At 38.1% G+C, this 288358-nt stretch overlaps 2 protein-coding genes across 4 annotated transcripts; one reads left to right on the top strand and one right to left on the bottom strand.

Moving 5' to 3' along the window:
• Positions 1–47606: 47606 nt before the first annotated feature.
• On the top strand, positions 47607–49904 carry LOC131874249 (uncharacterized). Its single transcript, XM_059217532.1, has one exon. The coding sequence runs from the start codon at positions 47607–47609 to the stop codon at positions 49902–49904; it is 2298 nt and encodes a 765-aa protein (XP_059073515.1).
• Positions 49905–55283: 5379 nt separating this feature from the next.
• Positions 55284–283809, bottom strand: LOC131044746 (uncharacterized). Of its 3 annotated transcripts, XM_057978163.2 has the most exons (13): positions 283504–283808; positions 266119–266206; positions 265774–265963; positions 265461–265551; positions 251845–251880; positions 251621–251719; positions 234047–234177; positions 233906–233954; positions 172509–172598; positions 172334–172387; positions 98477–98542; positions 55833–55930; positions 55284–55728 (listed from the first exon to the last, which is right to left on the bottom strand). In XM_057978163.2, exons 1-13 carry the CDS (start codon positions 283618–283620, stop codon positions 55659–55661), a joined length of 1179 nt encoding a protein of 392 aa, XP_057834146.1. In that variant the 5' UTR covers positions 283621–283808; the 3' UTR covers positions 55284–55658. The 3 variants fall into 3 exon arrangements, with proteins under 3 accessions (XP_057834146.1, XP_057834155.1, XP_059074404.1); XM_059218421.1 differs by lacking the exon at positions 55284–55728 and having other exon boundaries at positions 172334–172376; positions 283504–283809; XM_057978172.2 differs by lacking the exons at positions 233906–233954; positions 234047–234177.
• Positions 283810–288358: the final 4549 nt, after the last annotated feature.

Below are 288358 nucleotides of genomic sequence, written 5' to 3'. Positions count from 1 at the left end.
TAATTCTCCTAATGTATTTTCAACATATTTATTTAGATTGACAAACAAACATTAAACAACTATATATATATATATATATATTAACACATTATAATTATTATAATATTATTTATTTATTATTTATTTTTATTTTTTTTATATTAAAAAGAAACTAAATAACAAAAATAATAAATAAAATTTAAACTAAAATAACATTCAAAACTAAAATACTACCCTAAGGCAGCGTTGCTGCCATATGGCAGTCAATGCTACCCTTGGGTAGCGCTGCTGCCCTATGGCAGCACACGCTACCTATGGGTAGTGCTGCTACCCTAAGGCAACAGTCGCTACCCTTGGGTAGCACTGCTGCCTTATGGCAACAGCCACTACCATGGGTAGTGTGCGTGCACGTGGGTAGAGGCAATGCCTCCCCACTAAATAAATTATTATTATTATTTTTTTTAATTTTAATTTAATTTATTTATTTATTAAATTTTCTTTTAAAACCTTAAAATTACTGTTTATAAAAAAAACTGTTTCAACAGCATAAATACCCAAATTCAGAATTTTATTCAAACATTTTTTTTTTTAATTTTTTTAAAATTAGATACTCATAAATTTAATTCAAAATTAAATTTATTCCTTAAGTGATCAACAACTCTCACATAGGTACCATTATTTGAAAAACTATCATAACAAATCCAACAAGAGAGGATAATTTTCTCAGGTAAAATACCCTTTTTCCTAAATCATGCAATTTCCATGCATCCTAAAATCCGACAAATTTTCTATAACAATTTTTCTAATTTTCACAAATTACATTCTTTCCACAAACAAGAAATACACATTAGGCATGAATTTTTCAAACACAACTCGAATTCACTAGAAGAGAGTTTTGGATTTGACAATTATTTTACACACATATCAAGCAGAGAAAAATAGAAATATTTTTAATAAAACACACAACTAAGAAATCATCCAACTTGGTATAGCTTCCCTGGAAGAAATCTGTAGAAGAGCCCTAATCCCTTCAATAACTTCCAATAAATTTCTTCACCTAAATTCTTGACCTGTTCCTGTGTGTTCCTGTCTGTGTTTTTAAAATAAAGACCTAACCCCTATTTAAACTAAAATTCTAGGTTCAATAGCTTTTTCATAAAAAACCTAAATTTAGAATAATAGTAATTTATTTATTTTATTTTCTAAATTTATCACATGCAATAATTTAAAACATTATTCTTTCTTACTTTTCTCATGCATATTAATTAATTTTCTAAATAAAGAATTAATACAATATTTTAATTCCAATTAATTAATTTTCTAAATAAAGAATTAAAACAATACTTTTAATTCCAATTAATTAATTTTCTAAATAAAGAATTAAAACAATACTTTAATTCCAATTAATCAATTTTCTAAATAAAGAATTAAAGCAATACTTTAATTCTAATTAATCCTTTTATTCATTTATTTAATTATAACTTTAGAATACAATTAATCTAATTTATTTTTAAAATAAAAAAATATTTTTTTTTAATACCATGCAGCTTAATTTAATAATTTCTTTAATTAACTAAATTTATAATCTCAATGCATAAACAATACAATAATGAGATAATTTCATAAACTTAATTAATTAATTAATTAAGTCCACTAAAACACTCAAATTAAACAAATCTCAAGCAATTACCCATAAAAGATAAAATGACAAAATAGGAAGACCGAACTAACTGACAAAACGACTAACTGATGACACTCATACGAGTGTAACTGAGTAAAATAGGGTCAACTACTATCTCCTCCACTTCCATCGGAAAATATAAAGCACACTCAGACCTGTGAAGCCAGGTGGAGATGATACCCCGTACCTACCTGGTACTTGTACCTGCAATATCCTGCATCACCAAACCACACATGCATATATATATATATATATAGAAAACACGACATACACACCGATGAAGGAGAATCGTGACGTTCCCTGTCTCACTGAAATGAGTGAAGGAAAATCGTCCCCTTGCATCCAATACACTCGCAAACACACAACATATAATTACACATTGCATAAATAAAGTAAAATGTCAGTACATATCAATAATACATAAAATGCCATAAATCACAAGTACTGAAATACTGCAAATAAATTATACATCTCATCTCCAAATAAAGCATAATGTCATAAAAATCTGAATAATATGTCATGGTAATGTATCCACTAAAAAACAACCAATAATAATATATGAGTCTAATGAGTTCAACTAGTAGGGGTAGTACATTCTCCCCCCCAAAACTAGGCTTACTCCTGGAAGCCTAAAATAAATAAGAATACAGTTCTCTCATCTTTGCTGCATCCTCCCAAGTCATCGAGGCCTCATCATTTGGGTCCCATAGGACCCTTACTTGGTCAATGGTACGACCCCTGAGGATCAAATCCTGATGCTGAAGAATGCGCACGGGCTCCATGGAAAGTTGCCCGTCCTCGACCTGCAAAGAGTTCCAATCAAGAACATGTGTCACATCTAGATGATAAGGTCGAAGAACTGAAACATGAAAGACATCGTGGATGCGGGATAGACTCGGTGGCAAAGCAAGACGGTAGGCAACAGGTCCTATCCTCTCAAGGATCTCAAAAGGTCCAACAAACCGAGGGGCCAACTTAGATCCCTTTCCATAACAGATCGGACTCTTCCGCGGACGCACTCTCAAGAACACACGATCGCCAATAGAAAACTGACGATCTACCCTATGAGCATCTGCATACTTCTTCTGTCTATCCTGTGTTGCTACTAAATGCTCACGAATCCTATCTACTTGCTGCTCCATCTCCCGAAGAATATCTGGTCCCATAAGCACCCTGTCCTCTAATCGATCCCAACTCAAAGGAGTGCGGCAAGGACGACCATACAATGCCTAAAAGGGGGACATACCTATGGAGCTATGATATCCATTGTTATAAGCAAACTCCACTAGATATATATAGTCCTCCCAACGTGACTGTTGGTCCATCACATACATGCGAAGCATGTCCTCTAATACCCGATTCAGTCTCTCTGTCTGACCATCTGTCTCTGGATGATAAGATGAACTAAGTCCCCAAAGCATGTTGAAGTGAGGTCCACAATGCTGAGGTAAAGACAGTATCTCTATCAGATATGATCCACCTCAGAATCCCATGCAATCTCACTACTTCTTCTAAGAAGACTTGTGCCACCATTGCTGCTGTATAGGAAGCTCGAATAGGAACAAAATGAGCAATCTTAGTCAATCTGTCAACTATGACCATGATGGCATCATGACGACGTGAAGAGACAGGCAAACCAACAATGAAATCCATGGAAATGATATCCCATTTCCAATCTGGTACTAGATTAGGCTGCAAAAGCCTTGCTGGGTGCTGATGCTTTGCCTTCACTCGCTGACACTCTAAACATTTCGACACAAAATCAGCAATGTCACGTTTCATACTCGCCCAATGATAAATCTGTCTAAGATCTGCGTGCATCTTCTTGACACCAGGATGTGCCGAATAAGGTGCACGATGGGCCTCAGTCATGATCAAAACACGAAGACCCTCCAAAGGAGGTACATAAATCTGTTCATGGTGACGAAGAAGTCCATCTACCTCAAGGTTATACCCAGAAAATCTACCCTCTAAAGGCCTTCCAAACTCTTTTACAGCTCTAACATCCTGATACCAAGTATCCTGAGGAAGAACTTCAAGAATTCTCTCTCTCAAGTCTACTCCAAGGGATAATGCTGAAACTTCATGCCGCCTACTACATTCTCTTTCCCCTGAATATAACGAACCTCAAAATCATATTCGCAGAAGAATTCCATCCATCTTCACTGTCGAGCATTCAAGTTTGGCTGTGTAAATATATACTGCAAACTGCGGTGATCACTATGCAGCTCAAACCGACGCTCTAATAGGAAATGCCGCCATCGAACCAAAGCATGAACTACAGCTGCCAACTCTAAATCATGAACTGGATAGTTCAACTCATGGTTCTTGAGTTTGCAAGACTCATAAGCAACCACACGTCCATCCTGCATAAGTACTGCACCAATACCTTCCAAAGAGGCATCTGTGCATACCATAAAATCTCCAGATGGATCAGGAACTGTCAAAATCAAAGCACTGACAAGGAGTTCCTTCAAGGTTTTAAAAGATGCTTCACACTGTTCTGACCAAACAAACTTCTTCCCTTTTCTCTAAAGAGAAGTAATAGGGTGTCCTATCCGGGAAAAACCTTTAACAAAGCGACGCTAATATTCGGCCAAACCCATAAAACTCCTAGCTTCAAAAATGTTGGTCGGCGCTGGCCAATCAACAATGGCTTGGATCTTTGAAGGAACCACGGATATACCTTCCCCCGAAACCACATGACCAAGATAGTTCACCTCAGTCTGGAAGAAGTCACACTTTGCTAAATTGGCATAGAGTTGATTTTCCCTTAAGCACTGCAGTACTTGACGTAAGTGACCCTCATGCTCCTCCACAGATCTAGAATAAATCAGAATGCCATCCAAGAATACAATGACGAAACGATCAAGATAGGTGCGAAAAAATCCATTCATTAAGCTCATGAAAACTGAAGGTGCATTCGTCAACCCGAATGGCACCATTGTGAACTCATAGTGACCATAACGAGTACGAAATGTTGTCTTATGAATGTCTGCATCCTGAATGCGTAATTGATGGTATCCAGATTTCAAGTCAATCTTAGAGAACACCTTGGCTCCCTTAACCTGATCAAAAAGGTCATCTATATGAGGCAATGGATATCTATTTCGGATGGTTACCTTATTCAGCTGTCGGTAATCAATGCATAACCGAAGAGAACCATCTTTCTTCTTAACAAAGATAACAGGTGCACCCCAAGGAGAAACACTAGGACGAATGAATCCCTTGGCCAATAATTCTTCTATCTGCAATTTCAACTCACTTAACTCCTGAGTAGTCATCCAATATGGAGCCCTTGAAATAGGTTCTGCACCAGGAACCAAATCCACATGAAAGTCTATATCTCACTTCGGAGGCATACCAGGAATATCCAATGGAAACATGTCTGCATACTCTCTAAGAATAGGGTGACTATCAAGAGTGATTTCTCACCTCTTTGACTCATCCAATTCCTCAAGAGTGATTGCAAAAAGTTGACATCCTCTATGCATGCACCGCTTAAGTTGCATAGCGGAGATCATACGCATGGATATCGGCCTCTGAACTCCAACAATTTCCACTTCTCTGCCAAGGTCATCTAAACACTCTACTGTCTTCTTGTGACAATCTACACGAGCACTGTGAGACGATAGCCAATCCATCCCCAATACAACTCCATAAGATCCCAAAGGAATAACTCGAAGGTCCACTGAAGTAACTATGGTTCCTAATTTCAACAAACAACTGGGAATAAAGGCATCTACAGAAACACGGACACCTGTAGCCAACTCTACTTGCCACTTATCCACCTGCTTAGCAAACGTAAGTCCGCACCGCTCCACAATGGATGAGGAAATAAAAGAATCAGAAGCTCCAGAATTGAGAAGTACAGAGATAGGGGTTCCATGCAACATACCTACTGCCTCAATGACTGTACCCTGATGATCAACTTGGCGGTCATCTACTGCTACAAATACTCTATGGGACCTCCCTGCATCTCCTACTGTAGGTTCAGATGCTGCTGGCCTCTGAATACCTGTGTTTTGGACATTTTGAGGGCACTGTGCAGCTCTGTGACCAAACTACCCATAAGAGAGGCAAGCTCCTCTATTACCTGTTGGTCCACTAGTTTGCTGGAAACTTCCCTAGCTAGGGGCATAAGATGCATTCTGTGAGGCCTGCCCTGTAGGGCCCTGTTTACCCCTCTGCCAGTTCCTACCCTTCTTATACTGAGAATTGCCACCTTGTTGGCCCTGGAATTGTTTAGGTTTTGACTATTGCTGTTGTTGTTGCCCACTCTTAGCAGGTGCTTGAGGAGTTCTAAATGGTGCAGCTGACTGGGACTGATTTCCCCGAGCTTTATTTCCACTGGTAGGTGCACTTCCTATCTGCACACCTGTCTATCCACCAAGTGCACGACTAAGGTTTAGCTCAACTAATATGGCCTTTGCCATAGCTATCTCCATTGAAGCTGGCTCAGATACCCTCACACCTCCACTGATACGGTCATTCAAACCTTTTAGGAAATGTTGGACAAGCATAGCCTCGTCATTACCAATTCCGGCGTATTGTTTGAGCTCATAGAACCCGTGCTCATATTGGTCTACTATCATCCCATACTGACGCAAGGCATAAAACTCATCTTCTCAAGTCTGCGTCCACTGGGGTGAGAGAAATCATGCCTTGAATCTCTCCAGAAATAGTTCCCATGTGATGGTGTTAATGCATACACCGATCTTCTCCTCCTCTAATCTCCACCAGATTGAAGCAAATTTATTTAGACGCATAATATCACATCTTGCCTTGGTGTTACTGCTATATGGAAACATAGCGAAACACCGGTCCAAGCTGATAAGCCAGGTCTCTGCCTCAAGACCAGTACCCATACCATCAAAGTAAGGAGGATTGGAACTCATCAAGTCCTTTATGTGACCCAAGGAAGGTGGATCTCGGACAGCTAGAATCTCCCCTCACCTTGGTGATCTCTCTCTCTCTCTCTCTTTCCTCTGGAACCTGTTGAAGTGGCTCCTCAACCTGAGCATGAATAGGTTGCTCAAACTCAGGCCTTTGGCCTAACCTAGCCAGAACCTCCTGAAACATCTGTCTCAACTCTTCCCTTTCAGAAACATGTTCTCCTGCATGCTAAGAGTTTTGATGAACAGATTGTTCCTGCTCCTGATGAACTGACTGTTCCAGCTCAACACTCACATGAGTGGGTGGTGGTGAAGGACTGTGATGGTCAGAACCACGGCCCCTTCCTCCACCTCTGTCTCCTTGGCGACCACCCGTACGGCCACCTCCTCTAGCTTTCTTAGCCATGACCTGGTACCATAAAAGAGAAAAAGGTTCAGACCTATAGCAAGGATAAGTCTTGAGAGATACAAACATTTATGACCTAAGAAAGATGGTCAACTGAAAGGCACACTACAAACCCAGAGTACCCAGTGTTGAAACTTGGGCTCTGATACCAAATGTAATGCCCCACCAGGAACCCTAAAGGAAAACAACACAACTAGGCAACTAAAGGGTGAAATAATTTTTTTTTTTTGTTTGTTAAAGACTAAGTGTACTAACTATAATCATTGCACATTTAACAACACAGTGGAAGTCTATCATAAGTTTTCCTAAGGGTAACCAACGAAGATTAATTTTCATAGATTATATTAACACCACAATTAATCCATTTAATTAAATAAATTGAACTCTTAAGTTTAAAACTACACATACATCTCATCTCCAAATAAAGCATAATGTCATAAAAATCTGAATAATATGTCATGGTAATGTATCCACTGAAAAACAACCAATAATAATATATGAGTCTAATGAGTTCAACTAGTGGGGGTACTACACTACGTAATTGATGAAATTATTTGAATGTTGGATGAATGTTATGTAATTGATGAAGTTGAAGTGATTTGAATGATGCAACTATATATAGAAATTTCAGAGGACTCCTTCAACTATATCCATTTGAATTGTAATGCATTCCCCTCTCTATTCCACCACTAAATTATTTGCAACTTGGAACATTGTGCATTGATTCTGTTATTGGTAAGCTAGATTTCATCTTGGAAAATAATATTAGTTTTAAATCCAATATCCTTTTCTGAATAGGAAATAATGAGTGTGTTTAATTGCAAGTTGAAACACATCATAATCTTAGATTGCTTGCTTCTTGCCACATTAGCATTAGCTAGATTGGTTTCTATGAAACTATCAATTGTAGGTAAACTATTGTTGAAGCTTCACTAAAACATTGTACAGTGATTCTATTTTTATATGATATGTTAGTTAGTAAAGTTAGTTCATGACTACAAATATGTATAATGTAGCTCTAAATCCATAGATGAGAGAAGTGTAAGTTAAAACATCTGGCACAGAACCTTTTCCTATCATCCCATCCACTTCATCCATGTTTCCTTCTGTTGGTTCCCAAAACTATAGATTACCAAACCCTAAAAGTATGCCAGGCTTTATGATCAGGTTCAATACTGGTTCTGGCCAACGAACGAGGATCAAACTTCAAATGGAATAATTCCTCCTGTACTTCTAGTTCTGCTAGACCAAGGCAAGTGCACCTTTAATGTGATTAACATATTATATCTTCTTATGAAATATTGAATCAAAACATCATCTATTTTAGAGTGGCATGAATGTCTGAAATTGATAATTAAATCTAAACCTAACTCCTACTCCTATCCTTACAATTTAAAATAGAATGTATAATAATTTAATCAGTTTTGAAATGATATCTGATCAATGTCTTATTCCGAGTCACAGAGTTAATTTTGAAATTGTTTATGTTCTTACAATGGTTTTAATTCAAGTTATTTAGCACTTTAAAATGGCTATGCCTTGCATAAACATGCACCAAATATTCACCACATAATTATTCTTATTAATCATGATTTAGTCTCCAAGTTCACTGTAATAAATTGAATATAATTTAATTCCTCCTTGAGGGAACCCACACCAAAGATTACATAGAAGAAAATATGCCACGACAAATCAAAGATATTCTCAAAAACCTAATTTATATGTACATGAAAATTACAATCTGGAGACAATTCAATGATGATCTCCTTATTATTTCAATGGACAACTTAGCCATTTTCCAAACATGAAATTTCTGCACATTCTCTGTTGAAAATCCTAGGAAAATATAAGACAATGATGAAATAATAATATGTTATCTATCCTCCTATAATCTCCCCCTTTTTTGGTCTTGATTTCCCTTCTTATAAAAAATGAAGGGGCAACAATAGCTTCAAACCATTTCATTATAACAGACACAATTATTTGTTAATAATTGTAATTTTGACCTTAGTTTACAATTGTTTCATTTTTTAATCGCAATTGAAAATAACCTCCCAGTTTTACTTTTTGCAACTCCCGTGAATAATACCTTATGATAAAGTATATCACCTCTTAAAATCTCCTCATCATTTTCTTTCACATGATTATATTTCTCTTGATAATTTACTTTTTTATATACTTGGTTCTTGGTGACAAAAATAACCGCCCCTTGATAATGGAAAATATGCTCACGAATCAAGAAATCATCTTTTGTGAAGTATCTCTATAATTTTATTTTACCTTTTCTTGAAATCTTTCGTGAAAACCCTTCTCTTTTTGGATACAATATTCCGCACTTCACTATCACTTTCCCTTGGTAAAACATCTTCTCCCTTTGATTTAATTTCAAGAACAATTTTCAATTTATTCTTTTCACTAAATATTTCACTCATCATGTGAAACAAATTTAGCCGAGCTTTTCTCTAAATTCATTCACTAATTTACCCTATGCAAAAATTATTTATTCTTTCTATCATTTCCCACTTTTGCATATATATTTTAGAGTTAAAATTGCATTATTCATAGAATTTAAAAGTAATTTTGAAAATATTTAGCCTATATTCATATCCACACCACTACTACATGTCTAACTGGTATATCCATTTTAGGGTTTCCTCAACATATCCACCATGAGCGAGACACCATATGTAATGCAACAAAGGCTACTTATGTGATTATTGTTGGCAACAAAAAGGAAGGAAAACTGGGGGGGGTGAATCAGTTTTAACTGGATTAAACAATTTAAGCACAATCTCAGATATGAATAACTAAGACGAGATCAAAGAGAAACACAATAACACCAACACATGTAACACCCAGATTTTGACATGAAAAATCCGGTTAAGGAAAAAACCATGGTGGGAACCAACTCACAATAAGATGATACTCTGCTATAGTATGTATAAATATTACAATGGTGAATGCACAAATCTCACTGCTCAAATTACAATGACCTGAAAGGCTACAATCCTCAGGGAAGGTTTACTACCTTACAATGAAATTTGGACTACAATCCGGTTAAGATGAACTGAAAGAATAGCATCTCCTAATGCCAGATGACAGTTCCAACTAAGCACAATTGTCTACCCTGCAACAACCTCTTCTCAATACACCACACCAAAAGATGAATTCACTTATTTTCACATACACCACTCTTTGATAAAGCAGACACAACATCGACACCTAAATTACATAAATATAACACCTATTTATACAAATCATCAATCTTGACTACAAGGTTGGTCAAACCCTCAAAACCTAATTACAAAATTACATCACATGATACAAATCATCCACCAGACCAATACAATGCCATAGACGACATAGCATGGACCCAAATCAACTCCTTGAACATGCAACACCACCAAAAATCTCGCCAAGATCAACCGCAACATGCTACACCACTGAAAATACCGCATAACATGAAGAATATCACCAGACCCATAAGATCTTCAATAATGCACACAATGATCAATGAGGACCAAAAAAATAAATAGGACATGACCAAGAAACACCAACAATCTTGTTAAAACCATTCGCAGTAGCTACACCAACACCACATAATCAAATCTTCATCGATCAACACGCTAACACTCAAGAACAGTCAATGACAACAATTTAGACAAGAAAGATAACTTGCAGAGCGCCAAATCTTGAACCATCTGAAATGAAGATACACATGAACATCTGAAACACTCTCCCAGATCCACAACACAAGATATGATCATACCATAACACAATAGATAAAATACTAGAACACTGCAACACTGAATACTGAAAACCAATCTCCATACTAGAATCCATAACTCGATCAAATCACCACACAACATCATGAAATCAATAAAGAATGAAGTATCTCTAGTTGATTCAACATCCCAAATAGATAAACCAATCAGATCAACTCACTGCAAACATCGGATCACCAAGATAATTCTCTGCAACACTAAAACACAAGAATATGTTGACATCAATGACAACAACATATCCTAGAAGCAACAATATCCAACAATATCCCCTTTTGGCATTGATAGAAACATATGAATGTGAAAAATAATCAATGCAAATGAATAAATTACTACCAGAAAACTCCCCCTAAAATCATGCACACAAAGCTCCAAAGATAAGGTAGTTGTTCACATGCTTCTCTCTCCCTTTGACAACAATGCCAAAGACAAAAATGCAAATCCTGCTTCTCTTCCTCTAAGAAGTACATGATCTTCTCCTTAGGATAAAATCACAACTGAACATCTGAACCGCACACTGACTACTTTGGTTGAGTAGCAACACCAACTCATCAATCCAGATATAAAGATAAGACTGTGAAGTCCACCGGATTGATGCATCTCAATGCATCTAGTTCTCATCAAGAGGGGTAACGACTCCTAAATTTTCTCTCAAATAGACAAATATATCTACAGACAAAGGCTTAATGAAAATATCTGCAATTTGATCCTTGTAGATACATACTCCAGTTTGACTTCTTCATCATTGACTTTCTCCTTCAAGAAATGATACTTAATTGATATATGCTTTGTTTTAGAACGTAGTACCGGATTCTTGGAAATATTAATAGCACTTGAATTGTCACAATAAATAACAGTAGGCTCATCATAAACAACTCTGATATCCTTCAACATTTTCTTCATCCAAACTATCCGAGTACAGTTGCTAGCAACAACAATGTATTTCTTCCGCAGTAGACATAGATATATCATCTTGTTTCTTACTCACCCATGAAACCAACTTCTTTCCCAAAAATAAAGCTCCACCGCTAGTGCTCTTCCAGTCATCGACATCACCTTTACAAAATCCCAACTTCATCAAGTACTTTTCCAGTCTATCATACTAGGCTCTAGGGGCTTGCTTCAGTCCATACAATGCTTTCTTCAATTTGCATACAATATCTCCTTCATCTGATAATGAAAATCCATCCGGTTGCTCAATGTAGACTTCCTCTTCTAGATCATCATTCAAAAATGTTGACTTGACATCCATCTGATATACCTTGAAATTCTTGTAAGTAGCATATGCAAGCAACAATTTAACAACTTCAATTATAGCTACCGAAGAAAAGGTCTCATAATCAATTCCTTCCATTTGAGAACACCCTTTACATACCAGTATTGCTTTGTTTCTGTAAGGCCTTCCCCAGAACCAAGCTTTGATTAACTAGTTGACCATGTTTGACCCTATTAATAAATGCCTTATAATTCAATAAAATGGACTGGGTTAGGCAGATAGATTTGTTAGAAAAGTAATTGAACCAAGTTATAGAGTTATCGCACCTTGTGGTGTACATTTTGATGTGTTATGAATTTGAAATCCTAAAAGATCCATTGATTTGATAATCTTGATTTAACGTATGTCAGCTATGTCTAGATGTAGAACTTATATGATTTCATGTTTGGATAACATTGATGAATGTTGATGCTTCATTTATATGCTTTACGATAAATAACTCTATATGATTCTAGAATAGGACAAATTGGAGAGGAGGTATGTCATTATTGGATTTGCAGGACTTTAATTATGATGATAGAGTTAAGATGTATATTTTATGTGTGGACCAAAATTATGAGAATTATGATAATTGCTTATGTGGATTTAATTGGATATGAGATATATTGAATTGTTCAAATGTAAATTGTATGCGAAGTGTTTGGTGTGTATTCTAATTCATGTGTTTAATATTATATGAGGTTATTGGAAATTACTAATGTGTATTTGAGTGGCGCAGGAAAAGATATTCATGTGACCATGAAAATATTACGGAGAACCAAACCTAGACCTATGTATGTTCGTAAAGCCAGAGTTTGTCTATTTGGAGAGACAACACCCCGTTTGTGTTGTATTTAATTCGTAACAGTAAATGATGCATGTGTGTAAGTGTCATTTAATTGATTTATGTAAAATCCACAAGAGACACAATTTCATGTATAAATTTGTAAAAGTATTTTCTTTGTGTCACTTGACACGTGTGGATTCATGTTTGAATTTTTAAATTTGTCTCTTGGTGGGAATTGTTTAACTATAGTTTTTTCAATTAATGTAACGTGATGTCATAAATGCCTTGGGTAAAGAATCTTTGGGATGGTCAACATAGGTTTGACCCGAAAATAAACTTCAGAGGGGTTTAAAAAGGGTTAAATGGACACTTAGGGGTAGTTTAATAAGGTTTCCTAAAGCCTATAAGGTATACCTAAGGGTTAGGGGTAATTTAAGGCAAGTTTCTACTCCCATGTGCCCTTTTAGACACCCTAAAAATTGACTTTTCTAAGTTGTGCGAAAATTGAAATTAGAAGATTTGAACCTAGTTGTAAACCTTCCTTTTCGAATGAGAGTTCCATTTCCCATTCTATCTTACCTTCCTCTTTAGTTTTTAGAAACTTGTGAGAACTCTCACAATGGGATTCTTAAGCAAGAATTAGAAAATTTGTGGGTAATCACCCACTCTCCATTTTTGGAGACAAGAGAATTTTTGAAAAGAATAGACTAGATTTTGAATAGGGAATTTTGGCTAAGGGTAGAAGGAGAAGAACCGTGGAATTGGGCTGCTCATCCTCAACAAAACTAACCTACCTTTGGGCAGATTTAGGTTGGTTGCATTCTTCTTAAAATGGCTTTCTTATTGCATGTGTTTGAAAGTAATGTTGGTGTAAAAGATTTGCTTCCGTGCATGTTCTTTTGGAAATTTTATTTGGTATTTTGTGTTTATATTGTATGTGTTTTTTGGGAGTCATCAAGATCTCTTACTCTTGGGAGAGATGAGGATCTTGTGGGTGGTAGAAGTGACAACCCTCGAGTGAGAGACTCTTGTTATGAGAATGATCACAAGGGAATTTATGTGACCCTTGCTACATGGCTTGTTTATGCATTGGGGGTCATAAGGAGGGAAATAAGGCATGAATGCCTTAGGGGGCATAAGGAATAAGGGGTTGATCATGTTATACTTGATGTATTTGGTTTGCCATGAGGTGGCTATATGTTTTGGTTTGCCATGAGGTGGCTATTTGTTTTACCATACTTGCAGTCTCCTCAGGGTACTTGGTCCACTACCACCCTTGAAAAGACATCACCAATGGGTGGTGCAGTGCAGCCCGGGTTTGGGAGTGTGTTTTGAGTTTGTGTGTATTCTGTCTTCTATGTTTGCATGTTTGTTACCTGTCTAGGGCTTGGTTCTCTGAGCTCAGGGGTGGCTACCAGTTAGCCTAGGCTGGGAGGTGAGCACTCCATGGTCATATCCTTTGATTATTTGTAGGTTGTTGGGTGGAACGGGTTAGGACAAATGGAAATATGATGGAGTTAATTGTTGCAGAAAACTACTGGAAATATATTTATTATTTTGTTTAAAGTCCTCATTTATTAATAATGAGAGACCTAATTGAAAAATGACGATAGTGTCTCTTAAATGTAATTTAAAGAAATGTACTATTTTAGATACTGCAACAATGAAGTGAATAATTTTGGATTTAGTTCCTAAAGTTTTTGAAAATTGATAATTGTTGAGTATATATTATTTTGAAAAGAAAGAAATTCATTTCATCCCTTTTATGCTTATGAAATACATTAGGAAAGTAAAGAATTAATTTAATGAATTCATGCAAGTTACTTTGAAAACAAATGTTTCAGTTAATTCCTAATTGCATGGTTAAATTTAAAGGATTCTAGATAAATAAAGTTGCAGAAATCAAAATCACATATTTATTTGCAGAAATTTAAGTCTAGAAATTAAATGGTCTATCTAGTTTTAATAATCACATATGTATATAGTTGCTGTTAAAATTATTGAACTCTGTTATTTACCTTTTTGCTGAAAATAAAACCTAGAGATGAATAGCCTATCTGATTTAAATAATATCATATTCTTTAGTTGCTGTATAATTTCATTGGATCCCTATCTATCATTTAATTACAGATAATAGGTCTAAAGTCTAATGGTTTATCTCAAATGTTAGCATATGGAATTTAAAATAAAGGAAAAAAGAAAAAAAAAAGATAAATAAATAAAATATTGCCTTATTTAGATCTGAGAATTATTAATAATCTGCTCTAGGATTTAAAAAAAAAAACAAAAACAAACAAACTATTTCTACTTAAAAAGAAATTAGCCTTAAAACTAATAAGAATCCAAAGCATATACATATAAATAAATATATATTTGTAAATATATATTTATTTATAATTGTTTTTTTTTTGTCAATTAAAATATATTAACATATTTAACTTATTGGTGCATATATATATATATATAAAATAAATTAAAAAAATGCATTTAAAAAAAACAAAATATATAAAAGAAAAAGGGGTTTGAGGGCCCCACTGTGTGTGCACACAGTGGGCGGCGCCGAAGCGCCAGCACTGTGTGAACTCACAGTGGCTCGGCGCCCCGCGCCACCACTGTGTGGGCACACAGTGGGCGGCGCCCGTGCACCCTGTGTGGTCGCACAGTGGCAGCGCCCGACACACCCACCGCCCCAGCAAACTTCGAAATCGCCGCCGCATCCGCCATGCCTGCCCTGCATGAAAAATAAAAGATAAAACCCTAGCCCAGGTAGGGCTAGGGTAAAAATAAAAGAAAAGAGTTATTAGAAATGAATATAAAAGGATTCTTATAATAAAGATTAGGGTTTACAATTTATAAAAATATCATGAAGTGTGGTATATATATATTCTTAAGAATATAATATATGTATATTTTTATACAAAAGGGTTTTAAATTTTGAAAGAAAGGTCAAAAAGGGGTAGGGATATTTAACTAGATGATTATAATGTGTTAAAAAATTTATGAGTGTGGTTATATATATATCTATAGAGATGTTTTTTTTTAAAGTTATCTATTTCTGAAGTAATAATTAATTTTAAAAAAATAGTGAGGTGTTTTAAATTAAGCTAAATATTTGCAAAATTAAATCTGTATGATGTATTAAATTTAACGTTAGGGGATTTAACTTTTGTAGTAAATTATTGTCTATAGGGATTAAACTTTAGCCTCCTAGATATAGGTATATGAGATAAAGCTTTATAGGAGATACTCATTTAGAGAATTATTTTTAAATAACCCCCATCGCCGAATAGCAGTCACATGTTAATTAATGATTAGAATAGATTTGAAGCCTTAAGTACTATGTGCTAGGACTAAATTCATTATTCCCTAAAAGCGATTTATGATTATTGGAAAATTAATATTATTCCGGTCTATCAGTTTAGGTTTTTGGAATTAATTAATCTAATGATTGAATTTGATGAGCTATTAAATTAACTCGTGTAGTATTCCGCATTTATTTTTAAGTTATTTTCGTTTACTTGAGTTAGTGGTTAGAATTAACTCACTCATAGATAAGCCATACTTGTTAGTGCATTCCATATTTGCTAAATTAATGTTTAAGTTGTGATAAATTTTTTTTTTATCCCGTTCTTGCCCTAAATTTTGGGCATGACAGTTTCTTACCACTTCACTGACCTCACTCAGTTTATTCTAGAACACCCATTTAGTGCCAATCACATTCTTGTATTTAGGTCTCAAACAAGCTCCCATGCATTATTCTTCTCAATCCAGTTCTTTTTCCATTGCTTTTATCCAATTCTCATATTTACATGCTTTTGTAACATCTTTAGGTTCAATCTTTGAAATCAAACATATCTCTTCAACATCAATCCTTCTACTCATCACACCTTTATTCTTATCACCAATAATTTTATTTTCTGAATGATTCAATCTCACATACCTCGGAGTCTTTAGATTGTTCCGATTCTCAGGTTCTTGAACTTCTTCACGGACGACAACTATATCTGGATTAACTGTCTCTACTGGAGCATTCTTCTTTAAGATATTAGTCTGCACAGGCTTTGAAACAACATCTTGTAGACGTATAAATCTGACCACCTACTTAAATGAATATTTAATAATTATTTAAGCCACATCCCCCTATTAATTACATCTTATTTAATTAATTTCTTGATTTTCATCTATTTGATTAATTCAATTTAATTTATTAAATTCATCTAACCCCTTTCTAACCTTTAATTAAATAAATCACTTTATTTAATTAAATCTCCCTTTCACCATGTTAATTAAATTTACATTTAATTAAATTCATCCTTGCATATAAATAAATCGAATTTATTTATAACCCCCCCCCACTTGCATTTTCCTACAAATGCAACTTGCATCTATTTTAGTTGAAATAAAACATTTTATTTTAATTAAAATCCTATTTCTCCCACTTGCTCCTTCCTACATTTATAGTTTCCTTCTAATCATTCTTCTAGAACCTTTCCAATCCCAAATAATTAGCCTTAAATTCTTCTAATTATATCACATCCCTAAATTTGGGGAAGTCACTTCTCAAATTTGGAAGAAAGTCTTTTAAATGTATTAAAGACATTATCTCTTCAACAAGTTAACTTGTTGAGTTCCCCAAAATTGTAAGGCTCTTACAAATTTGTCTCCAAAGTCTCCCAAACCAATGGTTAACTCAACCTCACCACATGATTAGAGTCTTTCTCTCTAACTCAACCCTCATCTAACCTAGGGGTCTGATCAAGCACTCATTGCTTTGACCCTAGTTATCCTATTAACCCTTGCACAAGAGTTTACCCTTTGGGTAAAAGCTTTATCCACTGGTTAATCCTAATTAACCCCAGCCTAACCCTAACCACATCCTCCTAGGGTGACCCTCACGTCTTCTCAGGCATTTAATGCCTCTTACATCTCCTCTCAAGACACCTCTTGTTGATAATTGTCACCATTTCATTGGTGAAAACTGTAAACATGGATTGAGTAACTTTTAATCCTATCCCTAGTTGTTAAGATTATTGAATTTTAACCATCCATTGCCCTATTTCCTCTATAAATAGAGCTCACTTTCTTCATTCTCCATATCCAAGTTTTATGCATCTACATTATAGTCTAATTATATCAAGCATTTTTAGCCTCTCTTTGTTAGAATAACATTTTAGCATTTAGAAACATTTCATATCATATCATATCCATGTTAGTATATCATGTTAGGATAGTTTTTTAATATCTTTGTCATATATCTTCATCCTAACTTAATATCATTGCTTGAACATATCATATATATCTTAGAATGCATTCATGCATATAGATCACAATATCACTCATTTTTGGAGTTGTCATTCCTAAAGTCATTTGCTCAATGATCTGAGAGAAAACATTGGCTTTAGGGATCCTATGAGATAGAGAATAATGAGACACATCTTGGGAAGTTAACTACTTCAAGTTAGTAAATATTTATACTCAAAAGTCTCATTGGTATGTTGGTCCTTTGATCTCAATGTTAGTATTATGATCACCACAGATTCCAACACACATTTTTGGCGCCCACCGTGGGGCTTGTCCCTAAAACTAATATCGTTTTTCTTGCAGGTTGAACACAAAGATCACATAAAAACATCAAAATAGTGAGTCCGAGAGTTTTTATAGCACATCCATAGCTTAGGTTAGTGCATCCATGGTACTTTTTAGCACATAGTAACCATCTTTCAGCACATTGGATCTTCTTTTTAGCGCTTAGCCCTCTCTGATATTTTAGCGTGTACCAACAGTAGTTTAGCACATCTAGGTCTCAGAGTAGCGCATCTGTCTGATCTTTTAGCGCGTAGACATCATTTCTTAGTGGGTATGTTCCATAGTTTAGTGCATAGATCTGAAAGAGACAAAAAGTTTTGTAACATAGTCAGAAATTAGGCTTGTGAAGCCCACCATCAGAATTGGATTTTGCCTAACTGATTTGGTTGCAGGTTCGAACAAATTTTTTTTTTTTGCAAGAGGAGTTAGATTAGTTTTCTTTCCTTACTTTTAAAGTTAGTAAAAAGAACTCACCTTTCTTGCAAAAGTTTAAAACAAACCTCACATTTCATTTGGAAGCTTAAAAAAAAAAGAACTTCACATTGCTATCTTAAAAGCTTTCAAAGTTTGCAAATCATTGTTGATTCATTTGGCAAATTTATTTTGGTTGACCAGGATCTTATTTGTTCAAATCTTTTTCTATCTTCACACATTTCTATCTTGGGATAAAAAGAACCACATGTCTTTTGGAGCAACATCTCCAAGGTAACTTTTAGAAAACAATTGCAATATTGGATTGAAGGAAAGCATGTATTCCGTGTTTCGAAGGTGTTAGGTATATGCTCTCCCCTTAATTGGGTGATCAAAAAGCCAAACACACCATTTTCAAGATTTCTTTCAATTTAGCAAATAAGATACATCCTTTAGCAGGTATGCCCTCCTAAGAAGCCCATAAGGCCGGTGAGAGGAGGACGACCTAAGTGGGGAACGACTTTATCGCCAAGTATTCCAACCCACTATAATCAAATGTGGAGGCTGATGAAAATCCTCCCCAACGGTTTTTCTTAGTGATTAGCCTTCCCCCAGTATCCTTGAGATATGTAAAGCCTTTGTTCTAAAGGTTGGGAAGCCTCCCGAGGGACTTTATCACTGAAGACCGAACGAAAGCCTGATTACGAACTCTAGAACTAGAAGCCTCGTTGTGTCAGTTTTATCAAAAAATTCTAATATCATAGTGCAAGGGTGGGGAAGAATCCGCCCCCAAGACACTCACCATATATCTTGTAGGATAATGATTCAATTGAGGAGCAATCATTTTTGAGTTAATTTCTAGACAAAGGAAAAAAAATGGGCGCCCTCTAGAGGGTGACATGACTGTTTGAGCTGACGGAGTATCAAGTGTGGGCTATTGATATTTTAAATGACCCTTGAGAATAGAGAGGTCTATCTGATATGTATTTATTGTGCAAACCCATGAAAACAAATAAGGATTTGAAAAGATCCTATTGAACATACACTATCCGTTTAGCATAGACAAACTATTATTGCTTCTGTCTACTATGTTTTCAAATCATCTTTTAGAAGATCATCCATTAAAAACACAAGGATCATTTCAAAACTGTCACAAAATTATCAAACTGAGAAAATCAGAACAATTTAGCACATTAAGCAACCAGAATAGCACATCTCAACATCAGTATAGCTCGTATCAATCATTCAATAGCGCATACAAGCCACACATTGGCACTTAAGAGGATAAAGTTAACACATAGCCAAAAACAACATTTGCAACTAAGAGACAAAATCCAGATAGCGCTTATGAAGATCATAATAGCGCATAAGAACATCAGTATAGCACATTGATTTAATTAAATAGCACATATCAACCAAATATTAGCACTTCAACAGATCAAACTAGCGCATTACAAAACCAACATCTGCATTATCAGACAACACTAGATAGCGCATTCCAAGGGAAACATAGCACATATGATCAACCTTTTAACACTTTGGAGTCATACTTTAGTGTGTAGACAGTCTATTTTAGCGCATAACCAAAATTGTCCAAAAACAAAGAGCAATCTATCAACTTTTCAGAAATTTCATCACCAGTTTCAGATACCATTTTGGGTCTGTTGTCAAATCCAACACAGACAGAGGAAATTGTATCAACATAATATCAGTTAGTGACCACAAGTTTCAAGATAACCAATTCCAAACATCAACATACCAAGTTAGGTTTCTAAGTTGGTCAAATCAACTTAGTTTCCAATATCGGGAAGTTGTTATCATATCATTTGACATACTGAACAGAGGCATATTGAACCCTCTATTTGACTGAGTAGACTTAGAAATCAAAACAGAGTATTCATCCAACCAATCTCTTAATTGAAACTTTGATCACTCGCATGAACACCCTTCGGCATATCAAGAAGAAACATCCTTGTCTGAAATTTGGTTTGAAAAAGAGACAACCTAGTCCTAGAGCGCTTATCAAGAGGAGAAATTTTCTCTACATTAATCATCAACTCTTTGTATCACATCGCATTTTCTTGCATCACATGCAATTATATCTTCAAGGAAAAACCAACGAGTTTGACGAAGAACCTTTAAGAAGTAGGGATTTTACTCAGAAATCAACATTCAACCAACATCTTAACAAAGGGGGAAAGATCAATCCTGCTTTCTTTCCAAAAAATTGCATCACTTACAACGAAGCTCAACCTGAACCACCAACTCCACCAAGAACCCCTCTAGGAGAAGAAGAATTCACTTCTTTAGAAGTATATTGATGCCCGTTGTCACTCTATCTAAAAAAAACAAAGAAAAAGATCCACAACGAGAATCAAGCATGAGTCGTAGGGAGTCCAATTATTTTGATGAATACATGCATATGGGGGAAGAGGATAACACCAAGGATCTCATCCAACAATGCCAAGAAAGTGCCACCTTCCAAAAACTCATGGAAAGGCTTATAGAATCAGACAAACAAAAATACCTCCTCATGCTAAATAGTAAAGGAGTCAAGATTCCCGAGGATTTTAACATGGAGAATTCAAGAAATACCAATGAAAGAATCCCAAGAACAAGGGCAAGGACCTACACATCCAATACTCAAAATCAAGAACACTTGGGGGGAGATGACACCCATAATCAAGACAACACCTACAACCGAGATGATACCCAAAATCATGATAACATTAGTGAACAAGGGGATGCCCATCATCAAAGGTTCAACGACGAAAATATTCCCATAGAAAACATCACACAACAACTCCAAGCACTCCAATGACAGATGCAGGATATGCAACAAGGGTCCACGACAAGGTACTCTTTGGATGACATTTGTCCTTATCCTTTTGATAGAATACTAAACATGGTGCCTTTCCCATCAAACTCAGACATACCAAAGTATGACAAATACAATGGTAAGAGTGATCCCCATGATCACGTTAGGGAATTTTGCACTATGATCTTGGAGTTTTCCCACAATAACACTTACATGATGAGGCTATTCCCAAGAAGTCTAGGAGGACAAACAATGGAGTGGCTTTCAAGACTCGCACCTCCTATCAGATCATTTGATGAGTTAGTGAACAAATCCATTTCACAGTACTCCTACAATATCCAACATGAGGTCACCATGCTAGATATATCCAATACAAAACAAAAGAACAATGAAACTTTCATGGTGTTCTTACAAAGATGGAGGCGCATGGTCTCAAGATACCCACATGATGTGCTCGAGAAGGAAAAAATGGAAATTTTTATAAACAACTTAAATAACGAAATGAGTTATCAACTCAAAATACAATGTCTACCTACTTTCCAAAAACTAATCAAGAATGGCATTCAAGTGGAAGAATCCTCAATCAAGAAAGGAAATTTGAAGTTCTCTAAAGAGGGTGTTAGCTCATCAAACAAAACCTATAATAAAAATTACTATAACAACTCAGACAAGTCCAAATTCTGGATGAGAATCAAAGAACCAACAATCCAGGAACAAACAATCAAGAAAACATCAACCAAGGGAATAATAATAACGCTAATCCAAAACCAACACCATATCGACAAAAGTTAGCACCTTTAGGACAAACCCTTGAATCCGCATTTCAAGAACTATTGGCAAATAAACTCATCACATTGCCAAACATAAGGGATTTTGAACCTCAAGTCAAACCACAACGGTTGAATGACACACACTATTGTGAATATCATAGAAACAAAGGGAATCACACAAATGATTGCTAAGGTTGAAGAACTTGGTTCAGGATTTAATTGATAATGGTAACATAACGGTAGACAATCATAAGGCCAATGATGATCATGAAGCCTTTAAGAATCCACTTCCAAATTATGACAAAGGTGCATCATCATCCTTGAACAACAAAGGAGCCCATATCAATCATGTATACAACAAATTTATTAATCACATATCGATATCTGACAACCAGATTAACATCATTATCATAAAAAAAGAAACAAGATCATGTCCCTGTCAATGTGACTACGCGAGCCCAATCTAGCTATGTCTTGAAAGGGAATACCTCCAAAATGACAACATATCCAAACACTCAATACAACTTGGTATACCAAATGAAGAAGACACTTGCTCACATATCCATATTAAAACTTCTCAAGATCTCACCTGCACACAAGGATATTATGGAAAAAGCTCTCGTGGACACTATAGTTCCAAATAACCTGGATGTTGATCGATTCCAAGCCATGGTGGGACATTTAAATGTGCCTCACAATCTATCATTTTCATAGCATGATGATGTCTCTCTTAATCATCCACATAACATTCCACTCCATATCAAAGTCCTAGTCTACAAACATCGAGTGAAAAGAGTACTAATAGATAGAGGCCGGTCTAAATATTTGCACTCTAAAACTTATCTATGCATTGGGTTTCTCAGAAATGACCATTAATCCTAAGAAAAAGATAACAATCAAGGCATATGATGATGAGGAAAGATCATCAAAAGGGCTCGTGGTATTACCCATTCAAGTAGGGCCAGTCCAGAAAGATACTGTATGTCAAGTCTTGGACATAGAATTATCTTAAAACATACTTTTGGGTTGATCTTGGATACATGAAATGCAAGCAGTACCATCCACATATCATCAGTGCTTGAAATTTCCATATGATGAACGAGAAATTACTATCACAGCAAACACTAATCCTTTCCAATATTTCAATAATCTTAAAGTTCAGAATGTTCTTGTACCCCATAACAGGGAAGCTCTCGCTTCCACATTGGAAAATAGCAAGGATCAACTCAAAGCTCTATCCATAGATTTTGTGAAAGGTATGAAGTTAAAAGGAAAAGGCATGGGGAATATTCTTTTGAGTTCCTATGTCTATCAAAGTTGCTGATTTCACTAAGGTCTCATGGACAACCATCAACTTCCAAACAAAAATCTTCTAATGCAGTGAAGGCAAGGGAGATCCAATGAAGGACATCCCATCCTTGCAGCCTAACACCAACACCATGCAAGATATACCGGTAACCGGAAACACAACACCAGATAAAGCAGAAAGAAAAATCGGTAACAACACAAAATACATAACCAGTAGACAATATGAATAAATATTATAACAACTTGAAGAATTACATATGCCACATGCTGGATCACAGTCCAAGATACAAAAAATGATTACAACACAAATATATAAGATCTGCAGATCATCTACACACCAAATCGGCCTCTGGAAATAATCTGCCGGTTCAACCCTAATCCGGACCTCAGCCCTTCCAACTTCTGTCCATCAGACTAGAATCTTGCTGGTTCTACATCTTCGCCCGATCTCTAAACTTTGTCTTCTATCTTCTATCTTCTGTCCTCTCAAATTATTATCCAACTTCTATGTATACCATTCACAAATAATAATAACTTGATCGAGTCAGCCCAAAGACCAATCGTTTCATGAAATGTGCTAACGGTAACATGTCGACTCAAATCACTAAGAACAACTCCAAAATGCATAAAACATCACACGATTCTCCAAGAACATCGGACAAGGCACAAGAAATATAAATCAACAATCCACAAGTCATGAAGATCTCCGCAAATCGATCCAACTTCGCTCAACACACTACAAGACTAATCGGTAAGAACATATCAACCGGGCCAATACCGGAATCGATATCTCATCGGAATCAAATCCAAATGCCATGAAACTCGAACATGATAAAGACCACAAACTCAAGGGAATAAATACAAATCCATAACACTAAACTCTGAAACATGAAGGAATGCCACGATCTCCAAGCAATTCCACTGTTGATTGCTCAATAGGTAAGAACTACATTGGTGCTCCTGCATCAGACTCTCAGGGTTAATTGAAAAGTGAGCCCCGTCACTTGATCCAATTCGGTGATTTGTCAGTAGGTACTCACAAATGCCTCAGGGATTCATCAATTTGATTACAGCTTCCAGTTGCCTCTCCTCAATGATCTACCAGTCCACTCTGCAACCTACCTCAATCGATGACCTGTTCAAGTCTTCACCCACTAACTGCCCAAAGCTCAAGCTCTAGGATCGATGATCTACCTGAAAACCTTGCTTTGCCTCATGCTCAATGATCTAAATAAGTCCACAAGTTGCCTCAACTTCCTCTCCAACCAACCGGTGCATAACAAGGTCTTCCTCCAACAACAGGTTCACAAACAAGCTCTGATACCATTTGATGCAATCAAGGCAGGGAGATACAATGAAGGACATCCCATCCGTTCATCCTAACACCAACACCATGCAAGATATATCGGTAACCGGTAACACAACACCAAATAAAGCAGAAAGAACAACTGGTAACAACACAAAATACATAACCAATAAACAGTATGAATAAATCTTATAACAACTTGAAGAGTTACATATGCCACATGTTGGATCGCAGTCCAGGATACAAACAATGCTTACAATAGAAATATATAAGATCCACATATCATCTACACATCAAATCGGCCTCCGAAAACAATCTGTTGGTTCAACCCTAATCCGTACCTCAACCCTTCCGCCTTTAGTCCACCAAACTAGAATCTCATCGGTTCTACATCTTCACTCAATCTCTAAACTATGTCTTCTTTCTTATCTTCTGTCCTCTCAAATGATTCGCCAACATCCATTTATACTCGAACATGACAAAGACCACGAATGCAAGGGAATAAATCCAAATCCACAATGCTAAACTCTCAAATTTGAAGGAATGCCACGATCTCCGAGCAATTCCACTGTTAACTGCTCAATCGGCAAGAATTACACCAGTGCTCTTGCATCATCTTCACAACCTATCAAAAAGTTTGACGGTATGTTCATTCAAGGAGGAACAGTAGCAGATGAAACAAAAGAAAAAGATGTTTTGAATTGGCTCTACAAAGATGAAGAAGAAATAAGAGCAACGACTATTAACATCACTATTCCCACATAACAGTATGGCAAGGGATTTAAAATAATGCAACAGATGGGGTATCAACGAAAAGGTCCAATTGGCAAGTGTCAAGAAGGCATCACAAAACCAATTCAACCCCATTCACAACTTACCAAAGATAAATCTGGACTTGGGTATGATTAGCATATTCAACCTGTACACAAACAAGATCATCATCAAAACCCCTGATGGAAAAGACATGTCACATACCAAGAGGAATCATGGCAAGAAGCGCTACATCAAGCAACTGCAAAGATAAGCAAAGAATAAAAAGATGAAGAATATGAGAAGCAACAAGAGGAACTTGTTATTCAAAGAGAGGAAGCTTCTTACAAATAGATACATCATGTGCAAGCAATGATAGAACCTGATCAAGCTAGTACACAATCAGTCACAAAAGAAATAGTTAGAACGCATAGAGAAGATGAATCTGAACCACCACAAGATGAGCCTGCCATTCAAAGGAGGGAGACTGTTTATGAACAAATCCAAAGATTACAAGAAAGTACAAAACCTGAATCAACACAAGCCACACAACTTGTATCCATTATCATCAAAATCTTCCCACCTTACAATATTCCTGTCAGATACAGTGGTGTAGCCTTGGAAAGTCATTATGAGACAGACTGCAAAAAATATGAATGGGATGCTTGCTCTAATGTCACCGAGGACATTGAGGTAGATACAATCCACACAGATACACCCATACCCTATGATGGACAAAATTAAGGGGCTAGATCAGTTGAAGTTGGATCACAACATATCAATGTTTCCAGTGAGAACGATCAAGTTTCAAGCAAAATAGATTTTGAAGAGGGTATCATCATAGATTTTGGTCTAAATGATGCAAATTTTGAAAAATTGATCAAATGGTGAAAACCATTTAATGGCAGTATTATATCATAAAAAAGTAAAAATAAAGGACATATCTGATGGTGAAAACCTCTTTGAGGCACCTGAAGAAGAGAGACTTGACACTCTTCCTGAGCATTATCAGGAGAGATCACCAATTTTGATTGAACCAACTCAATCAATCAATATTGACACTAAAGAAAAAACATGAATTATACACCTGGCAGAATCACTGACAGAACAAGAAAGACCTGATTTCATTAAATTCTTCAAGGAAAAGAAAATCAATTTTGCTTGGTCTTATGCAAATATTCCAGGGGTAGATCTGAATCTGATCATGCATCACTTATCTATAGCCCCTGGAGCTAAACCTGTCAAGCAAAAACTGGGAAAGATGAACCCACATGTCACCATATTGGTTAAAGCAGAGTTGAAGAAGTTACTTGATGTAGGATTCATCCGACCCATCAATTATGCGGAATGGATCTCTAACATTATGCTAGTATCTAAACCAGATAAAATCATCAGGATTTGTATAGACTTCAGGGATCTCAACAAGGCTTGTTCGAAGGATGATTTTCCTTTACCCAACATCGACACAATTGTAGATCTAACAGAAAGGCATGCTATGTTATCCCTCATGGATGGTTTCTCTAGCTACAATCAAATCAAAATAGCACCAGAGGACCAAGATAAAACAAAATCTACTTGTCCATGGGGTACTTATTGGTGGAATAACATGCCTTTTGGCCTTAAGAATGCAAGAGCGACCTATCAAAGAGAAGTGACCACGATATTTCATGACATGATGCATACATTCATGGAAGACTATGTAGACGACTTGTTGGCTAAATCATTCACACGAGAAGGACATTTGAAAATTCTAGATAAAATCTTTCAAAGGTTGGAGCAATTCAATGTATGACTCAATCCTAAGAAGTGTGTCTTTGGTGTAACATCAGGCAAACTTTTGGGATACATAGTCTCAGAAAAAGGAATCGAGGTGGACCTCGCAAAGGTACAAGCGAAAATGGAGATGCCACTTCCTCGAAATATCAGCCAATTAAGATCTTTACAAGGACTACTACAATCCATAAGAAGATTCATTTCTCAACTAGCTGACAAGTGTCTTCTATTCATGCATCTACTCCATAAGAATGTCCCTTTCAGATGGGAAGATCGATGTGCAAAATCATTTCATCAACTCAAGCAATATCTGATGAATCCACCAATCTTGGTACCACCAATAGCCGATAAGCCACTTATTCTCTACATATCAATAACAAAAGTGTCACTGGGGGCATTACTGGCACAAGAAGATCCAACAGGCAAAGAAAGGGCAATATACTACATCAAGAAGACATTGAATGGATACGAGCTTAGCTACATGAAGTAGTCATTGGTGAGGAGGGACCTCAAAGAGATCAATCCTGACCATTCAGCAAGAGTAAACACGAAGATATGATGGAAGCAATGTAGAACAAATTGTTTTATAACATGAAAATTGATTACAACCAACCGGTAACAACCATGTTACAACATAACCGGCTCACAGGCATGCTAGAACATGCTCAAAGTACAGAATAGGTCACAATCAGGACCTTAAATCTAAAGATCTATCTTCTACGCTCGGTCTAGCTACTTCATTCTTTGATGATATATTCTAATGCACAATTACAGTATATTCTCTCCCCTTAACTGGGTGACCAAAAAGCCAAACCTCTCTTTAAAGATTTCTTTACTTCAAGCATTTAAAACCTTTAGCAGGCATGCCCTCCCGAGTTGCTCTTAGAGCGTCATTTAAATGGTCGGTGAGAAGGGAATGACCTAAGTGGGAAACAAATTTATCGCCAAGTGTTCCAACCCACTATAATCAAAAGTGAAGGTTGACGAAAGTCCCTTCAACGGTTTTGCTCAATGATTAGCCTTCCCCCAATATATTTAAGATACGTAAAGCCGTTGTTCTAAGGGTTGTGAAGCCTCTCGAGGGAGTTTATCATTGAAGACCGAACAAAAGCCTGATTAAGAACTTTAGAACTAGAAACTTTGAGCCGAGTCAATATCCAAACATCTTCAATATCATAGTGCAAGGGTGGGGAAGAATCCGCCCCCAAGATCACTCACCATATCTCCCAAGATAACTACTCAATTGTGAAGCAATTCACTTTGAGTTAATTTCTGGCAAAAGACAAAAAAACGGGCGCCCCCTAGGGGGTGACAAGACTGTTTGAGTTGACGGAGTATCGAGACTAGTGGGCTATGATATTGTTGATGACCCTTGATTAAAGAGTCTATCTGATTTGTCTTACTTGTTATCTAAACCTATGAAAACAATTGGTTAGATACTGGAGATCGAGGCTCTAAATTCTTCTTCCAACTTCTTAAAATGAAACAAGAGAGAAAATAGACACCATATGGGAACAGAATAAGAACCTCTCTGAACCAACTGAAATTCTTGAGTGCTTTGCTTAGTTCTACAAGGATCTATTCTCTACTGAACCAGTTAGGGAGGAACAGGAAAATGATAGAAAGATAGTCATGTCTTTGGTCCCCAAACTTATTGATAAGGAAGATAGTAGGATGCTCAAAATGGCTATTTCTAAAGAAGAAATCAGGAATGCTATATTGGCCCTCAATAATGATAAATCCCCTGGCCCTGATGAGTTTTTGGTAGAATTCTATAAAGAAAATATTGAATGGATTGTTGATGATCTTCACTTTCTATACACCGAGGCTATACACATTGGATCCTTGGGAAAAAACATTAACCAAGGTCTGATCAAGCTTATTCCTAAAGAAGGTGACAAAACCCTACTTAAAAATTGGAGGCCTATTACACTGTTGAATGTGTCATACAAAATCTTAGCTAAGTTGACTGCTTGCAAATTGGAGAAAATCCTACCTAAGATTATCAATTTTACCCAAACAGGGTTTGTTAAAGGATGATAGATACTAGAAAACCTAATTACCTGTTGGGAATCACTCCACTGGGCTAAGGAATCAGGACAAAATGGAGCCATGTTACTCATTGAATTTGAGAAAGCCTATGATAGAATAGAATGGGAGTATATCATTCAGATGTTTCAATCATTAGGCTTCCCCCCTGGATTTTGTAAACTGGTCATAACTCTATTATGTGATGCCAATGCCTCTGTTGAAGTAAATGGGATAAGGTCTTCCAATTTTACACTAACTAGATCCATCAAGCAAGGATGTTCTCTAGCCCCAACCCTATTTGTCCTAGCTGCTGATGCAATGTTCTACTTACTTAAGGACTCCTCTATCACTCCTCCTATTAGGGGTATATCCTTACCTAACAAAAAGGAAATCTGTAATGCCCAATTTGCTGACGACACTGCAATATTAATTAAAATCAAGGAGGAAAACCTTGTTGCTCTGCTAAAAAATATTGATCTATTTTGCCTAGCTTCTGGCAGTAAGATTGCTATGCACAAATCCAATCTCCTTGGTTGGGATGACAACCCCCTGGGCTGGCTTTCAAAACTCTCTCTCAATTGGTTGGGCCCTACCTAGATTGTAAAGTACCTAGGTATCCCTTTCTCTGTTCTTCCAAATCTAAAAGAAATGTGGGAATGGGTAAGGAATAAGATTGATAAGAAGCTCTCCAAATGGAACAAAAACTTTCTCTCCTTGGCTGAAAGATTTTAGGTGTGTCAAAAGATATTGGCATCATATAATATCTATTTCTCATCTGCTTGGCTATTTCGAAATTACCAATTCAATCATGTTCAAAAGCAGATTAGGGAATTCCTATGGTCAGATGGAAAGGGTACTAGGAAGCAGCATGCAGTGAAATGGGAGTGGTGCACTATGCATAAGCTATTTGGTGGGATGGGGTTGAAAGACCTGAAACTATAGGGCATTGCCCTCGCCTCCAAGTGGATTCTTAAGGCCATGGAAGGTAATGAGCCATGGAAAGTTCTGTTAAGAAATAATATTGTATCCTCGGTCCCTAAGAAAGCCAGGAAATGGAAAGATCTTCCCATTCTTGACCTTCTTCTTGGACAGATTGAGGTATCCCCAGCTGGCTCTGATGTCTTTAAGTCCCTATGGAAATCTTGGGAACATGTGAAGCACTTGGTACATATCAAAGTGAATGGCACTATACAGGGGCATATTGCCAATAACAGATCAATATGGTGGAATCTCTTTCATAATGGAAAACCATTAGCCGCTCTCCAAGGCTTCTCTGCACTGAAATGGCACAATATGGGAATTAAATATTTTGAGCAACTATTTTGAGAATGGACAATTGAGATCGTGGGAGGAGCTGAAACTTACTTTCTCTATCCCGACATCCCAGAACAAGACCTATAACATTCTTAAAATGGCTTTATCTTCTTCTCTTCCCCCCTCTCACCCCCCTCTCCTCCACTCCCCCTTCTCTACACTTTGCTGGGCCGATGGCACACCTCTCCTCGCCCTTAAAGTTAAATGTATCTATTCTTCACTTACCGAGGCTGATACCATTTTTCTACACCTTAATAGTTGCTGGGGTTTAAACTGGGAACCAAAGGACTAGAAAGATAGGTTGTGTAAGTTTTGGATGGCCCATAATGAACCAAAAAATGAATTCTTTGGTTGGCGCCTGCTGTTAAATAAACTCCCCATAAAAGATAAGGAGGGTAATTGCCTAAACTGTAACATATGCAGAGTACCTAAAACTGTGAAACATATATTTTTTTAATGTCATTTTGCAAAAGAAATATGGAGATTGTTCAGCTTTAATTTGGAATCTAATTTTGTTGAATACATAGATGTTATTCTAGGCTATATCAAGGGTTGTAGGAAAATTGCAAATATCTTTTGGTCTTGTTTTTCTTTGGAGGTTCTTTGGCTCATTTGGAAGTATTGTAATGATGACATCTTTAATAACAACACCAGACACCTTTGTAGTACCCCTACCCTAATCAATTTCTAATCTTGGTTTGACCTTGGTTAGTTTATCATAATATAATGATTATAGTCAGATGTTTTGATTTTAGTGCATACTTGTTAATGTAGTTTTCACACCAATTTGTATGCAAGTTATTAATTCTCCTATTTCGTGTTATTATCTCGGGCTAACGCTTTCATTAAATTTATATATGTATGCATGTATGACTCTTGGTTGCAGGAGATTTCAGGTATAGTACCGCATGGGTGCGAGGTTCGCCTCCACCTGGAATTGTAGGTTTGAGTTACCTCTTCAATCCTTAGAGTTGGATTAGGTGGTCGTAAGACCCTCGTTTGACCATAGTCGTGCTCAAGTGAGCATCGTCAGTCGTCGTCGGTATTCCCTTTGGTTGGGTATGTGGGTCGTCTGTCTGTGTGGCTTTCTTGGGTTGCGTGTTTTGTGTGTATGGTTAAATTGAGTAATTAATCCTTAATCTTTAATTTGATTTAATGTGTGTTTATGCATTAGTTTATTTGGGGACTAAATTAAATAGGCTCCCTTTTTAGATGATTAATCGTTAATTGAATTGCTCAATTCAGGTTGGTAGTAAATTCAATTAAATGGTTAAAGTTAAATATTAAATTTATTCTGTTTATGCTTATGAAAGGAAAGTTTTGAATTTAATTGCAATAGAATCAATTTTATCTTGTTGTAGTTTGAAATAGAGAGGTTAATTTCAGTTGTTTGAGAAAATCAATTTTAAATTGAAAAGCAAATTTAATTTATTGATATAGTTTAAAATAATGATTTTTGAGGAATTATTTTAAATAAAATATTTTAATTTCAAAAATAATTTTTTTGGTCAAACTTCTCCCATTTAACCTAGACTTTTGGAAAATATTTTTGGATGGAAAATTGGGGGGGTTTGGAAGGAGAAGGATTTCTTGAGCTGCAGGTTGGGGCTCTCCATCAGATCTTTTCCAGGAATGCTTATTGAGGTAAGAATTTTGTTTATCAATTTGGTTAATTGTTTAATTAATAAAATTGGGCTTGAATGTTCTTCATGTAAATTCTCCATGGATTGCTCAAGATTAAGTATTATAGTGAAATTAGTCAGAGTTTGGCTTATTGCTTGAATTCTTGCATGAGATATGAGCTCCTTTTTGTCCAAAATTGTTTATTTTGGAAGGTTTTTCAACAAATTCTTCTATTTTTGAAAACCTTATATATTCTGGAAATTTTTATTTCAAGTCTCAAAATGAGACTGTTTTAAACAAAAATGGGGGTTTGTTCTTCTTTTGAAAAGAAAATTATAAATTGAAATTTTTTATTGTTGAAACAAAAAAATAAAAATATTTTTTCAGATTGGGGTTGGAGGGCGGGGAGCGGAGGCTCAACCCGCACCTCCTCCCCCCTGCGCATGTCTGTGACCGGCGGCGGCCGCAGCTAGCTGCGACCCCCGCGGCTAGGGCACGACCCCCCCCCCCCCCCCTTCTTATTTTATATTTTTTTTCTTAAAAAAATGAACGTGGTTTTTTAATATATATTTAAAAATAATAATAATAATAATAATAATTTAATATTATAATAAATGTATTTTTTTAATTAAGTTTTTTAATTATGATTAATTGTTCATTAAGTAATAAATTATTATTAATTTGTTATTAATTATTTGTATAATGAAAAATATACATTAATTAATATTCAAATTCTATTTTATTATTAATGAATATTTTTCTAATTAAATACTTGATTTGTTAATATTGGTTTTTAGTTATTAATTTCTTATATTTTATTAATCGCGGATTAATAAAGATATATATTAATTAATAGTTAATTTTGGTATTTTTCTTCATGTGCGCAAGGAAATAATCTGTTAATTTGGGAATGGATTATCTATATTTGGTTCCTTTAAATATATATTTCCTTGATCTGTATAGTGTAACTTGGTTTTGGAAAAGACGAATTTGGAGGAACTATTTTTGAACCAGTATGACAAGGATGTTTTAAATGAAGATTAAATATCATATTTAGTTGGTTAATGGTTGTTTAATTATATTCATGTGAAATTGGTTTAAGAACTCATAATGGTGTATTTATGTATGTTCGATGCTTATGAACCTTAGGGAGTTAGAAAACCAAGAACAACTTGTACCTAGATGAGGTGGATAACTGCAATCTAACTTAGATCATTTAGAAAACTTGATTGAAATTTAATGTTTAAATCAATTTGAGAAAAGATTGTATCTTCTGGTTATTGCCTATGCAAGTTTAATTTCTGTATTCGCTTTTGCTTAAGTAATGGCAAACCTTGCTTTGTTTGATTGGACCCTGTTGTATGGTTGATTTGGGTACCTGTTTCTGTCCTCGGTCTCGAGTTGACTGTTATTTTGTTGTGGTGTTGTATTGGTCATATCCTTTATGTGGGTGTCGAATGATGATTCGTGGTTGACCATAGTTGGTCAGGTCTCTGGTTAGAGTACCGTCAGTAAGTGTACCTCTTTTGAGTCATGTTTGACCAGATGGTTGTTCCCTCCTTTTTGAACTCCGTTTGCTTGACCATGTGTGTTCCTTGGTTTATGAGGTCGCTTGAATATAGTCTAGTGTCGTATGGGAAAGTGGCTTCCGATTGGGGCCGCGCCCAAAGTGGTTGCTGGGTAACCCATCGAAAGTGAGTCTAATAAGTGATAACCTAATAGTATTTTAGAGTGTTTTTAATGAATTACTAAGTAAGATAATTGTGCCTCACATATGGGACGAGTGCTAACGCAGACTCGACATGCTGTGAGAAGGCTTGAAATGGCAAACCATCATCCTTGTCTTCGCGAAAGGATGTGTGGGTTCACATGAGGCTTGGATGGGCCGGAGGTTCGGATTAGGTTGCCAGGGTAACCCAGTGTATGGGGCCGGAACCTATGAAGACATGCCATGGTAACCATACCAGGTTGTGTGATGAAACTCGTCCCTATGTTCGCTAGTGTGTTGTTGTATTGTCTTGATAGGAGCACTTTTGTGTAGTCGTCCTGTTGCTTATGCCCTTGTGAGTACCTGAGTTCATGCCAGACCTTGCGTTGCGATGACTCAGTTTTGTGGATGCTCCAGTGGACCGTTGTATTTTCTTCTTTTATGTTCATTTGGATCCTTTCCTATTCAGGGATCGTTTATGTATTTATTGGCCGATGTGGTCATTTGTATATTGGTTATGTTTCGCCTTGATGGCAGGATTGTAAATGATGAGAACCCTATGTATTATGAACTTATTTAATTATCAGAGGGGTCTTGTAGTTGACCAGACCCGGAGATGTAGCCCTTTAGGGGTGAACTCTGAGATCATCTTGGTGTTATGTGATGCTTTTGTTCTTATGTTTCATGTTTAGTGTTAGCATGTATGAATGACATTTTGATAGAATGTATAAGTGGATAAGATGAAATTGATTTTAAATGCATGTATGAAGTCCTCTCTTAGATGCAGTAAATTGGATCATGAATGAATGTAGCATAGTATAATGGAATACATTCAGTTATTGATAATGAAATTAAGTATGCATGGAAATAACTCATTAGTTTATGATGAAATTAAAATGTGTTATTAAATTAGATGCATGGCTTATTTTTTTAATGAAAAGTTTGAACAAAGGGTATAGATAAATCTTAATGGATGAACCTTATTTTGTGATTTATATTTTCATCTATCTGAAAGAAATTATCCTTGTTTAAGAATTATCTCGTTATAAGATAATCAACTTATTGGATTTATTAGTGTGAGTTAAGTTAAATGTGTAATTAAGTAATCACGTTGAGAAACTCTTCAGGTGTTAGATGATGTCTTCCGCTATGTAATCTGAATTTTGATATCTCGTTGTATCTTAATGTTGTATTTATCTTAAAAAAAAATTATTGCACTCTATTCATCTGTTTTAGCTTATCCCTTCGGGGTTTCCTGGCGGGGCATTACAACCTCACTGAGTCTCTTAGGAGACTCATTATTTACTCTATCTCTATGCAGGTCACTGTTGTAATTAAGATAGACTCAGACAAATTTGACAGATGGATCAAGGAAGGGGCTACTACTGTTTACATCTGGGAGTTATCTCACAGTTTCACTTGGGAGAGGGATGAACCGGGCAAGGCCGCATTTGAGCAAGCACTAATGGCCTTTATGAGGTACATGGAGCATAGATAGATACACATAGAGATCACTTGGGAGGAAGCTGACTTGATTCATGAACGCACCTCTCACCCCCACAAACAGGCCATACTTGATGGGCGGGTGGAAGTGTGGCAGGATGGAAACTTGGGGTGGGTGGCTTGGATCCCCCCACTGGGAGCCAACTCTTCACCGGAATCTGAAATCTTATTTACCTAGTTCTCTAATGTTTTTTTTGGTTACAAATAAGTATATCTAATGTAATCATCTTCTTATAGTGGAGGTACTCGTTAATTGTATAATTTTTGTGTATGCACCTTCCCTTGGTGCCTTGATACTGCTGAACTCAGATTTTCCTGATGCTATGTAATGTTTATATGATATGAATCCAAAAAAACCTATGAAAACATCGGGGATTTGAACACATCCTCATAGAACATACACTATTTGTCTAGCCTAGGCAAAATTTGTTATCTCATTTGTGTGTCGTCTTTGCAAGTTATTTTTCAAAAAATCATCCATCAAAAACACAAGTTAAATTTCCAAATTGACAGAAAACAAAGAAATCAGGGCAGCTTAGTGCATAGGAGCAACTTCCTAGCACGTATCCATCATTCTATAGCACATCTACACCAAAACTTAGCGCTCTCAGCCTTCACTTTAGCGCATAACCAGTCTCAGATTGAGAATTTTCAATAGCGCTTTGTGATACCAGTTTAGTGCATTTACACATCAGCTTAGCGCATCAGAGGCATACTTTAGCGCTTTAAGCTTAAACGGTAGCGCTTTGAAGGAACATATTAGCGCATAACCTTTCAGTCAAAACAATTCCAAACAGATCCTAGTCAACGCGTAGAAGAGGCAGCTTAGTGCATAGAGAACCTTCTGTGGCGCATATAGACCATTAGTTAGCGCATCCAGTCTCTGTTTTAGTGCATGGTAAAAACACAGAAAAGCAGAGAGTAAACCAAGCATTTTGGAAATTTTTTATCACCAGTTCTAAACACCCTTTTGGGCCTTTTGTCAAACTCACCACAAAATTCGAATCAGATCATCAAAGAAAACAATTCCACGATCAAGCAAGCATCCTTAGAACAAATGTTTCAAATCTTAAACTAGCTCGAGATAAGACTTCATCCAACCAAAATCAGGCAGTATCATCACATTGATCAAAGTTTCACCATCCAACGGATCCTATCACAAACAAAATACCAAGTTTAATCCTTAAGTTGTCAAATCGAGTTTCTATATCGGGAGACTCTTATCCATATCATTTGACACACTTTGTCGTGGGGGTGAATCTAAACCTCTACTTGATGAAGTAAGCTTGAGTTTTTCAAACAAAGTATCACAATCCAAACACCAAAGGAAACCCTTGATCATTCGTGTATGACCACTCCTCATATTTTGAGAAGAACAAGTCTTCATCACAAAACTAAGTTGAAGAAGAGACAACCTAGTTCTAAAAAACTTGCAAAAAGGAATAAGTTTCTCTATATCAATCGCCAACTTTTTAAATCACATCGCACATTCTTGTGTCACATGTGATTGTATATTCAAGGCAAATCAAACGAGTTTGACAAAGAACCTTTAAGAAGCAGAGCTTATATTAAGAAAGCGACATTCAACCAATGCTTAAATCGCAGAGGAAAGATTAACTCTGCTTTATTCCCACATTTCTATATTACTTATAATGAAGCTCGACCTGAACCACCAACCCCTGAGAGAGAAGAAGAAGACGAAACTCCCTTTGTAACATAAAGTTTTTATTGAAGAACATATTCTATCCACCAAACACCATCAAGGACTCCGATAAAAATAAATGCCCGTTGTCACTCGCTCTCAGAGAAACAAGCAAAGCGAATCACAACCAGAGTCAAGTATGGGTCGTAGATTATCCAACCCTTTCGAGTATACTAATCTGGGAGATACAGAGATCACTAAAGAACTTCTCCAAGAATATCAAGAAAACCCCTCATTCCAAAGGCTCATGGAAAGACTCATTGAATCTGACAAGAAAAAATATATGCTCATGCTAACTAGAAAAGGAGTTAGACTTCCTGAAGATTTCGATACTGAAAACTTAAGGAATGTAGACGAACAAATTTTTAGGACGAGGACTAGAAATTACGCCTATCAAGACCAACAAAGAGAAGAAGAAACACATGACCCTGAAATAATACCTGAACAAAATAACATAACCGAACATAACCATGCCCGAACTTGGGATAATCTTAATGAAAGGGAAGAAGCTTTCCCTCGACATACAAATGCACCCATGGTCGCTCTTACACAACAAATTCAAATGCTGCAAAGGCAAATGCAGGACATGCAACGAGGTACCACAGTGCGATACTCCTTGGACGAGATATGTCCTTATCCCTTTGACAGGAGATTAAACATGATACCTTTGCCCCCAAATTCAGATATACCAAAATACGATGGTAAAAGTGATTCTCGCGATCATGTTCGGTAATTTTGTACCATAAGCCTAGAGTTTGCTCACGATGACACTTAATGAGACTATTCCCAAGAAGTTTGGGAGGGAAAAAAATGGAGTGGTCTAAACTCACACCCCCCATCAGATCCTTTGATGAGTTGGTAAGCAAATTTATCACACAATACTCCTATAATATTCAACATGCGATCACCATGTTGGATGTATGTAACACCAAACAAAAAAACAATGAAACATTTATGGTGTTTCTTCAACATTGGAGATGTATGGTTTCGAGATATCCTCAAGACATGCCTGAAAAGGAAAAGACGGAGATCTTTATCGACAATCTAAATAGTGAGATGAGTTATCAACTCAAGCTCCAATGCATACCATCTTTTGCCAAGTTAATCGAAAACAGAATCCAAGTAGAGGAAGCATGCATCAAGAAAGGAACATTGAAGTTCTTTAAAGAAGGAAATAACTCATTCCACACTCACTCCTTTAACAATCAAAACAACAACAACACCTTAGACAAATCTAGATTTTGGACAAGAAACAAAAACGTTGTTAATGAGGGAGGAGCTGATGCTAATGATATGAAGTCCAAACAACCAGTATTAGCTTTATCAGGTAATCCACAATCTAACAAAAATCAAAAGGGTGTTAATCAACGCACTAACACTTATCCACAAAATACCAATCAAGGACCTTCAATTTCAAACAGCAATAACAATACCCAAGGCAACAACAATAACCAAGGAAACAACGCTAACCGAGGCAATAATACAAACCAAAGAGGTAACACCAACACTTTCCCAAATAGACGCATCTACACACCATTGGGGCAAACCTTAGAATCAATATTTCGAGAACTCCTGGCAAACAAGATTATCACATTGCCAACCATAAACAACTTTGAACCCCAGATCAAACCACTGTGGTGGAATGACTCACATTTCTGTGATTTTCATCGAAACAAAGGACATCACACCAATGATTGCATGAGGCTTAATAATATTGTTCAAGATATGATTGATAGAGGTGATTTAACAGTTGATGGTCTCAAAACAAACGGTGATCATGACGCCTTTAAAAATCCTCTTTCAAATTACAACAAGGAAGGAGCTTCATCATCAAACGATACGAGGGGAGCTCGCATAAATCACCTATACAACAACACCATCAATCTATATCGACAGATGATAACCAAATAAATTTCAAAAAGACCAAGGACAAACGAGACCATACATCAATCAATGTGACAACCAGAGCTCAAAAATACGTCTTGAAAGGGCATACATCAACATCCACCACTATCCCCAAGACTCAATATGATTTGGTTAATCAACTGCGAAGAACTCCTGCTCAAATATCCATACTCGAGTTACTCAAACTCTCACCAAAGCATAAGGACATCTTAGAACAAGCACTAGTTGAAACAAATGTTCCTCAAGATCCGGACATTGATAAATTTCAAGCCATGGTGGCTCATATGACAGGGCCTCATAATCTCACCTTTTCCAAACACGATAATATCTCTCTAAGTCATCCACATATCAATCCCCTTCATATTGAAGTCTAAGTCTACAAACATTGAGTTAAAATCATATTAATAGATGGAGCTGGTCTCAATATCTGTACTTTAAAACTTATCTGTGCATTAGGCTTCTCTGAACAGTCCATTCATCCACACACAAAAGATCACCATCAAGGCCTATGATGATGAAGAAAGATCATCCAAAGGAACAGTGATACTACCTATTTAGGTAGGACCAATACAAAGGGACACTATGTGCCAAGTCTTAGACATAGACTTAACATACAATATTTTATTGGGTCGTCCTTGGATACATGAAATGCAAGCAGTGCCTTCAACATACCATTAGTGTGTCAAATTCCCATATAATGGACAAGAGATTTCCATATCTGCCGATAATAATCCTTTTCAACATTGCAATGCTATGGGGCAGCTCAAAACAACCTGGTTCCACACAACAGGGAAGCTCCAATTTCCTCAGCTTAGATCATCATCAAGAAAAGCTCAAGTCTTTATCCATGGACTTCAAACAAAAGATGAAAATCAAAGAGCAAGGCATGGGAGAATACTCTTTCGAACCCATGTGTCTATCCAAATTGCCAACATCACCAAAATCTCATGGACAACCTTCTGCATCGACACATCAAGCAACACAACCCATCACCAAGTATGATGGCAAATTTATCCAATTGGGCACACTAGCAAATGAATCAGAGGAGAAAGACATCCTTAGTTGGCTATACAAGGATGAGGGAGAGGTCAAAGCTGCTACTCTAGAGGTGGCCATACCAACACAGCAATATGGAAAAGGATTCCTCCTCATGCAATGGATGGGATATAATGGCAAAGGACCTATAGGCAAGCGTCAAGAAGGCATTACAGAACCACTAGACCCTCCTTCACAATTTTATCGAGACAAAATAAGACTGGGATATGGACACAGTATACCACCAAGGCAAAAACAAAATAAGTATCAAAAATTCTTAGTGGAAAGCAAAGAAGAAATACAACGAGGACTCATGGAAAGAGGCACTACACCAAGCAGCAGAAACAACAAGGAAAGAGCGAGAACACCAGGAAAAAGAGAAACGACAAGAGGAACTGACCATGCAAAGGGAAGAAGCATCTTATGAGAAAGTGCATCATGTACAGGAACCTATTCAAAACAAGGAAGAGTCACCACCTGAAGAAATCACTACTCCCCAAGGAGAAACAGTGTATGAACAAAAGCAAAGGGTACAAGCAAGCTCTGATTCTGAATCAGAAAAAAACTACAAGACTGGTATCAATTATTAGAGATCTTTTCTCACCCTACAACGTACCTGTCAGCAACACTGAAAGACTCTGGGACAATACTTCTGAAACTGATTCTAATGACTATGAATGGGGTAGTTGTTCAAATATTACTGAGGAGGTCGACGAAGGTACTATCCATTCACACACACCCCTTTCTCAGAAGGAACAAGGTGCAGAGTCTCGATTACTTGAATTTGGTCCACAACATATCTACGAAGCTAAGGAAAATGAGCAGTGGCACTATGAACAAGTCTACACGGAAGATGATACCATCGAAGACCTTGACAATATCAGTAACCTAACCAACATCCCAGATAGCCTTAACGATACCTCTATCATGACACTTATCGCAGCCAACCTCGACCCACCAAATGACTCTCTACCGCTCGTATTTCCTGATTTGATAGACTAGGATGAACCTGAACACCATGAGATACCTATTTTCCTAGATGATGAATCCATTGTCCATTACCTATGTACAGTCAACCCAGAAACAGGCTCTACCAACGAACAAAATAACAATATCTCCAATCGGGAGTGCCGAGTCTCTTAGTCGCAAAAATGAAAGAAACAAAGGATCTAATGCTGAAAACCAGTCAATGGCAGCACTAGATCACAAAAAAGTCAAAATAAAGGACGCATCTGAGGGTAAAAACCTTTTTAAGGCACCTAAGGATGGGAGACTTGACACTCTTCCTGAACACTATCAAGAGCGATCACTCAAATTGATTGAGCCAACTCAATCAATAAACATCGGTACAAAAGCAACAGCTAAAAACATACACTTAGCAAAATCACTGACAAAAGAGGAACAACCAGAATTTACCAAATTCTTCAAAATAAAGCAAATCAATTTTGCTTGGTCCTATACTAATATTCCCGGAATAGATCCAAACCTAATCATGCATCATTTATCTATTGCTCCAAGAGCTAAGCCAGTCAAACAAAAGTTAAGAAAGATGAATCTGTATGTAGCCTTAATGGTCAAAGCTGAACTAAAGAAGTTATTAGACGTCGGATTCATTCGACCTATAGGCTATGCTGAATGGATTTCAAACATTGTACCAGTTTCAAAACCAGACAGAAGCATCAGAATATGCACAGATTTTAGAGATGTCAACAAAGCCTGTCCAAAGGATGACTTTCCTTTGCCCAGCATCGACATAATTGTGGACCTAATAGCGAGCCATGCAATGCTCTCATTAATGGACGGTTTCTTTGGCTATAATCAAATCAAGATAGCTCCAAAGGATCAAGATAAAACTACGTTCACCTATCCTTGGGGAACGTATTGTTGGAACGTCATGCCTTTTGGCTTGAAGAATGTTGGGGCAACTTATCAAAGAGCGATGACGACAATCTTTCATGATATGATGCATACCTTCATGGAGGACTATGTGGATGATTTACTGGCTAAGTCATCCACCCGGGCAGAACATCTAGAAATATTAGATAAAATCTTTCAAAGATTGGAGCAATTCCAAGCCAGGCTAAACCCGAAGAAGTGTGTCTTCGGGGTGACATCCGGTAAATTATTAGGCTACATTGTGTCTGCGAAAGGCATTGAAGTAGATCTAGTGAAGGTACAGGCCATCATGGAGATGCCACCTCCCAGAAACATTAGTCAACTCAGATCTCTATAAGGATGGCTACAGTCTATCAGATGATTCATAGCCCAATTAGCAGATAAAAGTCTACCATTCAATCATTTGCTACATAAGAACATACCATGCAGATGGGAAGCCAAGTGTGCGGAATCATTCTATCAACTCAAGCAATATCTAATGAATCCACTAGTTCTGGTACCACCAACAGTAGGGAAGCCGCTCATCCTCTACATATCAACAACGAAAGTATCACTAGGGGCACTATTAGCACAAGAAGATCAAAAAGGCAAGGAACGAGCTATATATTACATCAGCAGAACATTAAATGGATATGAGCTAAATTATACATTCATTGAGAAGGCTTGTTTAGCTGTGTTATTCACCTCTCAAAAGTTCTGCCATTACATGCTAGCTCACACAATCAAGCTAGTAGCAAAAATTGATCCTCTCAAGTATTTACTCAGCAAAGCAGCTCTTACAGGCCGACTAGCTAAATGGGTCATGATTCTCAGTGAGTTTGATATCCAATACATAGAGCCTCAGGCTATCAAGGGACATGTAATTGCAGATCAATTAGCTAAAGCACCACTACCATATAAACAACCAATGCAGGTAGAATTTCCAGACATGGATGTCCTTATTGTTGCACTCAAGCAATGGACCCTATACTTTGACGATTCCTACACCCAACATGGATCAAGTGTCGACATCTTGTTCATCACCCTCGAAGGACACACCATTTCAAGATCGTATAGACTCATGTTTCCATGCAGCAATAACATCGCTGAGTATGAAGCCCTGGTCATGGGAATCAAAATGGCAGTGGAATGGAGAATCACGGAATTAAGAGTTTATGGAGATTCTCAACTGGTTATAAATACGATCAATAATGAATATCAGACAAAGGATGACAAGCTGCTGCCATACAAAAGAATGGTGGATGACTTCAAACAGTACTTTGTACACATCACCTTCGAGCAAATACCAAGGTTGGACAACAGAGCGACCGATGCAATGGCTACTATCGCTTCACTGCTACAAATTCTAGAGCAACAGATTCGTTATGAGTTCCTGGTAGAGAAACAATTTTCTCCAGCCTATGACAATTCTACTTCCCACGTCATCTATGCCTTAACCGGTTCAAACTCTCATCTATACAGGACAATCTATGAATATCTTAAAATCATTACCCTACCCATCGACCTATCTCGTAACCAAAAATGCAACTTTATCCGGCAAGCCGCCCGTTATACCTTAATCGCTGACACACTTTACCGTCGAGGTCTCGATGGTACTCTTCTTCGTTGCCTTGATCGTAATGAATCTGACTCTGCTTTACACGAGCTTCATGAGGGTATCTGTGGCACGCATTCAAGTGGTCCTACTCTCGCTAAAAAACTTTTGAGAATGGGATATTACTGGCTGACAATGGAAAAAGACTTATCAATTTGCAAAGAAATGTCCTAAGTGCCAAATTCATGGCAATCTTATCCATGCGCCAACACAGGAGTTGCAGCCATTTACATCTTGGCCTTTCTGTCAATGGGGACTTGATTTAGTAGGGAAAATCCATCCTTCCTCTTCAAATGGACACAAGTTCATTATCAATGCAACAAAGTATTTCAAAAAAAGGATTGAAGCAATCCCAATGACCACAGTAATTGGAAAATAGATTGCCTCATTTATTCTCAATTATCTAATTTGCAGATATGGCATTCCAAGTTCCATCATCACAGATAACGGGCGTCCCTTCAAAAATCAAGATGTGCTCGAACTATGTGAGCGATTTAAAATCCAGCATCACTTTTCTACGCCTTACTACCCATAGGGGAATGGTCAAGCAAAAGCATCAAATAAAGCAATCTTGAAAATCCTAAAGAAAACAGTAAATGATGCAGGTAAGGATTGGCATGTACAACTCAATCTGGCACTCTGGGCATACAAGACTAGCATTCAGACACCTACAGGGGCTACGCCATATTCATTGGTGTACGGATCATAAGCAATTCTACCTCTTGAGGTAGAAATTCCATCACTTAAGAGTATTTTTAAAAGGCCTCATACCAAATGAGGAGTATCGGGTAAACAGATTGCAGGAACTAGAGCTTTTGGATGAAAAACGACAACATGTCTATGATCACCTCAAAGCATACCAGCAACGCATGTGTGGAAGCTACAAGCACAGAGTCATCCCTAGGGTTTTTAAAGTCGGTGATCTTGTACTCAAATAAAATCCCAGAAATCAATAAGATCGAGAAAAGAAGGGGAAGTTTGAACCTAATTGGTTGGGTCCCTATGTCATCATATCAGCCTATGGATCAAGTGCCTATTAGCTAACAACTTCAGAAGGAGATGTACTTGATGAACCAACCAACAACATTCACCTGAAGAAATTATACACTTGAGTGGTCTAATGCACGGAAAAGTGAAAAATACAAAAAAAAATAAAAAAAAAAATCAGAAAAATACAAAAATAAAATAAAAAAATAAAATAAAATAAAATAAAAGTGCATTAAAAACAAGTGGTGAAAACCTAGCAACGGGCTCTATTTGTGAGAGAACAACTCCTCTATCTATCACTACTCATATCTTTTGCATCCATCCAAGTCTTAGCTAATGGCCATCGCCCAACACTATTCAAGCAACATTATCCCAGACATACTTAACGTAGTCACTGTCCTTGATTATCTAAAGATCAGTTCATCATATCCCACCATGGCTTGGCAATCACTATGTATATCCATATCGATAGATATCTATAACTAGGGGCAGCATTCTTCTAACTTCAAGCATTCCAACAACGAGTAAACAAAAATCACAACATGCTAAGGAAACCCTGTCAACAACAACTCATTAGTCGAGAAAACAAGACACTGATCCAATTAACAACTTCAACGCACATGATGGATGATTTTTTGCATTATAATTTGTTTACATCTTGCATGAAGTTTTGACTATTTTGTATCTTAAATTTTTTAATCATTGGATCTCCTGAATCTCTCGAAGAGGCATCAAGTTAGAGAAAGCAACGAGGGAGTATGATATTTTTCTTGGTTTTCTATCTGTGAGGCGATCACTTGTACGATACAAATTTGTCTTGAGATATGATTAGAAACATATCATTGAAGACATTGTTCCACTTTGCGCATACAAATGTTTAACTCTTGTCTGTTTTACACAAGCAACACTCAGGTCGTCTTGGTTTAATTATACCTCGACGCTTGTGTCGTCTTGCAATATCAAAATCCATGTAAGTTTTACTCAGGTCATTATGGTTCAATTATACCATTATGCTTGTATAAATTTCCAACATATCAAAAACTCAATGATGATAAACCAAAACAAAGCAAAAACACGTGACTAAACAAGAATGACAATGACAGAATGAAGGTGATCATGTAGTTGCATATCATTTTACACTTGCATTTAAAATTACCTATCTCATTTTCAACATACATCTCACATCATTATTGTTATCATACATCTCACATCATTATCATTATCATCGTCATGTCATTTTTACATCTCATATCATACATCTCATTTTCAATAAACATCTCATCATATGTCATGACCCCACATCTTGTAATTATTTATACCTTCCATTTATAAGAAATGATTCATTATTTAATAATTACGCTCTAATTATTAAATTAACATTACCATAAAATATTATAAAAAATATATTAATACATAATTATTTATTATATAATGGGTGCTACAAAATAATAAATATAAATACACTTTGCAACAAATATTTATTAAAACTCTAATTAATATGAATCATTGTTAACTATTAAATTAATGACAAATATTAATAAATAACTATTAATATTAATGGTGCTTAATGCTTAAAACGATCGCACTGGGTATTACGATATTCCCGAAGGTCGTAACCCAAAGACGAATGGACAGTAAGGTGCGGGTATGACTTTAAGCAAGTCACGTCTCTTCTAAAAGGGCGTGACTTTGTAATCGTCGCTTCCCATGGATATTTATGTGCGTTGGCATCCCATCGAGGAGGGTGTCGGAAGTTAGAGAGAAAAAGAACGTAAGGAGAATATAACGCAGAGGTGATAAAACGCAGGAAAGAGCACGCAGCCGAGGGAAATCAGGCGGAAAGAGGGAGCGCAGGAACCGCGGGGTCCAGGTAAGTTCGATGGCCACTAAGTTATTTCATAGCAAAAGTAAAGTTAAAATTAGAAATACAGATAGTAAGGATATAGGGTATTAATGTTAAATGATAGTATAGGGTTTTTCATTAATACATTATATGTTATATAAAAGATAGATAAATGTTGTAGTTAATATAAAAATAATAAATATATAAATATAAATATATAAATATATATATATATATATATATATATATATATATATATATATATATTTGCACAATATGAATAAGTCATCATGAATGAATAAGTTAGTAAATACTTTAATAAAAGAAATAATTAATAAACCACAACTCCTGACTAAGAAAATAACCTCATGATGTAATTAAGGGTCAATATAATATGCATTATCTTTAAATTATGAATAATATGAATAAAGCAATTACATATTTAAACCTAGTGGGGTAGATGAGGAATTAGGCAACAGGGATAGCAGGAACTAGGCCTCTGTCAGGTAGCCCACCCACTGTAGATGACAAAGGGCTTCTAGCAGGAGGGCCAAGGGGGTATGTACCGTCCTTGGGCCTGATAAGCCAGGAACTAGGCCTCTGTCAGGTAGCCCACCCACTGCAGTTGACAAAGGGCTTCTAGCAGGAGGGCCAAGGGGGTATGTACCGTCCTTGGGCCTGATAAGTGCTACGGGCATCCTAAGGTAGCTTATCCCTTTTATTCCACCAGGAAGTAAACATGTAGTTGACTTATTGATATCTAATAAACTCAAATGAATTCTAGACAAATTATACCCTAGATGAGTTAATCAATCATTAAAAAAAATCATTGTTTACGTGTTTTCTTAGATTTGCGAAGTTGGGACATTACAATTGGTATCAGAGCCAAGTTCTGCCATCCTGCTAAGGGTTGTTAATGCAAACTTATCAAAGGAGAACCAGAGGAAGTAGTAACCACATGGGTGAACCATTGGAAAATGAACTTAGAACATTCATGGAAAACAATGATAGAAAAACTCAAGCTCTAATGGAGCAAAATGAAAAAACAAGTCAGGCTTTGCTTCAAGCCTTACAAGATATGAATACTACCATGAACACTCTTAGAAATCATTCCAATGGCAGAGAAGAAAATTCTAATCATTCTGAAAACACTCATAATACATCTTCCAGCTCCAGAATACAAAAACCCAATTTCCTACCTAGAGAGGGAAATAATAGGGAAGAAACAAATAACTCCTCCATGAATAATACAGAAGAAATAGCCATGGCCTATGCTAAACTAGGGCCAGAAGTAAGAGAGATTGTATCTTTTAGGGAGTTTTGTGAAGCAAAGAAAAATGAGACCCCTAGGAGAAAACCATTCAGCAGGGATCTAAAACACAAAGTAAATAAACTATCAATACCTAACTTTTATGGCTCCGGAAAAATATCAGCCCAAGCATGGATACAAAAACTTAATACATACTTAAATCTCAGCCCCATGACAAAAAATGATGCAGTTCAATTTGCCATTTTACACCTAGAAGGTTTAGCCCATGAGTGGTGGTATCATGGCACCCTCACACAAGGTCATGATGGTATAACTACATATGACGAGTTCACTCAGAAACTCATTAAGAGATTTGAGAGGAAACACCCACAAAAAAATTTCAAAGAATTAACCCTCTTAAGACAAAGGGGAACAGTGGAGGAATACATCACTGAATTTCAAAAAATTTCCGTAAGGGTCTCAGGAGTGGATGAGGACAGGCTCACCTATCTTTTTGTGGAGGGACTCAAAGACTCCATTAAAGGATTGATGAGAGCATTAAAACCTCCTACTCTAGACGATGCCATAGATAAAGCATTGGGCCTAGAAGACACTTCAACTTGGGAGAAACCCTCCAAAACATTCACTAAAAATACACATACTAAAGAATGGCCTAGGAAGGGAAACACCTTTAAAGAAAGGGAAGAGAGTAAAAGAAAGAACGTATGTTACCATTGTCATGAGAAATGGGAATATGGTCACAGTTGCAAAGAAGGAAATGAAATAGATATGCTTAAGAAAAAAAGGCTATGCTTTAAGTGCAAAGAAAAGTGGCAACCGGGTCACATATGTGGGAGGAAGAGCCAAGCCCACAACTTGGAAGCCTTATCTAGTGATGAAGAAGAAGAACTCAATGAACCCCCAAGCAAAAGAGGAAAAATTACTGAAGATGTGCAAGTATCATTAGCCGCAATTTCCGTAGCTTCAAAACACCATCCATTCAGAATCAAAAGTATGATCAAAGGGCAGAGAGTAATTGCGCTCCTGGATAGCAGGGCTACCCACAACTTTATTGATAAAAGTTTGGTAAAAAGATTGAAGCTGACAACACAAGAGTTTAAGGGTTTCCAAGTAGCTCTTGCAGACGGATCCACTTCCTCATGTAACAAAAAGATCCCTCAATTAAACATAACATTAGGGAAACACCCTACCAAAGAAGATTTTTATGTGGTAGAGTTAGGGGATTCAGATGTAATCCTAGGAATTCCATGGATACATTCCTTGGGAAGATTCTACCTCGATCACCCCAAATTGGAGTTATGTTTCACTCAAAATGGACAGGAAGTACTAATCCAAGGGTTGCATGATGGCACAACCAGAATGGTAACTTCCAAAAAGATGGAAAGGATTTTTAGACGTAGCCAAAGAGAGTGGGCTGCCCAATGCATGGTACTAGACAAAAATTCAAACCAAGGGGAAGCCATTCATGTTGATATTAAACCCATTATTAAAAAACATAAAAAAGTGTTTGAGGATATCCCAAAAGGACTGCCACCCAAGAGAGGATTTGAACACACTATTGAACTTGAAGAAGGTGCAAAACCAGTAATCACCACCCCTTATCGCCATCCAAGGGGTTATAAGGAAGAAATTGAGAAAGCTATCAAAGAGCTTCTAGAAATGGGGCACATTCAACCTAGCTCCAGTCCTTTCGCCTCCTCTGTTGTATTGGTGAAAAAGAAGGATGGGACCATGCGGATGTGCATTGATTATAGAGCACTCAATAAGAAGACTATAAAGAACCGATACCCTATCCCTAGGGTGGACGAACTTATAGATGAATTACATGGAGTAGTATACTTTTCAAAAATAGATTTGAGATCGGGATACCATCAGATAAGAGTGAGGAAGGAAGATGTTCCCAAAACAGCTTTTCGATGCCACTATGGCCACTTTGAGTTTTTGGTCCTTCCATTTGGCCTTACAAATGCCCCTGCCACCTTCTAGTGATGCATGAATCACATCTTCAGGGGACAGTTGAGGAAGTTCCTGTTAGTATTTTTTGATGATATATTGATTTACAGCAAAACTTGGGAAGCACACTTGAGGCACATAGATGAAATATTGGGCCTACTTGAACAACATTCTCTTTTTGCCAAAATGTCAAAATGTGAGTTTGGGATGGAAGAAATTTTGTATCTTGGTCATAAGATCAGCACCCATGGAGTTAAGGTGGATGAAGAAAAAATTGAAGCCATCAAAAATTGGCCAAGGCCCCGAACCCTCACTCATCTTAGAGGTTTCCTAGGTTTATGCAGTTATTATAGAAGATTTGTTAAAGGATTTTCAAAGCTAACTTCTCCTTTAACCAATTTAACTAAGAAGGGAGCATTCTTATGGTCAGATGAAGCCCAATCCGCATTTGAAAAACTTAAAGAGGTAATGAGTACTTGCCCGGTTTTAGCAATTCCGGACTTTTTAGCACCTTTTGAGCTTTATTGTGATGCCTCAGGAGAAGGCATTGGAGCTGTCTTAATGCAAAAGAAACATCCCATAGCCTTTGAAAGCAGGAAACTTAGAAACACAGAAAGAACTTATTCAGTTTATGATAAAGAAATGTTAGCTATTATGCATGCATTAGAGAAGTTCAGACAATACCTGATATGTGGGAAGTTTATAGTTAAAACTGATCATAACAGTTTGAAGTTTTTTCTCAATCAAAAAGATTTGAATGATAGACAACAGAAATGGGTGAGTAAACTTCAGGCATATAATTTCGACATAGAATATATGAAAGGGAAATATAATGTTGTGGCAGATGCTCTTTCAAGGAAACCTTACTTGGGGTCCTTATCAGTCCTATCTATAGATTGGAAGACAACTCTAAGTACCGAATATGCCAAAGACAAATTCTCTAGCAACATTCTAGAGGGAAAAGAAATAGATGAAAATTACCGGGTAATTGATGACCTCATTCTCTACAAAAACAGAATCTATGTTCCATCAGGGTCAAATATGAAAAAAGACATTATAAGGACTTATCATGACCTTCCTTTAGCAGGTCATCAAGGGTATTATAAAACCTACAAGCAGATCAGAGAAAGATTTTCATGGAAAGGGTTAAAGGAAGATGTACTGAAACACACCCAAGAATGCATGGTGTGTCAAAGGAATAAAGAAGAACACACTTTCCCTTCAGGATTACTCCAACCACTACCAATTCCAAATCAAAAGTGGGAGAGTATATCTATGGACTTCATAACAGGACTTCCAAAGGTACAGAATAAAGACTGCATTTTTGTAGTAGTAGACAGATTAACAAAATATGCACATTTTATGGCCATTCCTTCAAGTTTTGGAGCATCTCACATAGCTGACATCTTCTTTAGAGAAATCTTCAAGCTACACGGTTTACCCAAAAATATTGTGAGTGACAGAGATAGACGATTTCTTAGCATATTTTGGCAAGAACTATTTAAACTAGCAGGGACAGAGTTAACTCCAAGTACCAGTTATCATCCACAGACCGATGGGCAAACAGAAATAGTAAACAAATGGATAGAAGGTTATCTAAGGAATTATGTGTCAGGTCAGTAGAATGCTTGGGTCAAATGGCTGCATCTTGGGGAGTATTGTTACAACACAACCCATCATATGTCAATTCGAATGAGTCCCTTTAAAGCCCTCTACGGGTATGAAGCAACGTCCTTTGGGGATCTCATCCGATCAGAAAGTCATGTACCAGGTGCAAAAGATTTCCTCCAGCAAAATACAGATATCATGAATGCCCTTAAAGATAATCTTCACCAAGCACAGAACCAACAGAAACTGTATGCGGACAAAAAAAGGATTGAAAGATCATTTCAAGTAGGAGACTTGGTATTCTTGAGACTCCAACCTTATAAGCAATCATCCATTAAAATCAGTGGAGCTGAGAAATTGAAACCACGATTCTATGGTCCTTATAGAATTTTGAGAAGAATAGGTGAAGTGGCCTATGAATTGGAGCTACCCGATCACAGCAAAATACACAATGTATTTCATGTATCCTGGCTAAAAAAGGTTTTAGGTCAACACATTCTCCCTTGTACCGAGCTACCCCCAATTGATAATGAAGGGAAGTTGATTTTGGAACCTGAACTTATCCTTGACAAACGAGAAAGAAAATTAAGAAGGAGGACCATAACGGAGTATTTAGTCAAATGGAAGAACCTTCCTAGGGAAGATGCTACATGGAAAGGAGATGAGACCATTAATCATTTCAATCCCAGATTGCTTGAGGACAAGCAATTTTGAGTGGGGAGGGTTGTCATGACCCCACATCTTGTAATTATTTATACCTTCCATTTATAAGAAATGATTCATTATTTAATAATTACGCTCTAATTATTAAATTAACATTACCATAAAATATTATAAAAAATATATTAATACATAATTATTTATTATATAATGGGTGCTACAAAATAATAAATATAAATACACTTTGCAACAAATATTTATTAAAACTCTAATTAATATGAATCATTGTTAACTATTAAATTAATGACAAATATTAATAAATAACTATTAATATTAATGGTGCTTAATGCTTGAAACGATCGCACTAGGTATTACGATATTCCCGAAGGTCGTAACCCAAAGACGAATGGACAGTAAGGTGCGGGTATGACTTTAAGCAAGTCACGTCTCTTCTAAAAGGGCGTGACTTTGTAATCGTCACTTCCCATGGATATTTATGTGCGTTGGCATCCCATCGAGGAGGGTGTCGGAAGTTAGAGAGAAAAAGAACGTAAGGAGAATATAACGCAGAGGTGATAAAACGCAGGAAAGAGCACGCAGCCGAGGGAAATCAGGCGGAAAGAGGGAGCGCAGGAACCGCGGGGTCCAGGTAAGTTCGATGGCCACTAAGTTATTTCATAGCAAAAGTAAAGTTAAAATTAGAAATACAGATAGTAAGGATATAGGGTATTAATGTTAAATGATAGTATAGGGTTTTTCATTAATACATTATATGTTATATAAAAGATAGATAAATGTTGTAGTTAATATAAAAATAATAAATATATAAATATAAATATATAAATATATATATATATATATATATATATATATATATATATATATATATATATATATATATATATATATATATATATATATTTGCACAATATGAATAAGTCATCATGAATGAATAAGTTAGTAAATACTTTAATAAAAGAAATAATTAATAAACCACAACTCCTGACTAAGAAAATAACCTCATGATGTAATTAAGGGTCAATATAATATGCATTATCTTTAAATTATGAATAATATGAATAAAGCAATTACATATTTAAACCTAGTGGGGTAGATGAGGAATTAGGCAACAGGGATAGCAGGAACTAGGCCTCTGTCAGGTAGCCCACCCACTGCAGATGACAAAGGGCTTCTAGCAGGAGGGCCAAGGGGGTATGTACCGTCCTTGGGCCTGATAAGCCAGGAACTAGGCCTCTGTCAGGTAGCCCACCCACTGCAGTTGACAAAGGGCTTCTAGCAGGAGGGCCAAGGGGGTATGTACCGTCCTTGGGCCTGATAAGCGCTACGGGCATCCTAAGGTAGCTTATCCCTTTTATTCCACCAGGAAGTAAACATGTAGTTGACTTATTGATATCTAATAAACTCAAATGAATTCTAGACAAATTATACCCTAGATGAGTTAATCAATCATTAAAAAAAATCATTGTTTACGTGTTTTCTTAGATTTGCGAAGTTGGGACATTACATCATACTTCTCATTTTCAAGATACATCTCACCATCATCATCTAGTCACATTCATCATTGAAACCCTCGCATGCATATCTATCGCATCATCATAGAATCTTTCTTCACTTTCATATCTTCATCATTCTTCCAGCTATCATCTATCATGTCTTATACATGATATATCGTTCCTGAAACCAAACATTTTGATCAGCTCTTATACAAGATATATCATTCCTGAAACCAAACGTTTGATAAGCTCTTATACAGGATATATCGTTCCTGAAACCAGACGCTTCAATCATCTTTGTCTTATACAGGTGATGTCATTCCTGAAACCAGACACTTCAATCATCTTTGTCTTATACAGGAGGTGTCATACCTGAAACCAGACTTGATCTCAATCTAACCAATCTTAATCTCAATCCAATCAATCTAATCAATCTTATCAAACACATGCATGTCATCACTATCCACTCTTCTATCTTTCAAATAGCATTCTTCTTCTTTCGAAAGATCATTCATGCCTGTTTTGCACAAACGATCTCCTGAGGGGGCAAAATCATATCAAATCTTGACATCAATTTCATATTAGTTTCATATCGACATCAGTCTCATATCAAATCAATTCTTCATATCTGGGGCATCATCAATATCGTTCATCAAATCTGGGGCATCATATCGACATTTCAACACACGACATTGTATCGATCAAATTTTGACAGCATATCCAACAAATTTTCTTTGAATCAACAGTATTGTTAGGTGATTATTTTATTGAATAGATTATTTATTGTTTATGGATTGAAAAGATTACATGTTTTATTATTACAAATATTTTGTCATTGTTTATTAATTGAATTCATTGGTATAGAATATTGATAATTTTATCAATGTAACTTTTATTAAAATTATGAAAAGAAGTTAGATACATCCTTCCTCCTTTATTATGTTATGCATATATATATATATATATATATATTACATACTTCTTTATAGTAACTCCACGAATAAATTACCTCCTTAAGACTTGGATTATTTTCGAACCCCTATTACACATTTTGAAACCTGACACTGCATGCTTACGAAATCATGGAGATGTGGTCCCATTTGTAGTGGGTAGAGGATGCATTATGGGCAATAGCTGGTTTGTGAGGATGCAGACAGATAATCCTAATGAATATTTATGGCCACTGTGAGAGTGGTCTAGCAAATCACAACATATCTTATGGTTCTCTGTATGGGCAAGTTAGTGGACTGGTGTGCACAAGTTCTTATCCTCGACAATTGTTTATATCTTGGTTCGTTATTCTAAATGAATAAAATAACTGTAATTATGTCGAAAATTCTTCACTTTTTCAACGTTCATGCTTCCCCTTAAGCGATCTTTCTATGAATTTTCAGGTCGAATGTCCAATAGATCTTTAGCTACACTTTGCATAGGAGATTTTTGGACTCCTACCATTTGATAGTGATGATCAAAGCACTTAAGTTAATTACTTATTAGTAATCCCAAGGTAACAATATTCTTAATTTGATTCAGAAACAGTTTCAAGTCAATCTGAAATCTGCATTTTTAAATTTCTAAAAATGTTGGCATTTTGTCACACAAAATTAGATAATTTTCCTGAAATAGCATCTTCGGCAAACATTGACTGGATATTATAAACTTGAAAGCTACTCGATTTAAATACATAAGCCAAGGTAACCATTATATAATGATTTTAAATAAAAGATGCAGCAGCTGCTAGGACAATGGTTAACTCCATTCCAATATTCTAGTTTGTACCCTTGATAAAGACTACTATTAAAATAGTAAATTAACAGTAGATGAATCACGCTGTTACAAGATTGACGTTCTATATTGACAGATAAATCACATCTCTTTCGTACGCTTTAATGTTTAGAAGAGCTAACCGGGGCAAATCAAAATATATTTAGATGCTTTATTCTGTAGAAGAACACTATTTGTTGCGAACCCCAATATTGATAAAAGAAATTGTGTTCTTCCATGGCTAGCGATGAAATTGTAGAGCATCGCTACAATATTGCTTGAAATTTATGCATTCATCAACAACGAACTCACTGCAAAAGCCAATCCAACAAAATTCATGACCGACGTTCTTTATTTCAGGAGAACAAATATGCATCAATAGATAAGCAATAAAATCAGATTTGTTAGAGCATACAATATCCGTTGCGTCATTTGAGATACATCCCATCTCGGGCTCCATGGATAATCGCTATAGAGGCGAGATGTAATTGGCATTCCTTGTGAATCAAAATGCTGGAAAATACAAACAAATGAGATTAAAAGGTAGACAAACAAATTTTTGCCGTTGCTGTGGTCCACCAAATATATTCTTTCGCTACTAAGGAGTATACAACTTTTTACTCGAGAAAGCTAATTGGGTTGATAAATTGCTAACAAAAGGTACTGGAGGAATGAATGTATGTTTTTTGTTGCAATTTATCAACAAATAACTACCAGAACGGTGCTTTTATTGGTTTCTTCATGAACCGATAAGTATTTTTTGTTTCTTTTTTTTCGACGGAATTTTATGCTCAAAGCAAAGACAATCATTCTTATGAAAGAAACCAAGTACAAGCAAATTGAGCATCCACCTTATTTTAAAAAAAACGAGCATTAACTGAAAATAAACAGCATGCAAAGTGAATTGGTAGAAGATCATTTGTTAGTGAATTTGTGAATAAATATGTCGCAAAGCTGTTTGTTTGATCCAAACGGAGTTTCATTGATAAGAAATTTTGAAAATTCAAATTTTTTGCAGAATGTTAAAACAAACAAAAACTGATTCATTACTATTATGAAACTGAAACATCAACCCATTACCTAGTACCCTTTTGTTGCCAGCTTGTAAGTGTAAGCAGTAAAAAGGATAATAACACAAACAAAAGAGACCCAGTATTAACAAAAATGTAAACATTTCAGTATTTAGGTCTTGTAATGTCCCCCTTTGAAAAAGAATTTAATAATAAATAATAATAATTAAATTAAAATATTAAAAATTTAAATTAAAATATAAAAGAATATAATTAAAATTTAATTAAGTTAATGAATGGTCAAAAGAAATAAAATGAAAAGTTGCGACTCCCTCAAACATGAGATATAAAAGGGGGAAAGGAACCTCATTTGAGGGGGGGATAATTTGGGAATCAGAAGTGCAGATCTAATTGTGAAAGATTGTGTCCCTTTCAAAGGCCAGAAATAATGAAGAGTTGCACTCTTTCAAAGGGTGCTAATGGTGAAAGGGTATGTCTCTTGCCAAAGGGCATACATGATGAAGAGGTGTAACCTCTCCCTCACATCGAGAGATATAAATAAAAGGAATCAAAACCCTCCAATGACAGCACCATTGATCAGATCAGATCAGAACTGTTATTAAGTTACAGGCAGTAACACCCTTGTTCTTGGTGGTATGCATGGGGATTATGGAAGAGAAAGGAAGAAACATACACAGCAGAGATTATCAAATCACAGGATAAATATAAATTACAACCTTGAGATAAAGGAGAAGCATCTTCAATAATCAGCGACCTGAAGGGATCAAGAATAGTGGAATACCAAGACATAAATATACAACAGACTAGACTGCTACATTAGGCAAACTGTGAGAAATTAGAAATATAAAGGACCAGCCAGCATTACAACCATATTATCAGTTAATGCAGATCTGGTATGATCTCCCCTATTCATGACTTTATAGCATAATAGACTATACTTGTAGATTGAATGTCTATTAAGATTATACAATACCTTGTGGCCAATTATATTGGGTATATTATTCTTGGCAATAAACAATGCAATAAGAATTTATTTATAATTTACATAATTATAAATGATATACCTAATTCTTATTATATCTGGCATAAGGAACAATTAATGATCGACAATTATATATATTGAGCAAACTACCCTGATAGTAATATAAGGAAGTACAAGGAGGGAGACGGTGATGAGGTCCTCCTCTAGGTAGACCACCTCATGTTAGTTGACTGATGATCCAATGAGGCCAAGGGGGTGTAGACAGAGTCCACCGCTCTTGGACTTAGAGGGGAAGGACGTTTAAGACACCCTATTGTATCTTTCCAAACACTATCATGGTTGATTATTGAATTAAGGGAATTCTAACCACAAGAGAAGGATAAGGATGGAGTTGATAAAGGGGAATGGTGATAGGATACCTCACTAGGTAGACCACCTCATGGTAGTCGACCGATGGCCCCATGAGGCCAAGGGGAGCTTTTATTCCACTCTTGGGCCTAGGGTAGAGGGTCTCTTGGACACCTTATTGTTCCTCCTTACTCCCACTTTCTTATGGTTGAGTTTCAACAAGGAATTGGACAAAAACTATGGTTAAGCTAATGTTCCTAACCCTAAGTATAGAGAATTTATGCTTAATTGTCTTTCTTGGAAGATTAATATTATTAATTATATACATTTCAATGGTTTTCTAACCTATTGCAAGATCTCAATCAGGTATGCATCTTGTTCCATTTATTGTTTTACATGGAAATGGTGATTTAGGGCAAAAATTTGGGTTTTTTACTATAAATGTTATTCAAATTTATATTCAAATCTAAGTTGTATGAGTTTTTGTATTCTTTTACTATTATTGACTGTTGCTTTTATGTTTCAGATTGCTGTGGACAACATTGATTGATTTCTATATCATCTACAACACTTCACATGGCATCTACTTATATGTGATGCCCACCAATCAAGGCATGCCTTGACCGGACATGTCTCTTGACATGTCCGATCAAGACATGTCTTAATCGGTTCATAGGCATCGCTTCAATGAAGCGTTTTACCGATAACTATCAGGTTTAAAGCAAGTGCTATATAATGTTTAATAACCGATACCAATTCAGTTCACGTTAAGTGCAATCAACAATATCAAACGATAACAGATCGGTTCATGACAAATGTTATTACATTAACAACCAATAACTAATCGGTTCATGACAAATGCAACTATATTAACAACCGATAGCAAATCGGTATGATGAGATTAATACGATAACTATTTATAGTTATCATATGATAGCATCAATCGATGCTATCATATGATAACTATGATAGTTATCATAAATTCAATTTGTTCTATTGCAATCACAGCATATGAAATATGGTCATGGCATGATCGATTAATGATGTTCATATATCGAACTGTGCAATCCGATGTTTGGATTGTGGAATGCATATAATCATGAAGTCTACCATTAGCTTGTAGTTATATTGATAAGGTAGATGATTGAATGAGAGATAAATGAAGTCTCTCATTCAATCATTTATCTTACTGAAGCTACTTAGTTTCAACACTCCCTCTTAGCTAGGGAAGATAACTGGAGACTTATGTAAACATTGAAATAAGCATCACATTTCTCATAATAGGATGTATTACATAACCTCGTAATACAAAGGATCATATCACATATACTTGTGACATGATGTATCACATAATAAGTGACATAGGAATATATCACATCATCTCGTGATACAGATATCACATAACACGTGATATTAGTATCGCATAACATGCGATACCTTGGATATACAATACTGAGAATGTTGAATTCCCTTATATTCAGGTTATGGTATGTGCACTGACATTACATCACATAATGTCTACCATAACATATCATGGCACATCCATGAGTCAGAATGATATCAAGTCAGCATGATATCAACATTACAAGATCGTCACCTTATAATGTTTAATACAAGTGTTCATTGTCTAAAAGATTGTCACCTTTTAGAAATGTACACAGGGGGTGGAGCCCATAAAGTCATAACACGACAAAAAAAGTTTACATTAAACATCTCATATATTAGTATAGATTACAAAGCTAATTATAACTCAATCATACCAAGACCTTTCCTAAAGTGTTCAACTTTCACTTTGGATAGAGGCTTGGTCAATATGTCTGTTGTCTGGTCTCCTGTACTGATATACTACAACTGAATCACATTCCTATCCACCATGTCTCTCACATAGTGATAAGGAATCTCTATGTGTGTGGATCTATCATGAAATACAGGGTTCACGGAGAGTTTTATACAACTCTGATTATCACAATGAATTATAGTAAGCTTCAGTAGTTTTCCGAATAATCTTACAAGTAGTTTCTGTAGCCATACAGCTTCTCGTGCAACCATGGAAGTTGCGATATATTCGGCCTTTGTAGAACTCTGAGCTACTGAAGGTTGTTTCCTGCTAATCCGAGATATCATGGTTGAACCCAAGTTGAAGCAACACCCTAAGGTGCTTTTCCTGTCAGTCACACTTCCAGCCCAATCTGAATCAGTTAACCTGTGAAGATCCAAACCAATATTCTCATACTTGAGTCCATAGTTAAGAGTGCCTTGAAGGTATCTCATGATATGTTTTACAGCCATAAGATGAATCTCCTTAGGTTCACACATGAACTAACTCAAGGCATTTACTAGATAACAGATATCAGGTCTAGTATTGACCAGGTACATTAATGATCCAATCATCTGTTTGTAGAGAGTGGGATCTATCAATGGGGAATCTGCTGCTGCCTCCTTTAGTTTGTGAAGATTAGTTTCCATAGGAGAAGTCATGGGTCTGCAGTTCATCATATCAATCTCTTCAATATGTCTAAGGTGTATTTTCCTTGATTAAGTATAATACTGTTAGAGTTTTCCCAAACTTCCAATCCAAGAAAGTAATGTAGAAGGCCTAAATCCTTCATATCAAACTCTTTTTCAAGGTCTTTCTTACATTGACCAATAAGGTGGTCTTCTCTTGTAATTAGAAGATCATCAACATATAAGATCAATATCAGCATATCACCTTTGACTTTCTTGAAGTAAAGATTCGGATTTGCATCATTCTTTGAGAATCCCAATCTCAGGAGATAGCTGTCAATTCTTTCATACCAAGCCCTGGGAGCTTGTTTTAGACCATATAGAGTTTTCTTTAATCTGCACACATGTGTCTCTACATTGTGGTTCTCAAACCCTTCTGGTTGTTCTAAGTAGACTTCGTCCTCAATTTTACCATTCAAGAAAGCAGTTTTCACATCCATCTGATGGACTTTCCAACCTTTGGCTGCTGCAATGGCCAGTACTGTTTTGACAGAGGTGTATCTAGCAACTAGAGCAAATGTCTCATCATAGTCTATTCCTTCTTTCTGTGAGAACCCCCGGGCAACAAATCTGGCTTTATGTTTCTCTATGCTACCATCTACAGCATGTTTGATTTTGAATAGCCACTTGGATGAGACAATGGTTTTCTCTTTTGGCCTAGGAACAATTTCCCACACATCATTGTTTAGGATGGATTTATATTCTTCCGACATGGCATCTTTCCAAACTTGATGTTTAAGAGCTTCTGGTACACTAGAGGGTTCTGATTTGGAGAGGTCATTCATTAGGGCTACATAGCTAGTGAATCTTTGGGGCCTCTTACTTTCTCTAAAAGTCCCTAAAGGAGTTGCAAAGTCCCTTGCATCTTCCATTGTTTTGTGAACCCATAGAGGTCTTTTCTTAGAGATTTCTTGGGCAGGAATTTGTAGTTCATTTTCTTCTGAACACTCCCTCTGAATCTTAGGAGTGGGATCCTCTTCTATGTCTGAAGATGGAGCATAGATTTTTGACTCAATAGAGTATTTAGCCTTTTTGAAGGCTATGTCCTCTTCAAATATTACATCTCTACTAAGTTCAATATTGCTATGTCCAAGCACAAATATTCTATAGGCTTTAGAGGTTTCACTATATCCAACAAAGATTCCTTTTCTTCCAGAGGGTTCTAGTTTTGTTCTTTTCTCTTTAGGTATATGAAAGTAGATAGGGCATCCAAATATCTTAAAGTGAGTTATATCGGGTTTTATCCCTGTGAAAACTTTTTCAGGAGTTTTATCTTCAATGTGGGAGTGAGGACATCTATTTTGTATGTATACAACAGTGTTGGAGGCTTTTGCCCAAAGATGATTTTCTAAATATTGATCAAGAAGCATGGCTTTGGTTGCTTCTACAATGGTTCTATTTTTCCTCTCAGCAACCCCATTTTGTTGGGGGTTGTAAGGGACAGTGAACTCCCTCTTAATCCTAGCTTCTTTACAAATTTCTCTAAAAATGTCTGAGGTATATTCCCTCCCATTATCAGTCCTTAGGATTTTTATTTTCTTTCCGGAAGAGTTTTCAGAGAGAGATTTGAATTCCTTAAATCTCTTGAGGATCTCTTCAAATTCTTTACGTTTAAGAAAGTAGATCCAAGTCTTCCTGGAGAAGTCATCAATGAATATTACATAATAAAGGAACCCTCCTAATGATGGTACAGACATTGGCCCACATAGGTCAGAGTGAACTAGTTCTAAAACATTGCTTGTTTTCCTAGAACTATTCTGAAAGGAACTCTTAGTATTTTTGCCTAGGGCACACCCCTTACATGTACCAGAATGGTATTGTTTTAACTTAGGCAAACCAATTACTAATTTTTCCATTGAACATAAAGCACGAAAGTTTAAATGACCTAATCTTCTATGCCAAATTTCATTAGAATCTGCAATCTCATGAAGTAGGGCTAGGTTAGATTCAGTACATACCTCGTACAAATAGCCTTTTCTATGTCCTAGGGTTATAGCCTTCTTGATGGAAGAATTTTGTGGCCATACTAGAACTTTACCATTCATGAAGGTTATTTTGTACCCATCATCTTCAAGTGCAAATATGGAGATTAAGTTCCTCTTGATGCCAGGAATGAATAGGACTCCAGTGAGTTGGAGAGACATGTTTGTCTTCAGCTTAATGGTGCAGGTACCGACGCCTTTCACTGGATGTGCAGAGTCATCACCAATGGTTACTTCTTCATCAATTTCTTCTATTATGGAATCCAATAATTCTCTATACCCAGTGATGTGTCTTGAATACCCACTGTCAATGATCCAGGTGCTAGATTTATTGGATACTTGGTTAGAGAGGGCAGAGTAGAATACATGCTTCTCGGAGTCATATTCTTCCCTTTTTACTTTTGCAAATGTAGCTTGTTGTTTGATTCTATCTGGGCATCTTGCTGCATAGTGTCCATATTGATCACACCTAAAGCACTGGATGTGAGTGTTGTCTTTCTTAGATGACCTTTTCTCATGTCAGTTCTTTCTCTTCTTGAAATGTTTCTTCTTGCTTTTCTTGTTGGAGTTGGTATTTAGAACATGGAGATCTTCATCTATGTTCTTTTGCTTGATCCCCTTCTTATTTAACCTTGACTCCTCTTGAAGACAATCTGCTCTTAGCCTATCAAATTTCGGATATTTAGCCCTTCCACTAATGCCTTGGACGAATGTTTCCCATGTACTAGGCAACCCATCTTAGAGCAATGAGCGTCAGCTCTTTGCTTTGGATCTCATATCCAAGCGTTGCCAGTTCATCCCTTAGAGCTGATATCCGCATAAAGTATGCATTGATTGACTCTCCTTTGTTCATACTTAAATAATTTATTTCCCTTTTTAGAGCCAGGGTTCTACTTGCGTTGTTTATCTCGAATGCACTTTCGAATACTTTGAACATATGGTAGGCAGTCTCATGCTTTGTTATTATTGGCATAATGTGATTTCTCACTCCATCGACTATGATCTTCATGGCTTTTTCATTTCCCTCAATCCATGTCAATTCGTCAAGTTCATTCTCTGGTTCTTTAGATTCAACTCTTACAAATGATTCAACTTTATTTTCTTTTAGAATCATCTTAATTCTGAACTTCCATGCTGAGAAATTGTCGCCTCCTTCAAGTCTGTCCTCAAATCTGATAGCATTAGCCATGGAAAATGTGATGTTTATATCTTCGATTTGAACTTCTCAAATTTGAATGCCTGAGGTTCGATCAGCGTGGCTTTGATACCATGTAAATGTTATTCAAATTTATATTCAAATCTAAGTTGTAGGAGTTTTTGTATTCTTTTACTGTTATTGACTATTGCTTTTATGTTTCAGATTGCTGTGGACAACATTGATTAATTTCTATATCATCTACAACACTTCACACGGCATCTACTTATATGTGATGCCCACCGATCAAGGCATGCCTTGAACGGACATGTCTCTTCACATGTCCGATCAAGACATGTCTTGATCGATTCATAGGCATCGCTTCAATGAAGCATTTTACCAATAACTATCGGGTTTAAACCAAGTGCTATATAATGTTTAATAACCGATACCAATTCGGTTCACGTTAAGTGCAATTGCAATTAACAATATCAAATGATAGCAGATCGGTTCATGACAAATATTATTACATTAACAACCGATAACTAATCGGTTCATGACAAATGCAATTATATTAACAATTGATAGCAAATCGGTATGATGAGATTAATACGATAACTATTTATAGTTATCATAAATTCGATCTGTTCTATTGCAATCACAGCATATGAAATATGGTCATGGCACGATCGATTAATGATGTTCATATATCGAATTGTGCAATCCGATGTTTGGATTGTGGAATGCATATAATCATGAAGTCTACCATTAGCTTGTAGTTATATCGGTAAGGTAGATGATTGAATGAGAGATAAATGAAGTCTCTCATTCAATCATTTATCTTACCGAAGCTACTTAGTGTCAACATTTACTAAAAGGGGACATTACAGGTCTTCATTAGAATACTTACAAATGAGAGAATGAAACCCCTATACATATAGGTTTCACTTAAATTCTTATGAAAGGTCACAACCCAAAGAGATGGGTTGGGGCAAAATTAGAACTGTCACATAAAAAAAAAATGATAGAAAAGGGCAAAAATAAACCAAAAAACCTCTAAAAGTGAAGGCTACCTCACCTAGGATGGTCCAGGTGACGAAATACAAAAAGAGACACCTCATTCACGCTCTATAGGCTGGTGGTCCAAGAGGGCTTATAAAAATGAGATTATAAGCTTTGTTAAAGAGTGAAAATTTCTGCAATACACCAATGGATTACCAGCATGCTTCAACTCAAGATCTAAAGAAGTAATGAGTAATTCCAAGAGCTTTGGAGAATTACTCTTGTCCAACTTAAGGACCACTGGGGCCTTATGAGGACAAATTTTCTTGGCCTTGGAAAGAACTTTCCGGAGCAAGGTGAGTGTATCCTCAAAATTAACCTTCATGAAGATTAGGAGAAAATGGAAGTACCTTTGAGCTCAAAGGCAGTGGAAAATCTTGTGCTTGATCTCAGGGAATTTTTCTTTGCAAATTTCTTGAACCAAGTACCTCCTTAACTTGCTAAAACTAAAACCACTTTTTTCGAGGAAAAAAGTGGTTGGAGTTAAAGGAATGATATTTATAAGCATTTAGAAGTTTCTGCTAATACAACATCCCAAAACACAGAAATCCAAACCCTTGTGCAAGACAATGTCCAAGATGTTTATCTCAAAAACTAATACATAGTAGTGATATTAATCTCAATATAGACAAAAAAATAATTGCTGGAGATCTGCAATCTATTAGAAGAAATGCATAAGATAGAACAAAATTACTACCCATGGTTGTCCCCCTGATTCTAAGTTATGTTCCTTAAGAACCAGTTTGACAAAGATGAGAATGAAATTTAACTTGCCAAGAGCAAAAATGTCATTGATGAAAACCTTAAGGGCCTAAAGATCTGCATCAGTGGGGATATCGGAATTAAAACTCTTCACAGCACAATTGAAGAGCAAAACTTTGGAAGGAAATTGAATTATATTAAGCTCACAAGTGAGGAAATTTTAATTCATCAAATGGTTGGATTGCTTCTTTACGATAGGAAACGACTGAAAATAGAGCCAACATTAGGTTGGTTCCAACAAATTACCAGAATGTGAGCAGATTGATTTACCAAGGAAGGCTTGTGAATCTTTGGTAGGAGGTATAACACTCAAGCTTTGATTGAATCAAGATTGATTTGCAGGAAGCAAAATTCATCTTTGCCCATTTAGTTATCCTTCTGAGCTTTATACAGAGAGACTTCATCTTGAGGAAGAGACATTCCCAAGAAAACAAAAAGGGCCTCTACATAAGATCAGAATTAGAGTGCTGGCACAGACCTTCAAAAAGCTAACAATAAATGGATCATCCCTAAGAGAATGGATCGCCTTCTACAAATGTTGAGGGAAAATACTAGTCTTTTAAACCTTTGCCAAAGGGAGATGGGAATTCAAAGAGAGTTATACTTCACCAATAATAATTTCAAGGGAGGATAAAATTCTTTAGGATTCCAAGTAGGATTAGGAACCTTAAAGAGGGGAATGTCATCAGCATCATCAGAAAGATGGGAAGTAGGGCCGTCAAATTAATTATGGGGACAAACGAATCACTTGAGCCTAAGTTGATGAGCAAAAACTTTAAATTCTTTAACTTCTTCACGAAGCATGGGAGGTGGATTCAGGATAAACTCAAAAGCAAGATGCAACACTTCCTTAAATAAAATAGAAATTATTGGAAAGATTATGAATAGCAGAATCTGTGATGCATCCATCTATCTTGCCCATGGAATAATGACTAAACCATAGAAGGCACCAATCATCAAGGGGAAGGAGGGCATCCCACTAACTTAAGGGTGATGATGGGTAAATCTCCAAGGGATAAAGCCTACCCTCTCCACTTCTGAAAAAATGGAGCTGATTTCCTTTCTGCCATTTTGAACCACCATTTTGGATCCAGATTCCATCTCCCTATAACCACCCTTGTGGTGCAATGGGGAATGAAGTCAGACTACAAGGTAAGGCCCCCATCCTCCTTGGAAGTTTAAAGAGGACTTTGAAACTACATAAACTATGGAATAGGAAACAACTGAGATTGTTAATGACACTAATTACCATAAAAGTTCCTCTGTTGGTGGTTCTTCTTCTAGATCTTCGGTCGCATCTTACAAGGAGTGTTAGCAAGACTATCTGAAATATCCCCAAATGCTTATTCCTACGATGCCTTTGCCTCCTTTTTCTTTGATTAGACTAGCCAAATTATTTAGTGAGACTCTTTGAAGCATTATTTGCAAGGGCTTGTTTAATACTTTGAATAAGATTTTAAAGTTTCAATATATGTTTAACACCTTTTGTTCCACTAGTTTACCAATATTCTGCTCAACATCACTATTCTTCATGTCAATGTCTTTCAAAATTTCTTCAGTGCCAACTTGTTTCTTCTTTAAATTAGACTCTATCGATTGTGAATTCAAGGGAGAGATCAATTCGAGCCTTGGAGATCTGGTTTTGTAAAATATATTTTGTCATAATCTTCCAACCGTTGGCAACATCTAAAGATATTGTCTTGTCACTAATCATTGAATAAATGATTGCATCAAGAGGAGCCTCTATGCTGAAATTTATCAGTTTAAGTTCATGGAAAAGATGACTAGCTAAAGGTGATTGATATAGGCTCAAGAATATTGAACTTCATGGAACTTGATTGACTTCCATGGTGATCGATATAGGCACAAGCTCGTTAATGCCTTAATTGTTTGTTTGACTTCCATGGTGCTTGTGTTAGATTCTTGTTCCTTGAGTGTGGCTGCAATAGATGACTGATTTTCTGCTTTATAGAGTGAATAGTGAGCTAAACTCAACTCAAGGTTAAGCTCATCAATTTCTTTCTCCTTTTTTACAAATGCACTGAAAGTCTCTTTTGCAAACTTGATGGCATGATCTCTATCTGAAAGCAAATGCAAGTAATCTGATTTCATTATGTCTAAAGCGCCTTTGATAGTTTGCCTCTCATTCACTAGGCCTCTAATCAAAATAATCTGATTCACTAGGCCTCTAATTGTATTAGAGCGGGTCAATGAGATTTTTTAGAGTTCGGCAAATTCTTTAATAAAAATTTGTAAGCCTCTACCTAAAAATATTTTCCAAAAATTTTTTTATCAATTTTTTATGAAAAATCAGTGTGAGAAATCGAAGGTTTGTTTCAATTTTCACCCATGAATTTTCTTCTGCCTTTTTCTTGACGGGAAAAGCTTTGCCTTTAGCGTTAAGGTTTTGATCTTATTTTTTCTGTGCTTTTCAGCCTCGATTATTGGAGGGTTTGTGAAGAACTTTTTTTTTTGGCGTTTTTAAGGCAAATCATGAGATTTCAAGGGTTTTCTTTGCAACGCTGCTTCACCCACAAGCGTTTGTGTTTTTCCAGCATTGCATTTGTTCTTTATTCAGCGTGTGACTTCTTTCAGCGACCTGTGTGATTTTGGGTTGCGATTATTTTGTTCCCTTCCCTCGTTTTACACGGTGGATTATTTGCACGACTCCTTTTTCTGCAAGGGTTATTTGCGTTGGCAATGGGACTGACGAGATTTTCTCCACACATTTTTCCTACAGCTCTTTCTCTACAACAATAGCGTTTTTTTTAGATTGTGGCCCTATGATTTCCACAACATTTTTTTTGGTGTCTTTGTCTGTGCTTGTGACGCAATATGTCTTTGTTTGCACGGTTTGGGTATTTTCAAAAATCGTGGATTTCGTTTATGGGTTTTTAATAAAAAAAAATTTCCTTAAAATATTATTTTCGGGTTTTATAATTTTTGTTCCTTAAAAAAATTACTCATAGTTTTTATAATTTTTATCTTCAAAAAAAAAATTCTGGATTTTTATATTATTTGTTGGGTTTTATAATTTTTATCAACAATTTTTTTTTTGGTTTCTTTCTTCTTTTTTTTTTAAAATCATGGGAGGGTTTTGATCGATTTTTTATCCTCAAAAATCGTGTTTCATCTGTAATTTGCGAAGTTTGTACAAGATTTTGGTTATTTGGGTTTTCTAATTTTTTTGTCTTGAAAAAATTTATTTGTAAGGGTTTATAATTTTTTCCTCAAAAATTATGACAGTTGTTCCTCTTTTAGGGTTTTTTCCGAAAAAAGATGATTTGTTACTTTAGTTTTAAGGGTTTGATGATTTTGTCCACAAAAATTGTGGTTCGTTGTAGTCCGTTTTGGATTGCACCTAGAGTTGTTGGGGCTAACATCTGCAAACATGGTATCTTGTAGTATGTTTTGGACATGCTAGAGTTCTCAGTGGTTATCTACGAAAATTTTTGTGGTTTTTGTCAAAATCATGTCTATTGCTCTTTGGAGGGTTTGCCGATTTTTCCTCAAAATCATAGTTTCAGATTGAGAAGTTGTTTTCAGTGTCTCTGGCTATAGGGAGGGACAGTTTAATGTTTTCCCAACATCAGGTTGGAAGGTTCTTGGTTATCTTGATCATTAGCATTCTGCAGATCCAAGGAGGGTCTCAATAGTTGCAGAGTATTCTGAAGAGAAGGGGCAGCCTTCTTTGTGTTTGTGATCAAAAGACCTACATATTGTCTTCTGTAGAGTAGTGAGGGACAGTTTAATGTTTTCCCAACATCAGGTTGGAAGGTTCTTGGTTATCTTGATCATTAGCATTCTGCAGATCCAAGGAGGGTCTCAATAGTTGCAGAGTATTCTGAAGAGAAGGGGCAGCCTTCTTTGTGTTTGTGATCAAAAGACCTACATATTGTCTTCTGTAGAGTAGTTAGAATGATGACTATTAAGGGAGGGTATTAAAATATTGTAATGTTTCTTTAATGGTCATCTTAGCTGTTGTCCGTATTTTTATATTCACAAAAATAGACGACCCTCTTTAAAATTTTTGTTAAAAATGAAAATTTTTACTCTAAGGCATGCTTCCCGAGGAAAAATTTTGCTTTGCCCCTGGATTGGATTGATCCTCAGTCCATCCTCGATCCACGTTTCAAATTTCATCACGTTTCGAGTTCGTTTGCTATGTTTTTTCTTCAATTTTAGGTTTTTTCTTCCTAACTGCAAGTGGGAAATTTTTCTTTGATTGCAAGTTTTATTTTTCTCTTGTTTCAGTGTTGTAGGGAAATTTTAAAACAATTACAAGTGCACTTTATTTAAAACTTGTCACTTATAGCTTACTTTTTATTTCGCCCTTGTTTTTTGTCTTTTAAGTCATTGTAGGAATTTTTTGGACAAATTACAAGTGAATTTAAAATTTTAAGTTTAAAAAGAACTTGTAATTTCTTTTAAAAGTTCCTACTTAAGTGATTTTTAGATGTAATAGGGATTTTATTTCTTTATTACATGTTTTACGACTTTTAAGTCATTTTAAACTTGTAGAGGGGATTTTATTTCCCTATTACAAGTTATTTTGACACGTCTTTTTGTTCTTTCCTCACACAAACCCGAATTTGCCTTGGGAGTTGAAAAAGTGAAACAATTAAAACTTGTAAAAGGGTTTTTAAAACCCGATTACATGGTTTTTGCAAGCATTTTTAACTTGTTTCTTCTTACCAAGAACCCGACTTGCGTTTTTCTCCAAGGAATTCATTTTTGAAGAGTTTGAATCCATTTCTTTTGCTTTGAATCCGGATTTGATGGTGCCAAGTGTTGAGGGAAAGAGGCGTGGGAGATCTTGCTTCCATTTTTCATGGTTTTCTTGCCACGTTTTTGCCCTTTCTTAGGCGCTTTAAAGCAACAAGTCGTGGCCCTTTTGCCACGTTTTTTGCCTCCTTTCAATCTGTTTTTGCAGCATGTATGGAGGCGTTTTTGGTCTTCTAACCTAAGCAATTCATCTCTTTGCTTCCATATGTGGGTTTGCTGGGCGTATTGACCTGTTCTTCCTCCTCCTTGGATGCCGTTTTTGGTGCTTTTGGTTGTGCTTTGTTCACACAAGGGTTCCAACGTTTTTATTTTGCCTTCTATTTAAGGAGTTGATTGTTTCTTTCAAAGTTATTTCATCTCTTTGAAGGGCATCTTGATCAAGCAAGGTATGTTTTATTTTTCAGTTTTGTCTTTATTTTATTTTTGTTGTTTTGAAATTCCTTGATTGATCGTGATAGGTTTATGTTTTGTTCTTTTTTCGATTCGGGTTTGAGAGAGATCTTCCCATTTTACCCAAACCTTGAATGCAATTTGAGGATTGCATTGTCTTTCCCCTCACATTTTCCCCTTTACTTGCATTCGGGTTTTTAAAATCCGATTGCAAGTAAGATGGAAATGTTAGTTTTTCCCCTTTGGTTGAAAAGACTTAATCCTTTTTGGCCAAAACTTCAAGTTTCAAAGTTGTTAAAAAGCTTGTCTTCCCAATTTTGGGTTTTAAAAACCTGATTACAAGTAAAGGTTTTTCCCATTCCCATGTGGTTAAAATGAAGATGATCTTCCAAAATTTGATTCATATCCATCCGCACTCATTAACCTTGTTCACAAACTTCATTCCCATCATTTTTCTCATGTCAAAATCCCCTTTTTCGCACATTCCTTCATTTTTCTTATTACAAGTCTATTTGCATCCGGGTTTTAAAAACCCGATTGCAAATATGTTCTACCTCACTTGCATACTTGTAACACATCTCCCAAGATCCGAAATTGGTCAAAAGCCAAGTTTCAAGTGTTCCTATTTATTCACCATTTTCCTCTCAAGAGGGATGGAGTTTTTCCCCATTGAAAAGAAGATATATGTTTCTTTCGGCTGATCTTGATGTTGCTTTGACACTTCTGGATCTTCATTGCAACGCGCTAGGCTCTTGTTCAATGACTGATTTAACGTCATCTTCCTCTCAAAAGAAGATGAAGTACAAATATGATAATTACCAAAACGAGATCTCTCCTTCCCAAGTTTCCACTCCCATGGAGCACATCAAAGATATGGAAATAGGGCATGTTGACATGTCATAGTTCATTAAGAGGGTGGAGGATCCCAAGGATAGCAATATGCAACGCCTGTTGGACAACCACATTCACCATGCTTCTTCCTTTCCAGTGGGTGCCCTAGAATCTGAGTTTGATCTTGCTTGTGCTAACTATTTTGACAAAGAGACAAGAACTATCAGGAATGATGATGGGGAAGTGATAATTCGTCTTGATGTGGACACTATTGAGAAGGTTTTCAAAATACCACCAGCACCTGTGTACATAGAAATCTCCAAAGATAGTGTAGCTGAGTACTATGTTTCAAGAGAGAAAGATTGCAAACATCATATCAATAGGTGGATCCATGAGTCACGGGCTGCTTTTACACGGTGGGCTAAGCTGTACCGTTGTGATTTCAAATGGGAGATTGGAGACACAATCACTCTTCTCAGTAGGATGATGGGTTTGGAACATTCTAATGTTTTTGAACCATGGATGTATAAGTTCATCATGCTCATAAGGCAGTCTCAACACATCTCTTGGGGCGAAATCATCAGTGATACCCTTTGTGAACAACTTACAGCAGTTCCTTCCACTATGACATTCTACATGAACTTATATTTAGTGTATATAGCAGCATCGCTCAGACACTTCCCTGGTCTTTCTACCAAGGGTGATCGCTTGCTTATACCCGTGTGGGAATACTATGACCAACTGACTTTAAGACCCAGCATATTGCACTACAGAAGGGTCCAGGACGCCTTCTTTGGTCATTATATGTGCCAGTTTGACAAGACATTGAAAAACAGAAGAGTGTCAAATGTCGCATGGGAGAAGGTGAATGAATATGGCTGCTTATTCCTTCAATTCCCAACTTTCACATGAGAGTTGGATGTTACAGCGGCCAGCCATATATGCTTCCTAGATATCCAATTGATAAGATCATTCTTATGGAGTTGGGAAGACAGATCATGGCTATTCATGCACATCAATCTGTTAAGCATAAGGTTGGAATGAAAATTTCCACAAATAACCCATTGAAGATTGGCTATTATTCCCTCATTACATCCACCAAAGCCAAGGCCATGGAGATCGAAATGTAGGAAATAAAGCTCAAAAGGTTCAAGCCAAGAGTGGATTTTGATTATCGAGGCATGAAGGAGAAGATCAAAAAGTCTTTCACACATGTGCATTGGATAGAAGACATCTGGGTTGATCTCCGTACATAAAAGGAGGTTCGTAAGATGGATTATTGCAGACTCACTCTTTGGTAGATTGTTGACTTGAACTTGGTGAACATTCCTGAAGGAATGATTGATGATGGAGAGATACTTGATCCTGAATATGTTGAAAAGAGAGTTGATGAAGCACCACTTCCATCAATTCAATGGTCACATAAGGAATGCACTTCCATTCTTGATATATTTCAGCCTATCTTAGCTAACACCAATACTTGGCTCAAGAGCAACGGTGTTAGACTCATTATGATCAAGATTGGTAAAGAAGATGATTCTTCAGGACCTCTCGGACGTAAGTCCGAAATCAAAATAGACAACAAGGAAAGTGCCTCATCTTCAGGAACGAGAATCAAGTTGAGAGTTAGCAGAGCAATGGTACTTCCTCCTAAAGAAGTGACAGTTCGAGGGAAAGAAAAGCCTCAACTTCATATTCATGTAATTGGATCTGAAGATCCAAAGGAAGAACTACAATCAGATAATGCTCCCGAGTTACCAACTTCGGAGTCACCTCATGAAGTTCCTCCTCAGATTCCTTTAGAATTACCTATGTCTCCTCTCGATGCGGATGTGGATTCTTTTTCCACTGTTCATATTGTTCCTGTTTCAACGGGTGCATCTCCTCAGAGGGTCATTCCGATTTCAGCAGCAAAGCCGTCTCTTGATCATCCTCAAGAGAATTTGATAAATATCTTTGAGGATAATCCTGCGTATTGCCCTTTGTCAGAGATTGATACTTCTACTTCTAGTTTTGATGAGTTCATGATGCAATCGTCATGTCCTTTGGTTAATGAGCAGTCTATAGTTGTTGTTTAAACAGTAACTTCTCCCAGGATGACGACTGTCGTTCAAACAGAAACTGCTTCTCCCTCACTTTCAGCTATTGCTCAAGCAGAATTGATGGCTTTACCTCCATGGCTTAGTTCTTTTACTCCTAAAAGAAAGAAGCAAGAAATCTCTCCTGACACCTTTGATTTCCAGCATCTCAAGCAATCAAAACCCAAGGTTGCCAAAAGAGCTAAGACAATTTCAAGGGTAACAGTGGATAGTAACGGAATGAAGGTGGCTGAAATTGTTGAACCAATTGTAGACAAGCCACAGGAAGAGATGCGAGCTGCTGATTACAGGATCACGAGGGTGGAGTTGGGCAAACAAACACATGAAGTGGTCAAGGATGAAGCTCAAGAGTCGGTAGCCTCATTAGTGCAGTGGTATGATCAACTTCTAGCGAAGAAAAACAAGCTAGAAGAGGAAAATGTGCAACTTGTTGCAACAATCCAAAAAATCACCAAGTCTTCTAATGAAGAGAACAATCCTTCAACTTCTTCAAATGCAAAAGAATCAGTCCAAGGAGTTGAAAGAGCTGCTCATAAGGTACAAGCACTGGATTCTTGGGTAGATCAGTTTCATGACTTATGTACCCAAGTGTTGAAAGATGTGTTCCAAATGATGGTCAAGTTGGAGATCATTGAAGAAAAATTGAATCAGGCTTCTAAGGTTTTCAAACAGAACTTGTAAAGAGTTGAAGGCAATTTGATGGTTTGGCACAAGATGCCTCAAGAAAAGTTGAGCATTCTTCAAGAACATGACATTATTCCTTCTAGAGTCATGTATCTAGAATTTGAAGAACTCTTGGAGAATAAAGTCCTTGTTCTCAAGTCACTCATTGAGGATATTGATGATGCCATGAAATTATGCACTGAAGTGTTGCAAGATGTTGTTTCTCGTTGTGAGAAAGCTTCTTGTAATATTATGGATCAGAATGAAGAATTGTTGCTAGAAGAAGTTCTCTTAAATCTGCAGATGAAGATTCGTCATGAATGGAAGAATGAACAATTTTCAGCTATATCGATTCAAGCTTTGGTGAAATACCAAATCTTCTTGCAAGAAATCCAGTCTTCTCTTGAGAAGAACATCATTACAATCCTTCGTTGCAATGATGTTATTGTAAAAACCATGATCGTTGCGAAGAATACTCATGAACCGAATCCTGATGAACTGCAAATGATCATTCAGAAGTTCGAAGGATTCATGGCCAAACATGCTACAACATAAGTGTTTTTCAACACTTAGTTGTAATGTCAGAATTGTAATTTCAGTATTGTAGTTTCCCTTTGACAAACTTAATTATAAAAACAATTTTGTAAATTGCAAGTTAAGTCATTACTTGCATTTTTGTGATTACAAGTAAGCTGATTACAAGTCAATTTAGAATAGGACTTCTGATTTTGAATGAGTCTTAGATAGTAGTTGAATAAGTCATGGTGGTTGAGAGAATTTCTCAAGTTAGTTGAGATCCTCCCACCTTTTTGTCAAGACTCCTCTCCTATAAATACTTGAGAGGGTTTTTTGTAAAAACATCTTTTGGAAAGCAAGCAAGTAAACTCTGCTAAATTTACAGCAAGAAAGACTTTGTGCTTTTTTATGTGTAAATTGAAGTTGAAAGAAATAGAAGAAGATTGCTCAAGGATTGAGACTTTGTGCTAAATATTTTGAGTTTGTGTTCAATATTATCTTTCTTGCTAGTGTTTCTTTAAGAGCTTAATCAAATTTGATTTGCAAACTTTGTGTTGCAAGTATTGGAGATTAATATCAGTTAGAGTAGATATTTTGTTAAGAGAAGTTGTAGGACTTTGTGCCTACACTTGTTCTTGAAAGAAATTAGAAGTAGATTTTGTGATAAGGAATAGCTGTGAGACTTTGAGTTCACACTTGTTCTTGTTGTTTTATGTAGAGGAGGATAAGATATTTCAGACTTTGTGCTGCTATACTTTGTTCTTGTTATCATTAATATAGAAAAGGGTAGATAAGATTTCACATATTCAAGACTTTGAGCTTGATATTGCTGTCTCGTCCCGAAGGAAGTGACGAAAGTCTTTGTACTTTCAGGAAACTTCATTTCCTTTCTCTTACTTTGCTTTACAAGTTGTTGCTACTGTTATTTTCAATTGCTATCACTTTTCAGTGAAGAGAAAAGGATATAGTTTTTCTTGAAAGAAGAAGAAAGATTGTTGTCTCATGCATTTTTAGTTTATTAGGTATAGTTTATAGATAGGGGGAGCCTTCCCTAAATTAGGAGAGTATCATACTCACACACTGTGGCTGAAACCACAATTTTGCACATCCCCCAGGTGTACAAAATTTTCAACCAATATTAGTTAGTTTAGATTGTTTCTAAATTCGTCTTCAGTTAACGATTGTTTCCTTAAAAAACATCATCTTTGTAAATCTATTTGAGGAGCCTTTGTCTCCTTTGTTTAATACATCTATTTACAATAACAAGAAAGAGTTGTACATACAGATGATTATTCAAAGAGGGGATGATTGACATTGACAAAGGCTTAAAAGCCTTTATTTTATGCCAATGTAGCTTTATTAACGCTTTCCTAAGCTAATTGTTGCATTATGAAGGGAAACACCACTCTTTATGGGCTTTCATACCAATCCATGACTATCGTACATTTCTTTTACCAATCGTACTATGGTTTGGGGTGCTAAATATATTCAAGGTTGGTCAAATCTGATGTGGACAACTAATCATTTTAAATGAGGTAAGCAAAAATAAGAAAAATAAGATTATTTGTAATTTCATGAATGTAACAAACTCTGCTTGGTATTTTTGAATATCATAGTTTGCAACAACATTATATGAATGGCATTTGTAGCTGGAATATTTATCATTCTATAATTTTGGTAAAGAAACGTTGTTTTGTGCAACTAGAACTGCAAGAATTTATTCTGTGGTGATTAGCTGTAAAAATTTGTCAAAACTCTATTGGCTTCAAACTGTTTGACAAAATGTCCAAATGAATATGGTGAACAAAGCTATGATTTTATGATGGATTTATAGTCTAAATTCTAATAGAAGCAATTCCTAGTATTTGTACTTAGAAACACTTCACATCTAGTTATATGCAAAGTGTTTGACAAAATGACTGGTTTGCAAAAATCGCGAAAATTGCAAGATTGATTGGAATTTACTAGATAGGGCCATTACATTCATTGTGTGAATCAATATTCAAGATCAATGCCATGTCTATGATTAAATAAGGCAGAATGCATTTTAAGAGGAAAATTTAGACTTTTATTACTAGCTCGTGTAGCAACAAAAAAGATAACACAAATAAAAATATAATCCGTAAACAAAATAGAAGAGACACAATTATTGGAAAAAGAAAATAATTGTAATAATAAACTTAGAACTACTGACGTAATATTGCTATAATGTTCATCTTAATTGTTTAGTTTCTATTTAGAATGTTTCCTTGCTTGTTTATGTTTTTTATCGTTTCCATTATAGATAGATCCTCTTGTAATATTCTATATAAGGAGTATTTCTCTCCTTTGTTTGATAGAACAATCAATCAATTATCATGTCATAGTATCAGAGCTTAGCTTCCTTTTTTGGTGATTTTTTTAATAAAATTCGTAGTTTCATTTTATGAAATTTATTTCCAGAAGTTTTTTAAAGTGGTATTTTATGAAAATTTGTGGTCTTTCACCAAAAAAATTTTGTTAGAAGTTTTTGTTTGATTTTTTACTAAAAATCGAAGGATATTTTTTGAGAACTTGTGTAGGGGTTTATGGATCGATTTTTCTGAAAAAAATAGAGGGTTTCTTTTTTCAAGATTCGCATGTTTCATTATCTGCAAATCACAGAGTGTTCTTTTTCTGTTTAGAATCGCAGGGGTCATGTGCTCAAGGTCGGGTGGTCTGAGCGTGTGACATGTTTTTTTCCTACTCACTTCGCCTTGTTTTTTATGTTTTCTCTCTAAAATGCAAGTTTTTTTTGCAATGTGAGGGTCTTACCACATTTTTTCTTTGAAATGCGAAAGGGTTTTTGAGCAATATAACCTTTGCTACTCGCGGCTTTTGTTTGCAATGGATTTGTACCACGACGGTTGTGAAGGTGTATTCCACGTAAGGATTTTTCTTCCCATAGGATGGATTTGAGTTTTGAATGATTTTTTACTCCAAAATCGTGGGTTTTTTTGCTGCTTGCCATAACTTCTTTGGCAAAGGGATTCTGCTACTTGAAGGTATTTTTGTGCGATGTCTGGTGTTCTTTTAGCGCAAAGGGATTCTCTGTGACTAGGGTTTCCAACTCGAGTTTTCTGGGCATGACTAGTGTCTGTTGTGTGCCTAGGGTTTTCATTTCTTAGAAGTTTTTTGATGAAATTTTTCCATAAAAATCATGGTGGGTTTTTTGAGTTTTTTCCAAAGAAAATATCATGGAGGGTTTTGTTCTTCCTTTGTGGTCTTTGTACTACCAGATGTATCATCCATAACTTTACATGCTTCCATGGGTTGCTCTTCATCGAGAGTTGTAGCTTCAAAGAAATTTACATGTTGGCGAAAATACCTAATAGTCTTCCATTTGCCAGTGGAATAGTCCATTCAGGAAACTTTTCTCATCTTCAGAGCAATCTTCCAGTTCAAGCACCCCTTCATAGTTAGGTTGCATGCCTTTCCTCCCTTCATCCATACCTAACTCTCCACCCTTGGACTCTGAGTTAGGGGATGCCATTTTTTTACTCACCACTTGATTCCTCAGGTTGATGACGTACTTCCTCCCATCACTCTCGATCGAGTGTGTTTCACTTCCAATTATGATTCGCCTTGGTTGTAATCAACCATCCCCTCCCAAGGAGTGTGTTGTACGCTTTCTTCTATAAACGAATGACTACAAAGTCAAAAAAAAAATGTTGTGTCCCAATCATTGCTTTTTGTGCCATCAATGTTCCCAACTAGCTCGATGATGCGTTGGTCGACACCTACCAAGTGGAAGGTCGATGCCTTGAATGTCGGCCTCCCTAGACATTACCAAGTGTCTTCTGGTAGTATGTTTACTCCCAAGCCTCCTTCAACAATGGTGTTTGTTAATTTCTTCCCCATTATTTCAATCTCAATGACCGTTGGCTTCCTCCCAATGCTCACCGTCAGCAACAATGGATCACTGGCCTCATTCCCTTCATGTGGTGGTTTCCTTGTTGATTCCTCTTATGGTTTCTATTGTTTTTGGCTAACTATGTTGTCACTAATCATGTTGGTAATCGCCACTCTTAGTTGTGGCATAGTTTGAAGGTGGTCTGCCACCTTGATGGGTATGGTTGTTTGTAGCACCTAGCGAACTATGTGATTCTTTGACTCTCGCAATGACGTACTTGCAATTCCATTCGAATTTATTTGTTCCTTCGCTAGCACTTGTGCTACTTCGGCTTTGGCTTCTCAGAGTCTTTCCTTCTCTGTACAAGAGTCCGAATACACCACCTTCTTCATTTGTGCTCTCGTGATTGACAGAGCTACCTCATCTTGTTCTTCCACATCTAGCATATTAATACCCTTTTGCTTTGGGCAGTCAGTGTCTTCATGATTCCTTGGTGCACACCATTTGCATAATAATTGTATGTTGTCTTTCTTATTCTGAAATCCTCTTGAAAAGTCTCCCCATTTAGTTTATTGTCGGCACTATATCATAGGACGTCCTTTGGAGTCGTACTATATTTGATTTCGCCCTCGTTGATTTCCATAACTGCCTCGCAATACATTATGTGGTTTCGATGGGCTAGACTCTCCTTGTGTGAAGAGTACCTGCATACTTCTAGTCTTCAAATTATATGGACACTCCTTTATTGAATGACCCATCGCCTGACAAATCTCACAAAACATCTTTATAGGACAATTACCTTTTGTGTGCCCCTCAATTTTGCACTCAATACACCATAGTCCATTACTTTCTCTATTGGTTCCTTTCTTGGTCTTCAATTCTTTCATCATTCTCAACATATCTCGTGGAAGGGCCTACACGATTTTGGATTCTTCATCATTGCTACCTTTGGTGCTCTCATCATCGATCTTCCTCTTCGCTCGGGAGGATGTTTTGTTTTCACTCTCGATGTCCATCGCCCGATTGTAAGCATCAACATATGAAGATAGAGGCACAACTTTCATCTTCTTGTCAGCAAAGGGATCAATTCCTCAATGAACCACCTCTTCTTTAACCTGTTAGTTGGCTGGTGTTCCATCTTGTTTAACAACTCTTTGAGCCTATGGTTGTAAGCACGTACACTCATTTTTCCCTTGCTTGGTATTATAGATTTTGGCCATGATCTCCTTGTCATCCCTCAGGTGTTTGAACTCCTCTTCGAATGCCTTCTTCAGTTCACTCCACCCGGCCTTGTCCTTAGCACCTAGGTTTGTGTACCAGTCAATAGCGATTCCCCGAAGGGTGACGAGAAATGCCTTCAAGCAATAATTGTGGTCATCTTGACCATTCGCCTCACATATCATTATGCATGTCTTACAATGTTGTACGGGGTCTTTTGATCCATCTCCTGTGAACTTCAGGAGTTTTTGCCTCTCCTGGGTATTCTGGTTGTGCAACATTGTCCTTGTTTGGAAGGTATCGTGTGTGTTCAACCAGATTGGACAATCTTGCTCTCCACATTCCAGTGCCTCTTGCACTCTCGGCCATGTGCGAACTCTCTATGCATCCACCTTCTGTGTCTTCCGCACCTTGGTCACCTTCGTTTCTATACTCTATCCTCCCTAGAGTCTTCGGCTCAGGCCCCCCTTTTCTCAGTTCCTTGACGAGGGGCAAGTTCGTGCAAATTGGTTTCGCGCCTGCTTACTCCCTTGTGTGCTAGACTTGGTGGATTGTTCCGACCGCTACGTTTCGATGTTTTCCCTACACTCTTGGCCATGCGTGCGTCTTGTTCACGTCCACCTCCAATGTCCACAACACTTTGGGTACTTCCAGGTGTGCCGGACCTAGGTGGACTATTCCGATTGCTACATTTCGGTGCTTTCCTCGCACTCTCGGTCACGCATGCGTCCTCCACACGTCCACCTCCAGCATCCCAACACTCTAGGTACTCCTAGGCTTTGACTCGTCCCTGTGCTCCCTCCAGCCAAGGGTCGGCAGATCACCTAATCACTTGGTCTTGACCACCTTGTGGCCTCTTTCCACCTTTATTAGGGTCTATGGGCATGAATCACTCAAGGCTGATCCGATTTCTTTTAAGGCAACAACGCCAAAATGTTTGCTACTATAATTGATAAATTAAATACAGGACATAATAATATACATGACAATGCATACCAGACACAACAGTAAAATATATCTTTATTTGCACATGCAATTATTACAGAGAAGAAGACTAGAGATGGTCCACCAAGGATTACAATTCATCCGACTATACTGTACTACCTTCCTTTGCAGTACACAACATATTTAAATGACCCGACAGTTGCCGAGAGGAACACAACCGTCAACCAACCTGTTGGGTCAAAATTTTGTAAAATCGAGGAGGCTTACAAATGTGGATTTTCACCACAGTGTGACACAATACCTCTCAGAAGGCAAGATATGGTCTCTCCTATTTATAAGGGAAGGCTCCTCCTTTCTACTACAATCTATATCTATTCTTAATCTACTTGCTAACTTTACACTAATTTCAAGATGATACAATAATTTAGTTCTCTTTTTTTAGAACAAGTATTTTTCCAATTCTCTATTTAGAATGGATTTATTTTCTTAAAACTGAAAACAATAAATCTCATTTGCAGTAATACTAAAATCTATGCTAATTGAGAAGCAAAGTTTCCATAAGAGTACAAAGCCTCTCGTTGCTTCTCTTTTCTAAAAATAACTAATGGGACAGGAAAGTAACAACGAAGCTCAAAGTCTTCTTTTAATCATTGTCCTATCAACCTTTTACAAATGACTCTTTTTCTAGCAATTTTTTCAAAATAACAACTAAAGCACAAAGTCTTTAGGCTGCTATTCATATACAACTTATCAATAACATAAACAACGTAGATAATAGGCAAAAGATCAAAGTCTTCAAACTATTACCCACACCAAGTTCCTACTCTCGAATTCTCAAAGTAACACAAAGTCTACTTATATGAACTCAAACTACTCTTCAATATTTCACACAAATAACACTGCTCAACTTTAATTTTCCAAGAACATAAAACATAAATGACATAAGAACATCTATATCATACACAAGATTGATTCCAACACAAAGTTTGAAAGCCAAACTTGTCTTCTCTTTGATTAAGCTTGCAAATTCACAATATGAACACAAAGTCTCACTTTGCTTTTCACTTCGACAGAGTTTTGTTGGATAAAAATAAAGGTCCTCCCCCTTTTTAACAATGAGCACCCTCATATATATAGAAGAGGTGCAATGAACAAATAAGCAAGTTACAACTAACTCATGACTAAGTCAAAGAAAGAGTTCGATTTGACTAAGACATATGCACTCCTAAATGCAAAACTATGATCTAAAGTGACACATGAAGATGTCAACTGAAACTACAAAATGCCACCACAATAGAGATGCATAAAAATGACTAAGTGTATAGAGACACATCTTTATTATGATCATCCTTCTTCAAAAAATCTTCATATTGTTGTCAAGTAGCTTGTATTTCAGAATCATCTGGTGTTCACAATGTTTGACGCCACTGAAGATGGGGAGAAAACCATATAGAAGTCTTGCTTCTTGTATTTCATCTTTTTTCTGATTTGAAGGGGGTGAAGTCATTTGGTAACTATGACTACAACATGTTTGAAAAAAGTCTCTTGAGTTAGCTGAAAACATCTTCACGAAAAACACCTTTTGGAATGCTGAAAAAGATCTTGTCTTCAAAAGTCCTCCATAGGTAAAACTTCATTTCCATACTTAGCAAATTTCTAAGTAATCCATTTGAAACACATATTTACACTTAGAAAATTTTCCAAGTGTTGGTGTCAATCGGGTTTGTAGGCCCGATTTACACCTAGGATAAAACTCATGAAAAGTTTGGTGCGACTCGGGTCTACAGACCCGATTTACACCTTGGAGGGTAAATCAAATATAAGTGTAAGTCGGGTATATAGATCCGATTTGCACTTGAAATGGGTAAATCAATCATAATGGTGTAGGTCAGGTCTGTGGACCCGATTTACACTAGGGTATGACTTGGTGGAGGTGTTGGTCAGGTTCGTAGGCCCGACCACCAAAAAATGCAATAAGTCAAACAAAGACTTTTGGTGTTGTTCAGGTTCATAGGCCCGAACTACACCAAACATTAGGTGTGGATGCAAGGTAGTGTATGGGTGACGTTTGGGTTTGTAGGCCCGAACAACACCAATAACATGGTGTAGTTCGGGTCTACCAACCCAAGCAACACTAAAAGGTGGCAACAATAATAATAGTGCAATTCGGGTTTGTAAACCCGATTTGCACTAGGAAGACTAAATGGTGTAATTCGGGTTTCTAAACCCAATTTGCAGCTGGTCACTTAGAATTTACAAGACATACAAAAGACCACGAAACTTCAAATGAAGATTCCAAGACGAAAAATCACACATGGGAAGTGACACAAATTACCTCAAAAGGCATGCATAGAGCATATAAGCAACAAATTGGACAAAAAATTGTAGGGTTACCCCAATTTTTCCTAAAGCCAAAATTGGGGATGACACAACTAACACATTAACTACTCTAGAGTGACAACCCACTTAATACAAACAATTAATATATTAGCAGATAACAAATATTATCAAATATAACCATAGGCATTTTATGCCAACTACAAAAATCCTATGTCTTTATTGAGTAGTTCCATCCAAGGATCAACAATGTGCTGCAAGGGCTCAAAATGGGGATGAAAATCCTCGTTTCAACAATGTGATTCATTCAAGATCATAGTTGGCACTAAAAGATACAATTTTGAGATCTTACTCCTAATTTTCAAGTTGCAAATTTTATTAAGGAATTGTAGGGATAGTTTGTGGATGCCATGTGTGGGTGTGTCTTCTTATTAATGGCAATTAAGGGCGTGTCTTCTTATTAATGGCAATTAAGGGTGTGTGTTCTCATTGATGGCGATTGATGGGTGTGTGTTCTTATTCATTCATCTTCATTGCTGGTTGCGGAGTTTGAAATAGAGGATAGGTGTGATTGTGGTTGTCTCTATCAATGGGAGTCTATATTCCTTCATGGCGTGAGGAGTCTTGAAGGAACGCTTGGACTTAAGGAAATTTCTCACTCTCCTCATTGGTGCCAAGGTCTTGGTTAGTGATTGCATGTGGTTTCAATTGGGGGAAGCATAATTAAAATACTCGATGAGTTTTAAAAAAAATGTGTTTTTTTGCTCTGCAAGTTTAGCTACAAAATTGCAAAGAAAACTCGCCGAGTTTTTGGCGAGCTTTTCACAATAAGTCGGTGAGTCTTTGGCAAAAACTCAGCTGCATAAAAAAAAGAGGCTCAGATGCATCAAAAAATAATCTTAAAAAAAATTCTTCAAGACAATCTCCTTCTCTTCATCAGAATATGTACATGAAATATAACATTTGAGTATAAGTGACTTATATTTTAAGTTATATTTCATGTATATATTGGCAAGATATTTGAGGGTAGTTTTAGATCTCTCGGAGTTATAATGCATATTATAGGTTTTAGAAGATCTTATAAATTTTCCGACACAATCAAATTTTAGTAATCAGCAGGCTCCTATAAGCATTCTCTCGCTCTCTCTATCTCACTTACCTTATCTGCCCTAAATTCTAGACTTATCTCTCTCCCCCTCTCTTTGCCACTCTCTATCTTACTCTCTCTTCCCTCCCCCAAGATCTAGACCTATCTCTCTACATCTCTCTCTCTCACCCTCAAACCCCCATGAGGGGTGCTATCCTCAACCTCATTTTGGCGATGTGGAGGAGCCACAACACTCCTAGGACTAGACTGTCTAGTTCTACCTCTGTGCTAGTTTTCACTAAAACTGGGAAGAGGAAGATGTAAAATGTTTTGATGTAGTATTTACTTTTAGTTTTACAAAAACACTTTTCTATGTTCATTTTGTTTCAGACTATCAGCCATCAACATTCCACATAAGGATGCCATTTTGTACCCAATTCGCATTTAAATCAATCAAATATAACTAGACTCAGCTTGTTTCTTTTATGTATTCATTTATTGACTCACTGGATGCATCTCCTCATTTGCAAAATGTGGTTCTAATGAAATTTAAGCAATTTTTTAAGTTGCCATGTTTTTTGCCGAGTTTTTGCCGAGTTTTCGCTGAATCGCATTTTTGGGCCTTGCCGAGTTTTTGCTGAGTCCATGTTTTTCAACTATGGGGAGAAGTGCTCCATTTGGCAGGCTTGAAGGGTTTTGGGGGCTGTCATCACTGTACCAGGAGTCTGCTATATAGTTTTCAGATTGGGAAGTTGACTGAAATGAGTTTCAGACTTGCGAAACCACCTATTCCCAGCCTTTCAAAACATCATCAAGCTCCCTGATTACTTTCCACCCCTATCGCTATAGGCAGGTATGTTCTTTGATGATAAAGTCAATTTATTGAGATTGTTAATGGTCCGGTCTGCTATGTTGCCACAGCAACTCTGGAAGTTAACATTTTCTGCTATTTGAGTTATAATCTTTAGCATTCTCAGTTGTATATTCAGTTGATTTCATTTAGCTTTCTGTGCATTTTCATCCTGCTTCAAATTTGAATAGTTAATGGTGAAAAAAAACATTGTAAACATCCTCTTGAATTGGTAATTGCAAGGTATTATTTATTTGCCAAAATATCAAACTGGTGTTAGTAGAAAATTCCTTACAAGCTCATTGCTTTGAAACAGTGTGAGGTTTCATTGGTGAGAAATAATGTGGTTCAGGTCAGAATTATATGCATTAATTTACATCAATACTCTGTCATACAATGTACAATTTGTAAAGGTGAATGATAAATCTCAGACCATGGTGTTAGTGATATTTTCAGTCATTTATTTTCTGAGAAATGTTCGTCTACAGCAGATATATAAATGAAATCCTTACAGTATCAGTTATCATTCCATGTGTAATGAATAGATGTTAAGTTGAGTTTCAATATTGGCATAAGGTCATTACTTTACAAACTCTAAAAAACCAACATCGTACAAATCTGCAAACAGAGAATTTTATATCACTCTTGCCAACTGTTTATCAAAATGTTTATGGGCAAAATGTAAAAAAATTGGGTGCAAATTGATAGGGAAAGAAGGGTAGGATTCATAAATGATAATTAGAAGCAAAAAAAGAGGGTTAGGCAAATCCATCTAAAAGTAAAGGAGCAATTTGAGAAATCAAGCCAAATACAAGGCTAGAAACATTTAAGAGATTTTTTTTAAGTAGGGGATAAATATTAAATAATGAATTGTGAGCAATTAAACTAATGAATCATCCATGCGAGATGGGGAAGAGGGGCAACAGCTACACTTCATTGAAGACTAAGTCTTAGATTCACATGAAGTGTTGGATGTGTTGAAGCACAAGATGAGATATATTACAAGAAGGCCACAAGAAACTTGGCACATTAGCCCCACCAAAAAGATGCCGAGGCAAACAAAATGGTAGTTCAAGGAGAAAATATGAGAGTTGTTCCCACATCTCCTCAATGACTATGCTTTTGTAGGACCGAAATTCACTCAAATGAGAAGTAAGATCTATAAGGATCAAGGAAATCTAAAAATCCATTTACCAATTAATCAAAAACAATCAACAAGTCTTTATATGGAATATTTCTTGTATGGTAATGAAAATATTGATTAGCATAAACCGTAAATTTGAAATTGCTAGTTTCCACAAACAATAATTGTCAAACTACCAAAATAAGCTATAAAAATCACTAGTTAACACAAGTGACAATGTCCAAAGTCCAAACAATTGATATGGAAACATAGCCACTAATCTACATAAAGTGGCAGTTTTTTCTTGAGAATTTATACAAGCAAAGAAACGACAAAAAGATTCTCTTCATTTAGAAGCCCTTTGTAGCATGAAATAACACTCATTAGGAAGAATCGGAGGTGGACAATTTTACTATTGAAGGTATGTCAAATTACTTAAGCATTGAATTGATTGTAGAAGAAAATAAATGCAAAGCAAATAGTGACTAATGGAGAAAACAAGATTAAGTGATCTTGTGATTGTACAATAGAATATGAAAATGTCCAAAGATATGAATTTCTCCTTTGCAAATCCCCTTTTATACCCCTTTTCGAACATTTGAGAAATTATACTTTATTTCCCCATAAAGTGACTAGAGAATCTTAATTTCTTTTTGGGCCCCAAAATGAATTACTTCATTTTAAAATAATCAACTTCATTAAAATAACTAATTAAATATAGGTTACCATAAAAAATGCTAGTTCAAGACAATTTAATCAATTAAGAAAACAATTGACCCCTCCAATTTTCAATTTCAAACATTCAATATGCAACATTTTGTTACTGCTTATTTTCTTCTCCCTTTTGCGCTTATTATATATGAAGCTCCCCCTAATTCTCTTTCCTAATGAATTCAAGCACATATAGTGGTACAATGACTTCCTCCTCCCTCTTCTTATGTTCCTTCTTCTCCCTCCCCTTTTTTCATACAATAGAATTTTCCTAATAAATATTATCATGTGGTAATTCATACATATGGCATTAGACAACAAAAACTTATCTATCCCAACTTCTTTTGCTTCTACTACCATTGGTCTTCCCCTCTACCTTGTATCACTTCCAAGAATCCCAAACATTACCATCTCAATAAATATAATACAGCACCTACTAAGGTGGCTTCTATGCTTGATTCCATTCATCACAATGACACAAACATTACCTTTTCATTTCCTAAACTTCCTTTTCCGTATGAATTCAAGACAATCTATCTCTCTTGACTATTGTTGGTTGTCACAATGCTAGAATTGCATGTGCATTGGTAGTTAATGGTTCAGGTCCCAAACATTTCCAACAAGGATTTCTTACATAAAATAAACGTTGACACCTCTCATTTGCAGAAAATTGACTTATGAATTAAAGTATTTAATAGTATTAGTTAAGATCCTTGTGATATTATCTTCTTCCTTGATTCTATCACCCTCGTTACACTTACCATGTTATTCTATGTAATGCCTAGAAAGTGTATAACATTTTCCTAGACAAACCTTAGGTCCATGTGATGAGGGTCATCCCTTTTAATCTTTATCAGTCATTAAATTTTATTTGTAATAATAAGTCTTGCGTAATTCTCATTGATGAAGATCCCTTCCAATATTGTCAAGCTGCAAAATCACGCATTCTTCTTAATCTCCAAGTTCACCTTTCTCCTTGTTGTGACCTTTTCACACATAGCCCCATTGCAAACAGGGACCCCCTCTTTCCTACTTTTTGTGTTGGTTAAATTAGGGTTTTGGCAACATAGTGGGCAATTTTGAGTTCCAGTGCCCGAGTCTCGGATTTTGATCATGCCTAATCATCATTTAGGGTTTTGAAGTTATAGGATCAAGTGTGTAAAAGTTAAGATTTTAAATGATCCTAATTTTGTCCAAGTGTAGACCTTTTGAGCATTAACATGTTTTTGAACATCCTTGTCGGTGATTTTTAAGTGCTAAGGTGTTTTAGAACCTTTAGGAGTTGTTTTTTCACTCCTAGGAAGTTATTCAAGTTGATTTTGCACTTTATCCTAATAGGTTTCCTTTTGTTTCGCTCAAATTTTCATAAAATTGTCTAAGTCCCAATGCATTTTATTGAAAATTCTAAGTGTCCAGATGAATTTGAGTGGTTAAATTGTTAAATTCCCAATGAAAATCCATATTCTACGGGTCAAAATGTCAAAATTCCTGATGGGAGGTACTTTTCCCCCAACATTTCCAATGACCCGTGATTTTCCCCCATTCAAAATCCTGATGGGAGGTGAATTTTCACTGGATTCCTGATGGACCTAATTGTTTTTCCCCACTCAAAATCCAGACATTGGGTGATTTTCCACCAGAGAGGTAAAATTTGACTAAGTGTCGGAATTCTTCCTGATGACCCACGATTTTCCACCAAGACTGCGGATGACTTTAATGATGAACAAAATGATGATTCCTGATGCCTATTGATTTTCCACTAGGACTTTTGTGACGAGATTTAAAGGATTTTTGTACAAATAGTGATTCCAGACATAAGGCGAATTTCCACCTGTGACGATTTTGATGATTTTAGGTCCAGATAACTGTCCAGACAAGGGTCGATTTTCCCCAAAAGTGATTTTTGAGCTGAATGACGAGATTTAAGATGGAATTTTCATTCCAGACAGGGGTCAATTTTCCCCTAGAGGCAGATTTGTGCAAGTTTGATGAAATTTTGTTGGGATTTTTATCCCAAAATGGGACAATTTTCCCCCAAGGATATTTTAATGATTTTTAATAAGTTTTCATTGGGATTTTTATCCCAATATGGGGCGATTTTCCCCCAAGGGTCAAAAAATTGATTGAATTTTGAATTATTTAAAATAAATTGACCCCAAATTTAATTGTTTTTACAAATGTTGACGATAATTTAAAAAATAAAAACAATTAATAAATGATTTGCAATAAACATTAAATGATTTTTACCTTCTAGAAGAAAATCAGTTTTCCCCAAGCAAGTATAAGTATCAAAGTTTTATCCCACATTGCTTGTGTGGTGAAGACTTGTGGTGAAAACTAGTTTAAAAGAGGGAGGCCAACAATATTATAATATTATATTTGCCAAGTGTGTTCCTGATTTGGGCGATTTTTTTTTTCAGTTGGCGAATTTAGTGAAGTGTCAAATTGACACCATTGAGGCTGAAAGTTGTTTCCATTGTCTATTTTTCTTCCTTTCCAGCATTAGGCGATTTTATTTGACAGCCATAGGAGAGTGTTTGAAGGCGAATTTTCAGACTTTAGCGATTTTCCTTGGGTGGCGCCATTGTTGAGGAGAGGGCGATTTTGTTTGGGGAGGTTATTCCTCCATTTTTTGGTGATTATCCTCCATTGTGGTTGGCGCCATTGCTAGAATTTATTGTTGTTGACTTCAGACCTGCACATTTTCCTCCATTGCTGAAGTTTTCTTACCTCCATTGTTGGCTGGAAACACATTTTTCAGACATACATTTCATTGCCAGCTGATTTCCACCTTAGGCGATTTTGTCTCGGGGCTGTTTGGAGAGGTTTCATGTGCATTTTCAGAGCAATTCATTGCTGTTGCAGGTCTGAGACGCCATTGTTACAGGCTGTCCTAAAAAAAAATCATTTCCAGCCACTTACCTACCTTAGCGATTTTACTTGGAGGGCGTTTATAAGTCATTTTTCCATCATTTCCAAGGTTTCTTATCACTTTGCAAGGTGTTGGTAAGTCTGAAACCATCATTTTCAGACTTGTCCTTAGAAAAGTTTTATTTTACCAGCCATACATACATACCCGGAATTGATTGTTTTCACCATGTGAAGAGTGTTTTCGTCAAATTTTTGCATAACACGCGTTTGCAACATGTTTTTAGTGACTGATTTGTAGAGTTGCAGGTTGTCTTCAGACTTGCTAGCAGCCATTGTTGACTTTGGGAAGGTGTCCTTAGACAACTTTTGAGTGAAAATTCTACTTTTCACACCTTTCCCAGTTCATTTCCCGATCCAATATACTCCTTTGCACTCTAATTTGGATGAAATTTCTAGGTATAAGGAGGTGTCTTCAGACTTTGTTAAGTTTGAAAACTGATGATTTTAATGAATTTCATGAGGGTTTCATACCCTAGTCTTGTCACATTTTTGTTCTATTTTCAGAATTCATTGAGAATGTGGATAAAATTCTTGATTTTCATCCATAAATTTGTCTAAATCATGAAGAAATCACAACTTGTTTAATTCTAAAAATAGTTGTCAAGATAAATTTTCCAAGGTTGCTAACTTCCAACTTCATATAGGTGCAATGTCGAAGTTCGGAATTAGCATTCGGAAGGAACAACAAAGGATGCTTGAGACAAGATTCTATCTAGAATCCAAGATGTCATCCAGATGGAAGGAGATTACAGACATGAACATGCATTTCCTGAACATAAATGTGGCAACAGATGTTTGGAATTGGAAGCCAGATTCTTTCCCTAGCTTATGCAAACATTATGAAGAGTAGTATTTATCAAGCCGCCGGGTTCGTTCCCACAGTCCATATAGTGCAGTGCGCTAACCCTGGAGTGTGCTCGATGTTATGATCCTCACTCTCGAATGATCAAGATTCCTAAGGGTGCCATAATTGCCTACCTTGCTGAGGTGTTTGGAATTCCACGTGGAGCAGACATGAAAGATAGAACCAAGGATGAATATGAAGAAAGATATAAGAAGATGGATGCACGCAAGGCCATAGTGAACAAGGAGTGGATGATTGAACCTAGGGCTCATCATTCCAAGGCTCCCAAGACACTCATGTGCACAAATTTGAAAGAGAAATATAGCGATTTGGTATTCCTTCTTAATCAAGTGATGGGGATGCCAAAGGGTGGAATATATGATGGATGGATGTTCTATTTCATCCAGGATTGTCTGAAAGGAACATTGATCAATTGGTCAAAAATCATAAGTGAATCTAGATTTTCAGCTGAGGAATATGGAGAGATCCAAGTCATTCGCCATAACTTCCTACTTGGCGTATCTACTTGCGTGATTTGTTACCTACAAAGGATTGATCTGCAGAGGTGAAGTCGAGAATGAACAAGGGCAGTACAAGAGTTATGAATGTTATCCACAACTGAACATGTATCAAATTGAAGATTATAAGAGAGTGAATGATGCATTCACTATGTACATAACATGGATGTTGCAAGGCGGAATCCACAGGAGGTTGTCCAAGGAGGCAACAAAGCTGATAAAGAAATATGGATCGTGGCACATGCAGTTTCCCACTTTCACATACCTTAGGATTCATGATTTCAATCTGAACCTTACAGGCTTCCTAGGTATCCTACAGACAGAATGATATAACTTGAGGTGGTGAGATAGCTTCTAGAGTTTGATTCTATCCAGAAGGACAAACACAGAATGGGGATGACATTTCCTATTTCCATAGGGAAAAACATTGGAGGTTTGCTATTCCACCACTGCAGCTAGCACAACAGTTGAACAACTTGCATTTTATTGATTTGCAACATACAAGAGAAGAGAAAGATTTGATCCCAATAATCCCAATAAAAGTTGGAAGGATCAGGGGAGATAAGCTCATTCACAAGGTGCACATAGAAGATTATTGAGCCAACCTAATGGACAAGCAAGCAGTGAAAAGAAGATTGTGGTCCAGAATGTCCATGGATTTCATAAGTGTGGACTTTTCCTCATTTCTGATCAGATATTAGATGACAAGGATCATACGCATCCGCAATATGAGAATGAAATGAAGAAGGCTATTCTATTGCCTAATTGGTCAGAACAAGAAGTGACACATTTGAGTGTATTGATGAGAGAAGTCTTGAGTTTCTCCCGAGGAAGGGTAGACAGTCAGATGAACAAGTTAGTTGACATGGGTGTTTCTTCACTTATGAAAAGATGAAACAGGAGGAATCCGCTTCCGAAGATGATCAAAGAACTATCAGCGACATAAGGATTCATGCGAATGAGGAGAATCAAGCTCCCAAGCGAAGGAAGAGCACACTAGGAGAAGTCAAGGCTAGAGGGAAGAATATTGAGGAGGTTAAGAAGAAGAAGCAAAAGATTATCATTCCTTCACCTATCATTCCTTCACCTCCCCTCAGTGTCTCATCAATCAAGGAAGTTGAAGTGCCCGAATAGAACAAAGAGATTAAACAATGTTCCAACACAATGATATTACCAGAGAATGTTCAAGATTTATATGCCACTACTACATCTGCTCCACCTAATGAAGATGACGATCAGTTGGGATCTACTATTGTCCTATTGGAGGTTAGTTTAGGGAAGAATGTATATGATTTGACTAGGGATAATCTTGATGATGATGATGATGTTATCTCGGCAATGAGAGAGCTTGATCGAGAGATGTGTCTCAATGATGATATGGAGATGGCTGCTATTCCTGATAGGCCGATGAAGAGTATGGAGAAAAGTAAGAAAATGGTAGAGGCGTAGCCGATTGACGATATTGATGACTACTTAGCTAGGAGCAACAAGGAAAAAGAACCAAAGAAGGCTGAGATTTTGTTACATATAGCTAGAGATGAGATAGGAATGCGGATTGCGCAGGTGGTTGTTCCTATTGGAGATGTGACAAAGGATGTTGCTACTCCCATGGATTTCTAGATTAATTTAGTTGCGCTTGGTCGTACTACAAAAGAGCAGGAATTCCAGGAAGTTGGTGATACTCTCAAGCCGATCAGTGCTAGATTGGACCGGGAGATTGAAAAGAAAGAGAAGTATGAGGAAGAAAATATTAAACTTAGAGAGTACATTGCAGGGATAAGGCGTGAGAATCCCACCCTTATTTCCCCTATTGCAGTTGATCGTGGACTACATACACATTATGAGGCAACGAGAGATACGCTCTTGGAAGTGGAGAAATGGATTGAAGATACGAAGAGACAGGCGGATGATTTCCTTACTCACTTTGTCCAGGATTTTGACAGGACAACAAGGCTCATATTCAGGATATTCAGGATACAGTATTTGGAGGGAGTTTGGGAGGAATTCCGACCTATTCAGGAGAAAACTATTCCATGCCTCAGAGCTTTGAAGAGAATTCCTATGTCCACATTGATCAAGTAGAATATTGTATATAATGGAGATAAATACGATTCCCATGGCTAGTATTGTTCATTGGCCATGAACAAATCAACTTATGAGCACGCACAAAAGGATTGTGCGGAGATGGAGGGATCAATTCATGATATTCAGTCAAAGATCCTTTCCTCAATGGAGGGGTTATTGGGGGTTGATGTCAGTGAAGCCAATGGTTTACAATTAGCAGAATTGAGAGACAAGATAAAGTTCATGTACTTCAATCAGTTGGATTCTTTGAAGAGTCAGATGGATGACTTAGTTTCTTTGTTGATTCATGTCCACAATTCGTAGAAGATCATGCCAGATTGGGAGAAAACCTTGGATGCGTTGGACGTGATTGATCTACAACAAGATACCTTACCCAGCATGTCCATGGAGAAATTAGATTCTGTATTAGCTACATTCTTGGATTATGTTGTGAGAAAAAGAGATGCAAGACAAAATATTCTAGAAGATTCCTTATTTGGTGACTAGGTGTCTTTCTATTGGGCCATTTGTTGGTGGCTCCATTTTTTGATGTAAACCCTAATTAAGGCAACTTTAGGGCTGTGTTGGCATGATCTTGGCCCTTGATTTTGATTAAATCTTGGCCATCCATTTTGTATGAGACTCTATATATACCCCATTGCCTCTCATTTGTAAGGGAGAGATTTTGAGAATTGTTGGTAAATGCTGCAGATTTAAATATAAATCATTGTTCAACTTGATGGTGATTTTTGTTTGTGTTGTCCTGCATTCAAGGTTCTCAATTCCTCCAAGTTAGATTAGAATTTCCTTTCATGTTTGTTAGATTGAATGAAGAAATTGTTGAATATTTTTGTGTGGAATCCATTTATCCATACCACTAGCCTCTTGTTGATTGTAAGTGCGCCATGCGTGGTCAACTGGAGATTTATGTAAGCTTAACTTCGATTATTATGCGTCCATTGTTATGCATCAACTTGGATGGTATCAATGTTTGATGGTAGTAATTTGAAAATCTATGAAATAGATGATTGCACTAAGATTGTGTCAAAATCTGTTCGATTTGATGGTGAGACCTTGCCTAGTTTGATTCCACTGAATTTGTTCCTCACTTCTTGCATTCTAGGCTTTAGAATAGAATTCCTAAACCCTATTCCCTTTTGCCCCCTTTTTTTACAAAGTGTTGCTAGAATTAAGTCAAGAGCTTCATTGCTAAATCCTAAGCAGCACACCCATTCCATATTCATGATAAGCAAAGTTGATTTGAACAATTGTGTAAGTCCCCAAGTGAAAACAACAATTCACATCGACCATTGAGTTACCCACTCGTCAAGACCTGGGTGTAGAAACCTTGGAATCATTTTAGTTGATCTTACCCTTAGCATCTGAGGTGATTTTGTTCAAGAGAGGGTAACGTACTTTGGTAGTTTATTCTGATGCTTGCATGTGCATAAAACACACATCAACACTCCTCCACCTCCTCATGTTGAGTAAACTTTTGTTACTCCTTCCTCTTCAACTCAAGATGTCACTCTTTCTTCTTCTAATTACCCATCCTCCTCTACTCCCAATTCTTATATAGAAAATGGTTGGGTTCTTCAGAATTGTTTTTAGATTAAATAGTTGGGGGTTTCTATTGGTGCCCCCACCCTAGAAGTATACCAAAACAAAGAAAAAAAACCATAAACTGCCATCACCATCCTCCCAAAACAACAGACTATGCCACACCACCCCATCCAACAACATCCTTAATCTCAACTACATGTAAAAAATGCATAGACCCCACCAAAGAAAGGTCCAAAGATGGGAGGTTCATCCCTTGCAATACCTCTACCCTCCATTTTGCCCTATGAACCATATTACCATAAACAATGGTATGATCTCTTGTTACTCCTTCCTTCATGGGTGAATATAAAATTAACCCATAAGACTTCAACATTCCTTCTTTGCACATTGACCCCCATATTTATGATCAACCTCCGTATGCTTATTCACCAAATAATGAGTGCACATTTGCTAATGGTGCTAAACCCAGAGACTCCAATGGTGAAACCCTTTTTCATTCCCAATACTTGAAAGGTCCTAGGGCACAAGATTCAATATTCTTATCAAATATGGATACAAAGGAAATGACCTTTAATCCCATGAAGATGGTATCCCTAGCCTCTTAAAAACTAAATCATATCATTATCTTGCATGTTCTTAAATATATCTTCCTCATCATTCCTATATTTCTTCCTACTTATTGGTCTTGTATAGTTAGGACATATGCTAACACAGCCTTCTCATATTTATCTCATATTTTCTAGCCTATGATCTTATTATACTTTTACTCCAATTCCACATTGCATGTTCCCATGGTTTTCTCTTCTTGTTTCCATGTGGCCTAATAGATGACCTTCCTATAATACTTTCATGCTCTTGTTCCTATTTAAAATCATAGGTTGATGTGGTTTTCTTTTCTCTCACCGTGATGTCTCGCATAAAACCTTCTCATTCCTATTCCATATCATAGATTTACATGGTTTTCTTTTCTCTTACCATGTTCTTAGCATATGACACTTCATCTACTTCCCACTTCCATCATTCAAATTCCCTCTATTATAATTATTCTCTATAACCGGGAGACGCATCTCGAAGACGAAGATGCGTCTCGGATTCTTTTTGTGCACGCAAAGACTTTGTTTTGGGTCAGAGACCTCACTTCCGCATCTCCCACCATCTCCCTGTCTCCCGCCAACTTTATGGCCATCTCTTGCTCATCTCCTCTAGGAAAATTCAAGTTAAAGGGTAAAAAACAAAACAAAAACATTGTTTTCCCTCATTTATCCACTATTGGAAGCATTGAAGCCACCCTTGAAGAGTGAAACGCCCCTAGAAGACTACAAAAGTTGCCCAATGTCGGGTTTGAAAATCATGGCAATCATTTGTTTACATCTATTCCAAAAGTTTAACCCCTATAAGTATCACATTCGATGAGACCAACTCACATGCATTGTGAATGCTTCCACATTTTGCATACATGTCATGTCAAAGTTCTATGTCATGATATTTTTTGGAAATTATTAAAATATATTTAAAAATATTGGCATCTCCAAGTACCTCCGTCTCCTATCTTTTAAAATTAGCCGTACCAATACCCACCTTCGCCCCCTGGTGACCTTGATTATTCTCTATGGTCCATTCTTCTACTCAAGATAACAATCACTCTCTTTCCTATGCTTGTCATTCCACATGTTATTCTTCCCTTCTAGATAATCCTTGCTCCTTAATACTTTCTTTTCTACATATACATGTTCTATTATACTTCCCTATTTCTTCATTTGTTGTAGTTCCATGAACCTTTCTATATGTTATGCTCCTTTGCTAAGGTCAATCCTATGGGGTCATGTTTGGCAAACAACCCCTTTTGGTTTCCCATCTTCAATCATTTGTATTCCTACACATGTAACTCTTCTTTTCCTATTTGATTATGCAAATTCATATCAATTAGTCAATCTCTTACTAGCTACCTCTTCTTTTGTGCATGTGTCATTCTATGAGAAAGTAGGATGATGATCCTAAATTAGTGATCATAATAGTACTATCCTATTGGGACTAACTCCAATCTCATAGGACCCTTTGTGCCCTCTTATGTGCATGTGTCATACATTCAAATTTCTTGTAATGTCCCTTATTTTATGACTTAGGAAATAGGGATATTTATCTTGCTAGATCACTTGTAAGAGATGTCTTTCCTTAATGATCTTGACTATATGCTGATAATACTGTGTAGATGATATGAATTATGAAATATAACTGATATTGAAGCTATCTCTGATATAACTAAAATTGTATGCACAAATATTTGGTATATTGAATAATAAGATGAGTTGCTATCTCAGATTTGAAGATGAGTAAATATGCAAAGAAATCTTGAATGTCGCACTGGATTTACTAATGTAAATCTCTCTCTACTACGTAGATATGAATCTGCAGTATCTTGATGTTGCTATGTCAGATTCAGTTCCTTAAATGCATGCAAATATCGATATAGAAGCCTACTGCTCCTTGTGAATCTGCAGATGCTAAGTGGTCCTTGCTCTTCCCAATGTGCTAATGTCAATAAGCAACGATCCTCCTTATAAAGATAGCTATAAGACTGCAATGATTTATATACCAATATGAATATGCAGATTTAGATGTTGATATCACTTTACAGTGATATGTTGCTGTTCCTGATATAAAGTTATATGCTTGCAACAAGAGTGGTGCTCTTCCTGATTTCTTACTTTAGTTATAAGCAACCTGATTTGCCAAGAGGAAAGAATGCTCAACTTAGTAGATCCAAATAGGATACAAGTAAACAAAAACAATATTCAATGCCCTTAGAAATGATTGGGATTGTCTTCTTATATGATGGGGATGAGGTGTCTTAAGAGACATGTCCCTTGTCTCTTCCTGATCGCTGCCCCTTATTGTCTTTAATCAGACCTCTTCACATATAACCATCATGGTTATGTTCATAAAGCATAATCACTCCATTAGCATCGTGCCTCTTTATTAAGATTAATATGTTCAACTTACTGTCATATAATATTAATTGGTCTATCCATCGATTAAGGTTCTCAGGGGACTAATATTTGATTAGCAAATCGATGGAAATCAATGTTGATGTTATTCATTAGTTGACCATCTAGCAATATACAGATCGCTTATCACTTCATATTTATGGATCCTCAATACCTGGTATCATCGATGTCTTCCTGGATTCAATTAATAATATTGTCCGCTGTCTTCATGATGATCTTTATCATTTATTGATGTTGCCATCAATCAATGTTGCCTTCCCATTCACCTTTGGCCACGTACATCGTCTATCTCTTCTACAATTTTGTCTCTTCTTAGAAACTTCACAAAATTGATGGAGCATGTGAGATACCAGTGGTGTATTGTCGAGGATGGGGACACCACATTTCTTTATACCCACTTGCACTCCAACTAAAATATGAAATTTGAAATTGTAGACATCAGTATCTGATTAGTATATTATCAATTACCATGGAAATAACTATTTGAAACTGTTGCCCTTTTCTTTTTTAATTTTTTTCAATTATACAAATAAATTTTCTATTTGATGAACAATTGTTGGAGTGGTTAACATCAAGACATCCAAAAGATGCTTTCAATGGATTGGGAAAATCAGTCGGGTCCCAAGGATCTCTTGTAGATCCTCAAAACATGAATCCCACAATGATGACCAAAAAATCAATGAACTCTCAACGATGTGAGGAAAACAAGTAGAAAAAATGGGATCACAATGGGAGGTGTGCCCTCTAGATTCCTACATAACTAAGTGTCTAAGACAACCCTGAAGACAAAGATCATACTCCCATTGAACATTAGTATTTACAATACAAATCTCAGCAGTTAAATATTTGATCATAACTATAAAATGGGAAGAACAAATTACATAAGCCAACAAATAATTACCTGAGAACTTTGAAATGTCAAGGTTGGTTGTTGTTTAGGAAATTGGATTGGTAAGATGAAATGTACCTGCAATATCCTTATATGTGTATTAAAAAGAGAAAATGGCACAAAAAGATGTTTTAGAAAAAAAGATGAAAATGACATTAAGATAGAAGCTCTATTTTGGAGAAGAACGGGGTAAACAAAATAAAGACAAACTTCTAGTGAATCAAGGTTACATGTATATGTCTTCTAGTTGCTGTTAAAAGCAATCATACTGCCAATCATACAATTGTTAAGAATGTTAAATAAATCATAGAGATGAAGAAAAGATAGACATAGCTAATTTATCAAAGATTTATGGCTTCAACAATACATTATACCTAGAAGTTACAATATCCATTATACAACTTAATTGTAGCAATTTTCAATAAGTGGCATTCTAGTGCAGGAGCACCCTAGGTCCCGGCTAGGTCCAATAGGTGAAAATTGACATTTTGTCTTCAATTGAAGTTTCTACATGGAATAAGGTCATTTTAGACCATTTCTATTCATTTTGGATCATTTGTGAAGTTTTTGTGTCATTAGGACAAAAATTGCAAAAGTTGTTTATTAGTTGTCAATGTTGTGTAAAAGTTGCATTTGTTTTAGTTATGGCCAGTTGGTGGTCGGTTGACTAGTTGGAAATGCTTGTAAAATCATAAATATGTAATGCTAACTTGAATTTGAGGGTTGGAGAAGGTTTTTCAATGAAAATGGAATCATTTTGGAGCAATCTTCCTTGTGTATCTTGGAATAACGCTGCTCTCTTGCATTGTACGGATTTTTATGTTTTGATAAAGTCCTTAAATTGATTGTGATTGATAGAAAAATGAACTAACTTTCATTTGCAATTGGTTTGGTGGTTTTTCATTGAGTTTTGTGAAACTTATAATCAAATTAGCTATTGCCACTTTCAGATTTTTCACTGTGAACAGCAAGAAAAATGCTTGGTATGGATTGTACGGTTCATTTAATGATCTGGAACTTATATGGATGGAAACATAATTTTAATTCAGATATTTTTTGTTCTTGCCAGTCCTAAAGAAAAGATTGTTTGAGTGATCTAATAAACCAATCTTCCTAACAGCCCTGTTCAGAAACTAGGGTTCCCAGCTAAGTTACCGGTTCGGGTTCGGAGACGCGAACCCAGTTCGTGGGTTCGGGAAAAAAAAAATTCTTTTTGGGTTAGTAGGTTGGGTTCATCTGTACAAGTATATATATATATATATATAAATAAAAATTATATTTATATATATGCAAAAATTTAAAGAAATATAAAAAATTACAAATCTAAATACATTTAATAGTATGCTACTTCATCATGGATCAAAGCCAAATACCAATTATCAAGGGCGGATTAGGATTTTTGGCCAAGCTTTGAGAACATTAATGATTTCACTCATTAATAGAGATCCCAAATAGAGACCTTAGGAGGACGACATCCTGGGTTGCTCCTAACTGAGAAATATTTCTCAATGGAGTGTTGGGTCAATCCAGGTAAGGTCCAACTGAGTATTGTATTTTTTTTTTTTATAGATACAATAAATCAGTTAACATTATTTGTTAAATATGTAGAATAACGTATAGCATTCTTTCTTGTATAATTGCACAAATAAATATATATGTTTAATTATCTTTCATATTGTTTGTATACTAACGTTTGTTTGCAGGACTTGAACGCCAAATAATCCAATCCCCAACTGGGAACATTACAGTTACCGGTTCGGGTTCGGGATCGGGTTCGGAGACGCGAACCCGGTTCGTGGGTTCGGGAAAAAAATAAAATTCCTTTTGGGTTAGTAGGTTGGGTTCGTCTGTACAAGTATATATATATATATATATAAATAAAAATAATATATATATATATATATATATATATATTATATGCAAAAATTTAAAGAAATATAAAAAATTACAAATCTAAATACATTTAATAGTATGCTACTTCATCATGGATCAATGCCAAATACCAATTATCAAGGGCGGATTAGGATTTTTGGCCCCAAAAAGGAAAAAAAAAATAGTTTTTTAATATAAAAAAAGTCACTTTTTTGGTGACTTGACTGGCCCAGCCCGTGGGTTCGCTTGGGTCCGCGCCTGGGTTCACCCAAGGTTCCCCATTTTGACTGTGGGTTCGCCAAGGCGAACCCACAGTCAAAATGGCGAACCCTGGCCGGACCCAAGGCAAACCCAACGCGGACCCGGTTCGCGTTTGGGCCCCAAAACAGGGGAAGGCGAAGGCGAACCCACAGTCAAAATGGCGAACCCTGGCCGGACCCAAGGCAAACCCAACACGGACCCGGTTCGCGTTTGGGCCCCAAAACAGGGGAAGGCGAACCCACAGTCAAAATGGCGAACCCTGGCCGGACCCAAGGCAAACCCAACGCGGACCCGGTTCGCGTTTGGGCCCCAAAACAGGGGAACCCGGTAACTGAGGTTCCCAGTGACAAAAAAAAATCCATAAATCAACTTTCAACCTTTGGAAATTTGTGAAAATTAGTGGAAAGGACTGCATTGATATGGTATACAATACCTCCAAAGGATAGGGTTTGATTCATTCATTTTTCTGAGTTTTTAATGACTGTTATTTTCAGATTACGACATGGCAGTCTAAAAAACATGGTTGAGAAGGACTAAATTGCATTGCACCAAACCAAGAAGGGATTGGACCATTGTGGAATGTTGGTAGATGTGTTTGAACCTTGCCTAGGTCAAAACATTGCTTGCATACCGTTTTGGAGTCATTTGGAGACAATAGATCAAAGTTGTCATTAAGCCTAAATGCCCATTAGGCCTAGTTCCAGTCGGGACAGTCAAAATTTGGCCCAATCGGTCCAAAGCAACAGTACCTCATTTGCAATTATGTGTTGTAAGAGCCCAAAGGGTATCTAAATCTGTGTTTACATTTTGGTTATCAACCCTATATCAAAATTTATGAAGAATCAGTCCTATTAGGAGGGCTACAAGGCCTAGTGAAGGTTTGCGAAGAAAGTGTGTACTATGATGCCCCAAATGCTCTTCTAACTTGTTGATTGAGAATTTGACATCATTTCTACCCCTGCTCTGCATCAAATTGGTATCAGAGTTAGAAGACCCTGAGAGTGCAAGGTATGCACCAGGACAAGAGAGTTGTGAGAGAAAGTTTGTTGCAGGTATGAAAGAGAGTCGGTGACTTGTATCCTCCAATAGTGATGACACTAGGTAGGTGTGCAGATTTCTTCCACTGAGAGGAAGTGGATAGAAGAGGTCTTGGAGAGTGCATCTTCCAGAATCCTATTGGGTAGAGGATAGTTGTGTGTGTGAAGGTATTGGGCTATCAAAAGAATGGAAATGTTGAGGAGACTAGTCTGTGGAGACTTCAGCGTAAGGAGTTGCCAAGCAAGCAACAAGCGATTAGAAGAGAAAGGAGTAAGATGAAGAGGAAAGATGAGAAGGTAACAGAAATAAACATTCAACAAGAGATAACAAAGATAAGACAAGATTTGGAACAAATGAAAAATATTCAAGAAAGAATGGATCTTGAGATGCAACAGTGTCTTGAGAAAGAAAACCAGGCAAATGGTTGGCATTGGCCAATAAGAAAAAAGGTAAAGTGGGCCATCCAGAAGATCATTCAGAAGAGAAGGCAAGAGAGGACAGCATAACCAAACCTTGGCAAGTCTTTGTTGATGGTGGAAGAACCTAGGCCATCTGAGGGAGAGGGAAAATGTGAAGATAGTGAGTGCATTGAAATTGGAAATGTTATTTCTAACAATATTGTGAGTATGTGTTTACAGGTGCAGCAAATACAAATGATGATGGAAAAGAGTATAAAGAACAAAGAGAAGTGAACACAGTGTATGCAGATTGTTATGCAGAATATGGTGAAGAAGATGTTACAAAAACAACGGAGGTAACGGTTATATTTTCTGATTTCATGGATGATGGATATGCTGCCAAATTGTATTCGAATGATGAAGATGAAGACAAGGCAACCAAAAATTTTCAGTTTGCTGTTTCAATTGCACAATTGAATAGTCAAGTTATAGTTGTTGGAGACATGTTGAAAGAGGAACTCAAAAGTGTAGATAAGGGTCGGCTTACTCCTTTTGGCAAGTCGCAGCACCTTTCCCAAGACTTAGACAGACCTAAAGTCAAAATGAGACAATTCTTGGATTGCTTCCGGAATGAGGATGTACAAGGCAGTTTGGGAAGCTTAGCATAGAGCAATAAATTGGTGCACATGTTGAACGTTCAAGATGACACTTTGACAACACCAGACATGAAGATCTCAAGCATGGTTCCCTTGTTGCATATCTCTATTCAAGTGGAACTTGAATCTTTTTCCCTTGGGAGTATGATGCAGGGGCACCCTAGGTCCAAGCTAGGACCAATAGGTGAAAATTGACATTTTGTCTTCAATTGATGTTTCTACATGGAGTAAGATCATTTTAGACTATTTCTATTCATTTTGGGTCATTTCTGAAGTTTTCGTGTCATTAGAACAAAAATTGCAAAAGTTGTTTATTAGTTGTCAATGTTGTCATATAAAAGTTGCAAAAGTTGCATTTGTTTTAGTTATGGGCAGTTGGTGGTCGGTTGAGTACTTGGAAATGCTTGTAAAATCATAAATATGTAATGCTAACTCAAATTTGGGAGTTGGAGAAGGTTTTTGAATGAAAATGGAATCATTTTGGAGCAAACTTCCTTGTGTTTTCCTGAAATAACGCTACTCTTTTGCACTGTACGGATTTTTATTTTCTGATAAAGTCCTTTAATTGATTGTGATTGATAGAGGAATGAACTAATTTTCATTTGCAATTTGTTAGGTGGTTTCTCATTGAGTTTTGTGAAAGTTATGATCAAATTAGCGATTGCCACTTTCAGATTTTCACTGTGAAACAGCAAGAAAATTGCTTGGTATAGATTGTACGGTTCATTTAATGATCTGAAACTTATATGGATGGAAATATAATTTTATTTTAGATATTTTTTGTTGTTACCAGTCCTAAAGAAAAGATTGTTTGAGTGGTCTAATAAACGAATCTTCCAACAGCACTGTTCAGAAACTAGGGTTCCCAATCAGCAAGAAAACTCCATAAATCAACTTTCCACCGTTGGAAATTTGTGAAAATTGGTGGAAAGGACCATATTGATATGGTATTCAATACCTCCAAAGGATAGGGTTTGATTCATTCATTTTTGTGAGTTTTTAATGACTATTATTTTCAGATTACAACATGGCAGTCTGAAAACCATAGTTGAGAAGGACTAAATTGCATTGCACCAAACCAAGAAGGGATTGGACCATTGTGGAATGTTAACATTGCTTGCATACCCTTTTGGAGTCATTTGGAGAAAAGAGATCAAAGTTGTCATTAAACCTAAATGCCAATTAAGCCTAGTTCCAGCTGGGATAGTCAAAATCTGGCTGTCATAATCCCTCTCTGGACATTGGATTAAATAAATACGATAATTAAAACATTTATTAATTAACATTTAATAATATTGGAAAATCGTCTCATTTATGAGACTTCACGATTTTCCTCTAATATATAATTATTAATGTTTATTATTATTTGTTATGATTATTATTTATTATTATTGTTATATCTGATTATTATTTATTATTATTTATATAATAACTATCAAACAATTATAATGCAATAAGGCACCGGTCATCAAAGATATGTTAAGGAGGAAATAATCATTACTGATATTAATTAAGATTAATAAATTAGCAATTCGACTAAAGCAACACTAAATTAATATTATATGGTCGACTTATAATATTGATGGTCAACTTCATCAGAATATTAATATAGTAGTGATAATAGAGGTGGCAAACAAATAAGGAAAAAGAGTCTAAATTTCATTGATAACTAAATATGTAAAGACCAATATTTTCCACTGACGACCTTACCAGATCTAGATTAATATTTGACACAATGTATTGAAAGTTCATTAGTGGAAGTAAGCGGCAATTGAGAAAATTATCGATAACAAAACATATAGTGCATTTGTTTCATGAAATACCTTCATGCCATCGAATAAATTCCTTTTACTAACTTGGACTGCTCATTCTAAGCAATTGCCTTTGGCTTGTATCACTTGCTTAAATACTCGATTACACTTGAAAGACAAAACATCCTTATTGGTAATTTAATTCATTGAGATTTAAGTAGTAACAATTCACTTTGGACGAGCATATAGAGTCACGATTTAGAGAGTAGCAACCATCAATCATTATCGTTAACAAGGATCAATATACATATAACCATAGCAAGACGACGGTATATAAAATATACAACAAGACATGTATTTGTGGATATTTTGAAGAGGTATAATGACATTGCCTAGAGAGTGTGAACTCATGAATTTCGATGGGAACCTTGTTTAGCATTAATAAATTGATATAATCAAAGACCAATTCCTTAGTAGTAATCACTTCACTTGGAAAAGGTGCGTCTATTATAAAATGATGCGTCTTTCTACATTGACACCAATGTATAAATAACATTGGAAGATCGAGGGAGAAAAGGGAAGCATCATAACTAAATATGTGGGACTCATCAGCGAACCGAAGGAAGAGATTATTACCATACCACGTCAAGGAGAGGATCAAAAATCACAATCTGTGGTAATGATCGGTAAGGTGTATCTCAGCTAATGACTACCTGCAGATTACATAATGATAATATTATGAAGAACAATTAAACCATAATCAGGGACACTGCGTTAATAAATATATCAGAAAATACTGCCAATTAATTATGCCAGTAATAATTAAGAAATCAGATTAACTAAAGTACTTTTGCATTGGTAATACTTGGAAAAGTAAAATAATAAACAGTCTGATCCTTTCTCTTGGTGGTATGCATGAGGATGGGCTTCATATGAATTCTTAATATATGAGTCCGAGAATGTCTTTAGGCAGAATTCAATAACAATATTAATATGGACAGCAAACAGTGGTAGACCAGATCTGACATGTGTCAGATCTGTCTGCCATTACTAGCCATAATATATATATTAATGATTAATAAGCAATGGCAGTATTAAGGATTTATACAAAAGGTAATAAGCAAATACATAATAATTGCTAATATAAATATATATATATATAAAGATGCTTGATCAAAAGAAATAATAATATAAGATCAATAAGAATTAGAAAGAACTCTTAGTAAATAGTCAATAAGAGGAATAATAAGATTAATTGTCTAATGAGGATCGTCTAATGAGGAAAATACATAAGTACTTGTTAATAACTAATAGATTGAAGAATCTCATTGTCTGACTTTATGTTTAGTCTCTCAATCAACCAATATTAGTATATTGAGATAGATTAATTATGTTAATCAGGTAGGGGACATTACAAATTAATTAGTAAATTAATAAATATTTATTAAATCACCAAAACAAAGTATTTATTAATTAATTGATAATAATAAGTATTTATTAAAATTAATAAATGCGTAAATGATTTATAAATCAAAAATAGGATTAATTATTTAGTATGGTAAGATAGCTAGTACTTGATAGACTACAGAAAAGGTAGAACGTCCTAGGTTGGATTCTTGTTAAGATAGTTTTGTCTTTTAATCGATTTAGTGAAGTTATAAATATATTGGAAATCGATTAATTACGGTGAAAACTGTCTTGAACCAAGTAGGGGACATTACAAATGGTATCAGAGCTATGATCTTGCCATCCTGTAGGGTAAGATTGAATCAACGAATTATTCTAGTCAATAAACAGAGGCAAATACCATGACCGATAAGCAACGAGGGTTCCATCTTGTAAGATGAATTTAAAATATATTATTATCAGCCAAATAGATATTGAATGGGTATGACTTCAGAGTAATTCAAATTAGAATAGTGGATAACTAGGCATATCCATGTGGCATTTAAAATACTTAATATATATATATATATAATAATGACAAAGAAAAATAAATAAAAAAATAAAAAATAATAACAAATAAGCTGGCATTTAAATTGAGAATAAATTAATCATAAATTCCATATGGACCATTAGTGAGAAAATGGGGTAGAGCAATGAGGTCAGCAGATGTTAGGCCTCTGTCAGGTACATCACCCGCTATGGCAACTGTAGGTCTGCCATTAGTGAGGCCGAGGGGGAGTAAACCACTTTTGGGCCTGATAAGCGCTACGAGCGTCTCGTTGCGTCTAAATCCTTTGATCTCACTGAGGAAGTGAATATGGAGAAGGCTAATGTATACACAAACATTTATTGAAATTACAAATCAGTACTGAATTGTATTATTAATGTGATTTTAAGATCACAAGTATTAATCCCATAAAGAAACCATGGATTAATTATTTAGTGATGAATGGATAAATTGCATACCAAACCCAGTAAGATACAAGGGAATAGGGTCATGGGATAGCAGGAACTAGGCCTCTGTCAGGTAGGCAACCCACTGTGGATGACCGAAAATCTGCCACAAGTTGGGCCAAGGGGGGATGTACCGCTCTTGGGCCTGATAAGCGCTACGGGCATCCTATTGCACCTACTTCTCCTTGGTCTCACTAGGGAATGAGTATGGAATTATCTCATTGATAACAGTATAATCTTATAGAAATTGACTAATAATAGATGTATACTTCACATTCAACACTAGTGTGGGAGAGAGATAGAGCAATGAGGTCAGCAGAAACTAGGCCTCTGTCAGGTAGGCAACCCGCTATGGATGACTCAAAGTCTGCCATCAGTTGGGCCAAGGGGGAGTGTACCGCTCTTGGGCCTGATAAGTGCTACGGGCATCTCGTTGTGTCTGAATCTTTTCTCTTTCATTAATGGCGAATAGGGAGTTAAGCATAGTCCATTTAATTAATAATTGAGGTAAGTATCCAAACATTGTGCTATCTATCCTCTTTGTCGATATGGCTAATCAAACTCATTATATTTACTCCATTTGAAATTCTTAAATACTCTACCTGAGATCACAAACTAGATTGAGTGTTTATGTTTTTGCATCAAGCTGGTGTTGATTTGTGTTTCTACTCATAACAAGAAGGAAATTTCACAATGTGTGTATTCACGTGTATACTCCGTGTTTGCATATATGTATGCTTCGTGTTTTCCATGTGTATGCTTTGTGCCTTCCACGTGTATGCTTCGTGTTTCTCATGTATATACTCTGTGTTGTTTAACTCATGTTGGTAGTAGACTTAGTTGAGGAAATTAAAATAAACATTTGCTTGAGGACAAGCAAATTCGGGAAGGGCGGACTGTCATAACCCCTCTTTGGACATTGGATTAAATAAATACGATAATTAAAACATTTATTAATTAACATTTAATAATATTGGAAAATCGTCTCATTTATGAGACTTCACGATTTTCTTCTAATATATAATTATTAATGTTTATTATTATTTGTTATGATTATTATTTATTATTATTTATATAATAACTATCAACCAATTATAATGCAATAAGGCAGAGGTCATCAAAGATACGTTAAGGAGGAAATAATCATTAATGATATTAATTAAGATTAATAAATTAGTAATTTGAATAAAGCAACACTAAATTAATATTATATGGTCGACTTATAATATTGATGGTCAACTTCATCAGAATATTAATATAGTAGTGATAATAGAGGTGGCAAACAAATATGGAAAAAGAGTCTAAATTTCATTGATAACCAAATACGTAAAGACCAATATTTTCCACTGACGACCTTACCAGATCTAGATTAATATTTGACACATAATGTATTGAAAGTTCATTAGTGGAAGTAAGCGGCAATTGAGAAAATTATCGATAACAAAACATATAGTGCATTTGTTTCATGAAATACCTTCATGCCATCGAATAAATTCCTTTTACTAACTTGGACCGCTCATTCTAAGCAATTGCCTTTGGCTTGTATCACTTGCTTAAATACCCGATTACACTTGAAAGACAAAACATCCTTATTGGTAATTTAATTCATTGAGATTTAAGTAGTAACAATTCACTTTGGATTAGCATATAGAGTCACGATTTAGAGAGTAGCAACCATCAATCATTATCGTTAACAAGGATCAATATACATATAACCATAGCAAGACAACAGTATATAGAATATACACCAAGACATGTATTTGTGGATATTTTGAAGAGGTATAATGGCATTGCCTAGAGAGTGTGAACTCATGAATTCCGATGGCAACCTTGTTTAGCATTAATAAATTGATATAATCAAAGACCGATTCGTTAGTAGTAATCACTTCACTTGGAAAAGGTGCGTCTATTATAAAATGATGCGTCTTTCTACATTGACACCAACGTATAAATAACATTGGAAGATCGAGGGAGAAAAGGGAAGCATCATAACTAAATATCTGGGACTCATCAGCGAACCGAAGGGATTACCATACCACATCAAGGAGAGGATCAAAAATCACAATCTGTGGTAATGATCGCTAAGGTGTATCTCAGCTAATGACTCCATGCAGATTACATAATGATAATATTATGAAGAACAATTAAACCATAATCAGGGACACTGCGTTAATAAATATATCAGAAAATACTGCCAATTAATTATGCCAGTAATAATTAAGAAATCAGATTAACTAAAGTACTTTTGCATTGGTAATACTTGGAAAAGTAAAATAATAAACAGTCTGATCCTTTCTCTTGGTGGTATGCATGAGGATGGGCTTCATATGAATTCTTAATATATGAGTCCGAGAATGTCTTTAGGCAGAATTCAATAGCAATATTAATATGGACAGCAAACAGTGGTAGACCAGATCTGACACATGTCAGATCTGTCTGCCATTACTAGCCACAATATATATATTAATGATTAATAAGCAATGGTAGTATTAAGGATTTATACAAAAGGTAATAAGCAAATACATAATAATTGCTAATATAAATATATATATATATATATAAAGATGCTTGATCAAAAGAAATAATAATATAAGATCAATAAGAATTAGAAAGAACTCTTAGTAAATAGTCAATAAGAGGAATAATAAGATTAATTGTCTAATGAGGATCGTCTAATGAGGAAAATACATAAGTACTTGTTAATAACTAATAAATTGAAGAATATCATTGTCTGACTTTATGTTTAGTCTCTCAATCAACCAATATTAGTATATTGAGATAGATTAATTATGTTAATCAGGTAGGGGACATTACAAATTAATTAGTAAATTAATAAATATTTATTAAATCACCAAAACAAAGTATTTATTAATTAATTGATAATAATAAGTATTTATTAAAATTAATAAATGCGTAAATGATTTATAAATCAAAAATAGGATTAATTATTTAGTATGGTAAGATAGCTAGTACTTGATAGACTACAGAAAAGGTAGAACGTCCTAGGTTGGATTCTTGTTAAGATAGTTTTGTCTCTTAATCGATTTAGTTAAGTTATAAATATATTGGAAATCGATTAATTACGGTTAAAATTGTCTTGAACCAACTAGGGGACATTACACTGGCCCAATCGGTCCAGAGCAACCCTACCTCATTTGGAAGTATACATAGTAAGAGCCAAATGGGTATCTAAATCTGTGTTTACATTTTGTTTATCAACCCTATATCAAAATTTATGAAGAATCAGTCCTATTAGGAGGGCTACAAGGCCTAGTGAAGGTTTGTGAAGAAAGTGTGTAGTGTGATGCCCCAAATGCTCTTCTAACTTGTTGATTGAGAGTTTGACATCATTTATAACCCTGCTCTGCATCACATTCATCATTCATGACAAAATTAGTCTCAAGAATTTAGGACTTCAACCAAATACATTCTATCTATAAGACTAATGTTAACAAAGAAACTATGCAAACCCTTAATAGAATCAAATACATGAATATAGTTAACTCTTGACTAGGAATATTTAAGAAATAATTATCAGCTACTCTAATTCATAATTGCAAAACATTTAGCATTGGATCATCAAGTAGGACTACCACTTATAACAATTAATCATGTTATTGTAAATCATAAAACGCAATGCCCTCATATCTATAGGCCTCCATTGAAGCTAGGTCTTAAGTTACACTTAAATCACTTTATAACTCATGTCTCATGGCCAGGCGACTTGTTTAGGTGTTTTTGTGAGGTTTAACTGCTGTTGTGAATTATTGAGGTTGACCAAACCTATGTGCAGGCTATTCTAGACAATCATCAACATGGCATGAGACTTCTAAGGCAAACCACTTGGAGTTTAGGGGACTTCCCTTGCTGGATAGGTATATTAACATCTATGAAAGGGTCAACAACATATTTGAGGTGTCTTTGAGCATATTTGGATGTGATTTGGGGTGTCGTACACATCACAGAGGAGGCTGCTAGTGATATTGCAGACTTGGGGTAAGCTAAGAAAAGAAAATCAAACCAGTTTATTATCATTGCAGCTAATTGTTAAGGCATTGGAGGTGGCTTATGGAGGTGATTCATCAGTTTGGCTTCCTGGTGAGTGTTGATTGGGTGTTTGAAGGAATGCTGGGCAAGTTATTCATGTTCCATGTCCTGTAGCAGCTGATTTATGGGTTCTAGTTGGTGCTGGTTATGTCTGATGTTATTTGCAGACCTAAAAACTGTCAATCCTCATCATTTTTAAAGGCAAACAACAGTGCTGGGTTAGTCTTCGATGTTTGGTGACAGTTTAGAGTTGTATTTGATGGATTTTATGCCCAAAAATGTGCCATTCAGTGCCAAGTATGACTGATAATGTTATTATAGACCTGTTCCTGACTTCAATGCAACATGGGACCATTCTGGAGTTTGCTGAGTGCGTAAATTGCTAATCTGAGTTTTATAAGAGGTTTAATGCATGTTTGGAAGAGGAGTTGGGTGGTTCTTGGCTGCTTTGACCTTGTAAAGGTGAAAAGCAGACCTGCTACAGTCATCATATTTAGTTTTGAGACCTACAACAGTCAACATTGTCACCATTTCAAGGTACCTTTCCATCAGGTGTGTTATATGTTCCATTCTCTCATGTATTGACAACTTGTGAATGATTTTCTAGCAATATTTTTGTAACAGCAGTTGATAGAATGATCTCTTCATATTAAATTTTGTAATGGCAGTGAATCATCAATTGCAAGCTTATGATATTAGTTTATTGTAAAAAATAAAAAAAATAAAAAGTTAGGGTGTGGTTGCTTCAGAAATTGCACCTACATCTGCTTCTTTGTCTCGTAGGCTGGGGGATTGTGATGACCCCTACTTGGAAGCTGTCATACAGCATTGAATGCATTACCAAATGTCATTATGCTTACTACTACTATTCCTTCATATTATAAATCATAACCCTCTATATTATGATTTAACCTGGTTACTACCTGCTGATGGTGAAATCATTCTACTACTTTTTCGGTCAACACAAAATAGAATACTAAGTATCCTATCCTCTCTTGAATAAGGAAATTCCTAATGCTGCTCTGGATGATCAAAGGGGCTAACCTCAAGGTAACAACTGTTAAGTCTTCACGTCTTAGGATATCTCAGCGGTTGATGTGTTTTGCTGGTAACACAAGGGGACTTACGAATGCAACAAGTTGGCCTGCATCTGACGATGCCTTGGATCTCAAGCTAGGAAAAAAACAATAAAAGGGATAGGGTTTAGAGGGATTATGATAATCCCTAGGGCAGTATATATACTGAACATCTATATGCATATGTATGGCTTGGTTGACTAAGTTCAACCAAGAAGAGACGGATCTGGCCGGTCCCCTCTGAGGACTTGGATGATGGGATGCATCACCCAAGGCAAGGAATGGACATAGGGTCTTCCTTGGTTACACCCAAGACAGGAGTCGAATTCACCTTCGACTTCCTGGAGAGCTTGGAACCAAGATGGGTTCCAAGAAGACGAGCTTCACGGCCGCCTAAGGACATGCTTTCGTATGGCATTCGTATCTTTTTTATTAGATAAAAATTATGATTATGTTAATTAAGTGTTTTAAAGTTAGATTGCAATTTAGATTAGTTATATATTTATATGTCTGTTGTATTCTAACACACTATTTTGCAGGACAGTGATCTCTAACTAGTAGGGACATTACATAACAGTTGGTGCTACGGATAGACAAATTTCACACAACTAACCCCTGCTCAACCAGAGATATACTAACAACTCCACAAGGATAGTGCAAGCTCCAAGGAATAAGAGGATTTTTAGACTAAGGGCATTCAACTAGGCACCCAATTTTGATGCAGCCTGAGTCAAATACCTATAGTTGAACTAAGCACAATAAAAGGGTTTAAACTTTAGACTAACCATGCACAGGGGCTTACAATCAGCAAGCCTCCGATGGTATGAACCTGAAATCAAATCAGATACCCTCAATCTTCACCATCAAAACCACTAAACTCTAACTAGCTAATCAAATGATAAGAAATCCAGCAAACAAATTAGGACAAAACAACAAAACACCATACTTCAATGTTCCATTTATTTGTTCTAACTGCCATTACAACAATTTCATTCCAGCAGTCCTATTTTATTCTACTTATAATCTATAAACTGTATCTAATTATTCTAACCTCTAAAATTCTAACTAATAAAATCTAGCCCCTTACAATGAGAAAGGCCTTGTCTTTTATAGATTTTAAAATTTGACTTAGTGGCCAGGATTGATTTCATCCAACGGCTGCAATCTGCCTTCTAGAAGCTTGGCAGCTTAAACCCATACCTAGTAACTTCCATAACTTCCCAGCTGCCACTTTCACCCACTTTCTCAGCTACTTGCAACTGTTTGACATCAATTTTGTAGATTAAATAGCTGGGAATAACTAAATGTGTCCCTTTTGTTTTAGATGCATTAATGGGGGCCCACCAGTAGTTATTTTACATTAAAGCAATTCAGTTTTTTTTTACAAATAAACTGATTTTTTGGAATTTCCAACTATGCGGTCTGATTTTGCCTTTCTTGTAGCATCACTTTGAGCTCTGTTGATACCTTCCAAAGATTCGGAATGGCATCATTTTGGTCTCGATTCTCTGGCACGCTCGTCACTGCTCCATGATCATCATTCTGATCCTGCGTGTTATAAGCTTCCTCTTCTCGCTTGAACACGATCATGTCTTCGTTTGTGCTTCTAGTAGCATCAATCTGCAAACAATTGATTTAGTATGAATTAATTCCCACAGATTAAATAGTTATATCAAGGATTATTGATTATGCCCACTTTATTTTTCGGAGCTTTCACAAGGCCGTTTAAAAAGACGGTTCTACTCGGAGTGCAAATTTTTACTCCCTTTCAAAACAAAACATTCAAACTTTACAAAACATCACTATTCAATCGCCTTGATCAACATCATATTTCTCGAGCTTTATTTATTTATTTTATATATATATATATATATAACATCTTTAAGTCCTAGCTCGCTGTTTTATCAGGCGTTGTTGGGCGAGTATAAGGCTCATTTCTTTTTAATGCCCAAGCTTACTCTACGAATTTTTCTTTATTAATACCTTTCGTCTTTTTGGCATATATTTTGGCTATGAAAAGAGTCTCAAAACACTTGCACTTTGCTTTGGTCAAACATGAGAATGATGCGATTTCCTTTTGACAATTTCAGCCTTTTCACGACAATATCAAGGGCCCTTGTCTTTCTTTTTTTTTTAAAAAGAAAATTGAATTTCTGTGATGTCCCCTTCTAGCTAGACATCACTATCTGGTAGATTAGCCTATCATTTTGACCCTTGTAGACTAATGAGTGTGGACAGAGGGTCTTTTGAGAGAGATGTGGTCAAAAGAGGTTCTTATCTTCTCCAATATTCAATATGTTCTGTTTTGATGTTCGTTTGGCTTCATTTGGGCCTCCAAAGCTATACTTACTATTTATAGTAAGTCAGAGGTTGATCGAGAAGGACCCTTTCTATTTTTAACAGAGCATCTGGTCATATGGTGATTAGTAGTGTTGACTCCCATTTCAAACGGTATAGCAAAATAATAAGTATTTTGGGATATATTAATATTTAATTGGCCTAAGTGATAATTATTTAATTAAAAGGTTATATTATTAAGTTATAACTTAACTCTCAGATACCGGTTCTTTCATAAAATGCCCAGGTCCTGGTCCTGGTTCATGCCCGGTCCTGGTCCCCAAGCCTGGTTCGACCTGGGTCCCACCCGAGTCCTGCCCAAGCGGCTGGGTTCCTTGTGGGTCCAAGGAACCCAACCGCCTGGCTAGGACCCGGGTGGGACCCAGGTCGAACCCAAGAGGACCTGGGTGAACCCAAGCCCGTGGGTTCCCAAAAACGGGGCCCACGGGTTAGAAAACAAATAAAAATCAGTTTTTTTAATCCTATTTTAACATCTAAACCCTAATCCGCCCCTTTATGATGCATTTCATGCATCAAAACATTCATTCAACTCATTCTACTTGCATTTTTGAAGATTTTTTCTCTACAGTCAAGTTTCTTAGTTTTTGCATTTTTCTTTGAAGGTGACGACTACGAAGGTGTGAGACACACATCAAAGGCGTAGGAATCACTGGAGAAGGAAGATTTAGCCATTAAAGGTAAGTGAATTTAAAATTTTTTCAAGGTTTTTTCAAATTTAAAAAAAAAAATTAAGTTTTTTTCAATTTATTTAAAGAAGTCTTGTATATTTTTTACACTTTGTATGCATAGTATGGGGTTATAATGCCAAAATTTTAATATTTTTTTTCAATAATGTTGTGCTTTCTCTTTTTATTTTAGGTGCATTATTCATATAATCATACATAAAGGCTGGAACTGGAAGTGCAAGTGCAAGCTCTAGTTCTATTGCAAATGTCCGAACTGAAAATAACCCCTTTAAAATCGATCAAGATTCACCACTTTGGCATTATACAACAATGATCAAGCGTCTGGTGGTGGGGGTTTTGTTTGGCAGTGTAACCGTTGTGGCACTGAGTATACTAGCTCATACTTTCGAGTGAAAGGCCACCTTTGTTTCATCCCTGGGCGTGGAATAAAATTTTGTAAGGGATCGGATGTCAGGGGGCTGTCAAAAGCTCTAGTTTTGGGATATATTAGAGAACAAGAGGAAGCTGATAGGAGAAGTAGCAAAGCAAAGACTAATCATCCTCTTGTCCATCCAAGCTCAACGTCTAAGAGGCCTTCTAGTACAATTGGCTCCAGAAGACCACCTGGTTCACATCCTTTCATTCAAAACTCACCAGTTGATGCAGTAGAGAATCAGAATGTTGTGGCTTCACGGAAAAGAGGTCCATTGGATTTTGCCTTAAAAAATGAACTGAGAGAGATTGCAGATTCCAAAATTGGATGTTGCCTTTATGGCAATGGGCTTCATTTCAACCTTGTTAGATCACCTTACTTTCGGGACATGGTGCATACTCTTTGCAATACAGGTACCTTCTGATTATGTTTGTCCAGGGTATGAAAAGGTGAGAACCACCTTATTGGCAAAAGAGAAAGCATTCGTAGAGTCACAGTTGAAGGTCATCAAAGATACATGGCAGGAAACAGGTGTGACCATTGTTTCTGATGGATGGAAAGATTGTATAAATAGGCCATTGATCAATGCTATAGCAGTGTGTCCTAAAGGGGCAATGTTTTTTAAAGCAGTGGATTGTGAGGGGCAAGTGAAAGATGCAAGTTTCATTGCCAATATCCTAATAGAATGCATTGACATGAAGGGGCCTCAAAATGCTGTCCAAGTTGTAAGGGACAATGCTAAAAATTGTAGGGCAGCAAGGACTATAGTGGAGGCTACATATGGTCACATCTTTTGGACACCATGCGCTGTCCACTCACTCAATTTAATCATGCAAAAGCTTGGCACACAAATTGATTGTGTGAAAAAACTGTATGCGGAGGGCGAGGAGATTCAAATGTTTGTGACTAATCATCATATGTCAAAAGCCATTTTTAGGTCCTTATCCTAGTTGGAGTTGTTGAAGGTAATTTATAATTACTAATTACTAATTTTATTTTTTAATTTTTTAGTTTTAAATTTATTTTTTATAGACTTATAGTTGATATATGATGTGTATTTTGTTATGTCATGTTAGGTTACTGAAACACGATTTGCATCTCACACGCTCGTCTTAAGACGACTTGTGAAGGTCTGAGTCACCTTGAGTTCTATGGTCATCAACACCTTGTGGAGTGTATGGAAGCAGTCCCACACGGAAAGAGCTCTAAAAGTAAGAGTATTGATCCTTAGTGAGAAATGGTGGGATGATGTGGAATATGTTTTGAATTTCACTGAGCCCATCATGTACATGATCAGGTATGCTGATACTAATCGTCCATGTTTGGGTGAGATTTATGATGGCATGGATTGCATGGTGGAAAAAATAAAAGAAGTAATAAATAGAAAAGAAAATGACCCAACGGAAACATTTTTCAAAGTTGTGCAGAAAATTGTTGTTGACCGTTGGAACAAGATGACCACCCCCTTACATCTCTTAGCATTTGCTTTGACGCCAAAATTTTATCATGCAAAGATGCTTGCAACACCAAGGAGGGTGCCACCATATAGAAATGCAGAGGTTGCTTCTGTCTATAGGGCTGCCTTTAAAAAGATATATCAAGATGAGGAGACAAGAAATATTGTCTTGAGGGAGTTTGGCCAATTTGTATCCGCAAAAAATCATGATGTTGGAGCTCTTAATGCTAGATATGGGATGGATGCTGATGAGTGGTGGTATGTACATGGTCAAGGCTCCATTTACTTGCAGCCTCTTGCAATTAAACTTAACTCCCAAGCATGTATCTTTTTTTTTTTTTATAGTTTTCCAATTCCATTTGATGCTATCATATTTTTATTTTATAATTTATAAATTTCTAATTATGTTTTAACTTTTAACAAGTTGCAATTTTTTCTTTAGCTGAGCGGAATTGGAGTACATACTCCTTCATCTACTCAATCAAACGTAATCGTTTGGGTGCAAAGAAAGCTGAGGATTTGGTCTACGTACACTCCAAACTTCGTTTGTTGTCACATAAGGACCCTGGATATAGTGAGGGTGTAACAAGGAATTGGGATCTAGCCCCTGAGTGTGCTGATTTAGATGCTACACTTGCATAACTTGCCCAAGTCTCTATAGATGAGGCAGCTATGGAATTTGAGAGAGACATTGGCATTCCATTCAATATTGGTTCAATTGATGCTGAATTTGAACCACTTGATGACCTTGGGCTTGGGTTCGATGCTTCAGATCAAGATGAATATGGAATTTAAATCCCATAGATACCTTGTAATTTGAATGTTTAACTTTATACTTTATTGTGTCATGACATTTTCACATTTTGAAACTTGAATCACTTGAAACTTGAAACTTGAATATTATCTTTTTTGCAAATTATGAATATGATATTACATTTAGGATATATGAATATCAAAATATTTATTGGCATTGGCATTGGCAATTATGGATTTATGATTTATGATTTATCTGTTATCATTTATGTATCATTGTATGGGAAAGTTACATTGTATGTTTCTTACTTGTATGTTTGAACTGTGAACATATATAATTTTGATGTTTGAACATATATATAATATATGACATACGTATATATATAATATATATATAAAATTAAAATATATATGTGTGTGTGTGTACGGACGAACCCGTAACCGTACCCAAGAAAAAAAAGATTTTGCCGAATCCGCAAATCCGAATCCGAACCCGAACCCGAACCCAAACCGGTAACTTAGACTTAACTTAATAACTGAGGGTCAAGTCATCATCAAAAGGGGGCCATTATTACAATTAAATATGGGGTCCAACATTAATGAGAAAATTAAAAAGTTTTCCTAAGTTCGATGCAATAATATTATAAATTGTTATTAAATGGCTTTTTGAGCAAAATCGAACTTCATGAAGAATATAAGGGCTTCTCAGGAGAAAATTGATTCATTATGTGATTACCATTTCTCTTGAATATTGTGAGCTTTGGAGTTTGTGGAGAGACAAGGGTTTCCTGCATATTTTCAAAGATTTAGACATTGGAGAACGTGCACACTTCATTGTCGGAGCTAACTGAGGTTGTATCAAACTTCATGAAGAATATAAGGGCTTTTCAAGAGAAAATTGATTCATTATGTGATTACCATTTCTCTTGAATACTATGAGCTTTGTGGAGAGACAAGGCTTTCCTGCATATTTTCAGAGATTTAGACATTGGAGAACGTGCACACTTCATTGTTGGAACTGATTGAGGTTGTGAAATACCAGCTGAGGATAGCTTGCAGGGTTGGCTTCATCCAGAAGTCAATATTGTGCAGATTAGGGATCATTTCGCAGAGTTTTCAATAATCTTCTTGAATCCGATTGAGGAAATACTTTTGATCAGCAAAGGAAGGATTAACAGTGACAAATCCGAAGCAGCCGTACTGCAGATTTCGAACATCTACAGCTGCAAAGTGGCGCCAAACCCCAGGAGGGTGATTTTGGTCTACAAGGCATCAAAAATTCTGCAATAAATTTTGAAGGGGGTGCTAAGGTTGGAGGAGCTTATATGCATCATTGGAAAGTCATTTTAGAGGGACCATTGGGTGTTCGATTCAATACATATCAAGTTGCTCATCAATTAATGTAGTTGCTTTTTGAATTCAGTAAATGCAAAGACTTCCATCAGTTGGTTCCATTCAATGTCTATGAAATTCTTGTTATTATAAATGCATTATTGTTGCAGTTTCATATGTATTTGAGCATTGTCAATACTTTGCATTCATCATATCTGAAAAATTCCAAAAAGGCAAATAAAAATCAGAAAATACAAAACCAAACAAAATCCCAAATACAAACAAAACGCATTAATATCAGCTCAAAGGACAAAGTGGTCTTACAATGGTATCAGAGCCAATATCCTGCCATCCTGTGATCAGTTTTGATGCAGTTGTCAGATGAGTGAAAGAGATATCAGATATTATAACAGGGAACAAAGAAGACAACAGTATCAAAATCCACAAGTGCCTGAAGTTGACACTTTTTCAGAGGTTCTAAGAGAAAGAGATAACGGTAAAGCAATGCAAACCATTGTTGAGAAAAACAAGGATGCAAGAATTGAAAGGAAGTTTGACACCATGCTTGACATGATGTCACGGTAATTAGGAAAAATGGAACAGCAATCAAACAATAATCAGCAAGCTAATCAGAATCAAAATCATCACAACAATACGGGAGAAAATAGTGGTGTTCGTGGGAATAGTAGCAACAATGATATCGAGGGTAACGGGAGGGATAGGACAGTCAATCAGCACGATGCATTCACAAGAGGATCAGCCTCTAGACCTCTCTTCCCTACCTTCACTCCACGAGAAGAACAACCACATGTTGCCCCTGTACCTTTTGGAGATGAAGCATGGTAGGCATACTTAGAATATACCACCTTACCTCCTGATTTGAGAGAACAATGGATCTTTGACCAATTCATGAATCAAAGGAGTAGGAGAAATGATGGAAGAAATGAACATCATGCTTCAGCACAAACATATTACCAACAAACTCTTGGTAAGATTACAATGCCATACTTTGATGGGAGTGATAAGTGTACAGCTAGGGCATGGGTACAAAAGCTAGATAACTATCTGTCATTGAGACCAATGCCTAAAGAGGATGCCATCAAATTTGCCACACTACATTAAGTGGGAACGGCTCACGAATGGTGGTACCATGGTTTGGTCACCCTTGGCCATAATCACATTACCACTTATGCAGAGTTTACTGACAAGCTGATAGAGGGATTTTATCGCAAAGATCCTGAGATGTATTTCAGAGAGTTGGCGCAGCTGAAACAGGTGGGTAACTTGGAGAGTTATATTGGTGAATTCCAAAGGCTCGCAGAGATGGTGCCTAGCATTTTAGAGAGGAGACTTGTCATATTATTCATGGACGGATTGTTGGAGCCTTTGACAGGTTGATTAAGGCATTTGATCGACCCACCTTGTTGGAAGCCATGAAAAAGGCACGCAGCGTGGAGCTTACAGCACCTCGAAGCAAGTTTCCACCTAAGTTCTCTACTTCCAACAAAGATAATAAATTTTCTCATAAGAGACCAGAAAGATCAGATTTCAAGAATAAATTTCCTATGGGCAAGAATCAAGAGAGTTTGAATGATTTGAGGAGGAAAAAGTTATGTTTTTGGTGTAAGGCACCCTATACACCCGAGCATGAGTGTCCCTTAAGGCCTAAAGCCAAGGCGAAGCAAATGGAATGGACTTATGAGTGTGATGACAATTCTGATTTTTCAGACCAGCAGACTGACCACGAGGATACAAAGTCAGAAAAGGCTTCAGAAGTGTCAAAAAATCAATCAGAAGGCAAAAGGACTACCATGTGCATTACTTCCTTACATCGTGAGGGCACTTTCAGGATGCGGGGAGTTTTAGCAGGGCAGTGGGTCATCGCCCTTTTTGATACAGGTGCAACGAACAACTTCATTGATGAGAAGTTGGTAACAAGGCATGGGATTAAGACACGAGTTTGAGGGAATGCATGTTAGAGTAGCTGATAGTTATGCATTCACTTGTAACAGAATGATCACCGATCTCCCTATGCACTTGAGCGATTATGAATTAAGGCTGATTTTTATGTAGTCAATATGGGAGACGTGGATGTGGTGCTTGGCATGACATGGATTAATGCTATTGAGGAGCTTACACTTAATTTGAAACATGTGTTGTCGGGTAATTATGTCATATTGTAATTAGAACATTACGCGTGTTAAGGGTCGGTGGTTACATGACGGTTGTCGGCAGTTGGTGTTAATGCATGATAGCTTCGGTAAGATAAATGATTGAATGAGAGATAAATGAAGTCTCTCATTCAATCATTTATCCTATCGATAAATTATGATGAAAACTTCAAGCTATTAATCCTTCATTTGATGACCATTCTTCATTCATATACGTTCAACTACTTAGTTCGATCAATGCTTGACTATCGATAATCATCCTATAGCATACCGATTAATATCGGTTTATATTCTAAGGTATGAATCCCGATTAATATTGGTTTGTCTTATTAACTGTGATCACCAATTATTAATCGGGCTAACCAATGTATTCCGATTTATATCGGTTAATATATTTAACAGTAAACAAAGATGAAGATCGAATTAACTAAACACCGATTGGTATCGGGTGGCAATTTAAATATGCACCAATTGATATTGGGTTAACATACACCGATTGGTATCGGGTGGCAAAGTAAATACACACCGATGGTTATCGAGATGTTAAGATAAGTATACACCGATGGGTATCGGTTTGTTAACATACACCGATTGTAATTACTGCGATAAGCCAAGGGGTACGATCTAGTAATGTCTTGATCGGTCATGTCTAAAAGACATGACCGGTCAAGGCATTGCTTGATCGTACCCAGCTTGCATATACATATCAATTGGCATTTGTGAGAAGGACATCGAAATCAATAACTGCTCCTCTCACCTGCCATACAAAAGAAGATAATCAGATTTATCATATAAAGAGATAATACATAGATCAAGAAAATATAAACTAGAATATATCTTGCATATTGAATTGAGAATTGAACATCATTTACAGTTGGCACCGGACAACCTACACCGACACCTATATATATGTACTTGGTTTCCTATTTCATTGTGAAGTTATTGTGGAACAAAGTGATGTTGTGAATGTACTGGCATTTGACATTAATGAATACATACATCTGAGTTCTTTTGTTTACTTGCATTGTTGTATGCTGTCATATTTACTACATTTAGGTACAATTATGCACTATTGAAACACACGCACAGAACCCTCGAGGGAAAACATCTGGCGCCGCTACCAAATTGAACTTGGAATGACGGGAACCCACTACATGGCACGACGATAATGGAGCATCAGCGAATGAGGGAACCAGCAACAATCCCGAGGAAGAGCCGACGGAGTAGTTCAAAGGGGAGGGAGCATTAACGAGGGATTTCACCTGCATTCTCCAGGCATCCATCGAAACTTACGTACGGAGGGAGCCCACGGCCGAGGACATCCCTGAGAGCGCAATGTGGAGTTCCCTTGGCATAAGTCCCGCCATAAATCGATTGATGAACAACTTGCCAAACTTCCTGGCACAACCGTTCCTTGCTCTGAACGTTGGCGACGACTGAAGAAACTTGCGGAAGAAAGCACAACTAGCAATGATGGCTCAGGTGCTTAGGGCCAAGTTTCCATACTAATAGAAACCACCAGGAAACGGTTGGGGGACTTGTCCCTGACATTGGAAGAGATTGCTAACAGGAGTACGGTAGAGCCGTACACACCATACAGAGGTGCCGAGACCAAGAGGGAAGAGGAGACAGAGGCCGAGAACAAAGAGGTGGAGGATACCAATGCGACCAAAAGTGTCGGTAGGACACAAGGTCACGATAGTAGAAGCAATCTGTTCGGTGCAAGCTCATCACACCTTGGTAGTCAAAGCAGCTTGGTGGGACCCAACGGACCAAATCTCGGTGGAGTACCTTCAGGAGGACCAGTGCCTGGAGGAGGAGTTCCTGGAGGGTCAAGTTCGAGTTCCGAACGGCAGATTGGGCCGCCGCCAAGGAACGTGATGGCAAATCAGCAAAAGTTGCCTAAGTTAACCGGAGACAGGAAAGAAGACCCCGTACGGCATTGTCGTACATGTGAGACAATCTAGTCAGCTAATGGCGTGGCCGACATGGCGAAATGGGTGGTGCAATTCCCCGCCACCCTACGAGGAGTAGCCATCGATTGGTATTCGGATGCTAATAAAACCAAGCTGACAACTTGGGATGAATTGCACAAAGCCTTCGAAACAGAGTTTTGACTCCTCAGAGACGATAATGAAATCGTCGCAGAAATCCTGAGCACCAAGCAAGGGAAAAGTGAGACCATCCGAGCATACAGTCGACGCCTGAAGGAATTGCTCGGAAGTATGGACAACCAGCCTGGCGATGGATTGAAGAAAAGGTGGTTTGTGGAGGGTTAAAGTCGTCACTCAGAAGGAAAATGAAAATTGTACCCCCCACATCCTACAAAGATGCCTATAACCGGGCAATGGACCTGGAGAGTGAAGGGAAGACATCCAAGAAAAAGAAAGATAGATCCTCTGAAGAGGACTCCTCCTCCGACAGAAGTAGCAGCGACGAGGGGTCGACTAAAAAGGTGCAAGCCCTTCAGAAGGATATGCATCGCATGATGAAGGAATTCAAAAGCATGAAGGGAAGCACAAGCAAAAATGAGGAAGTGTGGTGCACGGAATGTAAGGAGGAAGGTCACACAAAAGGCTCCTGTCCAAAAAAGGCCTTCTGCAATATTTGCCGAGTGTTGGGACACTCCACCAAAGAATGTCCCTACAACATGAAGACACGGGGAAACCAAGTGCTCATCACCCAGGAGCAGCCGTCAGCGACAGCAGGCACATCGCAGCCTCAAGCCAACACCACGGCATCATCTAGCGGTTACAGAGGTAAGCGAAGGGGAGGAAGAGGCAACAATAATAATAGCAATAACCGGAGTCGAATGCAATATGATGCCAAGGGACGACCGATGATTCAATGTCGGGCATGCAACCAATGGGGACACTTTGTGTGGGATTGCCAGAAAGAGGAGACACTGCGGCACTTGTGCAGATGGTGTGGTCCTCGAGACCACGATGAGACAAATTGCCCCAACCCAGAGGTTAATCTTCTCAATATTGAGAAGACTGGTGATAAAGAAGTACTAGCAATCACCCGTGCTCAGACCAAAAAAGCCACTTATCCTGACCCCCATACGGAGAAGGAGAGATTACAGGAAGCAAAAGCCAACATTGAGCGCAAGATGACGGTAGAACAACGGAACAATGCAAAGGTGGTGAGTACATCATCCCGTACTGAAGCCGAAAATAACATAATTGGGCAAGTCTTGCAGATGGAGGTGCCGATAAGGGTGAAGGACCTTCTAGACACAATGCCACAGCTGAGAACTGCCATTTTCAGTTCCGTACAAACCCGCGCACACGCACCTTCGGGTGTGACACAGGTGGAAGTTTCGGTCAGCCCCTCGGCTGACCCAATGTTGTTGGCCTTAAATAGTGGTCGGCATACTACGGTAGTGGAAATGGGAATCTTCGGGGCTATCCTCAAGGACACCGTCGTGGACGGAGGTTCGGGGGTGAATGTGTTGCCGGAGGATACATGGAAGAAGCTCGAGAAGCCAACACCATCGCCACCCACATTCAACTTGGTGGGAGAAAGGGGGGCGGAAGTACATCATTGACCTAAGGACCCAAGTTGTTGGCGAGGAGCTTGCATCATCCGACTCAGATTCAGAGGACTCAAACAGATGGGAGTGGGATTCCTATGAAGACAAAGACGAGAGGGAACCAAACGATGGAGGAGTGCTTGAACTCGAAGATTGCTCAGCAGATGGCATTTTCCCATTGAATGGACTCTTCCATTGGCAAATGGAAGATTATGAAGTGTTTCACCCTTCTTGTCACATGCTACAAATTGAGGACGAGCCAGGCGAGAAGGAGGAGTTCCCGCCAGAATACACGGAGTACAAGGAGGGAGACGCCAAAGTAAATGATGTTCAAGCATACGAATTTTCAAAGGATAGACCAATGCGGTATGAACAACCCACCATGAAGGAGACAAACTTAGGAGACACTGCCACCCCTCAAAATATCAGGGTAGGCGGCGATTGGAGCCCAGTGCTGAAGGCCGCAGCATTCAAAATCTTCATGGAATACAAGGACGTATTTGCTTGGTCCTACAAGGATCTGAAGGGGGTTCCGCCAGAATTGTGCGTTCATTGGATACCATTGGTCCCGGGAGCCCAACCGGTACGGAAGAGGCTGTACCGAATGAATAAGAACTATGCTACCAAGGTGAACGAAGAGATTGAACAGATGCTGGAGGTCGGCATCATATTTCGAGTGGAGACAAGTGAGAGGGTCTCGTTGATTGTTATCTCACTGAAGAAGGAGGCCAACCAGATCCGCATCTGCGTGGATTTTCGATGCCTCAACGCAGTCACCATCAAGGATCCGTTACCTATACCTTTCACTGACAGCATCCTGGAGGAGGTGGTTGGCCATGAAATGTACTCATTTCTGGACGGCTTTTCCGGATACAACCAGATTTCAATAGCTAAGGAGGACAAGTTGAAGACCACCTTTGTGGTGGAGGACGGAGTCTATGCATACAACCAGATGCTGTTCGGGTTGTGCAATGCTTCGAGCAACATTACAGAGGATAGTCCTTCACATCTTCGATAAGATGTCGGTGGGAAATTTTTAAGCCTTTTTGGATGACTAGTCGATTTTCAGTAGCAAAGATGCTCACTTGGTGGCGCTGAGAGAGTGCATGCAGACATGCCGAAGGGCCAGGCTTGCCTTGAATCCGCGGAAATGCAGATTTATGGTACCACAAGGAAAGTTGTTGGGCCATATCGTTTGTAAAGCTGGACTGAAAACTGATCCGGATAAGGTACAGGTAACTGTAGAAATGGAGTTGACCATTGATGTGACGAGAGTCAAGTCCTTCTTGGGATATATAGGATACTACCGGAAGTTCATCAAGAACTTTGCCCAACTTTCATTCCCACTGGACAAACTGACAAGAAAGGGCGAATCGTACATATGGGAATCGACACAGGGGGAAGCATTCGAGGAACTCAAGAGGAGACTCGTGGCAGCACCCATTCTGGCCTATCCAAACTGGGACCGAGAATTCCACGTACACGTGGATGCCTCGAATTATGCCATTGGGGCTACACTAGCACAAGAAGGGGGACATGGGTTGGATCATCCCATCTATTTTGCCAATCGGTTGATGTCGAAAGCCGAGAAGAACTACAATACCACTAAGAGGGAAGCGTTTGAAATGGTCTATGTCGTACAGAAATTTCGGCACTACTTGTTGGCGACACCCTTCACTTTCTATATCGATCACCAGGCGTTGATGTACCTCGTAAATAAACCCATTATCCAAGGCAGGATAAGCAGGTGGCTACTACTCCTTCAGGTTTTCACATTCACAATAATTGTACGGCCAGGCAAGAGCAATGTCATTGCTGATCAGTTGTCCCAAATTAGGTCGGGAGAACTGCCAGAGGGGGTGAATGATGAATTTCCAGATGCTCACCTATTTAAGATCACAGTACTGCCATCAGGGAATATCTCTCCACCTCCATGTTTCAGCAATGTATGCCACCTAGAGAACGGAGGAAACTCATGTTGAGAAGCCGCACGTTTCAGTTGATTAATGGATTGTTGTATAAAATGGGACCCGACCAAGTGTTGCGTCGGTGTGTGATGGAGGAAGAGGTGCCAAGCATCCTGAGGGAGGCACATGAGGGGCCCGCGAGAGGCCATATGGGACCAGACACTACGGTAAGAAAGGTGCTGCTAGCGGGCCCATGGTGGCCCACATTGTATAATGATGCCAGAGAATGGGTAGTAGGTTGTGATACATGCCAAAGAGCGGGGAAGCCGCTGAAGAGGGATTTCATGCCCCTCCACCCTTCGCATGCTCAGGAATTATTCAAGCGTTGGGGGTTGGATTTTATTGGGCCACTCAAGGCCAACCGTGCCAGGAGGTGCCGCTACATTGTGGTAGCCACAGAATATTTAACCAAATGGGTTGAAGCGCAGGCCCTGCCTGATAACTCGACCATAAGTAGAGCAAGATCCATTTATGAGCAGATCATTACGCGGCATGGTATCCCTATGCAGTTGACCAGCGATAGGGGTAAACATTTTGTGAACCACGTCATCAAACTCCTCACTACTGAATTCAAAAATTTTCATTCATTGTCCAGCCCCTATTACCCGCGAGCCAATGGACAGGCGGAGGCTACCAACAAGATTCTCGTGGGCATGATTTACAAGTCTTGCCGTGTCGAGGGAGATGACGGGGAAGAAAAATTACCTTTGGTCTTGTGCGCCTACCGCACAACCTACAAGGTGACCACCGGCCAAACTCCATTCCAATTGATGTACGGACCGGAAGCTATTGTGCCAGCGGAATTCATGGTGCCATGCCTTCGCATTGCAATCGTGAACAGACTGGGGATATGGAGAGCCTGAGGGAGAGGCTGTATGTCTTGAACAAGTTGGATGAGAAAAGAATGATGGCCTAGTGGGCTACGAAGGCAGCCCAACAAAGGAGGAAGTTGTGGCACAACAAGCACTTAAAATGAATGAGGGTTGCTCCTGGATAACTGGTACTGAAATATAATGGGCATAATGAGATTAAACCAGGCAAATTCAAGGTAAGATGGTTAGGAGTCGATGGCACACTCGCCGAAAACTCGGCGAGTGACAAAAACTCGCCGAGTTTTTGGACCTGGTGAGTAGTAATGACTTCTACTCGCCAGGAAAACTCGCCGAGTTTTTGGCAAAAACTCGGCGAGTTTTAAAGAAAAACTCGCCTGTGTTAGCATAACAGCAGAAAACGGCAAAAAATACATGTATTTTTTGTTTTTCGATATGGTTTTGGGCTGAGAAGGGGGAAACTCACTTGGAAGGGCCACGCTGAGAGCCCACTATGCCCTCAAGTAATCGCCGAGTTTTTTGGTCTGTCGAATATAACATTTAAGTATAAGAAACTTATACTTTAAGTTATATTCCATATATAGTGTCAGGATGTTTGAGAGTGGTTTCGGACCTCCAGGAGTTATAATGCAAAATCTAGTTTTTGGAGGATTCTTCAATTTTCCAGACTTAGTCAAATTTCAGGATCCTTCGGCGATGCCCCTTGACCCCAACTTGGGGGCGTTGCCCCCAAACCCCCGTCAAAAAATATAGGGGGAAACTGCGCTGATGGAAGTAGGGAAAATTTAACCTCCGAGTCTGATTAGGCTCCATATAACAACATAATTAGCATTGAAGAAATCCTGGTATTATACATTTTAGAGTTGAAAGTTTGAAACTATGAGTATGAATGATGAAATTTCAAATATGATGAAAGTTTGAAACTAGTTTTAGCTAGAGCTAGGAAGAGGAAGTTGTATTTACTTTTGGTTTTACAAAAACTATTTACTATTTTGCTTCCAGCCATCAGCATTTCTCATGAGGATGCGATTTTGTAGGCACTTTGCATTTAAATATATCTAGAATCAGCTTGTTTCTTTTGTGTTATCATTTATTGACTCATTGGATGCATCTTCTCATTAAATTTTGCAAAAAAAATGCATTTTTTATTAAAATTAAGCATGTTTTTACGTTGCCGAGTTTTTCCCGAGTTTTCGCCGAATTTTTTTCTCAGGGGCTTGGCGAGTCGAGCCGAGTCGCGAGTAGTTCAACTATGGTTAGGACCATATAAAGTCCGCGAGGTGGCGGAGAACGAGGCAGTGAAGTTGTGGACACTAGACGAATGGGAGGTTGCAGGCAGCTTCTATGGGTCGAAATTAAAACTATATGATGAGCAGAGGTGATCGAATAACCCCGAATCCTCCCAAAGAAGTACTTAGAATTTTTTTTTAAAAATTAAAAAGTACACTAGTACGGAAAAAGAGCATGTGCAGCAGTACGGACCGTTTTTTTTTTTTTTAAATTAAAATAAAAAAATAAAAAATAAAATATATATATATATATATTAAAAAAATTTGTACCAGTGCATCTACTTTCTCGTACCAGCAGAGCACTGTGAACGTCTCCTTTGCACCCGACGATTTTGCTAGGGTATTTGGTATCCTAGACGAGGGCAAGAGAATAGACAAGAATGCCAGGAATATGTCACCAGAAAGGAAAGAACAACTGCTGCGGTTAATTTGCCGAAGTGATCTCTCCGACCGGGAATGGGCTGTGATCAAGGCACCCAAGGGCAGAGGGTTGAAGAAGTCCTACATTGTTCGAGGAGATTGGTAGTGTCTACTGGATGTTATGAAGAGCAGACTTACAGGAGCCAGCAGGGCGTCCGACACGGCGGTACCCATGATTGCACTAATGAACGGTCTGAGGAACGAGACGATGTATAACTGGGCAATAGTTTTGTCTGACGAAATCCACGAATTCTTGATGCTGCGACACAAGGCTTTCTATATGCCATTTCACACCATTGGGTTGTTCCTCAACGTCGTACGCACACAGGTGACACCGGAGAAGCATGTATGGAAACCGAGGGAGACGAGGGACCCTTCACAGCCCTTCATTTTTTATTGGACCCACCTGGATACCATGGCAATTAGCGGGGAAGCCCATTCTAGCAGGAAGCAACGGAGACCCCCACAGGTGGACACGGAACAGGAGATGGAGACAGTTGACGAGGACGTAGACGAAGGGGCTGCAGAAGAAGCGGACAGTAGTGCAGGGGAAGGGGACGACTATGAGGGCACTTCTTCTCAGAGCAGCTAGAGTCATGATACATTCCACCTTGCCAGGAAGGAAGTAGCGGAAGCCCCGAGTACGGAGGAGAGTAGTGGCCACGCAGTGTCTTTTGGGCACGTGACGAGAGGGATCCATGGATTACTGGCAGGTGGAGTGCGACCGGCGGAAGTGGGCCGACTGGTGTATGCACCAGTAGTATTGACTCAGGATGGCGGACTAACACCTCTCCAAACTTCGGGGGTGACGGTAGCAGCCATACCAGCCATACCCATCCTAGGATTCGGGCAGTTGAGACCCCAACCCTCATTGCCTCACCCTCTAGAGGCACCACAGCGGTTCCAGTCGAGGATGTTCCGGCAATGTCATTGATTCCTAGCGAGCCTCCTTGCATTGGGTCTACCGTACGGAAGGAGCAGGTACATATGGAGGTCTTTGTAGCAGAGGGTACGGTGATCGGAGATGATGATGCCACCATGGATGCGTGCCTAGGTCACTATGAGATGCCTCCCATGACACCACGGGACCCCCGCCTACCTCACCTCAGCCATGTCCTTTTCCGGAGATTGTGGACCTTGATGAGGGTAGTTCTCATCAAGAGGTCGGACAACAGGAATTGGCAATGGATTTCCTGCAGAACACCGTTGGGTTTGAGGAAGAGATGGCGGAGATGCAACGGCAGGAGCAGGCCACTACGGAGAGCCAGTCGAAGGACATAGGTTTTTTTGGCAGAGATGGGAGCCAGTGCGCGGAGGATGGCAGCAGAGGTTGAGGCCAGCGCACAGAGATTGGCAGTCTCTCTCCAGGAGCAGACCGTCGGGCAGTCTACGATCCAGGGACTCCTCGCCTTTGCCACCGACGGGTGTGTTGAGGAGTTTGGGCAATGTTTTGAGGCCAAGGGTTGGCGTGCTATGGAGACTTCCGAGATGTTAGCAGATTGGAGGCATGAGGAGACGGCTAAGGTTGGTGGAGTACACTTGCTGCTACAGCGGGTAGAGCAAGCTTTCAGGGACGGGTACTACCAACTCAGACGTACCCAGCATGGTGCCTCGGCAGCAGAGACAGAGCAGGTGGCGGCCATCACAGCTCGGGAGGAGCTAGCCACTCGCCTGCATATAATGGAGATGGAGCTGGCACAACAGAGAGCCCGAGAGACCAGCCTAGAGGAGGAGTTGGCTCGTGCTAGGACAGACTTGGCCTAGGAGATGGCGGGGCATGCACATGAGGTAGCAGAACGGGTAGCCCTTGAGACCCATCTCACATCTACTTTGGAGGCGTTGGATGCTAAACAGAAGGAGCTGATGGAGGCAGTTTTTATGGTGAAACAATCTAGGGAGAGGCAGTTGGTAGTTGAGCGAGATCTCCAGCATAGGACACAACAGGTTCACCAGCTGAGGGAGCAGTTGGCATCACCACCACCACCGGCCCCTTCTTCATCAGGGACGCCCTCTGTACCCCCTCAGCTTTAATTTTCATATTTGGTCTTAGTGTCATTTCCCATTTTGTTATATGTCGTCAGGAGATGACCTTTTTGGAGGGATGATGTTGTCGAGTAATTATGTCATATTGTAATTAGAACGTTACGAGTGTTAAGGGTTGGTGGTTACGTGACGGTTGTCGGCAGTTGGCACCGGACAAGCTACACCGACACCTATATATATGTACTTGGTTTCCTATTTCATTGTGAAGTTATTGTGGAACAAAGTGATGTTGTGAATGTACTGGCATTTGACATTAATGAATACATACATCTGATTTCTTTTGTTTACTTGCATTGCTGTATGTTGTCATATTTACTACATTTAGGTACTACTGTTATGCACTATTGAAACACACACACACCCCTCGGGGAAAAACAATATGGAATTACAATTTGAAACAAATGGGAGGAAACATGTGCTCAAAGCTATAACAGACACAAGCTTGCGGATGATCTCTTTCAGGAGGATGGAGAGATTAATTCGCCATGATCAGTTGGAGTGGGCAGCAGAATGTAGAATAATGCCTACACAATTGGAGCAGCAGAAGGTTGATTATCCACCTGATATACAGGACTTGTTGACTAAACACCTTGGGGTGTTTAGTGCTATTCCACCAGGTAGACCCCCCGACACGAATATTGAGCATATTATTGAGTTCGAGGAGGGTGTCAAACCCGTCATGATTACACCTTACAGGCATCCTAAGAAAATGAAGGATGAAATTCAGAAAACAATTAAGGAGTTGTTGGACATGGGCCACATTCGTCCAAGTAAGTCTCCTTTTGCTTCATCAATGGTGTTGGTAAAGAAAAAAGATGGCACTCTTCGAATGTGCATAGACTATCGGGCCTTGAATAAGAGGACCATCAAGAACCAATACCCCATTCCATGCATCGATGAGTTGACCGATGAGTTAAATGGTGTTTGCTTCTTCTCGAAGATTGATTTAAGGTCAGGATATCACCAAATTCGGGTGAGGGAGCGGGACATAGAGAAGACACCTTTTCGGTGTCACTGTGAACATTTTGAATTCCCAGTTATGCCTTTTCGCTTAACCAATGCGCCAACGACATTTTAGTCCACTATGAACCGGGTATTCCAGCATCAATTGAGGAGATATGTCCTTGTATTTTTCGATGACATCTTGGTATATAGTAGGACATGGCAGGAACACTTAGCACATTTGGATGCAGTGTTGGGTATTTTAGAGAGGGAGTCCTTGTATGCGGAGTCCAAGTGTGCATTGGGTTTCACAGAGCTATTATATCTTGGGCACATCATCAGTGCTGAGGGGGTGCGGATGGATCCGGATAAAATCCGAGCTCCTATGGACTGGCCTACTCCAGAGAATCTTACACATCTCGAAGGCTTCATGGGTTTATGTGTTTTTACAGGCGCTTCATCAAGGGTTTTTCTCAGCAAGCAGCACCTCTGACAGACTTGACTAAGAAGGGGGCTTTTGTTTGGACCGATCAGGCATAGTAGTGTTTTGAGAAGCTCAAGCAATTGATGACCACATGTCTAGTATTGGCTATACCAGATTTCTCTAGGCCATCTGAGGTTCAGTGCGACGCCTCCGGTGAGGGAATTGGTGCAGTCCTCATGCAGGATAAGCACCCCATTGCCTTTGAGAGCAAGAAGTTGAGGGGGCCTAAGCGGACCTACAATATATATGATAAGGAGATGTTGGCCATAATGCACGCATTGGCCAACTTCAGGTAGTACTTGGTGGGCTCTAATTCAACATCAAAACGGACCACAATAGCTTGAAACATTTCCTTGGGCAGCGTGATTTGAATGATCACCAATAGAAGTGGGTTTGTAAGCTGTAGGCGTATGACTTTACCATCACCTATGTCAAAGGAAAGAATAATATTGTTGCCGATGCATTGTCTCGTAGGCCACATTTGAGTGCTATGATTGAGATTACAGAGGATTGGAGGCATTAGATTTCAGCAAAATGCTAAGGACTCTTGGGCCTCTAGCATTATGGACGATACAGTGCAAGACAACAAGTACTCCATTGTTAATGACCTCATCATTTACAAAGGGAGCTTATTTCTTGTATCAGGATCAGAGATGAAGAACGGGATTTTCAGGGCCTTGCACGATTCTCTCATGGCAGGGCATCCGAGTTATTATAAGACATATAGGCAGATCAGGGAGTGTTTTACCTGGAAGGGGCTCAAATCCGATGTTCTTCAATATGTCACAGAGTGTCATGTTTGTCAGTAGAACAAACAGGAACATACATATCCAGCAAGACTTCTCTAGCCACTTCCCATTCCTGATAGGAAGTAGGAATGCTTATCGATGGACTTCATTACTGGATTGCCTAGAGTCCACAACAGAGATTGTATTTATGTGGTTGTTGATCGGCTTACGAAGTTTGCCCATTTCTTTCCGATCTCAGCTACTTATTCAGCAGTACAGGTTGCAGATTTTTTCTTCCTGGAGGTTTTCAGACTTCATGGGTTGCCTCGGACTATAGTCAATGACAACGATAGCAGATTTATGAGTAATTTTTGGCAAGAATTGTTCAAACTTAGTGGTACCGAGTTCATCCCTAGCACGAGCTACCACCCACAGACTGTTGGTCAGACGGAGAGTGTAAACAAATGGGTGGAAGGTTACCTCCGAAATTATATAGCCGGACAGCAACGAGCATAGGTGAAATGGTTGCATTTATGCAAGTACTGTTATAATACTACTCATCACATGTCCATCCAGATGACACCATACATGGCTTTGTATGGGTATGATGCGCCAAACTTTCTAGACTTGTTGAGTGATAGTAGAGTGTCGAGTGCCAGGGATATTCGAGAGAGTCAGGGCATTGTGAGATCACTGAAGGAGAATATACAAAAGGCACAAAACCAGCAAAAACAATATGTAGATCAGAAGAGAGTTGAGTGATCATTTGATGTAGGTGATATGGTGTACTTGATGTTGCAGCCATACAGGCAATCCACCCTTACGAAGGTGGTACAGAGAAGCTCAAGCCGCGTTATTATGGGCCATTCAGGATTGTCAGGCGTGTTGGGGAGGTGGCCTACGAGATGCACAAATGCACAATGTTTTCCATGTGTCACGCCTCAAAAAGGTGATAGGACACCATGTTAATCCATCCACAGTGCTACCTCTTCTTGATGATGAGGGGAAGTTGATATTAGTACCTAATGCCATCATTGATTCCAGGGAGCGTAGATTGAGAAACAGGACCATCAGGGACTATCTGATAAAGTGGAAGGACCTGCCGGTTGAGGATGCCACTTGGGAGAGTGAAGATATATTACAGCATCCTCAATTGAGATTGCTTGGGGGCAAGCAATTTCAGGGAGGGCGGACTGTGATGTCCCCTTCTAGCTAGACATCAGTATCAGGTAGATTAGCCTATCTTTTTGACCCTCGTAGGCTAATGAGTGTGGATAGAGGATCTTTTGAGGAGGAGATGTGGTCAACGGAGGTTCTCATATTCTCTAGTTTTCAGTATGTTCTGTTTTGACATTCGTTTGGCTTCATTTGGGCCTCGTTCGCTATACTTACTATTTATAGTAAGAGGTTGATCGGGAAGGACCCTTTCTATTTTTAGCAGAGCATTTGGTCATATGGTGATTATCAGTGTTGACTCCCATTTCAGATGATATAGCAAAATAATAAGTATTTTGAGAGATATTAATATTTAATTGGCCTAGGTGATAATTATTTAATTAAAAGGTTATATTATTAAGTTATAACTTAATAATTGAGGGTCAAGTCATCATCGCAAGGGGCCCATTATTACAATTAAATATGGGGTCCAACATTAATGAGAAAATTAAAAAGTTTTCCTAAGTTCGATGCAATAATATTATAAATTGTTATTAAATACCTTTTCGAGCAAAATTGAACTTCATGAAGAATATAAGGGCTTCTCAAGACAAAATCGATTCATTATGTGATTACCATTTCTCTTGAATACTGTGAGCTTTGGAGTTTGTGGAGAGACAAGGGTTTCCTGCAGATTTTCAGAGATTTAGACATTGGAGAACGTGCACTCTTCATTGTCGGACCTGCTTGAGGTTGTGAAATACCAGCTGAGGATAGCTTGCAGGGTTGGCTTCATCCAAAAGTCAATATTGTGCAGATTGGGGATCATTTCACAGAGCTTTCAATAATCTTTTTGAATCAGATTGAGGAAATACTTTTGATCAGCAAAGGAAGGATTAAGAGTGACAAATCTTAAGCAACCGTACTGCAGATTTCGAACATCTACAGCTGCAAAGTGGCGCCAAACCCCAGGAGGGTGATTTTGGTCTACAAGGCATCGAAAATTCTGCAATAAATTTTGAAGGGGGCGTGAAGGTTGGAGGAGCTTATACACATAATTGGAAAGTCATTTCAGAGGGACCATTGGCTGTTCGATTCAATACATATCAGGTTCCTCATTAATTAATGTAGTTGCTTTTTGAATTCAGTAAATGCAAAGACTTCCATCAATTGGTTCCATTCAATGTCTATGAAATTCTTGTTACTATAAATCCATTATTGTTGTATTTGAGCATTGACAACGACTTGCAATGTTTGCATTAATCATAGCGGAAAAATTCCATAAAAGCAAATAAAAATCAGATAATACAAAACCAAACAAAATCCCAAATACAAACCAAAAACATTAATATCAGCTCAGAGGACTAAGGGGCCTTGCAATTTTACTTATTATTTTTGGGCTCTTTAATACGGCCTTGGCATATTCGAAGTATTTTCGGCCCTTTTAAGAGGTTTGAAATAATGACCCTCTTTTGCCTTTAAAAAAAGGTCGAATTTTATCACTTTTGGTTTCGATTTTCTTTTAACGCCTTCATCGGTATTTTTGACGGCGTTTTCATTGGTATTTGCCTAAGAAAGGCCGAACTCTATTTTTCTCGACTTTCATCTTGGCCTCGTAAATTCGAGTGCCTCAATAGCCAAGTTCTTCGATCCTTCTATTTGATTCGATTTTCTGTGATTAGTGCCTTTGGGATTTTCCTCGACGAAAGAAAGGCGCGATTTTGGAAGAAAAGATCACCTTTTAATTTTCATGGGGATTCTGTGGTATTTGTATCGACCTTTGAAGGTGCGATTTTGTTTTTACCTTGGCTTCCACTCCTTAATACTCAATTTTCAGGACTCGTTTTGGGGCAACTTTCGCCGACTGGAGGGGGGTCGTGATGCAATATCTTCGGGTTTTTATCAGGGTTATTATCGGCCAAAACATAGGTGAAAATATTGAGCAATTTCGATTTATATAACTTGCCCTCGGGATCATTTTCGCCTAGACACACACGACTCCCATTCGGCATTTTTGACGGGCATTAGCAGCAGTTTGGAAGGTCAAGGCTACTTTCGCACATGACTTCTACTTTGTTTTGCCCTTATCGGACTTTTATCGAGCTTTGAAGGGTAAAAAGACATAGTCGAAATATGTTCGTGAGATTTACAGTAAAAAGCCCAAACTTTGTTGCTCTACACCATAAATGTTGTCTCCATTTTTGGGATTTTACGGATTAGCAAGCTTGAATCCTTGCCACAAAACACAAACCACTCATGGTGGGCCAGAGGCAGGGGTCCCCTGTCTGAGGCAAGGTGTGGACATGCTAAACACAACTCTACCTAACTCTAATGGAGGAAGGGGTAATTATGGTGCTAGGGCGTGTTGTGACTTTTCACACACTGCCCCATTACAAACAGGGACCCCCCCTTTCCCGCTTTCTGCGTTGGTTAGTTTAGGGTTTTGGCAGCATAATAGACAATTTTGACTTCCTGTAATGTCCCTATTTTGAATTACAATTTAACCAAGTATAATGACCCTTATAATATGCTCATTATTACTTTAATCATTTCAGTATATTCTTATTATTAAAAGATTATTATTATTTCCAAAATACTATTAAAGAATTATCCACAATTTACCATTATCTAAATATTACTTACAATTATTAATATCCTTGCTTATTAAATATTAATATTCTTGTTATTAATTCCCTTATATACTTCATCAGTAATAACATGAAGTCTGATGAATATGGGTTAATTATGCATATAGTAGCACATAGATGACGTATGACATCAGAATATTAAGAGTTGACCAAGCCATAATCCTATATTGGAAACGTTTATAAAATAATTCAGACCACAATTATATCTTAAGGAGACAAAAACTTGGTAAACAATTATATTTAAAAAGTGCAGACCCGTTAAGAAATAATTAAAAGTCAGCGATTACATTAAGAAAGTTGTGTCAATAAAAACGGATTTGTTGGAATATAGTGTGATTTGTTAGGAAAGAATGGAGTACGAGTTTAATAAAAGAAGACATGATTTTATTAAAGGAAGTGTATTAAGAGATGAAAGGGTGCGATGTGTATAATTACGATGAAGAGATGTGACTTGTTGTAAAGCAGGATGTCTCTAAGAAATAAGAATATAAAAAAAGGGAATAACAAGCTAGGAAGAAAGACGACATTGGGGGAGGATATAAGAAAAAAGAGGAAATATATGTTTATGGAGCAGCCATCGATCAGATCAGATCAGAGCTGTTATTAAGTTAAAAGCAGTAACATCCTTGTTCTGGGTGGTATGCATGGGGATGTGCTTGATATGCATGCTTAATATGGAAGCCCAATAATATTTTGATGCAGAATTTAATAACAATATTAATATAGGCTGCAAACAGTGGCAGACCAGTGTCAGATCTCCTTTACCAGCCATTGATAATTAAAGTTTATATAATTGGTGATATATATATGTATATATATATAGTCTTGATCAGGAAAATAATAATATTAGATAAAAAAATCCAAAAGAACTCTTAGAAAATAGTCAATAATAGAGACTCACACGTAAAGCAAGGGAATACAACAAGATAAAGTCAGCAGTCAAATAAACTGTTAGAAACAACACAGTATGGTCATTGGGACAGTGATAAGTATATAGGGCACTGCATTATTAATTTAGTATAAGTATTAATAACACAAATAACAATAATAATAAAGACGGACTTATTAATATTGATAATGTTATCATAATTAAATATGGTTAATAAGATAAATATAATATGGTACCGTTAAAAATGCAATAAGATAAATGTAATAAGATATCGTTAATAATAAAAATAATATAATATAATACTATCAATAGAATATAAATGTAATATGATATAGTATAATGTTGTTAATATAATGATCTTAATATAATATAATGTTGACAATACCCTTGATAATGTAATATAACCTAATGACGGTGTAGGTTCCAGATCAAGCTTTATTTGACATAAATGTCCTATTGTGATTCTAGGACAGAATATAAGAGGGTCCCATTAGAGGACATTACAAGTTGTATCAAAGCTAAAATCCTGCCAGCCTGTGAGAGTACCGTTGATGCAAACCTATCCAAGGAAATACAGGTAAGCTCAGTTTCAGGTATGTATTGAGTGATTTCTAATTTAATACTAAAATATACCAGTCAATAATTTCTGAAATAAGTCCAATTAATATAGGATGACATTAATTAAAATAAATTAAATTAAGTTGATGACAATAATGGGGTACAACATAATCTTTCCAAGGATGAAAATGGCAATTTACACAAATTCTTCTAATACTATAAATCCATATAGTGCTAATGATATAAGAGATGACATAGGGATTGTAATGGATAATGCCATATCAAATTTAAATTTTTAACCTATAGATTGCAGTGATCTCATTTTTTTGGCCTTCTCTAATACTTGCAAAGATAGGGAGTGTGTGGGGGAAAGGCAAGGTAAATTGGTCACATGGCAAAAATGTCCCAAGACGGGTACGAAACCTTGAGGGAGCCGCATGTAGACTGTGTCATGCGCCCTTGGCATAGTAAATCTTCCATCTTGTAATGTTTAGCAGGATAGGGAAGAAGAGTCTCATGCAATCTATGGGAAGTAAATCATACAACATATTATAATATGTGGTTCTACTTTTGATTGATCTAGAATAGTCCCAAAGACATGAATTGATTGGCAAACGTGAATTAATCCAATGTGCTTCAAACTACATGCTTACTCAAGTGTACTCTTCATATGTGTACTTGTGTTGCCTCACACTTGTTTACTCCATAAGGACATTTCTTATTTTTTCTTAATGCCTACTAGCGTGTATTAGAGTGTACTATTCCATGCTTTACGTGCTTGATGTGTATTCATTGCCTTATGCCTGACATATGTATTTCATGCCTTACGTGCATTTATGATATGAGCGTTTGTTTCCTATTCTTTAAAAATATTTGTATACTCATATATTTGTATGTATGCTTCATGTCCTACATGCTTTATGCGTATTCATATGAGTGTTTCATACCTTTGTGTATTCATATGTATGATTATAATGTAAGTGTTTTCAGGTGTATGACTCAAACCATGTGTATATTCATGCCTTGCAATGTATATGTTTCATGTTCTACATGTGTATGGATGCCTATGTATATGCCTAATGTCTTGCTCATATCTATGTGTCGTACATGTATAATTTATACTTCATGTGTTTTCATGTGAATGCCACTTGACTTAAGTATATTCATGCGTATTCTCCATGCCCCGTGCGTACTTTATGTTTTATGTGTGTACTTATTGCCTTAAGTGTATACTTCATGCTTTAAGTGTATTCACATGCATTATGTATGTTTCTCTTAGATATATGTTTCATGTATATTTGCAGGTAATTATGTGTTTGTTATATTATTAATCATTATTCCATAGATTGTAGGCATTCAATTCTTCTTCTTTCTCTAATACTTACAAAGATAGGGAGTGTGTGGAGAGGAGAGGCAGAGTAAAAAGGTCACATGATGATAATGTCCCAGATGGGTAGAAAACCTTGCGGGAGCCGCATGTAGACTGTGTCATGCGCCCTTGGCACAATAAATCTACCATCTTGTAAGATAGAGGAGAATGAGGAAGAGGAGACTCATGCAATCTATGAGAGCTAAGCCTACAACAAATTAACAACTATTCGCCATATTTGATAATATTTTTACATTTCATTATGGGCGTTATGTATGGTTATTAACTTATTTATAAGAATGCTCAATGTTGTCATATACTCTTTGCTTATATTTGAAAAATAAATTGAATGAATGATTCAATAATCGGATGATTACATTGAACGATATACACACGTATATATAGAGGTTACAAGACGATGTTCTATAATTAGAACATAACGTTAAAGTAAAAGATTAAAGAGCTAAAAGCTAATTAATTAAAAAGAGAAAGCTAAATGCTAAATAAAGCTTAAAAGCTAATTAACTAAAAAGCTAAATGACCATTAAACAAGGAACTAAATATAGGTGACTAAAATATAATTAAATATTCTAATACCCTCCCTTAATGGTCATGCTATCTATCACACCAAGCTGCTCTCTAAATTTGAGAAACTTTGTCGAGCTCAAGGACTTGGTGAGGATATCTGCAGTCTGATCTTCTGTAGGAATGTACTGCAGTATCACTGATCCATCTTCAACATGCTGGCGGATGAAATGACAATGAAGCTCCACATGCTTTGTCCGCTCATGGAAGACTGGATTTTTGGCTAATTTTAGAACCCCTTGATTATCACAAAACAAGGGAGGAGGTCCTGGTTGAGACATTTGCATGTCTGCAAGCATCCTACATAGCCAAATTGCCTCACATGCTGCCTTAACAGTTCCCCGATACTCTGCTTCGGTCGAGGAAAGAGCTATTGCCTGTTGCTTCTTGCTGGTCCATGTGACTGCACCTGTACCCAAGTTGAAAACATACCCAGAAGTTGACTTTCTGTCATCAACACAACCTGCCCAATCTAAGTTTGTAAAACCAACCAGCCTAGGATCTTTGCTTCTGTTGTACAAAATGCCAAAATCAGGAGTGCCCTTCACATATCTAAGCACACGCTTCGCTGCAACCCAATGTTCAACTTTTGGGGCTGACATGAAGCGAGAAATATAGCTCACAGCATAACTAATGTCAGGTCTAGTGGCGGTGAGATAGATGAGGCTGCCCACTAGTTGCCTGAATGAAGACTCATCCACTACAGGTGAATCTGATTTGGCTGATAATTTGAGCCCTATCTCCATAGGTGTAGATGCAAGTTTACAATCTTGCATTCGAAACTTATCTAGTAGGCTCTTGGCATACTTTGACTGAGAAATGAATATGTGGCTATCAGTCTGCCAAAACTCTACACCAAGACAATAATGGAGAAGTCCCAAATCTGTCATATCAAAATGTTGACACAAAATTCTGTTTGACCTGCATGATCAGATGTGTTGCATTGCCAGTAATGATGAGATCATCAACATAGACTACTAGAAATAGAATATCATCACTAGTATGTTTGACATACAAATTGGGATCTGAAGGACTCCTCTAAAAGCCTTGATCAATCAAGTACTTATCAATTTTGCTGTACCATGCACGAGTAGCCTGTTTGAGGCCATAGAGTGCTTTGACTAGTCTACATACCTGGTGTTCCTTACCGGCAACCTTGAAACCTGGAGGTTGCGTCATGTAGACTTCTTCCTACAAATCACCATTGAGAAAAGCACTCTTGATGTCCATTTGATGGACTTTCCATCCAAATTGAGCTGAGAGAGCGAGGACAAGCCTAATGGTACTCATCTTGGCTGTCGGAACAAATGTCTCTTCATAGTCGATGCCCTCCTTCTGTGAAAACCCTTTTGCCACCAACCGAGCCTTGTACTTATCAAGACTTCCATCAGCTTTATACTTGACTTTAAACACCCATTTGCAGCCAATGGGCTCCTTTCCTGGAGGAAGATCAGACAATACCCAAGTGTTGTTTTCAGCAGACTATGTTGCTCCGCTGCCATAGCCTTTTCCCATTCAAGTACACCTTTAGCCTCTGTATATGTTTGGGGCTCATAAATACTGTGAATGTTGGCCATAAGAGCAAAATTAACTATGTGTTGTTGGCTCTTACCTCTAACGGATCTACCCTCAATGAGCTCATCATCATGAAGATCACCAATGGTCTTGGCCCACCACTTAGGCCGGAGAGTAGAAGTACCAACATCTGCTGCAGGATGAAGAGTGCCTGGAATATCTGGAGCAAGCTCCTCTGGATGTGGATCGAAAAGATCTTGAGGAAAGTCAAGGGGTGCAATGTCATGCCTAGGAGACCCCACAACTTCAGAGTCAACTAAATCCCTCCCATCAAGTAGAGCTAAGGGAAGACGAACACCCATACTTACAGCCTTTGGAGGGTGATCCTCAGTGCTCAAATCAGGAGAGGAAGGCTGAAAAGGCCCTCTTTCTTCATCAAATACTACATCTCGACTGAATAGGAGGTGATTAGTGTCTATATCAACCAGCCGATATGCCTTGTGGTTGTCACTGTAGCCGATGAACATCAATTTCTGACTCTTTGGATCCAGTTTGGTGCACGTGGCATCTGGAATCCAAACATAAGCTGTAGAGCCAAAAACTTTCAAATGACTCATTTTGGGCTTCCTGCCAGACCAAGCTTCCTCTGGAGTCATCTTCTTCACGACCTTTGTGGGAGACCGGTTCAAAAGGTAGACTGCAGTGAAGACCGCTTCCGCCCAAAAGTGTTTTGGAACATTTCTATGCTCCAACATAGACCGAGCCATCTCAGTGATTGTACGGTTCCTGCGCTCAACAACACCGTTCTGCTGTGGGGTGTAAGGTGTGGTAAGTTGATGCTTAATGCCATGTGATGCACAAAATTTGGTGAACTTTGTAGAACAAAATTCCCCTCCATTGTCGGACCGAAGAGTGACTATCTGACAACTAGACTCTTTTTCCACTAAGGCCTTAAATGTTTGAAACATGGTGAACACCTCTAATTTCTGCTTAAGAAAATAAACCCACATGCGTCTACTGAAATCATCAACAAATAATAGAAAATACCTGCATCCAGTGACTGATGGAGTGTTCATGGGACCACAAATGTCTGCATGAACGAGTTGCAAGACCTTGGATGCTCTCCAAGCGTCTCCATCTGAAAACGGAGTCCTATGCTGCTTTCCAGCTTGACACGCTCCGCAAACTTTATGATTTTGAGTTTGAATCTCAGGTAATCCTACGACTAGATCCTCTCGAACCAACTGAGAGAGATAGTGGACATTGAGATGCCCATATTGTTGATGCCAAAGAGTGCTGATGGAAGTACTCCTAGCTGCCATGGCAAGCTCCTGAGAACCAGTAGAATCAACAAGTCTATAAAGACCATGATCCTCAATACCAACTGCAACTGTAGTGCGTGTCTCCCTGTCAACAATGTTGCACTTGTGCAACCCGAAGACGACATCCAGCTGTGGTGAATGCTGCATAATCTGACTGACTGACAATAGATTGAGCTTCATACCAGGTACAAAGTATACATTGAGGAATATTAAATCCCTCCCACCAGATGAAATCTGAACGTTGCCCTTGCCGACAACAGTATACTCTTCACCTCCACCAAAGATCACTGAATCAGTGAAAGGCATGTACTCTGTAAACCAATCCGACGATGTGTGAAATGTCGAGAGGCTCCATAGTCAATGTGCCAAGCTGATGATTGAACATCATCAGAGGAGGTTTGGGCCATGAACGCATAGAAGGCAGATTCCTTCTGATCAGGATGCGTGGCAGAATTGGCTTTCTGCTTGGACCCTCCCTGTTTGGATTGTTGGGATGCTATCAATTTCCGGCAATATTTCACCAAATGGCCATATATATGACAGTAGGAACACTGTAAGCTCTTCTTTTTGGTAGATTGCTAAGGTTGACCTTGACCTTGTCCTTTCTGCTGGAAGGACGGAGCTTTACCCTTGTACTTATGCGAAGCTGAGGCTCTGAAAGCCTGTTCAGTGGATGAACTAGCATTGCTTCCAAACTGCTGCTTCCATCGATCCTGTTGGAGCAGCTTGTTGCAAAGATCAGGAAACTTCAAATCAACACTAGTAGAGGAGATATTGAGCGTATCAATGAAATGCTCGTAGGATCTGGGCAGGCTTTTCAGCGTGATCACTACCATATCCTCTTCCACCATGGTTCGACCGATAGCTTCTAACTGATCACGGATGTCCTTGATGTTTGTAAGATGTGCCTGGATAAATGACTTCTCATCCATCATGATAGAAAACAACATATTCTTCAGAAAGAAAGCTCGGCTCTTGTCGGACGTTTCATGAAGATCCTTCAAAAGATCCCAGATCTCTTTTGCTATTTTACAGACTCAGATTGGGCAGGTTGTGTTGATGACAGAAAGTCAACTTCTGGGTATGTTTTCAGCTTGGGTAGAGGTGCAGTCACATGGACCAGCAACAAGCAACAAGCAATAGCTCTTTCCTCGACCGAAGCAGAGTATCGGGGAACTGTTAAGGTAGCATGTGAGGCAATTTGGCTACGTAGGATGCTTGCAGACATGCAAATGTCTCAACCAGGACCTACTCCCTTGTTTTGTGATAATCAAGGGGTTCTAAAATTAGCCAAAAGTCCAGTCTTCCATGAGCGGACAAAGCATGTGGAGCTTCATTGTCATTTCATCCGCCAGCATGTTGAAGATGGATCAGTGATACTACAGTACATTCCTACAGAAGATCAGACTGCAGATATCCTCACCAAGTCCTTGAGCCCAGCAAAGTTTCTCAAATAGTTGAACTACTAAAAAGCTAAACGCTAAATAAAGCTTAAAAGCTAATTAATCTAAAAAGAAAAAGCTAAATGCTAAATAAAGCTTAAAAGCTAATTAACTAAAAAGCTAAATGACCATTATTTAGCATTTAGCTTTTTCTTTTTAATTAATTAGCTTTTAAGCTTTATTTAGCATTTAGCTTTTTCTTTTTAGTTAATTAGCTTTTAAGAGCCTCTCGATTCTTCACATCATGTTTGTCTTGATCATCACCTACTGTTGTAGGACGAGATTCCTTGCCCAAAACAAACTGATCAAGGCAACGATACTCAAAGATGGTAAGCATACGCTGTTTCCAAGTGTTGTAGTTGCGGCCGTTGAACTTCTGACTGTGTTCCAACATGATGTTGGTTAATGATGCCATCACGGAAATCGAGGTTGATCGAGGTCAACTAAGTGAAAGCAAGAGATAGAAGAATCTGATTTTTTAAAAATCAGAATAGAAACAACTGCTGAAAAAACTGAAACCCTATAGGAGAATTCTGGCACAAATTCCAAGGCACGGATTTCGAGGCTTGGAAGAAACCCAAAAATTAAATTTTCTGCACACTTAAAACAACATAAATGGTGCCAAAAAAACAGCAAAAATCCCAACGTCCACAGAAATAGCAGAAATTGTGAACTGTTTTTAAATTCCAAGGCAAATTGGCTGGCACAAAAATCGAGACATGGAAAACGAGGCATCCAGAAAAATCTGAGACCAACCCAAAAAAGCTCTTGAAAAACCCACCAAGAATCTAAAAACAGAATGCAGATCCGACGGCTCAAAAATCAAGGCACGAAAAACGATGCACCTAGAAAAATCTGACGACGACCCAGTTGAGCTCTCGAAAAACCCACCAAGAATCTGTAACCAAAATAAAATTTCGACTTGAACAGAAGGGTCAAAACCCTAGTCAAAAATTGCAGAAACCCTAGGAAAATTTTCAACCTGCAAAAACAAACTGCCCAGGAAGAGAAAAAAATCTGCTTTTTAAAAAAAAAACAGTTTTAAAAAAAATCTCTTCAATAAAAACTTCGAAAAATTTTAATAACAAAAATTTTCGAAATTTTTAATTTCCATGCTCTAATACCATGAAAAATAAATTGAATGAATGATTCAATGATCAGATGATTACATTGAACGATATACACACATATATATAGAGGTTACAAGACGATGTTCTATAATTAGAACATAACATTAAAGTAAAAGATTAAAAAGCTAAAAGATAAATTAAGCTTAAAAGCTAATTAATTAAAAAGAAAAAGCTAAATGCTAAATAAAGCTTAAAAGCTAATTAACTCAAAAGCCAAATGACCATTAAACAAGGAACTAAATATAGGTGACTAAAATATAATTAAATATTCTAACAATATTCATGGTTTGCTTCATATGCTTTCCACATATATGCCTTGTGTCTTTATGTGTGCCTTATGAATGATGTGTCTTTAGCGTGTTCACTCCATGAGTGCCTTTCTTATACATTGTGCCTTATGTGTATTTGTGTATTGCTTCAAGCCCTACATGTCTTATGTGCATACTTCATGCTTTAGTGTATATTACTTTGTGTTTTCCAGGAATTCATATTTCATGCTTTATGTGCTACGTGACTTAAGTGAATTCATGTGCTATGTATATGCTTAAGTGTATTCATGTGTATACTTCATGTTTCTTGCATCACATGCATATGATCCATGCCTTACATGTATTCAAGTGTGTAATTCATGCCTTGCATGTATTCAAGTGTATAATTCATGTCTTACATGTATATGCTGTTATGGAGATGCTTGTATCTCATGTGTATTTATACGCTCGCTTAACACACAATGTATCTTCAACATGAATACTTCATGGGTATTTTGTATGTGTGCCTTGCTCCTGCTTCATGCTATACGCTTATTTACGTGTTTTGTCAGTCATGTTTTCAGCATAATTAGTTCATGTGTGTGTGTCCCTCTAAAGTAAGTCTTATGTCTTGGATATGCTTCACATCATGTTCGATGTGCTTGCAACAAGTGCGTTTACAAAGCCATTTCCAATTACAAATCATCTTGAAACACTCCATGATCATTTCTTGAGGACAAGCAATTTTGGGCGGCATGGATTGTAATGTCCCTATTTTGAATTAGAATTTAACCAAGTATAATGACCCTTATAATATGCTCATTATTACTTTAATCATTTCAGTATATTCTTATTATTAAAAGATTATTATTATTTCCAAAATACTATTAAAGAATTCTCCACAATTTACCATTATCTAAATATTACTTACAATTATTAATATCCTTGCTTATTAAATATTAATATTCTTGTTATTAATTCCCTTATATACTTCATCAGTAATAACATGAAGTCTGATGAATATTGGTTAATTATGCATATAGTAGCACATAGATGACGTATGACATCAGAATATTAAGAGTTGACCAAGCCATAATCCTATATTGGAAAGGTTTATAAAATAATTCAGACCGCAATTATATCTTAAGGAGACAAAAACTTCGTAAATGATTATATTTAAAAAGTGCAGACCCGTTAAGAAATAATTAAAAGTCAGCGATTACATAAAGAAAGCTGTGTCAATAAAAACGGATTTGTTGGAATATGGTGTGATTTGTTAGGAAAGAATGGAGTACGAGTTTAATAAAAGAAGACATGATTTTATTAAAGGAAGTGTATTAAGAGATGAAAGGGTGTGCTGTGTATAATTACGATCAAGAGATGTGACTTGTTGTAAAGGGAGATGTCTCTAAGAAAATAAGAATATAAAAAAAGGGAATAACAAGCTAGGAAGAAAGACGACATTGGGGGAGGATATAAGAAAAAAGAGGAAATATATGTTTATGGAGCAGCCATCGATCAGATCAGATCAGAGCTGTTATTAAGTTAAAAGCAGTAACATCCTTGTTCTGGGTGGTATGCATGAGGATGTGCTTAATATGCATGCTTAATATGGAAGCCCGCTAATGTTTTGATGCAGAATTTAATAAAAATATTAATATAGGCTGCAAACAGTGGCAGACCAGATCTGACATGTGTCAGATCTGTCTCCTTTACCAGCCATTGATAATTAATGTTTATATAATTGGATATATATATATATATATAGTCTTGATCAGGAAAATAATAATATTAGATAAAAAAAATCCAGAAGAACTCTTAGGAAATAGTCAATAATAGAGACTCACACGAAGAGCCCTTATACAACAAGATAAAGTCAGCAGTCAAATAAACTGTTAGAAACAACACAGTATGGTCATTGGGACAGTGATAAGTATATAGGGCACTGCATTATTAATTTAGTATAAGTATTAATAACACAACTAACAATAATAATAAAGACGGACTTATTAATATTGATAATGTTATCATAATTAAATATGATTAATAAGATAAATATAATATGGTACTGTTAAAAATGCAATAAGATAAATGTAATAAGATGTCGTTAATAATAAAAATAATATAAGATAATACTATCAATAGAATATAAATGTAATATGATATAGTATAATGTTGTTAATATAATGATCTTAATATAATATAATGTTGACAATACCCTTGATAATGTAATATAAACTAATGATGGTGTAGGTTACAGATCAAGCTTTATTTGACATAAATGTCCTATTGTGATTCTAGGACAGAATATAAGAGGGTCCCATTAGGGGACAGTACAGTACCTGTGCCCGAGTCTCAGAATATTGATCATGCCTATTTGTCGTTTAGGGTTTTTGAAGTTATAGGACCAAGTGCATAAAAGTTGAGATTTTAAATGATCCTTATTTTGTCTAATCTTTTTGAACGTCCTCGTCAATGATTTTTAAGTGCCTAAGTGTTTGAGGACCTTAAGAAGTTGTTTTCTCGCTCCTAGAAAATTATTCAAGTTGATTTCGCACTTTATCCCAATAGGTTTCCTTTTGTTTCGCTCAAATTTTGGTAAATTTGCGTAAGTCCCAATGTGTTTTATTGAAAATTCTAAGTGTCTAAATGATTTTGAGTGGTTAAACTGTTAAATTCCGGACGAAAAATCCATATTCAGAGGGTCAAAATGTCAAAATTCCCGACCGAAGGTGCTTTTCCCCCCACATTTCCGATGACCCATGATTTTCCCCCACTCAAAATCCTGACTAGAGGTGAATTTCCACTGGATTCCTAATAGACCTAATTTTCCCCCAACTCATTATCCAGACATGGGGCGATTTTCCACCAGAGAGATAAAAATTTGAATGCGTGGGAATTCTTCCTGACAACCCACGATTTTCTATCAGGACAACTGATGACTTTAATGAGGACTAAAATGATGATTCCCAATGCCTATCGATTTTCCACCAGGACTTTTATGACGAGATTTTGAGGATATTAATGCGGATAACAATTCCAAACCTTAGGCGAATTTCCACAAGTGATGATTTTAATGATTTTGGCTCCAGATAACTGTCCAAACAGGGGTCGATTTTCCCCCAATGTAATTTTTTGTTCTAAATGGCAAGTTTGGATTGGAATTTTCTCACCAGACATAGATCCATTTTCCCCTGGAGACCAAATTTGTGCGAAGTTGATGAAATTTTATTGGGATTTTATCCCAATAGGGGTCAATTTTCCCCATGGGTCAATTTTGGATCAAATTTTAAAATATTTTTAATAAAGTGACCCAATTTAACTGTTTTTAATACGTTGACGATTATTTTTAAAATAAAAACAATTCATAAATCATTTGCAATGAGCATTTAATGAATTTCACCTTCTAGAAGCAAATCGATTTTTCTCAAGCAAATATAACTATCAAAGTTTTATCCCCCATTGCTTGAGTGGTGAAAACTCAAGGCAAAGGCTAGTTTAAAAGGAAGAGGCTGGCATTATAAACTTATTATATATTGCCAAGTGTGTCGCTGATTTGAGCGATTTTTCTCTAACTAGCGAATTTGGTGAAGTATCAAGTTGACGCATTTGAGGCCGAAGATTGTTTTCATTGCTTGTTTTCTTCATTTCCAGCCTTGGGCGATTTGTTTGGCTGCCATTGGAGGAAGTTAATTGCAGATTTTTCAAACTTGTGTGATTTTTGGCAGGTGGCGTCATAGTTGGAAGGGGGTGATTTTATTTTGGAATTTATTTGACACCATTTTTGGTGTATCTCCTTCGTCATTGGTGGCTGCCATTGTCATTCCTTGCAATGATAACTTTCAGATCTGAGTTTGACGCCATTATTGCAGCTTGAGTGACCCCCATTGTTGGCTGGTGATTAATTTTCAGACATAACTTTTCATTGCCTAGCCAATCCCAACCTAGCGATTTTGTTTGGAGGTATTTTTTGAGGACTTTTAGAGCATTTTCAGACCTTCTTAATGCTGTTGCAGGTCTGAGACTCTATTGTCAAGGGGTTGTCTTCAAAAAAATCCATTTCCAGCCACTTACCCATTTGGGTGATTTCACGTGGAGTGCATTTTGGCATCATTTCTTGGCAATTTTCTGAGTTTACTATCATTCCTAGAAGTGCTGGTTCATTTTCAGACTTGTCTTCAAACTAAAAATTCACTTCCAGCCCTACATACGTGCTCAGAATTATTCATTTTTGCCTTGGGAAACTTATTTTCATCATAAATTTTGCATAACACGTGATTGCAACATGATTTTAATGAGTGATTTATAGAGTTGCAAGGTGTCTTCAGACTTGCTGGCAGCCATTGTTGACTTGGGAAGGTGTCTTCAGACAACGTTTGTGTGAAAACACTACTTTTCACACCTTTCCTAGTTCAATTCCCGATCTGGTGCAATGTCAAAGTCGGGAATTAGCATCCGAAAGGAACAACAAAGGATTGTTGAGATAGGATTCTATCCAAATGGAAGGAGATTACACACACGAACATGCATTTCCTGAACATGGACCAGATGCGTTAGCAGATGTTCGGAATGGGAAGCCAGATTCCTTCCCTAGCTTATGTAAACATTATGAACAGTGGTATTTATCAAGCCGTTGGATTCTCACAATCCATACAGTACAGCGAGTTAATCCTGGAGTGTGCGCGATGGTATGATCCTTGCTCCCAATTGATCAAGACTCCTAAGGGTGCCATCATTGCCTACCTTGTTGAGGATGCGATTGCTGAGGTGTTTGGAATCCCACGTGGAGTAGACATAAAAGATAGAACCAAATGTGAATATGAAGCAAGATATAAGAAGAAGATGGATGTGTGCGAGACCGTAGTGAACAAGGAGTGGATGATCGACCCTAGGTCTCATCATTCCAAGGCTCCCAAGACACTCATGTGCACAGATTTCAAAGACGAATATAGCGACTTGGTATTTCTGCTTAACCGACTGATGGGGATGCCACAAGGTGCAATATATGATAGATGGATGTTCTATTTCATCCAGGATTGTCTGAAAGGAACGTTGATCAATTGGCCGAAAATCACAAGTGACAATTTGGATTTTCAGCTGAGGAATATGGAGAGATCTAGGTTATTCGCCATGACTTCCTACCTAGTGCATCTACATGCACAATTTGTTACCTATAAAGGACTGATATGCAGAGGTGAAGTCGGGAATGGACAAGGGCAATTCAGAAGTTATGAGTGCTATCCACAGCTGAACATGTATAAAATTGAAGATTATAAGAGAGTGAACGATGCATTCACTATGTACATAACAAGAATGTTGCAAGGCGGAATCCACAGGAGGTTGTCCAAGGAGGCAACAGAGTTGATAGAGAAATATGGATCATGGTACATACAGTTTCCCACTTTCACATACCTAAGCATTCATGGATTTCAATCCAAACCTTACAAGCTTCCTAGGTATCCTACAGACTGAATGATATTACTTCAGGTGGTGAGACAACTTTTGTAGTTTGATTCTATCCAAAAGGACAAACATAGAACGGGGATGACATTTCCTATTTCAGTAGGGAAAACATTGGAGGTTTGCCAATCCGACGCAACAGCTAGCACAGCAATTGAAGAGTTTGCATTCTATCGATTTGCATCATACAAGAGAAGAGAAAAATTTGATCCAAATAAGAAAGTTGGAAGGATCATGGGAGATAGGTTAATCCACAAGGTAGACATAGAAGATTGTTGGGCCAACCTGATGGATGAGCAAGCAGTGAAAAGAAGAATGTGGTCTAGAATGTCTGTAGATTTAATGAGGAAGTTTGGACTTTTCCTCATCCCTGATCAGATATTAGATGACAAGGATCATATGCATCCACAATATGAGAATGAAATGAAGAAGGCTATTTTATTGCCTAATTGGTCAGAACAAGAAGTGACAGATTTGAATGTATTCATGAGAGAGGTCTTGAGTTTCTCCTGAGGATGGGTAGACAATCAAATGAACAAGTTAGTTGACATGGGTGTTATATTCACTTATGAAAAGATGAAACAGGAAGAATCCGCTTCCGAAGATGATCAAAGAACTATCAGCGACATAAGGATTCGTGCGAATGAGTAGAGTCAAGATCCGAAACGAACAAAGAACACACCGCGAGAATTCAAGACTAGAGGGAAGAAGATTGAGGAGGTTAAGAAGAAGAAACAAAAGACATGCCTTCACCTCCCCTCAGTGTCTCATTAATCAAGGAAGTTGAAGTCCCAGAACAGAATAAGGAGGTTGAACAATGTTCCAACACAGCGATATTAGTAGAGAATATTCAGGATTTACATGCCACAACTAAAACTGCTCCACCTAATGAAGATGATGTTCAACCGGGATCTCCTACTGTACTCTTGGACGTTAGTTTGGGGAAGAATCTATATGATTTGACAAAGGAAAATGTTGATGTTGATGATGATGTTATCTCGGCATTGAGAGAGCTTGACCAAGAGATGTGTCTCGATGATGGTATGGAGATGGCCGCTATTCCTAATTGGTTGATGAAGAGTATGGAGAAAAGTAAGAAGATGGTAGAGGCACAGACTATTGATGACATTGATCACTACTTAGCTAGGAGCAACAAGGAGAAAGAACCAAAGAAAGATGAGATTTTGTCACATATAGCTAGAGATGAGACAGGAATGCGGATTGCACAGGTGATTGTTCCTATTGGAGATTTGACGATGGACATTGCTAGTCCCATGGATTTTAAGATTACTTCAATTGCCCTTAGCCGTACTACAAAAGAGCAAGAATTTCAGGAGGTTGGTGATACTCTCAAGGCAAACAGTGCAAGATTGGATAGTGAAACAGAGAAGAGAGAGAAGTATGAAGAAGAGAATATCAAACTTAGAGAGTATATTGCAGGGATAAGGCGTGAGAATCCCACCCTTATTTCCCCTATTGCAATTGTTCGTGGACTACATACAAATTATGAGACAGCGAGAAATACACTCTCGGAAGTGGAGAAATGGATTGAGGATACAAAGAGACAGGCGGATAATTTCCTTACTTTGTCCAGGCTTTTGACAAGACAACAGGGCTCATATTCAGGATACAGTATTTGGAGGGAGTTTGGGAGGAATTCTGACCTATTCATGAGAAGACTATTCCACGCCTCAGAGCTTTTAAGAGGATTCCTATGTCCACATTGATCAAAGAGAATATTGAGCAGAATGGAGATAGATAAGATTTCTATGGCTGGTATTGTCCATTAACCATGAAGAAATCCACTTATGAGAGCGCACAAAAGAGTTGTGCAAAGATGGAAAGATCAATTCATGATATTCAGTCGAAGATCCTAGCCTCAATTGAGGAATTATTGGGAGTTGATGTAAGTGAAGCCAGTGGGTTACACTTAGCAAAATTAAGAGACAAGATGAAGTTTATCTACTTCAATCAGTTGGACTCTTTGAAGAAGAGTCAGATGGATGATTTAGTGTCTTTGTTGATTCATGTTCATAATTCGTAGAAGCTCGTGCCAGATTGGGAGAACACTTTGGATGCTTGCTCTGATGCATTGGACATGATTGATTTACAACAGGATAACTCGCCCAGCATTTCCATGGAGTTAGATTCTGTATTGGCTAGATTTTTGGATTATGCTGTGAGAGAAAGAGATGCAGGATAGAATCTTTTATAAGATTCCCTATTTGATGACTAGGTATCTTTTTATTGGGCCATATGTTGATGGCTCCATTTTTTATGTAAACCTTAATTAGGGCAACTCTAGGGCTTTGTTGGCATGATCTTGGCCCTTGATTTTGGTTTATTCTTGGCCATCCATTTTGTATGAGACTCTATATATACCTCATTGCCTCTCATTTGTAAGAGAGATTTTTGAGAATTGTTGGTAGATGTTGCAGATTGAATATAAATCATTGTTCGATTGTTCGACTTGATGGTGATTTTGTTTAAGTGTTGTTTTGCATTCAAGGTTCTCAATTCCTCCAAGTTAGATTAGAATTTTAGATTAGAATTTGATTTCAATGTTTGTTAGATTGAATGAAAGAATTGTGGAATCCATTTATCCATATCACTAGCCTCTTGCTGATTGTAAGTGCGCCTTGTGTGGTCAACTCTTAATTTATGCAAGCTTAACTTCGATTATTATACGTCCATTGTTATGCATCAACTTGGATGGTATCAATGTCTAATGGTAGTAATTTGAAAATCTATGAAATACACCTTAGATGATTGCACTAAGCTTGTGTCAAAATCTATTCGACTTGATGGTGAGACCCTGCCTAGTTTGATTCCATTGAATTTGTTCATCACTTCTTGCATTTTAGGCTTTAGAATAGAATTCCTAATCCCTATACCCTTTTCCATTTTTTTTAGAAAGTCTTGTTAGAATTAAGTCGAGTACTTCATTGCCAAATCCTAAGTTATCAACACACCCATTCCACATTCATGATAAGTGAAGTTGATACGAACAATTGTGTAAGTCCCTAAGTGAAAATAGAAATTCACATCAACCATTGAGCTACCCACTCGTCAAGACCCGACTGTAGAAACCTTGGAATCATTTTAGTTGATCTTATCCTTAACATCTGAGGTGATTTTGTTCAAGAGAGGGTAAAGTACTTTGGTATTTTATTTTGATGCTTGCATGTGCATAAAACACACATCAACAGGGCGCTGAGAAATCAAACCACGAACAGGCTCCCTCAAGGTTTTCGGATGACCTTACCCCATCTTGGGACTACTCCCTCAAGCTTTTTGGATCACTAATCCTTACCCCATCTTGGGACCACCTGATTGGTGTGGAATTAGACCGCCTTTCCCTTTCCACAAAACATTCCCATCCTCCATAGGCATTAGCAAAAGACTAAGGACTAGACTATGAATTTACTAACTTCTCATGTATTATGAATATATATGAAATTAAGTATGACTGTCATACATATTGCAGTCTATATTAATATTACTATTAAATTCTGCACAAGAACATTATCAAGCTTCATATATTAGGCATGCACATTAAGCACATCCCCATGCATACCACCAAGAACAAGGATGTTACTGCCTGTAACTTAATAACAGTTCTGATCTGATCTGATCGATGGTGATGTCATTGGATGCTTTTGATTCCTTTCCTTTATATTCCTCCATGTGAGGGAGAGGTCACACCTCTTCATCATCTATGCCCTTTGGCAAGAGACACACCCTTTCACCATTAGTACCCCTTTGAAAGAGTGTAACTGTTCATTATTTCTGCCCTTTGAAACGGACACAATCTTTCACAATCAAATCAGCACTTCTTATTTAAATCAGACCTGCACTTCTGATTCCCAAATTATCCCCCCTTCAAATGAGTTCTCATCTCCCTTTTATACCTCATATTTGGGGGAGTCACAACTTAACATTTCACGCCTATTAAATAATATTTCAAATTGGGGACATTACAAGGATCATCGAGCCAGCCACATGGTTCTACTTCTACTTTGCAAAGTAAAGTTGCACATATGCCAGTTTCTTCTACTTTAAAATCCCATGCAGCAGAGGCTAGGGGGAGATGCAAGTTGACAAGTGATGCTCCTAACCCACTAGCTGAATTATTCAATGTGCAGATGAAGGATGAGGCAGAAAATGGCATTGACAAATTCTTCTTTTCCAATGGCATTCCTTCCATGTGTCTCAATCTCCTTATTAGGATGTAATGTCCCTGTTTGGGTTTTACCTCAATTTTAGTCCTTCACAATCAATGCTATCAATTTTCCTCTTCAAGTTGCTCCTTATTATATGTCTTCATATATTAACCAATGTCAAGCGCTCCCTTAAGCATGATCTCGTCCTCTTAAAATCGCTGCTCTATACTTTGTTTCTCATAATACATAACTGGAATACATATTCCTGCCTCAATGACAAACTTCTTAATGGCAATCACTATGCCTCTGTTTGACTGCTATGTCTGATTTGTCCTTCTATTCCTGCTGTCTCACTTCATGATATCTCTGCTTGATTTCTCTTTGTTCATGTGTCTCAGCCTTGTAGATGGGTGGATCAATAGCACCTTCCTTCAGCTTGCTTTTGACTCACTTGAGCGTCTTTCAGTCTGAAAACAAATATCCAAGACAATCCCCCTTGGTGAATTATTAGGAATGCCTTATCATACCCTTGCATTTGAAAAGATAAGTCACAATGTAGGGGCACGACTCAAGTCTCTTCATAATTACTTTCTAATCGCACCATTCCTTGATAATTAATCTCTAACTTGTAATCGATGTTAATGTAATCGATGTTAACACTATTTAGTTTTGCGTTAGTTTTAGATATCTATCCAATCCCCACCAATATGATTGAATATGATATTAGTCAATGACTTCTATTGCTATCTGTTCTTAGCCGATCTCACAATCCTTATCTTGGTGTGATGGCTATCATTTAGATCGATGTAGCTTCTCTTAAATTTAGTCGACATTGCTCTAGTTCTTCACCGCTCTCTTAAATTAATTCTCATGATCATATCCAATACCTTGATATAAGATGATATCTCTTTCTTTCCATATTAGATCACCAACTAATCATTATTCCCACTGTGTAAACCGTATCCGTCATTCATTGCCTTAATAGATAGGGCTTATGTCTTAAATAAACTAATCAATGTTTACCATAAGTCCCTTGGCCATTGATGCTTGCTTCCATTTATTAAATTATTTGTTATTTCTCAACTTGATCTGCTGCCTACGATTATCAAGAAATTGATATATAATTTCCTTGCTTAACAAAGTCACCATCAAGGAGTTGTTCATAATATAACATCGCTTCTGTATACTGTCATTTCTTAATGGATCACCATTAATCAAGTGATTTAAAACTTATTCTTTACAACCTTTGATATGGTCAACAAGGGTATATAATACCCTTAAGTGCATCAACATAGCTTTTTGATCTTTCTTCTTTGTTGGAACCCTTGAGTGCATCAACATAGCTTTTTGATCTTTCTTCAAATCCTAGCCCTCTTTTGATAGATGTCGATATTTGACTGTTAATAATACCATATCCAAAAATTCTGAACTTTTCTCATACTTGAGATTAGTTTTCAATTTGAGGGATGTTCTTTCCAATTCATCTTTTAAAGAAGTTACTTAAGACTCAAGTTTACTGCAAGATTCTTCCTTTGCCCTTAATTGAGACCTTATCTCTTCTTCCACTTCTTTGCCTCATAAATCTGAATTTTCAAGTTGCTGATATATTTTTATGTTTCTTCAAATGTTTTAGTTTTTGTGCATTCTTCTTGGAATAGATGTGTTGGGTGAAAATTTTGTAAACTGGTGAAGGCTTACAAAATGTGAGCTTCACGACAGTACACGAGATAATACCTCTTAGAAGGCAAGGTATAATCTCTCATAATTATAAGGGAAGGCTCCCCCTTTCTACTGCAATTTCTATTTTTCCTATTCTACCTGCTAACTTTACACTAATCTAGGATGTCACAGCAACTTCGTTCTCTTTTTTCAGAACAAGTCCTATCTAATTCTCTATTTAGAACAGATTTATTCTTTTCTTAATTAAAACAACTCAAACTTGCAGTAATACTAAATACTACGTTCATTAGGAATTAAAGTGTCTGTGAAAGAACAAAGTCTTCGGTTACTTCCTTTTTCTGAAAATGATTTAGGGACGGGCCTTGTGTATACAAAGAACTCAAAGTCGTTTTCAAATACCTAAGTCCTATCAACCACTATAACCCAAATATCGATATATTGCTAGCTCAAAGACTTTTAGATATATCGTAGGACTTTCTACTCTAACAAGATAACTCAGTATAACACAGAGACTTTACCTTCTTATCCACTTAATGTAAACTTTATAGATAATTAACAAAAGCTCAAACACTTTAAACAATTATCCCCGCCAATTTCCTACTCTTGAATTCTCAAAGTAACACAAAGTCTACTTGTATAAACTCAAATTACTCTTCAATATTTTGCATCAACAACAACGCTCAACTTAGATCTTTTTAGGAAAAATATAACATAAATGACATAAGAACATCTATATCATACACAAGATCGATTCCAACACAAACCCTGAAAGCCAAACTTGTCTTCTCTTTGATTAAGTTTGCAAATTCACAATATGAACACAAAGTCTCACTTTGCTTTACACTTTGGCAAAGTTTTGTTGCATAAAATAATGATGGAAAAAGATCCTTATTACAATAAAAACCCTCATATATATAGAAGAGGGGTGATGCATAAAACTAGGAAATGCTACAACTAATTGTGACTAAGTCAATAGTAGAGACCTATTTGACTTGGGGCACGTGCAGTCCTACATGCATACTAGAGCATATACAAAATGACACTTAAGGTGTCGATTGATATTATAAAAAGCCACTGGAAAATCACAAAAATGACTAAGTATCATTTTCTTCATGTTGACTCTCGTTTTTGGAATTCTTCAAATTTTTGCAAGCCATTCTTCATTTGAGCTTCATCGAGTCCCTGGGTATGACTAGTGATAATCTTGACCAATGTGATAGAATCTTCTAAATCAACACAGCACTTCTAGTGTTTCTTCAGAAGCGAATCCAGAAAGTCCATGATAAATTGTAGATCAACCAATTTATCAATAGAGGACAAAGAGAAGTCCTATCTGTCAATTTCAATTGTTACCAACAAGATGAACTCCTTAATGACCCCATCCACATCAAGAACTTTTTTATTTTCTTCTAGGAGAGTACATCCACATCAAGAAGTTTTTTTATTTTCATCAAGAACTTTTGAGCTTTCCTCATGTCCTTGATAAGGCGCTCTAGAATATTCATTCGATGTTCTAGTGCCTCTCTTTGTTCAACATACATATTGTGAGAAGGTATAACACCATTCTACACAAGATCATCTGAATCAAAGTCTTCAAGCTTCAACCATGCCTCAAAATCCTTCTCCTGCGCTTCCAATTCTTGAGAGAAGATTTCTATAGTGTTGTCCACTTCTGTCCTTACGGCATTAAGATTGTTGACTATAGTGAAAGCTTAGCTCAAGAGTCGTGTACTTTGACTAAGCATCCTATCCATCCATTCTCCCACAGCTCTACTTCCTGATGCTGCTTGTTCGGCCTTTTTTCATAATTTGTTTGTGTAGTGAGGAAGTCATTGGTTCAATGGCTTCCGAAGACTCGGTCACCTTGATTAGCATAGTGGTAAGCTTCTCAACCTGCGCCTTGAGCTTATCCTTTTTGACCTTGTCTTCATCATACCTAGCAACAAGAGCATCCAAAGTCAATTGAACATCCCTTGAAGCAAAATCATAAGTCTGTTTACCCAATTCAATCTTGTTAATGATGTAATCTGTTTCTTGAATCTGATCAATATCTTTATCGGGAGGAGGAGGAACGACAATCTTTGCATACTTATTTCTAGCTTTATCTACCTTAACCCTTGACAAAGTTTTGGCTTTCTTGGTGATCTTGGGCTTGGTAGGAACGAGTTGACTGAAATCAAAATCATCAGGCGAACCAGCTTGTTTCTTCCTCTTGGGAGCATTAGAGAATAACCATGGCGGCAAGGAGGAATCATCATCATCACCTGTGGCTAAATCTTGAGAGGGATTCATCGACTCTTGAGGAGTAGCAGTCACTATAGGTGATGTTGTGGTAATTACTGTGGGAGGATTTTCAAGGGATGACTCGTTGGGTCTAGGACCCATCTCTGTCATGAACTTGTCAAAATCATCTAATATATTGGCAAAAACTTCAGCCAAATTTGGAAGTGGGGAAAACATTTTCAATATTCTCGTATGGTGTATCCAAAGCAGACTCACTAGCACTAGTGGAAGAAATGTGAACAATTGTGCTAGGAGAGACAAATGTGACAACAGAAGGTTCTGAATCAAGGTGGAAACTGGAGCTTGGGTCATAATAGAAGAAAGAGATACTTGAGGTAAGGATCCTTGGGACTTATCTACTTGTGGTAATCCTTCTTCATCGTATTCATCATGCTCTTCATTGGCTTCCTAATCCCTTTCAAGCTGATCAACATCAATAGGCTCTAAATCAGGATGCTCATCATCCAAATGTTCATCTTGTATCTCAGACTCTATTGTCTCATGAACATTTGAGGTAGATGGCTCTCCTTGAGCCTTTCCTTTACGAGCCCCAACTGTGAACTTCAACTTTGGAGCCTTAGAGGGAGTGGAAGGATCCTGTTTATTCTTTGTTTTGGTCTCTGATCTCCTCCCAACAGGTCTAGCTATATCATCATCGGAGCCAAAGGAGAAGGGCTTCAACTGAATTCTCTTACTTTAAAGCCACACATTAATATTCGCAAGAATGCTTTGAAATCTATCTCTGATGGAAGTTGACTCCTTCTGTGACCATTGAATGAGGGACAAAGGAGTAGATGAAACTTTCTTATCAACATAGGTAAGGTCTAGGACATTACCATCTTCTTCTAGGTCATTTGGGATATCAGCAAGATCAAACTCCTGAATTTGATCAACCGTGAACCGACAGTAATCAAGTTTTCTGATATCATGTTCAATCCTACAATCAACCAAAACATCTATACGATGAACGTGAGCATAGGCCTTTTTCAACTTGTTCCTCATTCCCCTATAGTCGAAGTCTCTTCGTGCCTTGAAGAACCTCATGGTTACTCTTCTCATCTCTTCTTCCATTGCCCTAGCTTTGAAGATTGAAGTGATGGAATACCTACCAATGGTCAATGTGAATTTCAAACCCATCTTGTGGGAACCTAATTGTGCCTCATGTACCGCTACCATGTGACAAGCTAATTCCATCAAAACTATTGCTTGATGGGTATCTTGCGAGCATGAAGGGTTCACCATTGAAACACCCTACTCTGAGATATGTGAAAGTGGGAAACTGCAAGAACATGCATCCGTACTCATTTACAACCTCCTAAGCATGATCCGATATTCTTCTTTTCTACAAAGCCTTGTTCATCATGCACATGTGGTATCCAAAGAATGCATCATTTACTCTCCAAAAATGATTGAAATTGTTCTTCAACACCAATTGAGACTAGTACTCATATACAACAACCTGTCTCCTATCTCATGATGTAGATAGTCCTGGGAAATGCCTGATTGAAGCTATTGCATATACTAAGTAGGAAGTCATGTAGAAATTAAGAGAAGTGAGCACTTCTGTAAGCTATTCACATATTGCATCACTGATTTGCTTACCCCAAAAGATCTTCTCTTTATTCTGTCTGATGACATGAATGTACTAATACATCCATTCATAATAGGCGTTAGAGGTAGGAAGCCCTTTTACCCTACTCAAGAGAGTTACCAAATCATTGACCTCTTCAATGAGATCACTTCTAGGAAATGTCTTCAGCCATTTGGCAGTTGTTGACCTTGGGGTTTTCAACTAGTTATCATTCATCTTCCTCCTACATTTGTCAAAATTCTTGTCACAGTAGGCTTGAGTTGATTGCATAGTTACATCTGAGTATTTTTCAATGCTAGGACATTTGAAGATAGTATCAAAGAAATCTTCATCCAGTCTGATCAACTTCTTACCAGTAGTGTCCTTTACACTACTAATAGGATCAAAATGACTTGTAGCTACCATGACGAATTCAGGGTCTTGAGCAGACATGGGAAAAGCCGCAACTAAGTGGATATCACTGTTGATGATGGACTCTATTTTGTAGTATGAAGGAGGCCTTTCAACTCTCTTGAGAAACTCAGCTAAGTCAACATGACCTATTCAATGTCTCTTATCTAGTCTATTTTTTATGAAACTGAAGAAGGCAGGAAGATCGAATGTGGGTCTTGCTTCTTGAACTTTATGGCCTTCTTGCTTGGAGATGCCTTTTCCATTTGTACAGTAGCAACACTGTAACATGTGAAAACCATCAGTATTGGAGAAGTAAAAAACATCAACCATTTTGTTTGTTCTGAACTGAACAAGCTCATGAGTGAGATGCATTTGACGCCACTAGGGTTTCAAAAACCCTCATTGTATCATGAAATTCAAAAGTAAATCAGGTCTATGAACCCTATTTACGTGTGTGCAATAAGCGCAATTTAGGTTCATAGGCCCAAATTACGTTTTTCTTTTGGCGAAGTGTAGTTCATAGGTGTAGTTCGGGTTAAGCCCCGAAATGCACATTATTAAAAACAAAGAATAGGTGTAGGTCCAAACTACACTAATTGAGTGCATATCAAAACCAAGTGTAAGTCGGATCAATGTTTTGATATCCTCTCCTAGACCTCGTATTGTATTGACTATTTTGTCAACTCCAAGAAAGAACACTGCAATGTTCTCCTCGTCCACCATTTTGAGGCTTTCAAATTCTCTTCTATGGCTTTGAAGTTTTGCCTTTTACACCTTAATGTTTCACTCATATATGTTTTTCAATTTCTCCCAAACTTCTTTTGCTGATTGAGCATGCATCACTTCTACATGTTCTGGTTCACTTAATCCACACAAAATTGCATTTTTTTCTTTTGCAATGTTCTCATATGCTTTCTTCTCTGTTGCATCTTATGGGGGATTTGGAGCTTTATATCCATTCACCACTACTTGCCAGACATCATACCACAAAGAGATTATAAAGGTTTCCACTCTCAAACTCCAAAATGCATAGTTAGTTCCATCAAACAATGGAGCTTTGCTTGAAGTCCATCAGATTTAGCTATAATCTTCCTTTTAGTTGGTTAGACTAGTTTGAAAGGCCAGCTCTAATACCAGTATAACTCTTACTTCTTTAAACTTAAACTTTATTAATTAAATAATACAACTACTTAAATGCAAAGAACACAAGTACACAACATATACATGGGAACCCTGAATAGGAAGAAAGCCACGACAATAAAATTGCTTTATATGAACAATAGTCTTTACAACTTGTAGAGGCACCAACCCCTCATTCAACATAGAGGCACCAACTCCTCATTCAACATAGAGGCACAAACCCCTCATTCAAAATTATTTTTTACAAAAAAATGTCTTCCATACAAACCTTATATGCTGATCACTTGATTCTGAGAAAATCTGACTATAAATGCTTACTATGTCTTTCAAAATCTGTCATAAAAAACTCACACAATTTCTCTTTTACCATCTGCACCAAACATTCTACAGTTTTGTTGTGAACATAAGTTTTCCATAGGATTTTCTGTCTCTAAACTGATGTAACTCAGACCAAAGATCTGTTCATGTTATTATCTCACAATTCTTTCACCTTTCACCAAACTCACCAAACTTATTTCAACCTATATATATATGTCATTGAAGTGACATATCTATTACTTATTGAAAAGACACCTCTTCTTATAAACCCGTAGTTATTCTAAGAGTATTAGCAACCATAAGTATAACTAATGTTATAAACCTCTTCATTAGAAACCAACAATATATGTTTTTCATGCATCGTGGTTTTTTGACCCAGCCACATCTCTTCATAACAAAATATTTCTTTTTGATTTAGCTTTGATATCACACCTTTTCCTTTTGATTGTTTTAAAAGTCTCTTAGTTGACCATCGTTTTAGAAGATAGAATAAATCACTGTTTCTTTAATAGTGATCATTATAATTTTTCAATATCGGGCTTGCTCTATAATCAGCCATTTATGAGAATACTGCTCATTATGAATATTATTAAATACTGCTTTATACTTTACTGTATATATTCACTTGTAAGCATGAGCCAAATCATGGTCTTCATATTTAATTTCTGTGATTAGATTGCTGTCCATGAATGCTGTTTGTCATCAGATCGCTAACCATGAATGACATCAATGATAATTTCTGTGATTAGATTGCTGTCCATGAATGTTGTTTGTCATCAGATCACTGTCCATGAATGACATCAATGAAAACATTTCAACAATCTCCTTAATCACACTCGTTATCTTTGATATTGTAAAGGGATCAAAATCAATGGTTCGATGTGATCAGATCCTCCTTGTCTGATAGCTAGGAAAGATACATGCTTTAATCCGCATCATGTTCTAATCTCATTTCATCAGATTCCTTGATCATACAGTTGGAATGTCTTCAGTCTGATTTGTAATAAATAATTCACCGCTTCTTGTATGTATGGTCATTGACTTCATCAGGTATAGTTGGAACTTGATGGATTGGGTGGCCATATGCTTGTCATTATGATGATGTGCTTCCTCCATGGATGATGTGCTCACGACCCTATCATCTTATGCATTGTTCTTTCTGAATTTATGTATGGAATGGTATGATTGTGAGCAGGTGTGCAGATGATTGTGGTCATCATGCTTGGCAACTATAGAGAATGTGTATTTCCTCTTTTTCATGAAAGATCAATTGCTTATATTAAGGATGCCTGCAAGTCTTTATTGTTTATGATACAATGCTAACTAATTTATTGCAGGTATACAGTGAACCATCAGTGAAGATTTTATTTTTGGAGGTAATCAATGCTAACATTCTTCTTGCCTCTTTATTTTGTTCCAATGGATAAGAAGGTTAATGATAAGGAAACTGTCTTATTTATAAGACTTCACAGTTTCTAATCTTGATTTCTAAAGAAATACTTCTTAGAGATTCAGGACTCGCACCCCTGAACATATACTTATTAATGTTAGCTTAGGAATAAGATGGGGATATCACAATGCTTTTCTTAGATTTTGGGTGCGATTTCGGGTGAAGATACAGTTAGACTGGTGGGATCCCAAAGTACACTGTATTTCACTTGATTTGGGTGATATACATTTTCCATTTGAGAGAATTTGCAGCACTTATTTGAATACCTTGTTAAATCTTGACTCTAGCACCAATGTTTTAGCCATCAATCTAAAGTAGGCAGTTAATTAAACTGTAAAAACGTAACATGTTTAGCTGCAGCTTAGTTTAGGTATTTTATTAGAATGCAGCAATTTTAGGAAAATTGCATTTGATAAATGCACAGGAGAGCCTCATTGGAAAACATTATTAGAATTGAACCTTGTATTATCCAACCCTTTATTTTTTGAATTGGGGATCCTGGGACTGTGCGTTCAATGAGTTAGCATGGAAGGTAATTAGTGGCAACTGACAAATTATAGGGTTACCCTTGGCAAAGGGTGTAGCTAAGCTTTGTGACCCTGTTCCTTTCCATTTATCTTTAATTGTCCTGAAGGATGTCTAGGGAAGTCCCCCTTGGCTTTGCATAGCCAAAAGCATGGAGATTTACCCAGTCTCGTCATGTGGCCCAAGCAAACTTGTAGCATGATCATGGCTTTTGTCTAATGAAACAATTTGACATTCCCCAGAGTCAATCACAAATGATTTTCTAGATTAGCAAGAGCACTTTGGAGCACCAATATAATGCTTCACTGACATTTCAAAAAAAATCATCATCTCTGATAAGATGTGTTTGGACAACTTTAAACCCTTCTTGGATGACTGATCAATCTACTATGACCAAGATTTTCACTTACAGAACTTGTCAGAGTGTTGCAACATTACAAAAGTTGGTAGAATGTTGCAGCATCGTAGGGTAATACAATTAGCACTGAAAAAGGATCAATCTACAATGACAAGGAATTTCACTTACAAAACTTGGCGGAGTGTTGCAGCATTGTAGGGTAAGAAAGTTAGCACTGAAAAATGATCAACCTACAATGACCAAAAAATCCACATACTGACCTTGATGGCGTGCATGTGGCATTGTAAGGTAGTACAACCAGCACTGAACACAAAGAAATGCAACTTCAAGGTACCACAATGTAAACTTTTTGCCCATATTGTTTACAAAGCTAGATTAAAGATTGATCCTAATAAAATATAGGTGGTTGTTGAGTTCGAAGCACCTAGAGACATCACTAGAATAAGATCATTCTTGAGCCATGTTGAGCATTATAGACACAAAAAATTACCCAAGCTACAGTAATGTCATTTTCAATTATTTTTAAACCCTGCAACTCTTTGAATTCCTATCTATGCAATTCTGGGATATATATTGAATACTGAACAGAAGTAATTAAATGTCAATAGTTATCATTAAAAATCTTGCATAACATATTTATTATTTCAGTAGGTTGTAATAAACAGCAATGCACAGAAGAAATCTTTGTTCATTTATTGTTCAAAAAATCATAATAAACAACAATGTACAGCACAAATCTTTTATTCATTTATTATTCGAACTATAAAAATACATAGCAAACCTAACTCACAAAATATGTATGCAACAGGGACTGCTTCAGAAGTTATGGCACGTCAAGTACAGCCTATACCACAGACAATATAACTGAATGGTGCAGGAGGAACAACAGTTGTATGATCACGTCCAACTGTAGGGTACCAAATGGTACAACAGCCTCCTCAAAAAGGTATGGTGATCTATAGAAAGGTACAGCAGAAAAGACAAGTCACAACCATAATACTAAGTTCTCCACAGCAACAAAAGAATCATTGCATCAACCATAATACTAAGTTTTAGTTGTTTTGAGTCTTATTTCCGCCCCCCTTAGTTCATTTTCGGGCTTGAGGGCTTGAAGTGCAAATAGGGGGTTTATCTTCAGAGACAACAAGTCATAGAACCACTTGTAGTCGGATCATTAAGACCTATGCTTTTATTTTATAATGTAAAGTTACTTGTAATCGGGTCCTAAGGACCCGATTACAAGTAGTTCCTTATTTTTCTTTTTTTTACAAGTTTGAAATCCACTTGTAGTCAGGTTTCTGAAACCCGAATCCAAGTGGTCATATCATAAGCAAAGAAAGGAACATTTGTAGTTGTATCGGGCTTAGTGAAACCCGATTCCTTCCTCTACATGTGTCTTCAATTCTTAGCGCTTTTGTAGGAGATCGTTCAAGGCGTCTTAGTAATGGACTAGGATTTCTCCTCCTAGTGCCCTATTTAAGTTCTTTGGGATTTCAGTTTCATTTCAAAGTAGCAGCATTCATGTGTTCTCTTTTTCGGTTTCTTGAAGGGCTTTGTCTTAAGGTAAGTTCGATGTCTTATGCATTTCTTGTTATTTATCAAACATGTATGCTCTTCTTCCTTAGCAAAGTTTGTTTGTGTTTTGTGATTTCACTTGCAAGTCTTCCCAGTGGTCTTCTGTTTTCAGTTCTAGCTTGTATCTTTTCATTTGTCATGCTTGCAAGGCAGCACTTCTTTTTTATGGCGATTTTGGATACCTGCAATCAGGTTTTTGAGACCGATTGCATATACTCATTTTCACGTCTCCCTATCTTTTCATCTTTGCGTTGCTTTGTGTTATTGAATGCAAGGTGTTTTCAAATCGAATCAAGTTATCTTACTTGTAATCGGACCTTAATGACCCGATTACAAGCTTATTTACCCCAAGTGAATAAAGATGTTTCATTCTTTATGTCATGTATGCAAGTTTACTCTTCTTGACTAGTTGCAGTCGGGTTAGGAGAACCCGATTACAAGTCAAGGTGTCTTTCCCAAAGTTCACTTGAAGATGGGTTTCCCCAATCTAGCTGCAAGTGATGTGTTGTCTTTCCTTGCCAAGTCAAAAGTGAAGTGTTTAAGCCATAAGTAAATGAACCCTTACTTGTAATCGGGTCATTAAGATCCGATTGCAAGTGTTGCCATTATCGTTTCTTCAAAAGCCTATCTCACTTGATACGTTCTAGCTGCAAGTGATGTGTTGTCCTTCCTTGCCAAGTCAAAAGCGAAGTGTTTAAGCCATAAGCAAATGAACCCTTACTTGCAATCGGGTCATTAAGATCCGATTGCAAGTGTTGCCATTATCGTTTCTTCAAAAGCCTATCTCACTTGATATTGTGACTGTAATACTGCCTCCTTGATACGTTCTCTATTTTCTGTGACAGCATTGTTGCCCCTTTTTCACATCTTCATTAAAAAGTGATTGCATGGTATTGACAAACAATATTGCTGCTCTTTCCCTCATTGCTTTTGTGGGACTGTCCTTCCCTGGTTTATAGGACAGATATGCTTCCTTTCACTGTGAAAACAACCATCGAAACCCCTTGCAATCGGGTCTTAGAAACCCGATTGCAAGTCATGAAAGGGTGTCTTCTTGTAGTCGGGTCTTGAAGACCGATTACAAGTATTGATATTGCAAAGGGAAAAAGTGGAAACGAGAATTTCGGATCTTGAGGACTACATTACATGTGAGGAAAAACAAGAGCATTTGTCTGGTAATTGTGGAGAACGAACATGCAACTTTATATGTGTAATGAGAAAATACAAGTTTACAATTGTAATTGGATCCTAGAGACTCATTTTCAAGTGTTTTTTAGTGCATTTTGGACCAATTTTGGGTTTTGGAGGACTGATTACATGCGATAACAACATGTATTTGGAAGGCAACTTGAAAAAATGTCATGATATGATGTAACTAGGTTTACATAACCCGATTTTAAGCCATTTTAAGTCAATTTCGGGTTTTTGGGACATCATAACATAAATCAGGTTTCCAAGACAAGATTACAAGTAACATAAAGTCATTTTTAAAAACAAAGAATCCACTTGCAATCACAACAAAAAGACCCCCACTTGCAATAAGACAGTAAAAATCCAACTTTGCAAGTAAAGATAACTTGTAATGTGAACAAAAAGTTCCTACTTGCAATGATGTCTAAAAGTTCCTACTTGCACTGACTGATCTGAAACCCGAAATTGCACAGAAAATGGCCAAAATGAAGACCAAAATTAACCAATATTTTCACGGAGATGGAAGATAAGCTCGTGATTGATTTATCATCAAGAAAAATAGACTTTCCACCTTGAAAAGCGTGTGGAGCCTTAAAATCTTGTAATTTTTGTATTAAAATCTCCTACTTGCAGCGACTGCTCTGAAACCCGAAATTGAAGAAAAACCCAACTTTAAGACAATGAAAATTGACAAAAACAGAGGTGAAGGACTTGGATTCATCAGTGGATTCCTAGGTGATGGAAAAATGCCTTGGAAAACGTGTCTAGAGCCTTAAAATCTCAAATTTCAAGCAAAAATCTTTGGGGTCGTCCCAATTTGTGCAAGTTCAAAAATTAGGACAACAATTAGGTTAAATTAGTTTTAGTAAAGTGTTAGAAAAGGGGGAGCCTTCCCTAAATTAGGAGAGTTTATACTTACGTGTTGTGGCTGAAACCACAATTTTGCACATCCTCCCGGGTGTACAAAATTTTCAACCAACACCACCTTCACCTAACAATCCTCCTAAATGCTCAACTAAAATAACAGACCACATTTGAACATACCAAATTGAAACTGGAAACACATTGTAGTTGCGGCACTATAGAAGTGACACTATTAGCAAACTGAAACTATAAATAAACTGTGAACTTTCAATACAATTATGATTCTTGAAGAAAACCGCCTCAAAAGGAAAAATGGTTTTCATCCTCAAATCTAGACGGAAAACCAAGAGGTTTTTTGTCCTCTAAATTATCATGATCTGAGGGTTTTCGTCCTTGGATAAATAGATAAACACAAGTTCACAACCTCTAAAAAACAGTTTAATTTCAACATACAATGGATCCTTTTCTTTGAGCAATTATCTTACTTTTATAACCTTGACTTCAGCAACATTTAATTTTAATTCTCTTTTTCCCTCCAAAGATGCTCACTTAAAACAGTTTGATAAAACATACATAGAGCCTTACCATGTTCCATTTAGACAGCCCACTTTATTATAATATTATCTAAGTTGTCCTTTTACAATGTCTTCAACATAGTTATGTCGAATAACTTAAAATATTATTAAACTAAGTTGCCGGTCCTAGTTCGGAATTGGATTCAGGTTCAAGATTCGGGTTCACAAATTCGTTCATGTTTTTTTGGGGGGTGGGTTCGGGTTCGCTTTGGGTTCGTCTATACAAAAACATATAAAAATAACAAAAATAAAAATATATACATATATGCAGCAGCAAATATATACAAATGGGATTTGACATCTAAATCTAGATCAAGTTTTGAATATAAATCTATGCAAGCATTGAAATCATTTTCTATTGGATTCAACTCTTCATCTTCTTGTGTCAGCTCAACTCTAGGAACGAATATAGGCTATGTAGGTCCACAATTTTATTTGAGCTACTACCTTCTACTCCATTATTTTGTGTAGATTTGGAGGAATCGTTATAATTGTTCATGTTTTACAATATTTGAAGAAGTATTCGTGTTGTTTGCTCTTGTTGTTTTGTCATTTGTTCCTCTAGCTATGTGCTATTTGTTGTATTTATATGAAGGCTCTCCAATCCTCATCCCAATCCAACATCTTCTTACCCCTACCTTCAATTCCAGACTCTAACTATCGTGACTCATCTACTAGCTTCTTTCCAAGGCCCATGCTTAGCTGCATACACAACACACACTCAAAAGGCTGGCAGGTTTGTTGTCTCTAATAGCAATGTAATAACCCTAGGCTTTCTTTTAATTGCCCTAACCCATTAGAGCTTACATAGCCACACACCCAGTTTGAAGAGAAAATGGCATGACAGCGAATAGTTGTTTGTAATGAATTAAACACACATGAAACACAACTATAATAGATTTAAATTATAAACAGTTCAAAATCTGAATCAAATTTGTTATCCATGCACCTAGTATAGGGTGAGTGATATCACTATTCTTTTCCTTTGAAAAATACAATCTTTTGAATTTGCAAGACAGAAGAATCAAAAAGAAAAGAAAAAAATTAAAAAATGGGTCAAATCGCCCAAATTCTCCTCGGGTTCTGCTGCTGGGGTCAAAATTCTCTGGAAAAGCGTCAAAATTCTCCCTGGGTCCTGCTGATCGAACCCAGAGGGCAAAATACAAACCCTGGGCAAATTTTGGGCGAATTTCCAATGAACCAGAATTTTGAGCGAACTGAACCAGGACCCAGCAGTTGCACAAAAGAATCTGGCAACTTAGTTATTAAATTATTTCCCTAACTTTATCCCTTAGCCTAAGGAAAATAAAGAAATAGGCTACAGGTCTTGGAATTATTTTAATTCTAGAGGGTGTACATGTTAGCTACCCGCCCTCTAAGTTTGTTAATGAAGGAGTTCCGTTTGTATGGAATAACAAACAGGAGCATGCATTCAAAGAACTTATGGTGTGCCTCATAAATTGACCCATCCTTGCATAATCTATATTTACATGCTTCCAACTTTGCAATCAGCACTACCTTGCCACAATAGGAACTCATCTAGTATGTGTAGCTAAGAATTAGTGCCTGCTATATTTCCATGAAGAGAGGTTCTTGGTATGGTTTATGTAGTACAAAAGTTCTGGAACTACATGCTGGCTACATTGTTCACATTTTGTTGGATCATCAAGCACAATTGTACCTCATTAATAAGCACATGACCCAAGGTTGGGTGGGTAGATCGCTAATGCTGCTACAAGAATTCACATTTTAAATTTAATGTCAAATTGGAGAAGAATCGGTTATAACTGCTCAACTCTCGAAGATTAAGTCTAGTAAACCAATAGATGTCAAATGAATACTTTCAAGAAACACACTTGATTCAAATTTCCATAATACCTACGTGGTAAAATAACATAGGAGAATACTTAGCCACCTCCTTTTTTCCAAGGGACATGCAACCAGTGGAACAAAGAAGGCTAGCATTGAAAGCCATAACATTTCAGATAAATTTAATGGAATGTTGTACAAGATCGGACCTAACCAAGTATTAAGGTGTCTGATGCATGAGGAGATACTCATAACACAACCACCATGCATGTTTTGGGAGTAAACCCACTTCTGCACAGTTAGTCAGCTACAGTTCATTAAAGTAACACAGATGTAGTTTGATCTGTCTTTACTAGTTAGCTATCATAATAAATGATTATTCATCAAAGGAAGTTATTACACTAACAAGCATATCCTTGAATCTAAATTGGTTGCTGTGTGTAGGAATTCCAAAAGGAGACAGATAAACTGTTACCTTGCCAATTTTCTTCTCAATTGTTGAATTGTTGATTCCAAATGACAATGAAACTGAAGGAGGCTATATAGTACATACAATTGGACACTTATATGCTTCCCATTGCTTCATAAATATTATTTTTCTAGATCTTTTGTTATGAAATGTCTTGCAATGCGAGTCATTCAAATATGTTTAAATGAAAACATTTTGCTGTCTTTTGAAAAGAAAAGCAGGTGAACAGCACAATTATTAAATTTACAATTTAGTATACCAGGAAGGTGAAGGGTCCTGTTGCAGCAAGGACGGATACCCTCCTGCAAAACACCTGATTTCCCATATAATAAGAACTTAGGACTTTAGATCAAATGAAATTCTAATACAGCAAAACTGAGAAATCAAATACTGTTTGTTAAAAACAGAATCAAGAAAGACAGGGAAAATCCAACCGTCTCTGCCTCCAATGGCCTGCCAAAATGTGGAACTAAAGCTTCAACAAATGCTCTTCGTAAATTGACTGATGTTATTGCTTCCGACAACTGTTCAATAACATTTCAGAATCAATATAGTCCAAAAAAATATAGTTTGAAATAGAAAGGTCTACAGGAGATGTGAGGGGAAACTAGTAAACTTAAAAAAGCAAATGGAATACATGTATATAAAGTCAGGATTTCCGATTAATTGGGAACTAAAAAATTCAAGGATAAAGAGCAGAAAAAATAAATAAACTGAAATATAACATTTAATGTTTTTATGACTACATAATAAAAATGCCTTCATTTAAAATATTATATTAAATTTTCCAAGCAGTTTTCTTGTTCTAACAGTATACTAAACAGTTACAAGCATTAACTTGCCTAAGACTATTTGGAATATAGCCTCAATTTATTCTATCTATATCTGCGTCTAATACAGAAGAAATGTTAGAATTGAAACAATTTAGAGTATTTTCAAATGAGCAAATATCCTATATAATGAAATAAAGATAACATAAGATAGCAGTACAAAGCGTAGAAGTAGATTCTCATTGGCAAGCATGATATAGATTCCAGTTCCACCACTGTTGGACCTCGAATTACTAATATTGACTAAAGAATGCTGAAGGACACACCTCATTCCATGGAATAAAGTGGTAAGAAAGGGTTATATCATGTTGTCAGCATTTTATTTTTCTCTTTGGAGACAAAGCAAAACAGAATATTGTGAAAGATAAAACCTTATTTCATATTATAAGGAGAAGTTTTCAGTACTCTAATCCATAGTCGGCTCTCATTCTAACATTTAAACCATTGGGGTCATGTCCTAAGTATGCAGCTCTGTTGCAAGGCCAGAACAAGTGGTCAAATGGAATCAAGGCTGAATAGTTTTGCATATTCAGGTTCCTCCCAAATTTCTATCTAATTTCAAAACCAATGGCATCATATTTTGAGTTTATATGAGTTACGGTTCCAACAATGTTGTCACCAAAGTCACATAGCTTTCAACTGATGTGTTTTTGGCAAGTTTTAACCAATTCAAATAATTCCTGGGTCGGGTTTCTAATCATCCTATGTGGCAAAAAAACATCTTACAAGCATCCAATTCTTAACAGAAATATCATAAGTGATTTCAAAGTGCCATGTTTAATTCAAAACGCCTAAAAGAGTGACTATTGGCACTCCAGTGAAATCATGTTGTCAGCATTTTATTTTTCTCTTTGGAGACAAAACAAAAGAGAACAGTGAGAAAGATAAAACCTTGCTTCATATGTAATGTCCTATTCCCAAATTGTAATATTTTTACCTAGAAAGAAACATAAATTCATACATAAAGTTAGTGTAATGTCCCCTCTTAGGTTCCTTATTATTTGGCTATTGGATATATACTGATTATCCTTAGGATTCTTTACAATTTATTGTATTAGAGATGCAGATTGTCTTTTACTGACTAATTCAATGGATTGCAATTACAATGTTCTTTGTTATGATATTGTAGATATGCCAATAATTAATAATTTTGTCCTTATGACAGTCCTTAGTTCTTTGAACCCAATTGTGTGTGAATTATTGAATTACACGCTCCTTAAAGAATAGAATCTTTAATTACTAATGTCAATATAATTATTAATCTTCAATAGCTATTCTTCTCTATGAGAATTGATACTAGAATTCCTTCTTAATTCTGTGTGCTACTTACTGCCAATGCTGCACTGCAAAGGACCCCTGGTTGATCTTCATGTTATTTATGAGACTTATAAATTTCAGTCTCGGCTTCCCACATCCTTAACTCTGCTTGGAAACTTCTGACTGTGTGCTCTCAGTCTGAAATGGTATCTTAGTGCCTCCTCTGAGTTACGGTGAGCCTCGATCTGTCCTCGGTCTGATCACGTTTATGTACTATATCTTTGTTCTGGGAATCAATCCTCCAATCTGAAGTATATTTTCCTCCTCTTCTCCTTTTCTCCTCTTCCTCACACTGAAACGTTTGTCTATATATATGGACATAGTCCATCCAATGTGTCCCTTCACGTAGAGGCAAGTTTAATCACATCCTTATGGATCAGATGTGTCTATTCACGTGAAGTTGTGTTTTATTATAATCAGCTCTTTGTTAACTAATTACTTAGTTACCCTTAAACGCAACTAATTATGAGATTCGAAGATCATGATAGTATTATGATAGCCTAAACTTATCGGCCTCCTCTCAAGTATGTAAACTGTGTGTTCTGATTGTCTGATCGGTCCTCTTCAACCCGAACCAAGCTGATGCACTCTATCACAGTGATACGCTGCACTCCAAAGTTCTCGTTTGGTTGCGGACATCACAATCTCCCCCTCTTGAATTTTCTTGGCCTCAAGCAATTTAGGAATCCCTCCACCTTGTCTCTTGTTCTTGGATGATCCTGCACATAGGTTAGAAATTTATATATAAGATATACAATTGTATATATCAAAGAAATGATGGATTTAGAAATACCACTACTTAATTGCTATTGCATATATTGCAACTTGGAAGAATTGGGCTTCCTTGAGCCATTTCTACACCAAGTTTAAGAGGAATTGTTCTCTACAATTCTCTTACACTACTTGGCAGCTCAAGTTGGCCTTCATACTAGTCTTTTGATCATACTAGGAAGGAATGGGGACTTCCCTTGACCCATTCCTACACCAACCCTAAGAGACTTTCTTGCTCTGCTTGGCGGCTCATGTTTGTTGTCCACATTCTCACTTCCCTACCTACTCTTTGGGAAGAAATGGGGCCTTTATTGAGCCATTCCTACACCAAGCATCTACTTGGAAGCCTTTGCTAGCTTGACCACCATTCTCACCTCCCTCTTTCTTGGATGTTGTAACCAAATTGCTTAACTCCCTAAGGTAAGGCCCTTAAGGTTCTAAATGTTCTAGGATGGACATTTTCATGAGTCATTAATCCTAATCATTCTAACTTTTACTCATATCTATATGCATTATTAACTATTTAGGCAATTTTATTAATGATCTATACATTCTTACATTGATGCTACTTATGATCTTAAATACAAGAATGTTCACCCGTATAGGGTACTATTCATTCATGTTCAAGCTAATTTGTTTTTCCATGAATGTTTTAATATCTTCTTCTTTTTCCCATGTGGCATCTTCCTCTGGTAGTTCCCTCCATTTGATTAGGAATTCAATGATAGTTCTATTTCTTAATTTCTTCTCCCTAGTATCTAGGATGATTTTTGGTTCCAATATGAGTTTCCCTTCATCATCGAGAGGTGCTAATTCTGCACATGGGACAACTTGCTGCCCTAGGCCCTTTTTGAGCCTTGACACGTGGAAGACATTGTGGATTTTGTTACCTTCGGGAAGCTCTAACCTGTAAGCTACTTCACCAACTTTTCTTAGGACCTTGTATGGTCCATAGAACCAGGGTTTGAGTTCTTCAGCCCCACTAGATTTGATTGCTGATTGTTTGTAAGGTTGTAATCATAAACACACCAAGTCTCCTGCTTCAAATGTCCTCTCTACACGGGTTTTGTCAGCGTATAGCTTTTGCTGATTTTGGGCATGATGAAGGTTCTCCTTGAGGGTGTTCATGATATCTATGCTTTAAAATCTTTAGCTCCAGGTACTCTACTATCTTGGATGATGCTCCCAAGTGATGTCGCTTCATATCCATATAGGGCTTTGAATGGACTCATCCCTATAGACATGTGATGAGTGGTATTGTAACAATACACTCCTAGATGCAACCACTTAAGCCATGCATTTTGCCGCCAATAACATAGTTTCTTAAATATCCCTCCATCCATTTGTTGACAATTTTTGTTTGCCCATCCGTTTGTGGATGGTAGCAAGTGCTAGGGGTGAGTTTTGTTCTTGCTAACCGAAAGAGCTCTTGCCAAAAATTGACTAAGGAAACGACTGTCCTTGTCACTAACTATGTTCATGGGTAAGCCATGGAATCTAAAGATCTCCTTGAAGAAGACTTCTACTATTTGGTTTTCCTTATATTTTGTAGATATTGCAAAGAAATGGGTATACTTTGTAAGTCTATCTACTACCACATAAATACATTCCTTCCCATGCACCTTGGGTAAACCTGTTATAAAATCCATTGAGATGCTTTCCCATTTCTGATTTGGAATGGGTAGTGGTTGTAATAGACCTGTTGGGTGACTTTTCTCTGTCTTATATTGTTGGCATGCAATACATTCTTGCACATGCCTGAGAACATCCTTCTTTAGTCCTTTCCATGAATATCTTTCCCTAATCTACTTGTAAGTCTTGTACTAACCCTAGTGTCCTGCCACGGGGTTGTCATGGTATTCCTTCATGATCTTACTCTTCATTTTTAGTGTGACGGAAGGTTTACTCTACCTTTGTATAGCATAATGTCTTCCCAAACCTTGTATTCATCATTCGGAATCTTTCCTTCTAATATTTCATTGGCCTGGGGATCTTTGGCATATTCTGCAATGATGTCATTTTTCCATTCCCCTAAAATGCTAGTAATGGTGTTTAGGTAAGGTTGCCTTGATAGAGCATCTACTACCACATCATTGGATCCTTTGACAAATTCAATGTCAAAATCATAAGCTTGGATTTTACTTACCCACTTATGTTGGCGATCATTCAAGTCCTTTTGATTCATAAAGTAACATAAGCTATTATGATCAGTTTTGACATGGAATTTCCCACAAAAACTAGGTATTGCCTAAACTAAGCCAAGGCATGCATGATGACCAACATCTCTTTATCATAAATTGAATGTCTTTCAACTTCTGTAAGCAACTTGCTTTCAAATGCTATGGGATGTTTTCTTTGCATGGGGACTGCTCTAATTCCTTCCCCAGAAGCATCGCATTGTAACATGAATGGTAGGCTGAAATCAAGGATGGCTAGGACCGAGCATGAGCTCATGGTTAGCTGTTCAAATGCTTGTTGTGCTTTTTCATTCCACATGAAGGCTTCTTTGTTGGTCAAGTCTATGAGAGGGGCTGCAATTTTGGAGAGCCCCTTTACAAAACATCTATAATTACAACATAGTCCCACAAAACCCCTAAGTTGTGTCAAGGTCTTGGGTACTGACCACTCCTTGATAGCTTTGATCTTTTCCTCATCCACGCTCTCACCGTCTTCATTGATCTTATGGCCTAAATAGAATATTTCCTCCATGCCAAATTCACACTTGGAAATTTTAGCATATAGGGATTTTGTCTCTAATATGCTTAGAACTTCTTCAATATGTTGGAGATGCTCCTCCCATGTTCTTCTATAGATAAGAATGTCATCAAAAAATACAAGTAAGAATTTCCTCAATTGCTGACAGAAGATATGGTTCATATAGGATTGGAAAGTGCCTAGTGCATTTGTAAGACCAAAGGGCATAACTAGGAATTCAAAATGTTCATAATGACACCTTAAGGTGATCTTGGGTACATCTTCCTTCCTCATCCTTATTTGATGATAACCCGACCGTGTTGACGTGTTTTTTATGACAGCGTCGAACACAAAATAAAGTTGCCTAACGGTCACTTCACTCTCTCTTGATCAAAGTACGATTGCATGCTAAGATTGCAAGAAGTTCAAACAATCGACTCCAAGGTTCCTTCAATGCGTGGACGTGACTCAATTGGCTGATGTGATTGCTGGTAATCCAAGGGGCCTTGCGTGTGCATCATTCTTTCACTTCTTTGCTGTGGTTGGAACTCCATCATCGGATATGGCAATTCTGTGATGCTATTGCTTCGAATGGACTAAAATGAGCTGAAAGAAAAGGGAAAGGGTTTAGAAGGATCTACATCTACTCCTAAGGGCAGTGATAACAATGAATAGTGCTCTGGTGGACAAATTCCAAATAAACCAAGCTCTGCTTCACCAAGATAAACTACAACTCCGCAGGAACCGGTGCAATCTTCTGGGGATGCTAGAGGATTTTCAAATCGAGAAAGTACATTTGAATACCCAACACAGCGCAATCCAAATGACTTTCCACAATCGAACTTAGCACGAATTTAGGGGGCTCAAACTAACTTTACACTGCAACTTACAATCAGCAAGATGCAAAAAGTATGAACCATGGAAATTCATCAGACACCATTACATTCTCCATTGAAATCAAAGCACTTTACTATTTCTAATCTAAGCGAGGAAGGTGAAACCATGCAAGCTTTGAAAAAATAATTTAAGTGGACACCATCAGAGAACAATGTTTCACTATTATTTTCTAAAAAACTTATCGCAACAATTTCATACAAAGCTCCCTTTTTTAAATGAGGGGGTCACCCCTTTATATAGGCTTCAAGCCCTGGCTACATGCAAAACCCTAATTAGGGTTTGCCCAAAAGATTCTCCACACATGATGCAACAAGGTGGGAATCCCCAATTAATAACCCATCATGCCCATATACAATTAATTCAAAAGTACCCAAAATAGCATCCATTGTGCATTAAATGCACCACCTCCTTCAAATTCGTCCAACATGCGTTGAATATTCATCCATGCAAAAATCACCCCATTATGTCATAAATGATCCATCATTTCCACATGCGGCGACTGCATGCAAAAGGAATCTACCATAAATTCAACATGCAATGACTAGGTCGCCATTTGGTCAAATATTCCGATAATGAATGCGCCACTCTACTGCCACGTGTTCAATAGATCCTTGCCATGCAAATGGACTCTGCGGTCGTATATCCACTCCTACACATCTGGAATTGTTGGAGAGGGAAAATTCGATTCAGGAAGAATTTTCTTGAAGTCTCTTCAACTTTCCTTGCTCAGAGAAGGTTTCTTCATCAATTCTGCACATTTCCTATTTTTTAGGAAAATTTCCAAATTAGGGTTCCACGGTCCAGGAGAGAAAATTCTCCTATGAATCCAAATCTGTAAAACTTTTGAAATTTGGACGTGATTTGATGCCCGAGAATGGATTTTTCAAATTTTTTCCCTGGAGGGGAAATTTCTTGTTTAGTTCATCCTTGATTCCCTCCTTGCCTTAGAAATTTTATGTTCAATTCATCCTTGGGTGTATTTCTTCCTTGCTTGGAATTTTGTCCCGAAGGAAGGAATTTCCAATACGCAGGCAAATTTTCACCTTTTTCAGAACTCTGTCATGAAGGAAGGAATTTCCAACATTTAGTCAATTTTTCACCTTTGGAATTATATCCTGCAGGAAGGAATTCATTACTTAGCCAAATTTTCATCTTTCCTGGAATTCTGTTATGAAGGAAGGAATTCATTGTTTTGTGAATTGTCCATGTCTCCCTTTCAACATCCCTATTTTTTAGGGATCCTCCTAAAATTTAGGAGCCAGGTTCATTGGGTGAAGAATTTCACCTCAATTCTGAATCTATGAAAATTTCCATATTTGGCTGACATTTGATGTCTAAAAATAGCATAACTGAAAATTCACCCGAGGGGAATTCTTCTTTTTATTCCTCCTTGACTCCTTGGATTTCGTGCCTTAGGCAAAATTTCAAATTTTTTGCTTGGGTGAAATTTTACCACGCCAAGGATTCATGAATTTTCTTTCTGTGAATGGCTTCTTGGATTCAGCGCCCCAGCCTATGCCCAGGCGCATTTTGGCCATGTCCATGGAATGATGGATTTTTGCACTTGTGAATGACCTCTTGGATTCAGCGCCCCAGCCCATGCCTGGGCGCATTTTGGCCCTGTCCATGGAATGATGGATTATTGCAGTTGTTAAAGCATTCTTGGTTTTAGCGCCCCAGGCCTGACCTGGGCGCATTTTTGCCATGTCCAAGGAATGATGGAAAATTGCACTTGTGAAAGCTTTCTTGGTTTTAGCGCCCCAGGCCTGACCTGGGTGCATTTTTGCCATGTCCAAGGAATGATGGAAAATTGCAGTTGTGAAAGCATTCTTGGTTTTAGCGCCCTAGCCCATACCTGGGCGCATTTTGGAGATGTCCATGGAATGATGGATTTTTCCACTATTTCAGGCTCTTCGTCAGGATATATATATATATGAAATATAACATTTAAGTATAAGTTATACTTTAAGTTATATTTCATATATACTTTCAGGATGTTTGAGAGTGGTTTCAGGTCCATAGGAATCATAATGCAAATTCTGGATTTTGGAAGATCTTCCAAATTTCCAGACTTAGTCAAATTTCAGGCCATTTTCGGATCAGGATGACATTGGTGGATTGATGTGGATTTCTGGACTTGGATAATCATGCTTGCTTTCCTCTTCTGGAATAGGAGATCCAAACTTAGCCAAATTTTGACCACTGTCTGTGCTGAGATGCCACTTTGGGATTTTGAAGGTGGATTTTCCAGACTTAGAACAATTTTGTGCCTTCCACTTCAGGGATGATTCTCATACTTAGCCATTTTAGACCCCTGCCTGTCTGCTTTCAACTTTCTAGATTTAGAAGTGATTGTGCATGTTGATTCTTCGCTGTCTGCTAGCCTGATCCTACCACAAATAGACTTTCCCAAAATAGAAACTTTCCAAAATGTCAGAGTTAGAGCCTAAAACAGGACGCATGAATGACTTACTATAAATAGAAACTTACTAAAAATAGAAATTACTAAAAATAGTAAGTTTGATTTTTGGCAAAATGGCGACATTCCAGGACTCGGAAAAATCCCTAAAAATAGGGACTTTCTAAAAATAGAAAGTTGCTCCGTTCGGGCTCAAATTTTACTGGGAGGTCCCTTGAAGGGTCCTGATTCCAGTCGTATGCTTAGTTTTCCTGAAACCCTAACAGGAACCCCTAAAATCTAGGACAAAAGGCAAAAACCCTAAAATTCACAAAACGAGTCCTTGCCTTAGCCGAATTCGCTCAAACAAAAAGCAGATTTTAATCAATATGACCCCCAAACACTTGCAAAGCAGAAAGACTGACGAGACTGCTGCAAAAAGACCCCAAAAACGCAAGCCAAAAGACCGGGAGGGCCAAAAAAGTAGGGGGTCCCCATTTGCAATGGGGCGATGTGTGAAAACGTCACAACAAACCGTAGATCAATCTTTGAAAAATACCAAGCTCCATGAAGCTCATCTATCCTCAGTATAGGGTATCTATTCTTAATTGTTTTCTTGTTGAGTGCTCTATAGTCTATGCACATTCTCATAGTGTTGTCTTTCTTCTTGACTAGAACAACCGAAGATGCAAAGCAGAGAGACTGACGAGACTGCTGCAAAAAGACCCCAAAAACGCAAGCCAAAAGACCGGGAGGGTCAAAAAAGTAGGGGGTCCCCATTTGCAATGGGGCGATGTGTGAAAACGTCACAACAGACCGTAGATCAATCTTTGAAAAATACCAAGCTCCATGAAGCTCATCTATCCTCAGTATAGGGTATCTATTCTTAATTGTTTTCTTGTTGAATGCTCTATAGTCTATGCACATTCTCATAGTGTTGTCTTTCTTCTTGACTAGAACAACCGAAGATGCAAAAGGACAACTTGGTTGAATATGTCCCATTTCTAATAGTTCTTTGATAGTTCTCTCCATTTCTTCCTTGAATCTTTGAGGGTGCTTGTAGGAAGTGGTAATCACTGGCTTGGCTCCTTCTTCTACTTCTATTGAGTGCTCAAAACCTCTCCTTGGTGGAAGACATGGTGGAATATCTTCAAAGACCTTTTTATGCTTCCTCAAAATGGGTTGAATGCCTCTATGAAGCATTCATAGGTGGGGAAAAGATTTGTCTAAGACCATACATTGTGCAATCCATTCCCCCTACCCATGTCGAATGATCCTTTCCGTTCCTTTACATGAAACCAGTCTTGGAGCTCAAGTTGGTAGTCCTTTCAATGTTACCGCTCGTCCATCATGTTGAAAGCAAATCTCTAGGTTTGATCCATGGTGAAACGCCCCAATGAGTGAATCCAGGGTGTCCTGAGTATTACAGCATTTCCTAATGTTACTACATAGAAATTTCCTTGTGTTGTATGATCTCCCACATTAATTTCTAGTTGGGAATCATTTTGGTATGATGTGCTATGCTTCCACTTGCTAGGGTACCTTGAACCCCTTGAAATCTTTGGTTTTCAGCTTCCTCTTTGCCACTAGATTCCAGTTTATGAAATTGCGGGAGGCCCCACTATCCACCAAGGCAATCATTATGTCCCTTTAGTGTCCCTTTAATCCTTAAGGGTTTATGTTCCTATACTTGAGAGATAACTGCTAATATTCCATGCTCTTCCTCTTCGAGCCTTGCTCTTTTGTATAAGTTCCCTTTTGTTCCTTCATCCTCTATTTCTTCTATTTGATGTATTTGATCTCTTTTGTATTGATGGTCAAGCCTCCATGGTTCTTTGCACTTGAAGCATACATTCTTCCTTCTTAGGTCTTCTCTTTCTTCTAGGCATCTTTTGTTTGCCACCTATGTCCAAGTCTCCATATTTCTTTGCAGAAATAGCATGGTCTTCCTTTCTCCTTATAGTCTTCATCTCTACGAGGATTCTTTGGATATGCCTTGGATACCATATAATTTGGTTTTTCTCTTGAGTAGTTGACTTCAACCTTTATGGCTCTTTGTATTGCCTCACCCAAACTTTGGGGATCCAAGGGGTTTACTATTTTCTTAATTGAATCTTTGAGTCCTTCCACAAGTAAATAGGTGAGTCTTCCTTAATAGAGGTCACGGACCATAACTACTAATTTATGAAATTCATTGGCATAATCTTCTAAAGTTCCTTGTAGACTAAGTTGAGTTAATTCTTTGAAGTACCATTTCGGGTGCCTCTGATCGAATCTCTTGATGAGCCTTTGAGTGAATTCGCTAAAAGTAGTGATGTTTTGATGACCTTGAGTAATAAGGCCATGATGCCACCAATCGTGTGCTGTCGTGGCTAGATGAAGAGTAGCAAACTTGATGGCATTTTCCTCTATCATAGGACTTCGTGATAGATATGTGTCCAGTTTCTGGACCCATAGCTGGGCGGTAGATTTTCCCGAACCATCAAACAGGGTAGGGACATTTTACTTATCCTCGCCTTAAGGTCTTTGTATGTGTGTCTTATTCTTCTATTGGAGTTAACTTGGGTCTTGACTTCAGAGTACTCCTTAACGGGAATACGCCTATGTACTTCAGGGTCCAACCTTGCGTAGATCTCTACTAGTTCTTCGACACTAGTTGTCATCAATTCTTCTTCTTCAAGCATAGGTTCTTTAGGCAAAAATGATGACATGGTGGGTCTAAGAATGGAGACTTGAGTTGAATGTTCGTTTTCGAGTGATTGGAATGTGCATCTTTCACTTGATTTTGATTAGTTTGTGTATTGTTGTTGCTCATGCTTTGGATAGCTTAAAGGATCAATTGGCTTGTCCTTTCGAATTTTTCGTTGGTTTGCTACATAAAGGTTCTTAGCTCATTTGCCACTTGTTTTGCCATAGCAGATAGGCCCCTTCTACATTGATAGGTTCGCATTAACTAGATTTCCACAAGATGGCAGGATAATAGCTCTGATACCACTGTAATGTCCCCTCTTAGATTCTTTATTATATGGCTATTGGATATATTGATTATCCGTAGGATTCTTTACAATTTATTGTATTAGAGATGCAAATTGTCTTTTACTGGATAATTCAATGAATTGCAATTGCAATGAGCATTGTTACGATATTGTAGATATGCCAATAATTAATAATTTTGTCCTTATAACAATCCTTAGTTCTTTGAACCCAATTGTATGTGAATTATTGAATTACACACTTCTTAAATAATAGAATCTTTAATTATTAATGTCAATATAATTATTAATCTGCAATAGCTATTCTGCTCCATGAGAATTGATACAAGAATTCCTTCTTAATTCTGTGTGCTACTGCCAATGCTGCACTGCAAAGGACCCCTGGTTGATCTTCACGTTATTTATGACTTATAAACTTCAGTCTCGACTTCCCATGTCCGTAACTCTACTTGGAAACTTCTGGCTGTGTGCTTTCAGTCCGAGATGGTATCTTAGTGCCTTCTCTGAGTTACAGTGAGCCTCGATCTGTCCTCAGTCTGATCACATTTATGTGCTATGTCTTTGTTCTGGGAATCGATCCTCCAATCTGAAATATATTTTCCTCCTCTTCTCCTTTTCTCCTCTTCCTCACAATGAAACGTTTGCCTATATATATGGACATAATCCATCCAATGTGTCCCTTCACATAGAGGCAAGTTCAATCACATCCTTATGGATCAGATGTGTCTATTCACGTAAAGTTATGTTTTATTATAATCACCTCTTTGTTAATTGATTACTTAGTTACTCTTAAACGGGACTGATTATGAGATTCGAAGATCACGGTAGTACTATGATAGACAAAACTTATCGGCCTCCTCTCGAGTATGTAAACTGTGTGTTCTGATTGTCTGATCGCTCCTCTTCAACCCGAATCAAGCTAATGCACTCTATCACGATGATATGCTGCACTCCAATGTTCTCGTTTGGTTCGGGATATCACAGTTAGGGTTTGAACTTACCAACAATATCTTGCTTAACAAAATGAAATCCTATTTGTAGATCCTGCACACAAGTTAAGGAAACTATGTATATACATATATATTTTAATTCAGCATTAGTGTTAGATGAAATGCACAATTAAGCTATCATGAGTACTAAACATATCAACATTGGGGAAGGAAATTGGAAGGGCTTGCTTACAGCCATTTCTACACCAAGCCCAAGGAAGGTTGTCTCTATAAAACCCCCTTGCTACACTTGGAGGCTCATGCTAGCTCACCCCTCAAATCTTCTTCTCCCATGCTAACAAGTCTTGATTAGAGGAGGAGATTGTAACCGGGCTACACGAATCCTCAAGGTAAGGGCCCCCAAGGTCCTAGACGCCACTTTGGGTAATTCTTGAACAGCCTGCTTACAAGACACTAAATCACCCCTCCATTACATCTCAACAACTCTCCTCAAGAGGAACTGCTACTAAAACAATTAATATACTACTAATATAAATTGACCATTAAAGCTGCAATAATAATATTGATATCTTAATAACCATGATATCTAGGATTATTTTATACAGACTGTTCCTAGGCTGAGTTTGGATCTCTTAGTGGGAATTCTTATACTACAATGAGCCAAAATATCGGATATATGAATTAGGATTTTTGAATTTTATTAATGATGTTCCTTAACCATATATATGTTAACAAAATACTTAAATAAGTGTAATCAAATATATGTTATCATCCAATGGGGATTCCCAACAGTAGATATGTTATCAGCAAGAAATGTATTATTTGATACAGCGTACCCATATAGATAACAGTGAGCAGTATCCTTGTTCTCTTTGGTGATGACTGAATTTAGCCTTCTGCGATTCTTCCTTGTCTTCTCTATCTCCTTATCGATCCTTCCATAAATGATGACTAGACTTCTTATACTTGCGTTTCTTAATGAGGGGCTACTTGGATAAGACATGTCTCTTTTTATCCTTGAAAATTACTTCCCTTCATTGATAAGACGTGTCTTTATGTCTTAAGTTACCTAAGGTTTTAATTCTAAATAGAATCACTGTATTCAATAATCGGTGTATCAAATAATTAATGACCGTATCTCTTGCACCCCTCCCTTACTTCAGATCACACCTTTGTGTTAGATTAATAATACTTAACCAATGCTATTTGTTAATTGGATTTGTGAGGGATGATCACTTGCTAATCGAGTGGTAATATTGCTTTATTTAATATTACAAATAATCAACTAATTAACAATTGTTATTTTCTATCAATTAATCAACTTATGGTTATATTGCTAATCATGATGAGTAAATAATCAACTAATATTACAAATATGTACACTGTTACTTAATTAACAATGGTTATGTTCTATCAGTAAGATAAATAAATCTTAGAAACTTATTAATATTATAGTATGAATAATCTAGTACATCTGATTAAAGGGACGGGACATGACATCATATTATAAGGAGAAGATTTCAGTACTCTAAGCCCTACACTTTGTTTGATCCATAACTGGCTCTTATTCTAACATTTAGACCATTGGGGACATGTCCTAAGTGTGCAGCTCTGTTGCAAGGCCAAAAAAGGTGGTCAAAAGGAATCTAGGTTGAATAGTTTTGCATATTCATGGTCCTCTCAAATTTCTATGCAATTTCAAAACAAATGGCATCGAATTTTGAGTTTGTATGAAAAAGTTATGCTTCCAAGAATGTTTTCGCCAAATTCACACAGTTTTCAACTGAAGTATTTTTAGCAAGCTTTTAACCCATATAAATAATTGCTGGGTCATTTTTGAGGCGTGTTAAGGGTTTCTAATCATGCTATGTGGAAAATAAACATCTTACAAGAATCCAATTCTAAGCAGTAATAGCATAAGTGATTTTAAAGCGCCACGTTTAATTTTAAATGCCTAGAAGAGTGACTACTGGCACTCCAGTGAAGTCATGTTGTCAGCATTTTATTTTTTTGTTTGGAGACAACGTAACAGAATAGTGTGAAATATAAATTCTTGTTTCATATTATATGCAGAACTATTCAGTACTCTAAGCCCTAGACTTTGTTTGATCTGTAATTGGCTCTCGTTCTAACAATTAGACCATTGGGGTCATGTCCTAAGTGTACAGCTCTGTTGCAAGGCCAAAAAAAGTAGTCAAATGGAATCAGGACTGAACAGTTTTGCATATTCATGTTCCTCTCAAATTTCTATGCAATTTCAAAACAAATGGCATCATGTTTTTGTTGGTGTATCTACACAACCCGCAATATAACCTTCACTATTAAATACACTTACGCCATATTAAATAATATGCACCTAAATGTAACTAATATCTAATAAAATATTAAGTCAGTTACCTAAATGAAACTTGAGCATATGTAAATGATAAATCCTAATTTACTCCAACCCCCCCCCCCCCCGAGTGCAACTTTAGGAGTAGATTATTATGCGTATGAAAGTAAGATGCAATATGGGTCCCAACAACTAGGCCATGTTAGGTACACATGTACAATGCAAATGAAATGAGATCTCTCACAAACCGGAAAAAGAGAGACAACCCTGTGGGAATAAAACTCCTCTCCAAAATAGAGAAAAGAAACAAACAAGATGATGCATGGAGGACTCACTAATACTCCCCAAGGACTACAAATATCATGTAGCTACAATCAAGTATCCCCCCATAGGAAAGGAAAAGAGAGACTACATAGCCACCCCATAATGGATAATGTCCTACAGAAATGGTGAGTGCTTGGAGATAAACATAGTCCAATGTCTACAGACAACATTTCTCCCCTTGGGAAGAAGATAAACCAAGTACTAAAGCAAGAATGCTTCCCATTCTGGATAGGAATGGGTAGGAAGCAGATCCAAATGTAGGATGATTATGTCTCTAAAATCTATTCATATGTGGCCAAGTCCTTGGATGATAAAGATGCCATAAACCAATTAGGTACATACCTAATCACAATATAAGGTGACAAACAAGGAATTGTTGTCAGGAAAATTAGTATTTGTTAAGTAGGTGTTTAGGGCTCGGCAGTCGGCCGACAGCTGGCGACGATTGGCACCGGCAGCCGGTCGACACTCATATATATATGTCGATGTACCTATCCTCGGGATATGATTATGTTATGTGATGATGCTGGAATGTTATTCAGAAGATACATTGTAATGCTGAGATTAATGAATACATATTTGTGAGTTCTCTACATTTTGTGCATATGCGTACTATTCTGTTTTACTTGCATTTTGTCAAGTTCGGAACACGTACCCTACGCGGCAAAACATTTGGTGCCATTCCCTGAACGAATCTGGAGAATGAGTCACCCAAGGGAACGGTAGGCGTATGACATGGCGAGAACCCCATAATAGCCCAACTAGTGAGCAAACCTAGTACCAGTGACGAAGAAGTATTCGAAGGTGAAAGAGCACTAACAGAAGACTGTGCGAATATCCTGAAGGCATCCATTGGCACTTACGTTCTTAGGGAAGCCGAGCGTGTAGAGGTTCCCAAGAGTGTGATTTGGGATACACTCGAGGTAAGTCCAGCAGTGGACCGTCTTATGTGCCACTTGCCAAGGCTTTTAGCACAACACTTTATTGTTCTTCACAACCTGTGAGAAGAGCAAAATCGTGAGGATCGCCGCAAGCAATTCGAGAAAAGAACCAGACGGGAAGAGGAGCGTGACGAGAATCATACCGAGGAGGTAATTGATGCCAATAACCTTGAATAAAGATAGGAAGCGTGCGCCAAAGGGCCAAGAGGACGAGCAAGAGGCCAACCAAAGAGCATTAAGGTTGGAAGAGAAAGCCGAGCGGAGACAGCAATTACGGAGAATTGCAGAAGAATCAACTAAAGGAGACCATGGGAGGTTACCCAAAGGAAACCAAGAAGGCGTCGAAGGGTGCGAAGTGGACCAGAATGTCGAAGGGGATGTCGGTGGGAGAGGGGCGGAAGATGACCAAGTATCTGAATTGATTGAAAACACCATACGTTGTTTGGGACACCTGACCCTCACATTAGAAGAAATTAGGGATAGTGGAAGAGTAGAACCAGATACACCATACAGAAGGGGGTCAAGGGGATCAAAGACCAGAAGGACGGGGAGAGAGGAGCACACAACAGACAGAGGTGTAGAGGATACGGGAGCAGCTAGGAGTGTCGGGAGGACACTAGGGCACTGTAGTCAAAACCATCTATTCGGATCGAGTGCACCAAACTCGGGAGAAATTCCAACCGGACAAAGTACAAAGAGCGGGTCAAAAGGAACCATCACGATGTCCAAAAATCAAAAGTTGCTGAAGTTCACGGGGGATGGGACGAAGGACCCCATCCGGCACTGTAGGACTTGTGAAACAATCCGGTCGGCTAATGGGCAGAACAACTGGGATGAGTGGGTGATACAGTTCCCCGCAACCCTACGGGGAGTGGCGATAGATTGATTTTTTGAAGTAGATAGAACTAAGGAAGGCACATGGCCTGACCTGAAGATACTTTTTCAAGGGGAGTTCACACTGCTTCAGGTTGATAACGAAATTGTAGCAAAAATCTATAGTACGAAGCAGAGAGAGCATGAGAGCGTGCGGACATACAACCGATGGCTCAAGGAGCTGCTGGGTAAGATGGAGAATCAACCGGTCGACGGGCTGAAGAGATGCTAGTTTGTGGAAGGATTGAAATCCTCCCTAAGAAAGAAGATGAAAGTGGTCCCCCCAACATCATACGAGGATGCTTACAACAGAGCAATGGATATAGAGAGTGATGACAAGACGTCACAAAAGAAGACAAACAGATCCGATGATGATTCTTCTTCTGTGGGAAGCAGTACGGATAAGGAAGCAAGCAAGAAGGTGCAAGCCTTGTAGAAGGACATGCACCGAATGATAAAAGAATTGAAAGCCATGAAGGGGAGTAGCAGCAAAAGTGAAGGGGAATTATGGTGTGCAGACTGTGAGGAGGAAGGTCACACAAAAGGCACCTGTCCTAAAAAGGACTTTTGTGACATTTGCCAGGTATTGGGACACTCCACCAAGGAGTGCCCATACAATATGAAGACCAGAGGTGCACAAGTGCTCCTCACATAGGAGCAGCCATCAACGGCCACCCCACAACAGTCGACCAACACAACTGCATCATCTGGTGGCTACCAAAATAACCGGAAGGGAGGAAAAAACAACAATAATAATAGTCGTCAGAGACAGTATGATGCCAAAGGCCGGCCAATGATCCAATGTCGAGCCTGTAGCAAATGGGGACATTTTGCTAGAGATTGCTCGAAGGGGGAAAGTTCGCAACACCTGTGCAGATGGTGTGGTGTTGGCGACCATGACGATGCCAACTACCCAAAGTCAGGGGTGAACCTGATAACCATCGACAAGACAAACAAGGAAGCCACCTTGGCAATCACACAAGCCCAAGCGAAGAAAGCTACGTACCCTGACCCCCATACGGAAAAGGAGAGAGTACGGGAAGCTAAGGCCGACATTGAAAGGGAAATGATGGAGGAGCGTAGGGAGACAAATGACACTACCTGAACTTTGTTATGTGCGGAGTCGGAGCACAATGTCCTGAGGCAAGTGTTGCAGACGGAAGTGCCGATAAAGATGGACTTTCTGGGGACTATGCCACAATTGAAGGCGGCTATCACCAGTGCCATAGATGTGCCTATCCGTACGGAGGCATTCAACACAGAGATCCTTGTTAGCCCTTCGGTCGACCCAATTTTACTTGTTGTGAACAGTGGTAGACACCCAGCGGTAGTAGAAATGGGTATATTGGGCACAAGCCTCACTGATACCATTATAGACGAAGGATCAGGAGTGAATGCGCTGCCAGAGGAGACATGAAAGAAATTGGGGAAGCCAACGTTGTGGCCATCAACATTCAATCTAGTGGCAGCCAACCAACATGGCATCAAGCCAATTGGAACCTTAATGCCAAAACGGGACTATATGATGCAATCCTCGAAAGGGGATGGCTCATCACAGCAAAAGTAAACCAGAACTAGAAGTGAAATATGCTATCCATGGAGAATGGAGGGAGGAAATTTGTTATTGATTTGCGTACACAAATGGTGAGTGAGGAGTTGGCATCCTCCTCTAGATCCGACACGGAGGGGGAGACTCCTGGAAAGGATGAAGGCGAACAGTAGATATAGCCAAACAATGAGGGCATTCTAGAATTGGAGGGTTGCTCGGAAGATTAGGTGCGCTCATTGAACGGGCTCTTCCACTAGCAGATGGAGGATTATGAGCTCTTCCATCCGGAATGCAATATGTTGCAGGTTGAAGAAGAAACAAGGGAGAATGACATGTTTCCTCCTGAATATGGGGAGTATAAGGAAGGGGTGGCCCGAGTTAATGACACTCCAGCGCACCAATTTGCGAAAGACAAACCCATACGGTACGAGGACCCTACACTGAAGGAGACAAACATGGAGGACGAAGGAAGCCCGAAGACTATTCTAGTCGGTGACGATTTTGGAATCCTGTGTTGAACGCTGCAGCCTTCAAAAAATTTATGGAGTATAAGGATGTATTCGCGTGGACCTATAAGAGTTTGAAAGGGGTGCCCCCAGAGCTATGTGTCCACCGAATCCCACTCATACCAAGAGCCCAACCGATGCAGAAGAGACCGTATCGTATGAATAAGAATTATGTTGCAAGGGTGAATGATGAGATCGAACGAATACTCAAAGCAAACATCATATTCCGGGTAGAGACGAGTGAGTGGGTCTCACCGATAGTGATATCATTAAAGGAGACGAATCAAATTCGCATTTGTGTGGATTTTCGGTGCTTGAACGTGGTCACCATCAAAGACCCATTCCCCATACCCTTCACAGATAGCATTCTCGAGGAAGTGGACGGACACGAAATGTGCTCCTTCTTGGATGGTTTTTCGGGGTACAACCAAATTTCAATTGCGCAAGAAAACAACATAAACACCACATTTGTGCTTGAGGACGATGTATATGCCTACAACCGAATGTCGTTTGGGTTGTGCAATGCTCCGGCTAGCCACCTTCCAGAGGATATACCTGCATGCCTTTGACAAAATGTCCGTGGGGAACTTTAAGGCATTTTTGGACGACTGGTCCATCTACAGTGGACAAGACACGCACTTGGAGCAATGTCAAAGAGCTCAACTGAAATTTAATCCAAAGAAATGTCGGTTTATGGTGCCTCGGGGGAAGCTACTCGGCCACATTGTGTGCAAGCCCAGATTGAAAACAAACCCAGATAACGTGAGGGTAATCATTGAGATGGAGCCCCCAACGAATGTCACAGGTGTCAAGTCCTTTTCACGGGCACATAGGGTACTATCGGAAGTTTATCAAAAACTTCACTCAAAATTCGTTCCCCCTCGATAAACTAACACAGAAGGGAGAGCCATACGTCTGGGAGACGGCACAGGGAGAAGCCTTCGAGGAACTCAAGACGAGGTTGGTGGTTGCACCCATCCTGGCCTACCCAACCTGGGATAGAGAATTCCACGTACATCTGAATGCCTCTAATTATGCTATAGGTGCAACACTGGCACAAGTGGGAGGACATGGGTTAAATCACCCAATTTATTTTTCCAGTAAACTATTATCAAAGGCAAAAAAATTATAGCACCACAGAGAGGGAAGCTCTTGGGATGATTTACGCGGTGCACATGTTCAGGAACTACCTACTAGCAACACCATTCACATTTTATGTGGATCACTAGGCGCTAATGTACCTGGCGAATAAACCCATTATTCAAGGGAGGATCAATAGGTGGCTACTCCTATTCCAAGAGTTCACCTTCACCATTATTGTATGCCTTGGAAAGAGTCATGTAATTGTTGATCAGTTGTCACGGATGAAGTCCGGAGAACCACTCGAAGGAGTCAATGATGACTTCCCAGATGCTCATTTATTTCAGATAGCTGCACTACCGTCATGGTACAACCATATCGGGGAGTACCTGTTGACTTCACAATTTCCGGCCAACATGTTGCCTGGAGAGAGAAGAAAGTTGGTTCTGAGGAGTCGGACATCTCAGTTGATCAACGGGTTTCTCTACAAGATGGGACCCGATCAAGTATTGAGAAGATGTGTCATGGAAGAAGAGATCCTCGGGGTGCTAAGAGAGGCACATGAGGGGCTTGCAGGTGGCCACATGGGCCCAGACACCAAGGCTCGGAAGGTGTTCTTGGCAAGGTTATGGTGGCCCACCCTATACAATGATGCTCGAGAATGGTTGGTGGGGTGTGATACTTGCCAGAGGGCAAGTGAACCACTCAAGAGGGACTTTATGCCCCTAAACCCCTCCCATGCGCAGGAGTTGTTTGAGCGATGGGAATTGGATTTCATAGGGCCATTGAAGGCCACACGAGCGCGGAGGTGTCGATATATCATGGCGGCGACAAAATATCTGACAAAGTGGGTTGAAGCTCAAGCGCTACCAGACAACTCGGCCCTGAGTACACCAAGGTTTATATATGAGCAGATCATTACCCGAAATGGCATCCCCATCCAATTGAAAAGTGACAGAGGAGGGCATTTTGTAAACCATGTGGTTAAACTTTTTACAACGGAGTTTAAGATCTTTCACTCCCTATCGAGCCCCTACTACCTGAGAGCAAACGGGCAAGCAGAAGCCACGAACAAAATACTCCTCTCCGTCATATACAAGTCTTGTTGTGTCAAACAAGAGGATTGGGAGGAAAAGCTTTCGTTCGTCCTGTGGGCTTACTGAACCACGTACAAGGTGACAACAGGCCAGACACACTTCCAACTAATGTATGGCCAAGAGGCAATTGCACCCGCCGAGCTCATGGCACCTAGTCTGCATATAGCTATTGAGAACCGATTTACAGATATGGAAAGCTTGCAGGAAAGGATATACACCTTGGGCAAGTTGGATGAGCGGAGAATGATGGCTCACTGGGCCACCGAGCCAACCCAGCATCGTCAGAAATGGTGGCATGATAAACACATCCGACGTATGAAGTTCAGCCCAGGGCAATGGGTACTGAAGTATAATGGCTAGAATGAGATAAAACCCAGTAAGTTCAAGGTGAGATTGCTAGGTCCTTAAAAAATTCGAGAAGTTGGGGATAGTGGAGCAATACAGTTATCAACTTTGGACGACCAACCAATTGGAGAGCCAGTGAACGGGTCGAAATTAAAAATATATCACCGTAGGCAGCAGCGCAATGACCCAGTTTGTCCGGAGGCGGGACTGAGACGAATGACTTGAAAAGGTACTTTCATTGGTTTTTTTTTAAAGTAAAAATTAAAAAAATAATATAAAAAGAAAAAAATTAAAAATAATAATAAATAAATAAATTAAAAATATATATATATAACTCACCATATGGTTTTTGTTGTCAGCAATAAACCATACAGTGGTAAAGATGATGGTTGTACGGCCTAATCTTGATGGGGGATTATAAAGTGCACCCCCCCAAATTGTACAACCCCATCAAACAAAAAATCGTACGACCAGAAGACAGAGTGAAGCTTGCCAAGGTGAAATCCGTATGTGGTAAGAAGGCAATCCATACGGTGGTGACAGAGGGAAAATTCGTACAAAGAAGCACGTGCAGAAGGTAGGAAATCGTACAGCCAACGCCAAACAAAGGAAGTTTGTACAGCACGAATCCGTACGAAGAGAAATCTGTACAGCCAAGAGAGGAGTTAGCAAATCGTACGGCTGCAGACAAATAGTAGAGACATTGGATCACATTGCAGAATCCATACAAGGGAAAATCCGTACATATTTCAAAAAATCCCTACGGTGATAGCAAGCTACGAGGTGAAGAGATGGAAGCCACCGTCGTACGGACGTGGGGAAGGGAATCCATATAGCCTAAGTTCGTACAACAAGGTACAACAGAGGTCGTAGGACACGGAGCAATCGCACAAGGAATCCCATAAAGTTTAAGGAGGCAAGGCGACCGTACAAGAAGTAAGCCGTATGAACCAAAGGAATTGTACAGTGACAACAGGAGGAAGAATAGCACAACCATACAAGAGAAAAAAATAATGAAATTCAAGATCTCTGTGTTGTCACCGGCAGTTAAAAGATTGATTAATGGAGTCCCACACAACAAAACAAGATTGGAGAAAACGGTTGCAGCAGTTATAGCTCCCGAGGAATCAATTGTCGAAACAAGGAAGAATGGCAGAATCAAGCAGCGGAGGGGCCATGGACAAAGGGAAGAGAACGTTGCCATCAGGCGTAAGGATTACAGGCAAGACAAATACAGGCAGGACCGCCAAGGCTAGGAAAGGGAAGAAAATGCTGGACAAGGTGACAGCAAACACAATTACCTTCGAGTGATTGAGCGGCACTCTCTGCAGGACATGGTGGTTGGAGACAACCGACGACCACCCCATCAAAGAATCCCTTCGCCAGGCACGAGTGCATTAGGCAATCCAGACGCCAGTGTTTCCCATTCCAGATTTTGAGCCACACCTGCAAACAATGATCGCAACATACAACAGAAGAACTTGGGAGTCAACGTTTGATTACCAACAATGTACAATGACAATGTCATTCTCGGCAGATGTATTCACTCGAGTGTTCAGCATCCCTGGAAAAGGCCGGAAGATTGACAAGACCGCCATGAAGATGTTCGTAGAACAAAAACAGAAACTCCTACGACTAGTATGCTGGAGTAATTTAACACCAGAAGAATGGGAGATGGTGACTGCACCTAAGGGGCGCGAGTTGAAGAAGTCGTTCATTGTGCCAGGAGAATGACAATGCTTGTTGGATGTGATGAAGAGCCACCTAACAGGGGCTAGCCGAGCTTCGAACACAGCGGTGCCCATGTTAGCTTTGATGAACAAGTTACGAAATGGCACTGTATATGATTGGGCATCTATACTCTCGGACTGGATTCATGACTTTCTCACATTGCGGCATAAAACTTTCTACATGCCCTATCATGCCATTCTTAGATGTTGTCTGAACATAGGTGCCTTCAGACAGATATGTGTGGCAGCCGCAAAGTCACGTGGACCCTTCACGACCACCCATCTTCTACTAGACCCACTTAGATACTTGTGCAGGTGGCGAGGATGTTCAATCTAGCATGAAGCAAAGGCGACAAGTGGTTGCATCAGAGAGTGATTTGGAGATAGTAGAGGAGGAGGATAGCAATAGAGAAGAGGAGTCGAAGGATACTTCTTCCAAGAGTAGTCGAGGAAGTGATACCTTCCGTCTGGTGAGTCGAAGGGAGGTGAGTAGTGGTCCTGTCGGAGGTGCGTTGGACAATGCAAAGGGTACAGTTGGTGTTGCACCATCTGGTGGTATCACACCCTCGGGTGGCGTTGTAGGCATCACACCATCTGCCACACCCTCCAGTGGTACTAGTATGCCAGGTGTTGCACCATCCAGTGCGTGTCAGGCCCTCAGGTGCTGAACTTATCGTACGTGTTGTTTTTGCTCCAACATTGTTCCGGGTGGATGGTGGAGGGACTCCACTTCCTACCTCAGGGATGCCTATTGAAGCCATACTTGTGCCAGGGTTTGGCCAGTTGCGGACACCACCCACTCAAACACCTCCGAGCACAGAGCCACCCACTCAGAAATCTCCCAGCACAGAGCCTCAACCCCCCTCTACTATAGCACTTGCAGTCGGGGTAGTAGTGCCAGGAGTTAGGCGATGAGACAACGTGCAGACACTCAGGAGATGCCCATGGAGTTAGAGACGTCGGACGCCACCACGGATGCGTGGTTGGATCGCTACAAGGTGACCCCCATGGCACCCATAGGACCTTCGCCTCCTTCACCACAACCGCGGGTGTTGCCAGAGATTATGGATTTGGATGAGGGGAGTTGCCACCAGAGGGAGTCGGAAAGGGATCTACACCGGGATATGGCAGTGTTGGGAGAGGAGTTTAGGGCTATTGGGGCCCATCAGCAGGTAGCATCTACGATCTAGGGTGAGTTGGGTGTTGTGGAGCAGTTTCTGGCAGATGTGGAGGTCGGTACCCGGAGCATGGTGGCCTCGATTCAAGACTTGGCTCTAGGGAAGACAGATGAGGCAATAGAGCATCTGATCGCCTTTTCTACAGGAGGGTGCGGTGAGGAATTTGCCAGGTGTTTTGACTCCAAGGAATGGCCTATGAATGACACCCCTGCCATGTTGGAGGCATGGAGGTGTCCCGAGCCAGTTGGAGAGAGCAGGACGCACGCACTGCTCAGGAGGGTTGAGCAGGCATTTCGAGACGGATATTATGAGCTTCGACGGGCCCAGCATTCAGCAGTAGGTCCTGAGGCCAAGCGAGTGGCAGCTATTACTGCTCGGGAGGAGTTAGCCTCTTGGCTCCAGGTGGTAGAAGAGGAGCTAGTCCAACAGAGGACTCGGGTGATCGTCGTGGAGGAGCAGTTGGCCTAGGCGAAGGCAAAGTTGGCATAAGAGACGACTAAGCGAGCGACAGTAGAGACTCGCCCTGCTTAAGTTTTGGAGGATATAGAGAAGAAGCATAAGGAGGTTATGGTTGTTGTATTCATGGTGAAGATCGTGTGGGAGTGACAGCTATTAGCCAAGCAGGACCTCCAGCAACGGACTCAGCAGGTCCACCAATTGAGGGAGTAGCTGGCTGCATCTACCCCACTTGCACCTTCTCCATCAGGGATGCTCTCTTGGCCCCCAGCTCCTGTTATCGGAAAAAATGTATAGTTTAGTAATGTTAATTATTGATAGTCAGTTAGCCGACGGGTAGGTAGTTGGAGTCGCGACGGTTGTGTCGCACCCCTTCGGCTGTCATATATTGTACCACCTCCGGGTGTTGGAGGACATGTAATGTTGACGACGGAACATAATATGAACATCTCTTGACATTAATGGAAAGCTTATTCTGGTACTTCTTTGGTATTTGCATTGTGCATTGCTGTTCAGTTTCTGTATTCTTCCTGTTTATACCCAGTGAGGTAAACATTTGGCGTCGTTGCCGAAATTATTTCGGGAGGGACGGGAATATACTACATGGCACAGGGATAATGGGACAACCATTGCCCGAGGGGACGAGCAGTAAACCTGACGAGGATCACCAAGAACTGTTCGAAGGAGAACGAGCACTCACAAAAGATTTCTCTTGCATCCTTCAAGCGGCCATCGAAACACACGTACGGAGGGAAGCCACCATTGAGGCTGTTCCAGAGGATGCTGTGTGGAGCGGGCTTGGTGTAAGCCCGGCAGTGAATCGGTTAATGAGCAATTTGCCTAAACTGCTGGCTCAAGCATTTTTGGCTCTTCAAAACCGCAGAGAAGACACCTACCGTGAGAACTGACGACAGCAAATCTTACGAGAATTTCATGAGCGCCAGGATGACGGACGTAGGGAAGACCGACGAAGGACAAATAATCCTTAAATTGTGAAGGGAGAGAAATAAAGAACACTGTTAGAAGCAGAAGAATTATGTTGATTGTATACAAAAGAATGAATTAATAAAGACGTGTTGTGTTTTGGTTTATGTGTTGTGAAACATGAAATTGTACCACAATTAATGCCCAATTTATTGAATAAAGACAGAAATAAGAAATTAGAAACCGACGAGTAGGAGGCTACGCAGAAGGCTTTGATTCTGGAACAACGTGTAGAACGTAGACGGAGGCTGAGGCAACTTGCCGAAGGACGACCTGCCGAAGGGTTGCCCGAAGGGAACCAAGGAGGTGTCACGGAAGGTGCAGAAGCCGAGGGGAATTTCTACGCGTCGCCAGACTACTGTAGAGCGAGAAGCCTCGAAGAGTTTCTGGAGGAAACTAGGTTACGGAGAGAACTAGTTGAAGAGACTCGAGATCGGTTCAAAAACTTATCTCTCACGTCACAGAGGGAGGATCACCGAAGGAAGCCGGGCACGAGTGACGGCGAAGGGGGAGCTAACCGCACGGTAGTCGCTCTCACGCCACAGAGGGAGGATCACCGAAGGGAGTCGGGCACGAGTGACGATGAAGGGGGAGCTAACCGCACGGTAGTCGCTCTCACGCCACATAGGGAGGATCACCGAAGGGAGTCGGGCACGAGTGACGGTGAAGGGGGAGCTAACCGCACGGTAGTCGCTCTCACGCCACAAAGGGAGGATCACCGAAGGGAGCCGGGCACGGGTGACGGCGAAAGGGAAGCTAACCGCACGGTAGGTACAAGGCAGAACACCGTACCTTTGGTCACCACCACAAGAGACATCAGCGGCATTGGAGGGAGCAGCGCCGGAGGGCAGACACGGCCACAACCACCTCCAAGTGGACAACTTCCATCAATGGCGACCAAACAGAAGTTGCCCAAATTCAACAGGGATAGCAAAGATGATCCCGCACGACATTGCCCTACCTGCGAAACCATCTGGACAGCCAACGGGGTGACTGACCAGGATGAATGGATGAAACAATTCCCCGCCACACTGAGAGGAGTGGCTATTGACTGGTATTCAGACTTGGATAAAACCGGGGTAACTACGTGGGATGAATTGAAGAAAGCATTCGAGAAGGAATTTCGGCTTCTCCGAGATGATAATGAGATAGTCTCGGAAATCTATGGAACAAAGCAAGGAAAGAAGGAGACCATACGGGCATATGGCCGCCGGCTAAAGGAATTAGTCGGAAAGATGGAAAGCCAACCGAATGATGGCTTAAAGAAGCGGTGGTTTGTTGAGGGTCTGAACCCTAAGCTACGACAAAAGATGAAAATTGTGCCTCCGACATCCTACGATGATGCATACAACCGGGCCATGGACTTGGAAAGTGAAAATAAGACGGCCAAAAAGAAGAAGAATAGATCTTCGTCATCCTCTGAAGATGATACGTTGGAAGAAGAGAGTAGCAGTGATGAGAAGCCGAAGAAGAAAGTCACGGCCCTTCAGAAGGATATGGAACGGATGTTAAAAGAGTTTAAGACAATGAAGGGGGCCACAAGCAAGGATGATGAACTGTGGTGCACGGATTGTAAGGAGAGAGGCCACACAAAGGGTGCCTGTCCCAAGAAGGCATTCTGTGACATCTGCCAGATCATGGGACATTCTACGAAGGAATGCCCATACAATCTGAAGGCACGTAACCAGCAAGTGCTCTTTGCACATGAGCAGCCCTCCACATCGGATTCAAACAATAATGCATCTTCCGGAGGCTACCGAGGAAACCGACGAGGCGGACGGGGGAATAATAATAATTCCACCAGAAACAGGGTCCAATACGATGCGAAGGGACGCCCGATGATTCAATGTAGGGCTTGCAATCAATGGGGTCATTACGCACGAGAGTGTAATAACAATGACACCGCTCAAAAGCTATGTCGGTGGTGTGGCCCCGGTGACCATGAAGATGCCGATTGTCCGAAGTCTGGCGTAGGGGCCAATCTGATTGATATCGAAGGCAACACACGGGGTAAAGAAGCCATCCTTGCTCTTACCCGAGGGCAGGCAAAGGAAGCCCGATACCCCCATCCCTGCACGGAGAAGCAAAGAATGACGGAGGCAAGGGAGGAAATAGAAAGGGCCATGAAAGCCCAATGGGGAGAGACACACGAGTCATCTGGACCCTACTGCACAGACGCGGAGAGGAACATTGTACGACAGATGCTCCAAATGGAGGTACCTGTGAAACTGGAAGACCTCCTACACACCATACCACAATTGGGGACAGTGTTGTTGGGCACAAAGGTTGATAAACCCAAACCGAGAGACATGGACGCTCCCATACTAGGAAACTCGGCAACAAATCCAGTTGTACTTACCGTCAACAATGGCCGACACCCAGCCGTGGTGGAGATGGGTATACTGGGCACCATCCTGACGGATACTATAGTAGATGGCGGTTCCGGAGTAAATGTCCTTCTGGAGGACACATGGAAAAAGCTAGGAAAGCCCACTCTGTGGCCACCTACGTTTAATCTGCTAGGTGCAGACCAGCACGGGATTAAACCCCTCGGCATGTTGATGGCACAGCAAGTCACTGTGGGTGCACAACCTTTTGTACTCGACTTCGTGGTCATTCCTTTGAAACAGAAAGGGTATGACGCCATACTTGGAAGAGGATGGTTGGTGGCAGCGAAAGCAAATCACAACTGGAAACGAAATACACTCTCGATGGAGAGCGGAGGCAAGAAATTCACTATTCATCTCCGGACGCAGTTGGTGAGCGAGGAACTTGCCTCTTCCTCGGGATCTGAATCCGAGAGGGAAAACGACCCACGAGACGAAGGGAGAGAGGGGATGGACCCAAATGTCGAAGGCATATTAAAAATCGGAGGTTGCTGTTCGGAGGATGACACAGATTCACTAAACGGATTGTTCCATTGGCAGCAGGAGGACTATGAGATGTTCTCACCCTCCTGTAACGTATTAAGCGTCAAAGGAGAAGGAGAGGAGCCAGATCAATATCCTCCAGAATACGGGGAGTATAAGGAAGGAGAAGCTACAATGGACACCGTACCCGCACATCAATTTAGAAACAAGGAGGCCATGAAGTATGAAGAACCGACGGTGAAACCTTTGAATCTAGGTACGGAGACGGATAAGAAAATCATTCTGGTAGGAGATGACTGGAACCCAGTGCTGAAAACAGCCGCATTCAAGATTTTCACCGAGTACAAAGATGTATTCGCATGGACTTATAAGGATTTGAAGGGAGTCCCACCGGAGTTATGTGTTCATCATATTCTGTTGGTACCAGGCGCAATACCAGTACGGCAGCGACCGTACAGGATGAATAAAAACTATGCTGCAAAAGTACAAAAAGAGATTGAACGAATGCTGGAGGCCAAGATTATCTTTAGGGTGCAGAATAGCGAATGGGTATCCCCCATCGTAATATCTCTCAAAAAGGATGGTAACGAGATCCGGATTTGTGTCGACTTCCGGCGACTCAATGCAGTTACCATCAAAGATCCATTTCCCATACCGTTCACGGACTCTATTCTTGAAGAGGTGGCCGGCCATGAAATCTATTCATTTATGGATGGATTTTCCGGCTATAATCAGATATCAATAGCGGAGGAAGATACGCTAAAGACGACATTTGTGGTGGAGGACGGAGTATATGCTTACAACCGGATGCCCTTCGGTCTCTGCAATGCTCCGGCAACGTTCCAACAAATAATTCTCCACATTTTTGATAAGATGTCCGTGGGTAACTTCAAGGCGTTCCTAGATGATTGGTCCATCTACAGTGGGGAGGAGACGCATCTGAAGGCACTCGGAGAATGTATGGACAGGTGCCGGAGGGCACGACTCGCACTGAACCCTAAGAAATGCAGATTCATGGTACCTCAGGGTAGACTACTCGGACACATAGTGTGTAAAGCGGGACTTAAAACAGACCCAGATAAAGTTCGGGTGATTGTGGAGATGGAACCCCCACAGGATGTCTCAGGGGTAAAATCTTTTTTGGGACACATCGGATATTACCGAAGGTTTATAAAAAATTTCTCCCAGATATCTTACCCCCTGGATAACCTCACAAGAAAAGGGGAACCATACGTATGGGGAACAGCGCAGTCGGAATCCTTCGAGGAATTGAAATCACGACTGTTGGCGGCACCAATATTGGCCTACCCAAATTGGGACAGAGAATTTCATGTGCACGTCGACACCTCCAACTATGCAATAGGTGCAACACTAGCACAAGTTGGGGATCATGGGTTGGATCACCCGGTCTACTTCGCCAGTAGACTACTCTCGAAAGCTGAGAAGAATTACAGTACAACTGAACGGGAAGCGCTCGGCATGGTTTACGTAGTACAGAAGTTCCGGCATTATTTGTTGGCGACACCCTTCACCTTTTATGTAGACCACCAAGCTTTGATGTACTTGGTGAATAAACCTAGTATTCAAGGACGGGTGAGTCGGTGGCTACTATTATTGCAAGAATTCACATTCAACATTATAGTACAGCCAGGGAAGAGCCATGTGATCGCTGACCAACTGTCACGAATCAAGTCGGGAGAACGAGCGGAGGGGGTGAATGATGATTTCCCGGATGCGCACTTATTCCGGATTGCGGTTTTACCATCCTGGTACACTCGTATTGGCGAGTACCTATCGACGTCCCAGTTCCCTCGGGACATGCCACCAGGGGAACGACGCAAACTGGTTCTGAGGAGCCGAACGTTCCAACTGATCAATGGACTCCTTTACAAAATGGGGACAAATCAAGTACTCCGCCGATGCGTAATGGAGGAAGAGATACCGGGGATTTTGAAGGAAGCACACGAGGGACCCGCAGGAGGTCATATGGGGCCGGACACGACGGCCAGGAAAGTACTGTTAGCCGGACTATGGTGGCCCACGCTACACAGCGACACCAGAGAATGGGTCGGAAGCTGTGATACATGCCAGAGGGCCGGAAAACCACTAAAACGAGACTTCATGCCATTAAACCCTTCAGCGGCACAAGAGTTATTCGAACGCTGGGGGCTTGATTTTGTGGGGCCTTTAAAAGTCAGCAGACCGCGGCGATGTACATACATCGTGGTAGCTACGGAATACTTGACAAAATGGGTCGAAGCACGGGCCCTACCTGATAACACCGCCGTGAGTACGGGCAGATTTATTTATGAACAACTTATCACGAGATATGGAATTCCGCTTCAGATAACCAGTGACAGAGGAGGCCATTTTGTGAACCATGTGGTGAGACTCCTTACGACAGAATTCAAAATTTTTCACTCCTTGTCCAGTCCGTATTATCCGAGGGCCAATGGTCAAGCGGAGGCGACCAACAAGATTCTGGTTTCCGTCATCTATAAGTTGTGCGGGGTAGAAAAGGAAGATTGGGAGGAGCGACTACCGTCGGTGTTATGGGCATACTGCACCACCTACAAAGTAACGACGGGCCAGACACCATTTCAATTAATGTACGGACAGGAAGCGGTAGTACCGATGGAGTTCATGGTGCCAAGTCTCCGAATTGCTGTTGAGAATAAACTTGGCAATATGGAGAGCCTGAGGGAGCGCCTGTATGCCCTAAACAAACTCGATGAACGAAGCCTGATGGCACAATGGGTGACAAACGTGGCCCAGCAACGAAGGAAACATTGGCACGACCAACACATTCGGCGGGCGAGGTTCACCCCGGGGCAGTTAGTCTTGAAATATAATGGACGAAACGAAATTAAACCGGGGAAATTCAAAGTCCGATGGTTAGGGCCCTTCCGGATACGTGAGGTCAACACGAACGGGGCGATAAAATTATGGACGTTGGACGGGAAGGAGATATCAGACGCAGTCAACGGGTCGAAACTGAAGGTCTATCACGAACGGAGGGAACCGGGAACCCCCAGTCAGACAGCCGCGGCTAAAAATTAGAAAATTCGAAAAATATATATATAAAAGAAAATTGAAAAAAATATATTTAAAGAAAAAAAAAAAGGTCCACCGTGCGGTGACCACCACGCGGTGGGACCACCGTGCGGTGACCACCACACGGTGGAACCACCGTGCGGTGTCCACCGCACCACCGATAACCCACACCGAAGGCCAAGAAAGAATATATAACGCCGCGCAAACCGAACGAAGGAAACACCGCCGAGGGAACGCAGGAAACACCACGCGACGCCGACGGCACATCACGCCACCCCGTGCAAAGGGAAAAGGAACGCCGAGGATAGAAGAAGCCCACGCCGCACACCACCGAAGGCCACGGTAAAGCACAAAACGTCGTACGAAGAAGACCACGCTGCACGAAGGGAAAACCCCACGCAATCTCTGAAATGGTCCTTCATTCATTCGTTCTGTTTGTCAGTTGTTGTGATATTAAACTTGTAAATCCTGGCAAATAGTGCTTCAGGGCAGCACATCCTCCGTGTCACTTTGGGAGTTCGAGTTAAGAAGTAGGATATTAAACTGGTAGGGAAGTCGTGGCATAGGGCGGGTTGAAAGAGAATGTATGGCTTCATAAGGAAGATGTGTTCTGTATACTTCCTGCTTCTCCATTTTCTCCTTCTGCTTCTGCATCTCCATTTGCTTTAGTTGGGGATTCGTTTTGAAAATTTATTGTCTGCAGCCGTTAGATTGTTTGTCGGGTTCGTGAGACTACAGAGCCACAGGTAGACCAGTCGCACGGCGGCAGCCAAAAAAGAAAAAGGAGGTCGTTACAAATCAGTTACAGGAAGAAGTTAATGGAGTCGGCAGGTAAAAGAAATTGGAAAAAACAGTTGCAGGATAGCAGCCATAGAAATAAGGATACGCGAGTTCTTCCTTCGGGTGTTCGCATAGCCGGTAGCACAATGCACGCCAGGCAGAAGAGAAAGCCACCACAGCAGCATGCCGCACGAGGGAAGAACGCATTGACCCCACAGCATATCACCTTCGAGGGACTGAATGGGTCCGAATGCAGGAAGTGGTGGCAGGATACACCAGATGATGATTTGGTGACGAAGAGCCTTCGGAAAGCAGGAGTAGAGTGGGCCATCCGAATGCCTGTGTTTGCTATCCGTGAGTATGAGGGAGCATTACGATTCATGGTTGATACCTTTGATAGCCATTCACGGATGAGTACTTTTGAGTACCTTGGGAAGGATCTCACGGTATCCTTCAAACCGGCAGATTTTACGAGAGTGTTTGGCATTCCAGAAGTACATGGCAAGAAAGTGGAATTGAAAGCTAAGAAGATGACGCGGGAGGAAAAAGAATATTGGATTAAACGAGTATCCCGAGACTTGACCACAACAGAATTGGAGAGCATTGTTGATGCCACGAAGAACCATGGGATGCGTAGGTCTTTTGTTGCAGAGGGCCATTGGCGGTGCATAATGGACGTCATCAAGAGCAGGTTGACGGGGTCTGGTAGGGCATCGGACATCGCTCTCCCACAGATCATATTGATGAATGGACTTCTGAATGGCGTTGTGTATGATTGGGCTACATTGTTATCAGAGCGGATGTGCGAGTTCTTGATGATGGAGCATCGCACGTTTTACATGCCCCACTATGCCATCGGATTGTTTCTGGAGGCCACGCGAGAAGTAGTATCGGAGGCAGAATTGGAGATACAGCCGCAGAGACCATTGGCTGTAGGTGAGCCTACTATTATGCATTGGAGACACCTTGACATTGGCCATTCTTCCGCGAAACGGAAAAGGATAGTAGAGACCCCCTCAGCAGAACCTGATAGTGGAAGAGAGACTTCCAACAGCGAAGAGACTTTGGACGAAGAAGATTCGGCGGAGGATAGCAACAGTAGGGCCACAGAAGAGGGGAGGATGGAGCCCGCGGGGGAGCGAGTCTTGTTTGCGCCACCCTCACTACCACTTGGCACACTTGTGAGGTCATCCGCAGGAGTGGGAGGCACGTCCATTCCAGCTTTTGGGGAGGGCCGCACACCCGTTGCACTTGGGCCAATGCAGTAGGTGGCATCACCTTCCATCGTACCACCTCCGCAGGCTAGTGCGCCACCCGCGGGACCACCTCCGGCCATAGAGGCACGTACGGAAGGCATGGCGGAGTCGTGTGGATCACCGCAGCGAGTAGTGGCAGAGGAGGAGCACAGGGAGGTGGTCGACGCAGAGCCGCAGGTGCGGTTGGACGTTGTGGGATCCGAGGCAGTAGTGACTGTGTCTGCCTCTTTGTTGGAGGAGCCCCTGGAGAGACACACTTTAGAGGTGGAGAGAGGGCTGGAGGGGTTCAGTACGGATCCATCGGTGGAGGCTATGGGGAGTTGGCTGACCCGGCGATTTCAGATGACGGTGATGCCACCAGTAGGAGCTGCTGTACTCTCACCTCGGCGAGAGCCTCTGACGGAGGTGGTAGACTTGGAGGATTCATCGGGTGAGACACCGGTACCAGCAATAGGGCATGAGATAGGAGAAGTCATCCCTGCTATCCAGGAGCAGGCGGGGGTAAAGGAGACACCTTGGTGCCAGCAGGTAGCAGTTTTGATCCCACTCAAGCCCCCTGCACCTATATCGGGGTCCCAGCCTTCGGGGCAGGATGGGGAGGACATTGAGGCTTACTTAGCAGATATGGTGATGAGGGGTCGGCGAGTGGTGGCAACGGCTCAGACACGGGCTTTGCAGCAGGTTGTGAAGGAATTAGAGCAGGTCCTCCAGTTTATGCGGGTAGGCTGTTCAACAGCTTTTGCTACATGCTTTGAGTCACAGGGGTGGCCAGCTATTCAGACAGATGCAATGCTTGAGGCTTGGAGTGTGCCTCAGCCCGTCGTGGAGGCCAGGGTGACTACTCTCGTCCGACAGATTGAGCAGGTTTACAGGGATGCCTACTATGCACTCCGGCAGACGCAGCATGAGTTCGCGGTCCGCGAGGCTGCTCGTACAGAGATAGAGAGAGATCTCGCCAGACAGCAGGCTTCCTGGGCAGCCGAGAGGACGCAGTTGTTAGCACAACTTGAGACAGCCCGTGCAGAGAAGGTTGCGGTTGACATCCGCCTGTCGGAAGAGCAGAGTGGGCGGAGCCTTGTGCAGCGGGAGTTGGATGCTGTCACTGTAGAGCGGGGTTTGTTACAGACTCAGTTGGTCGGTATGACAGAGTCCGCGGATACCAAGGAGAAGGAGTTGCTGGAAGCTGCGCATATGGTGAAGACGGCTTTGGAGAAGGTGTTGGTGGCGAAGCGGGACGTGGCAGCATGCACACAGCAGGTTTATGACCTCCGCGCCCGCCTGGCGGCCCAGACACCAGCATCCCAACCTTCGACTTCAAGGACGCTTCCTCAGCCCCCTCCTTGACTTTGTTTTGGGTGTATATATGCATTGTCTCCATTTTGTTGTTAGTCGTCGGAAACGACTTTTTTTTGGGGGGGGATGATGTTATCGGAAAAAATGTATAGTTTAGTAATGTTAATTATTGATAGTCAGTTAGCCGACGGGTAGGTAGTTGGAGTCGCAACGGTTGTGTCGCACCCCTTTGGCTGTCATATATTGTACCACCTCCGGGTGTTGGAGGACATGTAATGTTGACGACGGAACATAATATGAACATCTCTTGACATTAATGGAAAGCTTATTCTGGTACTTCTTTGGTATTTGCATTGTGCATTGCTGTTCAGTTTCTGTATTCTTCCTGTTTACCCAGTGAGGTAAACAACTCCTTGATTTCTGTTGTATAGTTGTTTCCCCATTTTGTTGTGTCGTCCAGAGACGACTCTTTTTTTTTGAGGGGGATGATGTCGGGAAAATTAGTATTTGTTAAGTAGGTGTTTAAGGGTCGGCAGTTGGCCGACGGTTGGCACCGACAGCCGATCAACACCCATATATATATGTTTGTGTACCTATCCTCGAGATATGATTATGTTGTCTTATGATGCTGGAATGTTATTCGAAAGATACATTGTAATGCTAACATTAATGAATATATATATGTGAGTTCTCTACATTTTGTGCATATGCGTACTATTCTATTTTACTTGTTTTCTGTCATGTTCTGAACACGTACCCTACAGGGCAAAACAGGAACCACTGGAAACTGATTGTGAACAAGCTCCAAAAACAAAGATGAAATGACAACAATTATGCCATGAGTATAATCAAATAGGAGATAAACCCTCAAATTGGTCTTCCAAATTGGAATGTGAAACTCCACAAACAATGAACTAATGTCTAGCAAATAGGAATCCCAATCAAGAAGACAAATAGATACTTGCTGCAATGAATCACTAGTAGAGCTCAATGAATCACCAACAAAAGATGAATGTGTGATCTCAATCGAAGAAGTAGGAGTTGCAAGTAGTCTCTAGATCATCATAACTCTCAAGTGCTACTTCATATTCAAACTCCGCTAAGGTACCATCATCAGAGGGAATATTGTCAACATCATCAAGTGGAATGAGGCAATTTGAAGCAGGATCATCTAACAATGGAGGAACATGAAGATCTCTAAGAATCTCCCAAATAATGGTCCAAACTGTGCATGGGCACTGAATACCTCAAAACTTGGGTTAGACGTCATGGAAGAAGCTCTTACTAATACTACAACCAATCAATTCTATGATATGATCATTCTTATTTCCCCAAATTGACTGCTTCCATTTGGTCTTTGGCTCAGGAATGATTCTATAAAGATGAGGCAAGAGATTAAGCCACCTACAATGTGTGATGATGCCTTTTGCCTATAACTCGTAATTGTCCTTAGTTAAAGTGATAATAGAAGGATGTGTTGCATAACTCATGATTACATCAACGATACAGTTCTCACATCATAAATAGATATCATCAACATAAAATTTGGCTTCAACGAGGAAAAATCAGCATCAAATGATAGAACTATTGAAAAATACCTATACCAGTGCAAAGTTGACGAAAAAGAACCTTCTATCGATATATGGTTTATGAAACATGGCTTTCGTTTACAAAAGTTATGCAAAAAAAAGGCCTATATTATGCACTTTCTAAGTACTAGGGGCTAGAAAAGGTTGAAACCGCGGGTTCGCCTTATGACCATGCCTAATGTCGAAGGCAGAAAATAAACCCAAATTGATAAGATCATGATTGCACGAATAATGGAGGGTAACATGTGCAACACAAAGCTCCTCAATTTCCCTAAAGCTTGGCCTCCATGAATCGTCATAGAACTCAAAACATTCAAAAGGAACATTGCCGCGTATAAAGAGCCCAAAACCAAGTTCACAAACAATGTGGGATAAAAATCCCAAAGACAATGCTCAACAACTTGCACATGGGGACCCACCAAACGAATTCTCACACAACTATGAAAACATTAACGGCTCAAATATTTTGGAGAAACTTTAATATGTGACAATATCTATACCAAATGCAAAAATATATTTGCCAATAGGGAGCTCCAATAAAATGCAATCCTGCAATATCTCATGTAGAGAGCTGAGCCAAGTAGCTGCTCACGGCATAATACAATCTCCAAGCAAATCAAGTGGGCCTCCAAATGATTAAACCACCTTACACCGGGCATGGGCCTCGAGCAAAAAACTGGGCAAAAGGAGATAATCCTGCACCAAAATGTTAGTAAACCATTCTCCACTATTCCTAAACCATGTAATGAGCTTGACAAAAGACAAACTATCAAAGATTGGCCAGAAAATATGAAACCAAGCCAAAATAAGGTAAAGCCCCCTCCAAAGAACACAAAGTTCCTTCACAAAGAATAAATCGATCTAAATAACATATGTAGAGGCCCACAAAATATAATGGAAAATGAACACAGGTGTTGGGGCGCCAAATAGAATGGTGCCAACAAAAGTGCCCACCCTGAACACAATACAATCACCCGATCAAAAAACTACACGCAAGTTGTACAATGGTACACCACAAATAATGAATCGCTACAAACCAGTATTGCAGCCGAGTAAATAGAAATTGTTGCAGAGATATACAAATGGATATGATAGATCCCTTCGTACTGCCATTTGGGAAAAACACTAATTCTCATAGCCTCCAAACAATAACCTTGAATCCACAAATGATAAACTGGTTTCAGCAAGATAGTGAATCGTTGGGTAAAAGGAATATGAATCTGCAATTAATTTGAACCATCCAACTACAAATCAAAATCATCTAGAATCTGACCTCAAAACTAACTCATGTTGATAAAAACTCTTAGAAGGAGACACAGATTGAAAGATTTGATACCACGTTGGTGTATCCACCAAACCCAAGAACACAACCCACAATATAACATTCACAAACACAAGAGATGTGTAATGTCCCCTACTAGGAGTATACCTATTTTCCATTATTAAACATAATTCATCACACTTATTATGCCTTAAATCAAATTATTAAAACTAGAGAACCATTAGTATTCATAATACAATTGATAATTACTATATTTAAGCCCAATCCTTACTTCCTTCCTAATCATCAACCCTAACGAAGGATGGGGCTAGAACACCATTCTCTAAGAGTGGGCCCAAGGGTTTCAAGAACACCCATCCATACCACCTCTTGGGGCTCACCTACCTTGTGAGATATTAAGACTGCCTTCCCTTAACAAATCCAACCAATCCTCATGAGGGGCAATAGAAAATGATTAAGGATTAGGTCATTAATATACTAATCTCTCATTAATTATGAATGTATAGGTAAAAAAATAAAATTAAGCCTAACTAACATATAAATTTGTTTTCCCTATTATTAAGAAATATAAATCTTATTGACATTATTTCTATTATAGGTATATATATAAGAATAAATGAAATAGCTTATATTATAGACCATATATTTGCCCCTTATTTTCTAATAGAATTCAAATATAACATTACTGTAAAAAAGCACCTAATTCATAAGATACAACATACCAATCTACTATTACAATAATGATTGCCAGTGATTCAATCTGGTCTGCTCCTTTGATTTGTATTGAACATTTAGAAAGTATTATTTATAATTGCATATACACACATTGAGTGCATAAAATACTTAAGCTTCATACCAAGTTACGGATGCAATGCCTATATATATATCAATTTTTGTCTCTTCCATCCATCTCCTTGTATGGCCTTGGAATGCTCAATGTGCTGCACATATATACCCCTTGTTCTGGGGAGAAGGTTATTCTCTTTCCCAACGAGTGCCCATTCTTGCAAGAGTAGCGACTCCTCACACAAGTCCTTCGCCTTAACTAATCACTTTGCTGGTTATAAAATCTGATTATTAGCAACCCATCTTAGTTTTCATCAGAGTTATGGTTTGTATTATTATTGTAATACATGGATCGCTGCCTTATTTAAGTTAAGAATTCCATCGAGAACACTGCTTTTATATGTAATTGAGATGGCTCCTTCCCTCGCTATTAGTTTGGGTCTGATCAAGCTTTATAGAAAATTGTGAAGTCTTAGGGTAAGACAATTTTCTTATTGGTAGGTTTCCTTGATGTGTCGCTTATTCCAACTGATTGCCCATACTAACCCCTATGAGCCAACTAAATTCAATCAACAGGGACTTGGATCAGTGCCCAACTTAATAGGTTGTGATTAGGGATAAGGTGCCAACCACAATCCTCTTCACTTCAGGCTCTATTAGACCAAGGTGGGTGTACCTATATATTCTCAATGTATGGAAATCAAGTGAGAGTATGATATCAATCAGATTTGGCTTTATCCTTTATTCATTAGCCTTGAAACCCTTGAGAACACATAATTCTAACCCTAAAACTTCAAAATTAAAACAAACTTAAAACAAAACAACATGAAAAAGGATATATTTTTTTGAGAATTTTGATAATATACTGAAGTTATCAAGCAAAGAGATATGATCAATGCCAATCCTATGGTAGATGGAATCATGAATATAACAGAACAACTAAAACAACTGCAATACGTCAACCAAAAGCATACATATTCTCCTGAATTAATACATTATATTAATCAAGTTATGATAATGAATTACAAGTTCTGCTTATTATCCAAGAAAACTATTCCAAGAAATATTTGTGTTTGATTCAAGTATTTAATCCTCTATTTTAGAAGAAACAAAAACCAAGCACACATAAGCAACATAGTGTAGAGACAAAATCAGAAAGGTTCTTGACCATTTATTTCATAAGATTTTGAACACAATTATTAGAGACAGCCTGAAAAATCATTGAGTTTTGATTTCAAGATGCTCCGATATCACACATGTTTCAATATGTCAATTGTATTTATGAGATAACATATAAGCTAAAACAAAGAATTCTCTTACTCTTGCTTCAAAAAACTTGCAAACAATTATGTATTTCTAAAACTTCCTATATGACCAACTTCGACCATTAGAAAAATAATTCGGAACCTCTAAGATAAGGCCTTGAATTCCCTTTTATATGAGAAGGGAGCAACATGCTTCAGGCCTTTTACAAAAGATAAGTGGCTGTAGGTAACCCCGCCTGACACACTAGAAGAAAAACAACTTTTGGAGTTGCTGACAAAATCAGACATCCTTCTACATTCTTCGCAGGTGGTAGTTGATTTTGATAATCTGAAGCCTCCTTTTCTTCACACAAGTGTGCTTATCAAGTTGGAGACAATCTAACAATCCTACAAACACATTAAAAACTACCATGACAGGCAGCAACTTATTGCAGACCTTTAACAAATATGAATTCAGTGCTCAAATCTTTGCAACAAGCCTTCAAAATCATTTTAGCATGATTAAAATCAACCTAAAGATAACTTTCTTTTACATCCAAAATAACCAAACCAGAAAATTTTACAAAAATTCAAAAAAGGCGAGAACCAACAGTCACTTTCTGCTTCAAAATTTCAAAATTGCTTCTCAGGCTGAAGCAGCAGTTTACATTGCTTTAGCTCCTTCCTCCTTGAATCTCTAAATCTTGAGGAGATGCTTTTGATAATTTTCATCATCAATACCACTCCTTGCTACCTCCACCTGGGTCAATCCTGATTCAAGTCTTGACAGAACATCTATGTATGAATCCAATTTCTTCACTATTTGTGTTTCATCTTCATGTATATCTACTATGATTAGATCCAAAATTGTCTTAATTTCTAATTTCCAGACTGCATTTGGCCTCAATTCTTTGTTTCCATCATTATCCTTCTTTTCCTTATAAAAAATGAGAGGCATATGAGAGGCAACAAGACTCCTAAATTTTGAAAGCTCTGTCCTAATCATCTTTGTGTATATTTTATGAGTAGAAAATATTTGAATTAGGACATTCAGTTTTGCCTTCATGTCATTAAGCATCTAATACAAGTACTTAGGCAAAGGCCTCTCAAAGCAAATTTCCAACCCATCTATAAGCTTTGTCAAAAAGGGAATTGAGCAGGAAATATACCTTTGCCACTTCAAATAGGACTGATAAAAGTCCATGAACTCTTTGTGCTCGTCCCATGCTGTCTCTGCATGATCGAGGATTGCATTGAATCTAGACTCTAGGATAGTCTCAATCAGCTATGTCACAGCTTTAATTTCTGCCCTTTGAACATACGTGTATAGCTGATCAATTTCTTGCTTCATCTTTGAGTTCTCAATCCTTGCCACAGCTAGGTCATTTCTTAGACCTAATGCTTCTTCAAAAGATTGTTGTTTGGGAATCTGTAGACACTGAGAAGGCATAGACTATAGTTGCTCCTCAAACTGCTTGACTCTATCTTTCAAAATTTTATTTTCTTCCTCTACCCTCTTGGACACTTTGTGTACACACTTGGCTACATTTACTGATAAATCAATAGCCTCTGTAGCTATGGTGTCTGAGACTCTTTAAAGAAAGAGTTGACCATATAGTTCATCTTGATGTTGAATCATTGAAGGCTTTTGGGTAGCTGCGTACAAAGACCAGATAGCCAATATATCCAACTTGTCATCAAAGGCAGAACCAAAAAATGGGCTCTTAGCCTATTCAGGATATAAATTTTCAAGATCAATATCTTATCTTCCTCTTAGACTATCAAATGTGATGGCCGAGAAAAGATCTAATGCAAAGCAAGGGTATAAATGATGTCAAACTCGCAATCAACAAGTTAGAAGAGCATTGGGGGCATCACACTACACACTTTCTTCACAAACCTTCACTAGGCCTTGTAGCCCTCCAATAGGACTAATTCTTCATAAATTTTAATATAGGGTTGATAACCAAAATGTAAACACAGATTTAGATACTCTTATGGCTCTTACAACACATACTAGCAAATGAGGTAGGGTTGCTTTGGACCGATTGGGCCAAATTTTGACTATCTCCGCTGGAACTAGGCCTAATGGGTATTTAGGCCTAATGACAACTTTGATCTCTTGTCTCCAAACGACTCCAAAAGGGTATGCAAGCAATGTTTTGGCCTAGGCAGGGTTCAAACACATCTAATGATATTCCACAATGGTCCAATCCCTTCTTGGTTCGGTGCAATGCAATTTAGTCCTTCTCAACTATGGTTTATAGGCTGCCATTTTGTAATCTAAAAATAACAGTCATTAAAAACTCACAAAAAATGAATGGATCAAACCCTGTCCTTTGGAGGTATTGAATACCACATCAATACAGTCCTTTCCACCAATTTTCACAAATTTCCAACGGTGGAAAGTTGATTTATGGATTTTTCTTTGTCACTGGGAACCCTAGTTTCTGAACAGGGCTGTTAGGAAGATTGGTTTATTAGACCACACAAAGAATCTTTTATTTAGGACTGGTAAGAACAAAAAATATCTGAAATAAAATTATCTTTCCATCCATATAAGTTTCAGATCATTAAATGAACCATCCAATCCATACCAAGCAATTTTCTTGCTGTTTCACAGTGAAAATCTGAAAGTGGCAATCACTAATTTGGTCATAACTTTCACAAAACTTAATGAAAAACCACCAAACCAATTGCAAATGAAAGTTAGTTCATTTCTCTATCAATCACAATCAATTTAAGGACTTTATCAGAGCATAAAAATCCGTACAATGCAAGAGAGCAGCATTATTGCAGGAAAACACAAGGAAGATTGCTCCAAAATGATTCCATTTTCATTCAAAAACCTTGTCCAACCCCCAAATTCGAGTTAGCATTACATGTTTATGATTTTACAAGCATTTCCAACTACTCAACTGTTGGTTAACAGATTTGCCTTTTCTTTAATTTTTGTATATATTTTTTTAAAATGTTGACTCGTGCATACCCTTTCATGAAAAAGCAAATGAACCAACAGTTGGGGTGAACCAAATTGGGTTTCAATAAATTTTTATGTAGATAACTTAGAAACAAACACACTTTTCACCAGAAAGCGAGAAAGGCTTTCACATTCATTCATCAACACAAAAGAATGCTACAAAATATTTATTTATAAGCGTAAAGCTCACATGCTTCACTACTGCACATATTCATTCAATTTACAACTAATTCCACCCAAAATACTCAAAGGAATGTAAATGCTGATCGATTCTCGCTCACGTATCACGGGACAAGGGGGATTAGAGCCATTTAAACGACAATGAAATACCTTTTAAACGAAGAAAATCAACGGATTCAAAGACTAAGAAAGAACTAGTATTGAAAAAGCATATTCCACACATAAGCATACATCCCAACAGAGATTGCTAATCTTTCAAACACACAGATTTGAAGATCGTATCAAAATATTTTTTTCCATTCAAGTACCAGAAAATATCTGCACTGAAAATCCAAAGACAATTAAGACTATTCCTCCAGATCAAAGTTTTTTGGACTTTAAACAAAGCTTGCTTAATTACATTTATAGCCCCCAGGCCAATAGTTTGTTTGAAAATAACCCTAAACTTTTAAACTCTACCCAAGAGTTAAAAGAAACTGTCTGTTTAAAACTCTATAAACAAAGGCCGTGAATAGGATGATAGCTCATCTGTAACCCGATCAAGACTCCATCGTGGAAGAAGTGGCCACTAATTTATCTTGTTTTGCCACGGCACCACGCATATTTCGCCACTCCAGATGTGCTGCTGAGAAATTCAGGATAACCTGAAAGTGTGGGAGCCCAATGTGTAGGACGCACTGCTTCCAAACTTCCTTGTCCATGTTCACCTGCATAACTTTTGCTTTATATGTTTCCAAGTGATCAAAGCAAACAATCAACATCGATTCTATCCTGGCCACTTTAGAAAAGTCGTCTGTGGTTAGAGACTTTGTCTCTTTAACAAGCAGCATCCTTTATTTGAAGATCTTGGCCATATCGGCTGCAGGTTCAATTGTCTGTCCATGCTCCTTTAAGAATTGTATATCGATGCACACTTTAGATCTTTCTGCATTGTATCAATTAGTTCCATCAATCCTTTAAGCAATTTGGCAGATTCTTCATGTCCTTGCTTAATGATAGAATTCATCCATTCGACATTCTTCTTTGACACATACAACACGTTGTCATCCAGGTTTTCTACTGGCTTCTCAGTTAGGAATTTCATAATGCCAAATTTTTGTACCTCATTCATCTGTGTCAAGACGGCTACCCATTTGGTTCTTTCCTTTTCCCATGCAACGGCTTCCAGTTCTAACTCTTTGCTCACAGTTATAGCATTGTCATATACTTTGACCAGGTTGGCAATGTAGTTTGTACCCTGTTGTACTATAGAATCAAGCCATTCATCGAATACTTCGGCTATCGTGCGGCTCCTTTGGACTTGATCTAACAGTTTTTGATTGATCGGTGATTTGGGATCAAAGGACAATGTCATCTGGGCCAGGGGTTGAGGACTCGGATGATGTATGGCGTTGATGTACTCTACATCTGAGTGACTACCTATTTCAGCTCCTTTTTGTCCTTCTCGTCCTTCCAAAACCTGAATATCATCCTCTTTGTGGAAGATTCCAAATGTTTAGCATCTGCAGCCCTTGAAGCAACTCCCAGGTCAATTTTCTCCACAGTAAAATCATCTTCAGTGGCCTTTTCTGGATCTCTGCCCGAGATGTCTTAGCTACTTCGGCTATCCAATGACCTGTTTCCTCGTCAATTTCCATCATAGCCTGTGTTTTGAGCTTCTTGGGTTTAGATATTTTCCCAAGACACTTGCTTACCATATCCTCCATGGGAATTGTAATAGCAACAATGTTACGTTTCTTCCCAATTGAAACCCCTAGCCACCGGGAAGTGCTGGAAGCTTCTTTAGGCGGTGGAGGTGTCTGAGCATCTGGAGGGTTGACAATAGTCATAGTGCTCATTGGATTTGGCTCTTCTTCAGGTTCCTTACCAGCATCCATATCCTGCACTGGAGGGTTACTCAGCACTTGTTGATCCATTGTCACTTCAATTTCTCCACCTGGATCCAAGTCTACAACGATTTGATTCACCGCTGGTTCTTTGTTCTTCTTTTTGCTCTTTGAGTGAGTAACTCGAACTACCGAAGAACTCAGTGGAGACCTCTTCGATCTTCTGGGTTGAATCTCTTCAATAATTGGCCTAGTATCACCTGCAATATCAACAATCTTTTTACAGGAGGAAGTAGGAATCTGAGTTGTACCATGTGGACCAACTGTTAATTCATGAGGAGTCATGATTGACTCTTTTCTAAACTTTCGATCCCTTAGCCATTTTTTTGTTCTTCTTATGACATTGAAGGACTTGGCTTGAATGTTTTCCTCCTCTTCTATCCCTATCAATTTCAGGAATTGGCTATCCTTGAACCCTTTCATTGAATTCGGGATCCAAGACATCTTCCCCTTCTTCTTCTTGTACACTTGATACATTAATGGGCAGCTTCATGGTAATAACCTGCTGTAAAGTGAACATTGACCATAATCTCCTCCTCACTTCAAATTCGTCTCCACAGTTTTCCCAGTAATCTTCCAACTGAGGTTTATGGAAGAAATGGTCATACACATTTAGATTTTCTACAGCATATCTCCTATTGTCAAGCTTTCGCCTGGCAATGTAAGGCTGTAAATTCATTTTCCTGAACTCCAATTCTAGGTTCAAGCCACCAGATACAGATTTACAACTGTAATAACCAAGTTCAATAGGGAAAACAACTCCGAATTTACCCTTTGTTCCTAACTTTTTGTCAATGTGAGCCAATTGTCTACTTACTTCAATTAGCACATAATTGTCAAAGGCATATCTGGGTAATCTGAATGGCTCACCTTCAAAACCACCCACTCGGATATAAGTAAATCTGGGAAACTAAATGAAATAGCATCCATATATGCTAATCAGCTCCATAGCTTTGGCTGACATTCTTTTATTAACATCTCCTTGCAATTCAAAGGCAAGCCTTCCTGCGAAAACATCATTCCATCTAGTGAAATGCTCTGCATATTTTTGTTGTTGCAGGTAAGGATAATAGTCATAAACCTTCATGTCGTCTACCCAAGGCTCATTATGCAATCCTTGCCAGTCTTTGGTACAGGCCAATATATAGAATAAATATGAAGACATGTGAAAGCTGGACATCCCAACAAAGTTGCTCAAACCCTCATGGAGCCTTTTAGCGACAACCTACGCCCAGTCAAGGTATTTTTCACCAGCTAATAACACCTAGATATAGAAGTACATCCAATCCTCCTAGTAGAAAGAGTGCAAGTTCCCTTTAAGTCTATTCAATAGTATGACAATATCTCGCACCTCTGTGATGAAATGTTCTTTGGTAAGAGGCTTAGGTGGGACCCCCCTTTTTGAACTTTTAGAAGCCAATTCCTTGCAATAACACTTCTATATGTGCTTTTCTTCTCAGAGAAAAACGCATATGAGGTCCCAATTGACCAGTCTTTGTACGGCTCCTTATCTGGGATTCTCATTGCAGCCATTATTGTCTCTCTATTAATCTCCACTAACAGCTCACCACTGCTAGTTCTAATGCACCTACTATCAGCATCATATCTATTCATGCATGCTATTACTAAATCTAGACAAGGAGCAGCAATTGGAAAAGCAGCAGCTTCTATCAGACCACTTCTAACTATCCTCTCCATCACTGAACCTGCCCCAAGGTTTTTAGCTCTCTCTAAGAAATCTCCCAAGTCAGCTTGGGCCAAAGAGGTGTCGCTCAGCTCTGGAAGTATACTAACCAGGCATGAGGTGCGACCCAATTTTGGAAGAGTCGGCCTCATTGTGGCCACTTTTACATTTATCAAACAATTCCTAAACAGGACAGAATTCTATTCCAAAACAAAAGATTTCTCCTACACTGACTGACCTTCTGAGCTAATAACACAGTGGAGGAAAATTATCGAAACTCACCTGTAACCACCATGAAACTAGTGAAACCCTCGGAAGAACGAAGCTGAAATTACCTTCGGCGTCCCTGGCTCCTTCAATACTAGCAGCTACAACTTTTACAACTTGAGAATTCACATGTTAAAAAAAAACGAAAAAACAACTGAGTAACATCTACACACGCCTCATAATGATTCATTTGAACGTGTGAGATAACATGTAATATGATAGGAACCTGACACTTTCTTAATTACCCATCAACTCCGCACAAACGGTTAATGCTTTCATGATTTCTTTCCAAATTTAGAATTTTAAATTATAAGATGTCGAGAATATTCCTTTTGCCAGGCCACCTTCAGTGTTATTAAAGTCCTCGGGGCCAAACTTGGAATGAACTTTTGAACTTTGAACCAACTCGCAAGGAGTTCAATGGTTTAAGTTCAATTCAAGGAAAAACAAAGAATTCTCAACTTGCGGCTCGACACAACACCGGGAACGAGCTAAGACCTTTAACAAACATAAAGGGAGACTTTGAACCTTGAACCTCGAACCGATTTGCAAATGGTTCAAAGTTCAAGTTTAGGACCAACTTAACACATTCACACTTGCTCATTTATTAACATTACAAAGCCGTGACCCACGCAAGAGGACCGGGTGAACCTTGAACCTTGAACCAAAAAGGTTCAACGGTTCAAGTTCAATACAATTGCAACAAAGCGCTTGCCTTACCATAAAACAAAGCCGCGAAGAGAATTCCTTAAAGCGCGTTTTGAACTTTGTACCTTGAACTTTGAAAAGGTTCAATGACTCGGGTTCAAAGAAAGGAAATATAAGACCGAAAGAGGAAAGAAACACCAAAAGGCGACCTCCGAGTTTGAAATTTTAATGAAAAATTGGGGGGGATGCTAACATCAACCGACCACCAACTGCCCATAACTAAAACAAATGCAACTTTTACATGACAACATTGACAACTAATAAACAACTTTTGCAATTTTTGTCCTAATCACACAAAAACTTCACAAATGACCCAAAATGACTAGAAATGGTCTAAAATGACCTTATTCCATGTAGAAACATCAATTGAAGACAAAATATGAATTTTCACCTATTGGACCTAACCTGGACCTAGGGTGCTCCTGAACCAAGATCCCAACCCTCTAGAAGCAAGACGCCACTCTTTTTCACAATCTATCTCCCCATTTCAAGAGTCATGTTCTCCAATTTTTCATTTGCATATTTCAAAACTTCATCCTTTAACCTTAGCTTTGCCCCTTCATCAAGCGTATCAACTTGTATGGCTCTCTATCTTTCTATTTGATCTGCTATACATTAGAGCCAAAATTTCTTAAATTCTCTTGTTTGAATGAAATTTTCATCACTCATGAACTCCTCACATGTTGTCAGCCTCACATCCTCAGTGATATCTCCTCTCAATCTGAAGGCACTAAGAGCGCTTTCAGGAGAAGGGTCCTCAATTTCTACCCCCAATCTTGTGTCAAATCTATGGGGTGGCATGGGTTGATCCACTTGAGTAATCCGTCATAGGATTCAAATGGAAAGGAGATAGAGTATGTAATGGTGTGATAGTCCTAGGACTCACAGGGACAATGAGATGTTGTGCCCCTGATGAAGAAGGGGTTGACATAGATCTCTTTGAGGATGAGGCAACAAATGATCTAGGAGGGGGGGAGGGGGGGCGAGTGATCTTAGCAGGAGATTGTGGAACTGTAGGGGCAATAGAGGTAGGTGCTTCAAAACCAAGAGGAAGTAATGGATGCTTAGGGCTATGTGGTGAAGAAGCTAGCCCAATTGGAGAGCCAACGGATGGAGACTCAAACCCTACCTCAACTAGAGGGGAACTAGACCCTATAGGCTACACTTGTGCTCTTGGCCACTCATTGGGCAATGACATGTCATCTACATCTTTATAGGCACCAAAAATTGCCCTCATTTTTGCCTCGGTTATCATAATTTGTTCCCAATGGGGAGAGTAGGAGCTATCATCCATCTTCTTCAAATTTTCATTATACATTATTCGATACCATCTTCTTTCTGCTTAAAGACCGCTTGATAATCTTCAACATTTCTGATCAAGTCCTCATTCTACTCATGATTAGGGCACTTTCCTTTTGTGAACCCATGTGCAAACCATTCAGAATCATAAAACCTATGCTTAGAAAAAGGAAGATTATACTTACTAAGAAAAGAGTCTAGGGTATCAAATGCCTTCTTGTTGGTAAAATAATATCCTCCTGCTTGAACTTGTGATAGTAGAAATGACCCTTTCTTGAGAGCACCTTCAATGATAAACTTCTCAACTTCATAAAATTGGTGCATTATTTCCAAAAAGGCAACTCTGTTAGGCACTGTACTTGGAAGGTCCCTTGGTACAGCAGGGCCACCAAAAACCCTAATAATAGTATGGTCCTTGAAATAAAACCAAGACCCCCAATTGTGATCTATACCCATTTTGGGTCAAGGTCCTTTGGTCTCAAAAATTTCTTTGCTTTCTCACTCAGACCCCATGGCACACTTCCTTGAAGTAAGGCCATCATTTTTCTAACAAAATGGTTTTCAAACATGATATAGTTGGACTACCTGCAATTCATGTCCCACAAATATGTCCATTCTTGGACAAGGCGATGTTCCCCTTCAGCCATAGGCCTGACCCCAAGGTCTGCATGCCAGACCTTGAGACCATTGAACAAAAAAATATGCATCAAGATTGAATAATACCCGAAGTGCACTAAGGGGCTTGCTTTGAAATGACACAGTGCGGTATGTAATTTACCTACCAATAAACTTGCATAGTCAAAACTTCTGTGTGGTCTAATAATGCACTGAACAAACACAACAACATGGCAGAATGATATAGCTTTATTGCATCAGTAATGGATAGTACAATCATATCACAATTATCTATTCAACCATAACTCTCGTTCCCCAATACATTGCCAAAATATACACCACACGGTCAATTGGCGGAGGTGCCAACTATCGGAACTACCAACTACCTACGGGAACTAATTACCTATTACATGCCAAATTAGCATAACCTAGGTTTTTATTTAGTGATCACATAATTGTCGTCTACATCAGACCCCCAAAAAAAGAAGTCGTCTTCCATACGACTACAGCAAAAACGGGGCAAATACTAATAGACTACTATTGAGTACAAGGAGGGTGAGAGGGCGTCCCTTGAGTGGCAGAAGAAGCTGGAGCCTGTCGCCGAAGGTGCTAAAGTTGCTCGGTACAGACCCAAAGGTCACGCTCAGGAACCAACTGGCGCTCACGAGCTGTCTTCACCATGTAGATGGCTTCCATCAAATCCTTGTCTTTCTACTCTACTTGGCTTGTCAGTACCGTCCCCCTCTCCTCCAATCCCTACACCTTGGCGTTGTGCTCCGCCACAAGGGTTTTCTAGTGTCCTAATGCCTCCTCAAGTTCAGCTCGGAGGTCCTTCTCTACAACTGCAAGCTCTACCCACCGATCCAACTCCTCCAAGATGAGTGTCACTTCAGCCTTGGTTGCTTCCTATTATGCTTGTGCCTGACGCACTTGAAAGATTTCTCGAAAAGAACTCTCCATGCCTTGGAGAGTGGGCCTAAGTACCCCATGTCCCTGCATGAGGTGCGTTTGGCGCCAAGTCTCTATCATCTCCTTCGTATCGGCTGCTGGCCAGTCATGCTGACTAAACTGTCGCTCAAACTCCTCCTAGCACCCAATCCTCATAAACTCCAGTAACTTCTTTGCCTCTGGTGCCGCACTGATGTCTACCCATAGGGCCAAGTCTGCAATTCCTCATGCCACCTCAGTGAACCCTTCCAACTCTACCATGAATCGCCGAATGGATCCCCCAAAAAATGTTTACTCCCTACATCCAAAACATAAAATTCACACAAAGCATAGTATGTTTCCTTGAAATATCTCGCAAACAGGTCAACACTGTAAGGGGGTTGATCCCTTTGAGTTAGGGCTTTTTCATCCATGGTCAAGTGCTTCGGCCTAAAGGCTGGGACCCTGCTCCTATAGACCCTATCATGTGACTTGAATTCTTTGGCCAGTTCATCTATATCAAGTGGCCAATTGGTCTATTCATCCAACATGAAAGCATCCTCAATTGTCTTCTTATTGATGATGGCCAATCTCCCTCCATCATGAGCCAATATTTCCCTTGTTCCCTCTTTATATCTTCTGGCTATGGCTCTCACAAGATCAATGTTGACGAATGCATTAGGAACAACCATCTTCCCAAATTCAGATCCCAAACATTTCCAACTGGGATGTTCTCTTTTTTCTTGTTGTAGCATCTTTTCCACAAATTGAACCCCCAAAGTTCAATGATTGGGTCTCTGCAACCAACGTTGAAACCAATTTGAAAATCCTATGGTCTACTGCTAGCTTTTGCTCTCTTCTAAGTGTTGGTTGATCTTGGAAGCTGAGCAATGACTTCATTAGTGAATTTCCTCTTAGATTGAGAAGCAGACCACTCGATCATAATGAATTCTTGAAACTAGGGCTTATCAAACAATGGAATTCTTACGCAGGGTTTTAATTTTGCTATCAATTCTACCCTAGAAGTGCTCTAAAGAACTCCACTACAACAAGGACCGAAGATGAATGACTAAAGCAACAAAAGGCAACAACTAAAACCTCAAACTTTATTGCAATTGTTTTCACACAAGACTTAATGCAAAACCCTAACTTTTGAAAATTCAAATCGCAAAATTCACAGAGAACACTTTTAGCAATATGGTAAGCATGCAGAGATTCATGTGAGGTCGATTAAGCACAAAATTTGCTAGAAACGGTGCAATTGAGAGAATTAATGGTGGCTCGTATTCATCTTGATGGTGCGAACTAGTCGTCGCTTTTCAATTTTGAACGTTTGAGCATTTAACAGCTTCCTACCTGTTTTAGTTGGCAGCCAATAGAATTAAAATACATCACCAGTGGGCCTAGTCTTGTGCTGAAGCGGGTTTAGAGCATCTCTGACAAATCATGCAATCGTGTGTCAATCCTGACCTTTGACTTTACATTGTGTTTGCAGCTTAGGGCCTGTTTTCCCCCGACGGGTGTGTGTGTGTTCAATAGTGCATAACAGTACAGAAATGTAGGAAATATGAAACTATACAGCAATGCAAGTAAACAGAAGAACTCATATGCCTGATGTCCCTTACTAGGTTTAGACATGTTTTAACCATAAATAATCTATTTCAATATACTTATGAGTCAAGCTAAATATATTAGGTGACATCTCCACCTTAACATGAATCCAAACAGTGATATTCCACCACTCAACCAATTATCTATTAACAAATAAATTGTTCATCTATCATACATCCATAACTCTTAATGCAAGTGTCAAACCAATTGTAATGTCCCCTACATGGAAACATCTCCTTTCCCAATTTCTTAAACACTAGCAGTAGTAACAAAGATAAACATATTCTCCTTCCGTTTATTGTTTTATGAACTCTTACTGATCACAATCTAATATTATCATTTGTCTGATTAAGACACTATGTATATATATAAATGCATGTGTTTACAACCCTATCGATATTACATCATATATATATATATATACTGACTTAATTATATACACATAAATTAATTAATTAATTAAATAATATAATCAATTATTGATATGTTTGCTTAATGACCTGTAATATACCTTATTGGTATTAGTTATTAATATATTTAATGGGTAGTAAAGGGCAGACAGATCTGATGCAAAACAGATCTGGTCTGCCACCATTATGAATTTAAGTATTACTATTATACCAACTGCAGTCTATGTTAATATTATAATTAAATTCTGCATACAACATCATATATATATATATATATATATATAAACAATTATGCGTACCACAAAGAATAAGAAGGTTACTGCAATTCTGATCTCATCACTGATCTAATGTTACTAGATGCTTCTTATTTCCTTCCCTTGATCAATGCCTAAAAACCAATAATTATATTTAGTGGGGTGTAAGGGCAGACAGATCTGACATGCGTCAGATCTGGTCTGCCACTATATAAGAAATTAAGCAATCTATATTAACATTACTATTAAATTCTGCATTCAAAGATTATTTAGACTTCATATGTTAAGCATACGTATTAAGCCATCCTCGTGCATACCACTGAGAACAAGGGTGTTTGCTGTCGATGACTTCCTAATCCTTTTCCATCCCCCCTCGTTGAATGATGGAAATGTCCTCTTATATCGTATGAAATGGAACGACATGTCTTATGCCCATTTCAACATATCCCTTCCTTCATTAATCACATCCTTCCATGACTAATTAATCGGTGTTGACTGTTGTAACCGCTTAATTATCATCGTGTTTCCTAACTCAACCACAAACGCTGACAACAATATTGTTTATTATTTGCCCTTCTAATCATCGAAGCGCTGCCTAGCAATATCGATGACTAATCTTTTGCTTGGTTAAGTCGTTATGACTTTATCGCTGTCATCTGCATATTCCAAACTCTGCCTAATATCGATGACTCTTATAACCATCGATTAGATACATTGATGATCTGGTCAAGGATGTTGAATTATTAGTCAAGGATCTCCAATAATATTATCGATGTCTCAACAAGACTAATCTTAGTCTTCTCCTTAAGTCGATAATGATGGCTGTGATTATCATGGCTTACTTAACCAATTTATTATTAATATTCATGATTAATTATCATTGTCTACAGCTAAGGGAACAGCTCTGATACCTGCAAACCCCTTAGTCTTTATTTACTTCTCAGGTTATTGATGAGGATGAAGGCAGTTTTTATATTCTTTTTGTTACATATATTTTCTGAATTTATTTATTATTATATTTGTTTATAATATTTCTAAATGTTCATAATATAATATTAATTTACTTTTATTTGAATATTTATAGTAATAAATATTATAAATAAATAGGTTTCAAATAATCATTCTTTGGTAATTAATTAAAAATAATTATTATTTCATTTAGGATCAAGGAGGGGACATGACATATGCCTGTATTCATTAATGCCAAATGCCAGTACATTCAAAACATAACTTTCTTCAACAATCTCTACACCCTGAAATAGGAAACCAAGTAGAAATATATAGGTGTCAGTGCAGGTTGTCTGCAACTGCCGACAACCGTCACGTAACCACCGACCCTTAACACACGTAACATTCTAATTACAATATGACATAATTACCCGACAACATCATCCGCCCCAAAAAAGGTCATCTTCTAACGACGTACAAACAAAATGGGAAATGACATGAAGACCAAATATGAAAATCAAAGTTGAGGGGGTACAGAGGGCATCCCTGATGAAGAAGGGGTCGGTGGTGCTGCTACTGCCAACTGCTCCCTCAGTTGGTGAACCTGTTGTGTCTGATGTTGGAGATCTCGCTCGGCTACCAATTGCCTCTCCCTAGATCGTTTCACCATAAAAACTGCTTCCATAAGCTCCTTCTGCTTCCCATCCAACGCCTCTAAGGTAGATGTGAGACGAGTCTCTAGGGCTGCCCGTTCTGCTACCTCGTGTGCACGCACCACTGTCTCTCGGGCCAATTCTGCCTTGGCACAAGCCAACTCCTCCTCTAGGCTGGTCGCTCGGGCCCTCTGTTGTGCCAACTCCATCTCCATCGTATGCAAGCGAGTGGCTAGCTCCTCTCGAGCTGTGATGGTCACCACCCACTCTGTCTCTACTGCCGAGGCACCATGCTGGGTACGTCTGAGCTCGTAGTACCCGTCCCGGAAGGCTTGCTCTACCCGTTGTAGCAGCAAGTGTACTCCACTAACCCCAACCATCTCCTCACTCCTCCAATCTACCAACATCTAGGGAGTCTCCACAGCAGGCCAACCCCTAGCCTCAAAACATCTCCCAAACTCCTCAGCACACCCTCTGGTGGTGAAGGCGAGGAGTCCCTCAACGGCAAACTGCTCAAAGGTCCACTCCTGAATAGAGCCTGCCAATCTCCGTGTGTTGGCCTCAACCTCTAGTGCCATCCTCTACGCACTGGCTCCCATCTCTGCCAAAAATATCTCTATGCCCTTTGTCTGGCTCTCGGTAGTGGCCTGCTCCTGTTGCTGCATCTCTATCATCTCCTCCTCAAACCCAACAGTGTCCTGCAGGAAGTCCATCGCCAACTCCTGTTGTCCCGCCTCCTAATGAGAACTACCCTGATCGAGGTCCACAATCTCGGGAAAAGGACGTGGCTAGGGTGAGGCAGGGGGGGCTCCCAGTGGTGTCATTGGAGGCATCTCTTAGCGACCCAGCCACACATCCATGGAAGCATCATCATCTATGGTCACCATGCCCTCTACTGTCGTGACCTCCGTATGAACCAGTTCCTTCCGTACGATAGACCCAATGCAAGGAGGTTCACTGGGAACCAATGACACTACTGGAACGTCCTCTATCGGAACTGTTGTGGCGATCCTAAAGGGTGTAGGCAATGAAGGTCGGGGTCTCAACTGCCCAAATCCTGGGATGGGTACGACTGGTATGGCTCCCACCGTTACCCTCGAAGTCTAGAGAGGTGTCAGTCCTCCATCCTGAGTCAATACTACTAGTGCATACACTAGTCGGCCTACTCCCGCAGGTCGCACTCCACCTGTCGGTAATCCACGGATTCCTCTCGTCACGTGCCCAAAAGACACTGCGTGGCCACTACTCTGCTCTGTACTAGGGGCTTTCTCTACTTCCTTCCGACTAGCAAGGCGGAATGTGTCATGACTCTGGATGCTCCTAGAAGAAGTGTCCTCAGAATCGTCCCCTTCCTCTGCACTATTATCAGCCTCTTCTTCGGCATCCTCGTCAACTGTCTATGTCTCCTGTTCCGTGTCTACCTATGGTGGTCTTCGTCGCTTCCTACTAGAATGGGCTTCCCCGCTACCTGCCATGGTATCCAAGTGGGTGCAATAGAAAATGGTTGGTTGTGAAGGGTCCCTCGTCTCCCGAGGTTTCCAAACATGCTTCTCCAGCGATACCTGTGTGCGTACAGCGTCGAGAAACAACCCTATTGTTTACGATTGTTCCCTTTTAGAAACATCATCTTGTAATTTTATAAAATGGAGCCTTTCGTCTCTATTGTATATATCAAATATCAATCTATTATCATTTCAAAATCAAGCAAATAGGAAAAAAATATTGAACCCTTGTTTTCACAGGCAGAGCTATTCAAGCAGATAAAGTAAAAAATAAAAACTATAGTCTTATCATGCAAAAGGGAATTAAAAAAATAAATCATGCAAAAGGGAATTGCTAAGTCGCAGGAAACAATGCAACAGAGTGAAAGCCAAAAAGAGAAATGGAACATACACTTTGAAAGGGTATTAGTAAATCATAACTAACAAAAGTTTTGGGGAAGCCAAATATAGCTGCTCAGTTGGATGGAGAAAGGGGCAAAAATAGTAGCCACTACTTCTATAAAATAGAATTAAACTTCATTTTGAAAGGACAGTATTTTACACAGCAGTGAGATTATACAAGACAGCAATAGGAAGTTTTGGATAAACAGTGAATAGATAAAGAATTTTGGAGGTTTCAATTGGGTATAGAGAGCTGCTTGATTTGAGGCTTCCAACAGATTTGAACATACCATTCTTACTGAACTCGTACGTAGATCTACCTCTCTTTTCTTTTCTCAAATTAATTAAAAAAGATCCATGAAAATGTATCTTCATTTCGAGCAATTGTCATGAGTAGGTATAATATACATAAACCAAATTGTAGTATTCTGTTTGGTAAACTTATTGAATTGAATTAATTTTCAATTGCAACAGCAGAATTATTATATCACTGTTTTTTAATTTTGATCATAAACCAGAAATTTAATAACCATGAGCACATATAATATGCACTCTTTATGTGCGTGTGTATGTGTATGTGTCTGTGTGAATATATTTAGTATGTGTTTTTATGACTGAAATTATGATAATTCTCCTCTCTAATTTTTTTTTACTTAAATCTTTGTAACTGAATCATTGAACCACTGCTATTGATTTATAAATCACTTATCAATTTTTCTTTTATGATCGCAATTGCATTTAAAGAATTTCCTGGATAATGATAGCTTACGCCATGGGTAGACACACACACACATTCATGTGTGTGTGTGTGTACACGCATGTATGTGCTCACTTACCTTCATATTTACTTGATATTTTTAGACAAAATACTTGTTCTATCTATATTTGAATCTTCTTCTTATCTGTTTCAAAGACATAATTTGGATAAAAATCAATGAAATTTTCAGCTTACATAATTGTAATAGACTAAGCATGTTTATTTTGTATTGCATGCATGACTAAACCTTTAGAAACTTCTTTTCATTAAAAAGAATCTTGAATAATAATGATTGCACGTAGAATCTTGATACCTATCATATGCATAAAAGTGAAAGAATGTTAATCATTTTAATGTGTATGCATGTTGCATGAGTGATTTCCTTAAAGGAAGGTAGTTTTCTTTGTCTTGCACCATCCGGTTTACATTCTTGGGAATGGGTGTTGAATATGGATGAACAGAGAAGGATGGTCCACTTTTTAGGATCTTCTGTTATTTTAAAAGTACTTTGATCAAAACCATGCTTTCATTGAAATAGATGAATTAACCTAGCAAATTATATAATATGTTTCATACAAACAAATGCATGTAGATATATAAGGTTGCATTGGGTTTCCCTCCGACCTATTGTTTTGCAGTAGCCAAGCATTTCGTGCAGGGCTTGGTATCTTTCGTTTCAAGGAAAATTTCAGGGCAGCACAAGCTTCGTGGTTGGGCAGAAAAGCGCCTAAGCCAAGTTCGCGTCTCTCGAGTTAGTGGATAACTGTTGAGATTGATGGCATTCAGAGACCTATTGTCTATATTTTCTCTATCAGTTCTTACATGTTTTTTTTTGTATTGTACCTTATATGATATTGTGGTGGACATATGGCATGTGATACCTAGATTTTGTAATATTATTCCAACATTTTCACATGCTAATACCTGGATTAAGCACTATGTTATTGAGATGTATTTGACATTGGATATGAATATTGAGCTATTACTTTTAGTTTTTACATTATTGTATTTATGAGAATTTATTTATTTGTGAGATAAATTTTAAAAGGAAAGAGCCCTTACAATAAATAAGGGAAGACCTAGAGGGCCTATTGAGCCTAGTGTGTCATTGCCATGCCATAGATGTTGGGACTCAAAGGACAGAGGGTTTCACCAAGGGAAAGAAATGAGCTGCTATTGTTGCAAAGTTATTTGATCTGCAATCATATGAGGTGGTTGAGTATTCTATTGTTAACTTTTTCTTTACCATACAATTTCATGTGGCGCATTTTTGTATTTCAACCAAATATTCAAAGATGTAATTGTTTAATGATATCCGATTTCCACAATCCATAATGAATAATGTAACTGTTTCTGAATTAGATTGTATAGAAAAAAAAATTATCAACATTTCAGATCACACTACATAAATGTGAAACAAAAGATCCTTGACAATGATTAGCAGTCCACATTGAGGTAAGAAATTATTGTTTTTTTTTAATTATTAATGTTTCTCTATTTTCATTTTGTGCGATAGCATTCACTATTTTTCATTTGAGTCTCAATCTTTTTTGAAAATTTAATATTTGTAACTTGTTTGCAGATATTTTTGCTCCATCTCACTTATTGTGAGAGTCATCAAATATGTCGATACAAACTACCCTGGCCTTCAATAGATTTCCGAGACATTTGATAGCATGCTTGGGAAAGTGAAAAAATCCATTCATAACAAGGATCCTACTTTGGGATTTTGAGGAGTATATTAAGTCCATTGTGACGCAATGGTTCAACACTATGAACGCCCCACTTCATATTGTATTGTAATGTCCCCATCTAAACGATCAAAACATGATAACATAATAAATAATAATACAATTGAAATATAAATATATATATATATATAACCAGATAAATGAATAAGAATGAACTAAATAAAATCTTAATAATAATAATAAACAAAATTTAATATGTAATTTATATTTATTAAATATTAATATTAATTTCATAGTTATCAAATAATAATATTGATTATTAATTCAATAACCAATAATAATATTAATGACAGATATTAATTATTTCATTACAAATGTTAATGAATAACTCTTTAATTCTTTTTGGTGCAATTCCTTATTCCCCCTAAAAGACAAATTTATGGGGCCCACCTCTTAATGTTAGAGTCCTCAATAAAAGACAATCCTACGTAAGAGACTGACAAGGCAGCAATTTATTAATTACTAAATTGCAATAACCATGATTTCTTATAGAGCAGCGATAAATACGAGGACAATCTAATAAAATCAAGACAAAGTCTAAGGTTCAGTCTTAAACAGAAAATCATTTCCAGCACCCCGATTTATGATAGATGAACCATAATCTGCCATTTATCAGTAATTCAAGAATATCAATGATCGATAGATTAATTATGAAGAGGCACGATGGATATTCATCATTGAATTAAATACCAATGCCGTACCATGCGATTTAGGGAAAAAGGGGATCAAAGATAAACTAACTACTAATGACTAAGGGTGTGATTAGACATTTTTGAACGACCACGATTGTGGAATGGATACAACTCTTCACTCACATATTTAAGGGGAATCATATCCTCACAAATGGGGGGGCCATAGAATTTTTATTATCAGAATTTCTGATCCTTTGGATCTTTAAAAGCTGAGCAGATTGGCCTAGTGTCAGTAGAGTAGCATAGAGAACAGAATCAAAATAAGTAAGAGCACCGTTAAGCCTAGGTGCAAGCACACATCTTCATATCAAGGACAACGATACCCAAGTTGTAGATTACTATAATAATTATAATTCCTTGGATGCATATAGGACTACAATATATCAGAAAAGATCGAATACTTCTTACAAATCAAAACGGTATGAAATGTAATTCAGATTTATACTAGAATATATGAAGAGTGTTAGTGTTGTGAAGGGAAGAATATACGATACAATGCTATAGAGCAAAAGGTTGGAGAAGACATAGCCACATTTATGATTGGACTTCGAAGAAAGATATTACCACATTTATGATCAGCACAAGCTAGGGGAATCTATCAAGATAAGTCCTATCTTCTAAACTATTATTAAAATATTAAGTCAATATTATAATGAAATGTTCTCCTTTCTAATAAAATTTATGTTTATTAATATATTAAAGTTCTTATTTCAATTTAAACTTGATGTCCCAGGGCTGAATTATGGTAAGTCTTGAATGGGGACATTACATGGTAGCCTATGCTCTAAATCCCAAATGGTATCTAAGCCTAGGAGAGTGCCTCCATCTCATGATGAAGTGAAAAAAGGGCTCACAAAAGGCCCTTCGAAAAATGTATATTGACGAGGAGTCTATTTTACTTCACAAACAATGGCTAGCTTTTCTCAATCTCCATACTACAACATTCAACAAACAAAAATAGGGATAGATAGAGCTACATTAGCTCAAATTGACCCTATTGGATGGTGGATGTGGCATGGCAAGGATGCAACAGAGTTGAATATACTTGCACTTCACCTCCTTTCATAGGAGGTTAGTTCCTCTACTACAGAGGGGAATTGGTCCACATAGAGCTTCAATTAGATAGTCGATAGAGACAACCCTAACTGATGATGGGTAGAGAAGTTGGTGGTACCACATCATTACGCTTTGCAGCTTCAAAATCTATAACCTCCTAAGTATTGTCAAATATAGCCACACATTGGCATGTTGATCTAATAATACCACATAGGTTGATGAGGAAGCATGAGGGATTGGATGGGGTTCCATTGGATGAGACAGCCCCACATAGTGGCAATGACTCAGACTCAAACTTTGATTCTAATGGGGTGTTTCCAAACACTAATTAAGGATAGCTGCATATGTTTAATGTTTATGTCATTTTCTATTTGAAATTTGGGAAATTTGAGCATTTTGTTGTAAATTTTATATAATATGTGTATAATGACATAGAAGCAATAAATTTTGTTAATTTGTTTGTCGACTCTCTTTTGAAATTTCAATTCAATTCTTATGTTATGTACCAAGGTTCTATAAAGTATATGATGAATACCTTATCAATGATATCACATAAATATATGAAATTTCCTTATATTTTCAATTTTTCCCTTTTTTAATAGTCATCCCCTCCTATACCCCAGCAAAGGCCTCCTACAAATGCATCCCCCCATCCCCATCCCAAAAGACTGGTGGAAAACACCTATTTTCAAGTTGCCTGCCTATAATGCACTATAAAACAAACAATTGCAAACAATATGGGCAAAGAACAATTATGAAACAAAATCATTAAGAAGGATGAGCAATTCACATGCATGTCAAGCATCTATGATTAGAAAACAAATTTGAGAGAAGAATATTGGACAATCCCAAGACAGCAAGATTTACTTGCCTGAGCTTTTAGGTTTCCTTCCAAAGTAGGAATATACTCAGCCATGCACCTTCAATAGCATAAATAAAATATTAGTATTGGAAAAAATAAGATTTAACCAAATCCAGAAACAAAAATAATATAATCCCAAAATATACCCACATCCCATCCACCCATATTGGAAGCTTCATCTCTTCAACATCAAATAAATCCTTCAATGATGTTGAAGAAACCAACTTGAGATGTGGAGCAGATGGCAGTGCAGGTTGTCTTTTCCTTACAGGAAAGATGACCTGCATTTATCAAATATAAATGTTAACTCTAAGCATTATAAAACAATGAAAACAACCACATTTTTCAGGTAAAAAGGTCTTTTCTACTTCTAAAGAAAGAAGTAGCACTGCTTTAAATTGTAATCTTGAAAATCATGTAAGGAAAGAATCATCACGTAATTGTTTAAAGCAATCAAGTGAAAACAAAAACTGTCTACAAATATACATATGAAAATGTAAAAGACAATGCTAACCCATTTTACAGTCCAAAGCAATCAAAATGACATCCTAGGTGCAAAAGGAGATCTTTCTTAGCACATTGGAGACAACTAAAGAATATTTACCTATAATCAGAAAGTGTTATATGACTAGCAGATGAATGAGAACATTGAAACAAATACATTAGAGGTGTTTAGCCATGGCAAGGAATTCAAAGTGCATGCCTAGGAAGTCAGAATCAAAAAGCAATAATATTTCACCAAGTCAAACAAAATGGCAATTTTTCTAGCAGTGCCCACTTTGGCTTAACATGCCACCTTCAGACATGCACTTTGTCAAAATGACTTAAAAATAAAGACACCTCTAAGAATGCACTTCTCGAGTCATGAAGAAGGGTAAAGTGGCAGCATTTCTCAAGCTCACACATTTAATGCTCCACCCAAAAGTGAATTTTTTAAACCATACTGGAAGACGCATAGCATCACTTTGACAAATTTGAAATTTCAAGTGGCCAAGTCTTCCTAGGCACACTCTTCTCACATTGCTAGAAATTCACACTCCCAAAGAACAACTTTTGAGAAGCTAAACCCTCCTAGGTGCGCACTCAGCCTTGCTTTGCCAATCAAGGCAAAAAACATAAAGAACTTACGCCCAAAAAAGAATGTGTGGCCATAGAGAGCATTATAAATCTGCCAGTACTTTATTTTGATGTTCCAAATTGGAGTGCTCAAGTGTTTGGCGACCAAAAAAGTTGAAATGTTTCGGTTTTCAAATCTGCAAAGAATTAAGGGGGCTACCTGTGATGTTTCGTATAGATTTCAGTACTTTCACCATGGGGAGGCACCAACAAGGTTGGCGTTGAGAATCCTTAGCATTGCAAGGGCAGATTTCAGATTTTGTTAAAGAGTTTGTAAATATTGTGCCCATTTTACTCCCAATGATCCCATGCTCCAGCAGTTTTCAACTTGTCCTCTAGGGTTTAGTGCCATCAAAATCTCTAGATCCAAGTACTAGGGTTTCATCCTTTCACAAGGGTTTGAAGATTGGTGTTAGCATCTTTGCGTGAGAATTATAAACAACTTGTAAACATCCTACAAGACATCTAGGCTTGGTACCATAAAACCTCCATATATTGTGACTGTTTCAAGACTGCTCCTAGAATTTTAACGATCGTTTTACAGAAAATTTCAGTCACCAAAGGGTGAAAAGAATAACAGTCATAATTGCAGATTTGTGCACACATATTCCCTTCTTTTTGTTGATTTTCATGGTTTTGCATGGCATTTTTTGTGCACGTTTGCATGGCACTGATTTTCAAGGATTTGCACAACAGTTTTCTACCCATTTTCCAAACACAAAAATTACACTTTCAGTTTTCTGCTGTGATAAGGCACTAGGGTTTTCAATTTTAAAATGGCATTCCAAGATTATATTATGGAGCCAAAATCACTATAAGTGAACAAATAAACTTTAGTCAGAGATACACATACACCTTAATGATTAAGGGATAGTGGGTTAGCGCAAGCTGCCTCTTTTCTGGTTTCAATCTAATGTCAAGAATTGGTTTTAGCAAGTGTGCATCATTATGACCCAAGAGAAGAGAAATTTGTAATTTTGATGATTAGGTGGTGCATAAATTTGACCCTGACTTCTTCAAAGTTGCCTAGGGTTGCAACCATCTAAGGAAACTCAAATTGTTGACCTAGACAAATCTGAAAAGGACTGGAATGATAATTTGAAAGTATTAGAAAGAGGTGGGAAAAAAATGGTTGCTTGAACTAGAAAGACCAAAAAGGTTTCCAATGGTGTTGATGCGAAATGATTTCAAGAATAAGTTAAGTATTATGATTATCTTGTTTAATAGGGTAATGAGGCAGCTAGAAGGAAGGACGTTCAAAATTTGGATGTTTTACATCATTAGCATCATTTGTGAAGGGAAAACTTTCCTCAACTGAGTTTAGCATGCTCAAGAAAAGGATAGAACACTAGCTCTAGATACTCCGAAGTTAGAGGAGTTTTCAGATTATCTTTTTTGGTGAATCCTATTTTTAGAGTGAGGTCACTAATTTGGATGGAGGATAGAGAACTTCTTTTTAGTTTACTTTAAACAGATTGATTATTTATAAGTTTTACCTTTAAAGTGTTTTATTTCCAGCTTTTCAGATAACTTTAGTTGGTTATATTCAGTGTTCCACGGGCGTTGGGGACGCGGGGACGCGGGGACGTGTTTCCAGGACGGGGGGACCAAGGGCCTAAGTTTGGGGACAGCGGGGGGGACGGCGGCGGGGGGGGTGGCGGGGTGGTGGTGCTCATATAGTTATACATATACATATAGTACTTGAAAAACTAGTTTTGAAAAGATGTATGACAGTATAACAGTATAAGAATTAGATTTCAAATGAAACTATAGGAAATACCAAGATTACTTAGATTAGTAATACTAATTGCTAAATGCTAAATAAAATTTGACAAATGAAATTGTCAAATTGGAGATTTCTCATTTCTATTATATCGAAAAAGGAAAACGAAAATATGAATATCTGATGCCATTGCAAAGTATATAATAATAAAGATGATTACATGATTCATCATTACAATGAGTAGCCAAATACAAATACGTGTAGCAATAGCATTACAAAAGAGACTAGAGTCAAAGACAAAATGACAAAACTCAAAATGTAGCTAATGGAGGCCTCTAATCATCTGCGAACTCCTCCTCACTGAAACTGTTGGACTCCTGAAGATCAAGGTCCCTCAAGCTCACACCAACTAGCCCTGCATCTGAAGTGGTAGGATCATCCTCATCAATCTGTGAAGGCTCCTCTGGCTCTACATCCCATCGTGCCGCTAGACTCTCCTTGTACACAAGTGTCTTGCGGTCCATGAGACGCAAAGCACTGTGTACAACCACAAGCTTCTCTGCTCTCTTAGAGGTAAGTTTGTTCCTCTTAAGAGAGTGGATGAAGCTATATGTAGACCGGTTCCTCTCAACAGCTGAAGAACTGGAAACTTGGGATAGCAGACGGATGGCTAGAGAAGTGGTCAAAGATTTCGGGCCATGACAATTCCACCACAAAAATGGGTCCTCCTGTGCCATAGTGTCTATATCCATCTTTGCCGCATCTGAATAACCTCTAAGAGTGGCAAATCTTCCCCACTCAGTGTGCATTGTGTTGGCATCTCTGGAATCAAACATCTTCTCTATGCACCTAAAGAAACCCGCCTTCACCTCATCATCCTGAATCGGTGTCAGTCTACCCGGTCTAGCCTTGTACCACCTAGGATTCAAGGCAAAGGCAGCCATATGCAAAGGAGTGTTCAACTTGTCCCATCTACGGTGAATGATAGGCCGGATTTGCTCATTGTAGAATGCTAGAGAGGGGTCCTTCACTCGCACAACAACCCTCATCTGGTCAAGCATAGAGTCAATGCACTCATACACCTCTCAAAACTTAGGTGCATCCCCATCCCCACATCCGATCACCTGGAATACTGGAGAAATGATGGAGACAATGTATTTCGCATCAGTCCAAAACACATCACTCTTCACTATCTCCTTCACCCTTCTCCCTTGCTTTGTCTTGGCCTCAGCCCACTTATTCCACTCATTAGTCATAACCATGAGTTGCAATGCCTCTTGCAACTCAATCATTCTCTCCAAGAGAATGAAATAGGATGCATATCTAGTCTCAACTGGTTTCAAGAACTCCTTCTTCGCGAAGGTCCTGAAGAGTGCATGTGAAGTGTGGTGGTTGCACATAAACATCTGCACATCTCTCGCATCGGTGACCACTCCTCTAATCCAGTCTATCTTCCCCATGTCCTTGAGTGCATTGTTCATGGCATGCACACAACATGGGGTCAACCAAATGTGTCTATAGGCTGCCTCAATGGGTCTCCCTGCTGCTCTACACACATGGGTTGCATCTGTCACTACTTGGACCACATTTTGTGGCCCAACCTCCTCAATAGCCTCCCTGAGGACCTGAAACTGGAAATCAACATCTTTACGATGCCCTGTACAATCAACTGTTCTAAGGAAGTATGGACCCTCTGCACATGTGACCATGACGTTGATGAGTGGACGATGGCTAATGTCTGTCCACCCATCCATAACTATGCTGCACCCCGATGCCACCCAACATGCCTTCATCTTCTCCATCAAAATATTGATCTTGGAATAGCATTTATCCAAGATCGAGGTCCTCATTTTTCGTCTCCCCTGGTGGCACATAAGATGGTCCTCCCTTGGCCACCATAGCCATCATCTCCCTATAATAAGGAGACCGTGTAACATGAAAAGGAATGCCATTGGCAAAGAAGAACTTGCCAATGGATTCATCTATCTCATCTCTTAGCTGCACATTAAACATATCAGCAATGGGGTTGCTTTGTGGTGTCTGCAACCTACGTTTCCCAGCCCTGGCGGCAGTAGAAGTGGAAGTGGATGGAGATCCAAACATCATTCCTCCCGTCTACAAAGCATGAGAAGTATGTGGCACATTCTGGTTGCCCTGAAGTGCTGCCCTAGCAGACAAAGTAGTAGGCATTGAAATATTTGTGTCATTTGGAACCCCCAAAGCCTGTTAAACTCAATTCTGTACTGTATATTTTTAGCTTCCTCCAAAAACTTACAATGTTTCACGCCTTTTCCTCTCCAAAATAGAAAGTGTGCATTCACCCTACTAATGCTACCGAACCATTCAGTGTCACAAATGTTGCACTTCCACTTCCTTGTTCCCCCACTTGAATGTGATGTGCCTTGTACTGATATTCGTGAAGCAAACTGTTTTAGAGGAGACTTAGGATCAAAATGACCCCTAGCATATGGTGCCAACAACTCTGAAGGGCAACCTATACTAGCTGGTGCACTCGCCATAGAACTAGATTGGGCTCCAGGATCAGCCCCATGGTCACCCCCCTCATTTTCAGGTTCATTTTGAAAATGGAGCTCCAGGAACATGTTGTGAAGCCAAAATCACTTTGTGAATGAAAATGATTTTGTCAAAGATACTTACTTGGTAATGTGAACATCATTGATTTACACCTTGGATATAACAAAAGAGTGCAGTAAATTTGCAAAATGATTGAGGGATAGTGGGCCAATGCAAGCTGCCTCTTTTTTGGTTTCAATCAAATTATAGGAATTGGATTTGCACGTGCACATCACTTCGTAATTTATTAAATTCGTAATTTTGATGCTCATGTGCGGTGTAAATTTGACCCTGATTTCTTTAAAGTTGCCCTAGGGTTGCAGCCATATAAGGAAACTCAAATTGTTGACCTAAAGAAATATGAAAGAAGTAGAGCGATAATTTGGAAGAGCTTTCCTTGAGATGAAAAGACCAAAAACATTGCCAAAAGTGTTGCTACAAAATGATTTTATGGATGAATTAAGTATCATAATTGCCTTGTTGAACAAGGTTACAAGACAGTTGGAGGCAAGGATGTTCAAAAACTGGATGTTCTACATGATTACCATCATTTTTGAAAGATAAAATTTCCTTGATCGAATTCAGCATGCTCAAGACGAGGACCAAACATTAGCTTCAGTTTCACCAAATTCAAAGGAGCTTCTTAATTAGCTATTTAAAGCTAATCCTATTTTAGACTGAGGTCCTATTTTTGGGTGGGTGCAAGATAACGTTTTTTTAGTTTTTCTCTTCTGAGCTTTTATCTAAACACTAGTTTGAGTTTTTAAGTGTTTTAGTTCAAGCTTTTTAGTTATTTTCAGCAGGTTAGCTTTACAGACATTGATTTTTGAAAATAATTAATGATCATCTATAACGCCAAATTTAAGTGCTTTGTGCACAATACTTTCTTAATGATAGTTGATCCTCCACTTATGCTGCTGAAATTATTATTCAAGTTTCTGTTCAATCTGATAATCCTGTGTGATTTCATTGAGTGAATTGAAAGTGAATAATAGCATCAAGCTCTGTATTGGTGGTCGTGTCTTCTAAGTAGTAGCTTCATATGTAGCTTTAGCTATTTGATTTCTGAAATTTAGTGTTTTTTATGTTAGATTAGTTTACCTTTATTTGGTTTCTACTTTTATTTAGTACGAGAAGCGACCCTTGTATCAGAGCAGTTGTTGATTCATCTAGTTTAGACCCTTTAAAAAAAAATCTCATCTATGGGAGAAGAGTTGATTCAATCTTGTGCTCATACACAAGGCTAAAAAGATGAGGCAAATTCACTTAGTTTATTTCACTTTGCAAAACAAAAGCATTCACAGATTTATTATGTATAGTGTGAGTACTTGTAGATTTTATCTATAGTTTAACATCTAGAGTTAGTTGTAAGTTATAAGGGAGTTTCACCTTCGAATTTGGCAAGAAGCTTACCTCATATATAGTCCCAATTTGTGTTGTACCTAAAGGTATAAATAAAATGCTAACATATCTTTCAATTATCTTTCCAGTTCCGTATCAAATTCCAAGAGATGATCATTAATACGTCAAGGCTATCATAACTCATTTAAAGTTTCCAACTTTTCCTCCACCTCAATTGGGAAGTAGATATCCTCACAGCAATTTGTATTATGTTCTTTCAAACAATAGTGTATGCATTTGACTCGTAGTTTAGATAATTAGCATGTACTCGCCATGAAATCCTACCCACAAGTTATCACTGCAATAACTTATGTCCAAGTTTGTGCAAAAAACTCACAGCAATGTTTGTTGAAAAAACTACCAAAATTCACCCTAGATCACAAAAAATTGTGCCACTATAATAACTCCCCCAAAATCAATTAAAAAGTAACATGAATTATTTCTCCACTTTGTTTTGGATGCCAACAACAAAATGAACCCTTATTCAAAATGGACAACTATACAATAAGGGTTTTTGCAGGTTGTGGTGTTGTGCATAAAGGTATGTTTTTATCTATTTATTTATTTTAGCTGATTAAATCTTTTTTTTCATATTCAACTTAAGGAAATAGCAAAATAGTGTGGGTATGCCAAAATGTACTTATTAAAAACATCCATTGTTGAAAAAAGTGCAGTTTTTGTCACATATGTTCTAAATAATGCTTTCCATTCTACAAATGTGAAAATGAGTTTTAAGATTAAACCTACATTTCTCATGATCATACATGTGCATCTAGTATGAACAGTGAAACGAGACTCGCCTAGACTTGACGAGTCGGAGGCACGCCATGCTCGGCAAGTTTACCGGCCCCAAACTCAGACCCAGCCAAGTTTTCTATAGACTCGCAAAGTCCAAGGACTCACCAGACTCGCCAAGTCTGAGCAAGTCCCAACACCTAGACTCTGCCACATGGCAGGGAATTAAAAAGTACAAAAATACATAAAATTAAAGGTTTTAAGTTTCTTTTTTCTTCGCTTATGTTTGCTCCTCTACCTTAAAAGCAATATCATTTCATTTTTAAGGAAAAATAGAAGGAGAAAAGAGAGTTGTGAGCAAATGTTAGAGTACATTGTAGGGCAACTAGCAAGGAGGTAGACCAAAAATCCATTGTTGAATCACATTTGGCAGCTTCGTGGATCACGTTTGGTGCACCAAGAGTTGTCTATTAACGATTCGAAGGAGTTCTCATTTGATTTCAAGTTTGATTTAAGAGGTAAGCTTGAATTGTGAAGGCTTTTTTGTGTTTTTTCTAACCAAAAATTGCATTTTTCTTTACATTTCACTTTTTTTTCTATTTTATTTTACTAAATCAAATAAAGAACCTTGGGGTTTTTTTCTTTGAACAAACACTAGGTGTTTTTTGTTTAAAAAAACTAATTTTATTGTTGCAAAACTAATTTTATTGTTGCAAACTCTACAATTTTTTGTATTAATTTAGTACTTATAAATTACAATTCACAAATTTTAATTTTTTTGTATTTATATGTCATTGAGAAGTCTTGAGCTTTTCAAATCATTTGTTTCACAAAGTCCAGAACCCCAGTTACAAGGGACCCATGTTGGAAACATGCTGAACTTTTCCGTAGGCAAGAAAAAGTAGAGGTGAAATGTTCTTATTGCAAAACAATTTATCATGGAGTTGGCATTATTAGATTGAAATACCATCTTGCAAACATACCCACCCATGATGTTGTGCCATGCTCACAAGCGCCTGCTAAGGTTATTTGTGAGGTGCAGGTGCAATTAGAAACATTTGAGCTGCAAAAAGAAATGAAAAAGAGGCAAAGAGAGGAGATGACAAGCATTGGTGGTAGTGGAGAGTCTTCTTCCATGTCTCGATTTTGTCCTTCTTTAGGTGTTGGATTTGTTCTTATTGCAAAACAATTTATCATGGAGTTGGCATTAATAGATTGAAATACATCTTGCAAACATACCCACCCATGATGTTGTGCCATTCTCACAGGCACCTACTAAGGTTATTTGTGAGGTGCAAGTGCAATTAGAAACATTTGAGCTGCAAAAATAAATGAAAAGGAGAAATAGAGAGGAGATGACAAGCATTGGTGGCAGTGGAGAGTCTTCTTCCATGCCTCCATTTTGTCCTTCTTTAAGTGTTGGATTCGGTAGGCTAATGTTGGTGGCGTTGTTGGTGTTGGTGCCGGTGCTGGTTTTGGTGCAGGTGCTGGTGCTAGTGCTGGTGGTAATGGCAGAATTAGCCTTGGGCCTAGAATTCATAAATCTAGGATGGATTCATTTTTTTGCCATGCACTACTTTTGGTTCCCAACTATCGATTGAGAGCATGAGTTGGAACAAGGACATACATAAAGCAGCTAAGCGTGCAATTGGAAACTTTTGGTACCATTGCACCATTCCGTTCCATGCAGCCAAGTAATTCAAATTATTTGATTTTTTTTAATTTATAGCTTGATTCTGTCTCTTGAATTTTTATATTTAGAGATGTCAAATTCAAATTTAAACATTCCATTTTACAATACTTCTTTTATTTAATTTATTTGTTGTATGTGTTAGCTCTCCTTATTGGCAAAATATGGTTGATGCCATTACTGATTGTGGGGTGGGGTTCAAAGCTCCTAGTGAAGATGACACAAAGCACTCAATTTTGACACATAAGGTGGTTGATGTAAAAGCCGCAATAGAGAAGCAACGGCTGATATGGAGGAAGATGGTTGGACTATAGAAGAAATAGGACATTGTTGAATTTTCATGTTTCTTCCTCAGGTGATTGTACTTCCTTCAATGCATTGATTTAGTAATTAATATTTTTAATTTATGCTTTATTGAATCATTGATTTTGTTTCTTTTTCAAGTGGCACCATATTCATCAAAACAATTGATGCTTCGGGACATGCAGAAAATGTGGTGTAAGTGGTGACGGATAATGCAGGAAATTATGTTGTTGTAGGTAGACTACTGATGGAGAGGCATCCAACATTATTTTGGACTTTATGTGCTGCCCATTGCCTTGACCTCATATTGGAGGATTCTGGCAACCTTCCATGGATCAAAACATGTGTGGGTTTGGCCAAAAACATTTGTAAATTTGTATATAATCACACATGGGTCCTCAACCTAATGAGGCAATACATGGGGCAAAAGAAGTTGGCTTGTCTTGGCATAGCCAGATTTGCTACAAATTTCATCACATTACAATCCTTGCTTTGGTCAAAGGGAGCTTTGAGGCGCATGTTTGTTAATGAGGAGTGGACTTCCTCATCCTATGCTACGACCACTACAAGGATTGTTGATATGGAAAATTGCATGTTTGGTGAGCGAAGCTTTTGGGAACCTGTTGCAGAGATTGTGAAGGTCTAATTCTACATTAATTTTTAATTTTTATTCATACTTTTCTTTTATTTAATTATTTTTGTTCACACTTAAGTTAATGTTTCACACTAATTGCAATTCACTGAGCTTTTGATAGTTCTCCTATGAGTTGTTGATAGGGATAAGTCCACAATGGGCTACATAAATGATGGCATGGATAGGGCCAAGGAGACCATTAGATCCATCTATGCGCGAGTTTACGGTAAGTATCGTCCCATTTGGGAGATCATTGATAGGTGATGGCACCTCCAACTTCACAGGCCCCTACTCATAGCCGCTTATTACCTCAATCCAACATTCCAATACCACCCTGATTTCAAGGTGGATGAGAAGAATCTGAATGGGCTCTACTCAATGATAGAGCATATGTCCCCTGATGTTACAACACAAATAGTCCATGAGATTAAGACTTTTAGTCGTGCACAAGGAGAGTTCTTTTCTCGTCACACGTACAAAGAAAATCGGATGACATTGCAACCACATAAAAATATATTACAGGCATAATTTAAGTTTTAAAATGTAATAAAATTTTACTCTTTTTTATATTATTATTAAATCTTGAAACTTAAAGTTGGCTACAGAGATTGATTTTTTTCTTTTTCCCATCTCAGATAGATGGTGGGAAATGTTTGGTGCTAATGTACAAAATCTTCAAAGGATTGTGCTTCGTATATTAAGCCAACCATGTAGTACTTTGGATTGTGAGTACAATTGGAGGAAGTTTGAGCACATACACTCCAAGAAGCACAATAGACTGTCTGTGGAGAGGTTGAATGATCTACTCTATGTTCATTACAACCTGTGTCTTCGCCATACACAGATTTTGGGCATTTATTCCACCCCTATTATTCTAGAGGAGGTCAATCCACAATCTGAGTGGATCACTAAGGCTGAGGATCCTATCTTTCGTTATGAGGACCTCAATTGGGTTGACCAAGTGGATAGAGAGGTGAGGTTATAGTCATGGCAGAGGAGGAGGATAGAGCACGAGTAGACACAAATGATGTTAGTGCATGTGGCACGGAGAAAAAAGAAAAGATTATGGCTATTGCATAATCTAGGACCTACCTTAAATGCCTTCGTAGGAAGGATGCAGGCTCCTCTGAGCTATAGACTTCTAGTTATTGTTTTGCTATTTCTTGGAACTTTTGATGCAATAAATTTCATAATCCATGAGTTTTGTATACATTTGACAATATTTATATATCTAAGTGTGTTATTTCCTTCAGCTACAATTTGCGTTTATACTTATGTGATAGATGTATACTTGTGTATGTGATCAAATTAGCTTCTATTTGATAATGTTGTTGTGTCTTTAAGGTTTATTGAATAAAGAGTGCATGAAACAAGTTTTAAATCCTTAAAAATCTCTGAGGTTCTTGAGTTTTCACTATGCTGAGTTCTTGCCGATTTTTTTTGCTGAGTCTGAGTTTGAGTCCAAAATCAGCTTGTCAAGCCCAAGACGAGTTTGAGTCTCGTAACTATGAGTATAAAGGATGAAGGTATCTATGGTTCAACCCTTAAATCATATATTGTGATGAGATATGGCTATAGTTTTTCTTGCATTCTTTGGTTAATAACAGTTTTGCGCTGGATCTTATATTTACAAAATTAAAATGTCTTCATACAATACTCCAAAAAGTGTTTGTGCATTATGACTTAACTTGTTTTTAGGTCTATAAGTGTATTTAACTCTAATTTTGATCTAGCTATGAAGGAAATCAGTAACATGGTCCATAAATTTAGTAATATGCATGTTTTTAAATTATATCTTTTAAATTTAATGTATATTTTAAAGTTAGATGAATTCGCCAAGTTATTGCCAAGCTTATTCCCAAGCTTTTGCTCAATCCCAAGTTTTTAAAAATTCTAAAACAGCCAAGCAATTACCAAGTCCCAATTCTTAAACTATGATAAGAGTTTGTCATTCAGTTTATAAATTATAGAGCCAAGTGCCTTTAAACGGCTAAACGATTGCTCCTTGACTATATCAGGCAAGGAATAATTCTTAAACCACATGAATCAGTTCAAACTTGAAGGAGAATGCCAAGGAGGGTGAGCCATACTGAGGGACTAGCATTATATACACATGATTTGATCTCAACTCTCTAAATATATCCAATTTAATCAACCAAATACTATTCAACCACCACAATGATTCCCAAAAAAAAGCCAATTCTCCCTATGATTGTATTAAATCTCTAACAAATACAGCAGTAAGTAAATTTGCTAGTCTTAGGCTTGAAAATGATATCCCAAAAAGCATACACATCTGCAATATTTGTGAAGCCCTTCTGGGATTGGGTTTCTCTATTTATATCCACAACTTCTTGTCATATGCTAGTGCAAAATTGAAGTCATCTCCAGATATTACCTCGTAATCCCATAGCACTCTAGAACTATTTTAATTTCAAAGCAGCAATTTCGTCTAAAAGTTAAAAGAGTTGTAGGCATAAACACTGATCTTGACAATTATCAAATTTCTTTAAAGCTTTCGACCAATGTTGTTGACCAGTTTCCACATGAGGCCATGAGACTTACTTTAATAGTCATAGCAGAGTAGCTGGAAACTCCTTTGTCCCTCCCTGGGCACACATTGGGCACGCTTATCCTCGTATCCGTTCCCGTTTCTAAAACGAACGCATGTTAAATACTATACCCACGCATGCCCAAGAAACCTTGATTTCCAACCATGCTAGATACTATGTGATTTGATTTTTTGAAAATTTGACGTAAATCTTCTTTTAATTTTAAAAAACTTATTAAAAAAAAAAGGTATAAACAAAACCTACACCAAATGAGAAAAACAAATGAAATGTTTTTCTATTTCTATGACCTGTTTTTTGGGTTATCTTCCAATGCAACTCTACTATTTTTGCATTTTGTAAAATGTTAAATCAACTTATCATTATTTATGTAGCAATTATGTGTCTATATTGCTTTTGAAGTAATGAAAATCTCCTTGAATAACTTAGAAAATTGTGTTAAATATATGTGTATGTGTTTTTTATGAATGACATATCCAACCGTATCCATATTGGGGGTCTTAAAAAATGGCCGTATTCGTATCCGATACCGTATCCGTATTTGTATCTATATCCATGTCCATGCAACTTTGAGTCATAGGATTCCACATAGTAATAAATCGTCTAGATTGTCACTGTATCCAAAAGGAGATTTCACCTTCCCCAATAATACTACATCAAAGCTTTAATTTATGCGTCATTCATGTTGCTTTTCTTTACAAGGTGATATCTAGATTGAAATTTCATTGTTGTCCCTTGAGAAACCTCCATTTCTTAAAGTTTTCCGAGCCCCTAAGATCCCATTGGAGATGCTTCATCTAGTTTGTAGGGCAATTTTCACCCCATGGAGTTTCACGAGGCTTTTAATCTATGCAACTATGAACCAAAGACAAGTGCTTTTCAAGTTTTTTACCCCTTCTTTTGGCTTCCAAAGACTTCCTTTTTTCTCTGGTTTTTTATCCACATTTTGGACTTTTTTATTCACTTACTATAATAATTATTGAGTTTGATTACTTGTTTCTTCTTTTGAGTTAAAGAGGTATTTGGTGGCATATCCCTAAGAACTTTGTTTGATTGAACATCACTGATATGCTAATTCTCAAATTTTACTCTCCATGTGATCAAAGGAAGAATATGCGGTACTCTACTGAAGGTTGATCTATTGATGGGGCCAATTTATCCTCCTATGCTTGTTACTTGGAGGGTTGTAACCTTGCTATTGTAAGAAAGCTACCTCCAATCTCAAGCAGTTCCTCTGAGCCACTGACATCCTTTTCTACCCTGTGCTGATCCGCATCATTTGATATCTAAGTTACCGGGTTCTTCCTTATAGGCCTAGGTTTCAATCCTGGTTCAACCATGTATTGGTCCAATCCTGGTACATCTTTGTGGCTTTGAACCCATAGAGAACCCGAGCGTCTGTGCAATACCCTAGGCAAACCGAGGGAACCCACAAAGAACCTGGGTGCCTAAGCAATACCCTAGGCAATCCCAGAGACATACCGAGAGCCCAAACACAAACCAAGACCAAAATCTGCTCACATTCCAATCTGATCTGTATTAGGATAGTTATTCTTTTTAAGTAATTAACTAAATTTTTAAAAAAATTAAAATAGATATTATGCATATTTATTTCTGTTGTTTGAGTACTTTGCTTAGAAAATAGAAGTAAACATCAAAATATGAATCTATTGAAGTGTCAATATTTACAACAGCAATTATAGAATATCAAATCAATTAATTGACGGAAGCTTCTGGCTCAATAAATCATCTACATAGTTTACTTCTTATAAGAAACGTTACATTATTCAGAACATACATTATTAAGAACCATAGTAAATTTCTAATGCTTAAATGTTTGATTTGTAAATTCTTTTAGGCTTAGGATTGCGTTTTTTACATAAGAACATTACATCATAACAAAATTCACAGCAGATTGAACAGCAAGCAATAGACTATGTTAATGAGAGTAAATAATAGCTATTTAAGGCTGTAGATGAATGATTTTGTAAGTTTAGATTTGTTCATATATCTTGTCTTGGTATAAAAAATTATAATTCACATTGATCAGCATTTATTAGAGCAGATAAACATACTGGTTGCATATTATATATAAAAAAATTAGTCAAACCAGCAAACCAGATCCCCAAACTAGAACCTAAACCCGAACCCAAACTGATAACTTAGTTTGATATTAATGCCCTCTTGAAAAAGGGATCAAGCATGAGCACAAATCTTACAACCATATCCTCCTTTGGTCTTAGAAACATATACAATGTTCTTCCAAACGGCCTTTTCCACTTCCATGTGCTCTTTCATCTCCATCCTAGGGCTTTTGAGTCTAGCTTCCTTCTATTATATGATTAGTCAGGGAAGTTGATATGCATGTGTCGTACTTTGTGCCAAGCATGGCAGCAAATCAGTAAGCACTCTAAACTACAAGAAGGATTCATTGAGAGAAGCAGCTTAATCTTAGTTGGGATAGGTTTTGAGATGCCTATGATAACACATATATGGGTGTAAGATGCCTCAATATTGTAATGTCCCCTACTTTGAGGCTGCCAGTTCCCAATTATACATCACTATGCATTTAAATCGGATTAAATTAAGAAACAATTAATGATTCATAATACATTTGACAGTTAACATACTTAAGCCCTAATTCCTTACTTCTCTCCTAATCATCAATGGAGGATGCAGAATTACTTGTCATAGGGTGCTTGGAAATAATCTACAAGAAGACTCCCTCAAGGCATTGGGAATGCATGTTCATACCCATTTCGGGACTCTCCCTCAAGGCATTGGAAATACATGTCCTTACCCATCTTGGAACTTACCTACCTTGTGAGGATTTACTCCGCCTCTCCCTACACAACACCTATGTCTCCTTTTAAGGGGCTATAGCAAGTGATTAAGGAATAGGCTACAAGTGTACTAACTTCAATTGGATTATGAACAATTATGTAATTAAGTATGACTGTCATACATATTGTAGTCTATATTAATATTACTATTAAATTCTGCATAAAAACATTATCAGGCTTCATATATTAAGCATACATATTAAGCACATCCCCATGCACACCACCAAGAACAAGGATGTTACTGTCTGTCACTTAACAACAGTTCTGATCTGATCTGATCTGATCAATGGTGATGATATTGGATGCATTTGATTCCTTTCCTTTATATCTCTCAATGTTTGGGAGAGGTCACACCTCTTCATCATGTGTGCCCTTTTGCAAGAGACACACCCTTTCACCATTAGCACCCTTTCAAAGAGTGCAACTCTTCATTATTTCTGCCCTTTGAAAGGGACACGACCTTTCATAATCAGATCTGCACTTCTTATTTAAATCTGATCTGCACTTCTGATTCCCCAAATCATCCCCCCTCAAATGAGGTTCTCTTCTCCCTTTTATATCTCATGTTTGAGGGAGTCACAACTTTTCATTTTATGTCTTTTGACCATTCATTAACTTAATTAAATATTAATTATTTTTAATTATATTCTTTTATATTTTAATTTAATTTATAAGATTTTAATTTTATTATTATTATTTATTATTAAATTCTATTTCAAAGTGGGGACATTACAATATTGTTCTTAGTAGCCCTGCTTATGCAAAATAAATTGTCAATTTTGTCACGTTTTTTGATGAGTGCATCTAAATTCCACATTTTCAATAGTGAGTTTGAAAATTAGATCCATGTCAGGATCGGCCCTGAGGTTCAGTATTTGGATTGAAAACAGGGGTCCATGGGTGAGCATTGTTTAGTCCTTAATGTAAGGTTGGTAACACTCACAGATAACACAGTGTTCTCCACACGTACTAGTTATTCACGTAACAGAACATTCACATATCACAGCATAAGTAGTAATGATAAACAACTAGACTGGAAGAGTTGTATCTTTATTCAATTATCCAGAATATATCCATACATAATCTCCCCTACCAAGGTTCCATCCAAACAATATATAGACCCGACGATTGGCCAAGTTGCCCTGTCACCAACTCCCAACTACCCGACGGAACCTCTCGGCGATGCAAGATAACCATAAACACAATTATAACTATCATTCCTACTAACATATGTTATTTACCCCTAACAAGCATAAAGTCTTAAACATTTTCAAATAACCACCAACCCCGTTTGAGAATTCAATACATATGACCTTTCTTAGAATTAAAAGAAAAGAAATCCCCCATAGGAGGCAAATCTCCTCATAATCTCCCTATTCCTAGGTATCCATTGTGAAACCAAGACAACTGAAGGCCATATCCCTTCAAATCAAGGGATCACAGCACATGCAGAAAGTTTTTTGTTTCGGTATTTAATTCTTCCAGCCGTCCAGATTCTACATGTGATACTTTACCTTGACAATCTGTTTTTGAACGCACCTCTAAACAATGTGTGGCTTCAGTCCTGCATCTTGTAAAGGTGGTGAATAGTTCTCCTTGTCTCTTCCACTTGGCAGGCTCTTTGATAGTGTTGGTTACCCTACCTCAATTTTGTCTCCATCATGCTACCTTTTACCACCATCAAAATAGCACTTAAACATATAAATCTTCCACTACATGGTTCTTGCAAAAATTTGGACAATTGTAAAAAGCTGAGTGAATTACTTTCTGCTATTCTCCTAAATTAATTAAGATTAATAATAATTTTTCAATTAAACACTAGCTTGTATCTTTGTACCACGATTTATAAAGGCTAATATCATCTACAACTATAATTTATTAGAAGCTTTTTATTATGTGTTTCCAAGATAGATAGAAAGCTATAATGCTAATCCCAAGTTCCAAAAACTAAATTTTCATTTATCAAAATCATGTCCTCCAGATATATATGCCAGAAAACCAACCCTGTCATCCCCAATTTCTCTAGACATCTCATCAAAACAGACAGACAATTAAAATTCTTACAGATGCCCAGCCACCAAAAACTGGCTCCAAATATTCATAATAATCACAAGTCGTGTTGACAAAAATTGGACCTGTAAGAATATCTGCTGCTGTTGTCTCAATAGACATCCAAGGACCTGTTTGCTTAAGTCAAGGTCCACGAGGCGCACGGCAAACTTTACCTCTTCTAGCTGTATACACATATGGTTACAGTCCACAAAACTGGTTTGGTTATAAACTCCTCTTATGAAAAATAGCATCAGAAACAAGATGACTAAACTGACATTAATTTGATTGGATCCAAGGCCTTCCTTACATTGTCAGCTCCAGATAACAAGCAAATCTCCACTCCCTGCAGCCATTGTAACAACATTAGATGTCTTATCTTTCTTTGTTGAACCCAAACCCAGAAACAGAAAGAATGAATAGTTATGCTCATTAACACATATAATAAGTATGTTCTAGACCTAAAGATGCAAGTATGTGATAGCATGAACATATTCTAGAAGGATACCTAATACTATATGATAATCAAATGATAATTCATGTCTTCCTAGCATTAATTTTAAATTATTTTATATCTGTATGTAACATAAAGGATACAAAAATAGAATTCCCCTTATAGCTTGGAATAAAATCTGCTCTCCCAAGGCCTCTGGGGGGTTGGGTTTAAGGAATATTAGCTCTATGAATAATGCCTTATTAGCAAAACAAATCTAGAGAATGAAAGGGGAGGAAAGAGAGTGGAATTTAATCTGGAGAAAGAAATATCTTTATATGCAACCTTCTGAGGAAGAGTTTCTGGATAAATCTTTTACAGTTGAAGGCTCTGCAATTTGGAATGCAGTTCAATCGGCTAAAAGTCGGGCTCCTGCTAGCAGAATGTGGAAATTGGGGAATGGTAGAAGTATAAGATTTTGGGAAGATAGGTGGCTTATGGAAAAACCTTTGGAGGAAATTCCAATCCTTTATGATTGGAAAGATTGGTTCAAAAACAGGCATGGGGGTTTGGTCAGCAACTACTGGAGAAATGGGAATTGGATTGAGTTTAGCCAGCATTGTCCGGGTTTAAAGTTTCTTGAGATCTTGCTTTCTTCTAAAATTTTGAGGGACAACAAAGAGGATAGTTTGATTTGGAGGGAAACCTCGGATGGGAACTATTTTGTGTCATCGGTTGTGGCTATCCACAATAAAGTTATGGAAGATATTCCTATTTGGGCTAAAGTATGGAATAAGAAGTTAACTCCTAAAGTTAATATCTTTTTTTGGATCTTTATCCAAAATAAGGTGTTGACTTTGGATAACCTCCAAAAGCGAGGATTTGTTTTTCCTAACAGGTGTTCTCTTTGTTGCAGGGAAGAAGAGTCAGCTTGCCATATTCTCCACCAGTGTACTTTCAGCCAGGAAATTTGGAAAATTATTTTTAGTAGGTGGAAGCTAAGTTGGATTTTTCCGAACTCTCTAGGGGAGTCCTGGCAGCAATGGTATTGTCCTAACCCCAACCCTAAGATTGTGGAACTTTGGAAACTTACTTTCCCTAATGTTATTTGGAACATCTGGAAGGAGCGCAATAATAGGATTTTTAGGGATAAAATTGCTAATCCTGAAGTTGTGGTGGATATAATATATAGAAGTATATTTGAATGTCTCAATGGTACTATTCATGGTCTAGCAGCTAAAGAAGACTTTAATGATAGGTGGAACCTTTCTACAACCAAATCCAGTAAGGAGAAGGGTAGGGAAGGTCTGGTGTGGTGCTTTCCTCTTCAGGGATGGATAAAGGCCAACTTTGATGGGGCGTCAAAGGGGAATCCGGGTAAAGCTGGTTATGGGGGCATAGTCAGGAATTCTGTTGGAAGTGGCCTAGTGGCGGTTGCTGGCCCTCTGGGTAGTCAAACCAGTCATTATGTTGAAGCTTCAGCTGCTCTGAATACTCTGATTATTGCTAAGAACCTAAATCATGACAATTTATGGCTAGAGGGAGACTCACTAAATATTATCAAGTGCTTGAAGGGGGAAACCGAGCCATCGTGGTCTATTGAAAACATAATTTTGAAAGAAAGAGAAATTATTGCTAGTTTTAAAGTTATCATAATTGAACATGCCTTTAGAGAAAAAAATTTGGTTGCGGATGGCTTGGCGAACCTAGGCGTTAACTCCGAAGCTCAAACTATTTGGCACGGGGAAGATAATATTAATTTTAGTATTTAAGATCTCCTAAGAAAGGATAGATTTACGGGGAAAGAAGGACCGCATAATTATGATAGTTGAAATGAGTATTTTATACATTTATAGAAAGATGATGATTACTTGGCAAAGTGGCAGAATTGCAATCAAAGATATTAACACTCCGCACACTTTGTGGGTTTTCATTTTCAAAATTCCAAGAGACAACGGGAAGAAAGCTTTGAGCTTGCAGAAGAACAGAGGTGACATTCTGAAACTGAATATGGGAGGGGATCTAAGGAGGGAGGAACCAGACAACATTTCCAAATGGAAGGAAATGCCAAAAGTATGGACGAAGCTAGAAAAAGGGTCCCTGACGAATTTTATGGAGAAGCTGGTTGATTACAATAAAGGTAGGGTTAATCTTGCAGTCTCCAAAATAACTGAAAATTGGAGTAACGGGTCTTTTAAAATCCATGGTGTGAGTTTCAAACTGGACGCGGGCCTCATAGCGACTGTAACAGGTATGCCCCACTCAGGGCTCAATTTTTTTAGAGATCTTAAAGTTTCCAATAATGCGGTTAAATTGTTCCCGCGTAAGGAAAAGGAGAGGGCTAAAATTGGTAAAGCCACAAGGGGTTATTATGATGCCTCCAACATCAAGAAAATTTGGGCCTGGGTGTTGAATGCGATCATGGAATACATAACTGTTGAGGGTCGTTTTACTAGGGCCCATACATACCACTTTGTGCTATTAAACCACTTCAGGCATGAAAAAAGGGTTTCCCTGCCCTACTATCTCTTCAGGTCTTTGTCGAGGTCCCTCAACAAACACAGCAAGAACCCCTCGAACCCGGTGCTTCATTGTGGCCTCATTTTGCTCATTTACGAGCACTACAAAATCCTTTCCATTCAGAAAAACAAGAGGTTGTCGGATTCCCCAGGGAAAGGCAAGAGAAAGCTGGAGGAAGGCGGACCCAGCCAGGAAGAGCCAATTCAAAGCAAAAAAAGCAAGAGTGCCACTGGGATGGAAACCCAAGATGACAAGAATGACACAGAGGAAACTGGAAAAGACGGCAGTGAAATGGAAACGGACGAGTCTGGAGATAAGGAAAGTTGGAAAGATGAGGACGTGGGTGCAGAGGAAGATGAAGCTGAGGACGGGTCCGAACAGATAGTCCAATTCACAGTGCCAGCTTAGGCAATGACAATAGCCAGCCTATGGTGGAGAAGGATGACAAGGTTACTGAGGAAAAAGAAATGGATTCTGAGAGGGAGAAGATTAAGGAACCTGAGAAGGAAACGGCTAAGGATAATCTGGGTAAGGATAAGGAGAGTGCTGGAGAAGGGTTATTCCTGGATAACCTCAAAAACCTTACCGAGGCTAGATTGGGGTTTGATAGATGGACTTATGAAGTTGTGAAGAATTTGGGAAAAAATGGGAAGCAGATGGATGAGAAAAGGAAGGAAGACAACAAGAACCAGAAGCAATGGAAGCAGGACATGGAGGAAAAAGCTAAAAAGATGGCAGCTCAGATTGAATATCTGGAAGAAGGTAAAGTGGCAATGAAAAACCTGTTGGGAATGATCCCAAATATCTTGTCTGTTGTCACAAAGAACCTAGAGGATATTTCTATGGTCCTTGAAAGCTCCAGCTCTCCCAAACCGGTGGTGGACCTCGACATTGATGATGATGCTTTCGAGACTGGGAGCGGGAAAGCTACGCCTAGTGGAGCAGCAAAGAGAACTAGGGCGAGTGTGAAGAAAGCAGCTGCGGCATCTGCTAAGGAAATCCCTAATCTTAGGGATAATATCAAAAATCTTTATGGGATTAGCAGTAACTTGGCTAATGCCCTGAAAAACATAAATTAGTTCCTCTTCTGGGCTTTGTCTGGTCTGGCTGGTTGTCGCTGGTTTTTTGGGGCTTTTTAGCTGGTTTTTTCTAGGGGTTATGTTGGTTTTTCTTATGTTTGTTTCTTTTGGTTTCTTAAATGCTTTTATCTTGTAAGGATCTATTGAAAAGGGTTTCAGGGCCCCTTCAAAACCTGTTTTTACCTTAATCAAAAACATAAAGGATACATTCAAAACCCCTCTAATCGATTTCAAAGAGTGTATAGGAGTTATCCAGATAGTTGAAAACCTCAGTTTGAGATAAGAAAATTGCCATGGACCTACAACAGAGAGTTCTTAAAATATCAGAAAATCATCTTATGAAATAAGACTTCACGATTTTCTTAGAAGAGAAGACGCGGGCAACAATCTACATCCACACCAGTGCCGCAATCCACATACAAGCCAGCATGATATCAAATAGATTAAGGAGACTGTAAGAATTGTGTGCATATTGAAAAATGTTGTTATTGATCCTTGATGAGGTGCGATCACCTTAATTACTATTAGTTAGAGGCAAAGGGTATACATTGGTCTCTATGTTCGATCAGGTGGAAAGCATGTTTACTAAGGTACAAACATTCCTAACTCACCACGGGATTAATGAAGAGGCACAATCACTAGCGGTCAAGCGATGAAGACTATTCTCTTGGAAACGCCACCCTTAGAGAAGGAATGACTATAGAGGGGACACATCCCTTCCATCGCAAGTGAGGAGAATCAGAACTGAAAATCATCATCAAAGGAACAGACTATTAATTTACTGGCAGATCATCTATATTACTGCAATCATTGTTGTAACAGTAGATTGGTATCCTGTATCTCTCCTATAAACTAAATGCTTATTACAGAATATTATATTTGAAATCTATTAGGAATAAGGGGCAGATATATGGCCTATAATATAAACTGTTTCATTAATTCATATATATACATATAGCAGAGATAATGCCAATAAGATTTATATTTGTTAATAATAGGGAAATCAGATTTATTTGACAATTATGCTTAATTTCATTTAATTACATATATATTCATAATACATGAGAGATTAGCATATTAATGACCTAATCCTTAGTTATTCTCTATTGCCCCTCATTAGGATAGGTTGGTTTTGTTAAAGAAAGGCAGTAGTAATACCATCCCAATATAGGTGAGCCCCAAGAGGTGGTATGGACGGGTGTTCCTGAAACCATAGTTTGAAAACTCGATTAGGACTCGCAAGAATCACAAGTCAGTTGGCTCGCCAAGTTGACTCACCACGGACTCGCGAGCCGCATCCTGCTAAGTCACCCCAGAAAATGCCCAAGTTTTTGCAAAGGACTCGCACAAGTCCTAGGGTCAGACTCGCAAGTCTTGACCTAGGACTCTTCCACTTGCCTAGAAACGCCCAGACATATGACGTGCAATGTTTAAATTATGACAAATTGATAGTCAAAATAGGCTTTAATGTTCTCTAAATGCATTAATTTCTTTTTGTTTTTTGTAAAACTATAGGGTTGTTCTTTTGCCCAGTCCTAGCCGAGTTTTTTGCCGAGTCTCGAGTCTGAGACCAAGTCCTATTTTGGGCCACCAAGTCCGAGTTTTCAAACTTTGCTCAAAACCCTTAGGGAGTCCAAGAGGTGGTATGGAAGGGTATTCCTGAAACCCTTGGACCTATTTGTGGAGAATGGTTTCCTAGCGCCCTAACAAGTAATTCCCCATCCTCCGTTAAGGTTGATGATTAGGAAATAAGTAAGGATTGGGAGCTTAAATATGGTAATTATCACTTGTATTATGAATACTCATCGTTCCCTAGTTTTAATAATCTGATTTAGGGCATAATAATGTATAATGATGTATGTTAATTATTGGGAAAGAGGCAGTCCCTAGCAGGGGATATTTTAAGACCTCTCTATTGTGGGGTCATGACAGAAATGAATGCTATGGTTTACTAATGAAACTGACATTAATCATAAACATGCAAGGATTCAAAGGCTTTTCTACAAATGCAATATAAAAATTGCTGACATACTGAGAAAAAACATACTGATCATGTGTAACATTAGTTGTAGCCCACTATTCTATACAATTTCAAAACTACCATGAACAAAATAATAATGTTTGATTTTCCTGAAACAAGCAACAATCAGGTACGTAAAAGGATTATTCACAGTGGAAGGAAGGTATTAGTTGTTGATTTGTAAGATTTTGTTTCACATTTGAATAAAAGCTAGTGTTTTCACACATTTCATGAGCTCAAGATGAATTCCATAGTCTATTATCTCACACTAAAAAAATATCTGACGTTAAATGTAAATGGGTTTCCTAATAAAAGTGAAGCCTATTTCAGTGAAACATTGAAAAATGTTGCATCCCCATAGCTACCGATTTCCTTAAATCTACAACAAGAAGAAACTGATAGAGAAAATGCCATCTGATGCATTTAAAGGCACATTAATTCTTAAAAATCTGAGTTGATCTTCTTTTCCAGCTCAGAGGTAGCAGTATCTTAAGTAGAAGCCATGGAAGAAGCATCTCAAATTGGATCAAGGTGGACTTCACTGATGATCACCAGGGCCAACACCCAAACTTGGCATACACAAATTTGATGTCAAGGAGCCTTCCACTTGGTCCAGTCACATGGAACTATTGTTTAGGTCTTATCAAACCCCAAATGCAAATCAGGTCCTTTTGACAGCCATGTACATGGAGAATGACCAATACATTTGATATATTGAGTGAATGAGTGCAAATCATCAATTACAACATAGCACAACTTTGTGTATACATTTGGGGTAGCTAAATATGCTACCTTCTTTAGCAAACAAGCAACGCTCTAGGAAACAAAAGCAGTAGGAAATTGAGTGGAGTATTCAAAAGCTAAGCTTGGGGAGGAAAGACATCTTCAAGTATATCATACAAGATCTATTCTTTGGAAGGTTAAATAGCACCATTCAACATCTCTTTAATCCAATTGTGTTCAGTGAGTCTATCATACTAGCTCAGGAAGTGAAAACTAAATAACTGACCTTAAAGAGAAACAACAGAGGTATTCAAGATCACCATAATAATTTTCGGTTCTTGGGTCAGACAGATTGCAACAATCATTACCAACAAGGCAACTGGTAGTGAATCATGCTACTCAATAGGATCTTCAAACCACAAGAGTAAATCCACCACAAATTCACAAAAAAGAGCATAGTGTTATGTTTTAACTCGGAAAGCAAGTTCGGTAAGGGATTAGAATGAGCTAGTAAAATTATTGCTTGTCAATTACCCACAGAAAGAAGAGAACCACCTATGAGAAGATGAGATGATGAATGGTACAGTTATGGATCCAAACGTTATCATCTCTTGCCAAACTCCACCAAGTTTTGCAAACCCTCAAGGTCACAAAATAGATTAAGCATCAAAAGGTAATCCTCTTCATCGACTCAGGTGGCACCCATAAATTCAACCATTCAAAGTTGGAAAATCAGTTCTACCGCTTCAAGTATCTAGCTTCAAATTTACAGCTGACAATTGTTGATGGAAACATCATCAATGGTGAAGACAAGTGCCATAAGATTCAACTGACCCTATGGAATTACTGACTTACTATCAATATAGTAAAATTAGTTCAATCATCAGAGCCACTTGGAAATGTTGCAATGAATTTGCAAAGACCCTTTATTCACTTTATAGCAAATGGTATTGACCATAATCTTAAGGGCAAGCAGGGCCTTCACAGGTGATTAATTCCAACAGCATAAAAAAGTTGTTAAAGAAAAGACTGCATAGTCATAGCTTATTGTTATGCTATTGAAGCTACAACCTACGATGAAGATCCGCCCCAAGAATTGAAGGTTATCATTGATATGCATGCCAAATTGTTTCAAGATGTGCTCAAGCATCTTCCAATGATGGAACATGATCATGCTTACAACCTCATTTCAAGAAGTCAATCAACTAACATCAAGCCCTATTGTTATCCATATGTGCAAGAGTAAGACCAAGAAACTAGTTCAGGTGATGCTGGAGGTTAGCAGCATTCTAAAAGTCAAAATTATTTCCCATCACCAGTAGTCATGGTTCACAAAAAGGATTCCACTCGGCAGATGTGTCCTGAATCCTGATTATCTAGAACTCATCAAAATCACTCTTAAAGATATTTTCTTATTTCAGTTAATAATAATTTATTAGATGAATCGCATGGAGCTGTATTTTCATGGGTTATCTACACAGGCTGTTATGAATTTTTTATTATGCACTTTTGCCTAACTAACGGCCTTTTCTTCAGAAAATCATGTATATTTTCTTCAATGTTTCTCCAAGTTTCTGAGACAAGGGAAGGCAGGATCATGGGTACAATTCAAGACTAGCAAAAATTTTCCCAAACTTTTGGGACAGCAGGGGAGTAGCTATTATAAAACTTAAACAAACTATAAGCAGCTGAAATTTTATGAAGTACACACAATGAGCTGCATTTGCATGGCAATCCACTCTTTTTTAGGTTTTTGAGCTTTTTCAACACTTTTCCAGGGTCAAGCAAAATGATCACCTTCTCCTAAACATTTTCAAATATCATAAGTAAATGTTTGGATTGCATTATGCATTATCTCATACCAGCATGGTCTACAGAAATGTTGGGAAATTGTCTATCAATGCCAACTCAATTACTTCACCCCCATGATGCTTCCTTTTGCATCCTCCAAAATTCCCAATGGACTTTCTTTAGTCTTCTTCACCAGAACATCATATGGAGAGAAGGTTGTAGCAGTGAACAAAATCATCTCCCATGCATGCATTGTCCACACATTTACTATGACATCAGTGTTAATTAGTAGGTCACAAAACATAGAACCATTGATTGATGCATTGATGATCAATTCCTTAACACAATCTACTCTAGCAATCCAAATGTTCCTTGGTTCTTTTTCAACATGATTGGAATGGTCACCATTAACTATCTTTAACTTCATGAAGTAGGCTTTCCCATCAATTTCAATATCTCTTTGGTTTTCTAAGAAATTATGAGTTCTCCTCGTAGCTCCCATAATACATCCATGGTGCCCCTCACCACCTCCTATCTTATTCTTCATCAACATTATTGTCACCATTGTCCATTGACGTTTGAAGTTTGTCATTTTCCTACCTTATCTTGTTATCTACACTCTAAGCACTAGCTCTACATTGCCTTTGTTTTCCTAACCTACACTAGCCTCCAAGGTATACCTCTCCGCAATTCTCTTAACCAACACTAGGCACATGTCTATATGGTGTGGCTTCTTGCAATTCCCATGATGAGGAAACTCATCACACTTTTTCCATCCATGTTCCTTGCTTCCATAACTAGAGCACTTTGGTTTCCTCTAGTCCTTCGCCTAAAGCTAAACTACCCTCATCAATTTCTCTGTTTTGTGTTGGTGTTTGACCACCTTGCACTCCTCTATCCTAGGCTATCAAATTCCAACATCTCACCTAGCTCTAATTTTCTTGATCATTTTGATGACCTTTATTTCATAAATAGCATGGCACTCATTTTTCTTGCACATTCTTGATCTTGCACTCACTAACATACATCATTCCCACAAATGGCACAATATCTAGCTTCCTTTTCCTAAAAATCCTTCAACTCTTTTCAGCTATCCTCTTCCCATGTTTTTGCAACTTTATGCTACACTCATGTGCTCTATCTACTTCACCATATCACTAATTTGTGCCTAGACATTTGAACTCACCTTGCTTTCTTCCAACATCAAATCCTACCCATATGCTACCTCTAATGTCAAATTTCATGTGGGGTGAAACCTCCAATTTCACTTTCCTTCTTACAAGCTTTAGTTTGATGATGAATTATTCTAATGATGATCCTAACTAACCACAAATGAGTTCACTTTATGTTCACTAAAATTTATGTCATATTCTGAATTTTCTGAATTTTCTGATATGCAATATAGGATACATCATTTTGGCCTATGTGAATTCTATATGTTTTGTGAGTTACTTTTAAAATGTTATCTATGTATTTCTTCTCTATTGATTTGTAATTCAAACTGACACCATAGGGAGCAAACATTTTAGTGTTGTTGCCTTTAAAGAAGTCGGGTCAGTCTTGAGTGATTCATGCCCGTAGACCCCAATAAAAGTGAGAAGAGGCCACAGGGTGGTCAAGACCAAGCGATTAGGTGATCTGTCGACCCTCAGCAAGAGGAAGTCACAGGGACGAGTCAAAGTCTGAAAGTACCCAGAGTGTTGGGACACTGGAGGTGGATGTGTAGAGGACGCACGTGTGGCTGAGAGTGCAAGGAAAGCACCGGAACATAGTGGTCAAAACAGTCCACCTAGGTCCAGCACACCTGGAAGTACTCGAAGTGTTGGGGAAGCTGAAGGTGGACATGTAGAGGACGCCTACGTGGCTAAGAGTGCCGAGAAAGCATCGAAACGTACTAGTCGAAACAGTCCACCCAGGTCCGGCACGCAAGGCAAATACATACGGTACCTTCCGAGTGAAAACAATGATGAACACTCAGGCGAAGCAAAAACTCCCGAAGTTTACAAGGGATGGATCGAAGGATCCCATATGCCATTGCAAAACAAGTATAACCATTTGGGAGGCAAATGGCCAAGACGACCAAGATTACTAGTTGAAGGCGTTTTCGGCCACCCTTCGACGGATTGCAATTGATTGGTATACAAACCTCGATGCCCAACACAAAACCAGATGGAATGATCTGAAGAAGGCATTCCAAGAGGAATTCCAAACTCTTGAGGGATGACGATGAGATCGTGGCCGAAATCTATAATATCAAGCAAGGGAAAAATGAGAGTGTAAGTGCTTACAACCGTAGGCTCAAAGAATTGTTGAACAAGATGGCGAACCAGCTAACAGACGGGTTGAAGAAGAGATGGTTCACTGAGGGATTGATATCCTTGCTGCGTAAGAAGATGAAAGTAGTGCCTCCATCCTCGTACGTCGATGCTAACAATCGGGCGATGGACATCGAGAGTGAAAACAAAACCTCCTCCCAAGGGAAGAGGAAGATTGATGATGACGAGAGCACCGAAGGTAGCAGTGATGACGAATCCAAAACCATACAGGCCCTTCGACGAGATATGTTGACAATGATGAAAGAATTGAAGGCTAAGGAAGGAACCAACAAAGAAGGTAATGAACTATGGTGTACTGAGTGCAAAAGTGAGGGGCACAAGAAAGGTAATTGTCCTAGAAATATGTTTTATGAGATTTCCCAAGTGTTGAAGCACTCAATCAAGGAGTGTCTGTACAATTTGAAGATGAGAAGTACACAAGTACTCTTTACACAGGGAGAGTCCAGCCATCGAAATCACAAAATGTATTGCCAAGCGGTTATGGAAATCAATGAGGGTGAAACCAAATATAGTACGACTCCAAAGGACGTCCTATCATATAGTGCCAACAATGTAGCAAATGGGGACACTTCGCGAGAGACTACCAGAACAAGAAAGACAACATACAATCATTGTGCAAATAGTGTGGACCAGGTGACATGAAGACACCAACTATCCAAAACAAAAAGGGGGTAAATATGCTGGATGTCAAAGAGCCAGACGAGGAGGTACTCGCAATCACGAGGCTACAAAGCAAAAAAGCAATGTACACCGATCCCCGTACGGAGAAGGAAAGACTCTGAGAGGCAAAGGCGAATGTAAAGGGCCACCAGTTATACATTTCTTGGTATATTATCTTTTTAATCGTGACTTTTGGTCAAAGCTTTTGTTGAGGTTAGAATTTTGACCATTCTTATGTAAAAGTTAGATAATTTTGAATGTTGCTCCAAAATGTAAGAATAACTACCTCGCTTGAACTTTGTTAGTTAAGAACTCTAAAAGGTAGTTATGCGATAAAAGGTCTATAAATAGGAAACCCATGGCATTGTAAAAGGGGAACTCTTGCAAAGGGGAAACTCTGCAGAAATTTTCAGAGAAACTTGTAATGACATTTTGATTTGCACTATGTATAGAAAGGATTTTGGAATTGTATATTTTCAAAAGGATAATGAAGACTGCATCTTAGTTCGTGTGTTCTAAATGTATTCATGTGTTATCGTTACCAATTTCTCGTATGTCAAATTGGTAGTCTTTTTATGCATATATGATCTGTGCAATTGATGTGACGATACACAAGCAATCTTTGGTATCTCAGTTTGAATGTGTTAGAGTAGCCTATCTCTTTGTATGTCGAGATCTGTCATTCTTCTTTCATCATCATCTCATGGCTAAACATATTATGTTATAAACTCCCCTTGTAATTTGTTACTAGTTGGGAAATATCAATTGATGTTTGTGTGTTTATCATTGGGGTTTCTATCTTTTACATCTCTTTAGTTTTATGTTTTCTCCTTTATGTACTTTCAGGTTAAAAGTACACAAAAATCCTTAAAAAACCCATCATACGAGTGAGCTGCCCCTCTCAAACGCAGAGGAAGATCGTGGTTTCACCACAATCTTTCTAACCGTTGGCACGGTTGTCACTGCTCTTCGGGCAAACAAGGTCAGGTTTGGAGAAATGATAGCAGTGACAAATTTGTTTACCAATAGGTTCCCTGCACCAAACCGTGTCAACGGAACCATGGGAGTCTAATGAAGGCCTTTGTATGATTTTCTTTAATCATCAATCACTATAGCAGTGCTCTTATAGAAGTAACTTTGCCTTAGAGGATACCAAGAATTTATCAATCACCCTCATACCCCCATCTTGCTAGCTCATGTAGCAGAGATTTAAATTAGTAGTAAATATGAGAACCCTAGACAAGTAGGCAAGTCTCCAACACAAAACTGACTCCAAAAAGGCTTCCAAGTAGAGATATAGTATCCTCTTAAGCAAAATTAGCTCACTTTTTTCTTTTATTCTTGGACTATTTTGTCTGTTCTTCGACTTGTGATTAAATTATTCATCTAAGTTCATTAATTTGAAATTTTTCACAGTAATTAATCTGTTGAAGGCAGCTGACAAAAACAGAAACTTCTGTGCTGTTATGTCAAACATAAATCAGACACTGTGGAGATAATACAGACTTCTAAAGATAACTCTCTAAGTGTGGGGAATATGCACCAACCTCGCATTGAACAATACGCAATGGAGCAACTACCTTGCTGTATACTTCCCCAAAGTATGCCCATCTATACTCTCTCAAGAGGTGACTGCTTTATATGACCGAAATTTGGTCTACAAATCATTAAAAAAAATTAAAGCTAATAGTATTAAAAAGCAACATACCGGAAGAATTAACCCGAATTTACAACTCAAATCATTGTCATGCTTTCTAATCATCCAGAAAAATGTGCATTCCAGTCATTATTCTGTATGTTTTCTAGTCAACAAGACATAGTGCAAGCACGTGGTTATAAGTTCTGTACAATATTAGCCCAACCATCTTCATTTAGATAAAAAAAAATATCTCGTGTTATTTTCTATATTAGTCCAGCCACCTTCAACTATGGAATGCAAACCATGTCAATATTTTTATGAATTATCTACAACAAAAGCCGATCATCCCATGTAGCAGCCCTCATACTCCTTTGTGCTCATATTCAAATATTGAAATTTTACTGATCTGTTCTAGTTCTTTGTATAAATTAACAACCATCCATGTTGCCTTCTGTATTACTTAAATGTTAAATTTTACATCTCTGACAAGTCAAAATAGCATACTCAGAGAAATGTAATGACAGCTCTTAAGATCTCTAGTTAGGCAATGCAGGTTCTCAAACAACTTTGCAAGAACTTTGTTGTTTGAAAAGTCCCTCAAAATAAAAGTGCATAGAGTTGCAGCACACAAATCAGAAACGAGAGCTGGCATGTTGCAACAGTTTCTCCTTTTCATGGTACAGTATTTAACAGGAAAAATGTCCCAAGAGATACCTCTTACTTACCTCCCGGGGGATGATGGTGCTTATTTCAAATTTCAATCTTGGATCATCTAGCTCCTCCACACGTTTCCTCTGATAACCCATGTATAAATGCCTGAAAGAATATCAGCATTCAATAGTTTTACGTTCTTTTGAACATATAAAATTTACAAGTGCATATTATCTGGGTTGCAAACCTCAGAAGGCAGTCCTTCACAAACAAAACCAGGAGTAGATGATATATGAACAATAAATAGCAATTAAAAGTTGCTTCCATAGCACAACTGTCTTTTTGTTACAAGCATGCCAATACATATATCTCATCCAGCACCCTAACCTTAATTCAAGGAGAAGTTGCAAAAGCCCTGAAGCATCTTTTATTTTCCAGTCACACAAAATTCTGCAAATTGACTGATATGTTTCCTGCTCTTCACCTGTGGCTGAAAGAGGCTGAAAACGCTCATCATCAGGTCCAAAGATGATATCTGGTGCAGCCATAGGGTACTGGCAATTATAGACAACATCCCCTGGAACATTCCAAATACACCATTAAAGTTGATGCTTAAAAAGAGATGGTGATTATATTCTGATGACCAATAACTTAGCGCCGTCATGACATTTTATACAGAACCTCAACATTTACATAAAAAGCATACGAGCAAAGTTAATTTTGCATACTTACATTTAACATAATCAAGACAACATGGTATAAGTAATGAGAAGCGGTCTGCATAACGTGAATTTTTGGTACCAGTGTAAATTTGATCAACCTGCATTTCACCATTCCTCTCAAATAATTATGTTAGATATAAATTTAAATTGAAATTTCAAAAACGGGCAAAATGGACAAAACAATGCAGAAACAACAGTGTCTCTCCAATTACTCTGAAAAATCATAAGCCAATTCTAACACACTGTTAAAAATCATTTGTTTTATGCTTTAATGTCAGTGTCACAACCCTAAGTGTGACCTGGCCCTAAATTTTGTGCCCTAGATCTTGTAATTGCATATTTGAACATGAAACTAATTTTGTGCCCTAGCTTTTGTGATAACATGCTTGTATATACATCTATTTGGATGTGAAACCTAACTGTTATAACAATTGGCCCAAACTTTTTTTTTTGTAATGATATCATTGTATATGTCTAATATCTGCTTTTACGATATGCAGAATGTGGTAGTTATGGCAGTTATGAACGAGGTTCTATTTGTGAATTCCAAATAATTATGTGATGAGTTTTTTATGTAGAATCTAAGAATTGTTAACATTGTGGATAATAATCTTCTTCCCTTTATTTGGTTTGGACTAACTTTATGTCTGATATTAGAGTGTGAAAGGGCAGCTAAGCACTCTCACCAAGAGAGAGAGAGTATAACTAGGAAGAGGAGTCTAGCCATCCAAGGGCAGTATGGGTGAGAATATGCACACACGAGCACGTAGTTTCAATTTTTTTATCATATATTACATTTTGCATTAGAAAGGGGTAATCTCACCGTGTTGCATATTAAATTGTTATCAAAATCAAAAGGGAATTAAAAAGATTACTAAAATTGGATTAATCAGATAAAAAAGGAAATTAGAAAAAATAAATAAATAAAAAGATAAAATAAAATAATAAAACATAATTTCTACCATACAAGTAATATAGTAATATAATATTTAATAAAACAATCACAAAAAAAGTATAATATATATACATTTTAAAGATTTCTTCTTGAGATAAAGGGGAACAAGTGGGACCCAAGCTGGAAGAAACTGATAAATTCTTTTATTTATTTATTACCATTACTAATGGTGGGACCCAAGGCTGGAAGAGAATTTAAAATATGTTTTAAGAACCAATATAGGTACATAGGAGCTTATGTTCTTAAAATATAATAAAGGTAGTCTTCCTTGAAAAGAGGAAATTGCGCAACCAAGGTAATACCTGTCCAAGTAAACTGCCACTTGTGAAGAGGAGGAAAATAAGGAAATTAAGTTAAGATAGTTGGTAATTAGGAAAGAATTCCCCCTTCCCACGTAGCAAGAAATGGCCAGCTCTTGAATAAAAAGAATGAAGGAGGACTTCAGGGAAAAGTCTCGGGAAAGGAGGAGAAGGAAGGGGAGGGGGCTGGAATAAATATAAGGAAAGCAAACTCCTGCACTTCCTAACATGGGTATGTTAATATGGAAAATGTCATCAAATAATTAAAATCTTCTCTGTAAGCAAGATTTACAGTTGGCTAATGGAATGAATTGTGAATTAGCTGCAATTGGTATTAAACAACAAATTAGTGCACTCAGCCTTGAAATCTGATTACATTAGAATTTTGTTTATCAAATTTCTCTCGGAATTTGTATGCCAAATTCCACTCAGAATGCTACTGTTTCAATTTTCCATGTTGTTCATTACTAGTGTGAACCAATCAGTAGGCTATGCTATTTATCAGAAATATTACAAGATTATTTCTAAATTGAAATCTAACTCCCAGCTGCACAGAAAATCCATCCATGGATAATGGATAAATGGAGTATGATTATAGCTGTGGTAGATACCATGCATAAAATGGAATGCGTTAATTGTTATAGCATGATGTTGGCAATGATTGATGACTTGTGATAATCCCCATACTTAACAAACAAAATCTGAGGGGTCTTCAAGCAACTGTAAAAATGGGGAGGTGATTTATAGGTTGAGTCTGATTGCTGCAAATTCTACAACAGCCATGGGGAAGTGGATTTTGTAATGGGCTTCCACATGACTGTTGTAGTAAATTCCAACAAGTCATGTTTAATCTGGTTAAATAATGGCCTCCACGTGACTACTGTAGCTTTTTCCACCAATCATTGCATTCTATTATCAGGAGCAAGGTGTTGTCCTTTGTTTATTAACTATGTTAGTGTCCTATAGTACAACTACAAACTATTGATAAAAGGGCTTATGGAGAAGGAAGAAAGCATGGATCAACCTCAGCAGAATGAAATTTATTTATATGTTGAGATGCCATGAGTTAATAAATATTCTCAATACCCTGTCTAAATCTATGTAATGTGAACTATTATAATCAGCAATCTTGTGTAACTATGCTGCCCATAGTATTGCATATGCAGTATTTAATCTCTGAATTATTAAAATTTTCCAGCAACATTAGATGTAAAGCACAAATTTAGTGTAAACTCATTCTAGCTCCATGGCAGTTGCCTTTGTGGTTCTATGAGAACAGTAACTCGTGGTTTAATTGATTGTAACAAAGAAACCAGGTAAGATATGCACGTAGAGATTAAGTCCTCAATATCATTGGCTAATGTTAACTCTAAGAATAATTTACATTTATACAACGTGTAAAGGTGCAAAGTGGCTACCAGGTTGGTTCCAAGGAAATAAATAAATGAAATAAATGCTTTGGCCAAATCAGATAACGCAAATAATTAGACAAGGAATTGCTTGGGTTATATTGAGTCACTTTTGGGTAAAGGAACATATACACAGATATTGTTCTTAGGGCATTAATAGGTTGCATGTGTCAGTTACTCTATTTTGTGCACAGTTTTCACACATGTTGGCCACGGAATGCTAGACTCCTCGTGATGGGTCGGGCTCGCTTCGTGGGGTAGCACAGGGAAGCCTATGACTTCGTGGGAGGGTGGAAATCATTCCAATGATGCTCTCTCTTACTCTCCTGCTCGGTTGATGGAGAATGGACATTAGAGGTTTGGACTTCTTAAAACTTAATGCTGAAGGAATACATGACTCTTATTTCAGTTAAGTTCTACATACAGTATTATGCTCTCAACATTATGCATGACTTGGTTTCTATGGTTTAGTGTTGAATGCCTTGCCATGGTAATAAGATCCTAGGCTGATTTATGATTTGAAATAAAGCTGTTAGAAAATTCCATATCATTATGGTTTCTTAATGTGCAATGATTCTTGCTACCTTACCTTTCGTTATGTTGTTACATGTATGGTAACTTGTGTAGTGCTTCTTGCTGCTAGTTTTTTTTTATGTCGTTACATGTGGTATCAAAGCCCTAGGTTAAACACTAGGGCCTTACGCCTACCTCGCTTGATGCATTCTCATTCTTACATGTACTATATAGACAAAAGAAGCATCATGCAAGGAAACCAAGGGTCTGATCTTGGAGGTCCTGAAAATGTTAATGGACAACAGGACAAATTAGACTGCATCCTAGCTTTATTAACTGATACTCGAGCTAGGATTGATGCCCGTAAGCAGGAGGTAAAAGAAAACCATTCGGTGCTCAATCAAAGCACAAATCAAGAAATATCTATCAGAAAACCGTTCGGTGCTAAATCAAAGCACAAAGCAGGAGGTATTGTAGTTTCTACCGTTGAATTTCTGACTCCCCTCGAGCAGAATATTCGTCAAAGATGCCATCAAGAAAAACTGAGGTCAAAGCTGGTTGGTCGAATGATGGCACGAATATCAAGGTAGAAGTTGTCAACACATGAAATCGCATGCATAAAACGAAGGTAAAAAAACTAACACAACTTTCAAGGTTGAACAGAAATTTTTTGGCACGGATCCCAACATACGGATTGCTAATGACCCAAAAAATTCTAAGATATACCTTGATGAGACTTTGAAAAACCCAAATAATAGTTTTCTGAGAAAGGTTTTCCGAAAAACCCTAGTTGCAGAAAAATGACTGGGGGTTCGAAAAAACCCTAGGCGACGCGAAATCTATAGGCCCAGAATGAAGAGGCAAAAATCTCAAATTGAGACGTCGCCCAAAGCTTAGAAATCTCTGGAAGACACAGGCATGGGAAGACACAAAGCAAAATCGCGCAAGAAAATGAAGACGAAAACACGTGCAAGAAGTTGATGTCGCGCACACACAGCACGAAAAAAATCGCGCAACAAATCTCTACCACATTGAAAAACAGAAGCCGCGAAAAATCACACTAAATCCGCAGGGTCTCAGAGAAAAATGGCAGATTTTGGTCGGAGGAAGATCGTAGGTGAAAGAGATTTCGCCTTCGCGCAAGCAGGAAACAAAGGGCCCAAAAAACTCAGATGGGAAGCACGAACAGACGACGAACAAAGAACGGACGTGGGTGGGAAAAATTTCCCAAAGACAAACCCGCGATTTTACAAATGCAGGCCAGGAAAAATTCTTGAAAAAATAAATTTAAATTTTTCAAAAAAATTTAGATACCTATTCTGATACCATATTACGAAAAGTAATTGGTAAAAACTGAATTGTATTAATGAATGATCAAAAGATCATTATATAGATTACAAAGAGATCAATGTTTCTAATAAGAAACAACTGATAACAGAAACAAAATTAGAAACTCCTAAATATTTACAGTATCATACAATATCGACCATTAATTAACCGAATAAAGATATTATTCTAATAGATTTTTCGCCAAAAAATGCATGCATTGATTTGTAAAGGCTTTCACATTTCCCATACAAATATTTTGTAATGTCCTCTTTTCTAATCTGTTCCAACATTCTTGGAAACTCCAGCATTCTTGGAGAGTGCCAAATTTCTCAGAAAGTAATTCTGACAGTGGCAGCAAGTTCCTAGAGTCAAGACATGCACAGGCATGTGTGAACCCAACATTTTGGGGACACTACAAACTTCTTGGAGAAATCCATCATCCTTGGATAGTTCCAACTCCATGGACTAACGTCCTATGCATTTACAGAGTCAATGGAACTATAGGACAATTTAATTGGCTTATTTTAATATTTTCTCTAAGACCTTGGGATGATTTAAAAGAGAAAAATAATTAAATAATTAAATAATTAATTATTAAAGTCCTCAAAAAAGTAAAATTAAATGACAGCTTATATTTAATTATTTAAAAAGAGGTATTTTAAGTGTGTGAATAAAGTGTCACGAGGCTCAAGGTGTTGAAAAGTGGTCATAAGGACACTTTATGTTTTCTATTAAGGGAAAAAAAATGTTTTTTTTCAAAAAAAGCAATGAAAAAGCAGAATGCAATTTTTTCAGAAAAACAAAAAAAATGTTTTATTAAAAAAAGTAATGAAAACATAAAAATTGCTTTTTCCAAAAATTAGCTCTAAAAAGGTTATAAAAGGAGGTTGGGACTTCAGAAGACAGGTTAATGTTGAATTTTTATTTTTTTTCTCTGAGAATGATCTTTGTTGTTTTGTTTACCTAACGATGAAAACCCTTTTTAGATCTGGTTTTGTCGACAAAATCACTTCTAACTGTCTGTGTGGTTTCATGCAAAAATCACCATTGTTTTGAAAGTTGTAGATTGAATTTTAAATTCAGTGGGTATTTGGTTGTAGTTTGTGGTTTTCAATATTTTGGGCTTGTAGAGATTTTTAGGGTTTTGTGTGGATTCAATGTTTGGTGTGATTTATATATTCCAAAAATTAAAAAAAATGTGGCGTGTGAATCTAATTTTATGTGTAATGGTTTCGTGCAATGTTATATATATATAGTGGTCTCAAGGATAAATGTTAGAAATTTCCCCTGTGAAAGACCAACTTGTCAAAAATTAATAAATCGGCAGTTTGGGTTGGAAATAGTAATGGCTTCTCAATAGATTACTTGTTCATTTGTCTAGCTTCTTTTCAAGTAATAACTTTATGATATTCACTTCCATGCCAATTGTTTGACGAAATGCTCATTTTGAGAATAATGAAGAAATATATCTAAAAATAACTCAAATATGATTGTAGATGAAAGTCATTCTTCATTGTAATAGTCTAGAAGGTATACCACCAAATTCTTCATTTTCTGAATATCTTCATTGCAATAGATCCTTGGACAGTAGTACTATCCGATCCCATTTTAATTTTCTATTTTGCTCTGCCTAAATCAAAATCAGGTGAGTTAATCAACCATTTTAGCATTGATGTTATTTTGTTTGCATTCACTATCAGCCAATTTGGCTAAAGAGATCTTATGATTGTTTTATATCATAAATTAGTCAACTTGTTGCCAACACTTCTCACTCATTCTTACTCTGTATGCTCTCAACTTGCCCATTCTAGAAACTTGATGATCAGAAAGAGTAGAATTGAGTTGATTGCAAAAAAATTATCGGGATTTTAACTAACACCTTGCAAAGGTTATTACATATTCCCTATGCAATGAACTGTTACATCATTCGTCCTATCGACAAGGAGACTCGAGCAAAATTGTTGCTTGTATAGAGATTCGAAAGGATCACTCACTACCATATTCTGCTACCCTGATCTGCTCAGTTCTTTACCTTTGCAAAATGATTACATTCAAATGTCAAGGTTTACTAGGGTCTAAGGACTACAACTTTAATTCCTTCTTCCAATCTATTCCAAAGTTGGAGGTGTGAAGCATCCTTGGCTATTATATTTACCCACACAACCAATAACAGATTGATGAAACTGTGTCCATACTACAAGGAGTGACCAAGATAATTCCATCCTAGATGTGGTGAATCCATTGATCTCTTCTCCATTATATATCTCATGTTTGAAAGAGACAACTTTTCATTCCATGTCTTTTGACTATTCATTAGCTTAATTAAATTTCTAATTATATTTAATTATATTCTTTTATATTTAAATTTTATTTTTATTTTTATTCTTTTGAATTTTAATTTAATTACTATTATTTACCATTAAATTCTATTTCAAAGTGGGGACATTACAGTGTTGTTTGTTTATTCATGTTTTTTGGTTGTCTTGGACTAGGTTATTGGTTGCTTAAGGGCAACGGGCTAATAATGTTTGATACCAGCAACTCTATCAACAACTAACTTGTTTTATTTTGTTGTTTAAGATCTAATGGGCTCATCAAAGTAGATTTGGATGGTTATGCAGCCTATAAAACTCAAATTCGGTGACATGAAAAAAGAAACTGGTGCTCCTTTTTCAGTCTCAACAATGTCAATCCTTGTAATTTGATTAAATTATTGTTTTTTTGGATGGTTGTGAGATCCCTATTAAACCGTCTTTTATTCAACAAAATAAATAAGAAGAAAACAAAACTGTAATGTCCCACCCCAGGTGGAACACTAGGAACTGCCACTGAACAACCTGCTTGTTTGTTTAGAATAAAAATACTATGTTTTTCTTTTAAGGTGTTCTATCAGAGCTAGACAGAAGTGCAGAAGTGTGTATTCTGTTTGTGTTTAAGTTTTGTAATATTTGATGAAACAATGTGAAACCGAGCATATATTGCATATAACACAAACTGACAATAAAACATGGATTGATAATCTTGAAAGAGTAATTTTCAGATTTATTTCAGTCTGGGAATATTACAAAATTCCCCAAGGGATTACAAAAGAACTAGCTCTGCATGCAGAGGCGCCACTAAGTATGATAAATAATGCTACTAACCCTTATAAGCATACCCGATAAGGTTGACATTCGTAGGAATGGAGTATGAAGGAGTTGTAAAATATTTGCAAGTCTAATTTGTAGTGGCAGCAAAGCTGGTTACTCAGAAAATGAATTAAAATGTTCAAACTTCTTCGAAACTGATATGAAAACTGTCCCAATCTGCTGGTGATGACTTGTATTTGCAGACCCAACATTTATGATGCAGATTAGTGTTCTTTCTTGCCTCCAAACTGTTGTTGTATAGCATCGGTCGGATCCTACAGGGCCGACTTGTCATCAAATGCGTGAATGGCCTAATCGGCCTTATGCATTTAATACATAGTTCAAATTCTATGATGCCAACATTTGATTGATACTGGCAGATTAATAAAGTAGTTTATTAATATATATAACTTATACCGAACTCGTCTTAATGAAAAGACGTGTTGGTTAAGCATTGAGGAAAGACGTGATGTTTGGGAAGAGCCGACTTTGAAGAAGTCGTGTTGTTTGATATTGATATATAGTTCAATCCACCTCACATTCCAACATGACAATTTAATATATATACAATAAGCAGATCGACATCCTTACATAACAGACTGAATCGATCATTTGTGGAAGACTGAATACATTTTGTGGCAAATCAAATCACTACAAGTAGATCGAACATCTTTCTGCAAGAGCGAATTTATATCTCAGCATAGTGAAGTCATTCTATAGCAGATCGGGTCATTGCATCAGCAGATTGCACAGTTCGTATACCCTATTGCAGTTCGGATTTCACATACAGCCGTGTATGGTGAATTGATGTGTTCATATAGCTTCAAGGAGTGAAGCCATCTTGTAATATCATATCCAGATTTGATAAATATAATCAAAAAATTTGTTGCTGTGTTTTTTACCTTCAAGAGGAAGGTTTTCCCAGGGTATCTTGGTGTATTTATTGTTCACTGTCTAACTGCTATTAATCTGATCATAGAAATTTAACATGGTATCAGAGCCACGGTGAAAGAAGATCGTGATCAGATTCCCTACAACTTCTAAGTATTCTCTCCTCTCTCTCCGTCGAGCAGTATCTCTAAGTCTCGAAAATGGTGAACGGTCTTAAAGTCGAAGATAGGCTTGACGGCGCATCTAACTTCACCTCATGGAAGTTTAGAGTGCTCATTGCACTTGAAGAAAATGATCTTCTTCAATTCGTGGAGGAAAAGGATTTATCCGAACCTGAAGATCATGAGGAGAAGCTTCAATTCAAGAAAAATGAAATCAAAGCAAAGAAGATACTAATCGACTCCGTGAGGGATCACTTGGTGCCTCTCATATCCAAGATGACAACTGCAAGAGATATGTTCAAAACCTTGGAAGATTTATATGAGATTAACAACGTGAGTAGGGCTCTTGCCCTGAGACAGCAACTCCACCAAGTGAAGATGTCAAAAGGAGATTCAGTCATCACCTACTTCATGAAAATTTCAGAATTGAGAGATCAACTGAGCGCAATTGGAGATCAAGTGATTGATAAAGACCTTGTCATGCTAGCCTTGAATGGCCTACCTCATTCATGGGAGCCATTTATCTAAAGCATAAGTGGAAGATCCAAATTACCTAAGTTTGATCGACTCCGTGCAGATTGTATTCAAGAAGAATCAAGATTGACCGCTAGAGGAATTATCAAGAGTTCTCAAAATGAAGATACTCGTATTCCTGCCACTCAATCTACCAAGAAACGTAAGTATTGGAAGAAGGGCAACTTCAAAAAGAATAGAGATTTCAAATCAGATTCTACACCTGATTCAGGAAGAGGAAGAAAGATCTCTCTCGCATCCAGTGTTTTAGGTGTGACAAGTTTGGTCACTTTGCAAAGGATTGTTTGACAAGACCTAATCATTAAGGAGCAAACATCAATGAAGTCTCATCTCAGAAAGAGGTTGAAGATAACTCCAATGGTTTTCTTTTCATATCAGCATTATCAAGCAGTGTTCCTACGGACAATGATACATGGTTAATTGATAGTGGAGCTTCTCGACAGATCACCAGTCATCGGGAGCACCTTTCTGATCTAGTGGAGAAAGAGTCACATCTTCAAGTTATTATTGGGGATGATGCACGCTATGCTCTAAGAGGAGTTGGTGCTACATCTCTAAAACTTGAATCTGGAGTTTCTCTACACCTAAGTGATGTATTGTTCGTGTTAGGGATCAAGGGAAACCTTGTGTCTATTTCAGCCTTGGAGGATAAGGGCTATCAAATTGCATTTTCTGAAGGAAGAGTTCTTGCTTGGCCTAAGAACTCCAGCATCAAGATGGCTCGTGTGATCGGAAATCGACATGAGAGTTTATACAAACTCTCCACTCTCCCTGTTCAAGCTCTTATTCATGATTCTTCCAGTTCCAACAAACTCTGGCACAAAAGACTTGGACATCTCAACTTCAGGGCTCTTCCATCATTGAAGAAGATGGTAAAAGGTATTCCTAAACTTATTCATGTAAATGATGGTACTTGTAAAGGTTGTGCTATGGGCAAAAAAATTAAAAGTCCTTTTCATAGCAGTGAAAGTAGGTCTAAAGAAATACTAGATCTTGTACATTCAGATTTATGTGGTCCAATGTCAATTCCATCCCTAAGTGGATGTTTGTATTATGTAACTTTTATAGATGACTACTCTAGGAAGACTTGGATTTATTTCTTAAGGTCTAAAGAGTCTGATGAAGTCCTAGGTAGGTTTAAAGAGTTTAAAGCTCTTCAAGAAAATTTATCTGGAAAGAAAATTAAAATTTTAAGGTCTGATAATGGAGGTGAGTACACCTCAGGTAGCTTTCGTGATTTCTGTATTGAGGCAGGGATCAAGAGGGAGTTTTGTGTTCCTTACAACCCTCAACAAAATGGGGTTGCTGAAAGGAAGAACAGATCTATTGTTGAAGCTACAAAAGCTATGATTCATGATCAAGACCTTCAGATATTTCTATGGGCAGAAGCCTCTAGAACAGCAGTGTATGTTCAGAATAGATGTCCTCATCGGATATCACAAAATATGACTCCTAAAGAAGCTTTTTCAGGTATCAAGTTTGATATCAGCCACCTGAGAATATTTGGTTGTCCTGTGTATGTTCATATTCCCAAGGACAAGAGAACCAAGTTGGAACCTTCTGGCAAGAGAGGAATATTTGTGGGCTACAGTGAAACCTCCAAAGCCTACCGTATTTATATTCCTGGTCAGAAGCAAATTGAAGTTAGCAGGGATGTCACATTTGAGGAAGATGTTGCATTCAGGAAATCAAAGGGCTCATGCATGGAGATAGATGATGAGATCCCTCAAGACATGGATGTTGATCATGCTCCTGAGATTCAGAGGGAGACTACAGAACCTGATATTAGTAATGACCCAATTGAACCTTTGGATCCCACTGATGGGCCTAGAGATATTGTTGTGTCTCGAAAGAGACCTCTTTGGGAGCGAAACACTATGCAGGAAGCAGAACAGTTTGTCACTCCTAGAGGCACATTCAGAGAAAGCAAAAGACCACAAAGATTTTTTGGTTATGTTGCATTAATGTGTAATCTTATTTAGTCTGAACCTTCTAGTGTAGAGGAAGCCGCAAAGCAACAAGTTTGGAAAGATGCAATGGATGAGGAGTATCAATCCATTCTCAAGAACAATGTGTGGGATATTGTGCCTAGACCAAAAGGGAAGTCTGTTGTATCTTCCAAGTGGTTGTACAAGATAAAACATGCAGCTGATGGCAGCATTGAAAAGTACAAGGCTAGATTTGTGGCTTGTAGATTCTCCCAACAAGAGGGAATAGACTACGAAGAAACATTTGTTCCTGTTGCTCGCTATACTTCCATTAGAACCATCATTGCCATTGCAGCAGCTAAGGGATGGAAGTTGCATCAGATGGATGTGAAGACTACCTTTCTCAATGATGTGACTAAAGAAGAAGTCTACATCGAGCAACTTGAGGGGTTCGTGATTCATGGGAAAGAGTCTCATGTGCGTAGATTGAAGAAAGCCCTATATGGTCTTAAACAGGCTCCTCGAGCTTGGTATGAAATAATTGACAAATACTTAGTGGGTTTGGGTTTCTGCAAGAATGATGTTGATCCAAACCTTTACTTCAAGGTATTCAATGGTGATATGTTGATCTTGGTACTTTATGTTGATGACCTATTTGTTACTGAAGAAGATCATCTCATTGATAGATGTAAGGAGTTGACTTCCGAATTCGAGATGAAGGACTTAGGACTCATGCACTTCTTTCTAGGGTTGGAAGTTTGGCAAAGGCCCAATGGGATTATCCTAAGTCAAGGAAAATACACCATCGATATCTTGAAGAGATTTGGAATGACAATTGTAAATCTATGTTCACACCAATGGAAACTAACTTGAAGAAATTGAGGGAAGCTGCAGCTAGTTCAGATCTTGTGGACCCTACTATGTACAGGCAATTGATTGGGTCCTTGATGTATCTAGTTAACACTAGACCAGATATTTGCTATGCAGTGAGTGCACTTAGCCAGTTCATGAGTGAACCTAGACAGATACATCTAGTTGCAACCAAGCATATCTTGAGATACTTGCATGGCACAGTTGGATATGGTTTGAAATACTCTTCCAGTGTGGACCTGATTCTTGAAGGATATTTTGATTCTGATTGGGCAGGAAGTGTTAGTGATCGGAAGAGCACCTTTGGTTGTTGTTTTAGCTTGGGATCTGCTATGATTTCCTAGTGTAGCAGGAAGCGGTCTTCAGTAGCTCTGAGCACTGCAGAGGCAGAATACATTGCAGCATGTGTGGCAACTTGCGAAGCAGTGTGGCTTCGTAAGCTCCTTGCAGGATTGTTTGGACAATCATTGGAGCCTACTACCATACATTGTGATAACCAAAGTTGTGTGAAGCTTTCAGTCAATCCAGTATTTCATGAGAGAGCGAAGCATGTAGAGATTCAGTACCACTATATCAGAGATATGGTACAAAGGAATGTTTTTCAGTTGAGATACATTTGTACTGAGGAACACACGGCTGACATTTTAACCAAGCCTCTTGCGAAAGTGAAATTTGTGCATTTTCGAGACAAGCTTGGAATTGTGGAGAATGAAGCCCTTGCTGAGAGAGAGTCTCAGCATCAGTGATTACTTGATATGTATTATAATGCATTCTTCTCTGTGAGAGAAGTTTGAGGTGCAAGCCCTTGTCATGCATTCTTCTCTGTGAGAGAAGTTTGAGGTATCAGCCCTTGTTATGCATTCTTCTCTATGAGAGAAGTTTGAGGTATTAGCCCTTGTTGTGCATTCTTCTCTATGAGAGAAGTTTGAGGTTCCAGCCCTTGTTCCACCCTCTACGAGTAGGTATGGTGGATTTCATGTGAGAGACTTCATGATTTGGCATTTGTGCTTATTCACCCTCTGGGAGTAGCCATGGTGGATGTCACTACGTGACTCGGATATCAAGGAGGATTCCTCCCTAGCTAAGAGGGAGTGTTGTTGTATAGCATCGGTTGGATCCTAAAGGGCCGACTTGTCATCAAATGCGTGAATGGCCTAATCGGCCTTACGCATTTAATACATAGTTTGAATTCTATGATGCCGACATTTGATTGATACTGGCAGATTAATAAAGCGGTTTATTAATATATATAACTTATACCGAACTCGTCTTAATGAAAAGACGTGTTGGTTAAGCGTTGAGGAAAGACGTGATGTTTGGGAAGAGCGGACTTTGAAGAAGTCATGTTGTTTGATATTGATATATAGTTCAATCCGCCTCACATTCCAACATGACAATTTAGTATATATACAATAAGCAGATCGACATCCTTACATAACAGACTGAATCCATCATTTGTGGAAACCGAATACATTCTGTGGCAAATCAGTTCACTACAAGTAGATCGAACATCTTTCTGCAAGAGCGAATTTATCTCTCAGCATAGTGAAGTCATTCTATAGCAGATCGGGTCATTGCATCAGCAGATTGCACAGTTCGTATACCCTATTGCAGTTCGGATGTCACATACAGCCGTGTATGGTGAATTGATGTGTTCATATAGCTTCAAGGAGTGAAGCCATCTTGTAATATCATATCCAGATTTGATAAATATAATCAAAAATTTTGTTGCTGGGTTTTTAACCTTCAAGAGGAAGGTTTTCCCAGGGTATCTTGGTGTATTTATTGTTCACTGTCTAACTGCTATTAATCTGATCATAGAAATTTAACACAAACATCCTCAAGGAGGGTTGGCCACACAGGTAGACACCTCTCTCAGCAGTAGCAACAAAACTATCAAAATACTAACTCCAAACTCCTCTTCTAACTGCTTTAATCTATCAATAAAAGGCTGCTTTCTAGCTCACCAAAACTACATTAGTGATATCTCTCCACTCGAAGCAACCCAAGAGCAATCGGCCTAGCATAAAGGCAGGTCACTCAGAAATTATGTTAAAGCTGCTCCAAACCCCTTTCAAAAACTGATACAAATACCTCAAACTGCTGGAAATGGAGTTTCATACAAACCCCAATCTGAAAATGCATCAAAAGACTCTTGTTCACTTCCAACAGGCCAAATAGGGGGTGGCTAAACAAGCAAGGTCTTCTTTCAGATTTCTATTAGCAAATACCTCTTCCAAAACTGGTTTCTCTGTAGCCCAACTGAGATCCCTGAAGTAGAATCTCCTTGCACACTTTTGGCTAGTCTCTCACAGCTGCAAGTGTGTTTATTTATGGAGGTTTTCATCTCCAATAAGCAGCTCAAACCCTAAGGTTTAGACAAGCTCCTCTAAGGAGACAAGAACAAGATAAAAAACCACATAACATGATGCTTTCTTCACCTCCAAAACTCTTTTATCCTTTCTCAATGCTACGCCCTGATTAGGGCTTCAACATGGGCGCCCACTTATGGCTTTAGGCTGATTTTAATTTAGAGTTAAATTAACTCATTATATTACTTCATTGGTCTTAATGAAACCTTTTTAAAATAATTTATTTTTGCCTTTTAAGACCCCTTTAATATCTCCAATGACTTCATTATAAAATCAATTTCATGACTTAATAATTATGGCTTTTTTTCAAGTCACTTTATTATCATAGAAATATCACAAATAACCATAAAATGAGTTAACTCCATTTTCTCTCTCCTAGGATGTCTAGCAAGGAAGCACCTTACTCTCTCTCTAAACTCATGTATGCCTTTGAAGGAGATATTCTAGGGTTTAATGCAGTTTTAGACTGGCAACTTGGAGATAACAATACTGTCAACTGATTCCACCCATGTTTACTCTAAAGTGCCCTCTGAAATAGGAGAAAATTACCAGTCCAGTGTCCTCTGCCCATCCTTATCAGTCTACGAGGACTTCGTTAATAGACTGATCCTCATCTGATGACTCTGCCTAAGAAGGGGACATTACAAAAACATTACAATAAATAGCAAGTTAATAAAAAATCACATTTATTTATTAATTTTTATTGAACATTTGATTGCACGAAGCTCAAAACTAAGCCTTCACAGGTAAGGCTTTACTTGTCAAATTTCAAAATAACCTACACAAATGCACATAGCTATCAAGATCTTAGAAAAGCAGAATGATCTTCCCTTGCAAGACACAACATGAAGACTAGATGCTCCTCCCTCTTCAGTCCCACCCTATTGTACTAGATTCAGTGAATAAATTTACAGGTGCTAAAATTCCTCTTTTTTGCCAAGGAGCTTGCAACTTGAAATAGTGGAAAGCGTTTGCAACAGATTTGCTTCTCCTCAATGGATAGCACACTACTTAACAAGATTGAATACCCTCTTGTCATCCCTGGTTGTTAAATCTGAAATTTTGACTCATCCAGAAACAAATTGTGTGACTTCGACAGTTTGTGCCTAAAAACTGCCCAGAAAGCATCCTTAAAATGTTTATGTCAAGTTTCATATCAAGAAATGCCAGAGAAAAAATTTGTGACATTTCCGGGCATTGTGGTACCTGATGTTTGCAGGCACGTGAATTAAGATACCCTGCATCTAACAATCTAACCCAGTTGACTGGTATTCAGTTATTTCCATCTAACCATGAGTCGGTTTGGAAAATCATCTTATCCAATAGGCATTGATTCTAGTGTTATCTTCACAAACCGCTCCTATATAAACTACAGAAAGTGTGTCAAGACAATAAAGAGGGCTATCCACTATTTCAAATGGTGGTTGAGTTTTTTTTAATCGTTGGAAATTAAATGCTTTTTTCTCTACGGTTGTCGTTAAAAACTGTATATTGAGAAGCAAATTTCCCTTTGTTGCTTTACTATAGACTGCATCATGGTTCGTATTCCAAATAATTTCAATTCAGATTTCACATTGATTTTCTCTCCTTAACATTTCACCTATAGGAAATAACAATAGCACACTTAGTATCTATTTTAGTCACCAGAAACGAATTAGAAGGTCACTAAATGGCCGAGAAATGGGACAAGAACAGCAATGGAAATTTCTGGTTGTCTCATCCTGAAAACATTTCCCAATCATTCCAAGGGCCATTTCTCCTTATGAATTGACTTTGCTAAGCTGACACTTCGGACTTTTCCTTCTGTAAGTTTGCAAATGATACAAGTTATCTAATACAAACTCCCAAAAATTAACTTCTCTCTAGGTCAGAATAAAGAGTCCAATGTTGTAATCTGTTATGAATATCTACAAAAAATCCTTACTGATCTGAAAATTGATCAGTAAAGTTAGTGTAATCAGCTTGCTTGGTCACATGCTATTAGTGCAAGGATAACAAATTTGACTGTAATGAACTCACACTCCATTATCCATCATTTTGCCTATCTTCACCCTGATGATAGATCATGGAGTTGATTTGAAACATTGATGTGAATAAACTCCTAAGCCTTTGTATGCAGTATGCACTATAATGGAATGGAAATATCATATCTTTATACAAACTTATTCAACAGAATTACCAAAATAAAACTCATCCTGTGCCTAAACAGATGAAAGAGGCGGGTTCGACTGCTATGAAACTCATCCCATACGCCACAAAAAGACAGAGTCCGTAGTATTCTGGGAAGCTCAAATAATCTAAATTCCTTGGCTAGAAAAAGAAAAATATATTCCTTGGTTTTAGTTATTAGCGTCCTTTGTACATTTTTTACGTCATTTTGTTTACCTTTTCCATATATACCCCCAAGAGAGTTTATTTTGTCTCAATGGAAAGTGATTTTCCTTAGTGTTCTTACAAAATTGGATGATATAAACTACTATTGTTTCAACTTATGAGTTTTGGTGAAGGGATAGTGGGATTAGGGGACGTGAGTGTAAATTGTAGAGTTGTATGGTGTTTGAACAATGCTGTTGTTGGGAAAGAGTGCTTATGAAGGCCTTCAAGGTAGTAAAGCATTTGTAACAGCCCCTGACATAATGGCTTGAGGAGTTTAATGCTCACCTTTCTGTAGTTTTGGCCCCAGTTGGATTTCTCCAGGTTATAATGTCGTTATCTCTTATTTTTGTACTCTCTTGCTTACATACTTTCTCACATTGCTAAACATATTTACATTACAGGGACTTTTTTCTAAAATTTCGGCAGGTAGAAGAGCAACTTATCTAATCAATTTATATTTAAGTTTGAAAAGGATTCGTTCTGGTAAAGCAAGGTGTGCAATATCCACCCTGTTTGCGGGTTAGAAAGACAAAAAAGGCAAACGTTTAGCAACCTAAATCTGACAATTATTCTGGCCGTGACGAATAATTAATTAGTGCATGTCGTTTATAATAGCAAAATTTAAAATACCTTGATAGGCAATTGAGAATGGCGGAGGAGGTAGTCGATCTGAGCGGCAATGAGTGGAGGGAAAAGATCCTTAATCTTTCCCGTTTCCGTCTCTCTCTCCACCCTCAAGCTCGCCATTTCCCCGATCAATCTTTTTAACTCTCCTTTCTTCAATTGTATTTGTTACTACCTAACAATCCTATAGATTTGAAATTGGCAGCAATACACATATTTCATTTAGGGGCTGCATGTACAGCCCAGAGGTGAGAAGGCGCCCGTCCTGTAGTTTTAGCCACCTCTTGGTGCAGTTTTGGGTAACTGAGCTTTCTCGTCCTTTCAAAAATAAAAAATAAAATAAGGTATTTTTTCATATTAGAGAAAAAAAAAAGTGTATACTTCGGTTATTATCTAGTTCACATGTGAAAATGAAGAATGAGTTTTAATGACGTCCAGGAGACCATCAGTCTATGGGATCAAGAGTAGCATCGTTAACAATTTTCAAGTTCTTTTCATTGTCTGCGCTTCTCTTGTGGGTCTTGTGAAGTGCTGTCTCCTTGAATATCTCTTTTAGGCTAGACCCTTCAAAATGTCCTCATACTACATACTAATATCCTCATATTCAGTTTCAACTGCCCCTTTATTGCAAAAAAGACAAATTATTTCCTCCCAATCTTCCTTTGGAACCGTCGATCTACATGTCTTGCATCTTAGATGGTGGGACCCAAATCTGATCTGCGCAACAAGAAATCTAGCCTTTTCCTTAATTGGCACCCTTAGATAGTCTTTATCCCCATGCTCACCCAATTGGTTAAACTCTTTGACAAAATGTGCTTTTTTTCGGCCAACCTACTTTGTCCACATGGTAGTTCTAAATTTTTCAAACACGAACTTTTTTATCTCCTCATTATTATTTGGACAATCTTTCAAATTGATGTCCCACTTGCTAATCCATTTAATGTTCTGCTTCATCCAAGTTTTCTTCCTTCGTTTTAATTCCTCTTCAACCACCATTTTGGCCCAACGTTGCTCATCCATGTTTTTAACTTTTTTTAAATAACTTATCAAACAGACTATAGATGAGACCTCCAATGGGAACATTCTCACTTCGGCTAAAAGAATATCATAAGGAATTGTTAACTTGAACTTGAGATTGTTAATGATTAATTGTTTTTGGATTCTTTCTAGTTGTCTCCATTTGTGGTTTGACATACGACTTCCCCAAATTTCGCAACCATAAAGAATAGCAAGTGTAACCAACAAGCCAAAGAGAGGTTTCATGGTTTTCAAATCCCATAATTTCGCTTTCCTACATATGTTTTGCAAGAGGTAAGAGGCCTTCCATCCTTCTTGAATCCTTTTTGATCTACATGTCTCCCAGTTGAGCCTATTGTGGAAATCAATTCCCAAGTACTTGTATTCCTCTACTATCTCCAATGGACAGCCTTCAAACATGAAGGTGATTTACTGTTTTTTTTCTTTTCGGAGAGAAGATCGTGACTTTAGTCTTGCTGGTATTAACTTGCATTCTCACTTCTAGGCAAAAACGTTCAAGTGCCTTCAAGTGATCCTTTAAATCATTCATTGTTTTAGCAATTAGGATGAGATCATCCAAATAAAGAAGTTGCTTCACAACATACCCTACAAGCTGGATACCTTCCCCAGTAGTCTTGTTTAGCCACTCTTCTAGTTTATCAATATAAAGGCCAAAAAAGGTTGGGGAAAGAGGACATCCCTATTTAACTCCAATATCGCTACTAAAGCATTTAGACATTCATTTCATCGTTCTGATTTTAGCTCTAACTTGATCATAAATTTTATGTATTGTAGCTCTAAGCTCATTAGGAATCTCGAGTTCCTCCATTCTACTCCACAGTTTGTCCCTAGGCACTATGTCAAAGGCCTTCTTGAAATCAACGAAGCAACAAAAAGCCTCTTTCCCTTGGGAGTCCCAAACTTTCTCAATAAAATGTCTACAAGTGATACAATGATCAATGGTGAAATGCTTTGGTCTAAAACCTACTTGCCCTTTTGCTCTTTTTCCTTCTTTTTCTACCCAACTACGGATTCTATGCTCAATCATGCTCCCAAAAAGTTTCCCAAGAAGCGGATTAATTATAATAGTATAATAGTTAGATGGATTATTAATGTCTCGACTTTTGTGTAAAGGGATCACTACACATATTGTACATTCAATCGAGAAGCCGCATTGAGTGACTTTGTTAAAAATATTCTTGATGTGAGGAGCAAGGAGCTCTATTCCCCATTTTAAAAATTCATCCTGCAGCCCATCAATGTCTTGTGCCTTACCACTTGCCAAGTTCCTAATACCATGCTTGACATCTTCATCCGAGAAGGTATTCCTCTAGTTTCAACCACCTTGTGGGACAATTTTGGGTAATTAAGCTACTGATTCTTCAAGTTTATAAAATACATATATTATTTCATCACTCATTCTTATTTTTAATTGTTTTAAAATAATTTAAATATATCAAAATTTATATTAAAAATTTTTAATAAGGTATTTTTCATATTATTTTTATAATGTATAGAGGAAAAAAGGAGTGTATATTTGCATCATTTTCTTTATTTATTTTATGTTGTTTTGTGTTTTATTATAAATTGGTATCATAGAATTCAATTTTAGTATTTTAATGCATAACTTATTCAAATTTTGAAATTAATCAATCCTCAATCTACCTTGCTCTCAAGTGGTCTAGACATCTTTCTACTTTAGTCATATTTGCATCCTAAACTAGATAAGGAGTATGATTGTGTTTCCTAGATAGAGTTTCACTTGTAGTCCTATGCTCCATATTCAAATGTCTTTTCATGCCTTCTTAAATAATTATAATTATTACCTATTAGACTACATGCCAAATAATTCAAATCGAATATCTACAATTATGTGTTAGAGGACATTCCATAGACCATAAGTTATCATCAAAACATTAGCACAAAGTTCTTTAAACTTCAATACAAAGCATTCCATCAACAACTTGCATCATATTGTAGTGTCGTAAATTGTATCCCTATACAATTTTCATCATCACTCAGGCCTCACTTTGGCACTTTGGCCTTCCATGTTTTGATCATTTTTTATTCTACTCACACCGACTTCAAATTGTAATCTTCACCTAGCATCTGGTCTATGGACCTTTTGCTCGGCCTTGATTGGCTGGACAAAGGTGCCCTTGTCCCACTAATAGGAGCCCAATTTTATTCTTGTCAACGATCATGAAATATGGGAAGGAATTCCCCTCCCGTGTCGACTTGTCTCAAAATTTTAAACACGTTTGGGGAGGAGAGGTATAAAAGAAAGTCTTACACCCTAATTTGAACAAGTCTATCTACCCTCTCTACATGATTCAATTTCAAATTAAATTCAATTCAAATGAGCAATAAATCAAACATTTTTGAGACATTGAAGGAGAGGTCAAGTATTCAAAATTCAAGCATGCAAGATGGCATCCATGATCAAGACTTTATGAATACATCCTACATCATGCATGACAACATCAACCTTTGCATGATGAATTCAAACCAAGACTCGTCAAGGTATAACATTTCAATTTGAAGCATTTCAGTTTAGATCTAGCCTTTGTCCTCAAAAGGCATGCTTTACACTTCAATTTCAATTTCACTTTCTGGGGTTTGACTTGGCCAAACCCTTATCCACAACACTTTTTCCCTCTTTCTATGTGTAGGTGACATGTTCAAAAGTTGTCATTGTGGAATTAGGTAAAGTAGATAGAGACAATCATATCTATCTTTTATGGGCATGAAAAGCAGAGGACATGGTCACCCCACATACCTATGTCTAACAATTTTTTGACAAAACTTGTAGGGTAGATTTTGAGCATCATTTTGATTCCATAAAAGTTACTTTTTGTCTACATCTGACATTCTAAGGATAGGGTCCCTAGAGCACCATTGTCCCACATTTTTAGGCTCTAATTCCAAACACAAGTTACACTTTGTTTCGTCATTCCATATATGTGTTTACAGTTGCATATCAAATCTAAAACTGTTTGTGCCAATTTTTCATCTTTAGCCCTGGATCTAGCATTCAATTCTCATCTTTTTAATATCCATTTCAACTCAAACAAGGAGAACCCTTGAATCCACTTGTGCTTGGTCCTTCTCATCAGATTTGTGATTGTACCAAGTGGATTCACCCCTTCTCCCTAATGTAATGTTGGAAAATAGGATTTATTCCTAGTTTGTATGCATAAGATTGTGAGCACCCATTTTCACCATAACATTTTGGTGAACCAAGTGCTTGCATTAGCATTTATTTAATTCATATTTGCAATCATTTTTTAAATAAATCATTTGTGCACTTAAATTTGATAAATTTAGAGGTCTAATTCACAAAAACCCTAAAAAAAATTGATCACATTAATTTGTGCATTACATAATTTCTTCTTTATATGCTCATATATGATTGTTATTGCATGCTATTTTTAGATTTAGAAGAATTTATTGATCACATCTATCATTTCTTTAGTGCATTTCATTGGTTAATCAATCATTTTATTGGAAAATTGCAATGTTTAATCATATCTTTTACTTGCATAAGAGACATTGTGAGTACAAGTCCATTTCATTAGCTTTGTCCTCTCTGTGTATGAATTTTACTACCCTTTCACCTACACCCAATATATAACTGAGAGGAAGTTAAAGACTTATGGCTTTCCAAAGTTTAAACAATAAGGATTGTGAGTCTAGGTTGAATAACACATTCCATGGGAACTTGGATGAATCCTGTATTCCTACACAAGACATACCTTACATTATGGAGAGTCATTCCCCTCACACTTCTCGTGATGAGGATGACTCCTTAAGTAAAGTAACTATTGACCAATTGGGAAATCTT

This window comes from Cryptomeria japonica, chromosome 3 (genome assembly GCF_030272615.1).
Source record: "Cryptomeria japonica chromosome 3, Sugi_1.0, whole genome shotgun sequence".
NCBI lineage: Eukaryota > Viridiplantae > Streptophyta > Pinopsida > Cupressales > Cupressaceae > Cryptomeria > Cryptomeria japonica.
The sequence above is the reverse complement of the archived record's forward strand: the minus strand, read 5'-3'. Positions and strand labels throughout refer to the sequence as shown.

What these genes read in the sequence shown, in the direction of transcription:
- LOC131874249 (XM_059217532.1), top strand. Translation starts at nt 47,607, where the DNA reads ATGGGTGAACCATTGGAAAATGAACTTAGAACATTCATGGAAAACAAT.
- LOC131044746 (XM_057978163.2), bottom strand. Translation starts at nt 283,620, where the DNA reads ATGGCGAGCTTGAGGGTGGAGAGAGAGACGGAAACGGGAAAGATTAAG. An exon ending in TGTTATCTGGAGCTGACAAT is followed by an intron (nt 251,720 to 251,844) that starts GTAAGGAAGGCC and finishes ATGTGTATACAG; the next exon opens with CTAGAAGAGGTAAAGTTTGC. An exon ending in TGACATTTCAAAGTTCTCAG is followed by an intron (nt 55,931 to 98,476) that starts GTAATTATTTGT and finishes TGTATTTTCCAG; the next exon opens with CATTTTGATTCACAAGGAAT.